The sequence below is a fragment of the Bos indicus x Bos taurus genome, chromosome 15, assembly GCF_003369695.1.
Source record: "Bos indicus x Bos taurus breed Angus x Brahman F1 hybrid chromosome 15, Bos_hybrid_MaternalHap_v2.0, whole genome shotgun sequence".
Classification (NCBI taxonomy): Eukaryota; Metazoa; Chordata; class Mammalia; order Artiodactyla; family Bovidae; genus Bos; species Bos indicus x Bos taurus.
Genome location: NC_040090.1, coordinates 77,706,059 through 77,974,433, shown reverse-complemented (window position 1 = coordinate 77,974,433; position 268,375 = coordinate 77,706,059). Strand labels below are relative to the sequence as shown.

The 268,375-nt window shown below is 40.5% G+C and overlaps 2 protein-coding genes, 1 long non-coding RNA gene and 3 pseudogenes across 17 annotated transcripts; 3 read left to right on the top strand and 3 right to left on the bottom strand.

Moving 5' to 3' along the window:
* Positions 1 to 24,927: 24,927 nt before the first annotated feature.
* Positions 24,928 to 43,958, bottom strand: BIRC3 (baculoviral IAP repeat containing 3). 4 transcript variants are annotated; one of them, XM_027563943.1, is made up of 9 exons: positions 43,555 to 43,958; positions 37,398 to 40,624; positions 37,189 to 37,288; positions 35,470 to 35,548; positions 33,537 to 33,585; positions 30,783 to 31,025; positions 26,039 to 26,293; positions 25,728 to 25,769; positions 24,928 to 25,614 (listed from the first exon to the last, which is right to left on the bottom strand). In XM_027563943.1, the coding sequence occupies exons 2-9, from the start codon at positions 38,248 to 38,250 to the stop codon at positions 25,421 to 25,423; spliced, it is 1,815 nt and encodes a 604-aa protein (XP_027419744.1). In that variant the 5' UTR covers positions 38,251 to 40,624; positions 43,555 to 43,958; the 3' UTR covers positions 24,928 to 25,420. The 4 variants fall into 4 exon arrangements, with proteins under 4 accessions (XP_027419744.1, XP_027419743.1, XP_027419745.1 ...); XM_027563942.1 differs by having other exon boundaries at positions 43,805 to 43,908; XM_027563944.1 differs by having other exon boundaries at positions 43,528 to 43,752.
* A 12,042-nt stretch (positions 43,959 to 56,000) lies between these two features.
* LOC113905067 lies at positions 56,001 to 56,574 on the top strand (annotated as a pseudogene).
* Positions 56,575 to 86,596: 30,022 nt separating this feature from the next.
* LOC113905139 lies at positions 86,597 to 88,680 on the top strand (annotated as a pseudogene).
* Positions 88,681 to 111,094: 22,414 nt separating this feature from the next.
* On the bottom strand, positions 111,095 to 111,657 carry LOC113905936 (annotated as a pseudogene).
* Positions 111,658 to 128,026: 16,369 nt separating this feature from the next.
* YAP1 (Yes associated protein 1) lies at positions 128,027 to 263,163 on the bottom strand. Of its 12 annotated transcripts, none has more exons than XM_027563929.1 (9): positions 262,831 to 263,163; positions 259,841 to 260,091; positions 198,238 to 198,353; positions 173,991 to 174,110; positions 153,816 to 154,009; positions 150,995 to 151,042; positions 138,069 to 138,199; positions 133,204 to 133,316; positions 128,027 to 131,673 (listed from the first exon to the last, which is right to left on the bottom strand). In XM_027563929.1, exons 1-9 carry the CDS (start codon positions 263,146 to 263,148, stop codon positions 131,435 to 131,437), a joined length of 1,530 nt encoding a protein of 509 aa, XP_027419730.1. In that variant the 5' UTR covers positions 263,149 to 263,163; the 3' UTR covers positions 128,027 to 131,434. The 12 variants fall into 12 exon arrangements, with proteins under 12 accessions (XP_027419730.1, XP_027419732.1, XP_027419731.1 ...); XM_027563931.1 differs by having other exon boundaries at positions 128,704 to 131,673; positions 153,828 to 154,009; XM_027563930.1 differs by having other exon boundaries at positions 128,704 to 131,673; positions 173,997 to 174,110; positions 262,831 to 263,148.
* On the top strand, positions 262,872 to 268,156 carry LOC113905935. The gene is made up of 3 exons (XR_003514759.1): positions 262,872 to 262,959; positions 267,456 to 267,564; positions 268,008 to 268,156. It is a non-coding gene; the product is annotated as an uncharacterized LOC113905935 (long non-coding RNA).
* Positions 268,157 to 268,375: the final 219 nt, after the last annotated feature.

The following is a 268,375-nucleotide window of genomic DNA, read 5'->3' as shown; positions in this document are numbered from 1 at the left end:
CGCCCCCGTGCGGGCGAAGCGCCTCTCCCCGGCGTCGCGCGTTCGGGGTCCGGCCCCCGCCGACTCCCCGAGTGAGGCCTCCCCTCAGCGCGGGTGACCACGTCCCGGGGTGGAGGCAACCTGCCGGCGTTTGGGCTTCCATTAAATGAATAGTTGTAACAGATCTGATCTGATCTGATCTGAACGGTCTCAGCGGCTGCGTAACGTCAACCTTCGACAGCTGGCCGTGGAAATGGAAAAGTGTTGGACGGCAGAACAGCATCAGAGAATAAATTTTATAATCAGACACTGTATCTTTTATTTTTAAACTTTTGTTTTTCTGTTCTGGAGGCGGATGAACTGACAAAAGTGTTCTAATTTCAGAAAGTCATCACGAGCAACAGGAACCATGTTTCAGGCCAGGCCTCACTCCTTTTTTTAATCTGAATGTGGCTAGAATGGAATGTATACATTCATACATTGTTGTTCGCCAAGTCGTGTCTGATTCTTCGCAACCCCATGGACTTGTAACACACTAGGCCTGCCTGTCCCTCACCATCTCCGCAGAGTTTGCCCAAGTTCATGTCCATTGAATTGGTGATGCCAGCCACCGTCTCATCCTCTGTGGCCCTTTTCTCCTGCCCTCAATCCGAAGATCAGGCAGGGTCTTTTCCAATGAGTGGGTACATTCATACGCATGTATATGTTAATCATGAAGGAACCACAAAGGAGCCCTTATAAATAACGTTTATATAGTTAAGTGACATGTTTGTATAGTTAAGTGATATAAAAATCGTAAATACAAAATCTTGGTTTGCTCCCCTCTCTAGCAGTGGCATACAGTAAATATTTGCTATATTGCAGCAAGGGAATTTTTTAGTTTATGTTTTGTGAAGACTCTCTTTGTGAATGATAGCAGATGATTTCTTCTCTCAGGGGAACCCCAGGGGGGCAAATATTTCAAAAACTTCCAAATAAGCTACTTAATTAGGCAGCCGGGGGAATTCCAAAACCCTGAACCATTTCCCATTTCCTGTCCCTGTCATTTCTGCCTGCCAGTCAGTCACAGAACAGGAGGGCTTCTGTTCAAGTGTTAATAGTAAAAAGAAAGTATTCGTAACAGATTGTGATACAGAGAAAAGAAATGCCGTGACTCCCAATGACTAAAAACTTCCAAATATGCACGAGGTTTGATAGTAGTTCAGTATTTAGTTCAAGTTACAATTTCTCTGAAAGTTACTCAACTTTCTTTTTATGTGTGGGAAAATAAATATAGCAAGAACTGTTCATTCTGGATTCAAGACTATTTCTCATTTTCAATTCTTGTCCTGACCAAAACAGTATAAGGGAAAATTCGTATTTCAAAAACTGAAAGTCCATAGATATTTCAAAAAAAAAACTGTGTAATAACATGCAGGCATAATAAATAACTATAACCTTGTATAACCTTGTGCTGCTGCTGCTAAGTCGCTTCAGTCGTGTCTGACTCTGTGCGACCCCATAGACGACAGCCCACCAGGCTCCCCTGTCCCTGAGATTCTCCAGGAAAGAATACTGGAGTGGGTTGCCATTGCCTTCTCCAGTATAACCTTGTAGTTGAATGTTAAATTTATTGTTGCCCACTTACTCAGTTAATCTTTTTAATATTTACAGTGTACAATTGCTGGTGATTTTTAAAAATAAGGTGTGTATTTCTACTGAGGTTGCTATCCTAATATTTTTCACATTTATGTCAATAAAATATTTATAGGATCCAAGACAATTTTGAAGAAGAATATAAGATTGAAGGGACTTATCCATGAGATAATGAGTTATATACTAAAGTCATAGTAATTAAGATAGTACTGAGTTAGCGCAAGGATGGACAAATAAAGGAACAAGATACAGTGCCTAGAAATATATATATGAACCTGACATTGGGATTACATTACATATCATTGAGAAAAGGATTTAACTGGTCAATAAGTAATAATGAGTGGTTACTCTAATGAAAAATAAAATTAAATGGTAACCTAAACTATTAAAAAAAGTTCTAATGGGTAAAAACCCTAAAGTGAACAGTTATCTGTATGAATCTAGGGATTTTAACACTTTGTGAGTTATAATCCTTTGCACTTATTCTCAATAGACCAATGGGAGCTTATTTATGTTGGCTCCTGAGTCCTTTTTTTTAAAATTTATGTGTATATTTTAATTATTTATTTGACTGTGCTGAGTCTTAGTTTTGGCTCACAGAATCTTTGATATTTGTTGCAGCATGCAGGACCTTTAGTTGTAGTGAACCCAGGCCTCTGCATTGAGAGCATAGAGTCTTAGCCACTAGACCACCAGGGAAGTCATTCCTGAGTCCTTTAGAAATGGCCCTGGTAGTCTTTGATTGCTTTCAATACTGGCTTTGTACATCTCTTACCCAGTAATTATAACAAGCCATTTATTCAAAATGCTCTGTTTCCTTCAGTGGGAAATGATATTTAAGACCATAATCTGACTGTCTGTGGTACTGTTATTCAGTTGTGAAACCATTTGGTGTGATATCAGGGGCTCTGTGTCTCAGTGCAGAATTCAGTGAGAGGCAAAGTGATAAATAAGAAGTGATTTATTAGAATAAGATGCTTGTGAGCCTTACAAGCAGGCAGGAAGGGGGTGCCATGCCCCAGGATCTTACTGGGCTGGAGTTTTATAATCAAAGGAAAAATGAAAGAGGGAGAAGAACTTGTTTGTCTTTCTTGAGTAGACCTCAGAGTACTTTCCACTGAGTAGACTTTATTTTGGGGGGGGGTTCCAAAATCACTGCAGGTGGTGACTGCAGCCATGAAATTAAAAGACACTTGCTCCTTGGAAGAAAAGTTATGACCAACATAGCATACTAAAAAGCCAAGATGTTACTTTGCCAACAAAGGTCCATCTAGTCAAAGCTGTGGTTTCTCCAGTAGTCATGTATGGATGTGAGAGTTGGACTATAAAGAAAGCTGAGCGCCAAAGAATTGATGCTTTTGAACTGTGGTGTTGGAGAAGACTCTTGAGAGTCCCTTGGACAGCAAGGAGATCCAGCCAGTCCATCCTAAAGGAAATCAGTCCTGAATATTTATTGGAAGGACTAATGCTGAAGCTGAAACTCCAATTCTTTGGCCACCTAATGTGAAGAACTGACTCATTGGAAAAGACCCTGATGCTGGGAAAGATTGAAGGTGGGAGGAGGAGGGGACGACAGAGGGTGAGATGGTTGGATGGCGTCACTGACTCAATGCACGTGAGTTTGAGTAAACTCCAGGAGTTGGTGATACACAGGGAGGCCAGGCATGCTGCAGCCCGTGGGGTCACAAAGAGTCAGACATGACTGAGCAACTGAACTGAACTGAGTAGACATCATGCTTCCATCATCAGTTCCTCCTCCAGGCTGAGCAGGAAAGTTTTCTTGTTCCCTACATGGTCAATTTAAGTCCACAAGTTATTGTTTTTCATGTGTGCAGAGAGCATGTCCTAAGAATCATTAACTTACTGAACTCACTGAGATATGTGGGTTTTATGCCACCACTGTTTTATTGTTTGAGAGCATGTCTCATGCTTCTGCTGCATGGTTTTGTTGCTAAGCAAGCCTACCTGGTTTGGTGGTAAGCAAACCTGCTTTCCTGAGTAATCATTAATTTACAAGAGTAGCCCATGTTTTTTCTACTTATAATGTCCTAGTGAGATTGATTATTTAATCACCTACTTTGTCCCTTTACTCTGTTCCCGTCAACTGTATTTTTCTTATAACCTGTTCTGTTATAAGCTGGATAACCCTTGATTGTACATCTGTAACTCCCTTCCTTCACACTGAAAAATCCTTATTCTCACTTCCATTTTCTTCCTGCCTCATAGGCAATGATTTAAACACGTTTATGGTTCTTTTTTTAATTCTAAAAATATAATTCTATATATTTATCCATATATTTATTTTTTTATTAGATAAACGGTAGCATATTTCTCCCACCTTTTCCACTTACTAATTCTGGAGATCACTCAATACTAGTAGAGATAGATTTCTCATTTCTGCACAGTACTCCATAGTGTAGATGTAGCGCTATGTAGTCAACTAGTCCCTGTTGGTGAAAAAATTAGTCAGTTGATCTAAGAAAAAAATGGAAAATTTAACTGAGCCAAATTGAGTGTTATAATCCAGGAATAGATTCTCAGAAAGCTCTAAGAACTGTTCTGCCCCTTAGAGGTCAAAGCACAGTTATATCAATATAAGTTTTTAAGACAGAGGGCTGTATATTAAATGATGTATTATTGACAGTTTATAGTAGTTAAGCAAGTAACGGGCCCCTTCCTAGATTAAGAAGGACTGTTATCTTTTAAGGAACTGTCTTGTTGGTACTAGGAGAATGTTGCTCTGTATAGTTGAGCAGGTGTTTCTGCAAATGGAGAGGTCTGGTCGATGTTTAATGCAGATACATTATGCACAGTGGCAGGAGAGACGAGGCCAAAGGGCTGGGAAAATTTTTTGTGTTTGATTTTTTTTCTTGTCTTGCTATAAGATGTAATTTTATTTCATATGCCATAATGTATTCAACTACTTCCCTTTGATGGACATCTGGGTGGTTTCCAATCTTTTGCTATTACAAATAATACTATAATGAATAGTCATGGACATTTTGTTTTAGGATATATTCCCAGAAGTTGGATTCTTAGGTCAAATGGCAAATTCGTATGTAATTTTGCTAGATGTGATCAAATACCCCTTCCCTTTCATGGAAGTATTAGCATTTTGCAATCCAGTCAGCAATGTATGTAATTTCCTTTTTTCTACACCGCTTCATCCAGGAGATGGGCTTCCCTGGTGGCTCAGCTGGTAAAGAACTGGCCTGCAATGTGGGAGACCTGGGTTCGAGCCCTGGGTTGGGAAGATCCGCTGGAGAAGGGAATGCTACCCACTCCAGTATTCTGGCCTAGAGAATTCCATGGACTGTATAGTCCATGAGGTCACAAAGAGTTGAACACAGCTAAACGACTTTCACTTCACTTTCATCAAGGAGATATGTTGTCAAACTTTTGAATTTTTGCCCGTCTGTTAAATAGTATCTCAGTGTACTTTTAATTTCATTGCTTTATGATGAATGAGATTCATAATCTTTTCAGTGCATCAATTGCATATGTAATGGTTGTTTAATTTTTTAGGAAGTATAAAAGAATGTTAGGATTTATTATGTGATATTATTAAAGAAAAAAATTGTTCTGACACTTGTCAAAACGTTTACAAGTAATGAACAACAGAAAGGAAGACTTAAGACTGTTGCAATAAAGCATTGCCATGGGGAGAGAGATCAGGCTCAACTCTGAATACCACAAAGATAGCTGAGAATTTGTAGCCAGCCAGTGGAATGAAGGGTCAGTGGATGTGAAATTACTTAGTGGAGACATCAAGGGCAGATGGATCCTTGCTGAAGATTGGCTGAGGGCTTATATATATCAAAGGTGGAAGATAAAGAATTTAATCAGATATTAAGGTTGGACACATTCTCACTAACATGACATAGCAAGATTCTTGCTAAGACTGGGCTAGACAGGCCAAAGATGCATTGCGGAGTGACAAATGGAGGAGGCACTGATTTAAATCTATGTAGCAACAGACAGAGGAGCCTGGTGGGCTGCAGTCCATGGGGTCGCTAAGAGTCGGACACGACTGAGCGACTTCACTTTTACTTTTCACTTGCATGCATTGGAGAAGGAAATGGCAACCCACTCCAGAATTCTTGCCTGGAGAATCCCAGGGACGGGGGAGCCTGGTGGGCTGCTGTCTATGGGGTCACACAGAGTCGAACACGACTGAAGCGACTTAGCAGCAGCAGCAGCAGCAACGGATGAGCCTGGTAGGCTGCAGTCGGTGGGGTCGCTAAGAGTCTGGCACGACTGAGTGACTTCACTTTCATTTTCACTTACATGCATTGGAGAAGGAAATGGCAACCCACTCCAGTGTCCTTGCCTGGAGAATCCCAGGGACAGGAGAGCCTGGTGGGCTACCGTCTATGGGGTCGCACAGAGTCGGACACGACTAAAGCGACTTAGCAGCAGCAGCAGCAAACTTTACCCTGGTTTACTGTGCTTTTCCTGGAAACTTCCCTGTAACTGGCCTCCTCACACCCTTCTTTCTTTTTGTTTCGAGGTGAAAGTGGTATTTAAGCCTGTGGCTTAGTCCGTCTCAGGGAGTTACTCAGTTTCCCCAGGGTATCTCCCATGTATACATGAGGTAGATATGTGAAACTTCTGATGTTTTTCTTGTTAATAGTCTGTTATTACAGAGGTCTCAGCCAAAAACTCAGAAGGGCAAAGGGGAAATTATTTTTTTTCTCCCTTACATCAGTGTATATCATAAGGAAGGAAAAATTCTTACTTTGCCCATCTTAGGTTCCCCAGCTGGGATGCTGGAAACTAGACTGGCCAAAGATAGATTGGCAAGAGAAAAACAAGGTTACACATGTATGAATAAGAATCCTCAGTGATGAATAACATTAAAGATGGGATTAGAACTTGGGTTTTAATACCAGCAAAGGAAAAGAGGTTTGGGGTTTCTGGGTGAGAATCAAGATATAGGAAGGTAATCAGGAAAAGCATGGTAAATAAGAATTGTTTAGTAAGGTTTGTTGTGCAGATTTGAGTCCTTGTCCTCTCCTTTGATAAGAGTTTTAAGAGTCATCTTTAAGATACTAAAGAGCAAGACAAAATAATCCATTTTCTATAAGTACACTTTGGGGTGGCATATTCTGGTATTCCTCAATACAAGAATGAAATGTATACTTTCCTGAATTTTTGAAATACTTTATTTAAAAATTAAATAAAACCCAACACATTAAAAATTTGGAAATTTTGGCCATGTCACAGTTTTCTTCCCCAACTTCTAGTTACTTACAACATCCCAAGTATTACCTTTCCATCTATTGGGGAAAAAAAATCACTATCTGTATTAAGTTCATGAGAGCTTTAAAATTTTGTTGTCTGTAGCAAAAGTCAAAATTTTAATAACAGAAATATTATTTAAAAGCTTAATTAGTGAACTTTAATTGATATAAGTTCAAATATCAGCAGCTCTAATTTCAAAACTCAATGAGTTAACAGCCATTAAAAACAATGAAATAATGCCATGTGCAGCAACATGGATGGAGCTAGAGAGTGTCATACTGAGTGAAGTCAGTCATACAGAGAAGGAGAAGTATCATATGGCGTCCCTTATACGTGCAATCTAAAAGGAAATGATACAAATGAACTTCCAAAACAGAAAGAGACTCACTGACTTAGAAAATAAATTTATGGTTGCCCGAGGGAGGGGATAATTAGGGAGTTTGGGAAGATCATGTACATACTGCCATATTCAAAATGGATAACCAACAAGGAGCTATTGTAGAGCACATGAAACTCAGTGTTATGTGCCCGCCTGGATGGGAGGGGGACTTTGGGGAGAACAGACACATGTATATATATGGCTGAGTCCCTTCACTGTTCACCTGAAACTATCACAACATTGTTCATCAGCTATACCCCGATACAAAATAAAAAGTTTAAAGTATGAAAAAAAATTAATGAGTTAAAAGTTAGGATGGGACTTCCCTGGTGATGCAGCAGATAAGAACTCACCTGCCAATGCAGGGACATAGGTTCGATCCTTGGTCTGGGAAGATCCCACGTGCCACGGAGCAGCTAAGCCTATGAGCCACAACTTCTGAGTCTGAAGTCTAGAGCCTGTGAGCCACAACTACTGAAGCCCGCATGCCCTAGAGTCGCACACTACAACTATTGAGCCCGCTTGCTGCAACTACTGAAGCCTGCACGCCTAGGTCCTGTGCTGCACAGCAAGAGAAGCCACTGCAGGGAAGCCCTCACACCACAACGAAAAGCCCATGTGCAGCAACAAAGACCCAGTGAAACCAAAAATAAACAAGAAAACAAAAGGATGATGAAGATTTATATAAATGGATTAAAGATGTACCCTGTGAACTCCGCTGGTGCTCTGTGATGACCCAGAGGTGTGGGATGGGTGGGCAGTGGGAGGGAGGCTCACTAGGGAGGGGATATATGTATATTTACAGCTGATCCACGTTGTTGTACAGCAGTTATCCTCCAATTAAAAAAAAGATGCCCCCTGCTTATTAGCTTCATATTACTTTTTCACAGCAGACTTGGACTACTAGCTCAAAATCTTGCCTGTGCCAAACTCAAATTTTTACACATCTAATTACTTTAACTGTATCCTAAAGAACCATATTTTAAGCCATTTAGATCCTGCCTGTTTTGCATACCCAGAATCCACAAAACAAATCCTCAGTCTAAGAAACCAAGTCCCTGCTGGCCTTCTGAGATCCATGACTAAGCTGTCTGCAACAGCACTTAGACGAAACCTCCTGCCTCCTTCCCCTCCTGCCTGGGAGTTCCCTTGCCCTCTTCCCCTCCTGGTGGTGGCCCCACACCTCTGACTGGAAGGTCACCCACCCTCTATGGGAACTTCCCTCGCCTGAAACCTGCCAAGCACCAGAGTAAAGCTCGTTGTGCGCTACTGCCACCTGCTGGTCTTTTCTTTAATAAGCCCCCAAATCCTCAAACTAAACAAAAGGAAAAGACCTGCCACTGGAGAAAAAACGGTCATAAGGAGTCATGCTCGCATACACAAGGCATAGAGAACCTTGTTCTTTCTATACATGTTTCCTTTCGAGGAAGGATAAGATAAAAGACTTCTAGGATCCAAAAAGCTGATGAAGGTCTAGGGGAAGTTTTTCCTGTGGTTTTCCAGAAAGCAATCACGAGAGAGAAATTGAGCAGCTCAATCTAGTAGAATTATTTGAAACCCTTAGAAACGTGCAATAAATAAAACTTTAGATGAATTAGAAAGTTGAGTTCTCTTCACAACATAGGTACACTATATTAAATAGTGAAAACGTACCATTTTATAAATGACAGTGCAAAATTATTCAAATCTTTGAAGTATATGCAATATGTCACAATGTATAAAACTTGGGCATTACAGTGAAAGAGATTTTGCTTTAATCTCTGCTGTTTCTCCTGGGGTTACATGCCTATGAACAAATTATTTCACTCTTTGATTCATTTAAGAATCATGGAGGTGAGTGGCCAAGATAGCAGAGTAGGAACATCCTGAGCTCCATACACCAGTAAGCCAGCACTAGTCCCAGGAATCCCAGGACACCGCAGCTAGAGACCTGGGGACAAAGCTCCACGCACCGGTTCACTAGCATTGCAACCAGCCATCCACCAATGAGCAGACATTGGCCCCAAGATTCCATGGGCCCAAGCCCCAAACACACCAACTCCAGAACCCCAGGGCCCTGCAGCCAGAGACCCCAGGACTTACCTCCGTCTACCATGCCAAAACCAGCCCCAAGAAGCCAAGGCCCTACCCACTAGTCAGTATGTGGGCACAAGTCCCAGGACCATTGCAGCTCCACAGACCACCATGGCAGGACCAGCCAACACCAGCTCTGAGACACAGTGGACTCTCAGCCAGCTGTCCCAGGGTCTGGCCCCACCTACCAAGGTGCTGACACTAGTTTCAGGACCCTCAAGGCTTTGCACCCAGAGAACCTAGGACACTGCTCTGACCACCAGTGACCAGCACAAGTTCCAGGACAGCCCGTGTCCAGGCCCCGCCCACAAGCATACCAATACCAGCTCTAAGAAACCCTTCAGCCAGCCACCCTGGGATCAAGCCCCACTCACAAAAGGGCCAGCACCAGCTCTGGGACACCTCAGAACGTGTAGTGAGCCATATCAGAGATTGGCCTCACCTACCAGCAGGCTGCTGCTGTGTCTAGGAATCCCAGCCCTATATCCAGGTTTTACTGAGCAGTGGGCCAGGAGCCCTGGGAACACAGTGGGGCTCTACAGCCAGCTGCCCGGTGACCCAGCCCCACTAACTAGTGGCTTCGTGGGCCAGCCACACCCATCAGACCACTAGGTGTAGTTAGCCCACCACAACAGAGGACCAGTGCACCCCACTCTGGGGGTACCACTAGAGCACACTGCTCTGGTGACAAGACAAGAGTGTGCTGCTTGGATGCATAAGACCTGTCCTACGAACGGCACTTCTCCAAGGTTGGGAAATTTAACCAGCCTACCAAATACATAGCAATAAAAAGAACAAATTAGACAAAATGAGGTGACAGAGGAACATGAGATGATCAAAGAACTCAGGAGAAGATAGAATGGACAGAGTGAGATGTTAGTGTTTTTAACAGAGAGTTAGAAAATATAAAGAAGAACCAAACAGAGATGAGTACAAAAACTGAAATGCAAAATATAATAAAAGAAATGAAGAGTAGATTAGATGTAATAGAGGAAAAAATCAGTGAGCTGGAAGACAGAATAATGGAAATCACTGATGTTAAACAGGAAAAAAGACAAAAGAACAAAAAGAATGAAGACAGTTTAAAAGATCTCTGAGACAATACCAAGTACACTTATATTCACATTACAGGGGTCCCAGAAGGAGAAGAGAGAGAAAGGAGCAGAGAACATATTTGAAGATGTAATAGCTGAAAACTTCCCCAGCCTAGTGACAGAGTCAATTCCTAGGCAGGTTGATAAAAAGTCCAGGGTCCCCATGGAGGAGAAAGGGGTCTGGAATTCTCAAGGAGGAGGAAAGGACAAATGTTTTTTTTCTACATTCTTTAGTAAGGATTATATAACAATAACGTCTCCTGCTTTTTTGTTGCTATCACACAAGCCGTGGAAAATTCTTCCAGAGATGGGAATATCAGACCACCTGACCTGCCTCCTGAGAAATCTATGCAGATCAAGAAGCAACAGTTAGAACTGGACATGGAACAACAGACTGGTTCCAACTCAGGAAAGGAGTACGTCAAGGCTATATATTGTCACCCTGCTTATTTAACTTATATGCAGAGTACATCATGTGAAATGCTGGACTGGATGAAGCACAAGCTGGAATCAAGATTGCCGGGAGAAATATCAATAACCTTAGATGACACCACCCTTATGGCAGAAAGTGAAGAAGAATTAAACAGCCTCTTGATGAAAGTGAAAGAGGAGAGTGGAAAAGTTGGCTTAAAATTCAACTAAGTTCAGAAAACTAAGATCCTGGCATCTAGTCCCATCATTGCATGGCAAATAGATAAGCAAACAGTGGAAACAGTGGCAGACTTTATTTTGGGGGCTCCAAAATCACTGCAGATGGTGACTGTATCAATTCTTCTATTTTACATATGGTAATGTATATGTTTCAGTGCTACTCTCTCAATTCATCCCACCCTACCTTGGAGAAGACTTCTTGGAGAAGACTCTTGAGAGTCCCTTGGACTGCAAGGAGACTCAACTAGTCCATCCTAAAGGAAATTGGTCCTGAATATTCATTGGAAGGACTGATGCTGAAGATGAAACTCCAATCCTTTGGCCACCTGATGCTAAGAACTGACTCATTAGAAAACAACCTGATGCTGGGAAAGACTGAAGGCAGGAGAAGGGGACGACAGAGGATGAGATGGTTGGATGGCATCACTGACTTGATGGACATGAGTCTGAGTAAACTCCAGGAGTTGGTGATGGACAGGGAGGCCTGGAATGCTGCATTCCATGGGGTCGCAAAGAGTCAGACACGACTGAGTGACTGAACTGAGTACTAGGGGTGTAACATGCAGCATGATAAATATAATTAACACTATTGTATGTTATATATGAAAGTTAGATTTAGTCCCTAGAGTTCTCATCATGACAAGAAGAACATTTTTTTTTTTCTGATTCTTTAATTGTGCATCTATATGAGGCGATGAGCTTCCTAGCTGGTAAAGAACCTGACATAAGAGACGTGGGTTCAATCCCTGGGTGGGGAAGATTCCCTGGAGGAGGGCATGGCAACCCAGTCCAGTATTCTTGCCTGGAGAATTCAACGGACAGAGGAGTCTAGCAGGCCAGAGTCCATAGGATTGCAACTATCAGACATGACTGAAGCAACTTACCATGCATGCATGCATGAGATGATGGATATTTATTAAACCTGCAATAGTCACTTCATGGAGTATGTAAACCAAATCATTTATCTTAAACATATAGTACTGTATGTCAAATATATTTCAGTAAAATTGGGGGAAAAAGAATCATGGTATGTATGATTTTTGCACAAATTCTAAGGACAGTGAGAATGAAAAACAGTCCCTTCTCACGAGCTCACAAACTAGCAAAAGAAACCAATAAACAAACCCCATAGTGAAAGTGGCTTGGTCGTGTCCAACTCTTTGTGACCCCATGGACTATACAGAATACTGGAGATCAGAATGCTGGAGTGGGTAGCCTTTCCCTTCTCTGGGGGATCTTCCCAACCCAGGGATCGAACCCAGGTCTCCCGAATTGTGGGCGGATTCTTTACCAACTAAGCTATCAGGCCGCTGCTGCTGCTAAGTTGCTTCAGTCGTGTCCGACTGTGCGACCCCATGGACTGCAGCCTACCAGGCTCCTCCATCCATAGGATTCTCCAGGCAAGAGTACTGGAGTGGGGTGCCATTGCCTTCTCCGAAGCTATCAGGGAAGCCCGTCAAAACAAACCCCATACAATGTGATAAACACTAGCATAAAGTCAATCACAGGGACAAGAAAAGATCATCAAGGAAAATCAACTATACTTTAATACAATTCCTTTAAAAATAGAGCATTAAGGAAACTTTCAATCCAGACCAGAGGAAAAGGAGGTGATGGTGCATGGACAGAGTAGTTTTCTAGAGAAGACCATATTTTATAGTACAAACTACCTTTTAATAAACTTTGATGAGTCCCTAATGTCTTGAAATGATAAAATTAAGAGCAATTATATTATCTAGATCAGTACTATACAATGAAATGTAATGTGATCTATATGAGTAATTTAAAATCTTCTCATAACCATATTAAGAAAAAACAAGTAAAATTAATTTTAACAATATATGTAACCCAATATACCTAAAATATTATTTCCACATGTAATCAATATAAATTACTGAGTATTTTATAGTTTTCTGTACTAGGTCATCAAAATTTACTGTGTGTCTTAGTACTTACCACTTATCTCAATTCAAACTAAGCCACATTTTAAGGGCTCAATCGCCTGACTAGCCAACACAAAACTAATTTGAATTACTAGTTCCCAGTATTTTCAAGTATGAAGACCTCTCAAAATATTTTGAGGATATCCACTTTATAGCTTTACACTTTTATTATCCCTTCCCTTGTGGCTCAGTTGGTAAAGAATCCGCCTGCAATGCAGGAGACCCCGGTTTGATTCCTGGGTCAGGAAGATCTACTGGAGAAGGGATAGGCTACTCACTCCAGTGTTTTTGGGCTTCCTTTGTGGCTCAGCTGGTGAAGAATCCACCTGCAATGTGGGAGACCTGGATTCAATCCCTGGGTTGGGAAGATCCCCTGAAGAAGGAAAAGGCTGCCAACTTCAGTATTCTGGCCTGGAGAATTCCATGGACTGCATGGGCTCATGCAGAGTCAGACACAACTGAGCGACTTTCACTTTTTTTTCTTTCTTTGGCCTAACAAAACATATAGAAAACTATTTTTAGGCATCACCTAAGTTCTATCATATCCACCTCTACTACCATAAGATCAATAAAGCTGACACATGAGCATTTTTTGAGAGGTTCCTTACAGAGATGATTCAAATATTCTGATGCCACGATGAACTCCTAGAGAGAACAAGATGGTGGAGGAGTAGGTGGACGTGGAGTACCTCTCTCTCCATGGATACATGAGGAATACACCTTCAGACACAGAAGTGCATGCAGAACACCAGCTGAGAGTGGACAGGAGTACCTGACCAGCGGAAAAGAATATATAGAACCACACAAAACTTGGGAGGATGAAGGAACTAGGGGGAAAACAGGAGTGTTAGTAGGACTGGACCTGCCCTCAGCGGGTGGGGGAACTGAAGCAGGGGTCTGATCCCCACATCGGGGCAACTGTCTGGGTTAGAGGAGAAACATTTAAGGCTGAGAGTGAAGCAACTGATCTGTGGCAGCCTAAATGGAATGAGAACAGACAGTCCTTGCCACAGCCATACATACCCCGGACAGGGACACAGGTCCCCTGGAAGGGACAGAAGCTGGGATCTGGACCTTAGGGATCGTGGAGCAATCCCAGGGCAAAGGCTGCTGTTGACTGTGGAGAGATGGATCGAGGCAGTGTGAGGGAGGAGACTGTGGTGGGAAATGCCTGTGGAGGAAAGCCAGGCAGCCATGGAAGCAAGGAGATACTGCTGAGTCACACATAGAGAGTGGAGCCATCACCATAGCCTCTCTTTCCCCACACGCCTGCACTAGCAGCTGAACAACTGAGAGGCTGGCCCATCAAGTGCCTGATGCCCTAAACTACAGAGTAGGACCCCAGCCAGGATGCCCCTTTAAGTGTCTGACATGCCAATCTATAGCAGAGGACCCCAGCCAGGGTGGTCCCTCTATGTGCCTGATGCACTGAACAACAGAGAAGGACCCCAGGCAAGGGAGCCCTCTAAGTGCATGAACAGGCAGAGCTACAAAGACTGGCCAAAGAGGCCTTCCGATCACCAGGTACAAAAGGCTCGAACAAAGACTCTGAGAGGGCCATAACTCCTGCGGCAGAGGCAGGCCATGTCCCTGCACACTTGGTGCTGCCAGGATCCCCGTGACCCAGGCAGCTCTGCCACCTTCAGCGCTCAACCCTCACTGGGGCAGAGCTGCCACAGACAAAAAAAAAGTCTTGTGTCTAAGCACGGAAGGTCGCTTCAGTTGTGTTCAACTCTGCAACCCTGTGGACTGTGGCCTGCCAGGCTTCTCTGTCAGGGGGTCCTCCAGGCAAGAACCCTGGAGCGTATTGGCCAACACTAGTTGCCATACCCTTCTAGAGCACTATATTTCCTGCTGCCCTAGCTGCCAATTCCTGAGTACCTGGTGCTGCCAGAATCCCTGCAACCCAAGCAGCTGCACCACCTCTTATGAACAATTATATGGCAATAAAATGGATAACCTAGAAGAAATGGACAGATTCTTAGCACTGAAAGGGAGGCTGTGATCAAAGATGTCCCAAAAAACAAAAGCCCAGGACCAGATGGCTTCACAGGAGAATTCTATCAAAGATTTGGAGAAGAGCTAATGCTTATCCTTCCAAAACTCTTTCAAAAAACTGCAGAGGAAGGAACACTTTCAAACTCATTCTATGAGACCACCATCACCCTGATACCAAAGCCAGACAAAGACAACACAAAAAAAAGAAAACTACAGACCAGTATCACTGATGAACATAGATGCAAAAATCTTCAACAAAATTTTACCAAACAGAATTCAACAACACATTAAAAAGCTCATACACCATGATCAAGTTGATATGCATTCAGGGATGTAAGGATTCTTCAATATATGCAAATTAATCAATGTGATACACCATATTAACAAATTGAAAGATAAAAACCATATGATGATCTCAGTAGATGCAGAAAAAGCCTTTGACAAAATTCAGCATCCATTTATGACTGAAACACTTCAAAAAATGGGCATAGAAGGAATCTACCTCAACATAGTAAAGGCCATATATGATAAGCCTACAGCAAACATTATTCTCAATGGTGAAAAACTGAAAGTAGTCCCCCTAAGATCAGGAACAAGACAAGGGTGTTCACTTTCACCACTATTATTCAACATAGTTCTGGAAGTCCTAGATACAGCAATAAGAGAAGAAAAAGAAATAAGAGGAATCCAGATCAGAAAAGAAGTAGAGCTCTCACTGTTTGCAGATGACATGATACCGTGCCGGGGACCAGCCCCGGCTGATCCAGGGTATTCGAAGGGGAGACGGCGTCGGCGACCTATTCAAATGGTAATTAGAGATATAAAGAGTAATAGAATGAGGATAGCTCAGTAGGAAAATTCAGTGGAGAAAAGAGACTGAGTAGCTTGGTTTACGCGGAAAATCAATATAACCCGTGACACCAGGTTAGCTCTGACCACGGAGGCCACAGGCGCCCTCTCGAATAGCGGAAGGTGCCCCACCTTAGACACCTTCTCAAGTGGGTCTTAGAAGCCCAGGCAAATAAGTGGTCGCAGAGGATATCCATGCTCCAGATGGAGACTCAGCTGGAAGTTAAGGAGAAGAATGACATGGGGAGACCAAGCATTGGTGAGCAAGGCCCATAGCTTTATTTTTAACAGGGGCTTTTATACCCTAAGTTACACACAGAGGATAATAGGGGATGCAAAGTCAGCAGTCTTTGATTCTTATCAAAAACCAGGGTTTCTTTCCTGCAAATTTATCGTATACAAATGGTTTAGGTGATTTACATCATCTTCTGGCCAGAAGGCTTATTAACATTTTATGACTCTTGACAAGGACTTATCAACAAAGACTTATTTTCTCTAAGAGTAATTATTTTAAGGTTTGGCGCCATCTTCCGAAGATAAAATTGCATTCCTTTAGGGTGGATGTGTAATGGGTTTACAACAAAGGAAAGAATTTATTACCTTAAGGGTCTAAAGTTACTAACACCAAGGCCACTACTTATTTTTTCTACATACCAACTATATTAATTAATACACATTCAAGGATACAATTCAGGGGATGTGAAAACTTGGCAACAAGCATTGGCTCATCAATGAAATCTTTTACTAGTTTTATTCTGACAGTTTCTAACTCTCTGAGAGGCTCTAAGCTATTTGAATATCTTAAGCTTCCCGTGCCTCTTGAGGCTGGGAGACTGTAAACAATCATATGCATAGCTGTAGGAGTCCGGGTAAACTTGTCAGGCGAGTTAGAGAGCCATCTGAGGGGTTTGGATTTAAACACTCCTAATTGCCCAGGAACTTTATTAATTGGAGCTGTAAGTTAACTCTTTGACAGAGAGAGCGAGATGGTGGTGGGGGACAGCCCCCAGTAAAGTCAGAGGTGAGAGCACAAAGCAATAAAGTAGGCAGACTCTGGTTTTTTGGGGGAAGATACTCGAGAATATCCGGGGAGACTCCCGAGGCTCGACCCCGCCTTTGCGTATGCCGAGCCTCCTTCCTCATGACCTTTGTCATGAGCGGAATGTCTCTCGCCGGCTCCCGGCATCACTGTACATAGAAAACCTTAAAGATACTATCAGAAAACTACTAGTCAGTGAATTTAGCAAAGTCACAGGATACAAAATCAATACACAGAAATCACTTGCATTTCTATATACTAACAGTGAAAAATCAGAAAGAGAAATTAAGGAATCAATCCCATTCACCATTGCAACAAAACAATTAAATATCTAGGATTAAACTTACCTAAGGAGACAGAAGAACTATACAAAGAAAATGATAAGACACTGATGAAAGAAATCAGAGATGACATAAGCAGATGAGATATTCCATGTTCCTGGGTAGGAAGAATCAATATTGCTAAAATAAGTATACTACCAAACACAATCTACAGATTCAATGCAATCCCTATCAAATTAACAATGGCAATAAAAAATTTCACATTTCATATGGAAACACAAAAGACCCCAAAGAGCCAAAGCAGTCTTGAGAAAGAAGAATGGAGCTGGAAGAATCAAACATTCTGACTTCAGATTATACTACAAAACTACAGTCATCAAGACAGTATAGAACTGGCACAAAAACAGAAATATAGACCAATGAAACAAGATAGAAAGCCCAGAAATAAACCCATTCACCTATGGGTACCTTATTTTTGACAAAGGAGGCAAGAATATACAATGGGGCAAAGACAGCCTCTTCAATAAATGGTGCTGGGAAAACTGGACAGGTACATGTAAAAGAATGAAATTAGAGCACTTCCTAACACCATACACAAAGATAAACTCAAAATGGATTAAAGACCTAAATGTAAGAGAAACTATAAAACTCTTAGAGGAAAACATAGGCAGAACAGTCGATGACATAAATCAAAGCAAGATCCTCTATGACCCACCTTCTAGAGTAATGAAAATAAAAGTAAACAAATGGGACCTGATTAAACTTTAAAACTTTTGCACAGCAAAGGAAACTATAAAGTGAAAAGACAACCCTCAGAATGGAAGAAAATAAAAGCAAAGGAAACAACTGACGATTAATTTCCAAAATATATAAGCAGCTCATACAACTCAATACCAGAAAAACAATCAACCCAATCAAACAGTGGGGAAAAGACCTAAACAAACATTTCTCCAAAGAAGACATACAGATGGCTAACACATGAAAAGATGCTCAACATCGCTCATTATTAGAGAAATGCAAATCAAAACTGCAATGAGATATCACCTCACACCAGTCAGAACGGCCATCATCAAAAAGTCTACAAACAATAAATGCTGGAGAGGGTGTGGAGAAAAGGGAACCCTCTTGCATTGCTGGTGGGAATGTAAACTGATACAGCCATTATGGAAGACGGTATGGAGATTTCTTAAAAAACTAGGAATAAAGCCACCATATGACCCAGTAATCCCACTCCTAGGCATATACCCTGAGGAAACCCAAATTGGAAGACCCATGTATCCCATTTTTCCTTGCAGCGCTATTTACAATAGCTAGAACATGGAAGCAACCTAGATGTCCATCAACAGATGAATGGATAAAGAAGCTGTGGTACATGTACACAATGGACTATTACTCAGCCATAAAAAGGAACACATTTGAGTCCATTCTAATGAGGTGGATGAACCTAGAGCCTATTATACAGAGTGAAGTAAGTCAGAAAAAGAAAGATAATTATTGTATACTAATAGCAAGAAGAGATAAGAAAGCCTTCCTTAGCAATCAATGCAAAAAAATAGAGGAAAACAACAGAATGGGAAAGACTAGAGATCTCTTCAAGAAAATTAGAGGTACCAAGGGAACATTTCACGCACAGATGGGCTCAATAAGGACAGAAATGGTATGGACCTAACAGAAGCAGAAGATATTAAGAAGAGGTGGCAAGAATACACAGAAGAACTGTACAAAAAAGATCTTCAAGACCAAGATAATCATGATGGTGTGATCACTCATCTAGAGCCAGACATCCTGGAATGTGAAGTCAAGGAAGCATCACTACAAACAAAGCTAGTGGAGGTGATGGAATTCCAGTTGAGCTATTTCAAATCCTGAAAGATGATGCTGTGAAAGTGCTGCACTCAATATGCCAGCAAATTTGGAAAACTCAGCAGTGGTCACAGGACTGGAAAAGGTCAGTTTTCATTCCAATCCCAAAGAAAGGCAATGCCAAAGAATGCTCAAACTACTGCACAATTGCACTCATCTCACACGCTAGTAAAGTAATACTCAAAATTCTACAAGCCAGGCTTCAGTAATACGTGAACCGTGAACTTCCTGATGTTCAAGCTGGTTTTAGAAAAGGCAGAGGAACCAGAGATCAAATTGCCAACATCTGCTGGATCATGGAAAAAGCAAGAGAGTTCCAGAAAAACATCTATTTCTGCTTTATTGACTATACCAAAGCCTTTGACTGTGTGGATCACAATAAACTGTGGAAAATTCTGAAAGAGATGGGAATATCAGACCACCTGACCTGTCTCTTGAGAAACCTATATGCAGGTCAGGAAGCAACAGTTAGAACTGGACATGGAACAACAGCCTGGTTCCAAATAGGAAAGGAGTATATCAAGGCTGTATATTGTCACCCTGCTTATTGAACTTTTATGCAGAGTACATCATGAGAAACGCTGGGCTGGAAGAAGCACAAGTGGGAATCAAGATTGCCAGGAGAAATATCAATAACCTCAGATATGCAGATGACACCACCCTTACGGCAGAAAGTGAAGAGGAACTAAAAAGCCTCTTGATGAAAGTGAAAGAGGAGAGTGAAAAAGTTGGCTTAAAGCTCAACATTCAGAAAACGAAGACCATGGCATCTGGTCCCATCACTTCATGGGAAATAGATGGGGAAACAGTGGAAACAGTGTCAGACTTTATCTTTTTGGGCTCCAAAATCACTGCAGATGGTGACTGCAGCCATGAAATTAAAAGATGCTTATTCCTTGGAAGAAAAGTTATGATCAACCTAGATAGCATATTCAAAAGCAGAGACATTACTTTGCCAACTAAGGTCCATCTAGTCAAGGCTATGGTTTTTCCAGTGGTCATGTATGGATGTGAGAGTTGAACTGTGAAGAAAGCTGAGCACCAAAGAATTGATGCTTCTGAACTGTGGTGTTGGAGAAGACTCCTGAGAGTCCCTTGGACTGCAAGGAGATCAGTCCTGGGTGTTCTTTGGAAGGAATGATGCTAAAGCTGAAACTCCAATACTTTGGCCACCTCATGTGAAGAGTTGACTCATTGGAAAAGACTCTGACGCTGGGAGGAATTGGGGGCAGGAGGAAAAGGGGATGACAGAGGATGAGATGGCTGGATGGCATTACCGACTCTATGGACGTGAGTTTGAGTGAACTGCGGGAGATGGTGATGGACAGAGGCCTGGCATGCTGTGATTCATGGGGTCACAAAAAGTCCGACACGACTGAGCGACTGAACTGAACTGAAGTGAACTGAATGCATATATATGGAATCTAGAAAAATGGTACTGAAGAATTTATTTACAGGGCAGCAATGGAGAAACAGACATAGAGGATAGACTTATGGACATGGGGAAAGGTGAGGAGAGGGTGAGATGTATGGAAAGAGTAACATGGAAACTTACATTCATATGTAAGATAGACAGCCAATGGGAATTTGCTCAGGAAACTCAAACAGGGGCTCTGCATCAACCTAGAGGGGTGGATGGGGAGGGAGATGGAGGGGAGGCTCATAAGGGAGGGGATATATGTATACCTATGGCTGATTCATGTTGTTTGACAGAGAACAACAAAATTCTGTAAAGCAATTATCCTTCAATTAAAAAAAAAAAGAAAAAAGAACTCCTAAGGTCTCTTCCAATTGATGGTAGTATGAGTTCTCCTTCCAACTCTTTCACTTACCAGCTATGAGACCTTGGGTAATATACTAAACCTCTCTAAACCACTTCTTTCATCTTTAAAAAACAAGAACAGTATCTACTTAATACTTGTTGAGCACTCCAGGCATCTTACAGATCAGCTCTTTAAATCCTCACTGCAATCCCATGAGAAACATCTCATAGGAGATGAGATGTTAATCTCATCACGGGACATGAGATGTAATATAGCAACAGGTATATTATCCCCTGTTCTTGCCTGGAGAATCCCAGGGACGGGGGAGCCTCGTGAGCTGCCATCTATGGGGTCGCACAGAGTCGGACATGACTGAAGCGACTTAGCAGCAGCAGGGGCTATAGTTGGAGAAGGCAATGGCACCCCACTCCAGTACTCTTGCCTGGAAAATCCCAAGGACGGAGGGGCCTGGTGGGCTGTAGTCCATGGGGTCGCTAAGAGTCGGACACAACTGAGCGACTTCACTTTCACTTTTCACTTTCATGCATTGGAGAAGGAAATGGCAACCCATTCCAGTGTTCTTGCCTGGAGAATCCCAGGGACAGGGGAGCCTGGTGGGCTGCCGTCTATGGGGTCACACAGTCGGACACGACTGAAGCGACTTAGCAGCAGCAGCATATTATCCCCATTCCACACAGATGCACTCAGAGGCACAGAGGTGTTAACTAATTTGTCCAAGATTACTCAGCTATAATTTGAACCCCAAATTTGCACTGTCAGTCCCTGTGTTATATACTGTTTTTAAGTTACAGTGATTCTCTAATGAGATAATGTGCACAGACACTTAGTACATGCAAGTTCAATACATATCAATTATTAAGATTCTAATGTCCATATTTGTACCTTTTTAAAATGCTCTTTCCAAACTTGAAATCATCTAGAAAATAATTGCCTTGCTTCATCATTCAGAAAATAATTGCAAGTCCCATCTCCTACATACATCTTTTTTAACTGAGTTGATCGCTCTCTAAAACTTCCCTTTGATATCTAAAGGAGTGCAGAATTTGGCCCATGATTCTACACTAATGATTATCCCTTAATACTTTATCAACAGTGATAATTATGGAGGAAGAAATTCCCTCTCATATCCCAACCTTGCTCATAGAAAGTCATTCATTCACTCATTCAGTAAGGGCCTATTCTATGTCAGGCTCTGAGCTAGGTGCTAGACATGTACGGCAAACAAAACACATGGTTCCTTTTCTCATGGAAATTTTTACAATAAACATGACAGTACACAAATAAATGTATAAATACAAATTGTGATTCAGATTCAGATTCAGATCAGTCACTCAATCGTGTCCGACTCTGCGACCCCATGAATCGCAGCATGCCAGGCCTCCCTGTCCATCACCAACTCCCAGACTTCACTCAGACAAACGTCCATGGAGTCAGTGATGCCATCCAGCCATCTCATCCTGTCGTCCCCTTCTCCTCTTGCCCCCAATCCCTCCCAGCATCAGAGTCTTTTTCAATGAGTCAACTCTTTGCAATTGTGATCAATTTCATTAAAAAAAAAAAAGAGGCCTTTGGAAAGACAGTTTCAGTTCAGTTCAGTCACTCAGTCGTGAGACAGTTTAAGGGATATAATTTAGCTCTAAGGAGTAAGAGAAGGCCTCTCTGAAGAAGTAACATCTAAGCTAAGACTTGAAGAACGAGTAAAAATTTTTCAGGGAAAGAGCAAATGAAAAAACAGTCCAGTCAAAGACCCTGAAGCAAAAGAGCCTGCCATGTTTAGAAACTGAAGAAAACCAAAGTAGCTGAGCTATAGTGAGCAAGAAGAAAGTGGCAGAAAATGAGGTTAAAAACTGTACAGGGCCAGGTGAGACTCTGAGGAAGAGCAGGTATATTGTGCAACGTGGAAAAAAAAAATACCTATTACTCTATTTACATAGTACATACTCGGGAAATTGGACCTTGCTCATCTCTTCTTGACTAGAAGGGTGGGGATTGGCATAGTTTTAAAAAGAATGAGCAATCCTGACCTACTATTTCAAGGGTACTAGTGTTGCCTGGAAAATCCCATGGACGGAGGAGCCTGGAAGGCTGCAGTCCATGGGGTCGCTGAGGGTCGGACATGACTGAGCAACTTCACTTTTCACTTTCATGCACTGGAGAAGGAAATGGCAACTCATTCCAGTGTTCTTGCCTGGAGAATCCCAGGGACGGGGGAGCCTGGTGGGCTGCCGTCTATGGGGTCGCACAGAGTTTGGACACGACTGAAGCGACTTAGCAACAGTGTTGCTTCTACAGTGAATCCCTTAAACAACCCATCGTTTTGCCTAGAACTTACACAGCAAACATCCACACTGTCTACTATCATGTGCAAGCCATCAAAACACGGTAAAGATGGTTGAATAACATTGCCTATGATCACAAAGGCATTTTACAGGCTAATAGTACCAAGTAACACAAGGAAATGAAAAAAAGAATGGACGGAAGTTCAATGAGCATAATCTAAATAAGAAACTAAGCCCACTGCAAATTCTGAATTATAACACTTAGTATATATTGTATATTGAGATTTAAATTATCTACTCAGTTATAAGAATTGTAAGGCCAGGTTGGGTGAGGGGTGAAGATGGAGGGAATCAAATGAATGAATGAATGTCAAGCACCTAAAAACGTGCCTGATGCCTGACATGGCATCTGAAAGTGAAACTACCATTATTATTATCTACAGTGACTAACAGGGTAATAACAAAATATCTGAATAAATAATCTGGGTATGTTAGCTATACATATACTACCAAAATGAGAAATGAACAAGACTTTCACAGTGGATATGGGCAAGTTCAAATATTAAGTGTAGCATGCAATAAGAACTAGATATAAACATAGTTGCTGTCAGAAGGGTATATACTATCTAAATGTTTCTCTTAAAAGGCTGAGTTGGACCATAAAGAAGGCTGAGGGCTGAACACTTGATGCTTTCGAACTGTAGTGCTGGAGAAGACTCTTGAGAGTCCCTTGGACTGCAAGATCAAACCAGTCAATCCTAAAGGAAATCAATCCTGAATAATCGCTGGAAGGACTGAAGCTGAGGCTGAAGCTCCAATACTTTGGCCACCTGATGCAAAGACCCGATTCACTGGAAAAGACCCTGATGCTGGGAAAGAGTGAGGGCAAGAGGAGAAGGGGGCAACAGAGGATGAGATGGTTGAATGGCATCACCAGCTCAGTGGACATGAGTTTGAGCAAGCTGCAGGAGACAGTGAAGGACAGGTCAGCCTGTGGTGCTGCAGTCCACGGGATCGCAAAGAGCTGGACACGACTGAGCAACTGAACAACACAAATCATCTAAGCAATAATCCAACTGATTCAGCCTTGCACCCCTGCAGGACACTGTGGTTACCATGTGGCTAGCCAACTAAATATTCGAACAAAGAGGCAAAATCAGTGGCATCACATGCAGCCTCCCAGCAACAGCCTGAAGAGATGGAATCTCCCCTCTTACTTGGTTCCTAAGCTTTCTTTTTATGGAACTCTAGCAGCCATTTAGAACTAATTTAGATTATTGGCTTTTTTGCTTGTCTCTCCAGACTATTCCCAACTACAGCTTCACTTCTGGTTTTAAAGCCCTAAAAACTCTACAGGAAACAAAGGCTAGAGAATTATGAATTGGACACGCTGAGTACCAAAAAGTAATGCAAAGGAGGAAATCTTTCTGCACTGGCAGAGCGGAACAAATTGACTTACAAGCTGTTCATTCCAAACACTGCTAATCAGTGTACTTTTCAAATCCCAGAATTAATACCAAAGTGGTGAGAATAAAACTAGGCGCCTTTCCTGATAGGCAGGACAGGCATGAGACTTCCTGAATAAATCAACAGACAAATGAATAAACAAATTTAATGGGAGGATATTTGATTTTGACTCAGACATCCTATAAAATCCTATAGATTAAAGCCAGCTGTGGTTGACCACTGTGCTCTACAAGTATAAATGAAGAAGCATCTTACAGAAAGGGATCTAAAGCAGAGTTCAACATTCAAAAAGTCTTAGGGAGGTACGGAAGGAGTGTGGGAGTCAGTACACTATCTGATATCATAGAAATGAAGGTATCAAGAACAACAGTAATTTTGATTGCTTTATTAAAATGTTCCTCATAGAATTCTTTACAAAAACATTATGTCCTAAAAAAGTCACTCAACAAATATCAAGACCTTCTATGTATAGGACACTGATGGAAAAAGCAAAGGAATCTGTGTTCCTGATCCTTAATACAACTCAAAAATATGCAAAATTCAGAAAGGTCAGTTCAAAAGCTTAAATTTTCCATCACTTACAATTTCAATAATGCTGAAATTTTAATTTAGTATTGTGCTTATAGTGCTATCCCTATATTTTGTTCATAAGAACAAAAGCCCATCATTCCCTGCTATATAAAATATTCATGTTCATAGTTTAGAGATATATTTATATAAATATATTTATATAAAACAAAATCTTCTGAGTTGCAAATAAATAAAAAAATCTTAAAGAAACCAAAACACTATCAAAGTTAAAATTATAATACATTTCATCCATTAATTCTAGTATAAGTTTAGACAGAGTTTTAGATCTTCTTCACGAAAGAAATGTACGAACTGTACCCTTGATTGTACCTCTACAAATAGGGCATTTTCTTAGAGAAGGGGCACAGTCTTTGCAAACTACTAGATGACCACAAGGAATAAACACTATGGACACTTCTTTGTCCATACACACTTTACATGTTCTTTCTTCTTGTAGTCTCCTCAACTGTTCTTCCATTGGTAAATCTAAGAAGAGAGAAAAAATGTTAATAAAAGGCAATTTGCTGCTTCTCCTCCAATGAAAAGCCAAGAAAATAAAAAACAATGTTTTCTTCTGGTTTAAATCATTAATATTTTACCTGAAACATTTTCTGTAGGAATGTATTTTATGTCTTGTTGCACTAAGGGAGCAAAAGCAAAAGCATTACTATTACAAATAAGGTTAACAATATTTAGTCACAGAATATATATTTTTAAACTAACAGTTTGGACTCTGCCCAAACACTATAAATAATTTTCAAAATGTCAAGGCAACAAAAGCCTTCTATCTTTTTGTACAAGTATTAGTTTACAAATTAGGTTGAATTATTTTCAATAACCACAAATTATTAATATGAGCATATTTTTCAATTGACCTAGAAAGTTTCAAAAGTAATTTTTCAGCACTCACCAAATAAACGCTTGTATAACATGGGATCAATTTCTTGTAGAGAGTTTTTGAATATGGTGGCTGCAAAATTTCCTTTCACTAAAATAGTATCAATCAGTTCTCTTGCTTGTAAAGATGTTTGTGTTTTCTGTTTAATAACATCATGTTCTTGTTCACTAATCACCCTGGCAGTTAGGAGACTATCCAGAATTGGAAGCACACAAGTCAGATGTTGAAAAAGTGCCATTCTGTTCTTCCGGATTAATGACAGGTCATCTTTATAGAAAAGAACACAAACATAATCACATTCAAACTCTGTCTGCAAACTTCCTTCCACATATACACATATAACTGAATGAAAACAACCATAATTCAGTATCAGCACTGAAGTTGATTGCTAGCTTGGCAGTACCAAAGTAGAAAATAACTCTATTTATAATAAGAACTAATGCTGAGCACTGTGGTAGGCACTTCACATGTATTAACTTATTTCATCTTTACAACAGCCCAGCTCAGTCAGTAAAGAATCTGCCTGCAATGCAGAAGACCCTGGTTTGATTCCTGGGTTGGGAAGATCCCCTGGAGAAGGGAACAGATACCCACTCCAGTATTCTGGCCTGAAGAATTCCATGGACTATATAGTCCATGGAGTTGCAAAGAGTCGGACAGGACAGCGACTTTCACTTTCACTAGTGTCCTTATTTAGTAGATAAGAAAACAGAGGCACAATGAGGTAAGTAAACTGCTAAAGTACATAAAACTAGCAAAAGTCAAACTGAGGCAATTTGGTGTCATAATCTCTGCTTTCAACAATTCTGCAATACTGCTAATCGTTTAACCAAATAAACCTTAGAGCCAAATGAAATTGAAATTTCAATCCAATCTAGTCCAAGTGGAAAAGGCAAAATCAAGAGAATTAAAAATGACAGATTTTTTCTTAAATTATCAGTCACCCATAAAACTTCTTTAAAATTCCATTTAATTATTATTTCCCCAAATTATACATGGTATCACCATTAGCTCAATATTTTATAACAATGGGGAAAAGGCACTAACAACATTTTGAAAAAGAAATCCTACTTGTCACACCTTCCTGTGCTATAGGATCACTATATTCTCCTTAAAAATCTAGATTTTGTATCTACTAGTAAAATATTTTATATTTGAAACTCTGCAATTGCATTATCTTTATGGAATATGACTTATGAATCTAGGTTTGTTAATTAACTATCATATAGTTTTACCATGATCCATTAAGCTTTACTATAAAATAAAAAGAGAAGTTGAGTTGTCTAAAGAAAGATTATTTGAGTGGAGATGATTGATATATTTTAGAAACTCTGACTCTCTCAAATAGGAACGTGAATAAAACCATTTAACAAGGAACACCATTTAACTAGTGCCTAGTCAGATGGTCCAGGCTCAAGATACGCATTTCAAAGAGGATTGAAGCTCTGAAAATAAAAGAGAAAACGAACAGAACAGTGTCTGGGTAAAAAGTCAATGTTTCACACATACCTGCTGAACAAATGAACGATCAGGGTTAGGCAATTTAAAGAGCAGTTGGAACAAAGAAATTTGAAGTAGATTACAGCAGAGGGATGGAAGAATCAGAATTTACCATATTGTTAAGTAATTTATTATAAAGAAGTAGCGATATATTAGAAAATTAAAGTATAATTTTATATTGAAGTATATCCATTTTAAAGTTTTTTATTTTTCTAATTACATTTTACTTAAACTAATAAGTTCTCTGAAATTCTTAAGATTTCCAAAATTAGACTGCTACTGACTGAGGAAAATAGTCTCACTTCAAAGTCATAGGCTATATTATAGCTTATAAGAAAGTAAAGACTTGAATACACCTTTGAAACATACTATTCTTTTATTCTGGAAAAAAATACCCCAAGTTGCCTCTTTAAGTGCACATTTGTAAAGAAATCACCCACCTACCATTCTCGGAAACTAGAAATTAATTAGTAACACAAATGTAAGAATTTTAATTGTCATTCAAAAAATATTTCTTGGGCACAGACTGTGCAGACACATGAAAGTTATCTTATACCATTTGTTGACTTGGAGTTATCTCTGGAAACCATTGATTTTTTTTTTTTGAAGAAAAATAAGTATTTTATAGCTGGATGCCTTTAGACTTCAAAGAGTTTTTAAACAGTTATGGAGATGAGTGTTCTCTTCTTTAAGCAGTTGTTCACTGACAACCAGTGGTAAGAATGTGACAACTACAGGAAGGACACGCAGTCTTATCTTCCCTTTAAAATGAAAAAGAACTTGGCAAGGCTGGGCAAACTTGGACTATATGCTGTATTGGTGACATGTACAACTGAACAAGTAAGTCACACTTTGGTAAATAGAGGATGCTGTATCATCATGATCTGATATGTCAGTCTGGGTTGGCCAGGGGTAGATTTATCCAGGAATGGAGTGGACAATCTCACAGTCAACTATCCTGGGAAGAAAGAGGTCTCAGATGGCCATGGACAAGGGAAGGGGTGCAAACCTTTCTCATTCTGGGCTTTGTGGCTATTTGGGGGCCTCCTGAGAAATCTGTACACAGGTCAAGAAGCAACAGTTAGAACTGGACATGGAACAACAGATTGGATCCAAACTGGGAAAGGAGTATGTCAAGGCTGTATATTGTCACCCTGCTTATTTAACTTATATGCAGAGTACATCATGAGAAATGCTGGACTGGATGAAGCACAAGCTGGAATCAAGATTGCTGGGAGAAATATCAATAACTTCAGATATGCAGATGACACCACCCTTATGGCAGAAAGTGAAGAACTAAAGAGCCTTTTGATGAAAGTGAAAGGATAGTGAAAAAGGTGGCTTAAAACTCAACATTCAGGAAACTAAGATCATGGCATCTGGTCCCATCACTTCATGACAAATAGATGGGGAAACAATAGAAAGAGTGACAGACTTTATTTTGGGGGGCTCCAAAATCACTGCAGATGGTGACTGCAGCCATGAAATTAAAAGATGCTTGCTCCTTGGAAGAAAAGCTATGACCAACCTAGCCAGCATATTAAAAAGCTGACATTACTGTGCCAACAAAGGTCCGTCTAGTCAAACCTATGGTTTTTCCAGTCGTCATGTATGGATGTGAGAGTTGGACTATAAGCTGAGCGCCGAAGAACTGATGCTTTTGAACTGTGGTGTTGGAGAAGACTCTTGAGAGTCCCTTGGACTGCAAGGAGATCCAACCAGTCCATCCTAAAGGAAGTCAGTCCTGAATATTCATTGGAAGGACTGATGCTGAAGCTGAAACTCCAATCCTTTGGCCACCTGATGAGAAGAACTGACTCATTTGAAAGGACCCTGATGCTGGGAAAGATCGAAGGTGGGAGGAGAAGGGGACGACAGAGGATGAGATGGGTGGATGGCATCACTAACTCAATGGAATTGAGTTTGAGTAAGCTCTGGGAGTTGGTGAAGGACAGGGAAGCCTGGCGTGCTGCAGTCCATGGGGTCGCAAAGAGTTGGACATGACTAAGTGACTGAACTGAACTGAACTGAGCCTTGCTTGGGACTTTCCTAGTCATTTGTGTAAACTGGTCAGAGCTACACAGAGATCAATCAGGAGCTAGGTAGAGAGATTCATGAGGATGGGTTTAGGAGCACCAAGAGAGCACACATACAGTTATGGCTGTCAATTGCCATGTGTGATATAATGTCCTTCTGTGATCCCTAAATCTCCAATAAGAGCTTGTTAAGAGTTGTAGTCTGTTTTCAGCTGTGTTGAAAGGACTCTTAGATCTGGTCCATGCTTGAGAAAGAGTGGCCAAGGAGGGATCAACATTTCTCTTTGTCCAGGCCAAAGTGATGATGGAAGCAGAGCAACCAGATGAGAATGAACATGCTGAGAGGAGAGAGTTTTCTGAAGGGCAACAGAGCAGAGCTAACAAGACGACATGGCTAGCATGGAAGGTCACAGGCAACTTGTCTTGAGAGAACGTGAAACAGTATCCCAGCACTCTTTTAAATAATAGAAAGACACTCCAAAGGGGAACTCATATTTTGTGTGAGCAAATAGGAAACTTAATGATAATTTGTATATTACTTTATAGTCACAGGTTGAGACACACTGTTATGCTACTATTAATAGTTGTCCCTGATCCCACCCCAATTTACAGTGAAGAGGAGTGAGCAACTAGTCCGAGATCAAAAATGTGCCATGGGCTTCCCTGGTGGTCCAGTGGTTAAGAATCCACCTTGTAATGCAGAGGACACTGGTTGAATCCCTGGTCTGGGAAGACTGAACGTGCCAAGGAGCAACTAAGCCTGTACACCACAACTACTAAGCATGCGCTCTAAAGCTTGAGAGCTGCAACTGCTGAAGCTCGAGTCCACAGAGTCCATGCTCCACAACCGGAGAAGGCACTGCAACAATAAGGCAGGCAGCACAACTAGAGAAGCCCACGTGCAGCAAGGAAGACCCAACTGCAGCCAAAAATTAAAAAAAAAAAAAAATTTTTTTAATGTGCCATGAATAATTATATACACAATCAATTATTCAGAGTAAACACAGAAATTAAGCAAAGGCAGGAAAATTTGCTTTCACTCAATATATATGATTTCAATTTACTAATAAGCAATCAAATATAGTTTAATGTGAAGAAAGTTTTCAGAATTCAAATGTAGAAGACTGAACATAAAATCCAATTGGATTAATGAGTATATTTTCAATAACATATACAGTGGCATCCTTATGGAAATAGAGACTGTAAATAAATATGTGTACCTGATTCTTTTTCCTCAGTTGCTCTTTCTTTCTCCTCTTCCCTTATTTCATCTTCTGCATTAAGTAAATCTAATACAAGATCACTGATGGTTTTATAATTCTCTCCAGTCATTAGGATTTTACTCTGAACAGTCTGCTTTACCAGCCTTCTACTAAAGCCCATTTCCAAAGCAGCTTTAACCACAGGTGTATTCATCATGACTGAATCTTCTGAATGGTTTTCTCCAGGTCCAAAATGAATAACTATACAAAATAAGGAATTTAACACATTATGGGAGAGTTTGTATATTTTCTAAATTGTGATTTATTTATTTATTTTTCTTTCTTTTTTTTTAATTTTATTTTTAAACTTTACAATATTGTATTAGTTTTGCCAAATATCGAAATGAATCTGCCACAGGTATACCTGTGTTCCCCATCCTGAACCCTCCTCCCTCCTCCCTCCCCATACCCTCCCTCTGGGTCGTCCCAGTGCACCAGCCCCAAGCATCCAGTATCGTGCATCGAACCTGGACTGGCGACTCGTTTCATACATGATATTATACATGTTTCAATGTCATTCTCCCAAATCTCCCCACCCTCTCCCTCTCCCACAGAGTCCATAAGACTGATCTATACATCAGTGTCTCTTTTGCTGTCTCGTACACAGGGTTATTGTTACCATCTTTCTAAATTCCATATATATGCGTTAGTATACTGTATTGGTGTTTTTCTTTCTGGCTTACTTCACTCTGTATAATAGGTTCCAGTTTCATCCATCTCATTAGAACTGATTCAAATGTATTCTTTTTAATGGCTGAGTAATACTCCATTGTGTATATGTACCACAGCTTTCTTATCCATTCATCTGCTGATGGGCATCTAGGTTGCTTCCATGTCCTGGCTATTATAAACAGTGCTGCGATGAACATTGGGCTACACGTGTCTCTTTCCCTTCTGGTTTCCTCAGTGTGTATGTCCAGCAGTGGGATTGCTGGATCATAAGGCAGTTCTATTTCCAGTTTTTTAAGGAATCTCCACACTGTTCTCCATAGTGGCTGTACTAGTTTGCATTCCCACCAACAGTGTAAGAGAGTTCCCTTTTCTCCACACCCTCTCCAGCATTTATTGCTTGTAGACTTCTGGATAGCAGCCATTCTGACTGGCGTGAAATGGTACCTCATAGTGGTTTTGATTTGCATTTCTCTGATAATGAGTGATGTTGAGCATCTTTTCATGTGTTTGTTAGCCATCTGTATGTCTTCTTTGGAGAAATGTCTATTTATTACAATATCCAAAATATAAGGCCCAGAAAATATGCAGGTACTATTTTTGTACTACCTTTCGTAAATTTAAAATAATGGTATACATATTCAGTCACTAAAATAGGAACATGGAACATTGTATTCAGATACAAAATATCCATTATCTGGCATAACTATAAGTGGGAGAAAGAAATAGAATGTCGGTGCTGGTGGATCATCCCAACCAGTATTGAGATTCTTTTTCCCCAAGTTGAATGAACAAATGAGCTTTCTAAATTAAATATGTTTTATATAATTGTGAAATAGGCCAACTGTCATCACTCATCTCTATTCCTGCAGTGGCCTTCTACAACACTGTTCCTATCTAATTTATTCTCAGTATTGTAATCAGAATGCCTTTTTAAAAACATAAATCTGAATTTCCATAAATTCCATCAACAATTCCTTTGCCTTTAAGGTAACATTCAATTGTACCTTATAAGATCTTACACAGTCTGGACCCTAACCCCTTCAGCCTCACCACTGGCCACTTACTCAATTGTCTTCTAGCCCAGAAGTCACAAACTGACAGCTGCTGGTTCAAATTCTGCCTATTGTGCTAACTACTGTTAAGCCAGCCTGCTTCATTCATTCATCTCTTCACAAATCCTACTTCTATCCATACAGAAGTTTGTTCAGTTCTTCTAATTTGCCTGTTCTCCTTTGTCACTTAAGTCTTTCACGTGCTGTTTTCTCTGCTGAGAATATTCTTTTCCTCCGTTTGTTATTTGGTTAACTTTTGTTCTTCTGTTTGCTTCTGTGCTAAGACAAATACTTCTTCTGGAAAGGCTTTTCTGATCCTCCAAGTCTGGACTAATGTTCCATATGTGCTCTCTGAGCCCACTTTATTTTCTGCACCATTATCCTATCTGTGCATTTTCCTGTATCCCTCAGACTAGCAGCTCATGAGAACAGGTGTTACATTTATTCTGTTCTTTGTTTCTCAGGACAGCAGAAGCACAACAAATATTTATTGAATTGAATTTAACACTAGATAATGAAGAAGGGCTTATTCAAATATTGGCTCTATCACCTTTTAGGTTAAGGTAATAGGTCACTTAACCTCTCTGAGCCTCCAAGTCCTTATTGAAAAAAATGGGAATATTATTTTCTACTCTCCATTTCATAGAAATAGTATGTATGCAATCTTATGCCATAGTGTATCTGTTCCCACACTGGTCTGAAAACTGGATGTATGCAGTTTGTTAAAACTAGAGACAGTCAAGCCCCACTTTTAGATACTACGATTCAATTCAGTAGGGTTAAAGTGAGACTAGAAATCTATATTTTTGGAGTTCCTCAGGCAATTATGATATGCACTAAGGTTTGAAAAATATCAAGTGTATTTGAAAATTCATTGTAAATTATAAATCATAACATAAATGTATATTATGTAATTATCAGCTTTCAATCTTAACAGTATCAAATGATCCTAATATTTAAATGTAGCAGTTATTATTAGTATACATACTTGGTGACTCTGTATTTTCATCTTCTGGATTGTCTGAAGTAGATAACAGCTACAAAAAAAATGTACATAAATTAAAATGTAAATTTCATCTTACTCATTGCAATAAAAATTAATCAAGAGACTTGTTCAATTTATTGCATACTGACTTGTTTATTGGGAACATGGTTTTTTATGTCAAAAGCAGAATTTTATTTACATTCAACAGCAATTCTGTAGGCCATAAACTACTAAGAATTTCTTCACATGTGTGTATGTATTAACAAATAAAACGCATTTTCATTAAGGCACAAACAGGGTTATACCTTTTCAGTGATCTACAAGACAATCATTGTTTACCTATTATCCCAAAGATCTTCCATTTTCTGGGTGTTTCTTTGGGATAAGCTGGATCAAATATTAGTTCCATTGACCATGGCTAGGAAGTGTTTGACCCTCAAGCTATTCTATAAGTTCTTATTTGCTTTTCTGGGAAGATTAGAAAGAGCAATACAATTATCTTCCTCAAATCCTTTTAAGAAAAATTTATATAGTATAGCTCATCATCATGGTGATATAGAGTGTAACTTAAATGCTACTACCTAGTCAATTTTTTCCTCAAGTAATTCAATTTATTACAACTTTATTAGAGTAATATTCAGAAACACAACTTAAATACTATTTTTCAGAAGGTTTCTAATTTTGGATCTGCTGTTATCCAAAGAATAGCACTCGCTACTATTTATTGACTATGCCAATGCCTTTGACTGTGTGGATCACAATAAACTGTGGAAACTTCTGAAGGAGATGGGAATACCAAACCACCTGACCTGCCTCTTGAGAAACCTATATGCAGGTCAGGAAGCAACAGTTAGAACTGGACATAGAACAACAGACTGGTTCCAAACTGGGAAAGGAGTACGTCAAGGCTGTATATTGTCACCCTGCTTATTTAACTTATATGCAGAGTACATCATGAGAAACGCTGGGCTGGGTGAAGCACAAGCTGGAATTAAGACTGCCAGGAGAAATATCAATAACCTCAGGTACTCAGATGACACCACCCTTATGGCAGAAAGTGAAGAACTAAAGATGAAAGTGAAAGAGTAGAGTGAAAAAGTTGACTTAAAGCTCAATATTCAGAAAACTAAGATTATGGCATCCGGTCCCATCACTTCATGGCAAATAGATGGGGAAACAGAGGAAACAGTGTCAGACTTTATTTTGGGGGGTTCCAAAATCACTGCAGATGGTGACTGTAGCCATGAAATTAAAAGACACTTACTACTTGGAAGGAAAGTTATGACCAACCTAGATAGCATATTCAAAAGCAGAGACATTACTTTGCCAACAAAGGTCCATCTAGTCAAGGCTATGGTTTTTCCAGTGGTCATGTGTGGATGTGAGAGTTGGACTGGGAAGAAAGCTGAGCACCAAAGAATTGATGCTTTTGAACTATGGTGTTGGAGAAGACTCTTGAGAGTCCCTTGGACTGCAAGGAGATCCAACCAGTCCATCCTAAAGGAGATCAGTCCTGGGTGTTCATTGGAAGGACTGATGTTGAAGCTGAAACTCCAATACTTTGGCCACCTGATGCGAAGAGCTGACCCATTTGAGAAGACCCTGATGCTGGGAAAGATTGAGGGCAGGAGGAAAAGGGGACAACAGAGGATGAGATGGTTGGATGGCATCACTGACTTAACAGACATGGGTTTGGGTAAACTCTGGGAATTCGTGATGGACTGGGAGGCCTGGTGTGCTGTGTTTCATGGGGTCACAAAGAGTTGGACACGACTGAGCGACTGAACTGAACTGAACTGAGCACTCTCTAAGATCATGCTGGGTGTTGAAAAAAAAAGTGTATTTTTAAAGTGATTCTGGTCTTTTCACTAAAATTTACTCTCTGTAATTATCAGAAAGTCAATTTAACAAATGATTTTAAAAAACTGTCCCTTACCTGTTCAAGTAGATGAGGGTAACTGGCTTGAACTCGACTAATGAACTCTTGTCCTTTAATTTGTATTAAGTACTCACACCTAAAATGTAAACAAAATTAAATCTGGTTATTTATATTTAAACAAATTTAACTCTGGTTATTTCAATCAGGCCATTTGTAGCCTGGTAAATATTTCAAATGAACATAAGCGTAATTATAACCACTTGACTATTCATTTAGCATATAGGAAGTGGTAAGAGACGCTGCAGTCAAAAGCAAGATATCATCAAGAGGAGGGCTGTAATTGGTAATCAGCCAAGGCTGAGGCAGGCAGAGGTCGTGAGGCTCTCAAGTCTACTGAGAAAAGCAAGGCTGTCTCCATTCCAAGTTCCCAGCTGCTCTCTTCAACTGTTCTCTAAGATTCCTAAAAACACTCTGAACACTAATAACAAGGAAACAAGGTAGAAAGTTCCCTAATAAATGATACTGTTCATACATAAGGTATGTGTGTATGTTTAAAAGCTGAAAATACACAAAAAGAAAGAATTAGGAAGATGAGCCCATTTTCTAGTATGTCAGACATTCACAAGTTTGGCATTTCCTAGATAATATATATCCATTGTCTAATTTAAGTACAAAATGAATTCATGACTCGATCAAAGCAAAATTATCAGTTCTTTATATATTCACAAAATTACCACAATAGAAAGCTAGCAGCACATTTTAAAAACGTCTATGTTTTTTAAAGGTATTCTTTTTAATTTTTGAAATCTGAAATATTTGGGGAGTGCAAAGTTGTTACAAGGGAAGACCAGTATTAAAAACATATAATGTAAACATTTGGCAATCAACATTAACAAATATTAGAAGTGTTGACCATGAAAAATATAATTAAAGGCTACCTGATTTTAATTTAAAAAGAGTGAAAACAAGCATGGAATAATCAAAAGACATGACAGCAAAATGCTATGCAGTGACCAAAACAGATGAAATGGATCTATATTTACACTGATGACTCTGTTTCATATTGCAATCAGCCTGGTACTTCTGATCTCTTTCATCCATCTCTTTTTTTCTTTTTATCCAAAGCACTTATTATATTCCAACATGCTATATAACTTATTTATTAAGCTTGTATTAATTGTTTGATCTCTCCTGCTATAAGTTTAGCATATGAGACCAGTTTTGATTTTGTTTTGATTTTGATTTTGTTTTGATTTTGTTCAACCAAGTATATTAAATATCTACAACAGTGCCTGGTAATAGGTAATTACCTACTGAGTGTTGAATAAATGGAAATATGTTTAAGACATAATGTTGACTGAAAAGTTTCAAAATAGTACATGTATCTAATTTATATAAAATTTTATACATTTGAGATGTTTTTTGGAGGGATGTTCATGAAAATGGTAACTGTGGTCATCTTTAGGTGGTGAGATTTCTTGACATTTAAATTTTTTCTCTCTGTACTTTCCTAATAATGTGTGACTTGAGTTTATAATGAGCATGTTATTTTAATATACACATATTTATATTAATTACACACACAAAGAAATCCTGAACTATTTATCTTAAATTTCCACCAAAACTGTTTAAGCAGTTATTTTTCTAAGTAAGCCTCCCTAAATTTATTCACAAATGTATTTTTGAAACAAAGGCAGACTAAAGTAACAGTTGATTAAGTTACACACATAAAACTCATCTTACACACATGTGCATAGGAAATCTGAAAATAATTACCGTGGAAACCACTTGGCATGTTCCACCCATGGATCATCTCCAGATTCCCAACACCTCAGTCCACCATCACAGCAAAAGCATTTCACATCATCACTGTGACCTAAAATTAAATTTGGACCAAAACTTATGAATCCATATAATTCTACCACTAAAATGTATAAGATAAACATGTTGAATATTTTTTTTTATTATCAGATTAAGCTTCTTACCCACATAATAAAAACCTGCGCTTGCAAGCTGCTCAGGATGAACTGGAACACTAGAGGGCCAGCTGCAGAATGTTTTAATGCGGGCTGCATATGTCTGCATGCTCAGATTAGAAGCAGTGTACCTTGAAGTGCCTTGGAGCTGATTTCCTAAAAACGGACAGTTGGGGAAATGTCTCAGGTGTTCTGACATAGCATCATCCTTCGGTTCCCAATTGCTCAATGTTCCACCACAGGCAAAGCAAGCCACTCTATCTCCAGGTCCTATGTAATAAAAGCCTGCTTTTGCCAGGTCTGTTGGTGACAGAAAAGTCAACGGCCACATCTGGAAGGTAAGTAATCTGGCTTTTTCAGTATTCATTGCACAAGGGTAGGAACTTATCCTCAAGGCAGAAAAGTCCTGATTTGGTCCAGAGTTTAAAAGATTTGATGGAAAGCTTGAATAAGAGCCACTGAAGTAGCCACTGTTTTCCAAGCTGGGAAGTAGTGAATGTGTGGAATTCGTTAATGAAGAATGAAAAGTAGGCTGAGAAGAGGCTCCTGAAACGTTAATTGAATTTAGATTCTGAACAAAGCTACAGCTAGGATACAACTTTTTATGCTTCTCAATGGGATTGTCTCCTTGTTTCCAGTTATCCAGCATCAGTCCACAACAGAAGCATTTGACTTTGTCTTTCACACCAGTGTAATAAAAACCAGCACGAGCAAGACTCCTTTCTGAGACAGGTACACCGGCGGGGAAAGTTGAGTATGTTGACATTCGGTAGAGCTCACATGAAAAGTCATACTTCAGTTCAAACATGTTGGCACTCTTCATCAAATTTGATAAGAATACGCTATTTTCTACTATATTCATAATGAAATGGATGGGGAGGAAAAGGGACTAGTCTTTCTCTGGGGAGGTAGTTTTGTGCATGGCTTTTGATTTTTATTAATTTTAGTACTAGGTTGAACACTTAGAACAGGAAATCTTTCATTCTTTTTTCTTCTATGCATTTAGGATTACAGCATGGCAAGATTCTAAATCCTATACTGATACATTTTAAGGGACAATTATGTACAACTTGTACCTCTGCATACTCTTGATATATACAATGTAAACATGATGCTACACAGTACCTTGTGATGAAAATTAAAACCTTCATAAAAATGTAGAATGCGTTAGGTCATCAAGACGCCATTTTGTGTCAGGTGTCTCCACAAGTAGGTCACCCTCTCCACTAATATGCTTCATTGACATTCGGTCAGCCTGAAGATAAAATGTCTCACATAGTTTGTTTTGGCAGAAAGCTATCCTGCATAAGTGTCCCATATACACAAGAATATTCAAACTATACTTATTTTGATTTTTTTAAATTGTGAAATTTTGGAGCCAGGGAAAAGAAAGTGTAAAACCTACCTCAAAAGGAGAAAAGAATGGATTATTATATTTCACTGACTCTAAGGCACATGTTTCAATATCTCTGTTATGGAGAGGTATCTTACAATCAATGGCATATCACATTTTAATTAACAGGATTTTTATTTCTAGGAGGTACATAAAATAATGGCGTGCTTTACAAATGATGACATCTTAGATTCAGTGAAATATAGTATATCCTAAATCTTGCTCAAATTAATTAATTTTTCTTCCTGCAACCATTTTAATGGGGAGAAGAAAACAATCCAAAATTTTCTTCCAGATGAAGAACTTAAGTAGTAACAGAATTGGCTCACAGATCTTAAGACCTGGTTTCAAGATTTATTAAATAATAATTACTTCCATAGATAGGTACCTGACTGCTGAGTCATAGTGATGCCTCTAGATCTTAGCAAATTAAACATTCCATTTCAAATAAACTATCAGAGATGGGTATATTTGCTCATTTGATCTTTTAGGCTCAGCTCCATGCTGTTGAAAGCCAACATCAAATCTCCTGATAGTGAATTTATTTTTAAAAACAGTCAAAAGTCAGAGTGCTGAGTCTCCAAGCTAAGATGGATAATAAATTTTAAACAAGCAAACAAAAAACAGATGGATTAAAAAAATTTGGTTTTGGTCAGAAACTATTTCACAGATAGTATACCTTGAACCAGAATTTATCTTGACAAAACATAATAAATTTACTTTGTCACAATCCACTTCTTTTGAACAACAGAGACCTCAAAATCCAGAATTTCTCAATTAAAACTATCTACCAGTAGGCAGGTCTACATCGATAGTATCAGTAATGACCAATAAACAAGTCATCATGGTTCTTCCAGAAGTGATTTGCAAGCATGTTTCCTGGGTCTCATATATATTGAGGCTTTTTACTACAGACTTCAATGCTTTCTTTCCAGGTGGCATCAGAAATATTAGTGATTATTTCCCTCAAAGGTGAATTATTTTGTTTAACTTCAGTATTCCTTTTATTAGTCAATAATTTTATACATTGTTATAAAATGTGTAATATTATTTGTGTTATTTTAAAATATAAAACTCTTGGTGTTATTACTGTCTCTATGTGGTGTTACGACTATCTCTGTGTTTCTTTCTGAAGTTTGTTCGTTTACCAAAAAGTAAACATCCACCCATCATTCTAATTCTAATTATTCTCAGAGATAACAACCCATTTGAACAAACTACATTTTTGACTTTCAAAATATCAATAGGCTTAGAAATGGTTAATTTCTTTACCAATCATCACGTTTATCTTTCATACTTACTCTTATTTTGTTGTACCTATCAAAAAGTTTTGGTTTTGACATTTCTTTGTCACTACAGAAATCTTTTAACATGCCAAAGGTTTTATATGCATATTTCTCTAACTTAGCAGAAGGCTGAATATTAATTATTTGTTCTAGATAACTGTCATTCATTTTTAAATCTTTACCAAATACAGGTACAATTTTTTTCTATTCTACACAGCAGCCAGTAGGAAACTGCCTGGCCAACTCTGAAAAAAAGTATTTCAACAATATGTCTCGACTACAATCATTTCTTTATATCCACAAGTCAAATTCAGAATCAAACCTATTATTACTGTGTAATTATACCTCTCATAACTAGATCATATTTTTTAAATTAACATTCTTTGGATACAAAAAACTCCAGTTATCTACTTTGTTTATTCATGCACAAAACTACCTCCCTCAGATCAGACTAAGTCCCTTTTAAGAGTTTTAGGCCTCCATTTTCAGATGTTTTGCTTTATAGAAAAAACTGGAAAAAAATTTAGAAGTAGAACAGTTCCTCTCTTTTGTAAAACCTGTTTAAAAAAAAAAAAAGACAGTTTTAAAAGTCAAATAATTCATAGATGTTACACTATAATCACTTTGTAAACATTTTTCCAAAACAGAGCACTAGTATTTACTGAATGTCTACCATATACAAGTTGGTGTACTAGCCACTGTAGAGGCCAAAAAATCCCAGACGAAAACCAGAGGCCTCAGATTGGTGGCCAGCAGAGGTATTATGTTTGGCTTGCACAGAATTAGACTCCAGCATTTCACTAATTTTTTAAACTTTTTATTTTTAAATTAACTTATAAAGAGAGAAAATTCATAAACATAAGAATTTTCACACATCCTATACTCAACTTCCTCCAAATTAGCATCTTATATAACCATAGTATAACTACAGAAACCAGGAAATTAACACTGAAACAGTGCTATTAATTAATCTGTATGCCTCATTTGAATTCCACCAGCCTTCCAAGTAAGATTTTTCCTGGAAAAATATCACTGTATTTTTCAATGTTTTAGTTAATTACCAACACTTTTTGTAAGTAAGAGATTTCCAGACTTCCCCAGTGGTCAAGACTCCACACTTTCACTAAATGGGACAAGGGAATTAAGATCCTGATGTTAAGTGGAGGGGCCAAAAAAAAAAAGTAAGAGATTTCCCATGACATTGTAGATCCCAATGCTCTCATAAAAATATCAAAAGATGTCACTATGCCAGGAATATATTTCTGGATGGCAACAATAAGCTAGTGCTAAGCCATGGCTGCACCCTTTTGGGAGGGTACATGCACTCCCATTTGGCACTCTGATACAGAGATTCTTTTCCTTTATAGTTTAGTACAAATAATGAGTATAGTTTCCTGTGCTATACAGGAGGTCCTTGTTGATTTTATATATAGAGAGAGAGTAGTGTGTATATGTCAACCCTGCTGCTGCTGCTGCTGCTAAGTCGCTTCAGTTGTATCTGACTCTGTGCAACCCCACAGACAGCAGGCCACCAGGCTCCTCCGTCCCTGGGATTCTCCAGGCAAGAACACTGGAGTGGGTTGCCATTTCCTTCTCTAGTGCATAAAAGTGAAAAGTGAAAGTGAAGTCGCTCAGTCATGTCCGACTCCTAGTGACTCATGGACTACAGCCTACCAGGCCCCTCCATCCATGGGATTTTCCAGGCAAAAGTACTGGAGTGGGTTGCCATTGCCTTCTCTGATCTTCCTAATTTATCCCTCGCCCTTCTTCCTTTTTGGTAGCGGTAAGTTTGTTTTCTATGCCTGGGGAAAACCACTCTCAATATGAGTAACACCAATGGCTTCTTTCCCAAAACCAGTGGAATTTTTCACACCTGACACTGGGGCCCACTTCCTCCAACAAATGTTCTAGTTCCTTGGCTTCTCTCTCGGAATTCCTCTTTCCTTTCTAGTGGTTACTTCTCAGATTGGCTCATCCCCAGTCACGCCTCTTCTCACTCTTCACTTCTAGTGGGCAACCTCCTTGATGCCAGGGATACTGGATATGTCTTCCTCTTGGACACTTAGCACATCCAAGTGATACTGGAGGTTAAGTGTGCCTTTTGTCTCTAGCTCGGTCTGTAAAGAATCAGCTTGCAATGCAGAGACCCGGGTTCCATTCCCAGCTCGGGAAGATCCCCTGGAGAAAGAAATGGCAACCCACTTCAGTATTCTTGCCTGGAGAATCCCATGGACAGAAGACCCTGGCAGGTTACAGTCCATGGGGTTGCAAGAGTCGGACACCGCTTAGCAACTAAATCATCAGCCCCTAGTCTGCGGTCTCCTTCACGGCAGAACTGTGCAGCAGCTCTGTGTCAATCCTCCTAGCCCCACATCCATCCCGTCTGGCAAACAATGAAGACAGTAAGAGTTTCTGTTGAGAAGTCAATGTCAGCAAACTTGACTGAGCCCCTCAAGGACCGCAGCACCCTCATTTGCATGGTACTAAGGACATCAATTTTACATTAATGACTACAAAGTCTGCTAGGTGATGGTTTAGTACAGGCTTTGGAGTCAGACATCCTGGGTTTCCAATACTCATCAGTGTCCCCGTACCACAGGTGTGACCTTGGGCAAGTAAATCTCCCTGAGCCCAGAGTTTTCTCATTGTCAGTGGAGATAAATATGGCAACTGCTTCGTAGGACTGTGAAAAACCTGAAAGACACATGTTAAGTCTTTTGAGAGACTCTTTGAGTACACTAGGTCTTAGAAACACCTAATGTTAGCAAAAAATAATGACAAAGTTAATATTACTGTTAGTTTAGCATCAGGTACAGAGAAGGCGATGCACCCCACTCCAGTATTCTTGCCTGGAAACTCCCACGTACGCAGGAGCCTGGTGGGCTGCAGTCCATGGGGTCGCTAAGAGTCGGACACGACTGAGCGACTTCACTTTCACTTTTCACTTTCACGCATTGGAGAAGGAAACGGCAACCCACTCCAGTGTTCTTGCCTGGAGAATCTCAGGGACTGGGGAGCCCGGTGGGCTGATGTCTATGGGGTCGCACAGAGTCGGACACGACTGAAGCGACGCAGCAGCAGCATCAGGTAAATATCTCCAGCACTGTAATAACTAGATTAAGAGCACTACAGGATTTCCAGGCCGATTATCAGTAAAACACCAAAAATCTGCTCTTTCCGCCATCACTTGGGAACACTCCTCCGTCTGTTCATTAAAGACTCTACTAAGTCCTTACTATGGCCAAGCCATCTGGCACCGGCTGAGGCCAGTGATACCTCTTGGGCTTAGTCGCTCAGTCCAGTCGGCTCTGTGCGACCCCCATGGGCTGTGGCCAGCCAGGCTCCTCTGTCCAGGGGACTCTCCAGGCGAGAGCTCGGGAGTGGGTCGCCATGTCCTGCAGTGATACCTTTCGGCCATCCATTAAACCAACTGTCAAACACCCCCCTTCCACTGACTCACGGCAGAAGGAAAACAGGAACTGCACACCTGGCAGGAAGGAGGAAGGAAAGCGAGTGTCGGCGAAGCAGGGCCGGAGCCGGCGGCCCCCAGAGCTGGAGGGCAAGTCTGGACGGCGGAGGCGGCGGCGCGGACCGGCCTGAGGAGACCGGCCTCAGGAGCGCAGCCGCGCCAGTCAGGGCCGCCCGGGCTCGCACTCTGTTCCCGCGCCGGCTCGCGAGACCCGGGAAGAGCCCAGACCCTGGGGGTCGCGCGCACGGGCGCGCGCACGCTCACTCACCGCAGTTCTGGTCGCCCGACCGCCGCCCCGCGCCGGTACGCGCCAGAGGGGATGTGCCGGCCGAGACCTGGCGGGCGCCACCCGTTGCCCCCGCCGTTCGGGGCGGGCCGGAGGCTCCCGCGGCCTTTTAACCGTCTTCCCCACCCCCCCACCCCGGCCCGCCCCTTCCCCACCCCCTCCCCGCTCCCCGCGTCCCGCCCTCCTCCCAGCGGTTTGCTTGTGAGCTGGTGCTTTCCTCTGAAGTCTTAGGGGAACTCCAGCGGTAATAACCACACACACTTCCCCTTAATCAGAGGCCTGGCAGACCCACTCGGGGATTTCCATGACCCAGAAAGCGTGACTGTTTCTTAACCGGGGCGGATCGACGTGGCATTTACTGAAATACCTTTGCTTCATTGTTCGTGGGTCAGAGGAAATCTTGATAATCTGTGAGGGGGCAAGATGATCATTGGTCAGCCTGACTGGAAAAGGTGCATCTCCCCACGTAATAAAATATTAAACTTTGTGCAAGCTTTCTGATTTGTTTTTACTTTTCTAATTGTAAAGCATGAGTGGAAATGTAGGGGTTTTGTTAAAAAAATCACAAGATTCTCCTTTTCAATTTATTTTTAGTCTTTGAAAAGAGATTACCATATTAGTTTAGTGGGAAAAAAAATTTTTTTTTCTGGTTGATAAGTTGTTTTTATAACTAGGGTGGAGTTGGCTGTAAAACAAATTCCTCTTTGTAGCCTTCAGTTTCACAGGGGAGATGTCTACCATGATAGCCTCATAAAAATCTGAAGTCAGAGTCTCACTGCACTGTCATATTTTCCTCAACATTTCCTGCCTAAGGAGTCAATTTAAACACATATCTAAAGACAGTGCATGCCAGGATAACAGATTGGGAAAGCTCACCTGATTTTCCTGCCTTCCAGTAAATTAAGAAAAAGATACCAAGCACTAACGGCAGAAGTGTAATGTTACTTAGTACTTCTACTCTCCTGTAGAAACAAGGATGCAGTACAGTCAGGATGAGCAGGGGTATCTTCTGTGTTAGCTAATTTGGCTGTCCATAGCAGATTTCCAGCTGGAACTATATAAAAAAAGATTAAGTTTACTTGTGTGAAGATTTTGATTCATTTTGAGCCTGCTTAGTTCAACATTTTATAAGCCATTTTCAACTCTCCTGTAAGATGGTGGAAAAAAATTTTGTGGTCTTTATATATGTTTATAATTATGTCGGAGAAGGCAATGGCACCCCACTCTAGTACTCTTGCCTGGAAAATCCCATGGATGGAGGAGCCTGGTAGGCTGCAGTCCATGGGGTCGCTAAGAGTCAGACACGACTGAGCGACTTCACTTTCACTTTTCACTTTCATGCATTGGAGAAGGAAATGGCAACCCACTCCAGTGTTCTTGCCTGGAGAATCCCAGGGACAGGGGAGCCTGGTGGGCTGCTGTCTGTGGGGTCGCACAGAGTCGGACACGACTGAAGCGACTTAGCAGCAGCAGCAGCAGCATAATCATGTACCCACCAAAATAATTTTGGAAAACTGTATTTCTCTGCACATTTTTAACTTAGCATTAAAACACAAAAGTCGTAGTTGCTAAGGAACTACTAAATCTAGACATTGATGTCTTAGGATAAGATTGATCAACAGTCTTTCAAATGTATTCAGTGGACTACAAATACCATTTGATAACCTTCATTATTAATATATCAGTTCATCTTTAATAATTGGAAATATTCTATCATTGCTTTTTGTCCTTGAACATTCTGCTTCCCCACAGAATTTTTGTGTTTAAAATGGACATCTTTATGATCCCTCTGGCACAAATTTCTGAAACAAACATGTATAAATTGAAATTTAACTTTTTTCCTATGATCATAGGCTGTAACTCAAAATTTTCTCCTTGACTACATTATCATTTATATTACTTTCAGTACTTATATTCAAAGTCAGTTGGTCAGAGCAATATAAACATATATGCTGATATAACAATATACTCATAAAAAATGATTCTTTTACAAATGCAATCTTAATGAGGGCTGCAGCTTATATTTGAACAATTTATTCAAGTGTGTGTTCATGAATATTACTTATTAGCAGAATATTATAGAGTTCAGCATAGATTCACTTCCTTTTTTTAATTTCCAAAGTTTATGTGTTGAAAAATCTTTTTTACATACATAGACTGGCCCCCAAAAAATGTTATATCAATTTTTTCCAAAATTTTTAACACTTGTTTTATAGCTCCAAAATTATTTAGTAATCTTTAATCCTAAAAATGGAGAAGGCAATGGCACCCCACTCCAGCACTCTTGCCTGGAAAACTCCCATGGATGGAGGAGCCTGGTGGGCCGCAGTCTGTGGGGTCGCTAAGAGTCGGACAAGACTCAGCAACTTCACTTTGACTTTTCACTTTCCTGCATTGGAGAAGGAAATGGCAACCCACTCCAGTGTTCTTGCCTGGAGAATCCCAGGGATGGGGGAGCCTCGTGGGCTGCCATCTATGGGGTCGCACAGAGTCGGACACGACTGAAGCGACTTAGCAGCAGCAGCAGCAATCCTAAAATGCAATTAGGTTTCAATAGACAACTCATTTTGTTGAACTCGTGACTTGGAAACCACAGGTATTTTACCCAAATAGGATTGCCAGAGTTAGCAATACAGGAAGCCTAGTTATGTTTAAATTTGAGACAAACAACAAATAGTTTTTTAGTATAATTATGTGCCATGCAATATATTATTCATTGAATATATTAATCATTGATTAGCTAGAATTAAAATTTAACTAGGTGACCTGTATTTTATCTGATACCTATACCCAGATATATGGCATCACCAACTTGATCGACATGAGTCTGAGCAAGCTCCGGGAGTTGGTGATGGACAGGGAAGCCTGGCATGCTGCAGTCCATGGGGTTGCAAAGAGTCGGACATGACTGAGCAACTGAACAGAACTGATACCCAGATATTAAAGTCATTCATTTTTCTCAACATTAACACCAGTTATTTCTGACCGTCCAGGAATATTTTACACCCTTGGCCAAAATTATACCATTTTAAAACCCAAGATGGGTGAGAGGTGGGCCTGTCTTTTTTTAAGAAGAAAGAACCATTGCTAAAAGGTTGGTTGGAAGACAGAATAGTCCTCGCGCCTCTAACAGCTCTTGTTTTCACTCAGATCTGTTTTAGGAAAAACTACATGCGGAAACTGAGGATCAGGTTGTTAATTTCCTTAAAATTATTTGAGTTCCCACTTCCCCAAGACTAAATTTTTGTAAATACTTAGTAACTTTGTCCAAGGGAACACTATCCCAATTTAAAGATCATGGCCTAATAAACATTGAACTATTATTAGTTAATAGGATTCCCACCTTCTTCACTTTAGTAATGAAAGTTGGGATCAGATCTGTCAGGGCCTAAAGTAGATGAATATGTCTCCTTTGCAAAATTTTGCACAACTTTATTGGTTTTTTTAAAGTACTTTTTAAAAAGTAATTTAAAATAGTAATTGTGATCAAGGACTGTATTTATTTCACTTGCCGCATTGTTCTAATACTAGAGCGGAACCTGCAAACAGAAAGAAAGAAAGTGAAAGTTGCTCAGTCTTTGCCGGCTCTTTGTGACCCCATGGACTATAGTCCACAGAGTTCTCCAGGCCAGAATACTGGAATGGGTAGCCTTTCTCTTCAGGAGATCTTCCCAACCCAGGGACTGAACCCAGGTCTCCCGCATTCCAGGCGGATTCTTTACCAGCTGAGCCACCAGGTGCTCAATAAATCTTTGTTGATAGACTGACAAAAAGGAAGTCAGTCTATCCGCTTGGGCCTTCTCTAGTCTAAGAAAGTGAAGTGAAAGTGTTGGTCGGCTCAGTCGTGTCTGACTCTTTGCAACCCCATGGACTGTAGTTCACCAGGCTCCTCTCTCCATGGAATTCTCTAGGCAAGAATACCGTAGTGGGTAGCCTTTCCCTTCTCCAGGAGATCTTCCCAACCCAGGGATTGAAACGTGGTCTCCTGCATTGCAGGCAGATTCTTTACCATCTGAGCCACCAGGGAAGCCCTTCTCTATTCTAAACCTCCACCCAAATGTTTAATAATGTAACATACCTTATATTTTCCTCTAACCCACTTTGACTATATGAAATATTTTGTGTAAAAAACCCTTCTCCTGCCAATACCCAACTTTGCTAATCCAAATATTCTTTAGGGATAGAAATAATCAATGAAATATTTGAAGAAAGTGACAAGGTGGCCATTACTATCTCTAGCTTGCCAATTTTTCTTCTATTTGCAATGTGCAAACAAGGTATAAGAAGTGTGTGCAAGAGTTTTCCACCCCATTCCTGGTTTGGAACTTTTATAATTTTTAATAGTGGTGTGTTCTCAACATCCTCTTGTTAAGTAATCAACTTAATTTTTTTCTTGAGGGTAATCATGATAACAAACATTCTTTCTCTGGAAGGAACTTCATATAATATTGCTGTAACATCTTCGGATCCAATATAATGCTAGATCGCTGTAAGTTTTTACGTTTTCAATTTTAGAAATTAAAATCAGTTGAACATACATGTGGAGGTTCCTTTCTGGACTCTATTCTGGTCTATTAATCTGTCTATCCTTTGCCTATAACATACTGTATTGATCACTGTATCTTCATAGTAAGTGTTGACATCAGATAGAATAAGTCTTCTAACTTTGTTCTCAAAATTATTTTGGCTATTCTAAGCTTTTTAAATTTTTCTATAATTTTTAGAATTATTTTGTGAATATCTTTTTTAAAGTTCTTGAGAATTTGATTAGCATTACATTCAATCTATAGATCAGTTTGAGAATGAGTGACATTTTATTGTTATTGAGTCTTTTAATCCATGAGCATGGTATATCCCTTCAGCTAGCCTTCTTTAATATTTTTGTTTGTTTTCAGTATGAAGATATTTCTCATCTTTTGTTGTTTATTCTTAAGTATTTCATATGTTGATGTTATTTTAAATACTATTTAAGTTTAGATTTTAATTGTTAATAGTATTTTTAAATTCCTTGTTTAGTTATTTCTTGTCAGTATGTAGAAATAAAATTGAATTAAGGATCAGGATCTACCTTGCTAAATTCACTTACTATAGTCATTTCTTAGATTCTTCTTTATTTTCTTCAGTAAACTCTAATGTCATTTGTAGAAATAATCATCTCTTTTCCTTTCTGATTTCTATTCCTATTTTTTTCTTGCTTTATTGTACAAGTTGGGCCCTCCAGTACAATGGTGAATAGGCTTGATTAGTCAACCTCCTTGCCTTATTCCTGACCTTAGAGAAAAATTGATTTCTCATAGATATTCTTTATTAGATTGAGGAAATATATGTCTATTCTTAGTTTACTGAGTCTTTTAAAATCATAAATAGAAGCTATATCTATAGATATGACCATATATTTTTGTCCTTTATTCTATTAATATGAAGATTTACATTAATTTATGTGTTACTTCAGTCTTGCACTTCTGAGATCAGTGCCACTTGATCATGATGTAATATCCTTATTATATATACCTGGATTTAATTTCCTAGTATCTTGTTTAGGATTTTTGAGTTGAGGCTGGAAAAGAAGAGCAATAAGGGGGAAAAAATGGAAATAAGGTATTTGAGATACCAAGATAATGTAGGTTATAACTAGAACAAAATACTTATATTTAGTAGAGAAGAATTAATTAAAACTCATCAATTTACTTACTGTGTAGTTGAATGAAGAGAAACACGTGCAATGTAGACTTAAACTACATTTGATCCCATAAAGTAACTATTACTTACTGACAGAATTTTTAGAACAACAGCAGCTGTGGAAGTGGCCCTAGACTCACATCAGCCAAGCTCTGGAGTAGGTCACAGGTAAAGCATTTAGTGGCTCCCGCAGCTTTGGGGTTTGGTCCATGGAGAGATAAAGCAGGTCAATTCATGTTAGAAGGCTGGAAACCACTAAGTGTCTTCCCTAGGAACTGATCAATCATTACAGGAGCCAAACTAGCACAATGAAAATGTTGGGACTGACAGTCCCCCTATGGTAGCTAGGAAATAGCACTCTCAGAACTGGGGAAGCTTGAAGGCTTGAACTAGGCTAAGAAGACTGGCAGAGGTTTCAGGAGAGAGATATTATGCAAAGAGCTCTAAGTATATAGGAGGACTCTAGTGTTGCCTGTTTCCCCATTTTCAAAACTTTCCAGCTTTCCGTGGCTGATTCCATGCCTGTGTAGGTTTGAGTACATTACTAAGTCCCAGAAGCTTTAAAAGCTGAAGTGAGCAGTTCCAAACGTCTCCCTCCCTCATTCTACCATATTCTTCACTGATAAGGTATAGAAAAAGGAACATAAGAAAATACCAGGCTTGTTAGGGCCAAGCAGATTCTCTGCTGTCTGAAGAAAGGGTATAGGATCATAGCCTTCTCTCCGTGGCACTGGGGCAAGCCAACAGAGGTTCTTCTCTTAGGTTTGTGTACTCTAGTCCTGGGCAAGTGCATTTAATAGGCCTTTTGAATTGGGGGCAATGGAAACAAGACAGCTGACTTGGTCTTGCAACCTCTGAATTAAATGGGCATGCATTTTTCTCCAAATGAAAAGCTCTTATTCCTCCAGGAAACTGGAGGCAGTGCTTGGTTTGGCAAGTCAAGCCAAGCTTGATGGGCAGTGTTGAGGTGTCTGAAGGCAGCAGACGCAGGAGGCTGAATTGCAGGAGGTTCTGCAGTGGCACTGGTAGAACTCTGGAGCCAGATGACCTGGCTTTGAACCCACTTTCCCCTCCCAGCTATATGGCTACAGCGGACACCACTGGCACTCAGCCCAGATCTCCCTTACCTCCCTGTACCCCGAAACCCCAGGTGGTGAAGAGCTGCTAACCGCTTGCACTTGTGACCTAAAGTAACACCCTTGGTTGACAAGACTCTGAGACCACTAGCACAGCTGCTGTCATTGCCATTCCCTGCCCTCCCCACAGTGGGTCAGGCTAAGGCTCAGCTTATTCCCCCGCCCCGCTCGTGACAGGCTTTCTTGAAGAGTGGTAGGTACACTCTCAGGAGATTACATGTTCCTGAATCTAGGTGCTAGCTTCTGCTTCTAGAAAGCTTAACACAGTGGTGGCTAGAGCAAGTTACCCATTACACTCTAGCTGTAATATTGGCTTAGTAGTAGTACATACCTTTTAAGAGTGTTACAGAGATTAGATGATTTGAAATTTATGAGAGACTTCAAAAAGTTTCTGACACGTAGAGTCAGTTTGGTTCTTACTATGAGAGGTTGATGCCATCTGACATAAAGATATGATAGTTCTTCACATTTTCAGAATAGGTAATTAGTACAGTTGTTTTGAGAATCATGTTTCTCAGCCAAATTTGTGTCTTGCTTATACCATTAGTCACAGGAATGTGTTAGGTTGTATCAGTGTTTCACAGTAATTTATCACTTCAACTGGGGGGGGGGGGACCTCAAAATGTAATCCAAACTAAATAAAAGAAATACACAGCACCCCATCCCATGATCTCTGCCATTAGCTTGTGCTCAGTCAGTCAGTCATTTCTGACTCTTTGCAACCCCATGGACTGTAGCCCACCAGACTCCTCTGTCCATGGGATTTCCCAGGCAAAACTACTGGAGTCAGTTACCATTTCCTCCTCCAGGGGATCTTTCCTACCCAAAGATTGAACCCACATCTACGTCTCCTGCATTAGCAGATGGATTCTTACCACCTTACCACCAGGGCCCCTCTGCCAGTGGAGAAGTGACTAAATAAATTACATGTCTAGACCATGAAACATTATATACCTATTTAAAATATAACAGACTGCATAACAGAGGCAAACTCAACTTCTTTCTGAAGGACCACATCTTCAAACTGGGTCTCAAAAAAATGTTGATAGAGCCCCAACAAATGAGTTTACCCATGAAAGTCACAAGACATTAGAGTCACCAAATATCTAAGATATTTAATTAGATATCTAAGATATCTAATTTTAATTAATTCTTGAACACCTAAGATGTTTAAAGAAATAAAAGGAGTTGAAAACCTAAGTAAAGAGTGAGAAATGGAATATTTCCTGCCGTATCAGTAAACCATGATGTCACAATCAGCGATTGCATCCTTCTAATGTGAGCCAGTGAGCCCTGAGGGAACTCCAGAAGGAGAATACCTGTGATCTAGCAGCCATCAAACTGCAGCCACTCCCTATGGTGAACCCCAAGGGAGCTCAGAATGTGAAAAACACAGGAGACTGGCCCCCACAGCTGAGATGCATATGAAAGGAATGATTTCAGTGAGCCCAGACTCTTGCATCTTCTCATACATAGAAAATAGTTGAATTCCTTAGCTTGGCTTACCTGGTTTTCTTTAATTAACAAAAATCTTTTGATGTTCAGACTACAAGCCCTCTGTTGCTGGTTCCTCCCTGCTGCCCCTGCTGCCTCCTCCTCCACCACCTCGATGCAGTTCTCTTAGGGTTACTTGATATGTTGCCTCCGGGCTTAAGTCCTAAAAATTTCTACCAAATAAAACATAACTCTCAACTTTTAGGTTGTGACTATTTTTTAAATTGACAGGAGTAAGAGCTTATTTTAAAAATGAACAGGAAGATTTGTAAAAGAAAAAAGTAGAACTTCTAGAAGTTGAAAAATAATCACGAATTAAAAACTTAATGAAATATTCAAACTTCTGATGAAGAAATATTTAGTGACCTGGATAAGCAACTTGTGGAAATGACTAAGTTGGAGCATAAAGAGATGAAGTGAAAAAAATGAAAACATTGTTAGACATGTAGGGCAGGCCCTATATTTGTCTAATTCAAGATCCAGTAAGAGATAATAAAGACATGTGCCTGCATGCCAAGTCTGATTCTTTCTGACCCTAAGGTCTGTGGTCTGCATACATCTTCTGTCCATGGGATTCTCCAGGCAAGAATACTGGAGTGGGTTGCCATGCCCTCCTCCAGGGGATCTTCTGGACCCAGGGATCAAACCTGTGTCTCTTATGTCTCATGCACTGGCAGGTGGGTTCTTTACCACTAGCGCCACCTCGGAAGCCCAATAAAGAGACAGGAAAATCCAATAGAGAGGTTATGTCTGGGACTTTTCCAGAAAGATTGAAAAACACCCAGGCTCAGGTTCAGTAGTTTAAGATGACTATAAGCAAGTAGAAACCACCACAGACTAGTCAATAACAGACTATCTCTTATTAGATGTTGTGGTCTGGGCGCATGTTAGAAAAGAATTTCCAGATATGAGACAGGATGAGAGGGAAATAAAGTTTATTAGAGTGGGAGACGCTGTTAGAATAGCAGGCCAGTCAGTTCAAGGGAGAACTGACCTTGAACAGGGGTCCTTAGTCCACTTTTATAGCCAGGGTACAAGGAATGGGATAAAGGTTTTGTGGGTCATTGTTGATGGGATGAGGCATGTATACTGGGTGGGGAGAAGAGTAAGGCAAATACGTTCTCCCTATGGGGTAGGAGGGGAGACAGGTTATACTGCTCAGGAGGACCTGAAATCCATTAACAGTTACAATACAGGAGAGGGAAAGATGATAAGGGTCTGGTTTTTCCCTTCCTGCCTTCCAAGACCTTCCGTGGTTTTATCTGCTCTTTTCTCCTTGGATCACTACATCAGACATATTTGAAAAGTCATTTACAGCTCAGCTGGTAAAGAATCCTCCTGCAATATAGGAGACCCCGGTTCAGTTCCTGGGTTGGGAAGATCCTCTGGAGGAGGAAATAGCAACCCACTCCAGGATTCTGGCCTGGGGAATTCCATGGACTATATGGTCCATGGCAGTAGCAAAGAGTCTGGACATGACTGAGCAACTTTCACCTTCATTTGACTTTTACAACAACCAATAAAAACTTTGATTTCTCTGTAAGTATATTATGACAATGAGAGTAAATGTTAGATTTGGAGTTGTTGTGCTAATAAAGGGAGTTTATGAAGAAAATTTTGACATATTTTACTGATTGTATTCTTATATCTGGTACTATAGGAAAAAAAGTATAATAAATAAGAGACTATTCTTCTGGATATTTGGCAAATATGTTGACAAAATGATTTTTAAGTGTTTAGAAGGTAATATTCATTTATGATTAATAAAGGGCAGAAGTTAGAAAATAAAGCAAGTTCTTATTATTTCATTTCATGTAGCTTCCTTTTGTTTTTGTCTGAAGATCAAATGGAAAATGCAATTTAACCTGTGGCAAAGGCAATGCTAAGGAAAAAAAAATCTGAGTCATGCAATGGACTTCTTCAAAATGGTCTATAGAATTTTATCCAATAATTGAATAGAACTATCTGACTTTATGTTATAATTTTTTTTACTTGAAATAACAGGAATTTGGAAAGGAAAAGTAAATAAATTTGCTTTGGGGATAGGCTGAAAAACATTTTCTCATAAAATAAAAAGCACTAAAGTATTCTCAAAAAATGAGAATACTTGAGGTATCATTTTACAGTAAGAGAATTTTGAAAATAGCCCTCCTCTGATATGATTATGATTATCTCAACTTTAGGCAGTTATTCCTATTGTTCTGATGGGTGCAAAAATGCTGAATGGAGCTGAGGTCAATCATTGCAACAAGTCGATATTTTCTACAACAATATAGTAAAAATCACAACATTCCAAGTAGTAAACCAAAGCTAATAGACATATTAGTTATCAGGATTCCAACTATTCACACAGTAAACTCATGCTTTTAAATGTGACCACAGTGAAAATTCTTAGAAATCTTCTCCAATAGAACTTCTTGACTTACCTCACTTATAAATTTCCTCTCTATAAGCTGGAGGAAGTGGCAAGATCTGGCCTTGATAACCAACATGTAAGAACTGGTTGATGAAGTTAAAAATAACATGGACCTTGAGTCAAAGGAGCGGAGTTGTCAGATTTTTTCGTTGTGCCTGTTGTAGGTTGCATTCTCTGGCAAGCAGACCTTGTGATGGAGACACTGTGCAGTGATTTCAGAGACCATGCCCATAAAGGAATGAATGAAGCGGTGCTGAGCAGAGGTATAAATTGAATCATCATGCAGTTGCAATAGGGATTATGGCAGGTCTCACAGGAAATTCTGATACTGGGATGGTTCTTCCAAAATGTCTCTAACTGAAGGGGCCAAACCTGGACTCTTCTCATTAACCAGTCATTAGACGCAGAGAGCTGCTTGGGAAACCACTGGAGAGGCAGCTTCTTTCGGACCTGTAGAATTCTTACACAGAGTTTCAGCTGAGCACCATCAGGTAATACTCCCAACCATCAGGGTAATGAATGGCTCAGAGCTAAGGGAGATCTGGACAGCACAACACATTCATTACAAGGGCCAAGAAAAAGAATGCCTGTAGTCATACATTTACCCCCAACTTTAGGAATGTACATTTCAGAAAGATTAAAGGATCAGGGGAAAACTGAAACAACAGGAGATTTGTGGCTAGCAGAAATATTTGTTCATTCAACAAGTACTATACTTAAAATGGGCTTACTCTTTGTTGATTACGCAAGCTACTGCAGAAGCAATGATGAATAATAGATAGTCCCAGCTAGTGGTGGACTGAAGCTGGCTGCAACCTGCTGGCCAGAGCCAATTTATCAGTCCTTCTTCCAGACTCCCAGTGATGTCCAGTTGGTAGCTTGAAATGGGCCTTGATGGAAACATTTGTACTATGGAAACTAGATAATGGTAGAAAGCAGGGATTTTTTTTTTTTACCCCAAGAACCAGTTGTTAATAATGTATCAGCACAATACTGCACCCCACTTTTGAGATGACAATCCAACAAAACTGGAAACGAATAAAATTGTCTACTCTGCCTCTGGTCTTTTGAAGTATCTGCACACTCCCCCGTATGTGTGAAAAGGTGAGTTCCTGACACTTCAGCATTGATCATGACAAGATCCTTAGACTCATGCTGTCCAATGAAAGTATAATCTGAGCCATATATATAATTTAAAATTTCCTAGTAGCCATATTTTTTACAGTGAAAGGCATACTTAAACATTTTCAAGGAACTAAATTGAATATGGAAAGTTCTTTTCTTTCAGTATTTGCATGTACATTGACAAAACTTGTTCCTCTTTTCCAAGAAGAACTATTTGACTTTTAAGCAAAGCTCATCAAGTAGCCATCACTTTGCAGTCCAGTCTCAGAGGGTACAGGGCCAGTGCCAAGCAAGGAATAGCATTCTCTTCAGTCTCAGATGCTAAAATATGGACAGATCCTTCATCTTTGATTGGATATACAGTGATTTTAGCAGAGTGCTACAGTTTTTAGGCTTATAAAAGAAAACTGGCAAATTGGTATTTTTTGGATTGGACAACATGAGAAAAACAACATTACTGCTTATGCTAAAAGATGACAGACATGGACACATGTCCCTAATGTTACATCTCCCTTCAAAAGAACTAACCACTGCTGGTATAACCTTTGCAACTTTTAAGGTGGGTGACTGTTCAAGCTCAAAGAGTATGGAAAAACTATCTTCCTGCTATCAACGGCGTTACACTTCTGGTGGATTGTGCAGATCATGAAAGGCTGTTAGAATCAAAAGAAGAACTTGATTTGCTAATGACAGTCGAAACCACTTCTAATGCATTTATACTGATTCTTGGGAATAAGATCAACAGACCTGAAGCCATCGATGAAGAGAGGTTATGAGAGATGTTTGGTTTATATGGTCAGACAACAGGAAAGAGCTGCGTGCTGACCTGTAAGTTTTCAAGCACAGTGTGCTCAAAAGACATGGTTACTAAGAAAGTGTCAGCTGTGAGCACAGGTTCTTAACACCAGCCTGAATGGTTCCAGGTGCCACTATTCTGTCCTACTTGGAGATCTGATCATGCAACATGTATAACTTGAATTCAGTAGAATTTTCTTGGTTATAAGAAGCTTATTTAGATTATTACTATTACATCAACTTAATTTGCATGTGAATTGAAAACTGATTATCACAATGTTAGCTTCATCATTCCATAAAAATAATTAGTTTTTACAGCTTATAATCTGATATTACCCTAGCAATATTCACAGTATAAAAAGCAACTTTCCAGCAGTACATTTGAAACACTTATTAACAACATGAAACTACAAATATAGCCATATTGAAAAGTGCATCATGTTAAATTTTTGTCTACTTTTTTTTGAAACTAGCTTTTAAATTTAAGATTATATGTCTGCCTAGCTTTAGTGTAGAATTAATAATTAGCTGATTGATGGTTGTAGGATATCTTAGAGTTTTCAATACTTTTTCTTATGCAAACATTATGCAATAAAACAAACTGTAAGGTTCAGCATCCTTAAAAGCATATCAATTTCAAAATTATGTCAAACTTTAGTAAATTCACTAACAAGACAATTAATGTTAACTTCAAATTCAAAGGAGAATTGCATAAATTGAAAGCAACTCTGTTGGCCAAACTGTACAAACCTCCAGTTATAAAATGAACAAGTTCTGAGGATCTGATGTGTGGTGACTCTCATCAGTAATACTGTATTGTATACTTGAAAGTTGCTAAGAGATGGGCTCTTCAATGTTCTCAACAACAATCCCTCAAAAAAAGTTATTTATGTCAAGTGATAGATGTGTTAACTAACCTTATCGTGGTAATCACAGTGTACACATTAAACTCACACAATGTTATATGTTAATTATATCTCAACAAAGTCGGAGGGGAAGGAAGGAAAGAAACTCTAAATTTAACATTAGCAACCAAGTGTTTTCAATTTTTGAATTTCTAGCAGCCAATTTACATAACACTTTCAGTTATAATTAAAATATTCTGCATATGAATTCATATTAGAAAAATGTATAAAATCATTATTGACTAGTATTACGAAAAATTTCAATATCAACATTAATTCTCATATCTATAGATCTAGGTTACAAATAAGCTGTTCTGTTCCTTGGAGCTTCAAGGTCTGCTTGTTCATATGCAGTGTGATATGACTGAGAAAACATAAAACATAACTGCCAAGTTTTGTCTTCCATTACTGAAAATTCGGCAAATATTCTTTTGTTTCAAGAAAATCTTGAATTGGAGTCATGTTGTTCAGTCGCTAAGTCATGTCTGACTCTTTGCAACCCCATGAACTGCAGCACTGCTATGCTAAGTCGCTTCAGTCGTGTCCGACTCTGTGCGACCCCATAGGCGGCAGCCCACAAGGCTCCCCTGTCCCTGGGATTCTCCAGGCAAGAACACTGGAGTGGGTTGCCATTTCCTTCTCCAATGCATGAAAGTGAAAAGTGAAAGTGAAGTCGCTCAGTCGTGTCCGACTCTTAGCGACCCCATGGACTGCAGCCTACCAGGCTCCTCCGTCCATAGGATTTTCCAAGCAAGAGTACTGGAGTGGGGTGCCATTGAACTGCAGCACACCAGGCTTCTATGTCCTTCACTATCTCCCTGAGTTTGCTCAAACTCATGTCCATTGAGTCAGTGATGCCACCCAACCATCTCATCCTCTATCGCCTCCTTCTCCTCTTGCCTTCAATCTTTCCCAGCATCAGGGTCTTTTCCAATGAGTCTGCTCTTCACATCAGGTGGCCAAAGTATTGGAACATCAGCATCAGTCCTTCCAATGAATATTCTGGTTTTATTTTCTTGGGGATTGACTGGTTTGATCTCCTTGTAGTCCAAAAGGACTCTCATCAGTCTATTCTTTTAAAATTCTTATAAATCCAGATTTTTGGTGTAACAGCTGAAGCACCTGTATCATATAGAAACCAATTTTTTTCATATTTAGTTGAAATTATTTGACAGTCATAAAAAGTTCAAATACATCTATGCCATGAGTTTGACTTTTTAGACTATGATTTGACAGCACTTCTTCATGAGTTTGGAAGTCCTCTGAGACTAAACATAACCAAAGTATTAATTAGGCATGACTCATCCTAAACACTTGAAATGTGTTAAAGAAAGTCCTTTCAGTCTTTCCAATTCTGAATCAATTGATCTTTGATATTCTTGAAAAGGGCTTGTACCTTACAGATGATTGTTTGGTGGCTTTATTGAAGATATCTTGTTTTTTGTAAAATGTGATTTTTTTTTTTACTCTTTTCCTAGCAATTTTATAATATTTTTCCATGACTTAAATGGATTTCTTTTACCATGTTGCCATCTAAAAAATTAGTTTCTTTTTTTGTGCAAGAGTCTAAGTCATTTAACAGCTAGCTAAAGTTATAAGTTCACATTAAATATAATTTTTAATAATTTTGTTGGATATTCATTTCTGATTTCTGATAACTAATTTAGTCTATTCTTTTCAAAATTTTTTGACTGTTAGAGGAAACTTATCAAATGCACCATGTTTTTTCTGCTAATGTCTGTAATATTGTCTGCTTCATCATCTTAAAGAAAACTTACCCATCAAGCAAACAGCTCTTTCATTTTGTTTAACGCCCAAATCTGCAATTACCATGCTTTGTGAAATTTGGGACACATCTTCTCTCAATTTTTTTTTTCCTTTATTGCTTTGTTTGTGTGACTGGTTTCTCCATCTCCATTTGATTCTACATCACAAGTATGCCCTAATTTTAAACTTAAAATTGTGTTTATACTTAACTTTTGAATAAGAACAAAAGCATAATTGCTTTAATTAAAATTATAAGTATTTCCATTTGATTACTATTTTCATAAGTATCACTGTAACTTGTGTTTTCTGCATAAACATCCAATAAACTTGTTGCATTGTTACATCATTGTGTAGGAAAAATAACTTAAATAATTTTGTTTATACCAAATAGATTGCTGATGTGTAAACACAGGCCCATGAGGCACACTGTAGCATCACAAAAACATCGTACATGATTTGTAAAGTGAAACATAGTCCTCTCAGAACAATGGGGTTGTACTTAATGAGAACATTTTTACTTTGGTTCAGTTTTTAAATTCTAAAATAAATGAGTTTAAATTAAACTGAAATTAACAATCCAGTTCCTCAGTGGTGCTAGCCACATTTCAAGTGCTCAGGAGTCCACGTGGTTAGTGCCCACTAAATTTGACCCTACAACTTTACGCCATACTTGATTGGTCCTGGCCTGCTTTTTTTTGTTTTGGCAGAACCCCACGGCTTGCAGAATCTTACTTCCCCTACCAGGAATTGAAGTCAGGCCCACAGCAGTGAAAATGCCAGATCCTGACCATTGGACTGCCAGGCAATTCCAGGCCTGACTTGCTTCTGAACCCCAGCTGTGACCCTCTATTTGCTCTGCGTTAGACTCTGTCTCTCCTGATGGATATTAATTAGCTTGCCTGCATCTCACAGCCCCTCACTGCACTCATCTAAATCGGACAGTCAAGTTTATGCTTTGGCTTTTGGTGCCATTCTCTGTCAGCAGCTACTTGGTGAATATTTCTCCCAGTCTGAATCCCATGGAGGGAGGAGGGAATAAGATGGTCTAAACAATAGTAAGAAGAAAACAGAGGTCAACATAATGAGGAGGCTATAGAAAGCAAGTAGCCACACTGAATAATTCTTGTTTCTTGTTTCAGACACATGACCTTAAAAAACTTGCAGAACATATCACTTAACTATTGATATAATTATTTTTGAAAATCACAAAATAGTGGAAGAACTGGAAATGAGCTAAGATTTCTAATTTTCAGAAAAGGGAAGGAAGGGACTTCTGCAGACAGTTGACAGAGTAAATAAATGTAATAGCCATCTTAAGCAAAATTCTATTATGAATTTGTCAGAGTGGTGTGTAAGCTTTAAGAAAATGAAGGAGTGCTCACCATGAGAGAGTCTGCGATCACAAGCAAAGATCTGGGCCCAGCACGCCCACTTCCTGTTTTGATAAGCTCTGACTGGTAGCAGTTGTCTGAGTCTATATCTCTGTGGCAAATGAACAGCATCTGGCTGGATGAGGGTATATGTGGTGTTGATTTGTATCTGATGTTCAGTCCAACTTAATGTTTGTCAAACAGACTTTTTTCCCTCCCTGCAGATTTTGATGATATCTTGGAGCCTGATCTCAAATTTTTCCTTGGCAATATTACAGTGAATATAGTGAAGAATAGATTGGATGAAAATACTACCCATCATTTTTATAAACAGCAGAAATCTAGGATTGATACCTATAAAATCAAAATAGTCTTAGATCTTCAGCTCTCAGCAAGTGAGACTTGTAGTGTAAATGACCCACTTGGGGCATAAAATAGCTCAAGAATAGAATTGCAGAGCTGTGGTATATAGTGTAGCCTGTGTTAACCTGATTATCCCAACATAGGATGGAATATGAGGGCTGTATAGTTTCTGGGAAGTGGGATGAGATAAGGGCAACCTCCAGTTACTGTAGTTGCTGGAATTCTAGACCCATGCAAATCCCTTCCCCTGGGCAGCTTCTGGGTGGCTTCCCTCTTCCCACGAGCCAACAAAGATCCCGTCAGTAGCTGGCATGGCTCTGGTATTGCCGCCTTGAGGCTTCTGACCATGCCAGGGGTCCTGGCTCCTGCTATTGCTGCCACTTCTGCTGGGCACTGTCCCGCAGCTCGTCTGCTCCCTCAATGCTTGGCACACAGAACACACTTCATATGTATTTGTTAAATGAATGAATGAATGAAAATGTCAGCTTAATACAAAGAACTTAGTAACCACAAGTGTTTTTCTAAATGGAAAGGACTTCCCCCAAAAGCACTGAGTTTCCCAAGATTTGAGCGATATCTGCTGGTCTGGAATATTGGGCAACACATTCAGCTGCTAATCGGAAGCAGGAAGGAAACCGGAAGAGAGGCTATATTTGCATGTAATGTGACCACTACAGGGTTTCAGATATAACTGTAGTTGGATTTTTCATAAGTGCAACTGTTTTCTCTCTCCATTCCCCGACTCTCTTCTCATTTGTGAATTTCTCTCCCTCTCTAGCTCACACTTTCAGGGACTCGTGCTCTGTCTCTCTCTCTCTCTCTCTCTCAAACACACACACACACACACACACACGCTTTTATGTAATCTGGCTGCTGCTACCTGCTCCCTTGTCCCTTGAGATCTAGATTGCCTTGAGCCCAAGTTTCATGGCCCAGGGTTATTCAAGATTTCTATGAGTTTCTGGAAATTCATGTGCTCTCATACCCCCATCGCCCTCCCCCCAAATCCTGCATCTACACGTGTCCTCTCTGTCCAACCAGCATCACACAGAGGTGGAACCTATCCTTTTCATCATTCTTCACAAAGTACACAGTCTTTACAGAATCACTGGGGTCCACCCCGTCACTGACTGCCCAGAACAGCTTTTGTGAGGTCCCGTGAGATGTGCTTCCACCAACCCTCCATCCAGCCTCTTCCTCCTACCTCTTCCCTCCACTTTCCTCATTTCTCTTCACCTCCCTCACTCTTCCCTTCACTCTCTTTCCCTCTTCTCTTCTCCTGCCCTCAACTTTTCCCCTCTCCCATCTTTCCTCTACACTGAAGAGCACCAAATTCCTTTGTTCTATAAAGTACTGATCCAATGGATACCCACCATTTACCTGAGCTTCCAATGGACACTCACCATTTACCCAAACATTTACCTAAGTGTCTTTGTTCCAAACAAAAACAATTCCTTACGTACCAAGAGCAGTGGGACAAACTGTCAATATGATTCTTTAATTGCCTTCTGTTACACCTGCAGCAAATTTTGAGCTCTTATTATTTGCCAGACTTAATAATGTTTAATTTTTACAGCCTGGATTGACACCAAGAAATGTAGTGTCAGACTTAATCCATAAATGCTAAGTGAATTCTTGTTTAGAATAGTCTGAAAATTTGGCATTAAAAAGATCTGGCCACTAAACTTTCTGGGTTAAGGGGAACTGACTTATTATATGTAGCATGAAAGTGTTAGTCATTCAGTCAAGTCCAACTCTTTACAAACCTATAGACTATAGCCCACCAGGCTCCTCTGTCCATGGCATTCTTCAGGCAAGAATACTAAAGTGGGTTGTCATTTCCTTCTCCAGGGGATCTTCCCAACCCAGGGACTGAATCTGGATCTATTGCCTTGCAAGCAGATTCTTTACCATCTGAGATTCAATCCAGTTCCCTCCTCCCCCATGTGAATCATCTTTTAAAAAATTTATTATCTTTTCTGATTATAACACTAATACATATGTACTCATAAAAGTATAAACTATGGACAATTAGGATAACGATGATGACAGCTGACATATTTTGCGTAAGTACTGTGTGCTCAACACTCTTCCGCTACTGCTAAGTCACTTCAGTCATGTCCGACTCTGTGTGACCCCACAGACCGCAGCCACCAGGCTCCCCCGTCCCTGGGATTCTCCAGGCAAGAACACTGGAGTGGGTTGCCATTTCCTCCTCCAATGCATGAAAGTGAAAAGTGAAAATGAAGTTGCTCAGTCGTGTCCGACTCTTAGCGACCCCATGGACTGCAGCCTACCAGGCTCCTCCGGCCATGGGATTTTCCAGGCAAGAGTACTGGAGTGGGGTGCCATCGCCTTCTCCGCAACACTCTTCTAAGTGCTTCATATGTATCACTATGGAGTATCATCGCCTCTATTTATTATTGATGAGAGGCACAGAGTAGTTACACCGGTTTCCCAAGATCACACCACCAAAATATAATAGCGAATAATCATGTCATCTAGATGCAATCATCATTTTGGAGAGTATTCTCCATGCTTTTCTATCATTAAATCCTTTAAATGATATTTTGAATCACTATTTTGTAACATGCATTTTATATGTAACTTTATTACAGACATGTAACTTTATTGCATGGTAGATTTCCATGACAATAAACAAACATTTATACCACTTTTATGATTACACAGTGAAGTACCATAATATAGCCATTATACAGTATTTTAAACAATGTTGAGGTGAACATCTATTCATTCAGTTTCTATTCACTTGGTCTGATATTTTACCTTGACACAAAATTCAAGAAGCACTGTCACTGAGTCATCTCAACAGATCAAGAGTACATCTCAGCTGACTTTATTTAAAGGACTAAGAGATAGTTTTTTACTTTTTTAAATGTATTTCTTCTTTGTATTCCTTTTCTAGATTGAACACTAATAACATTTATAACTGTTTTCCCAGTTGAGCAAAAAATCAAACCTTAATATTCTGTCTTTTCCAGTCAAACTATTAGTTAATTCTTCAAAAGTAAGCACAATACGTTTTACCTTGCGCTCGCCCGGCTTCTTCACGTTTGTGACGAAACACTCAACAATGAACTTTGGTTTAGAGCTGATTCTAGCACCTTCTAGTGGTAACAAGGCGAAACCTAGGGAAGATAGTTTGGGTTGCTTCTTCTTTAACGCAAAAAAAAAAAACCCCATAAACATCAATCTGTAGCTTCGTGGTATTTTTATTTTTCTTTTCTTCAGATAGCTGCAGAGACTGTGAAACTCCAAAAAAAAAAGAAACTAAAATAGTGTGAAGTCAATTTGGGACATAAATTTCATCATAAATATGAAATAATGTATTATAAGTTAGTTACTAAAGGTCAAGATGTTTCAGGAAATTTTAGGTGTTTTTTTTTTTTTTTTTTTCCTAGGTGGCAACTTTTCACAATGTGTCAGATTTTTGAACAGCTACTTTACACTGTAATTGTCTTTGTGGTTAATTACTTTTTATATAGCCTCCAGCTCAGCATTATACTGACTTATGTTTGAACAGAAATGCTGATGGACGGTATTGTGCTAAATCACATCCATCTGGCAACAAGAATAGAAGATGTGGCATTGCACATTTAGGAACAAAAGAAAGACAATCTGGCCTTACTAAGACTGGAAAGCACTGGAGAAGAATTCGCCCGCTGCTTCTCCCAACAGCGTTTCCTGCACGGGATAGCACCCAGATCTCTCCTTGCATTAGGGTGGACAGTTTAAATGCCATGATGAAGATTTTCTTTTTGATATGGTTCAGAACTTTAGACATAATATAATCTGACATTTCCCTTGTATGGGAAATCTTCCTAATTTTTTCTTAGTTGCTTGTGACTTTGAAAACGTCATGAGAGGGTTTTATTGTTCTGAGAACTGGGACTTCTTTTATTGTTCTGAGACTATAGCAGGACCATGATCACGGGTGGATTTGAGGATGAGGTAAATTTTAACTACCTCTGGCTGTGTCCTTTCTGTTTCTATCACATTCCTCCCCGCCAGAAGCTCAGGCAACCTCTCTCCTCTTCTTGATACCACAGGAAGGCAGGGACATGAGCGGTTCACCTATGGTTGGCTCAAAACTTCCTCTTCACAGCAGAGACCATGGCCACTGAGTGGTACAATCCGCCCCTTCCTCTCTGGCAGGAGATTGTGACGAAAGGACAGTCGTTGCCGTGCAGAAGTCACCCACTGTTATTACTGGTGTTGTGTACATTTCTCTGTGTCATCAGTGTTTACAAAGGGCTCTCTTTTATTTTAGGGACTGGTGATGCTGCCATGAAAAGACAGATACAATCCTGACCTCAGTGAGCTTACATTGTAGCTGCTGCTGCTGCTGCACTGCTTCAGTCATGTCCGGCTCTGTGCGACCCCATAGACGGCAGCCCACCAAGCTCCTCTGTCCCTGGGATTCTCCAAGCAAGAATACTGGAGTGGGTTGCCATTTCCTTCTCCACACTGTAGTTGGGGAAGTGCACAAATAAACAAGTGTGCTCAAAAAGAAAAGAAACAGGAGGGGAGGTAGACAGCAGTGATTCTAGAGAAGTAGTCAGAGAAGCCCCTCTGAGCATGTTTGATATTTGAGCTGAGACCTGAAATGACAGGGTGAGCCGTGTTGGGAGGGAAGTGGGCTAGAGAGGCCCCAGGCAGCAATCCTGTGTTGCCTCAGCCACTGCCTCCTCTCTGCTTGCTCTGTCCTCTGCCTGGAACTTTCTCTTCCTTCTGCACCTCCAAGGTCACATCCGTCCTTTCAGTCCCCAGAGTCACATTCTTAAAAATGTTCTCAGGAAATTCTTCCAGCTACTGCTCCTCACTCTGTGTCCAAACAAAATTTTGTTTATACCTCTGTCACAGAGAAGGGGAAAGGAAGAAGTATTTTTTGACCACCTACTGTGGGCCAGGACCTGTACTAAATTACACACACACACATTTATATAACTGTACTAAAGCATACAAACACACATATATAACTATACTAAAGTATATATATATATATATATATACACTTTATAGTATATATAAAGAATCTGCCTGCAATGCAAGAGACCCAGGTTTGATCCCTGGGTTGGGAAGATCCTCTGGAGAAGGAAATGGCATCCCACTCCAGTGTTCTTGGCTGGAAAATCTCATGGACAGAGGAGCCTGGTGGGCTGTAGTCCATGGGGTTTCAAAGAGTCAGGCACAACTGAGCAACTAACACTCACTTACACACACACACACACACACACACACACACATATATATATAGTGGTTCAGTGAAGGCTGTGCTTCCACTATGAGGCTTAGGGCTTTACTGTGCCCCATTTTGTTGGCTTGAAAAATTAGAGAGTTGGAACAGAACAGATAATATCTAAGATTAATTACAAAGAAAAATTCGTGTGTGCTTCTCCAACCGCTAGCATTCTGAGGGCTGGCGGGGGGAAGAAGTTTCAGCCAGGAGGAGGCAGGATCATGGAGGTCTGGACACGTGTGATTGATGTGATCTGTGATCCGGGCACACCCGTCGGTAGGAACTGTTTAAGCGCTGTGGAGATGCGCAGCACAGACCCAAGAAAAGACTGCCACCCAGTGGCAGCTCACTGGAACTTACCAACCACCCATCCAGTATCTTTCACGGATCTGCTAGTGTCAGGTATACTGTGTAACAGCAGACGGTGAACAGGAGAGACTCGAAAGCCTCAGTCCTAGTGAGACTTTCATTCTAACAGGGCACAGACTAGTCCTAAGCCCTACAGAGTAGTGTAGCCCTCCACAGCTGATTCAGCACAGCGATCACAGACTTGGAAGCCTCAAAGTAAGATAACACACTACTTGTTCACTGTTTAAAGTGAAGTTTTCTGTTAATAGAGAAAAGATGCACATACTACTTGTTGGGGAAAATGGCTTATGAATGAGCCAGCTTGAAAGTTCCTCTTCCGCGATATTTTTTAAACTACTTTATACCACTTCAATGGCACCCCACTCCAGTACTCTTGCCTGGGAAATCCCATGGACGGAGGAGCCTGGTAGGTTACAGTCCACGGGGTCTTGAAGAGTCGGACACGACTGAGCAACTTCACTTTCACTTTTCACTTTCATGCATTGGAGAAGGAAATGGCAACCCACTCCAATGTTCTTGCCTGGAGAATCCCAGGGACGAGGGAGCCTGGTGGGTTGCACAGAGTCGGACACGACTGAAGCGACTTAGTAGCAGCAGCAGCAGCAGCAGCATACCACGTCAAGTACTTTCTCTTTCTTCAATTCTTAAAATTTCTAAGACTATATACTATTTTTTAAATGTGCTTAAATGGTTTTCTTATGCAATGGAACATTGAGTGGAAAAATAATAAACTACAAATTAAATATTTTACTATTAATGAACATGAGACTTTAGGTGTTTTGTTCTCATAATAAAGAATCTGACTCCATTTTTCATGTTTGCCGACAGATGTTGAGCCTCACCACTTCCTTCTCTTTGCCCCACGTCTGGGAAAGTTATAAGAAGTCCTGGTGCTTCCTCTTTTGGTACTGAAGGCAAGTTCAATGCAAGCCTTGGCCCTCATGGGGAACCCTCCTCCTGATCCCAGTGAAAACAGAGTCAGTCTCTTATCCCTGCTCTCTCAGGTAGCCATTCATGGACCGGCTCAGAAGCCACTCTGTTCTTCCCAGAATGGCTCATTATGAGCTTAATAAACCTTCACAAGCAATCTTGAGAAAGAACAAGCTTGAGGCATCACATTCCATGATTTCAAACTATGTTACAAAGTTATGGTAACTGAAACTATGATACTGGCATAAAAACAGACACACAGATCAATGGAACAGAATAGGGAGCCCAGAAATAAACCCATACCTATGTGGGCAATTAATCTATGGCAAAGAGTCACGAATATGCAATGGGTATGGACATTCTTTTCAACAAATGGTTTTGGGAAACTGGCCTGTCACACGCAGAAGAATAAAACTGGACCATACCTTATACCATACACAGAAATAAACTCAAAATGAATTAAAGACTCAAATGTAAGGCCTAAAACCATAAAACTCCTAGAAGAAAACGTAAGCAGTAAACTCCTTGAGAGAAATCTTGGTGATGATATTTTTAATCTGACACCAAAAGCAAAGCTAAGCAAGCAGGGCTAGGTCAAACCAAAAAACCTCTGCACAGCAAAAGAAACCATCAACAAAATGAAAAGGCAACCTACTGAATGCAGAAAATACTTGCCAATCATATATCTGAGAAGGGGTTAGTATCCAAAATATATAAAGAACTCATACAACTCAATAGTAAAATAACAAAAGCAAACAAACAAACAAACAAACAAAACAATCTGATGAAAAAAATGGGCAGAAGATCTTAATAGACATTTTTTCCAAAGAAACTAAACAGATGGCCAACAGGCACATGAAAAAGTGGTCAACACCACTAATGATCAGGAAAATGAAACCAAAACCACAATGAGATATCACCTTGCTTCTGTCAGGATGGCTAAAATCAAAAAGACAAAAAATAACAAGTGTTGGCAAGAATGTGGAGAAAAGGAAACCGTAGTACACTGTTGGTGGAAATGTAAATTTTTAGAGCCACTGTGGGAAACAGTATGGAGCTTCCTTTAAAAAATTAAAAATAGAACTACCATATGATCCAGCAGCTCCACTTCTGGTTATTTATCTGAAGAAAAAGAACACACTAACTCAAAAGTAATATATATGCACTCCTCAGGTTTGTTGCATCATTATTTGCAACAGCCAAGATATGGAGACAACCTGTGTCCATCAACAGGTGAACAGATAAAGACGGTGTACATGACAGAATATTATTTGGCCATGTAAAAGAAGGGAATCTCGCCATTTGTGACAAGATGGATGAACTGTGGGGGCAGCCCACAAAGTGAAGTAAGTCAGACGGAGAAAGACAAATATCATATGATCTCATTTATATGTATACATTAGAAAAAAACTGAACCCTCAGACACAGAGAACAGATTGGTGATTGCCAGAGGAAGGGAGTGGGCCACAGAGGAAGTAGATAAAGGAGGTCAAGTGTGTAAACTTCCAATTTTACAATAAAATATGTCATGGGGATATAATATACAGCACAGTGACTACAGTTAACAATACTGTAAATTACATATCTGAAAGTTTATAAAAGAGTAAATCTTAAGAGTACTCATAATCAGAAAAAGAAATGTGTAACTATGCATGGCAACAGTTGGTAAAGAATCCACCTGCAATGTGGAAGACCTTGGTTCAATTTCTGAAGGTTGGGAAGATCCCCTGGAGGAGGGCACGGCAACCCACTCCAGTATTCTTGCCTGGAGAATCCCATGGACAGAGGAGCTTGGCAGGCTATGGTCCATGGGGTTGCAAAGAGTCAGACACGATTGAGTGACTAAGCACAACAAGCACAGCATATGGCAATTAGATTAATTGTGGTGATCATTTCACAAAATATGCAGTTGTTATGTTATACATGTGAGGTATAATATCAATTACACCTCACTGAAAGTAATAATAATAACAAAAAGCAAAGCTACTCAGTGATAAGAAGCAAACAAATAAAAAAACCTTTTCATACCCTCTTGGTGCAGGTATGAAATAAATAATCTCCACATCCAAATTAAATTTGGGGGGAAGGGAAGAATTCATCCTCCCTTTATATGGTGGCCACAACAATTTTATTTTTTGAAATATGAGAGCATGTTAAGTGTGTTAGTTGCTCAGTCGTATTACTTTGAGACCCTATGGACTACAGCCTGCCAGGCTTCTCTGTCCATGGGATTCTCCAGGCAAGAATATTAGAGTGAGGTACCATTTCCTTCTCCAGGGGATCTTCTCGACCCAGGGAATGAACCTGGGTCTCCCACATTGCAGGCAGATCCTTTACCAGCTGAGCCACCAGGGAAGCCCCAAAGAGAACCCCATTCTTCATCTCTCCCCACACCAAAATTTTCTTAGATCCTTTATATCTTTCCTTTCCCTTATTCTCAAATATTTGGGAACAAGGGAATATGGGGAATATGCTGCCAATGCAAAACTTATCTTTATTTCTATTTTACTAAAAATACTGCCAACAAACATCATTATGTTAAATGATTTGAGTAAGTTAAAATGCAGTGGTAACTATTTTTAAATACACAGATATGTTGAGAAAGAAAATACCTTGTGTGGCCTTTTCTTCTTTAAGTTATTGGTTCAAAATAGAGGAAATATTAAACCATCACTTTGGTATAGATTTTTACTATAAAATTTGGTTATTTTGAGCTCTGCCTCTATTTTTTCTTAATGTTCTGGGCCACAGATTTTCCAGCTGAATAATGAACGGTTAAAGGAACATGCAGATCTGCATAGAAATCCCAGCTCTGTGCTAACTCCTTTTGCATCTGCTTCGCTCTTCTAGCTCTGCCTCCCAGAGTTCAGAATGGAAGGCTTGACACTTAAGGGTCCGGTGACTCTCTTAAGGGTTTAATGTGCTGATGTTTAGCCATAAAATGAAAATTGTTTTAAAATACGGTTTGTCAATGGTTCAAGATCAGAAACATTTAATAGATATGGCTATTTAAATAGAAAGCTTATGAAAGTAGATACAATCTGTAATGTGCGTACCGTTCTTTGTATTTTGGGGCTAGTATCCTGAGACTTCAGGCTTCCTAGGTGGCACTAGTGGTAAAGAATCCGCTTGCCAATACAGGAGAAATAGATGCAGGTTTGATCCCAGTGTCCGGAAGATACCCTGGAGGAGGACATGGCAACATATCCCAGTATTCATGCCTGGAGAATCCCATGGACAGAGGAGCCTAGAGGGCTACGTATGGTCTATAGGGCCGCAAAGAGCTGGACATGACTGAAGCGACTTAGTACGCATGCACACATCCTAAGACTTCATATACGGATGTGAGAGTTGGACCATAAAGAAGGCTGAGCGCCAAAGAGTGGATGCCTTCAATTTGTGGTGTGGGAGAAGACTCTTGAGAGTCCCTTGGACTGCAAGGACATCAAACCAGTCCATCCTAAAGGAAATCAACCCTGAATATTCATTGGAAGGACTGATGTTGAAGCTGAAGCTCCAATACTTTGGCCACCTGATGCAAAGAGCTGACTCATTGGAAAAGACCCTGATGCTGGGAAAGATTGAAGGCAAAAGGAGAAGGGGATGACAGAGGATAAGACAGTTGGATGGCATCACCAACTCAATGCATATGAATTTGAGCAAACTCTGGGAGATAGTGGAGTTCAGAGGTGCCTGGTGGGCTACAGTCCACGGGGTCACCAAGAATCGGACATGACTTAGTGGCTGAACAGCAACAATAATCCTGAAACTTCAGCATTTTATCAGTTAAGGTCCTTTGATTTGCAGAAAATGACTGCGCCAACTTCAAAGAACCCTAAGCACAGAGGAATTACAAAGATCTGCATTTGCCCTTGGAGCAAGCAAGAAGCAGGACTGAGAGGCTGCAGCAACAGGCCTTGCTTCCACTCACTCTCCATTTACATCTGTAGTTTAAAATTCTAGATACTTAAAAAAAAAAAAAAAAAAAAGGAATCTTGTAGGCCAGGGTCAAGGTTCATTCTTAGACCCACCAGCTTTGGTCTTGGTGTAGTCCTGAGGTTCTGGTCCAGCTGCTGGTGGTTCCTAGAAAGCGAAGAATGATTCTGTGCAGGGCATCCACTCACAAGACACCTGCCTGCCACAGGCACTTCCACTGATTGCCCTAAATTCCTTCCCATGATACTGATGAACGATATTTCTCATATCCAACAGCTTAATTTCCTGCAGGGTTAATCCTCAGAACTAAATGCCTCTCATATATGCATGAAACTACCTATAAATAAGCACTGAAAGTTAAAGTTATGTCACTCAGTCGTGTCCGACTCTTTGCGACCCCGTGGACTGTAGCCCACCAGGCTCCTCTGTCCATGGGATTCTCCAGGCAAGAATACTGGAGTGGGTTGCCATTTCCTTCTCCAGGGGATCTTCCTGACCCAGGGATCGAACCCAGGTCTCCCGCATTGCAGGCAGACGCTTTAACCTCTGAGCCACCAGGGAAGCCCAAAAGGGTGTGTTGCCTCCCTGTCGGGGAAACGAACCCGGGTCTCGCGTGTGACAGGCAGGGATACTCACCACTATACTATGAGGATGGCTAAGAAAGGCCAGAAACGAATTCCTTGTCACACAACTGTTGATTCTTGTCCTGCATACAGATTTCTCAGGAGGCAGGTCAGGTGGTCTGGTATTACCATCTCTTTCAGAATTTTCCACAGTTTGTTGTGATCCACACAGTCAAAGGTTTTGGCATAGTCAATAAAGCAGAATAGATGTTTTTCTGGAATTCTCTTGCTTTTTCAATGATCCAACGGATGTTGGCAATTTGATCTTTGGTTCTTCTGCCTTTTCTGAATCCAGCTTGAACATCTGGAAGTTCACAATTCATGTACTGCTAAAGCCTGGCTTGGAGAAATTTGAGTGTGACTTTGCTAGTGTGTGAGATGAGTGCAATTGTGTGGTAGTTTGAGCATGCTTTGACATTGCCCTCCTTTGGGACTGGAATGAAAACTGACCTTTTCTGGTCCTATGGCCACTGCTGAGTTTTTCAAATTGCTGGCATATTGAGTGCAGCACTTTCACAGCATCATCTTTCAGGATTTGAAATAGCTCAACTGGAATTCCATCACCTCCACTAGGTTTGTTCATAGTGATGCTTCCTAAGGCCCCCTTGACTTTGCATTTCAGGATGTCTGGCTCTAGGTGAGTGGTCACACCATCATGGTTATCTGGGTCATGGAGATCTTTTCTGTACAGTTCTGTGTATACTTGCCACCTCTTCTTACTAACTTCTGCTTCTGTTAGGTCCATACGATTTCGTCCTTTATTGTGCCCATCTTTGTGTGAAATGTTCCCTTGGTATCTCTAATCTTCTTGAAGGGATCTCTAGTCTTTCCCATTCTGTTGTTTTCCTCTATTTCTTTGCACTGATCACTGAGGAAAGCTTTCTTATCTCTCCCTGCAATTCTTTGGAACTCTGCATTCAGATGGGTGTATCTTTCCTTTTGTCCTTTGCCTTTAGCTTCTTGTTTTCTCAACTATTTGTAAAGCCTCCTCGGACAACCTTTTTGCATCTTTTTCTTGGGGATGGTCTTGATCACTGCCTCCTGTACAATGTCATGAACCTCTATCCATAGTCCTTCAGGCACTTTATCAAATCTAATCCTTTGAATCTATTTGTCACTTCCACTGTACAACCATATGGGATTTATGTCTTACCTGAATGGTCTAGTCGTTTTCCCTACTTTCTTCAGTTTAAGAAATTGAAGATTTCTTAAATTAAATTTATTCTTAAAATTTAATTTTAATTATTTTTAAAAGTTAAACTTAATTTAAATAAAATTCTTTAAATTAATTAAGTCTTAGGAAATAAAGATTTATTTAAAAAAAATATGACACTGGAAGATGAACTCCCCAGGTTGGTAGGTGTCCAATATGCTACTGGAGATCAGTGGAGATATAACTCCAGAAAGAATGAAGAGACAAAGCCAAAGCAAAAACAATGTCCAGTTGTGGATGTGACTGGTGATGGAAGTAAAGTCCAGTGCTGTAAAGAACAACATTGCATAGGAACCTGGAATGTTAGGTCCATGAATCAAGGTAAATTGGAAGTGGTCAAACAGGAGATGGCAAGAGTGAACATTGGCAGTTTATGAATCAGTGAACTAAAATGAACTGGAATGGGCAAATTTGATTCAGATGACCATTATATCTACTACTGTGGGCAAGAATGCCTTAGAAAAAATGGCGTAGCCCTTATAGTCAACAAAAGAGTCCAAAATCCAGTGTTTTGGTGCAGTCCCCAAAACGACAGAATAATCTCTGTTCATTTCCAAGGCAAACCATTCAATATCACAGTAATCCAAGTCTATGCCCCAACCAGTAATTCTGAAGAAGCTGACGTTGAACGGTTCTATGAAGATTTACAAGACCGTCTAGACCTAACACCAAAAAAAGATGTCCTTTTCATCATAGGGGACTGGAATGCAAAAGTCGGAAGTCAAGAGATACCTGGAGTAACAGGCAAATTTGGCCTTGGAGGACAAAATGAAGCAGGGCAAAGGCTAACAAGAGTTTTACCAAGAGAACACACTGGTCATAGCAAACACCCTCTTCCAACCACACGAGAGAAGACTCTACACATGGACATCACCAGACGGTCAATACCGAAATCAGATTGATTATATTCTCTGCAGGCAAAGATGGAGAAGCTCTATGCAGTTAGCAAAAACAAGACTGGAGTTGACTATGTCTCAGATCATGAACTCCTTATGGCCAAATTCAGACTTAAATTGAAGAGATGTGTTTCCTATATTCAAAAGAGAAGGAACACCCTGGTCTGCAAAGACAAGAGACACCAAGAATCCGAATGAGCAGACTTTGCCCAGTCTCTCCCTGTTTACTGTACATAGCTCATACTCCTTACCCTATTATATCTTTCTACTCTATTGTATCTTTGTGAAAGTGAAAGTGTCAGTCACTCAGTCGTGTCTGACTATTTGTGACCCTATGGACTGTAGCCCATCGGGTTGCTCTGTCCATGGGATCCTCCAAACATGAATACTAGAGTTGGTTGCCATGCCCTCCTTCAGGGGATCTTCCCAACCCAGGGCTTGAACCCGAGTATCTTAAGTCTCCTGCATTGGCAGGCAGGTTCTTTACCACTGAACCACCCAGGAAGTCCATGCACTGAATTTACATGAAGCTAAAATCTCACATTTGTTGTGTTAGCCCACTTGTTTTCCTGCCAGAGGATGCAGGAGATCTGGGAACAAGCCCTCATCTTATGCCTACTGCATACAATAATACATATTGGATACAATACATATGAGTCATATGCTATTCTAGGCCCTGGGATACAGTCAAACAGACAAAAACCCTTGGGAGTTTATAGGCTAATGAGGGGCAATTCATAACTTTAAAAAAATTCATCAGTGTTGGGTCCAGTAGTGGTAAGTGCTGTGAAACAAAGTAACATAGTCAAGGTGGGTAGGGAAGAGAGTTTCACTTCCCATTAGGATCCTCAGGGAAGCCTTCACTGTTAGTTCTCTGAGCCAACACCTAGAAGAGGCAAAAGATGGAGATACAGGGATGACCAGGGGGAAGAGCTTTCTGGGCAAAAGAAATAACAAGCACAGGGTCCTTATCTACCTCCACGATCCAATCTGTAAAATGAGACATCTGGACCAAATGATGTTAAACCTTCCTTAGAAATGTACTGAGTAGGTGGAGCATGTGGGATCAAAGCACCAGCAGGAACTGTTAGGGGAAGTACACTGATTGAAACTGCCCAGCCTGGCCAGGCACCATAGAGAAAAACTTGGAGAAGGAAATGGCAACCTACTCCAGTGTTCTTGCCTGGAGAACCCCATGGATGGAGAAGCCTGGTAGGCTGCAGTCAATGGGGTCGCACAGAGTTGGACACTACTGAAGTGACTTAGCAGCAGAGAAAGACTGATAATTCCATTTTTTAGAAATTTTATAGAGGAAAATAAAAACTAAGACTAAAAAAACGCCAATTTTTTCCTCAATGTTATCAAATATTCTGTTATAAAGTATAATTAAAATTGTAAGTGCAGAGTTAAACTCCATTTTTCTATCAAGAGGTATTTATAAGGGGCTATTGTGGCTATTGTGGAACAATCTTTCTTCTGCCTCAAAACCCATTTTCTGAATATGATTTGCGACCACCTTTTAAATTTTTTTGGTCAAGACACCAGCACTGTGACTTTATGCAGAGTATCGTTACCGTGCATTTTAAAAAATATACCAGTTAAGCGGGAGAGGGGAAGGAAGGTGGGGGTGCGAGGCTTCCCTAGTGGCTCAGATGGTAAAGAATCTGCTTGCAACTCAGGAGACCCAAGAGATGTGGGTTTAATCCCTGAGTTCGGAAGATTCCCTGGAGAAGGGAATGGCAACCCACTCCAGTGTTCTTGCCTGGAGAACCATTTGCATGAGTTGTTTTACGACAGGAGGTCCCGGTAAGGAACAGGGAACTAATAAGCCTCCACCAACCAGAAGAGTTTGGGCAAGGTTGAAAGGAGATACAACCTGTCCACCCACCTCCCAGAATCCTTCTCTCCGGCATCCATCTTGGCTGAACAAAGTGTGCACCACCAGGAAGGACTCTGAGTCAGAATGATTGGCTAAGGACAACCCGGAAACTAATCCCATCACCATAAAACCAAGACTGCAAGCCATGTTCTCCTGGTTCCTTTACCCTACTGCTCTCCATCTGGGCGCCCTTTCCCAATAAAATCTCTTGCTTTGTCAGCACGTGTGTCTCCTTGAACAATACATTTCCAAGTGTTAGACAAGAGCCCAGTTTCAGGCCCTGGAAGGGGTCCCCCTTCCTGCAACAGAACCTTGCTTGAAAATACTTCCTACCTATAAGGAGGTCCCATGCAAATCTTCTAGCCTAGAGTCCCTCTCAGTCCCATGGGAAGTTCATGAGTGTAATGTAAAGAGAAGGGATTGCTTAAGGTCAAAGAAGTTTTGGAAAGTGGCTTAAAATAGTTAAACAGGATATATTTACTTCAAGACTTCTCAGATTCTTTAATACATCAACATAGACTCAATTACCTCAAGTGAGTTGTCATAACTGCCTAACGTATTTGACCATGGAAGCCTTTTTTTATGCAGAGCACCTAGCCAGACCATTCCTGAGAACACACTTTGGGAAGGAACACTCCTCACTAGTGGCTGGCAAACTTTCTCTGTAAAGGACCAAATAGTAAATATTTTAGGCTCAGTGGGCCAAATCGTCTCTTGCAACTATTTGATTGTGCCCTTTGGCTACAAAGCAGCCATAGACAACATGCAAATGGATGGGTGTGCTGTGTTCTAATAAAACTTTGTTTATGGAAACTGGAATTTGGATTTAATGCAATTTTTACATGTCATGAAATGTTATTCTTCGTTTGACTTTTTAAAAAACTATTTTAAAATGTGAAAAGCATTCTTAACTCACGAGCCATACAAAAACAGGCAGGGGACCAGATTTGACCTACAGGCTGTACTTTGCCAACCGTTGCTTTAGTGAGATGTACTATTTGTGGATTTTTTCCTTAATGTTAGTCGCTCAGTGTGTCCAACTTTGGAACCCCATGGACTGTAGCCTGCTAGGCTCCTCTGTCCATGGGATTCTCCAGTCAAGAACACTGGAGTGGGTTGCCATTCCCTTCTCCAGGGAATCTTCCAAACCCAGGGATTAAACCCACATCTCTTGGGTCTCCTGAGTTGCAAGCAGATTCTTTACCATCTGAGCCACTAGGGAAGCCTCGCACCCCCACCTTCCTTCCCCTCCCCTCGTTAACTGGTACATTTTTTAAAATGCACGGTAACGATACTCTGCATAAAGTCACAGTGCTGGTGTCTTGACCAAAAAAAAATTTATGGGGAGGGAGGAGGGAGGAGGGTTCAGGATGGATTTTCTTTTAAAAATTTAATAAACTAAGAAAAAAAATTGTGAATCACTATACTGTACACCTGTAACTTATATAATATTATACAACACATCAGCTGTACTTCAATAGTAACAATACTTTTAAAAGACAACATGATATGGGGAAAAAAGAAAGGTGTGTGTGTTGGGGGGGAGAGTTCAATTATGGGAGGTTACTGGGAAAAGGGTACAGTTAGTTATGTAGATTTAGGTTGCTGCCTTCTCCATTGAGAAGATTCTCTTTTGATTTAGTCACATTTCTCTTCCTGGTGCCAAAAGGGAGGTGGCTTAGAAATGGAAATTTCCTTTACAAATGTAAATATCCCTTACCAAAGGTAACTCCTCCTGATAAAGATCTCCTATATCTGCTGTTTCTCAAATAATCAGCTCAATATAATCCTTATGACAAAGAACTATATCCTTGGTGGGCATATTCTACTCCCCTTCATACCAACACACTGAGATCTCTCTTAGAAAAAAGTGTCTTACTGGAATGCTTAGGGGAGAACCTTCAAATCCAAGGACCTTTCCCTGCTGAAATTTAAGGCCCATCATCTAAAGGGAAAGACTTGAAGTGCTTGGCAGTTCAGTTCAGTTCAGTTCAGTCGCTCAGTCGTGTCCAACTCTTTGCGACCCCATGAATCGCAGCACACCAGGCCTCCCTGTCCATCACCAACTCCCGGAGTTCATCAGACTCACGTCCATCGAGTCAGTGATGCCATCCAGCCATCCCATCCTCTGTCGTCCCCTTCTCCTCCTGACCCCAATCCCTCCCAGCATCAGAGTCTTTTCCAATGAGTCAACTCTTCGCAGGAGGTGGCCAAAGTACTGGAGTTTCAGCTTTAGCATCATTCCTTCCAAAGAAATCCCAGGGCTGATCTCCTTCAGAATGGACTGGTTGGATCTCTTTGCAGTCCAAGGGACTCTCAAGAGTCTTCTCCAACACCACAGTTCAAAAGCATCAATTCTTCGGCGCTCAGACTTCTTCACAGTCCAACTCTCACATCCATACATGACCACAGGAAAAACCATAGCCTTGACTAGATGGACCTTTGTTGGCAAAGTAATGTCTCTGCTTTTCAATATGCTATCTAGGTTGGTCATCACTTTCCTTCCAAGGAGGAAGCGTCTTTTAATTTCATGGCTGCAGTCACCATCTGTAGTGATTTTGGAGCCCAAAAAGATAAAGTCTGACACTGTTTCTCCATCTATTTCCCATGAAGTGATGGGAGCGGATGCCATGATCTTCATTTTCTGAATGTTGAGCTTTAAGCCAACTTTTTCACTCTCCACTTTCACTTTCATCAAGAGGCTTTTGAGTTCCTCTTCACTTTCTGCCATAAGGGTGGTGTTATCTGCATATCTGAGGTTATTGATATTTCTCCCAGAAATCTTGATTCCAGCTTGTGTTTCTTCCAGTCCAGTGTTTCTCATGATGTACTCTGCATAGAAGTTAAATAAATAGAGTGACAATATACAGCCTTGATGTACTCCTTTTCCTATTTGGAACCAGTCTGTTGTTCCAAGTCCAGTTCTAACTGTTGCTTCCTGACCTGCATATAGGTTTCTCAAGAGTCAGGTCAGGTGGTCTGGTATTCCCATCTCTTTCAGAATGTTCCACAGTTTATTGTGATCCACACAGTCAAAGGCTTTGGCATAGTCAAGAAAGCAGAAATAGATATTTTTCTGGAACTCTCTTGCTTTTTGATTTAATTTGATCTCTGGTTTCCTCTGCCTTTTCTAAAACCAGCTTGAACATCAGGAAGTTCACGGTTCATGTATTGCTGAAGCCTGGCTTGGAGAATTTTGAGCATTACTTTACTAGCATGTGAGATGAGTGCAATTGTGTAGTAGTTTGAGCATTCTTTGGCATTGCCTTTCTTTGGGATTGGAATGAAAACTGACCTTTTCCAGTCCTGTGACCACTGCTGAGTTTTCCAAATTTGCTGGCATATTGAGTGCAGCACTTTCACAGCATCATCTTTCAGGATTTGAAATAGCTCAACTGGAATTCCATCACCTCCACTAGCTTTGTTCGTAGTGATGCTTTCTAAGGCCCACTTAACTTAACATTCCAGAATGTCTGGCTCTAGATGAGTGATCACACCATCGTGATTATCTGGGTTATGAAGATCTCTTTCATACAATTCTTCTGTGTATTCTTGCCACCTCTTCTTAATATCTTCTGCTTCTGTTAGGTCCATACCATTTCTGTCCTTTATCAAGCCCATCTTTGCATGAAATGTTCCCTTGGTATCTCTAATTTTCTTGTAGAGATCTCTAGTCTTTCCCATTCTGTTGTTTTCCTCTATTTCTTTGCATTGATCGCTGAGGAAGGCTTTCTTATTTCTTCTTGCTATTCTTTGGAACTCTGTATTCAGATGCTTATATCTTTCCTTTTCTCCTTTGCCTTTCACTTCTCTTCTTTTCACAGCGATTTGTAAGGCCTCCCCAGACAGCCATTTTGAGGTGCTTGGCAAGCAACTGACAATTCATGGGGAATATCAACTTTTATAGTACCAATATTTACGCTGCCTTTCATAAGATGTATACATAAAATACACAAATGAGTACTCAACCTACCAAGAAGTGGTACCTCTGCACACTGTCATTGACTTTGGATTATTGCTTGAATTGAGCAATATATAATTTACAGCACAGACTCTTAGACTCATCGGGGAACATAAAATTCTTACCCAAGGACAGTGTAACCCAATTGCAAATGTAATGAACACACATTGCATTGCATTTCTCTTTCCCATTACATTCATTTGCTCTCCACTAGGGGATGTGATTTTGAAAACTCTGCTCTTTATGTTGATGGTTTGCAGGGAACTGAGTAGGAGCTGAAAAAGAAACAAGACTTTCGTGTTCTCACATTACATTATACTTTCCAACCGTTTGAAGTTGGTGTAACTCTTCACTAAGTACTTGGCAAACTTTAAACCATACATCTGTGAAGCCAGGTTTTTTTTCCTTCACATTACCTTTCACCTACTTTAAAATAAACCATTCATTGTTCAAGAGGGAAAACTCAAATTTGTTTTTCCAAAGTAATCTATAATGGAGTAAAACATTGCTGGAAGGTTTGCAATTAACTAATTTACTGTGCAATAAATCTCAAAGGGAATGCAAGTTAACGAGGGAATCATTTTTCAACCTTCAATATTTAGGCCTTTATTTGCTTTTCTTAATTAACAAAATTTAAACTCTTTTTAAAATTAGAAAAGCATATGAACCTGATTTTCTAAATGTTTAAACTATACAGAAACATATACAATTAAAGGGAAAATGTAATACCCACTTTCATGTGTATCTTGATTTGTTTTAGTATTAAAATAATAGAAGCAAATGTATAGAAATAAAAAGTTTGTTTGCTAATTTTATTAGATTTAACTTTCAGTTTTGCCTATATTTTTCCAGACTTTCTCACTAGGAGATTAAAAAAAAAAACTATTTTAAAAATCATTCAGTTCAGTTCAGTCACTCAGTCATGTCCAACTCTTTCCGACCCCAAGGACTGCAGCACACCAGGCCTCCCTGTCCATCATCAACAATCTGTTCAAACTCATGTCCATTGAGTCAGTGATGCCATCCAACCATCTCATCCTCTGTTGTCCCCTTCTTCTCCTGCCTTCAATCTTCCCCAGCATCAGGGTCTTTTCCAATGAGTCAGTTCTTCGCATCAGGTGGCCAAAGTATTGGAGTTTCAGCTTCAGCATAGTCCTTCCAATGAATATTCAGGATGATTTCCTTTAGGATGGACTGGTTGGATCTTCTTGCAGAAATATAAATATCAGGCCTACTGTGTGCCCACCTGGTGCCATTTCCCAGAGGTGATACAAAGGTGAATAAACACTTAGCTTTAACTCTATGATAGACATTCACATCGAGTAAAATGGAAAGTTTCTACTCTGGCTGCTAAGGCCTCTCCTGATCTGACTTTGCCTGGCTTCCACTGCTGCCTTACATACCTTGCCTTGGAACAATAAGAAACTATTTATAAATTCTCCAAATATTCTAACCTTTCCCAAGCTTTTATGCCTTTGCAAATACTAGTTTCTCTACATGGATGCCCTTTCACCCTTGAAACACTTCATGAAGTTCTAGTCATGCTTCAAGTATCAACTCAAATATCACCTCCTTTCAATTACTTCCATGCCCCCAGTTAAGGCAAAGTTGGTTACCCCTTTGTCCTTGAATCCATAACACGCTCAACACACTATGTAAAGTGAACGTTTTGTAATTACTGATTTCTGTTTCTATCTAGAGTGAGCTTATGAAGAATGAGGAGTGAGAATTTACCATCTTTATACTCCTATTGACTATCCATCGTGAGTAATGTGCACAGTGCTCAGTTGGAAGCACACAGGAATGAGTGAGTTTCTCTTGCTGGATGCTGGGGAAGACTTCCCAGAGGAGCTGACACTTGACCAGAAATGTCTCAGGAATTCCAAGTAAAGAAAATAGCATGTGCAGAAGCATGTGACTTGGTGTGAAAGCAGTTGAGGCTTTTAAAGGGGGTTGTCCTAAGACTGAAAGATATTACCAGCTCTGTTCCAGCATTTGGCAGCAGGGTGGTGGGCATCTGGAAAGGGGAGAAGCAGAACTATTGGGAGACCACTCTCATGGTCTGGGTAAGAACTGATCACAGCCTCGATTAAGATTTTAGCAATTAGGACAGGAAAAAATTAAGAACAGAGAAATATTTAGGGGATAGAATTGAAATTAGATTTCATATAGGGTCCTGGGATAGAGATAGGGTTTTAAGCACTAAGTCATAGGGTGAGGGAGACCACTGGCCGTGGATGTGTGCAGAGTAGATAAGATTAGGGGCATACACAGCAATCAGAGCAGAAAAAGAAATAAAATGAATCCAAATTGGAAAAGAAGAAGTAAAACTCTCACTGTTTGCAGATGACATGATCCTCTACATAGAAAACCCTAAAGACTCCACCAGAAAATTACTAGAGCTAATCAATGAATATAGTAAAGTGGCAGGATATAAAATCAACACACAGAAATCCCTTGCATTCCTATACACTAACAATGAGAAAATAGGAAGAGAAATTAAGGAAACAATTCCATTCACCATTGCAACAAAAAGAATAAAATAGGAATATATCTACCTAAAGAAACAAAAGACCTATATATAGAAAACTATAAATCACTGGCGAAAGAAATCAAAGAGGACACTAATAGATGGAGAAATATACCGTGTTCATGGATCAGAAGAATCAATAGAGTGAAAATGAGTATACTACCCAAAGCAATCTACAGATTCAGTGTAATCCCTATCAAGCTACCAGCGGTATTTTTAACAGAGCTAGAACAAATAATTTCACAATTTGTATGGAAATACAAAAAGCCTTGAATATCCAAAGCAATCTTGAGAAAGAAGAATGGAACTGGAGGAATCAACCTGCCTGACTTCAGGCTCTACTACAAAGCCACAGTCATCAAGACAGTATGGTACTGGCACAAAGACAGAAATATAGATCAATGGAACAAAATAGAAAGCCCAGAGATAAATCCACGCACCTATGGACACCTTATCTTTGACAAAGGAGGCAAGAATATACAATGGAGAAAAGACAATCTCTTTAACAAGTGGTGCTGGGAAAACTGGTCAACCACTCGTAAAAGAATGAAACTAGAACACTTTCTAACACCATACACAAAAATAAACTCAAAATGGATTAAAGATCTAAACATAAGACCAGAAACTATAGAACTCCTAGAGGAGAACATAGGCAAAACACTCTCTGACATAAATCACAGCAGGATCCTCTATGACCCACCTCCCAGAATATTGGAAATAAAAGCAAAAATAAACAAATGGGACCTAATTAAAATTAAAAGCTTCTGAACAACAAAGGAAACTATAAACAAGGTGAAAAGACAGCCTTCAGAATGGGAGAAAATAGTAGCAAATGAAGCAACTGACAAAGAATTAATCTCAAAAATATATAAGCAACTCCTGCAGCTCAATTCCAGAAAAATAAAAGACCCAAAATAAAAAAATAAGCCAAAGAACTAAACAGACATTTCTCCAAAGAAGACATACAGATGGCTAACAAACACATGAAAAGATGCTCAACATCACTCATTATCAGAGAAATGCAAATCAAAACCACAGTGAGGTACCATTTCACACAAGTCAGAATGGCTGCTATCCAAAAGTCTACAAGCAATAAATGCTGGAGAGGGTGTGGAGAAAAGGGAACCCTCTTACACTGTTGGTGGGAATGCAAACCAGTACAGCCACTATGGAGAACAGTGTGGAGATTCCTTAAAAAACTGGAAATAGAACTGCCATACCACCCAGCAATCCCACTGCTGGGCATACACACCGCAGAAACCAGAATTTAAAGAGACACGTGTACCCCAATGTTCATTGTAGCACTGTTTATAATAGCCAGGACATGGAAGCAACCTGATGTCCATCAGCAGATGAATGGATAAGAAAGCTGTGGTACATATACACAGTGGAGTATTACTTAGCCATTAAAAAGAATACATTTGAATCAGTTCTAATGAGGTGGATGAAACTGGAGCCTATTATACAGAGTGAAGTAAGCCAGAAAGAAAAACACCAACATGGTATACTAATGCATATATATGGAATTTAGAAAGATTATAACGATTTAGAAAGATGGTAACGATAACCCTGTATGCAAGACAGCAAAAGAGACACAGATGTATAGAACAGTCTTTTGGACTCTGTGGGAAAGGGCGAGGGTGGGATGATTTGGGACAATGGCATTAAAACATATAATATCATATGTGAAACAAATCGCTAGTCCAGGTTCGATGCATGATACAGGATGCTCGGGGCTGGTGCACTGGGATGACCCAAAGGGATGGTATGGGGAGGGAGGCGGGAGGGGGGTTCAGGATGGGGAACACATGTATACCCATGGCAGGTTCATGTTGATGTATTGCAAAACCAATACAATATTGTAAAGTAATTAGCCTCCAATGAAAATAAATAAATTTATATATTAAAAAAAAAAGATTAGGGCATAGTCAGCAGGGCCGGGGGGAAGCAACAGAACAGGACTGCTGCCCCTCCAATCTCAGCTACTTTGTGTGTTCAGTAGACTTTGAGGGGCTGAGGGGTTCGCCCCTTGAGTCACTTACTGCCTTGCTTCCACGGGAAAAGTGATTTGAGTCCTAAACTGACGTTCAAACACATTTTTGGAACACTGCCCAAATGCAGCTCAGGACTGGCTGTTCAGAGGGATGTGGTAGGGAATCCAGGGCTTGAAGCCACTTTTTTTTTTAGTGCCAGTCTGAGTTAACTTATAATATGGATAAATAAGCACTGTTGCGTATCTGGAGAAATTACCACTTCACTGGATCAAATAAAATTTGTACTTTTCCACTTCCATTAAGTGGTTACTACCAATCTGCTTGTTAATAGGAAAAGAGATCAGCTTTCACAATGCTTTCTTTGCCTGCCAATAAGTCCAGAAGCTATTCATTTCTAGTTAATGATGAAAAGTATATGATGAAGGAAATCACAGCATTTGTACTGTGAAAACACATAGATGATGATATGGAAAATGAAAATCAGGTGTAAACAGGTTTTAAAAAAAGGAGAGGTAACAACTTGAAATGCCTTATGTCCTCTTTAGGTTAAAAAAAAAAATCTGTGTCATCACTGCACAAAACAGTTTCAGAAGAAGAAACTATTATTATATGCAATGTTTATAGTTAAACCTATCAGTGTCCTCTGGAAGATAGATCTTAATTGTGCGGTAATTTATACTTAGGGGGCCTTACAGACTGCAAAAGGAACAGGTTCTTCTACATTCACCCATCCTCCAGGAATGCTGGAAGGGCATGTGCTCTGGGTGGAAATAAAGACAACTGGGTTCCACAAGATGATCGCTAAAATCCAGAGCTTCTCCTGACTGTTTTGGCCCTTTGCTCTCAAAGCGTATCTTTCAAGGCAAGCAGGGGGCCAGACCTGAGTACAGGGCTGGTTGGTCTTGCTCATCAGCCCCAGAGCTCAGAACCAGGAAACACCAGAAAGGCGACATCCAGAAGTCAAGGTTTAGGACTAAGAGTCTAAATGAAGTTTTAACCAAAAGGCTAAAATCAAAACTTGGAGCAAAAGCCATGCACAAGTGGCAGAGGCAGATCCCAGAACACGGAGGTCAAGCCAGACCCATTCTGACAGGGCTTTCGGTCAGGGTTCTGGGCACACTCAGATGCTGTAACGTCGCCACGGTAGACCAGGAGGAGGCTGCAAATGGAGAAAGTCCCAGGGAGAGAAGCTGCCTTATGATGGGGGCTGGGTGGGGAAAGTGGTTTCCACTAGTAACTGACCTCTGGAGTGTGCCTTCATCATCTCAAGTCTCTGGGTGTTAAGCCTGAGAAGCCATATTTAAAGAGAACCAAACACAAAGTATAGCAGAACTCAGCTCACAGGGCAACACTTATCAATTTAGAAAAAAAAGTTTAGAGTATTCACTGTGCTCTAGTCACCGGACAAAACTTTGGAAATGCACATAGTGATCCATGAAAACATGAAAGTGTTAGTCGTCCAGTTGTGTCCGGCTCTTTGCAACCCCATGGACTGTAGCCCACCAGACTCCTCTGTGCATGGAATTCTCCAGGCATTCCTGGAGAGTGTTGCCATGCCCTCTTCCAGGGGATCTTCCTAACCCAGGGATCAAACCCAGGTCTCCCGCATTGCAGGCAGCCTCTTTGCCATCTGAGCCACCAGGGAAGCCCTAGGGATCCATACGTGGATGCTATAGTGTGCCACCTTGTTCTCTACTTGTGAGTGAAGGACTATTCCCTGGCTCTGGAAGTGCTGTAGGCAAAAAGCCCTCAGCTTTCAGACCCTTAGAGGGATGGCCTGAGTAACGAGGGGTGCACCACACTCCCAGAGGAGTCCACACTGCATGGCTGATCAAAGTGCAGTCCAGCACTCTCAGCCCAATTCGGAACAATACAGAAGAGTCATTCCAACTTCAGGGCTGCCCATAGGTTTGCTGAGGACTTCACTGAAACTGCATTGCTATTCAACTTCTCCTTCTGCCCCAACTTTCTTCCTGTCCTTCCCTTCCCTTCTCTCCTACAGGAACTGATGCCAAGTTCACCAGTCAACCTATTGCATACTGATCTCCATCTCAGAGTCTGCATCCTAGGGAACCCAACCCATGACAGCCGGTACCAGAAGTACCCATAAGCCTGGGATGGAGTTTTGGAGCTGGATCGCTGACCACCCACTTGGAAATGACGACCCCCACCACTGGTTAGCCCCAGCACAGGTAACCGTGCTATTACTAAAACTAGCACCAGTAATAAAGTGGAATGTATTTTTGTAGATGGATATTCACTAACACTAGGTGTGAGGTATCAGGTGTTTGGAGGGAAATAGTAACTCATGGGCAGTTCTTGTTAGGCAGGAGTGATTCTTTGGAAAAAGAAAACAAAAGACCAAGAGTGGCTGAAAAGCTCACTGTGAAAGCCATATGGCCTCCTTGGTTAACAGAAAAACAAGGCACTCGTTGCCTGCAGTGGAAAAGCTGAGAAAGCCAAGACCAGATCCAGGACTTAATATGAAAAGAACTAAGCGCCAAAAGAGGCAGGTCTGCTTTGCCAAGATCTGGGCTCTGACTGGGAAAGGACACAGCCCTCATGTGTGGTAAGATTCATCTGAGTTTATCACTCCCAAATCCCCAGATTCCTCAATTCGAGCCTGCAGAAAATACCCACCCATCCGATTCAGATCTACATTCCCTTCTCTCTTGAGGACAATGAAGAGATTCACCCCCAAAGACAACTTGTGCTCTTCTCTCTTTCCCTTACTCCCTCCCAAAGAGCTGTACCCACCTAACCTCTGACTTCAAGGATAATAACTAGATTTATTGTTGCTGCTTTTGTTCAGTAAACCTAAAACAGTAAGTTTGGAAACAACTTCACACTTCTAACAAAGCTGATTTTGTCACTGCCATGCAGGATAGCTCCCCAAGTCTCTGATACAGGAACAGAGAAAGCAGATGTAGATGGGGCGGGGGCGGGGGACAATGAAAGGAAAACTTTGCCAATCATTTCCTGCTCTTTTTCCAAGGACCCGCCAACAGGGGGCGCATTTGCACCAAAAGGTGGCCCGGGTCTTTGAGAAGTACCACACGCGCCTGGGCAGTGTCTTCCACACCCACAAGCCGGTGTGCGCGCGGAGACCGCCATTATTCCCAGCAAGAAGCTCCCCAACAAGATGGCAGGCTACGTCACACATCTGCTGAAGCGGATTCAGAGAGGCCTGGTGAGAGGAATCTCATCAAGCTGCAGGACAAGGAGAGACAAAGACAATCACGTGCCTGGCATTTCAGCCCTGGAGCAGGAAATCATTGAAGTAGATCCTGACACGAAGGAAATGCTGAAGCTCCTGGACTTGGGCGGTCTGTCCAACCTGCAGGTCACTCAGCCTGCAGTCCGGATGAATTTCAAAACACTGCGTGGAGCCGTTTGAGTCTTTTCTCCTGTGCTGTGATATTTTCAGTAAACCTTGGACAACAACAAATAATCATTTCCTGTTAGTCCTCAACTTAAATTCACATCTACTCAAACGTGATATTTGTCTCACTGTTCCTCCTGTTCACGTCAATGGCACTCAGACCTGACTGATGCAGGCCTGGCATAAATTAAGAAGGAAAAGGCTACTCACTCCAGTATTCTGGCCTGGAGAATTCCATGGACTGTATAGTCCATGGGGTTCCAAAGAGTCAGACACAACTGAGTGATTTTACTTCACTTCCACTCACTCTCTCATACTCCCCAGACTTGGAAAGACTTAGTCAGACCTACTACTCAATCGCCCAATCACAGCTGAGTGACCATATTATCATCTGAGTTTCTCGTCTACTCTCCCCTCTTCTCCACAGCTTGGATCCTATGTCCCGAACAAGGCCTGGAAGCTCTCTTTCTTTCCCAGCCATATGGTGTCCAACACTGAGTATGACTAGAGGTCAGAAGGACACCTCAACTTTTAGCTATAATTATAGCCACTATCTGTGGAGCTAATCCAAAGTAAGTACACAAAATTTTATTTAACAGAAAAAAATACTACTTAAAAATGCTTGGTTGACAGGCACAGGTATAGACCCAGAGAGTGTCTCAGGAGAAGAGTTCACTAGATTATAATTTCAAGCTATGTTTTAAATGCAAGGATTTGATATTGACTGCTCTAATGACCTGGACCCTCCTAGAGCCAGAAGGAAATATCCAGCATTTAGTCAAACTCTCACAACTGCAGGATCACTGCCAATGGTGACTGCAGCCATGAAATTAAAAGACGCTTTGCTCCTTGGAAGAAAAGCTATGACAAACCTAGATAGCGTATTAGAAAGCAGAGACATTACTTTGCCAATAAAAATCTGTATAGTCAAAGCTATGGTTTTCTAGTAGTCATGTATGGATGTTAGAGTCAGACTGTAAAGAAAGCTGAGTGCTGAAGAATTGATGCTTTTGAACTGTGGTTTTGGAGAATACTCTTGAGAGTCCTTTGGACTGCAAGGAGATCCAACCAGTCCATCCTAAAGAAAATCAGTCTTGAATGTTTATTGGAAGGACTGATGCTGAAGCTGAAACTCCAATACTTTGGCCACCCAATGGGAAGAACTTATTCATTGGAAAGTACCCTGGTGCTGGGAAAGATTGAAGGCAGGAGGAGAAGGGGACAACAGAGGATGAGATGGTTGGATGGCATCACTGACTCAATGGACATGAGTTTGAGCAAGTTCTGGGAGATGGTGAAGGACATGAGGAGCCTGGCATGCTGCAGTCCATGGGATCACAAAGAGTCAGACATGACTGAGTGACTGAACAACAACAGAGAATGGAAGAAACAATCTTGGATTACAGAACAAACTGGGAACAGCTCAAGGCTGAATGCCAGATCTGCATTATATGGGACATATCTGCTGAATGCCAGATTATATGGGACACAGATCTGCACTGTGTCCCATATAATCAACTAGAAAAATTAAAAAATAAAAAAGGAGCTGATGTTGACATGACTCACTCTCTCACAACTCCTCCTTTTGGGGGATCTCTCAGAAGACGCCAAACAACTCCTCCCCAAACCCACTAAGTCACCCTACCCATGCAAGGTTAGGGCTGGGTGAACAGCACCTGAAGTTGGCATAGAGCAATCTGACATTAAATCACAGTACAGTGGATTTAAACAAGGATGGCAGTATGGTGATTAGCTAATCCTGTAAACTGCTGTTTCAAAAGCAATGATCAGGGGCGAATCATTGAAATAAAAACATAACCAACTCACATATCACCTAATGGGAAACAAAGGGAGTGGAATAACCCCTCTAACTTGTTCAGGGCTTCTAATCCCCCAAGACAGCCTGCAAGCCTGAGCCTGAAGCTTCCACCCTGCCCAACACCACCTTATTTGGCTTTGTCTTCAGAAGGTCTTTAGGGAGGGGTTGATCTTATGCAAGACTGATAACACTTTTCACTGCTTCCTTGCTTCTTGATCCCAGTAGCCAAGTATGTGGAGGTGAGGGAGAAGGCAAGTTTACCAGGAGGCAGTTGAGTAATGAAGATAAAAAAATTTAATTTTTTTTCCAATCGAATAATAAAATTTGCCTTGAAACCAAGCCTCATTCATAGAGGGAATATTAAAGCCCAACTCAGTCCCACTTGTCGAGAAAGAACAAATCCTTCTAGTTAGCTGTCTCTGAGAACTCCGGTTTACCTGACCTGAAAAATTTTGAATAGTTTTTTTATGACTCCAGAAGAATTCTTCATTTGTCCCTCAAATGTTGCTGTTAATGATGAGGGACGTGTAAGTTAAGTTGTACCTGTCATCTATGTGATCTCTACTCAAAGGAATTTTTCTAAAATCCAAGGCAGATCATGTAACTCTCTTGCTTAAAATACTTCAATGGTTTCCCTTTCCTTCAAGAGAAAACTCTAGCTACTAAAATTTTAAAATTTGGGGGTTCTTTCATAGTCTGGCCCTGCAATTTTTTTCACCTTTGAAGTTGACTTCCCTCTGTCCTTGCTTTCATCCTGTCAACTACAAATTGGCATTTACCAAAAGCATTGACTGAACAACAAAGGCATTTGCCATCTGCCTCAACAGAGATTGAACCCCATGCTTCTATAGCTATTGACCTTCAACAACCCCTGGGGAGTTCTGGGTGGAGTGAGGCACTCTGTGTTCCAGGGAATCTGGTGGGACAGGTGGTCTTTAGATAGTTGGATGTTTTCAGGAACAGGTTTTATGATCTCAATCCTTGCATCTCCTTATATCTAGAGAAGCACTAAATCCCTTCATGGTGATATTAGATCCTCATTACTAACAAAAAAACCTTTTGTAAAATGAGTGCTTCATGGTATTGAACTCCCCTTTCACCAAACCTTATATATAGACTTTCCTCCACTGCCGCTTTGGAACAGTCTCTCAGAGCTATCTGAGATGCTGCCTCCGGGGCTGCAGTCCTCATTTTGCCCCAGATAAAACTTAATTAGCAACTCTCAAGTTGTATATCTTTTTTTAAGTTGACAGTTATGGCGACCACGAAGGGACCCAGAGTGGACTTCCTTCCTTGGACTGGACTCTACGAGGAGCCAGAGCTTTGGTACCAGCAATGGCTCCTTGCACCCATCCACCTTCTCCGGGAGTGCAGACAAATTTGGGTAAGTCTATCCTGGTTCTTGAATCTCCCGTATTGGTTGAGATTCTGAGTTTTATTTGGCAGCGGAGCAGGTTACCTGCCCTCTCCCAGGAGGAATGATACTGGGGGGTGAAACATCCAGGGCATCACCCACTCATGGTCTAGACATTGAGTAGGGCTTGGTTGAAAGATACCGAGAAAATTCCCATTCAGTCAAAAGATACTGCATGGGGGGCTGGCTGAAAGATGCCAGGAGAATTGCCCACCCAGTGGAAAGGAACTGGGTAGGGGTGTTCAATTGGGAAAAAAATCAAGGAATACCTGGGGCTCGGCTGAAAGATGTTGAGGTCGCTCAGTTGTAGAGGACTGAATGGTCTTGGCTAAGTGGTTAAGTAAGAGACTGATCTGACCCTTTTCCTCAATTTGACTGCCATTATAGAATTTATCAGGATAAAAGTGAGGAAAATATGAAAGCTTTTCTCTGAAGGAAAGGGACAAGACTCCTCCCAGGCAATTTCGGTTTTCTCAGGTGACTGAGAAATTTATGGGAGTGGTGGAGGCCTAGTCCTCACACCATGCAGTGGTCCCATAGGGAAAACCACTCATTAATTAAAAGACTTGCTCATCCGAGGGTCGCACCTAAGAACTGACCATTCAGCCACCTGAGCAGCCACGGTGGTCTTAGATTGCTGGAAGCAGAATCCGAGGCACATAAGATGAACTGAAATGACTCTGGGGTGACTCCTGGAGGAGTTAAGCTCATAAGCAGCACATGGGCCTACTACACAAGTTCACTGGTGATTTTTATCCCTGACAAATTTGGCTTAAAATGGGAAACAGAATCTCTCAAAAACAGAAACAAAGGTGTGTCAGAAAGCCAGCCTCTGACTAACACTCCAGCCAGATTCATGTACAATATGTATGGAGCTCATACTTGAAAGTACCTAGTTAATTGGAGAAATTATACTAAAAGAGATCGCAACCTGAAATGGCCAAATTGGAGTACTTTTGATATTCCAAAATTGATATTTTTGCTGACACAATTAGAAAAGGCCAGCCATGCTTACTTTGACTGGCATCTAGAAGCTTCTAAAACAGGAAATGATAGAGTAACTTCTTTGCTGGAAACCAGGAAGAAATTGCTCGAAACTATTTCAGAACTAAAAAAGGCTGCTAGCACTGACTTTGCCAGGTCACAGGTCTAGTGGAACTGGGAAGTCACGTTTGGCATTTATGCCATTTGGCTTTCTGGGCATCACTTTCCCATCTTTTGGGGGCACTCGTGTTACTTGGCTTTTGATTTCTGGGCATCTCTTTGCCTTTTGTTTCATTTGGAGTGTGACTCCTGGCTGGTGAAGTTCTGGTTCAGTTTGGTTTTGTTGGTTTGGTTTGAGCGCACAGACATCTGGTACAAACTGCTCAATTTAATATGGGAATTGCTCACTCTAAGGTTCCACACTCCACCTGGGAACCCCGGGAAAATTTTTTTTTTTTTTGGACTGGTCAATCTATAGCTATGATCCAATGACAAGAAAAATGGCCTAAAAATATTAGATCTTTATTGACATATGATAGGAAAATGGGCTGAAGTTCCCTTATGTCCAGGAATTCCTCCTGTAATCAACAGCTTGGGGCTGATCAAACCAAGACTCCTACTTTCCCAGAGGGACAATCGCTGCTGGGACCAATCTGCCCTTGCTATCAGGGCCAAGTTGAGCGCTAACTGGTTTAAATTTTGGCTATAAAACTATGGTTACAGAAAAATACGGTTTTTGACAATGTGGTCACAAAAATCCGTAGACTCCAGAGGAAGCTTGAAGAAAAAAATTATCTCTTTAAGAATTCTTACCCTGAGGAAATAACTCCTCCTATACCTTTAGATCAGAGCTCTCTGGGTCACTTATCTAGACCACCTCTAATTCCTGAAACCAAAAGTAAAAAAAGGAGGTGGGGAGGGGGGGAAGCCTTTTAAAATCTTAGTCCAATGATTTTTTTTATTCATGACTAAGTTTGGAAAACAAAGCTTATAGGATCTCTTGGGTCTATTTGGATATATGTATGTCTCAGTGTGTGTTTTTGTTTTTTTGGATAATATTGCTGATTGCTGAGATCAGCTTGTAAATGAGCTCTAATCTAATTGGCCTTAAAAAAAAAAACTTACAAATCAAATAATTGTAAATACAAGAGAAACTAAATGAATTTCAGGTTCACATGAACTGGGAAATATTCAGTATTAAATACCTGATATTAGTCTTTTTTTGTTGATCTAACTAATGTAGACATGTCTAAGAGTAATTAAGCAGAATATTTTCATTATACCTAGTTTTAATATGTTAAATATTATTATATTTTTTTACAAGTTTGTCAGCAAGGAAATTACCTCAAGTGAAGAAATTTCTAAAAATATAAATGAGATATGAGCCTTTAGATAGACTCTATTAAAAATAATTATGCTTCTTAGGAATATGTGTCTAAAAGAGCCTCTCCAGAATGGGGTAACTTGAACTTCTAAGGGTTGTGCTAAACTAAGTGTTGGAAGTCTACTGAATAGCTAAGTCATTTCCAAATAAAATAAGATTTTGAAACATTTACTGCTAAACACTAATTTCCTCTTACAGAGAAACTCAAGAGATTTGGGATTAAAAATGTTAGGTAGTTAGAATAGGAAACAGGAGTCCAAAATGGCGGTGGCCCGCGAAAATAGAACAAAGAAAGGTCAAAGGAAGGTCCTAGGACCTGAGTGAGGACCTCAGGTAGAACAAACAGCACTCCTGGCTAGCCCAATTTACATAGGGCAGGCCCGGGGGAAGGAAAAGAACATATAAAAAGAGGAGCCAAAGCACTTCTCTCTTTCTTTCTCCCACACGCTGGCACGCTCCCCCACTGTCTTCTCTTTGCATCTTTGAGTCGGCATGCCCTCACACCTTGAGGATGTATTCTCTTGCTATTTTCTAAATAAAATAGAGCTGTAACACTGATTTATCTAACAGCTATAACACGGTCTGTCCAAGACCTGAGGGTTTTAATGTCCGTCACTCCAAATCTTTGTTGTGACGAGACAGAGGAGCATACACTCGCCTGACAAAAATATATGATGTTTGGTGCCATCCTAAAATGTTTTCCCTAAGAAAGCAAGGTTTTAGCAATTATCACTGGTATTTATGCTCACCAATCTATAAAATGCTAATATAAAAGTCAGTTCTCAGTTGTTTAAGGGAAGTAGGAAGTGTGTTTTCGGTAAAGAAAGTATGAGGAATGGAATTGTATTTTGTGAAAGGAAAAGGAAGTAAGCCTAAAAAGTGACTTTTTAGGATGGAAGAACACAGTAATGGGTACAGAAAGTGAAGGTTTGTGAAAAGTGAACCATGAGGAAAGACTTTTGTACATGGTTAGAACTAAGTTTAAAATAAAGTTAATTAAGTTTACCTTTTAAATAAAGTAAGCTGGTGACAAAACTTGAATTTAGCTTTTCTCTCTGTTAAGAGGACGTCTTTTCTTCAGATATTGAACTGCCTTTGATAATAGATTTAAGTTTCTTTATCTCTTAAATGATCTGTTCTGAAATCCTTTATTGTTGCTTTGGCTAACTGAACAGCTATTGTTTCACAATGACCTATAGTCCCATCTGACTGAATGTTCTAAACCTTTTTGATATTTGTTGACAAACCTTCCTAAATCATTCTAATGAAGAAGATTTCTAGCTAATTTTGGGATGCTTCTGAGGGCCCCTGAAACATCCCAAAGAGAGATATTACACTAGGTTCATTTTGTATACAGAATTACATGGGAAGTATTGTCAAGTGAGTAATAAGTCTTGGATTATATTGTTTGGTAAATGTTACTAATATAGATATCCTAGAAACTATACGGAGTTCCTAAAATTCTGATATGTTTGGATAAAATGTTATCAGGCATAATGCTAGTTACTATCTCAAAATATTGTCATAGCTCTAACCAAGTTTCACAAAAATGCTTCCTCTTCAAGAAGACTTATGAAAATGACTTTTGAATAAATACCAATTTCTGAACTGGGTAAGGATTCTAATGGAAAACCTGATGACTTCACAAAGGTTAACAAAAGGACTGAATTGAACTGGTGAATATGCTTTTAACTTTTATGGTTTCTATCTGAAAACTTGCTGATTTGAATCTGTTTTCCAGGTGTAAGAAAAAAAACCCTTCCCCTCAAACTATGAGAGTAATTTGGTAAAATTATATTTTATAAACAAATTGAAACATTTATCTTTTTTCTCTATCTGAACCCTCCAGAGATAGGAAGCTCTTAGTTTCCAGTAACTTTATCAGATAAGTTAGGAAGGTTATCTCAATAACAGGTACAGAAACCTCAAGGAATTTTGGAGACCTTAAGAAGGGAAGAATTCACTTAGATCTGTTAGGCAAAATCTGTGATAAACCTTTGGCATGACTTTCCTAGCCCTGAAAGGTTTTATTTTAAAAGTTCAGTCTGAGAATCTAAAAAGTCTCAGCAAAGCAAAAAAGTCTATGACCAATTATGGTTAAATAAATTATCAATCCAAGTTTATTGAGACCAGACCTATATTACAAACAAGTCTTCAGAAAAAGATGTTTCAATGAATGTTAAATCCCAGTTTGTTAATGGAGGTCTGTATCTACTAAGACTCATTTCCTGAATAATTCTTGGCTGTTAGAGTATATTAATATAAACTTTAATTTAATTATTAAAGGACACTCTAGGGTTGTTTCTGAAGCTTGTCTCAGTAATCTGTCTTTGGATGAAGATCAGATGCCTCACATGTGACCTGCAACCAAGACTGGAAGAAGACATAATTTAAGGAACTCTCTCCAACCTGGATGGAAGGACCTTTCTATCAGCTTAACTAGCTTTTCTATCTTCTTAACTAGCTCATTCCCAGTGAAGTTGAAGGGAAACTGACTCAGGTTAAATCCCACTTCCAAAGGCCCCTAAGCTGGACTGGTCTATAGAGAGGCCTGCTGACCTCAGATCAGATCAGATCAGTTGCTCAGTCGTGTCCGACTCTTTGCGACCCCATGAATCGCAGCACGCCAGGCCTCCCTGTCCATCACCAACTCCCGGAGTTCACTGAGACTCATGTCCATCGAGTCAATGATGCCATCCAGCCATCCCATCCTCTGTCGTCCCCTTCTCCTCTTTCCCCCAATCCCTCCCAGCATCAGAGTCTTTTCCAATGAGTCAACTCTTCTCATGAGGTGGCCAAAGTACTGGAGTTTCAGCTTTAGCATCATTCCTTCCAAAGAAATCCCAAAGCTGATCTCCTTCAGAATGGACTGGTTGGATCTCTTTGCAGTCCAAGGGACTCTCAAGAGTCTTCTCCAACACCACAGTTCAAAAGCATCAATTCTTCGGTGCTCAGCTTTCTTCCCAGTCCAACTCTCACATCCATACATGACCACTGGAAAAACCATAGCCTTGACTAGACGGACCTTTGTGATGTCTCTGCTTTTGAATATGCTATCTAGGTTGGTCATAACTTTTCTTCCAAGGAGTACGAGTCTTTTAATTCCATGGCTGCAATCACCATCTGCAGTGATTTCGGAGCCCTAAAAAAATAAAGTCTGACACTGTTTCCACTGTTTCCCCATCTACTTGCCATGAAGTGATGGGACCAGATACCATGATCTTAGTTTTCTGAATGTTGAGTTTTAAGCCAACTTTTTCACTCCCCTCTTTCACTTTCATCAATAGGCTTTTTAGTTCCTCTTCACTTTCTGCCATAAGGGTGGTGTCATCTACATATCTGAGGTTATTGATATTTCTCCCAGCAATCTTGATTCCAGCTTGTGCATCTTCCAGCCCAGCGTTTCTCATGATGTACTCTGTATATAAGTTAAATAAGCAGGGTGACAATATACAGCCTTGATGTACTCCTTTCCCTATTTGGAACCAGTCTGTTGTTCCATGTCCAGTTCTAACTGTTGCTTCCTGACCTGCATACAGGTTTCTCAAGAGGCAGGTCAGGTGGTCTGGTATTCCCATCTCTTTCAGAATGTTCCAGCGTTTATTGTGATCCACACAGTCAAAGGCTTTGGCATAGTCAAGAAAGCAGAAATAGATGTTTTTCTGGAACTCTCTTGCTTTTTCCATGATCCAGCGGATGTTGGCAATTTGATCTCTGGTTCCTCTGCCTTTTCTAAAACCAGCTTGAACATCTGGAAGTTCATGGTTCACATATTGCTGAAGCCTGGCTTGGAGAATTTTGAGCATTACTTTACTAGCATGTGAGATGAGTGCAAATGTACAGTAGTTTGAGCATTCTTTGGCATTGCCTTTCTTTGGGATTGGAATGAAAACTGACCTTTTCCAGTCCTGTGACCACTGCTGAGTTTTCCAAATTTGCTGGCATATTGAATGCAGCAGTTTCACAGCATCATCTTTCAGGATTTGGAATAGCTTAACTAGAATTCCATCACCTCCACTAGCTTTGTTTGTAGTGATGCTTTCTAAGGTCCACTTGAGTTTGTATTCCAGGATGTCGGGCTCTAGATGAGTGATCACACCATCGTGATTATTTGGGTCATGAAGATTTTTTTGTACAGTTCTTCTGTGTATTCTTGCCACCTCTTCTTAATATCTTCTGCTTCTGTTAGGTCCATACCATTTCTGTCCTTTATCGAGCCCATCTTTGCATGAAATGTTCCCTTGGTATCTCTAATTTTCTTGAAGGGATCTCTAGTTTTTCCATTCTGTTGTTTTCCTCTATTTCTTTGCATTGATCGCTGAGGAAGGCTTTCTTATCTCTCCTTGCTATTCTTTGGAACTCTGCATTCAGATGCTTATATCTTTTCTTTTCTCCTTTGCTTTTTGCTTCTCTTCTTTTCACAGCGATTTGTAAGGCCTCCCCAGACAGCCATTTTCCTTTTTTGCATTTCTTTCCCATGAGATGGTCTTGATTCCTGTCTCCTGTACAATGTCATGAACCTCCGTCCATAGTTCATCAGGCACTCTATCAGATCTAGTCCCTTAAATCTATTTCTCACTTCCACTGTATAATCATAAGGAATTTGATTTAGGTCATACCTGAATGGTCTAGTGGTTTTCCCTACTTTCTTTTATTTAAGTCTGAATTTGGCAACAAGGAGTTCATGATCTGAGCCACAGTCAGCTCTCAGTCTTGTTTTTGCTGACTGTGTAGAGCTTCTCCATCTTTAGCTGCAAAGAATATAATCAATCTGATTTCGGTATTGACCATCTGGTGATGTCCATGTATAGAGTCTTCTCTTGTGTTGTTGGAAGAGTATGTTTGCTATGACCAGTGCGTTCTCTTGGCAAAACTCTATTAGCCTTTGCCCTACTTCATTCCATATTCCAAGGCCAATTTGCCTGTTATTCCAGGTATTTCTTGACTTCCTACTTTTGCATTCCAGCCCCCTATAATGAAAAGGACATTTTTTTTTTGTGGGGGGGGGGGGGGCGGTTAGTTCTAAAAGGTCTTGGAGGTCTTCATAGAACTGTTCAACTTCAGCTTCTTCAGCGTTACTGGTTGGGGCATAGACTTGGATTACTGTGATATTGAATGATTTGTCTTGGAAACGAACAGAGATCATTCTGTTGTTGTTGAGATTGCATCCAAGTACTGCATTTCGGACTCTTTTGCTGACCATGATGGCTAGTCCATTTCTTCTAAGGGAATCCTGCCCACAGTAGTAGATATAATGGTCATCTGAGTTAAATTCACCCATTACAGTCCATTTTAGTTCACTGACTCCTAGAATGTCGACATTCACTCTTGCCATCTCTTGTTTGACCACTTCCACTTTGCCTTGATTCATGCACCTGACATTCCAGGTTCCCATGCAATATTGCTCTTTAGAGCATCAGACCTTGCTTCTATCATGAGTCACATTCACAACTGGGTATTGGCGCCCCTCCTCTATGTTGGGAAGGGTAAAATCACACTAAAAATGATCAACCTGGAAATTATGAGACAAGACTGGGTACTTTATGAACTATGTCTGTTAGTACCCTTAGAAAGAGTGATTGGTATGTAACTCAGTGGATTTGTGGCACTAATTTATGGCCTTCACATCTACAGGGATGGATACGAAGGTGTAGCCTGGGATTCCCATGAATTTAAGGTCATACATGTTAACAAATTAGAGGTAACCACAACCAATCTACAGTTGGTATGATCCCAGTGGGTCAAGGATCTGTGGTTCTACTGGTATGATCACGCATGTGTGTGTGTGTGTGTTTGCACACGCACACCTTCAGTGGGTTCAGAGAATACAATAGGCCATATCGAAGGCTTAACAACTTTCATAAGCTTTAAGTGATAGTAACTGGGCCGTTAGCCTATTGAATTCTGAGATCTCTATGATGAGAAAGGCAGTGCTACATAACTGCAAGGCCCTTGACACCTTACAGCACCTCAGGAGATTTCTGTGCCATAATTCAAAGTGAATGCTATATTTTCATACCTGATAAATCCTTTAACACATTTGATGAACTACATGAAAAATCAGATTTCTGCTTTAAGTGACTCATTGCCTAGTCTTGATGATCTTAAAAAACAAACAAACTGGTTTCATGTGGGAGGCTCATGGCTAAAATATTTACTTTTAATTCCAGTAATGTTATTAACTATACCATTTATATTTTGCTTATTTCACAAGATTATTATTTCTTGTATTACCAAGTGTATGACTGAGCCTCCAATGAAAATGATGATTAGACTTGAAGCAGTTGATCAAATGCATAGTTCGATATATGATCAATGATTGTAATAATGTAACTCTAGATATGGGAAGATACAACAAAAGGAAATACTTCCCTGGACCATAACTAGAAGACAGGTGTCCAGAGATCTTTGACTGTTAAGACCTAGTCCAGTAATAGCACACTGAGTGCCCTAACAACAAAAACCTTTTCATAACTGGGAACAAGCCTTCCCAGCAATATTGGACAAAATGGTCATGAAGTGCCCCCCAAAGTATGGTCGGATTTATGACTACAAGGGGGCCATATCAATTACAAATTGGCACTTACCAAGAGTATTGCCAACGACTGAACAACAAAGGCATTTGCCATCTGTCTGTATGGAGATTGAACCCCATTCTGCTATAGCTGTTCAATAACCCCTGAGGGCATTCAGGGTGGAGTGAGGCACTCTGTGCTCCAGATAGTTGGGTGATTTTAGGGATTTTAAGAGGAGGTGGCAAGAATACCCAGAAGAATTATACCAAAAAGATCTTCATGAAGCAACTGACAAAGAATTAATCTCAAAAAACATACAAGCAACTCCTGCAGCTCAATTCCAGAAAAATAAACGACCCAATCAAAAAACTGGCTAAAGAACTAAACAGACATTTCTCCAAAGAAGACATACAGATGGCTAACAAACACATGAAAAGATGCTCAACATCACTCATTATCAAAGAAATGCAAATCAAAACCACAATGAGGTACCATCTCACACCAGTCAGAATGGCTGCTATCAAAAAGTCTACAAACAATAAATGCTGGAGAGGGTGTGGAGAAAAGTCAACTCTTACACTGTTGGTGGGAATGCAAACTAGTACAGCCACTATGGAGAACAGTGGGGAGATTCCTTAAAAAACTGGGAATAGAACTCCCATATGACCCTGCAATCCCACTGCTGGGCATACACACTGAGGAAACCAGAATTGAAAGAGACACATGTACCCCAGTGTTCATCACAGCACTGTTTACAATAGCTAGGACATGGAAGCAACCTAGATGTCCATCAGCAGATGAATGGATAAGAAAGCTGTGATACATATACACAATGGAATATTACTCAGCTATTAAAAAGAATGCATTTGAATCAGTTCTAATGAGGTGGATGAAACTGGAGCCTATTATACAGAGTGAAGTAAGTCAGAAAGAAAAACACCAATACAGTATATTAATACATATATACATGGAATTTAGAAAGATGGTAACGATGACCCTATATGCGAGACAGCAAAAGAGACACAGATATAAAGAACAGACTTTTGGACTCTGTGGGAGAAGGCGAGGGTGGGGTGATTTGAGAGACACATGTATATTACCATATGTGTAATAGATCACCAGTTCAGGTTCAATGCATGAAACAGGGTGCTCAGGGCTGGTACACTGGGATGACCCAGAAGGGTGGGATAGGGAGGGAGGTGGGAGGAGGGTTCAGGATGGGGAACCCATGTCCACCCATGGCTTATTCATGTCAATGTATGGCAAAAACCACTACAATATTGTAATTAGCCTCCAATTAAAATAAATAAATTAATTTTTTGAAAGGATTAATCATGATGGTGTGATCACTCATCTAGAGCCAGACATCCTGGAATACAAAGTCAAGTGGGCCTTAGAAAGCATCACTACAAACAAAGCTAGTGTAGGGGATGGAATTACAGTTGAGCCATTTCAAATCCTAAAAGATGATACTGTGAAAGTGCTGCACTCAATATGCCAGCAAATTTGGAAAACTTAGCAGTGGTCATAGGACTGGAAAATGTCCGTTTTCATTCCAGTGTCAAAGAAAGGCAATGCCAAAGAATGCTCAAACTACTGCACAATTGCACTCATCTCACATGCTAGCTAAGTAATGCTCAAAATTCTCCAAGCCAGACTTCCACAGTATGTGAAACGTGAACTTCCAGATATTCAAGCTGGATTTAGAAAAGGCAGAGGAACCAGAGATCAAATTGCCAACATCTGCTGGATCATGGAAAAAGCAAGAGAGTTCCAGAAAAACATCTATTTCTGCTTTCTTGACTATGCCAAAGCCTTTGACTGTGTGGATCACAATAAACTGTGGAACATTCTGAAAGAGATGGGAATACCGGACCACCTGACCTGACTCTTGAGAAACCTGTATGCAGGTCAGGAAGCAACAGTTAGAACTGGACATGGAACAACAGACTGGTTCCAAATAGGGAAAGGAGTACATCAAGGCTGTATATTGTCACCCTGCTTATTTAACTTATATGCGGAGTAAATCATGAGAAATGCTGGACTGGAAGAAACACAAGCTGGAATCAAGATTGCCAGGAGAAATATGAATAACCTCAGATATGCAGATGACACCACCCTTTTGGCAGAAAGCAAAGAGCTAAGGAGCTTCTTGATGAAGTGAAAGAAGAGAGTGAAAATTTTGGCTTAAAACTCAGCATTCAGAAAACTAAGATCATGGCATCTGGTCCCATCACTTCATGGCAAATAGATGGGGAAACAGTGGAAACAGAGATTTTGTTTTCTTGGGTTCCAAAATCACTGCAGATGGTGACTACAGCCGTGAAATTAAAAGACGCTTGCTCCTTGGAAGAAAAGTTATGACCAACCTAGACAGCATATTAAACAGCAGAGACATTACTTTGCCAACAAAGGTCCACCTAGTCAAACCTATGGTTTTTGCAGTGGTCATGTATGGATGTGAGAGTTGGATCATAAAGAAAGCTGAGCGCCGAAGAATTGATGCTTTTGAACTGTGGTGTTGGAGAAGACTCTTGAGAGTCCCTTGGACTGCAAGGAGATCCAAGCAGTTCTTTCTAAAGGAGATCAGTCCTGGGTGTTAATTGGAAGGAATGATGCTAAAGCTGAAACTCCAATACTTTGGCCACCTCATGTGAAGAGCTGACTCATTGGAAAAGACCCTGATGCTGGGAAAGATTGAAGGCAGGAGGGGAAGGGAACGACAGGATGAGTGGTTGGATGACATCACTGACTCAACGGACATGAGTTTGATTAAGCTCTGGGAGTTGATGATGGACAGGGAGGGCTGGCATGCTGCAGTCCATCAGGTCGCAAAGAGTGAGACACGACTGAGCGACTGAACTGAACTGATTTTAGGAACAGATTCTATGATCTCAATCCTTGCATCTCCTCATATCTAGAGAAGCACTAAATCCCTTCATGGTGACATCAGACCCTCATGACTAACAAAAAACCTTTTGTAAAATGAGTGCTTCATGTTATTGAATTTCTCCTTTCACCAAAACGTTATATATTGATTTTCCCCCACTGCTGCTTTGGAGCAGTCTCTCAGAGCTATCGGAGATGCTGCCTCTGGGTCTGCAGTCCTCATTTTGTCCCAAATAAAACTTAACTCGCAACTCTCAAGTTGTACATCTCTTTTTTTAGTCATCAATCCCATCTCTCTCTAACTGTAGCCTCTTTTCCCTCCTCAGCCCTTTTTGCTTGGCCAGCGCCTTCTGATTTTTTTGTCCCCAGTCAGAAGCCTCCCCTGACATCTTGAAACTGGCTTAGGTGCCTTTTTCGGGTGCTCCTGGACCGCCCTGCCATCCTGCCATCACTGCATTCCCCACGGCCCTTTCACTTGTCTTCGTCACTGACCAAGTTTCTGGAGGGTTATTCTCATTACACCCCCAGTGCCTGAAAACTAGTAGACCTTCGGTAGTTTTTGAATGTGTAAAGAAAACTTAAGAGTGAAAAGTACCTACCAATGCTAGGCACGGAAGTGATTTAGACAATTTTTTTCTTATAATCTGGAGAAGGAAATGGCAACCCACTCCAGTACTCTTGCCTGGAGAATCCCGTGGACAGGGGAACCTAGCAGGCTACAGTCCATGGGGTCGCAAAGAATTGGACACGACTGAGTGACTTCACTTTCTTTGCGACCAGGGCTGTACCCTGCCAGGGTCCTCTGTCCATGGGATTTTTCAGGCAAGAATACTGGAGTGGGCGGCCATTTCCTCCTCCGGTGGTGGGGCGGGGGGGGGGGGGGGGGCTCTTCCTGACCCAGGAATCGAACCCGTGTCTCCTGAGCGAGGGGCAAGTCAGGTAGGAAGGAGCACAGAGTCTGTCGTCTAGGGCTAGGACGCTCGCTTCCCAAGCGGTGTGGCTCTGCTCTCTGCCTGCCTAAAGCGCTGGTGGCCCTAACCCCGCTTCCGGGACTGAACCCACATCCCACCCCCAGTGCCAACTGGTATTAGTGCGCAGGCCCGGCCCGCTCCTCCTCCCCGGGGCCCCACCCCTGCCCGGATGCCCCTCCTACCCCGTGCCTGGCAGGGGACGTGACCACGGGGTCGGACCCTGGGGTGCCGGGGCGGAGGGGCGGGCCGGACCCCACTGGCTTTACTCTGCGAAAATGCGGTGGAAAAAGGCAACACTGCAGTTCCAGGTGGCTTGGGGGCGTGGCCGGTGTTCCCCGAAAAGGAGTCGCTGGCCAATTTGAGACCCCGGTTCCCCTGTCAGCCTCACACAGGGACGCACGTAGGGCCGCCGGAAAGCCGTCAGGTAGCCGGCTGACGAGTTTGGAAGCTCCTCAGATTCGCCTCTTGTGAAGTCCGAGGGTGGTTATAAACCCCAACTGTCACGACAAGTTTGTTTTTCCGACAAGATTCCGACTCCGCCAGGCTGTAAACAATGACTTTGCCTTAGAAGTGGCAGTTGCCTAGGAAGAACTTGGAAAAGCCGTTTGAGTTGAACTGCCAAGTCCGAGCGTTTGAAGCTCCTCAGAAGTTTACTTGAACTGCGGCCCAAACTGTATCTTTTCCACAAGGGCTGGACATGTTTCAGGAATCTGGTGCTTCCTTGGAGAATGTTTTCCTCGGCCTGAACTGGAAGCTGCTCTCCATATTCTGCATTTCTTGTTCTCATCCGTTGAAACTGACCTTGTCCCAGTCCCTGAGAGCCCACCGTGTGTGAAGCAAGCCCACCGTGGCGCAGTAGTCAAGGCCACACACACTCTGCCCCTTCTGATGCCAACTCGACGTCTCATCAGGAGGTTCGCCGGGCGTTTTGGAACCTGAGGCCTCCGTTCTGTGTCTGCTCTGCATTTCCTTCTTAAGCACCTACTATTGGATCTGTGCCACAACACCCTGTACACCACCTCAGGGAGAGGACTCACATTTTCAATTTACCTAGTAGATGTTTTTTGATCTATCTCCCCCATGAGGCTGGCAAACCTTAGGCCAGAAACATTGTTGTTCCTTTGTCGGCACAGTCCCTGGCACTTAGAAGTATGGTTGTGGAAAGAAGTTCCTTCAGTAGTCAGGAAGGAAAGCGTCTTCATCGTGTGGATTGTTTCCTTGACTGTGGAGAACAGGTCAGACAAGAAGATGCATTCAGATAAAGTATGAGGCATTGGAAATAAGGGGACAACACTTCCTTAATTTTATCTTTTATATTTTGAAGTCTCTCAGGATAGATGTTTGAGCCAAATAACTGCCAGTTCTTGCATTTTACATCTACCATTCTTTCCTCTCCACCTTTAACCCACACTTACATTGAGAGCAGTTATTCTAGGAATTCTGGAACTGTTAAATTATTTGTATTCAGTTAACAGATTTTCATCTTTAACATTCCTTCCTTCTCCACATATTTCCATGCAGTACTCCATACATATTGGGTACTATAGGGATATTAATTTTGGGTGGTAGACTTTTAATGATCATGGAGGGCTAAGTGTTGAGTTTTCATTTCTCAAAGAAAGGAATCATGTTTGCCCTCATCTCTAACATTCAGCTGTAGATGATTTTTAAATTTTAAATATTCAAATAATGTTGCCGAACGTTGTATGCCTATTTAACAATACTGTCTGTCATTTCTCAAAACATTTTTGGACATGTTTTAAGCCATAAGAAAAGTAGACTTGCTTCTTTATAGTAACTCCTCAAATACCCCAGAACTCTAAAGGCAAAATGAGCAGGCATGGCAAATGCAGTTAGAGTCCCCACTCTTCCTCCAAATTTCTAAATTCACAATTAGTGTTCTTTCAACATGAGAAGACTAAAATATCTTCGTTTTCTGAAACGAAGGAACATAATAATTTACTGACCTTATTTAACCAGAGGAAACACATGGTGTCATTTAACACTAACTCCAGATTTGGATCAAATTTTGAGAGAGCAATGTCTGTGATTGAACTAAGCATCTCCTGCTGGAAAGGAGTCATGCAAAGCTTGGTTTGTTCAACTGAGAACAGAGCAGGCCAAAGTTTACAATTATATTCCCTGGGTTTCTACAGGTTATTAAAATATTTGGCTAAATGGTTGAATACACTTAACTGAATATAACAATATTTTCAGATACAACATTTGAAATTGAGCTAATTGCTCTTCATCTGCTTCTCAAATCTCAGAGATTCCCTTGGCAATGGGCTATGGGCTTTGCAAAATCATAGACTAATGGGACACAATTTCTGGGAGAATTGATTTTGCTAAACGGTCTTTAACTTAAATATTTTATATTAAAATACACAGTATGTATAGAATGCAACATTTGTACAAATTTTTAGGATATAACAGAGCATTTCAAAGAAAATTTTGCTTGCAGTGCTGGCATTGTCTCTCCAGTTGCCAAAGATATGTGTTCATTTTTGTTTTCCTTGAGATTGTTTGGGAGAAATTTAAGATGCTCTAACCTAATATGTTAATCTCAGTCAGAGCTCACTAAATGACCTTTAGAAAATCTAACCAACCTTGACATTGTGTCTGGTCCTTATCATTCTTTCTCCAACAATAAAAGGAGCTCATCTAAAGTTTATACTACCTTTATGGACTGAGAGAAGCGTGCCAAGTTATTATGAACTTTCTCTTTTTTCTTTCTTTTTTTCCCCTCCTAATTGTCTATAAACACCTATGTATTGTATATGAGGCTCATGGTTTCAGACCATGCTGGTTATCTCACACTGGTTGTCCCTTTCCCAAGAGTGCCAGTTCCCACACATACACACCAGCTTTGCATGATCCTTACCTCTGACTTAGAACTGTTCACATTAAGTCTACTCGCTCTGTAGTACCCTTAGTTTCTCCTTCCAGCTTCTTTCTAGAAATTTATGACTGCTTCTTCGGCTAGCCTATAGAGATAAGAGGTTAAAACATGAGATAGTTTCTGCTAAAATCTGATATGCCATTTCTGCATTTCCCAAGTTGGCTAAAGGTAAACAAGTTTATGATGCCATTTTATATAATTTTTAAGCCTGATATTTTCTTTAATTTTTTCAATTATTTCAACTCCTCCAGGTTTTGCACAAAGCCTGATAAAATCTGTTAGAGAAACTTTCTATAATCGAAAAAATAAAGGAACATGATATAAAAGTACTTAGAATATAGAGATCAGAGTCTGAATTATGGATTTATTTTAAAAATACTGTCAAAATACCCTAACAAACGACCCTACTCTCCCTAACATAAGCCTGAGTAAGAGCAGGAAGGAAATGAACAGCCCACTGAGAGAAGAAAGACACTTACTCAACAGACTTCTCATTATACTCCAGGGAATCAAAAGGTAATGTCCAGGAAGAGAGTGGAACAGGGTGGAGAGACCCATCGTGGGACAGATTTATGGTCCCTTCATCCACTGAAGATGTTATTTACGAGAGACATGCAGTCAGGTCAGTGAAGAGTACAGAGAATGCATGACTCTGGACTTGACTCTAAACCTCATCATTAACTATGGCACAAATCATGTTTCCCATCCAAGCACACAGTAACTTAATGCTGGATCTCAAGAGGTGTGCAATTAAGTCATACCAGCACTAGTCAGAAGTTTTAAATTAAACAGACATGATGTATATTAATGGCCTAATGTGACATCAAAAGAGCAGTTTGGGATTATTTTCTTTCTTTCTCCAAACGGGCTTTGATCTGGCTCTCTCTCATATTGCCAGGATTAGTATGATGTCTAGAGGCTCAGTGTTAGAAATGGGTTGCCACTTAAGGACTCGCTGTGTGGCTGCAGCTGCCACTTACTAAATTCAATTTCCTGCATAAAGACAGGACCATCATCAGTTCTGCTTGAAACAAAGCAAAGCACACTCGGGAAGGCTTAGGATATTGTACTAAAAAATAACATAAAGAGTGTGTTTCTATTATTTTATTTTATGACTCTGCTGTTTTTCAACTATTTTAACATAGAAGAAATAAAAAAGAATTGAAATTAACCTGTATAAAATATAATACTTGAAAATGGCATGAAGTGAAGTGAAGTGAAGTTGCTCAGTCGGGTCAGACTCTTTGCGACCCCATGGACTATAGCCTGCCAGTCTCCTCCACCCATGGGATTTTCCAGGCAAGAGTACTGGAGTGGGTTGCCATTTCCTTCTCCAGGGGATCTTCCTGACCCACGGATTAAACCCAGGCCTACCCACATTGTAGGCATATACTTAAGTGTCTGAGCCACCAGGGAATATCCCGAAAATGGCATAGATTCAGTATATCAGTAAAGCACAAAAACCGAAGGAAATATAATCATTTGATTTCAAAATAATCCTCTTACTCCTACTGTCCTGCTGCTGCTGCTGCTGCTAAGTTGCTTCAGTCATGTCCGACTCTGTGCAACCCCATAGATGGCAGCCCACCAGGCTCCACCGTCTCTGGGATTCTCCAGGCAAGAACACTGTCCTACTCAGTGCAAATAAGCAAAGATGAATAAAAAATACAGTGTAGGTCAGTAAATAAAATGGAGACCTTGAATGCCCTTTCTACTGCTGAGGAATTTGAGAGAGATATTTCTTCTTTTTGTAAATGTCAATTGATCTCATGAGCTTAATTCGTCATTTGTCATTCCTTTTCACGTCCCAGCATCCAAGCACTATTTCTTATATTTGCAAACCCCCATCACCAGTACAGAAGCTGAAAATGTTGGATATTTCCTTTTCTAGTAGGACAGTCTTCCATTTAGAGTGGAGGACTCAAGATCCTCCCTATTAGATACCTCTCTCTAGGACTTTGTGTTGGAAACTAGTGATACAAAGCTGTAGAGATCACACTGCCTCTGTTCTGGAACAGGTAGACACAATGGTGGTTTTGGCAACCACTTCCCAGAGGCAGCAAAGACACATTTTTTGTCCTTGTTCAAGATTTGATGTTGGGGCTTCCCCAGTGGCTCAGTTCAGTTCAGTTCAGTCAGTCATGTCTCTTTGTGACCCCATGAACTGCAGCACACCAGGCCTCCATGTCCATCACCAACTCCTGGAGCTTACTCAAACTCATGTCCATTGAGTCGGCAATGGCATCCAACTATCTCATCCTCTGTCATCCCCTTCTCCTCCCACCTTCAATCTTTCCCAGCATCAGGATCTTTTCAAATGAGTTAGCTCTTAGTATCAGGTGGCCAAAGTATTGGAGTTTCAGCTTCAACATCAGTCCTTCCAATGAATATTCAGGACTGTGGCTTGATGGTAAAGAATTCACCTGTAATGCAGGAGCCACAGGAGACATGGGTTTGGTTCCTGGATCGGAAGGATCTCCTGGAGAAGGAAATGGCAACTCACTACAGGTTTCTTGCCTGGAGACTCACAGAGGAGCCTAGTGGGCTACAGTTCACGGGGTCACGAAGAACTGGATATGAATGAAGCAACTTGGCATGCATGCAAGACTTGATGTTAGTGGTACAAGTTGCAATTTGTGTGCCCAGCAGATTCCCTCTGTAGCATTATTATGGGCATGGTTCCCAGCTCATCTGCAACCCTTAAATATTATGATTCTTTTTTTGGGGGGGAAGAAACAATTTTATTTTTTAATTTCATGCTTCAAATTCATGTATGTACATTAAGTACTATATAAAATTTGTTTTTAGGATAACATCATTTGACTTGGACAGTACTATCTCACCTCAATTTATTTGGAGAAACAATTTAGCCATTCTGCTTAAAAGTATAAAAAAAGCTGCCAAATTAGAAAATAGATCCCTCCACCCCATACACACACTTTACTTTTACTACTGGGATGGCTGTTTTAATTAGCATGTTTAAAGTAAGCAAAACATATTATCAAGGTATTATGCAAGAAATTACATCTTTTGCAATAAGTTGGTCTCTTGGGTTGCACCTGTTGACAAGAAAAAAAAGTACACTGATGTTGTACACTATACTCATAGGTTACACAAGTTGCTGAAAGCCAAAAGGAATCTTTAAGGTTGGAGGGACTGCTTAATAGTTAATCTTTGGGTTTAAGGAAAAAAAATAACCCCACACAAGTTGTTGAAAGCCAAAAGGAATCTTAAAGGTTGGAGGGACTGCTTAATAGTTAATCTTTGAGTTTAAGGGAAAAAAATAACCCCATCTTTGGGTTTAAGGAAAAAAAATAACCCCATACTCTCAAAAATAGCAAGTGTTTTAGCAGCTTAAAACCTTTCAGTTATATAAAACTTCTTACACTAGGATTTACTTTGAAATATAGTTTATAGCAAGATCAATTATGACATACATACACTGGCACTTCAGCACAAGGGCAAAATTTAAAAACAGGTTGGTTGGTTTGTTTTTTTGACCTTTAAAATTAGGCCATAGTATAAAAGAGTCCATGTCTTACATTCAGCAAATTCATACTAAAATATTATATTTTTGTAGGATAAATGCCAACAAAACTTTACATATGCTACAATTTTATTACATATATCTACATGGCTCTTTCCTAGGTATGCAGAACTTTCACATTATAAAGCTCCCAACTTTAAAAAACCTTTGCAGGGATGATTTGAAGCCATATCACTGTCAGAATAGCTTGTGCAGTGCCATCATACAAAAATGTATTTTGAAAGCTACTCTGAACACCAAATACTGTTTCTATAAAAAATGGTTTTGGTGCATTTGTTGGCAGACACCCATCCACTGCACATAACAGGGCCAATGGGGTATACTTATTTCATTCTAAATAGCCCCTAGTGCCCTTTCCACATTCACCACCATACAGTTCATTAAAATACAACTATTCTCTAAAAAAAAAAATTTCACATTTTCTTTAGGCAGTGCATCCGGTTGTTGTCATACTACTGGTTTAGGCATACTGATTTAGGTGTCTCTAGGACAATAACGTCTCAAAGATTCAAATAGTTTTCAACCCTTGTATGTCTTTAACTGGATGCTTATAATCAGATTTACCATATCTTAACAAGTCAATCTGCTGACCCATGAAATGATAATCTTTAGTATTTTCCCCCAACAAGCAATATAAAAAGTCGATTCCTTTAAATTCCCCAAATCTAAACTTGAATGGTTTCACTTGTATGGTTACTCAATTGAGAACACTAGTAAAGAGATCAAATACAATTATCCATAATTCAGTTATTTTAAACTGTACTGATTCTATCATCACAGTGCCCATAAAACAATTAAGATGAAGTCTAATTATATTTTCTACGTTAATCAGTTTTACAGATTAATTCCCTAGTGAATTTGGTCTGAAACAATTGCCAGTTATCCTTAAATATGACTAAGTTTAAATGTTAGTACTTTATCTCATTTTATACCTGTACTTTATGTAAGGTTTTAGGTTGAAATGTCATTATTTCTTTATCAGAAGGATTAAAGGAAACAGGAACCCAGTGGCTTGCTGGTTTAGGAAGAACACTTGGTGGTGGTGGCTCACTAAATTTGGCCCCGGCATAGTTCTGATTAGTTTAAGACTTAAAAAGTACGGTGGGACTTGATAAGCTAGAGTTCCAGTTTTGATTGTTTGGAAAATTTTTGTTCTTCCCCCCATTTGCATGGCCTGCCATGCAGCTGATGATGAATTATAAGTATGTCCTCTTTCCTTTTTCTTGTGAACAATCTTCATCTGGGAATTCTGATCCTTGGTCTTCTGTCTACTAAGCTGTTGTTGGTTCTTACTAACATTTCTAGTTTGAGGGGCTGGAATGTTATACCTCTCTCCACCACCCATCTTCAGCTTCTTTGTCACCTTTAAGTTGCTTTTCCGATTGCAGGATTTCCACTACCTGTCCTCTTCTTTGCTGCCGTGCCCAGGATAATAGATGTTGCTTTCTGACAGATCCTTTCCTTTGTCTCAATACAGTTTTCATGGGCTGATCTGCTGAGTTCAGCCTAGGAGCTGAGGCCAACATCTGAGTCTCCTCAGCACACAAGTTTGACAGAAGTCTTAGTGATTTCAAGCCCAGGGCTACGGCGGTGGCGGCTTCTGCTTGGCTTCAAAGCCCCGCTCCCCTTCCAGGGAGAGACGAGGCATGGCACCCACGAGCTAGCTGCTGGCCACCTCAACGTCTCAACTGACCTCCCCTAAATATGATTCTCTGGCTTCTGCAGAGTCTATGGTCTACTCAGTGCTTTTTTTTTTAAATAAAAAATACTAGTTTCTGCTTAAAATAGTTTGAATTTGTTTCTGTTGCTTATAACAAGAACCTTAATTCATATAGAAACCAATAACAGGAGCAACTGCAGGCCAAAGCCTCTCAGGAAGCTATCATCATTTGGATGCTCTGTGTGACAGCAAGAAAAATCCTTCAAGTATTAAAGGACAGAACTCTGGGAACCCATGCCGTACAGTGGCAAACTTCTAACCAGAATGGTATCTGAAAGCGCTCACTAAAGGTAAGACTTCAGAGAAACAAGTGGCAACGGACATAAAATGATATGAAAGCCACAAGGAATTGAAGAAATCTACAAGTGGGTGGTTACTGCTGGATAGTTTAAAGAAAGAGAATGTCCAGCTCAGAGTCCTAAATTGCTGGCCAAGGATCAGCTGAAAACAAAAAACTTTCTATGATGGTACTTAAAAAAAACTTGTCTTTTGCAGCTACTGGACTAAGGTAGATAAAGCCAAACCGAAAGTTGGATCTTATTGATTGCCAAACTATATTAGTTGAATTCACAGATTCCCCAGTTCTAAAAGTGAAAATTGCACCTCTGTCTGGAAAAGAACATTACCCCCGGATTGAAACAGATCGTGTATCGAATCTCTAGCATATTCTGAGCCTCCCTTACTAAAGAAAGTTTCCCTGCTTCTCTTCTTGTGAATCTATCTTGCCTTACTTGAAGCTCCTACAACAATTTACTTGCAAGAGTAAGTCAGTTCTTCACTTGCCCTCTGCCCTCTGTTGTTTGTAAAAATACAACTATAATCAGAACCACTTATAAACTCAGATTTTTGCTAATTTCTATTATGGAAAAAATAAGATGGAATACCCAAGTGATATTCTGATGGTGCTGGATCAAATAGGAAAGATTAAATTCTAGATTAGGCCTAAATTATCGATGTGGGTGAAATTACCCAAGATTCTGAAATTACTTGGCTAGGGGAAATTTTACCTATATGCTCCATTTTTATATTAAACATGTATTTTATATTGAAACATGTAAAATATCATGTATGAAACGAGATGCCAGTCCAGGTTCAATGCACGATACTGGATGCTTGGGGCTGGTGCACTGGGACGACCCAGAGGGATGGTGTGGGGAGGGAGGAGGGAGGGGGGTTCAGGATGGGGAACACATGTATACCCGTGGTGGATTCATTTTGATGTTTGGCAGAACTAATACAATTATGTAAAGTTTGAGAATAGAATAAAATTAATTAAAAAAAAAAAAAAAAAAAGCTGGTCCACTGAAGCCAGCAGAGGCAATCTGGTGTTCAGACCTGCTACAATAAATCTTCAAGTAGGCCTGATGATGCAGAAAGCCACAAAAGCAGAAGGAACCAGATTACATACCTGCAGTTGACTAAGAAATTTCCTTCATGGAAATGTGGGCCCCTGAATGAAAGTAAGTGGGCCCCTGAATGATGGCATGGGCTTTCCTGAATTGATATGAAAGATAGTCAGCCATGTTTCTAAACTCTATTGACCTGAAGAATTCATGATTCTGTGAGGTCTGCTGAGACCACCAAACTTAAGGTATACCTCTGTGGTTAACAGTGGGGATCCTTAGGTGTTTGACTGCACACACCAAGCATGTATCATTAATCATTTCTGTATATTTTGCAGCGATTGTAAAATGAAGTGAGAGAAGTCTTAGCCAAGTCAGAGTAGTCGTTCTCATCAATGTACAAATATGGACTCACTTTTGTGGACTGCCTAGGGAACACAGCCTCTCCTATCAACAGGAAATTGGATTAAAGATTTACTGAGCATGGTCCCACCCATCAGAGCAAGTCTCAGATTCCCCCACAGGCAGTCTCTCCCATCATAAAGTTTCCACAAGCCTCTTATCCTTAGCCATCAGAGGGCAGACAGAATGAAAACCATAGTCACAGAAAACTAACCAAAGTGATCACACAGATCACAGCCTTGTCTAACTAAGAGAAACTATGAGCCATGCCATGTAGGGCCACCCAAGACAGACGGGTTATGGTGGAGAGGTCTGACAAAATGTGGTCCACTGGAGAAGGGAATGGCAAACCCCTTCAGTATTCTTGCCTTGAGAACCCCATGAACAGTATGAAAAGGCAAAAAGATAGAACACTGAAAGATGAACTCCCCAGGCTGGTAAGTGCCGAATATGCTACTGGAGAAGAGTGGAAAAATAACTACAGAAAGAATGAAGAGACGGAGCCAAAGCGAAAACAATGCTCAGTTGTGGATGTGATTGGTGATGGAAGTAAAGTCCGATGCTGTAAAGAACATTACATCGGAACCTGGAATGTCAGGTCCATGAACCAAGGCAAATTGGAAGTGGTCAAACAGGAGAAGGCAAGAGTGAACATTTTAGGAATCAGTGAACTAAAATGGACTGTAATGGGCTTAATTTAATTTAATTCATATGGCCATTATATCTACTACTGTGGGCAAGAATCCCTTAGAAGAAATGCAGTAGCCATCATAAGTCAACAAAAGAGTCTGAAATGCAGTACTTGAGTGCAATCTCAAAAATGACAGAATGATCTCCGTTCGTTTTCAAGGCAAACCATTCAAAGTTACATTAATCTAAGTCTATGCCCCAACCACTAATACTGAAAAAGATGAAGTTAAACAGTTCTCTGATGACCTACAAGACCTTCTAGAACTAACATCCAAAAAAGATGTCCTTTTCATTATAGGGGACTGGAATGCAAAAGTAGGAAGTCAAGCGATAACTGGAGTAACAGGCAAGTTTGGCCTTGGAGCACAAAACGAAGCAGGGCAAAGGCTAACAGAGTTTTGCCAAGAGAACACACTGGTCTCTTCCAATACACTGAACCCTCTTCCAACAACACAAGACATGATTCTACACATGGACATCACCAGATTGTCAATACCGAAATCAGATTGATTATATTCTTTGTAGCTGAAGATGAAGAAACTGTCTACAGTCAGCAAAAACAAGACCGGAGCTGACTGTGGCTCAGATCATGAACTCCTTATTGCCAAATTCAGACTTAAATTGAAGAAAGTAGGGAAAAACCATTAGGCCATTCAGATATGACCTGAATCAAATCCTGTATGATTATACAGTGGAAGAGACAAATAGAGTTAAGGGATTAGATCTGATAGAGTGTCTGAAGAACTATGGATGGAGGTTCATGACATTGTACAAGAGGCAGTGATCAAGACAATGCCCAAGAAAAAGAACTGCAAAAAGGCAAAATGGTTGTCTGAGGAGGCCTTACAAATAGCTGAGAAAAGAAGCTAAAGGCAAAGGAGAAAAGGAAAGATATACCCATTTGAATGCAGAGTTCCAAAGAATAGCACAGAGAGATAAGAAAGCTTTCCTCAGTGATCAATGCAAAGAAATAGAGGAAGACAATAGAATGGGAATGACTAGAGATCTCTTCAAGAAAATTAGAGATAACAAGCCAACATTTCATGCAAAGGTGGGCACACAAAAGGACAGAAATGCTATGGACCTAACAGAAGCAGAAGATATTAAGAAGAGGTGGCAGGAATACACAGAAGAATTATACACAAAAGATCTCCATGACCAAGATAATCACAATGGTGTGATCACTCGCCTAGAGCCAGACATCCTGGACTGTGAAGTCAAGTGGGCCTTAGGAAGAATCACTATGAACAAAAGATGCTCAGTTTGGCTTACAATAAGTGACATGTAAATTAAAACGAGAGAGAAATCATTTCCTACCAATTAAATTGGCAAAATGCCAAAAGCAGGACATCCCAATCTATTGGTAAGGTTGTGGGAAAACTAGCAGTCTCATAAACTACTGGCTGGAGTACAAAAATGGAACGGCCTCTACGCTCTAAAATAATGTCTGTATTCATTCATCTGATTACAAATGCATGTACCCTTTAATTCAGCATTCTTATTTCTAGGCCTCTAGCCTAGAGATATATGTGTGTATACAAAATGATACATGTACCAGGCGATTTATTGCAGCATTCTTTGAAATGGAAAAGATTGGAAATAATATATGTTCACTCTTTGCTAATAGGAAGCTATCACTTTACGTTATATCCACACAACCCAATTCTGTGTGACTGTGAAAAAATTGTGAGCTTCATCCATTTACATAGAAGATATGTAGGATATATTAAGTGAAAAGCAAGGTACAGAACAGTGTGGATAATATGCTGCTGCTGGTGTGAGAAAGGTGAGGGGGAGTAAGAGTATTTGTTGCTGTTGCTTATAAGCCCTCTTACCTGACAGAGTGAGAGTATATCTGTATCTACATATTTACACATACCTATAAATATTTTAATACATAATCAATTGTATCTAAATTAAACTAAATATGAGTTGATACCAAGATCTCTAATTCTCATCCGTTACCACATGGATCATTTTAACCTCCTCCCCTTGCTTCTCAGTAACCCCTCCTCCAACAATGAAAAACCTAACTCTCAGGGGCCCTCATGCATTTAGTTAACTATTCAGTTTCAACAGACATTCATGGAGGTATCAGAATTGTTAACACATATTCCTGTGGGAAACAACTTTATCAATCAGACTACAGGGTTTATGAGCAAGGTTCCGTTTTCCTTTCGTCTTACAGACTGCATTCATTTCCAAGGTTACTTAGGTCAGCAACTTTTCCCCACTCCTTTTGGTGAGGCTGTTTCATAGACTTGTAACACATTTAGATTCTTTTGTCATTTTCTGTATTCCATCCTGGGATACCCTTACCTCCTAAATGATCTTGTAAATACTTGCATACTATTATCTACTCAAAGACAGATATAGAGATAAGTCACAAATCTAAAGGTTTTTTATTTTTTAACTCAACAAAAGAAATACACACTCATTGTAGAAAAATGATCACTGCAGGAGGCATGAGATTGATCTCTAGTCAGGGAACTTAGATGCCACCTGCTATGCGGTGCAGCCCCCCAAAATAGGTAAACATTTTTTAAAAAAGAAAAATGACCAGAGATAAACAAAAAGGAATAAAAATCACGTATCATCCTGCCACTCAGAGATAATCTCTGTAATCATTTTAATGTCTATAATTCTCTTTAAAAAATGCATTTATCTAGTTTTTCAACAAAAATAGAGATAAATGTTTAACATTATTGTTTTGCTTCTCAATACTGTTTTATGTTAGTCATGAGGTTGGTCCTAAGAATATAATTTTATTACCTGTCTTTTTATCAGAGTATTCAATATTGTCAACATTTTTTCATATCAATATAATTCTTTAGCATCATTCCTGATAGTTGATTGCATAGTATTTTATTTTATGGATATAACAATTAATGTAACAAAATTCTGTTTTGGAAAACTAAGTTATTCCCAGACTTTTTGCTCTTAGTTTGCTAAATTCTTGCATACATCCTCAATTCTTTTCTTGGGATAAGGTCCTAGAAGTGGAAACTACAGGGCAGTCTTGTCAGACGACTTCAAATCAGATCTCCCATCTTTGCTTGTTGGGCCCCTGGGCTACTGAATTCCCCGCGGTGATGCAGATCAAGGGCCAGCTCACTCTGACCACTGCCTCGGAGAAGAAGAAGGTCTGCGTGGCCCACGACTCACCTCCAGGCAGGACTGAAGGTCACTACAGTAAGGCTGGGGTGTTTCATCCATTGTTATTGTGGACAGTTTGCTTTCAAAATATTCAAAATGTACCGACAGAAAGAAAGCCTGAAAATTGTAAAGTTTTAATTGGCAAAATGTTTTCATGTAAAATTTTAACCAGCATCCTGCTCCCATTTTGTTTCATATGTTAAACAATTTAATGTATGGCACATTTGAGCGACTAAACTGACAGACATTGATGCAGTTAGGCCAAATATTGATTTTAAAATATAATATTTTACATTTTAATTAATATCTGATTAATGTCTCAGATTGTAATGTATACCATACAGACTCAATTTCCATAGTGGGAACATATTCCAAGAATTCTTTACCAGTTGTTTAGAACTAGAATGAATTTACCTATTGAAAGCGATGTTATGAATTAGTTGTCAATACCTCAGTTCTCACATAAAATCCATTTGACTTCTAGTGTAGCTGCAATATTAGTCAGGAGTTCCGTGGTCAAGCTACAACTCCTACCCTAAAGATTATGCTGGATTATGGAGAGTTATGCCAAGAAGGCTTCCCTCATAGCACACTGGGTAAAGAATCTTCCTGCAATGCAGGAGACCTGGGTTCATCCCTGGGTCAGGAAGATCCCTTGGGGAAGGAAATGGCAACCCACTCCAGTATTCTTGCCTGGAGAATCCCATGGACACAGGAGCGTGGCGGGCTACAGTCCATGGGGTTGCAAGAGTCGGACACAACTTAGCAACTAAACCACCATATGCCAAGAAAGGAAGTTCCTCAAACAAGCCAGCACCCTGCTCCCTGATGCCCAGTCCCATGCAGTCCCTTCTGGGGACAGGCACTCTGCTGCTGAACTGCAGATCCAGGCAGAAAATAGGCACCTCGTGTTGGGTGTGACTTCGTGAAGGTAAGGGAAACTCTTACCTTCACAAGTGCTGGTTGGACCTTAACTGGCTCAGGCTTTTCCAAAGTTTCCATCTGGGACAGGACCACCTGGGTAGCTGTGAGTCAAAGCAGCGTGATGGGAACAGACTCCCCTTGGACACACCTTGGTGAGACAGGCCTGAAGTGACACTCTCTCACATTTCACTTTCTCTGCGAGCCTCCTCCTGACTCTTGCTATCTGTGGGCTCCCCGAGCACATAGGATGACGCAGACCGTGGTGCACTCACCTGTCACTGCCGTTTACACATCTGTGTGCTTCACTTCGGTTCAGTGGGGCCCAATCCCGGCTGTACTTTCCAATCATCCAGAGAGCCTCAAACACTCTTGGTACCCAGGCTCCACCCCATCCAATGAAAGCACCACCTCTGAAGGGGGGAGCCCACACATCAAGTGTTCTCCAATCTCCCCAAGGGATTCTAATATTCAACCAGGATTCAGAGCCACTTCCCTAAAGGAGTTCTTTGAAAGCAGGCACACGCTGGTTCATCGTTTGTGTTAGATGAGCTAATAAATCTCTTAGAAGAGTGCTGGCCTACACTCAGCTCTGGATAGCTGGGTGGTCAGTAGTAGTAGTGTAGTAGCAGCAGTAGTAGGAACTCCCCACTGGCCAAGCAGGGTTTCTGACATACAGTAGCCACCTTCCCACCAACTGAACTCACATAAAACTATATATTCTGAAGACACAGAAAAGAGAGCACAAGAAAAATAACCCTTTAGAAGGTGATTACATGGACCCCTCCACTCTATAAGCCTAGGTACCAGAGAAGTCTTGCAACTGGCAACCTGGATCTGCCTTTCCTTCTGTAAGCCTTAGTCCTACGGGCCTGCTTTTCACAGTGTGAGCATCTTGCTGTCCTGTATACAGACAATTTGAAGTTTTTGAGTCTATGCGATTTTTACCAATTTAGTTAACAGGATAAATTCACTGCAAGTCTGAAGTCTAAGGTTCTATCCCTGGCTCTGTCTCTTACTAGCTGGATGGCTTTGAGCAGTTTCCTCCAGCCTTCAGGGCCACGTTCATCTTTGAATCCCTCTCTTCTCTGATTTGGAAACATGGGTGAACCCTGTCTTGCACCATCTTGTCTGCTCCTGTGAGTCTGATGGATCAGGCTTGCAGTCATGACTGTGCTGACCTCATTCCTGGCCACCCGGCCCACCTGCTCAGCGAGGCTCTCTCCCCACCAACGCCCCAGGAGGCCTCCCCACACCTGGGGTTGTCAAGGGAGGCTGTTAGTATCAGTCCGAAATTGTTCAACAGCCATGTGTGTTGAATAGTCTTGGAAACCAGTTGCCACTTACACGTTTAGCCCAAAGGAAAAATACTCTGCTGTGGCCAAGGGGAAAGGGTAGTGCCATAAACAAATAAATCTCTTCTTTGCTAGACGCTGGTCCTGGGGAATAAAGAGAACTCTAGGATCCAGCTCAGGCTTTGGGGCATTTCTTTACAAAAACAAAACAAAAACAGGACCATCTGATGTTTAAGCCAGCTTGGCCTTTGCCCTGCTTGTCCTAATCAAGGGAGGTTTCTCAGCCTGGTGCGCTTCAGAACAGCTGGATAGATGCCAAAAACAGCCCCCCAACCCACCCATTCTGGTCAATTTTAAAATTCACAAAATCAATTGGAGAAATAAGGTCAATTCTAGTTAGGGATAAAATAACAGAATTGCCAACATTCTCTTGTTGTATTAAGTGAGACTCTTTGGGTAGGACCATGGAATTCTTGCTTTAACCATAAACAGGTATGTTCTAATGAAATTTGACCTGCATTTAAAAATTGGGAAGTGACAAAGCTTTTAAATCCATGTTGTACGTTTGGAACTGCCGTATGTTAGTTTGGGTTTCTTTTGGTTTTGCTCTTGATTTTAAAGGGGTTGTGGACTGATCTTGCTTTTATGGTTTCCTGAGTGTCAAGTTGGTTTAATGAGATCAAACACATTCTAGAGTTGCCCATTAAATTCATCATCTAAATACATTTGTTCTTCATGACAAAACACGATTAACAGAGTTAGCAACCTCTATTTTTTATCCACTTGCCAACATCTCTCTTGGATCCCAGACTCCTTATGGTTAACAGTGATCACAATCATAGATGGCTGTGAAGTATTTCAGGTCGGCCTCCCCCTTGAGATTGCCAGCTCCACGTGGGCAGGGATGCTGTCCTGTTCATCACGGTGACTCTACACCCACCCAGCAGAATACCTTCCACCCAGGAGGTGCTCTCTGATATTGACAGAATAAGTAGTTTCTCCTGTGTGGGTGGTTTCCTCTTTGGCACTTGTTTCACTCTACAAATTCATTAATCTTTTTCCTGGACATGATTCAGTCTCCTCTTGAATGGAGAGGCCAGAGATAATTCCCCCAGAACTCACTCCTCTCTGGAGGAGTGAACTGTGAGGGTTACTAAGAACTCATCTGAGTCACCGAGGTCTTGTGACGCTCCCCCCCCCCCCACCCCCCGGCCCTTCTAGCCACCTTCAAGAGCTTCTGGAGCTATTTGTCTTACTTCCACATACCCATCTCTGGGGGCACAGCTGCACGGGTCTGTTGCCTCTGGTCTCCAAGGAACCACAAAGAAGCCAAGTTAAACTGAGATCCTTTTCGAGTGCCCCCTCTGCTCATACCAGCTTGTGATTACTGCCCCTCAGCTGGAATGCGGGTGCTGTCAGCATGCATTCCCAGCATCACGTCTCAGCTCATGGTAGTCCAGTCCAAAGGGTTCAGACTGGATGTGTGGTTTAGCACATATGAAGTACTGCTGCCTCTTGCTGATGCTAAGTCTGTGACTTCCGTTTTCTGCTGGTGGTTTACTCGGCCCATTTCTGTTCGATGACACTCCCCTCCCCCACTCCAGTGGTTCATGGCCTTTTAGCCTGTAACTGCTCTTCGTGGACTTACAAGATTAGATTTTCCAGTTTTTCTTTGCTTGAGGTAAGTTTCACAAGTTAGGAATCTGCTCAGACACCAGTTTTCCTAATTTCTATCTCTGTGTGAGAAATACAATCTATTGTCTTCATTGTCTGAGCAGACAAATCTGATTATACCATTGGGGAAACATCAGTTGCCTTTGAAACGATGTTCCCTCTTGTCTTCCATTTGCTATGTAGAAAAAGTACCTGAGTTCACCGGTAGTATCTGGGGATGTGTATGCAGCTATCTACATTTTTTTCCCTGTGTATCCAGCCGATTTTGTTAACCTTTGTGCAAGTTCAATCATCATTTCCTTAAAATGAACGGCGAGCCTGTACTTGAAATACAAATGTTGTGTGAACTCTGCTAGTTTTCTTACCTGCAAAACTAGGATAGGACATACCTCAGTGGGCTGTTGACAGGACTGAATGAAGTAATACATGAAAAGTGCTTGGCCTACAGTGCACACTCAATACATACTATTATCTGGTCCTGGCCGTGGAGTGTAGTAACCTCTGTGAGGGCAGAGATTTGTATTTGCTTTGATGTTTGCTGTATTCCAGAGTCGGAAAAGGCAATGGCAACCCACTCCGGTACTCTTGCCTGGAGAATCCCATGGACGGAGGAGCCTTGTAGGCTGCAGTCCATGGGGTTGCTAGGAGTCAGACACAACTGAGTGACTTCACTTTCACTTTTCTGCACTGGAGAAGGAAATGGCAACCCACTCCAGTGTTCTTGCCTGGAGAATCCCAGGGATGGGGGAGCCTGGTGGGCTGCTGTCTAGGGGGTTGCACAGAGTCGGACACGACTGAAGCGACTTAGCAGCAGAGTCAGGAATAAGGCCTGGCACATACCAAATGTACTGAGTCAATCCATCATACTACAGTTTACAGACCAAAGGAAATACTCCCATTCCCACAGTCCTCCTGCTTTGTGCTCTCTCCTCTGCTTATAACACCATTTCTGCTGGTTAAATCATAACCCCTCAATGCTCAATTTAAATACCACCAGTATGAGGCCATTCTTAATTATCCCAGGAGGAAGTCTTTCCCTAGACTACTCTCATGGTACACTGTGTGAACAACTCTTTAGCACTTATCAGTTTTCTCTCTTCTATTTTGTGAACAACTTGAGGAAGTTACCATACCACTCACTACTCAAGACTAGACTATTACCTGACAGCATTGTTTCTTGAATCTATGTATACATGATTCTCAAAAACGGAACGTTAGCCTTGATAACCAAGAGCACTGCAATGCTGTGGCAGTCTTTGCTAGGATTAGCTCTGTATGAAGGCACAGTCCCACCTGCAGTGGGGCCAGGGATAGACATGGAAGAGGCCCCGTGAGTAGAGTTTGCCTGTGTGCACAAGTTCCCCCAGTTACGGGCCATGCCCTCAACTTTTACCAGTCACGTCACATAGGGTGGGATTTGGACCTCGGTTTAAGGCACTTAGGAGAAGCAGTAATAATACCTTGAAGGACTTGGCCTTACTTGATCAAGTAAGGTTCTGCTGTTGTTTTTCAGTTGCTAAGTCATGTCCAAATCTTGGTGACCTCATGTTCCGCAGCACCCTAGGCTTCCCTGTCCTTCACTATCTCCCAGAGTTAGATCAAATTCATGCTCATCAAGTCGGTCATGCTATCTAACCATCTATCCTCTGCTGCCCTCTTCTCCTTTTGCCTTCAATCTTTCCCAGCATCAGGGTCTTTTCCAATGAGTTGGCTCTTTGCATCAGGTGGCCAGAGTACTGGAGCTTCAGCTTCATCATCAGTCCTTCCAATGCATATTCAGGGTTGATTTCCTATAGGACTGACTGGTTTGATCTCCCTGCAGTCCAAGGGACTCTCCTGAGTCTCTTCCAGCGCTACAAATCAAAAGCATCAATTCTTTTGAGCTCAGCATTCTTTATCTCACATCTCTACAAGCCTACTGGAAAAATCATAGCTGTGACTATACACACTTTTGTTAGCAAAGTGATGTCTTTGCTTTTTAATGTGCTGTCTAGGTTTGTCATAGCTTTCCTTCCAAAGAGCAAGCGTCTTTGAATTTCATGCCTACGGTTACTGTCCACAGTGATTTTGGAGCCCAAGAAATCAAGTCTGTCATTGCTTCTACTTTTTCCCTTCTGTTTGCCATGAAGTGATGGGACTGGATGCCATAATCTTAGTGTTTTGAATGCTGAGTTTTAAGCCAGCTTTTCACTCTCCTCTTTCACCCTCATCAACAGGCTCTTTAGTTCTTCACTTTCTGCCATTCGAGTGGTATCATCTGCATATCTGAGGTTTTTGATACTTCTGGCAATCTTGATTCCAGCTTGTGCTTCATCCAGCCTGTCATTTCAAGTGATGTACTCTCTGCATGTAAGTTGAATAACAGGGTGACAGTATACAGCCTTGTCATACTCCTTTCCCCATTTGGAACCAGTCAGTTGTTCCATGTTGCTTGGTTCTAATTGTTCCTTCTTGACTTGCATCATGTTTCTCAGGAGGCAGGTGAGGTAGTCTGGTATTCCCACTTCTTGAAGAATTTTCCAATTTGCTGTGATCCACATAGTCAAAGGCTTTAGCATAATCAATGAAGCAGATGTAGATGTTTTTCTGGAATTCCCTTGCTTTCTCTATGATCCAATGAATGTTGGCAACTTGGATCCCTAGTTCCTCTGCTTTTTCTAAATCCAGCATGTATATCTGGAAGTTCTTGGTTCACATACTGCTGAAGCCTAACTGGGAAGGATTTTGAGCATAATCTTATTTGCATGTTAAATGAGCACAATTGTCTGGTAGTTGGAACATTCTTTGACACTGCCCTTCTTTGGGACTGGTATGAAAACTGACCTCCAGTCCTGTGGCCACTGCTGAGTTTTCCAAATAAGGTAACATGTATAAACATTTTGATAATTATTATAGAATATTACTCATTGCTGTTGGAAAAAAGTTTCAAAGCATATTTAGATAAAAATGGGAGGGGTAGGTCACTTGGAGCGCATACTAATTAGAGCAAGCCGACTCATGTAACTATGCAAGTACCTTGAGTAGACCAACTCAAGTTTGAAGGATCATTCTGAACTATTCAATAACAATGTAAAGATGAGAAAGATCATATTCATGTTGAAAAACATTGCTTTTAAAGAATGTCAGTAACTTACCAGTTATTCCTATATTTCATTTTGGTCCTTATAACCAGTGTCAGAGATTGGATAAATTATAATATTTTCACTTGACCCTTGATAGAAGTTCCAGTCTTCCACTCCCATAGTGATGGCAGTGGGATGTAATCTTGATGGGGAAGAATCTGCTTTTGAACTTTGCAGTATTTAGCACAGTACAACACTGAAAACTGTTGGAAATGTTCAGGCCTTGAAAAATTTGCTTTAATGATTTTAGAAAACTGATTGGGATTTGGTCAATAGTTAGTTAATCAATGTTAAATTCCCTGAACAACATTCCAGATTCAGCCAGGGCTTCCTGCTCCATTTTAGATCAATGATGCACCCTCAGAGGGAGTCTTGGGACTTCTCTGGCAGTCCAGTGGTTAAGACTGTGCTTCCAATGCTGGGGGCATGGGTGCAATCCCTGGCCAGGGAACTAAAATCCCAGGTGTCCTGTGGCACGGCTAAAAAATACAGGGGGGATGTGTGTAGTTCTGAGGTGTTTAGAAAGTAACGTTATTTCCTGTAAGGCATCAGCCATTTTTTGACTGGAAAATACATGGGCATATGCTATTTAAGATTTAGATTGTAAGAGACAACTAAATCTCAAGCCCACATTCTACTCTGGCCAGTCTTACTGAGGTTATTTTATAGAGCTCAAGAGACTTCTTAATGTCTGGAGAAAATACTTCAGCAAATGGCCTTCTTCAGTAGGTACTGCACAACTAGCTTTGCAGTGTGACTTCAAGTTACTCAGCAGCCTGACGCTTCATGAATGAGACTCTTCTCATAAAATCTAAGTCCTAATTCATGGTCACCCCAGTGATTGGAATCTCATACAGCTGTGATATTCTGACCATTATTCGGATCCTCATCACTGAGCCAATGAGATGCCTCTGTTGAACCACAGCTGTAGATAAATACAAGTTGCTATAAAGCTCAATTAAGGAGAATGATCTTCAATTTCCTAGTCCATTTATCACTGTTGGCTTCAGTAGTTCAGGGAGACAGCACTCATTCAACAGTGCTTTTGCCTCAAGTTCTGCCACTTGATCTACAACTTAAAGAAAATGAATTTCTCTTCTAATTGGCCATCATTTCTAATATACCATCATTTTAACACTGGGTAAATCCACTATACATAAGAACTTGATTGGTAACTCACAAATATATCCTTAAATGGAACTGAGATGTGACTTCTAGAATGTTACAATAAAAATTATACCCAAAAGGTGATGTTTAACTCATAGACTACTTTGTATGGACTCTGTGACGTCCACATGTGAAGTCCTATGTGAAGGTCATAGGGACTATAGTCTCAGAAGAGACTTGAGACATAAGGCAACATGGGTAAAATTGTGTCCTAAGCCTAAGAAATAATTTAAGTCATGCTAATAGGATACCCTCCTGATTTAGATGCTTTTTTTGGTTTGTTTTTTGGAGAAGTTTCTTTTAGTAAGAATCAAGCACTGTCCTGCATGCTGTAGTCCGTGGGGTGGCAAAGAGTCGGACACGACTGAGTGACTGAACAAGAAATTCTCCATTCACTGACTTTGCAATACAAACCAGTATCAACTTCACAAAGTTATAGTAATTCTAGTATTTAATATTTTCACTTAAAAAAAAAAAGAAATCCAAGTGCCAGATTAGCTGTTTAGGAATTTTACAGAAATAGGCTCTTCACTCAGATATCTCCAATTAGCAACACACAGACCCAGTTTTGTCTCATTCAGTTTTCAACTGCTAACAGAGTCCTCTCAGTTTAGATGTCAAGTCACCTGATTCAGGAGTTTTGTTTGTGGTTAAAATATGACAGATTAAAAAATTCAGAGTATCTTTTAAACATTATCTTATTTTGCTAGTGCCTTGATTCTACAACTGTTTTCATTTGTGGTACTATTACGTTCGCCAGTTTAAAGCTACGTTTATAGTTCGAAAATTATTAATTTCACTTGTATCAGAGCTTTTTGTATCCAGATGATATGGCAAAAAACATTCCATGTTTGATTTAGAAAAATTGCAGCACTATATGTCACAGAATTCTCATCTGGTATTAACTCAGCAAATTTTTAATTGGAGAGGATTGTTTATGAAAGTTTTCAGGACTATTTAAATAAAGAAATTAAATGGCAACAGTTTAAAGCAGGACAGGGACAAGTCGCCCTGCCAGAGATAAGGCTGATTCCAGAAGCAGCAGTGTGCATGCAACCCTGGAGCCCAAGAGAGCAGTACATGGATTTACACTGAATACCAAGTAAAGCCAGATTTTCAGTCTAAGTGATGGCCGCCAGGACTAGGGACGGCCGAGCTGTCATTACAGAAGGAAAGAACGTGACGGGGTCCTTGACGCTGCTCTTCCTTTACAACCTCTGCCCACAGGATGGAAATCAAGGGCTAACTCGCTGGGCTGCTCACCACTTCTCATTACTAGTCCTTTACAATTCTGGTTCACAGACTCCAGAAGGACTGCAAGCCATCCAGTGTAAAGCGTACCGTCTCTAAGAGCAGCTCCCTAGTAAGAGAGGCAATGTCTATAGACACACATTTGCACATTTAACATTTGTGTTAAAATGCACAACCAGTAGTGGTTGTGCATTTTACGGAAGGGGAACAATCAATTTCAAGTTCCACAAAATGTTTTACTATCATAAAGAAATTATACATAATAAAACACTGTTTTCAGACTTGCCTCACCAAAAACATGTCAATAATTAAAGATATTATATACACACAGAAATAAACGATTTTCAAAGACAATCAAATCTACTTCTTCAAAGTTCAGAGCCTACCACTTAAATCTGTGAGTGTTTTAATTTATAAAATAATATCTAATAATTTTCCTAAGTATTATAGGGCTTCCCAGGTAGTGCTAGTGATGAAGAACCCACCTACCAATGCAGGAAACAAGAATTGTGGGTTTGATCCCTGGGTTGCAAAGATCCCCTGAAGGAGGGCACAGCAATCCACTCTAGTATTCTTGCCTGGAGATTCCCACGGACAGAGGAGCCTGGTGGGCTATGGTCCACAGGGTTGCAAAGAGCTCGATAAGACTGAAGTGACTTAGCATAGCACATTAAGTATTCTATTTTGGAGATATAAAACCAAAGGCTATTTTGAAAGAAACACTATTTTCTTCTGTGCTATTAACACATGTAGTAAAATCTTTTAAGACTGAAGGGGATACAGTTCTGCTTATACACTTTTATCAATGAGGATGGTTTACAGGAAGAGTACAGAACATAAAGTTCAAGGAATTATATCCACACTACAAAAGTTCCCAGTGCCAAACTGACCCTAAGTTTAACCTGTCTGCCAGTTACCACTATAATCACCTTTTATTACTTGCACTTGTTCTACTGGAAGACCCATTAAGAAGCCAAAAAAGTTTTAAATACATTAACTGTTAAAAACAACAAAGAAGCGTTTAAAGAAAGAATATATTTGAACCATATAAACAAACAAAAGGTATTACATAAGAAAAATAATGTAACAATTTATGTAAGTACCTAACATATGAGCATGCTCTTACATCTAAAACAAAAAATATAACGGTAACATTGGTACTATATATATATATTTGACAAGTGTGCATTAAAGAATTCTCTAATATAAAACATTTAAAATGTGGAGAATATTTTGCCAAGACACAGAAAACAACTGTTAAGATAGGCACACCCACAATTCTTATAAAAACGTGCTTGTGGAAGATAAAACTGATCCGAGCATTCACTTCTCAGGTGTGAAGAAGTTCTGAAACTGTAAATCACTGGATATTGCCTCCCACTTTCGCACTGTTTGAGTTTCAACACTGATTAGTATAAATTATGAATTACACAATTAGTTTTATTTTTAAAATTTTAGTGTTTCTGCCAAGGTTCCATATAAAATGCATCTATTTAGTATGAATACTTAAAACAGCAACATCATTTGTATAAAAGTTACTTTCTAATTTTTTTTAAAGCACTGTTGTTTAGAAAATAGTTATTATAACAAATAGTGCTCTGGAAAATCTGAAACTACAAATCAATATGCTCCATTAACCATAAGTAGATCTAATAAGCCCTAACTAAAAAGAACACAAATGTAAAAAGCTGATAAATTTAAAGATTATAAAATTGGTTTATTGTAAAAGCAATTCAAGAATACCCAGTTAAAATCTTATTCCAATGCCACCCAATACAACCAGGAAGCAGTTAAACACTTTTACATTAGGAACAAGGACAAAAAACAAGAAAGACCACATCAAGGCTGTGATTCAAATTCATAAAGAGAAAGGATTAGGTCTCCTTCAGGTCAGTACAACGGGTACGATTAGGTCAAAGCACCGTGTCCTTCAGACACCATGGTGCTGCCACAACACTGAGGTATAACTGGGTAAATCCAAGTTGTCGGGGAATGAAGAACTCCATATTTTTGTTTTGTGGGTGTACTTAAGTGACTGAAATTTTAGGAACAACTGCCTTTAATGACAGCAATATGCAAGACAAGTTTTTATTGAAGAAAAAGAAGCTTATAAAGTTCTCTATCAAGGTCCCACTAAATCTTCACAGCCCCCCTCCCATTTTCCCACCCTCTTCCCTAATCTAAAGCTACTCTGCTGATATATAAGATGAGATCTTAATTTGTGGCTAATGGCAAATTGTAGGCACTCCTTCTAAGTAGCTTTGATCTTCTGCATATAAAGAAGCCAACATGCTGTATCATCCATCCATAAACTCAATTATGCATTCTAGGCAGAATTTCATTATTCCTCTAAAAAAAAAAAAAATCAATACATCTATCTGCACAGTGGCCATTTCCCCCCAGACATAATTCAAGATTTAATCTTTCTGCTGTTTTAATAATAGCCTTAGAGTCAATTATTACGAATGATCGACCTATGAATCAATATATATAACACAACGACTGCATTTTGAGCACTGAAATTACCTAATATAAAACTTTACTTCCAACTTTTGCAATCCTCTAAACTGAAGGGTCAAAATACTTATATTTTGTAATCAGAAAAAAAACCCCACCTATTTTCCAAAGTTGAGGCTTTTCATAGCAGTTTTAGCCAGGAAAAGGAGAGATTTCATGTCTTATAAACCCTTGAAAATAAGGGCTTACTCTATAAACACTGAAAGACCCTTAATCGTAGAGGTGCTGCTAGCTGATGCCACTATAATTCACAAGCAAGTATTACTTCATAGCTTATATTGAAGGGTTGATTCATGCTCATTTTGTTCCTTTAAAAATACTCTTTGGAAAACATTATTATTCCTGTAGACACATACTCTAGTTATATCTCTTCCAGTAAAAATAAAAGTATAATCATGATTACCTCTATTTCTTTGCTAAAATCAACTAGTAATATACATTAATCTGATCACTTTACCAGCTAACTTATGACCTTACAGTATCCCATATACTATCCAGGGTAAATTCTCAGCATATAAAAGTAGGAGCAAGTCTTATAAGTAAAAACAATTTTGTAGGCAATATTTCAATGTAGTCTTTAATGTGTTCATTATAAAAGAGAACTAAACTACTAGATTTTACTTCCAAAACTAAGGCGAAGGTAATCTTCCAAAGCTAAAGGGGATAATAAAGCCATTTCTTGTTTACTTCTTTCAAATTTCAGCAGATAATATCCACTGTGTGCCCAGAGGTCATACAAGACTCCTCGAGGCACTATCCATAAGAACAGCCCTTTCTAGAACACTAAACCACCACCACCTGCACACTACCCCAACCGGATTTAGACTACTTGTGAAATATAAACTACTAGTCTTGTATTCTAAATGCATACATTCATAGCTACCATTTTAAAATAAATTGGAAAGTAGGGAAAACTCAAAAAAAAAAAGATACATTCTGCTATCACACTATTATAAACATTATAAGTGTGTGTGTGGGTATATATAAAGAGAGCTGATTACCAAGATTTAAATAAGATGGTAAAAAAAACCAGGACATGTAGATTTACCAAAGGAACTATAATAACTGTCCCAAGCTACAAGTATAAACAGATGCACTACAATGGTAATTTGCCTTAGATTCTGAGGAAAAAAGAAAAAAGAAAAACCCCTAAGACAATAAAAATCCCAATGAAGACCAAAAAAAAAGAAAACAAACAAACAAAAAAAACCCACAATAAAACCCACCAAAATCTATACTAGAGTATGTGGCAATAATTAATATATTTCTATGGAAATTATCTCAAGCCTTATAAGCTCCTAAAATAAAATCAAGGTCACTATGTGACTAATGATAGCACTAGGAGGAAAAAAACCCACTGAAAGTAAAACAGTCTTCAGCCTTGGTTTCAGCTAGCTCTTCAAATCAGTCTAAGTACTAAACATCAGATACAACATTTTTGGCTTGTTAGACCAGTAAGTCATGTTTTTCCACTGGCCAAAGGCAGCTGAAGAACAATTGCTTGAACAAACTAAATGCCGTGACATGAAGCATTTGACTTCCAAGTCTGAGTATTTAGTTAAAATGATTGGTGAACATCTAACTGGGCAAAAGGAATGGCATCCATCATCCAAACAGGCTCACTTCCCCCAGCCCCCAAAACAAACAGTAGTTATAATAGCAAAAGAAACAAAAAAGTTTTTTTTTTTTGATTCCTTAGAGCCAACTATGGAAGAGGTCAGCAATATATTAACAGCAGCAATGGACAAGGAAGAGCAAAATAGTGGATGAAAGAATCCTGCTGGACGTTTGTTCATCTTTTTCTGTATTAGCCAGAAGACTGCCCCTGGCTTAACTGGAAATTTCAGGTATAGGTCTTATCTCCTTAGATCCTTCACAGATTTAGAATTCAGTCTACCTGAGGGCTCTATAACCATGTAAGAAAGCTTTCTTTATCTAGCTTGGTGGCGGCCAAAACAGACTCCATGTCGTTGAGGATGTCGGAGCTCAAGGCTTCTTGCAGGCTCGGCATCAGCTCCTCCCCTTCTATGTTCATCCCATCTCCCTCCAGGGTTCCGAGGTCCACGTTTGTCCCAGGAATGGCTTCAAGATAGTCTGGGAAACGGTTCTGCTGGGAGGGCAGGGTGCTTTGGTTGATAGTGTCACCTAGATGGACCAGAGAAAGAAAACAGGTCCTTTTCGAAAAGCTGGCATCATGACACGCACAGGGAGAGAAACACATTCCTGACAGACTTCCTCCACTGATGCCCACAGTTTACTTTAGGCCAAACAACCCACAGACAGCAAAGTCACAACGCCAAGTGTCCTTCTGCTTCATGTGTTCAGATACTGAACAAGTGTGACTGCTGACTACTGCATGGTCAGCACTGAAGAGGGTTCTGGAAAGAAATTCGCTGAAACATTATATACTCAAGAGAGAGAGGACAGGTATGACACAGCTGCGTCAGTACTTTTCGTTGAAACATTATATACAGCGAGAGAGAGAGCAGGTATGACCAACACTGTCAGCACCTGACTGCTCCGGGCGTGCACCACCACAGTAAGGTAAAACATGAAGATGAACGGGTGTATCTGTCTTTCTCTAAGTACACACTGGGAACGGAATAAAAGAAAAAGGCTGCATGAAACTCTGTCCCACTCTCAGGAGGTCCACATTCACAACAGCAAAACCACGCCTCCCATAAAACCACGCCTCCCAGAAGTCCTTAGAAGAGTAAGTCTTCCTAGCTTTGCTTACAGGTCTCCCAAACTTACCTGGCCAAGAAACCTTTTTTGCTCATGATGATGTTAACATTCATGAACACTTCAATGGAATATGCTTTCAGAAAAACCAACAAAAACCATTAATTGTTATAAAAGTTTAGAAAGAAGGGAGAAACGGGGGAGACAGGAAAAGTGTTACGAGTGAAATGGGTTTGAGGTGACTCCTACGGATGATTTCAGATCCAGATGACGAGATGGTGGTGTGGATTCCCAGGGACACAGACGCCATGGGCTGGATGCACACCATCCCCGCCAAATGCTCCCAGAAGCGGCCAGCTGAGGGGCCAGCTAGCCGGAGAGCTGTTTCACTGCCCAGTCAGCTCGTGCCCTCTGACAGCTGCCAAGTCCAGGTCAAAGGGTAAGCCACAGGAGCAAGGGTTCTATCGCCACTTCTGTGGGGCAGGTTTCAAGCTCCTGAAACTCTTCTAAGAAAGGAGGTAAGGCCACCGCCCAACCTTTCCAACCTGCCAACCTGAGGCGCGCATCACCTAAGTTGGACAAAAGACCCTCACAAAAAGAGGGAAGCAGACAAAGAATCACATACACAGAGACATATAAATCAAATACAGAGCTCTTGCTCTCAAGTTAAGAATAAATATCCATATAACAGAGACTTCTAATATGGTCCTCAACTGCCTTGCCCATTAACTCAATATTTTAAATGCTAAGTCATGTCAAATAGAGATAAGACATCCATGACATTTAAAAGCTCGGAAAAGACTTCAATTACAAGACGTTATTAAAAAAAAGAAAAAAAAAAACCAACAACAAAGCAGGGCTCAATTAAGTTTATAGGATCTTACCTGGTTTTCTTCTGAATACTCTTGGCTCACTATAGTTTATCAGACCCAGCAATAAAATGACTGTATCTGACTGAAAGCTAGATGACCAAGAGGAACAAAAAGTACCAACCTGTATCCATCTCATCAACACTGTTCAGGAAGTCGTCAGGGGTCCGAGGGACGCTGTAGCTGCTCATGCTGAGTCCGCTGTCTGTGCTCTCATCGCGAGAGTGATAGGTGCCACTGTGAAGAATGAGGGTCACAGACCGACGCAACACACGTAAGAAAAGATTCCAAGGTGAACACAAACACTTGCTCAGTACCAACGTGATTCCCGGAGGGTGAGCGAAGACTCCTGCCCTGCAGCATCTGAAACAAGTGCCCTCCTTCAGGGCTGGTACCAAGCTCCTGTGCTACGAAGCGAAATGGACAAGTTGATCCTAATTCAGACTGGCAACCTCAGGGGGTCAAAATTTCTCCTAAGGTTCTGTGGTCATAGGGAAAAGCAAGATACACCCAGCTTTCCTGAGTGACAGGAAACTCTCGGTGTAACGCCATTTGAATCGGGGGGCTCCACACAGCTCATCTGTCTCAAGGTCTCTGTGCCCTGAGTGGCAGTGGTCACAGGCATGGGTCAAAACACAGCTTTTAGGTGGTAATAAGACAGGCCTGCACTAGCTTCCTGCTGAATTCCTTGGCTCATGCAGAGTTTAAGCCAGAAAAATGAACCCTAAATAAAGAACCAGAATTTCTTTTTGAACTGGGCCAAAACAGATGAGTCACTGCTGATAAGAACAGAACGCACTAGCTTGATTTCCTTGCTTCTGTTTGGGAAAGTGGGGGGAACCCCAAACAAATACCTCAGCATGAAATAGGAGTCCTGAGAGTTCCAATGGAAGGAACTGATTAAAAACAAAAACCAAAACAGCCCTGCAAGGCACATAGCTTGAGAAAAACAGAACCAAGATAGATTTTTACTTTAGGCTGAATGAAAAGTATCACAGATTTACATACAAGTATGGTAAATATTGTAAAAAAAATCTGGAAAAGGTCAGTTTTCATTCCAATCCCAAAGAAAGGCAATGCCAAAGAATGCTCAAACTACCGCACAATTGCACTCATCTCACACGCTAGGAAAGTAATGCTCAAAATTCTCCAAGCCAGGCTTCAGCAATATGTGAACCATGAACTTCCTGACGTTCAAGCTGGATTTAGAAAAGGCAGAGGAACCAGAGATCAAATTGCCAACATCCGCTGGATCATGGAAAAAGCGAGAGTTCCAGAAAAACATCTACTTCTGCTTTATTGACTATGCCAAAGCCCTTGACTGTGTGGATCACAATAAACTGTGGAAAATTCTGAAAGAGATGGGAATACCAGACCACCTGACCTGCCTCTTGAGAAATCTGTATGGAGGTCAGGAAGCAACAGTTAGAACTGGACATGGAACAACAGACTGGTTCCAAATAGGAAAAGGAGTACATCAAGGATGTATGTTGTCACCCTGTTTATTTAACTTATATGCAGAGTACATCATGAGAAACGCTGGACTGGAAGAAACACAAGCTGGAATCAAGATTGCCGGGAGAAATATCAATCACCTCAGATATGCAGATGACACCACCCTTATGGCAGAAAGTGAAGAGGAACTAAAAAGCCTCTTGATGAAGGTGAAAGTGGAGAGTGAAAATGTTGGCTTAAAGCTCAACATTCAGAAAACGAAGATCATGGCATCCGCTCCCATCACTTCATGGGAAATAGATGGGGAAACAGTGTCAGACTTTATTTTTCTGGGCTCCAAAAATCACTGCAGATGGTGACTGTAGCCATGAAATTAAAAGACGCTTACTCCTTGGAAGGAAAGTTATGACCAACCTGGATAGCATATTCAAAAGCAGAGACATTACTTTGCCAACAAAGGTCTGTCTAGTCAAGGCTATGGTTTTTCCTGTGGTCATGTATGGATGTGAGAGCTGGACTGTGAAGAAAGCTGAGCAGCGAAGTATTGATGCTTTTGAACTGTGGTGTTGGAGAAGACTCTTGAGAGTCCCTTGGACTGCAAGGAGATCCAACCAGTCCATTCTGAAGGAGATCAGCCCTGGGATTTCTTTGGAAGGAATGATGCTAAAGCTGAAAGTCCAGTACTTTGGCCACCTCATGTGAAGAGTTGACTCATTGGAAAAGACTCTGATGCTGGGAGGGATTGGGGGCAGGAGGAGAAGGGGACGACAGAGGATGAGATGGCTGGATGGCATCACTGACTTGATGGACGTGAGTTTGCGTGAACTCCGGGAGTTGGTGATGGACAGGGAGGCCTGGCGTGCTGCGATTCATGGGGTCGCAAAGAGTCGGACCCGACTGAGGACTGATCTGATCTGATGGTAAATATCCTCAGAACACTACTTTCATAAACAGAAGACTTCCCTAACCTAGTAGCACGGAGACACCAGGTGGCATCGACAGTAAAGTCAGGGGTTCTCCTAATTCTAGAAAACCTTACAGCACAGTGTGAAATAAAGGCAACTGTAATTCTTAACAGTCACTGACTACAGAGGGAACTTAACTTTCCTCACAGCTTGGATGTTTGAAGAGCTGTTCAGTTTACACAAAAATGAAATAAAAAATAACTAAGCTTTAAAACCAAGCTTTCACAGTTGCTCAAGGTTGAGAGCCCAAGCCCTTAAACCTCTTCCCTACATTACTCAATGCAGTTGCCTTGTTCCCTCTTTCACACTGTATATTGCAACCACTAGTTCAATGCTTCTGTCAGATTTTGGCAAGATTCGAAAGCCTCACACAGATCCAAGAAAACACAAATTTGCCTCTGAGACCATTTGTACACAATGCAGCCACTTCGGAGAAGCCCTCAGGATGTGGTTTGTTTTTATTTTGCCTGACTCCATCTGGGACAAGGGCCTGGTCCTAGTCATCACTCTATTCCCACTGCTCACCACGGGGCACATATCAAGACACTCAAGACTCTGTTACAGAATGGCTGAATTTACACAGTTGTTCAGAGTTCTTTCCAGGCCTCAGGGGAAGCACATGGGCATTCCTGAGGACAGAGTTCACAAGGCCATTTCCCTGATTAGGAACTGCTCCCTGCAGCCCCCATCTCCCTCCAGTGACACGCACTGAGTATCTGCTACTATGTGACAGGGATGAGACAAGGCTGAGCAATCGGAGGTTAATGACAATAGCCTGCAACTGATGCTTTCTGAGAGGCTCACAACTTCAGGGAGGGAGGGGAACAAATACATATACAAGGGCTACGTGAACGAAGTGCTTTCAGAAGAGAAACCTTTCAAAGTACAGGAGAAAGGTTTAATGGAGCAGAATGCCGGAGCTGGCCTTGAAACATCTGAGTAAAAAGGAGACGAGTGAATGTACCACCACCACCAGAATCAACTCCATGGCAAGTTAGGGGAACAAGTGCTTAGAGTTTAAGGAATATCATAAATTAAATACAGGCAGTGGGGGAAACCATCCAACGTTTCTGAAAAGAAAAATGCTAGAGTTAGATGTGTGTTTTAGAAAATGGGGTACTACAGACAGGAGACATGGGATTCTGCCCTGAGACTAGCAACTCTGGGGATGATTCACTCTGTTCTTTACCAGAAAAGAGAATCTTAAACTGTAGCTCAGCTTTTATCAAAAGTTCTAAGAATCTGCACAAACCACTACCAGGAGGCTATGCGGTCTCCATCCCTCTTTTCTAGATGGTCTCATTTTATCCCTGGACCAATAAACACAAGCCTTCAGTGACATGGGTACTGGAATTACATTGATCTGAAATTTCCTCTGTGGGGGAAAAAAGGTCTGTGGCTATGACTTTTCTGGCTATTAACCTCAGAATTATAATTTTCTATAAATACACTCAATTATTGGCAGGACTTTAAACTGCATGTATCAGAGAGTAAATACAAAACTTAAATACATTTTAGATGGCCTTTGAGTTGTCCTGTTTTCAATGTCATTTGTTTCCAGGAGTTTTTCATTTCCCTTTTGATTTTTTCTTAGATGGCCTTTGAAATCAAACCAGTCAATCAGGCCACCAGCACTAATCTTAAGATAAAGCAAGTTTATTGTACTAAACATTTTGGTATGACAAGATATCTTATTTTTCTTAGGGTCTGGCTGTTTTCAATTCAACTTGTGAGAACTGAAAGGGTAGCATAATAACCTTCCTAAATCAATATACCTTTCAACATTCTTAAAAGTGCATTGTCTAAAACTGATTACAAACAAAAGCAAAGACCAGAAAGCATTTGTTCCTTATTTGAAAAATCGAAACTGCATAAATATTTGACAATCTACAAGAAATAATTGTAGTCAAGTCTTAAATGCCTTTCTAGGCAAAGATGATGATCTGTCTCAGCCTGTTCAACACAGCACTACATATAATAACATCTTTGCAATATACCCGAAATCCAAGATTTCTGGTAATTCACTAAAAATCATCCTTAACTGTGCTATTTTGGAATACTCTTTAATATTAACACATTATTTGAAAGAGACACAACCTTACTTTTTATCTCCTTGACCTATAGCCCTTAAGAATATGAGGCCTTACAGTGCTCCTGTAGTGAAACTTCTCAGGTTGAACACTTAGGTGGAAAATTCCTTCCAAAGATTCTTATAATGCTGCCCTAAGCAGGTTTAAGATGCCTTTTTTTTTTCCTGCTTTCATAGAAAGGCATTCACATGTTCCTTCATGATTCTGCAAGTAACTGTTAGTCAACAGCACAGGCACAAGCAAACACGTGACTCTGAGTAAGTATCCCCTCTACAAGTCTCAACAGCTCATTTCCTCTCACAGCAGCCAGCGTCTAATCCTCAAGCTTTATTGTACGAGCCCTTTATGGAGAGATTCATTTACAGCCGTGGTTCTTGGCCCACACGGATGTTCAAACAGCTTATTATATATAAGAACTAAGGAGAACACTGTAAGCTGTGATTTTTTTCAGATGTTGGCCAGTAGCAACTCTTACCAACCTGTTAAGAAAGGGATCTGAGCTATTGGTCGTCATGGTTCTCAATTCCTGAGACATCCCAGGAGAAGATACTGGATTTTGAGTCCCACCATCCTGCTCCAGTGTTGGTAACTGGCTACGGAGAGCTAATTCCTAAAAAAAAAAAAAAAATCAACACAAACAGAATCAATCCACTAATTAACAAATTTATCATTAGATTTAAAGTAATAACCCTGTACATATAAAGCTTAAGTATTAACATCTAAAAGTTATTGAGTTGACCAGTCAGAAGGGCCAAGTTCTTCTCTCCATTTCAAGTCACTGAACATTAAATTACATAAACTGAAAGTTTATCCAGGCTTACTAACCCCCCAACATATACTTAACTAACTTAACTACTTAGTTTTCTCTTGTTATTTTATTCTGGCAGACATGCCTAAATCCCTCCTTTAGAATAGGGTGGCAAGTCTGACCAACTCTCATACAGTTTCATATATTTGGCACCAGTAATAAAAATAAGGTCAAAAGAACAAAATTTGGTGATTTACCAAGACACCAACACTCCTCACTGCCCTTCTGCACTGTTTTACACTTTGGTATCAAGCGACTCAATCTGACTTCAGGTTTTTCAGTCTTGAGCTACGGATATCTTCAGGGGTATCCAACAGTTTCTCAGCAGGATACCACCTGGAAACTGAGCAAAAGCTGTGAGCCATCACTACTGACTGTTTCAGAAGGCCTGCCCCAACATGCTTTCAAACATTCTAGGTCCCAGCTTTTCACCTGCCCAGGGCTCCAAGGCTAGTTCACTTCTCTCTGGCCAAGTCCTACACCTTCTTTACCAGCTTGTCCTTTCCTCACCTTTTCATCCATTCACCGCACCCTTCTCTGAGGATTTCCACTGTGCCTCTCAAGCTCTCATCAGCATCTTCTGCTAGAGATCAGCTTTCTCCTCCTTGACAGTTTTGGTCTGACTTGAAACGTGGCTTTCTATCACAAAGGACACTTCCCAGCTCTTGCAAGTGGGCAAGCCTGCTCACCGAGGCACACACCACCTCCAAGACCCTCCCTCCCAGGGCACCACTGGGTCCAGAGGCCGTGGAGGTATTCTCTGAGCTCTGCACCAACATTTCTAGACTTTGCAACGACCACTTTTTAACTCAGGTTTCTCCCTTCTAGATACACCATCCTTTAAATGGTTTCTTAGCCAGAAAGTCATGACAGAATGCAGAGGGTCTGTGAACTTCGATGGAGAAAAAAAGTTACATCTTTATTTCATTAAACCGTAACTGAAATTTAGCATTTTCTTCAAGTATGTTAGGCAACAAACAGTAGTATTTACTATACCTCCGATTTTTCATCAGTAGAAAACATTTTCATATCATACTCCAGTTGTTAAGTTTCTTAAAAATGTTCACTGCTATTCCAATATTAGTCATAAGACATGCCATGATCTCTCATTACTTATACATTATGCAGATGATTTATTCAACATGGGAGCTCCGTAAATTTCTGGATTCCAATGATCTTTATCCCCACATACCTCAAAACCACCCATTTGTACAGCCAAGACCTTGCTATTCAAAACCAAACCTGCCTGTACAATCTTTACGCACGTTTGGGACAATGATCAGTGTTTCACTTTATTCAAACTGCACTTTACCACTCAGGAACTATCAACAGCCATGCACAAAATCTACATAGTAATCTAATGTTGAAGTTCCTGGATTTCTACATTGCAACAGCACCGTTCACTACTGTATTTCCATCAGCAGCTCCCTTGTCATATCCTGAACTGGTATACAAAGTTCTTTCCCAGAAATCTTACACATGCTCATCCTGCTTTCTGGGACCGTATTTTTTCTTTCCACCCAGTTCCACCCAATAAGAGGTAGAACTCTTACTATTCCAGGTTACTGGCTGTTTTCCCCTACAAGCTTGAACTCAGGCCTGATCATTTTATTTATTCCTTTAAAATTTGTTTTAAAATGTATTTATTCCTGGCTGTGCTGGCTGGGTCTTCCCTGTCACGTGTGAGCTTTCTCTAGCTGCGCTGCGTGAGGGCGCCTGTTTCCCGAGGCTGCAGCCCCTCCTGCTGCAGAGCTCTGCTTGAGTGCGCAGGTGCGCGCGCCATGGGGCCCAGCCACCCCGAGACCTCCTTCCGAGTGGGGGGTTGAGTCTGTGCTCCCTGAACTGGCAGGTGGACCCCCAATCACTGAACCACCAGGGAAGCCCTGAGTGGATCATAGTAAATACACACAAGTACCTTTAAGATTCTTGATACACACACAAATTTTGTTTCAACACAGCAAATTCCAACAATGAATCAATACTAAAAATATGCTTGCTACATTTCTATGCTGAGATTGCTAAGAAATGCTAAGAGAAAAACCATACAGCTATCCAGATTATCATAAATTAATTCTCTGGTCTTGGCTGGGCCTCTAGTATCACTTACTTTTTTTTTTGGTGGTGGTCGTGGTTGGGGGTGGGGGTGGTTCTTGGTTACTTTTTCTCACATTCTCATGATTACTACTCCAAATCTGGCACACTCTCCCAAGCCCCCAGTCACTCACGTGCTCTCCCTTTCTCCAGCTCCCTCCCATTTAAATCAGGACACTACAGGTCATCAGCCACAATCATGGTTTTCTGGTTCCCCCTGTCACCCTGGGCTGCTCCCACAAAGCCATCTTCATTCATACTTACATCTTCTCTTCCAGGCTTAAAAAATGGATTCCCCACCGCCAACTCCTATTCTAGGCCAACCCAGGCTCCTAGCAGCTTCTGGGGATCCCATTTACTGGTTTTCTCTGTATCTTCTATCTAACATCACCCATGCCCCACTTTCATCTTACAAAGTAACAAGTGACTCTAAAGCAAAGACAGTTTGCACTCCCCACAGACTGCAGGTCTGTGATATGGCATGTTTTCCTCTGATACTATGTCTTTCATACATTCTTCTCTTGACTAAAAAAAGAACAATACTTCTATTTAAGATCCAGTTACCTTCTCTAGGTAATTCTCCAGAACGACCCCATCTCCATCTTTAGATTGAATTACACAGATGGACATTATGTCTTTAACACCCTGTTCACTTCAGTTCAGTTGCTCAATTGTGTCCAACTCTTTGCGACTCCATGGACTGCAGCACACCAGGCTTCCCTGTCCATCACCAACTCCCAGAGCTTGCTCAAACATACGTCCATCGAGTCAGTGATGACATCCAACCATCTCATCTTGTCATCCCCTTCTCTTCCCGCCTTCAATCTTTCTCAGCATCAAAGTCTTTTCCAGTGAGTCAGTTCTCTGCATCAGGTGGCCAAAGTATTGCAGCTTCAGCTTCAGCATCAGTCCTTCCAGTGAATATTCAGGACTGATTTCCTTTAGGATTATTAACTGGTTTGCTCATCTGTAACTCCATGGACTGCAGCACACCAGGCTTCCCTGTCCATCACCAACTCCTGGAGCTTGCTCAAACACATATCCATAGAGTTGCTGATGAAATTCAACTGTCCAAGGGACTCTCAAGAGTCTTCTCTAACACCACAGTTCAAAACCATCAATTCTTCAGCGCTCAGCTTTCTTTATGGCCCGACTCTCACATTCACACGTAACTACTAGAAAAACCATACTTTAACTAGACGGGCTTTTGTTGATAAAGTAATGTCTCTGCTTTTTAGTGTGCTGTCTAGGTTTGTCATAGCTTTTCTTCCAAGGAGCAAGCGTCTTTTAATTTCATGGCTACAGTATCCATCTGCAGTGATTTTGCAGCCCAAGAAAATAAAATCTGTCACTGCTTCCCTATCTATTTTGCATGAAGTGATGAGACCGGATGCCCTGAAATTAAGTTTTTTGAATGCTGAGTTTTAAGCCAACGTTTCCACTCTCCTTTCACCCTCATCAAGAAGCTCTTTAGCTCCTCTTTGCTTTCTGCCATAAGGGTGGTGTCATCTGTATATCTGAGGTTATTGATATTTCTCCTGGCAATCTTGATTCCAGCTTGTGCTTCATCCAGCCCAGCGTTTCTCATGACTACTCTGTATATAAGTTAAATTAGCAGGGTGACATTATTCAGCCTTGATGTTCTCCTTTCCCAATTTGGAACCAGTCTGCTGTTCCGTGTCCAAGTAAATGTTTTTTCTCGATTTGCATACAGGTTTCTCAGGAGGCAGGTAAAGTGTCTGCTATACCCATCTCTAAGAATTTTCCACAGTTTGTTGTGATCCACATAAAGGCTTTAGTATAGTCAATGAAACAGAAGTAGATGTTTTTCTGAAATTCTCTTGCTTTTTCTATGATCCAATGGATGTTGGCAATTTGATCTCTGGTTCTTCTGCCTTTTCTAAATCCAATTTGAACATCTGGAAGTTCTTGGTTCACATACTGTTGAAGCCTAGCTTGGAGAATTTTGAGCGTTACTCCTCTGGTGTTTGAGATCAGTGCAACTGTGCGGTAGTTTGAACATGCTTTAGCATTGCCTTTCTTTGGGATTGGAATGAAAAGTGACCTTTTCCAGTCCTGTGGACTCTGCGGAGTTTTCCAAATTTGTTGCCATACTGAGTGCAGCATTTTCACAGCATCATCTTTTAGAATTTGAAATAGCTCAGCTGGAATTCCATCACCTCCACTAGGTCTGTTTGTAGTGATGCTTCCTAAGGCCCACTTGACTTCACATGCCAGGATGTTTGGCTCTAGGTGAGTGATCACACCATCATGGTTATCTGGATTATTAAGATCTTTTTTGTATAGTTCCTCTGTGCATTCTTGCCACCTCTTCTTACAATCTTCTGCTTCTGTTAGGTTCATACTGTTTCTGTCCTTTATTGTGCCCATCTTGGAATGAAATGTTCCGTTGGTATCTCTAATTTTCTTGAAGAGATCTTTGGTCTTTCTCATTCTATTGTTTTCCTCTATTTCTTTGCATTGATCAATGCAAAGTTCAGTTCACTTCAGTCACTCATTCGTGTCCGACTCTTTGCAACCCCATGGACGGCAGCACGTCAGGCTTCCCTGTCCATCACCAGCTCCCAGAGGTTGCTCAAACTCATGTCCATTGAGTCGGTAGTGCCATCCAACCGTCTCATCCTCTGTCGTTCCTTTCTCCTCCCACCTTCAATCATTCCCAGCAGCAGGTGACCAAAATATTGGAGTTTAAGCTTCAACATCACTCTTTCCAATGAATATTCAGGACTGATTTCCTTTAGAATGGACTGGTTGGATCTCCTTGCAGTCCAAGGGACTCTCAAGAGTCTTCTCCAACACCACAGTTCAAAAGCATCAATTCTTCGGTGGTCAGCTTTCTTTACAGTCCAACTTTCACATCCATACATGATTACTGGAAAAACCACAGCTTTGACAAAAAGATCTTTGTTGGCAAAGTGATGTTTCTGCTTTTTAATATTCTGTCTAGGTTTGTCACAGCTTTTCTTCCAAGGAGCAAGCGTCTTTTAATTTCATGGCTGCAGTCACCATCTGTAGTGATTTTGGAGCCCTAAAAATAAAGTCTCTCACTGTTTCCATTAAGACTTTCTCTCTCCTAGAATTCTTTGGAACTCTGCAGTCAGATAGCTATACCTTTGCTTTGCTCCTTTTTCCTTCTGCTTCTCTTCTCAGCCTGACATATATATGTACTTAGCACTTAGTACACGCTTATCTCAGCATTTATCACAAGATATTGTAATCATTCCTTCACTATTTCTTCTCTGTCCCTAAAGGTACAAAGTGAATAAATTAATGGATGCTTTGGAGCATAAAAGAGCTTCTAAACACTTTGAAGAATTTATATTGCTATTAAAATATGAGGATGTTAAAGCAATAAAGTTTAAAATGAGTAAAATTACAGGCTCCAGATGAGGTTGATGACTCGGGAAGAGGCATTCTTTTGTTTTCTGTGTACCTAGTTTTGACTTCTTGCAACATGAAGCAAATAGATCATTACTGAAACAACTTAATAAACTGGCTATACTTTTCATATTGTCCTTCACAACTTTCTTACCCTTTTTGATCATTTCTATTTTTTTAAGGTTTTATGAAGCCAAAGCTAATTGCCATGTGCAAAATCTCCATGTTCTCATTCTGCCACATTGCTTGTTTGAAGCTGACAGATATTTCCTTCTTGCTATCTTTAACAACTGAATTTCTACTGTCAGCAGACACTGAAGAACCAACTATCCACATTTACAAAGAAAGGTAATTTAGAGATGTGAATAAGAAGGCCGATCTTTCTTATAAGTTGCTCAAGAAGATATCCAACCCCCCCGACAGGATACGGAAATATATACTTCTCATCAAATCTATTTTTGAGTCAAGACTAAGAGCAACTAACCTAGGGATTCACCTAAACTGAACTTGAAAGGAACAAGGGGGGAAAAATGCCACTTTATTTACTGGGAGTGGTGGCAGGATGATGTTAGCATTAACAGTAGGGAATACGGCGTGAAAACACATGTAATGTGGTAAGGCCAATAATACAAATAACATATACACAGATTACGGAACCCATACACACCAGGTATGAATATTCAGCTGAGGTTCGAAACTTCTAGTTACAGGAAAAATAAACAAAATCCCAAAACCAACCAGGGTTGATTAGAAGTACTTTTTGAAGTTTTATTGAGGTATAATTGATATATAATAGTTTATACATATATTATCCAAAGATGGGTATATTTTCACATAGCTCAGTATTTGCTAAAAACAAAATGACTTCAAGTAACTGAAGTTGACTTGGTAGCTCCCTCCCCAAAGCATTAATTCTTTTGTTAACATTTTCATCTGCTGTGAACATAATTTATTTCATGGACTTCAATAAGGAAGATCAACATTTTTGTTGATATTTTAAAGAAACTGTCAAGAGTTGGGGAGGAAAACCATATGTACTTATGTAGGAAAACAGGCCAACTTCTCCCCACTTCTTATATATAAGTTTGGAGTTCACATGAATATGAAAACAATAAGGCCCACTTCCATATAAACACACACACACACACACACACACACATCCATATAGAGATGGAAAATCGCAGAAGTGTCTGACTCTGTGCTTTGCCTCGTCAGGTTTTAAAGGAAAGTGAATGTGGAGTGAGGTTAACTGAGAGAGTTCCTCCCTAAAGCTGTCCTGCTGCCAGTGAGGAACAATTAGATCATGGGTTTTCACTGTGAGTAAGCTTTATAATTCTTTTTATTCTTAGCCAAGGACTGCAAATGTGAAAGTGAACACACTGCATAAAATTAACAATTTTGTAGTAAAATATTAAAAATGTTTCAGATTAAAAATGTTTCAGAGTATACAGAATTTTTGCTAGTGACTTTGTGAGCTTAGTTGCTCAGTTGTGTCCGATTTTTTGCGACCCCATGGACTGTATCCCCCCAGGCTTCTCTGTCCATAGGATTCTCCAGGCAAGAATACTGGAGTGGGCTGCCATTCCCTTCTCCAGGGGATCTTCCTGATCCAGGATTGAACCAGGGTCTCCTGTATTGTAGGCAGATTCTTAAACGTCTGAGCCACCAGGAAAGCCCAGTGCCTTTATAGAAAAATAATTACTTTAATATGGATAAATATGAAATGAAGTTACATAATCTGAATTTTTTAATCAAAAATATTTTATATAAACTTTCTTCATACTATCCATCTTAAAATAATGCCTGTATATATCTACATATACCTATGTAGAATACATCCATTCTATTGAAATTATTAAAAGCATTTTGGATGAATATGAACATTATTTTGTAATTGAGTAAATCTGGCATAGCTGTTTTAAAAATCAGCCTTGGGACATATTTGGATTGTCTACAAAAACTGATTTCAGTTGAAACATTTCATGTTGAAAGTTACGTCTATCTCTAAAGAAGCTTTTTATCCGAACAAATGTCTAAAATTAGAATACTGAGCTAAAAATACAAGTTCGTCAAGCTTGTCTTTTCCCAAAGGTAGTCAGAATAAATAGTATGACAGACTTTCAAAAATGGAGAACTAAGCAAGTTATATGAAATTCAGCCAAAATTTATCATGCTTCTGTATTTCAAAGGTCAAACAGTTCTTTTAGAGTATTTGACTTTTTCTAACGGAAGCAAGTATTTTTAGCTCATTTTATTCTGTAATAATACAAAAATGTGGTGACTTTTCCCACTGAGCCTGTAAATCTTAGCTAATCTGGGATGCGTGTGGAGCCAGGGCTATCTGCACTGTAAGTCAAACTCATGGACCCAGTTTGGTCTGGAGGGAACTTTCCAGGATGGTTTATAAAGGAAAACAGGATGCGCCTGGTTTATATAGTGGACTTTTATGGACTCAAAATCTAGACATAAGCCATTGGTCCTTTTAAAATTTCCCTTCTTTTATTTAAATGGCAGTACCATTTCTCATAGGGTAAAAAAGATACTTTAAGATATTGAGTATTTTGGCTGCATAAAAAATTGATGCTTTGGTTCACATTATTTAGAAAAATAAGGAGAAAGGCAGTAGAAGAAGTCAGTAGTCTGGAAACACTTTGAACACTGCTAGATTACTAGCCCACTCCAGTGTCCTTGCCTGGAGAATCCCAGAGACGGGGGACACTGGTGGGCTGCCGTCTATGGGGTCGCACAGAGTCGGACACGACTGAAGCGACTTAGCAGCAGCAGCATCAGATTATTAAATTCTTAAGAGTACCCAAATGGAGGCATATGTCTATACAAAATCAAAATTTAGAAACCAGTCAAATATCTATCAATAGGTGAACAGATAAACAACTGTAGCATATTCCTACAATGGAATACTAGCAATAAGAGGGAATGAACTATAGATATAATATGAATGAATCTCAAAATAATCATGTTAAAGTGAAAAAGTTATGATCCCATTCATAGAAAATCCTATAAATTTAATGTCAACTTTACTTTCTTAAAGCAACTTTTTTCTTCAGCCAATACTATTTATGTCTCATTTCTGGATAATACATGGCACACAAATAAGTTTCCCCTTCTTGAACCCAATCTATTTATAGTAGGTTAGTTTAGTGAACTAGAAACAAAAATTTAGAAATGGAGAAAAACTCTAAAAATACACATCTTTTAAACAGTTTGTCTTGGTAATAGCAGTTTACGTCAACAATTTTTAAAACACAAGGAAAAAAGCCATTTCCTTCAACCATTCAAGATAGGTTCTCGTCATACCCCATTTTCTAACACAGTTTTAAACCACCATAGAATATTTAATCATGTAAAAAATTATTAAAACATTTAACCAATGTTGAGAATGCTTTTTGTTTTTTTAAATATTTGTGGCACTTACCAAAGTTATCTTCAACTTCAGAACAACCTTTTTGACTAAAAAATGTGTATGGATTTGGGGATAGTTATGAGAACTGTATGATAATCTTAAATTCTTAAAAAGGGATAATCAAAATAGATTTGCAGTTTTATGTTCCCACAGCATGATCCTGAGATTCAACACTCTGATCGATTCAACAGATCTGATCTCTTTTGTAATTTATGCTACCTCACTGGTCTCAAAGTAATAAAGTTACTATAACATTGTTCAAATTACCATGACCTTAATGAATAAAACAATGAGATAATCTATTAGAGTACGCAGAGCATGAGGCTGAATCTCCTCCCTTCTTATACAGTTTTTAATATGCCCATTAAAAATAAAATATTCATGGGAAAATACCAAAATGAATCTATGATTTACTCAATACTAAGACTTCAAAAAGGAGAGATAATCTTAGCTTTTCTAGTATCTGCTAACATAAAAGAGAGTCTGGAGGGAAAGAAAGCCAAAAACTTGCTATTATTAAATTCAGAAAAAAAAAATTGCAGTGATTATTTTCACATGGCTCTGAAAAGAGGTATTATTTTGCTCTATTTGACTAAAACTATGGACATCTGAATTTCTTCACCATTTTGGGCTAAGAGTGTAGTACAATATGTTTGATATTAATACTACAATATTAATTTTTATTTATTTAAATTATTTTTTATTAATTTTTTTAATCCCTCAAAACCAGTAACTGACCCTGGTGTGTATTTATTACTATATACATGGAATGGCAACTACACAATATTCATTAGCTGCAAAATATTTTTTGCAATATAAATAATTTCTATGAAGCTATAATTTCTATGACAAGTAAAGCAATTACTTGCTCAAAAATAAAGTTAAGATACCTATACATAGCAGTCTTATTTCTATTTTCTGGGTTTTTCAAGAATTCTGATGAGGGCTCTTGGGGATGTGTTTTGACCTAGGCTTGATGAAAGAAATGGAGAATCTTAATTAGTAAAAGGGAAGGGCAAAAGGATTCCTCATGAGTGGGATCATGGCAACAAGACAGAGGCGTGCACTTGGCTGAAGGAAGGTAACTGGTTTAACCAGAATTGAGAGAAAGAAAGAAGACTACTGACCACAGACCATACACTAGCCAGGCTGCAGAGTTTAGGCCTGATCTCACAGGTACTAAGGGAACCACAGGCGGTAAGAACCTCATTCTTAAGCCTAAAACAGGTAAAACATTCACACTCAGGTGGGGGAACTATTTTTTCTCCAAGTTGAACATTACATGCATGCTCAATCTCACAGAGCAAAGACAATTCTTACAGTTTCAAAGTTTTGTTGTTTTTTCTTGAGACTAGAAACTGCTTTAGAAACATAAAAATAGCTAATCAGAATTAAATTAAACAATTTAAAGCTCTATGAGGACAAGTTTTTCCAAAATTCTGCCAACAAACCCTAACAAAGGGGATAATTTCCATTTTTAACTAAGAAGATATACTAATGCCTTTAAAGTTGTCTTAATTTTTCAGAATTTTCCATTACCCTCACCCATACTGACACTAGCTTACATGACCAGAGAATCCTAGAGTATAGAGAATGCTACAGTACAGACATGTTTTGTTAATCCTATGCAGAAGTACTTAGTAATCTGTAAACATTTTGAAGTCTGATACCTTCCCACAGTCCAGAGCAAATGAGCTATATAATTATAAAATAATGTCACTGATTTCATTGTGTTTGTTAACTCATCTGTACTAATTTATATTAGAAAAATAAAAACAAATAAAAACAAAGATATCTGACAACTTTGAACAAAACTGCCTGGCACTCAAGTATTGAATGGATCCACTGCTTTTTGTTCATTATTCCTTTGTACAGTCTCTTCTTTGATACTGGAAAGTTTCTTCTTGCTTTCTTGATTATCTTGGTAACCTTATTTAAAGGCATCTTCACTTAAGACTGTTCTTTGTGAAAATTTTCCTGACATCTACATTAAGGTAATCTAGAAAATAAGTAGGATGAGAAAAACACAAATACTTGCTTGATACAAATACCACCAGTTTCTACGTATTTAAGCAATTCCAAATGTAGCCCTACATTGGAATTTCATACATTTTCCCAATTGTGCCAGGTAAATACACTGACAACTGAAACTTATATAACAAGCAAATAATATTTTATTCTCCACACATGGGAAGCTAATTTAAGAAATAAAACTTTTAATAAAACCTATCTCTTTTAGGTTTCCAGCTCTGGCTTAGACAAATCTAAGGGATCAACACTGTAATCTTAATACCATACAAATTTATTGATAATAGAATTTTAATTTATAAGCCTTAACTTTTATAAAGCTTTACTAGTAAAAGAAGTATCTAAAAACTCCTGATAATTTTAATGAGAGCAACTATTTAAACTTATACTGATATATGAAATAAAGACCTGAAGGTAGTTCATTTATTTATCAGATTTAAAGTTTAAGATCTTAATAGGAAAAAATAAACAGGAGACAACTTCAAAACACTTTAACACGGAGGACTTTCTGCTTGATCCCAAATCTCATTTGAATTAATGTCTGCTCCTATGTTTCCACTTTATTTAAAGATCCAATGCTACAGTGCTCTTCCCAGTCAAATGTGAAATTAGCAGCCCTCACTGTAAGAATGTCTGCACTGCTTTAGCAAAGATGATGTTCATGGATTATTCCCTTACTTGATTTCTTGATTAAAGAGAGCATTTATGAGTGAGATACAGAATAGAGATTTTCCTCTCACAAAGTCAGCTGGTCTCTGTGAGGATTCTATCTAGTACAGTTTCTAGACAGACAAGTTAACAGAATCTAATGTGAGTGGAGTTCTGACAATTCCTACTTCCACCTTTCATTCCAACACAATGCACCTGTCAGCCTAGTGCAGAAGAGCTACAGAGAATAAAATGAGGTATCTGATGGTCGCTTCTGCCCCCTGAAAAAAGTGCAATAATCCCTCAGCTCCTAATTCCTCCATAATCGCTGACCCTAAACACAGAGATCTCTTTGGTTTTAAGAATGAGATTCTCTTCATGAGTCAGACAAGTGCCTATGTTATAGAAGGAAAAAGTGGCCACAACCTTTGCATCTAAGTAAGATACCTTCACAAGCACTGTTTCTTTGGGTTCACCAGGGAGAAATGCTGTTAAAAGCCAACAAAGAAACCCAAAAGAGTACTCAGGTAGAGCACTGTTCACTTCTCTCTTCTAGTGATCTTGATATTCTTTCTTTGGAATGTCCACTAGAAAAAACTTCCCCTTTCCTAGTAGTACCATTATACTCTAATAAGATTTCCTAAAGTAGCCTACCTAAGTAAATAATCTGTGCCAGCTTTGTTACTGTTCAAATTTTTAATTCCTATAAGTCACCGTAAGCACTCCTTTAGGCTACACAAATAAAAACCAGGCACACTTCAAGGCTACAGGATGCGCACACTACGTATCAGTGGGGGCTGAGGGGAGAGACCTCCACGAGTCAAAAGGACTACTACTGTGGGAGGAGCAGACAGTGTTGACTTTCTGGGAACAGCAATGTTAACTTAAGTAGCTGGGTAGGAAGAGGCCTCAAAGTTATTCTTCAGTGAGGACAGGCCCCCGGAGCACAAGTTTTTCTCTTTCCTAACAGCATATCTGTTTCAATGCTAAAACATCAGACAAGAGCCTACCTGACATTTTGGAGAATTGGCTGTGCTGGGATTGATATTCCGCATTGCCTAAGAGTGAAAAATAAGATGGATAAAAATTACTTTAAGCCACATGGTTTGGCTGTGTAGGCTGACTTACAAATTCCATCCAGACATATCACCATAGCACAGAATTCCCAAGCTAGCTCAAGAAGAAGCAGACTGGGGGAGACAGGAGCCAGTGGAGTCACCATGGAACAAACAGAAGCCTCAGCAGTGTTCACAGCGTTGAGGGCAGGACAGGAAGACTTCAGGTGTCAGGACTCAAACACAGCCTGATATTGGTCAGGCAGGTTCTTTACTTCTGAGTATTAGATGAAGCAAGAAAAATATAATTTGATGTTTCAGTGATAAGAAGAAACTGTCAATGGAAGAAGTTCACAGGAAGCCAAAAGACTTAAACTGAATTTATACTGACTGCTAAAAACAAACACCTTAAACAATACCCCATTAGTGTAAGATTAGAGCAGGTCGGTCACTTCAACAGAAGAAAAGACAACACAGTAGGCAGTAAAGAGACAAAGAATTCACCTGTAAAGGAAGGTATTCTGTCCGGGACCGTCACCCAGAGTAAGAGTGGGAATAAGGCTTAGGAAAATTCTAAATTCTTTATTCTAAAGAATTTTATAAGCAGCAGCATTCTGCCCACCGGGTGGGAAGGGGATGGGGGATGGGAGACAGCTGATCTACAGCAACAAAATGACGGATTTTAATCTTTCTTATTAATAAGGTTTCTTGGTTTTGATGGTCTTCAAATCACATGTGAAATTATATTTACTTACACCATCTAGTACTCAGTAACGACAAAATGAAAAGCAAGCAATGAAAACAGGCTGCGTAAAACGTACCCTGAAATTACTTTATTTCTTCCAATAGCTATATAATTATATTCTCCAAGGTGCTACCTTGTTCCGGTGATACAGTTTTATTTAAATGAAAAATATCTTTCCTTTATACTAATATGTTAAAAGTCTGTCAGTGGTATAGTAAACTTGTTAACATGCTTCCTTTTTCTACTTTCTGAAAGGCAGATGAGGAAATACTTCTTTCAAGACCACTTCATGACACCATATACTGGCATTATCTCTCTTACTCACTTTTGGGGCCAACCACACCAGATTATACTGGCAGGTTACTGACAGCTCAGTTTACAAGTGTGGCGGCCTGGAATCCTCATGGCTCAGTTTAATCCTTGGGTACCAGTTCTTCAAACCCCAAATCAGAGTTCAATCACTATACCAAGTTCATCTATTTCCATTAACACTCAAGTGACACTATTAAAATATAACCCTCGTGAAGAAAACAGTACCTTGTTCAAATGTCTACATCCTGGCAGCAAAAATGTAGCGTATAATGATATTTTTAATGCCTATCCTTAGTATGCTATGATTTAGGGCAGGGGCCATAGTATAGACACGTGTATTTCATGTTTGTAAATAAAGAGAATGTCTGGGGCGGGGGTGAGGCGAAGTATAAGAAATTGTTAGCTATTTACATCCAGAAAAGAGAACTAGAGAAATGGAAAAGGAGATTTTATTTTCACTTACACCTTTTGTACACTTTCAAAATCACATTGTGTTTTTATTACCCAAAATATTTACATACAAATTTTAAAATATACTAAGATCATACCCCCAACATCTGAACTTTAGATTTATCACTCTGAAATTGGAGATGAGGGATTGTATTCTTAAGGCACAGAAAAACCAGTATTTCAGAACCAAAACCGACAGAAATGGCCCTAAAGGTTTCCAGCTCTCTAATGTTAGAACCTGCCCTTCCCAACGTGAAAAAACAACCACAAGCAGGTAATTTTAAGGTACTTGGGGATCTTCTAAACTTGGGATAGCCTGTGTTACATTTTAAATAAAACACATCTTAGATTCAGCAATAGTGAAACATAGCTGTCATTTGAGAGGTATCATACTGGTATATTCTCCTAGACAAATAATTTGTTTTAAGTAAAAAATATTTCTCCCCAAGTGATGTTCCAGAGTTTCTCCCTTAGTGAAATCTTCAGATATTAAATAGTCTGCAATTCCCTGTACAGACATACCTCGTTTTATTGCACTTCACAGACACTGCATTTTTTTAAAAAACACATCGAAGGTTTGTGGCAACCCTGTGACTAGCAAACCTATCAGAGCCATTTTTCTAAAAGCAATTGCTCACTTCCGCCTCGGTGTCACATTTTGGTAATTCTCACAATATTTTGGCCTTTTTCATTATTGTTTTATTTATAATAGTGATCTGTGATGTTACTATTACAAAAAGATGACTCACTGAAAGCTCAGACGATGGCTAGCATTTTTTCCAGCAGTTAAGTATTTAAAAATTAAGTACTTTTAAAAAATATACACTGTTAAAAGACATAATGCTATTATACACTTAATAGACTATAGACTGGTATAAAGATTAACTTCTGTATGCACCAGCAAACCAAAAAACTCATGTGATTCACTTTACTGTAACACTCGCTTTACTGTGGTGGTCTGGAACTGACGGGCAATTTCTCCGAGGTATGCCTGTATATCTGAGGAAAAGCACCCTTGCTTCCTTTGCCTTCTGCTTGACTGCAGTGAACATGGCCCAAAGGCCTCTGTGTGACACGGGTTTACAAGTGACAGCCCACGCGCTCAGAGGCCAGCAAAGAGACTAAGACGAGGACAGAGCTGGACAGAAGGTTTCTGTGTCACTCTAGTACAGAAACGACATTCCTCTGTAACCAACAGATGCCAAAATGAAACACACCCAGCTTCACGTAGGAAAACAAAGCCCCAAGAGTGGAAGGCTGGTCTCTAACCTGGGGCCTCACCTGCCGAAGCAGTTCTTGCTGCTTCAGTCGCAGTCTTTCTTTCTCCATCTGCAACTGCTGCAGCCGCATCTGTTGCTGCTGGTTGGAACTGCCACCGCCCAGGACTCCTCCCTGTGGGCTCTGGGGGGCCAGCGGCGGGGGCTGTTTCACTGGAGCACTTTGACTGATTCTCTGGTTCATGGCTGAAAGGAAACAGAAGATCTGTTCTAAAAAACTAGCAAAGAAAAAGGATATTTTGTTATTCACAAGCACAATGGGGATGTTCAACACAGCCTCTTCTGTAGTAAGACCAGAAATAACCTAAAAACCCGCCAACAGTACAAAGGGTACCTCAGTTTATTATTATTACAGACATCCTTGTCATTAGTGCGGTATGTAAAGCGGTAAGGCGGCCGTAAGATGAAAGAAACAAGCAGCAGCTCTAACAGGCAATGCCACGGAGCAGTCTAAGGCACACCAAGTTAAAGGCACAGCAGAGAACAGGAAAAGGGAGAGGAGGACTGTATTGATATATTACATGCATATCCAGAGAATCTGAATCGAAGGACAGCTAAGGAGCAATTAACACCTGTTGGCTCTGTAGCTGGGGAACTGGGTGACTAAAGAACTGATGTTCAAGAGAGACATTTTTTGTAACTTTTCAAGTCTGAATAATGTGAATTCACTGCTTATTATAAAATACATAGTCAATTAAAAATAAATCCCTTAAAGTAACTAAGAGAAAGCAATCTAAGCAGTAAAGTTCAAGATTATTAATCTTTAAATATAATGCTAACTAACAAATCAAGTAGATTTGACGCGTGCTCCAAATAAAGCCTACATCTGGATGGCACAGATTGGTCTCATTCAACACCACTGTATCCCCCACACAGCCAAGGCAGTCAGTTATATTTTGAGTTGAACCTGTAATACACCATTTGACAATTAGATTGGATTCTTACACTAGTGAATTTCTGTCACTGATACAACATTGACCAAACTATGGACTGTGTTAGCCTCAGTAAGCAGATGGAAGTTTTATTACGGAAAATGGCAATAAGAACGATACATTACCTTTTCAGACATCTATTCAACTTTTTAAGGTGAAATTTCAGGTCACTGCTTAATACATACTGACACTTGAAGAAATGACACTAATCTTCTACAACCTTTTGCAGAGAACAGCAAAGAAGGAAACTTCACAACGCTTTTGTGACCAGCATATCCCTAATACCTTACGAAGACATTAAAACGAAGAAAAATCATAGATGGCTCTCTCTCATCAACCTTGCTACCAAAATTCGAAATGATTCACTGATGGTGCTCATGACTTACTAGACCCTGGCCACAAAGAAAACTCCTTGTGATGATCTTCACATGTCCTCTGTTGGATCATAGGCACAGCTCTTGGAGGCCACTTGAACAAACCTCCCAGCCTTTCCCAGAGTCTGCCATGTACATTAAGAATCATCTTCTTTGAGGGCATTGCCCTGGGACTTTCTCTGACATTTCTCACCTGACTGTAATTGTTTATTTACAAATTATATCTTCTCTTCCCAGGTGGAACTAGTGGTAAAGAACCCTCCTGCCAATGCAGGAGACATAAGAGACGTGGGTTCAGTCCCTGGGTCAGGAAGATCCCCTGGAGGAGGGAACGGCAACCCACTCCAGTATTCTCGTCTGCAGAATCCCATGGACGGAAGCCTGGCGGACTACAGTCCACAGGGTCGCAAGCAGCTGGACACGACTGAAGCGACTGAGCACACACACCTCTTCTCTCAGACAAGTGCCTCGGGAGTGCGGACAGAATCCCAACCACGCATATATTCTCAGTGCCTAGTCCAGCAGCCTGGCATAAAATCTGTGCTGGGAAAAAACACTGAAATGATTCTAAGTCCTTTCATTATGCACTGAGGCAGAAATTTAACTTTATAAAAGATATGGCAATATAGAAATCCTACCAATTTCCCCATAGACTACCAACTCTTCTAGGTAGCAGTATAACATTGATTTGAAACCAAGGATATTAGAAAAAAGGAAAACTGCAGACTAATCCTCTCTGAGCATGCCTTAGTTCAATTCAAACTACTGAGATATTAATATAAGGTGATAACTTTTTTGTTCTTACTTTCCCCCTCTATTTTTCCTATATTTCTTCTAACTTTTTAAAAAATTCAGCCATGCCAGATGGCATGTGGGATCTTAGTTCAATGCCCTGACCAGAAACTGAACCCATGCCTCCTGCTTTGGAAGCACGGGGTCGTAACCACTGGACTGCCAGGGAACTCTTTTTCTAACTTCTTCAGTTGAACTCACTTAGCTTAAATCTTTTTTTAGAACATTTAAGTCAATAAATTTACCTTTATGGACTGCTTTTCTGGCATGTCACACATTTGAAGTTGTACATATAATTCATGATTGTTCGACTGCAAATATCTGCAATTTCTATTTTGATTTCCATTTAACTCATGAGTTATTTAGGAGTACAGTTTTATACTCTTAAGCATATATTTAAAATTTTGAAAAATAACTGCCACAGAGAAGCAGAAAAAAAACATATTATGAATCCTCATGTAGCCATCACCCAACTTCCCAATGATCAACACACAACCAATTTTGTTTTACATCTGTTCTGACTTTTCCCTCAGTTACTTTCAAGCAAATAATATAGCCTTTCATCTGTAAATAACCTCAATAGGTATCATTTGGGAGTTTTGCTAAGATTCTTAGATTTTATAACTATTTTCTGCCTAATGCTGAAAAACTTGGTTCTAGTAACATTAATACGTATTATCCTTTTATACATACACAATTATTTCAAAATAACATTATGACTGAATATTAAAGTTATGATGAACAAAATGATAATTAAAAGGTTTGAATTCTTTGTCATTTTTTTTGTCCTTAAGATATTTCATTAAGTATATCCAGCCAAATCAGCTGAAGTGTTACCTGAAATAATTCTTCTTTATGTGACTCAGCCACCAACTCAAATACTGGTTCGCTTGTGACACTGCGCTTTTGAATTTTACACATTTGCTTTACTGACCACGCACCACCGCCCTGAGCAGACACAGACAGAGCAGGGTGCTGCATGGCGCACTGGAGCAGGGTGTTGCTAGCACACTCTTAATACTTCACTTCACTCTGCCTTTTTGATATTATATAATATCCTTGAGACTATGCCAAAGTAGTATTAGAGTTTTTCTACCATTTTCTTTTAAAAATAACTGACCAGTATTTCATTCAACTAATTTCCTATTAGGGACCACAGTTTTAATTATAATCTGTATATTTTAATAGCTGGTGGGGCAAGCCATATTTTTTTTTTGAAGCCAACTTTTGATTATTGGGATCTAATTTTATTGCTTTGTGGTTAAAATAACCTGGTCTGTACACTGCTTTGTGAGATCTGTGACAGGTACGGGGGCAGCCCTGCTTCTGCCCTGGGCCAGGGCCGGTCAGCGGCACTGTGCCTTTCCCCATCGGGCCTGCTTCACGCATCTCTCTATGCTCTCAACACTCTGAGTTCCTGACATCCCGACAAGACGACTGGCCCCAGCCCTGTCTGTGCTCCCTGTTTCTTCTGTGGTTTTATTTTCTGACTGACAGAGACTTTTTTCTTGTAAATTTATGAATTAAGTCTTTTTGGTTATTTCTTTTTAATGTTCTGAAAGAGCAGAGAAGAGATGTCCAAAAAACATGACTCGCCGTTTCATATTCTTCAAAGTCTTATTAATCTTTCACATGGCAAAAAAGCCACATTTAAGAAATGTCTTTACAAAGAATAAATGGCTGGTACCTTAATAATTATGGTTGACAGTATTTTACAGGGGAACGGACAGAAAAAAGCCAAACACTTAATAGCTAACATTTGCTCCATTGGTGGCTCAGATGGTAAAGAACCCGCTTGCAATGCAGGAGACCTGGGTTCGATCCCTGGGTAGGGAAGATTCCCTGGAGGAGGGCATGGCAACCCACCCTGGTATTCTTGCCTGGAGAATCCCCAGCAAAGAGGAACCCGTTGGGCTACAGTCTATGGGGTCACAAACAGACACAACTGGGTAATGAAGCACAGCACAGCAACCTCATTAATACAATTGCTTATATCTACCTGTCACCAACATCATTAGATTCACAACTGACAGGTATCATCAGTTCAGTTCAGTTCAGTCACACAGTCATGTCCGACTCTTTGCGACCCCATGAATCACAGCCCAGCAGGCCTCCCTGTCCATCACCAACTTCCGGACTTCACTCAAACTCATTTACTATGGAGTTGGTGATGATATCCAGCCATCTCATCCTCTGTCATCCCCTTCTCCTATAGCCCCTAATCCCTCCCAGCATCAGAGTCTTTTCCAATGAGTCAACTCTTCGCATAAGGTGGCCAAAGTATTGGAGTTTCAGCTTTAGCATCAGTCCTTCCAATGAATACCTAGGACTGATCTCCTTTAGAATGGACTGCTTAGATCTCCCTGTAGTCCAAGGGACTCTCAAGAGTCTTCTCCAACACCACAGTTCAAAAGCATCAATTCTTCGGCACTACACTTTCTTCACAGTCCAACTCTCACATCCATACATGACCACAGGAAAAACCATAACCTTGACTAGACGGACCTTTGTTGGCAAAGTAATGTCTCTGCTTTTGAATATGCTATCTAGGTTGGTCATAACTTTCCTTCCAAGGAATAAGCATCTTTTAATTTCATGGCTGCAGTCACCATCTGCAGTGATTTTAGAGCCCCCAAAATAAAGTCTGACACTGTTTCCCCATCTATTTCCCATGAAGTGATGGGACCGGATGCCATGATCTTCGTTTTCTCAATGCTGAGCTTTAAGCCAACTTTTTCACTCTCCTCTTTCATTTTTATCAAGAGGCTTTTGAGTTCCTCTTCACTTTCTGCCATAAGGGTGGTGTCATCTGCATATCTGAGGTGATTGATATTTCTCCCAGAAATCTTGATACCAGCTTATGCTTCTTCCAGCCCAGCATTTCTCATGATGTACTCTGCATATAAGTTAAATAAGCAGGGTGACCATACACAGCCTTGACGTACTCCTTTTCCTATTTGGAACCAGTCTGTTGTTCCATGTCCAGTTCTAACTGTTGCTTCCTGACCTGCATATAGTTTTCTCAAGAGGCAGGTCAGGTGGTCTGGTATTCCCATCTCTTTCAGACTTTTCCACAGTTTATTGTGATCCACATAGTCAAAGGCTTTGGCATAGTCAAGAAAGCAGAAATAGATGTTTTTCTGGAACTCTCTTGCTTTTTCCATGATTCAGCGGATGTTGGCAATTTGATCTCTGGTTCCTCTGCCTTTTCTAAAACCAGCTTGAACATCTGGAAATTCATGATCACTTATTGCTGAAGGCTGGCTTGGAGAATTTTGAGCATTACTTTACTAGCATGTGAGATGAGTGCAATTGTGCGGTAGTTTGAGCATTCTTTGGCATTGCCTTTCTTTGGGACTGGAATGAAAACTGACCTTTTCCAGTCCTGTGGCCACTGCTGAGTTTTCCAAATTTGCTGGCATACTGAGTGCAGCGCTTTCACAGCATCATCTTTCAGGATTTGAAATAGCTCCACTGGAATTCCATCACCTCCACTAGCTTTGTTCGTAGTGATGCTTTCTAAGGCCCACTTGACTTTACATTCCAGGATGTCTGGCTCTAGGTGAGTGATCACACCACTGTGACTTTCTGGGTCGTGAAGATATTTTTTGTACAGTTCTTCTGTGTACTCTTGCCACCTCTTCTTAATCTCTTCTGCTTCCGTTAGGTCCATACCATTTCTGTCCTTTATCGAGCCCATCATTGGATGAAATGTTCCCTTAGTATCTCTAATTTTCTTGAAGAGATCTATAGTCTTTCCTATTCTGTTGTTTCATAGTATGATATAAAAAACATGGCCTTTAGAGTCAAACAAACCATGATTAGAGTTAGGCACATCAGTTCAGTACTTCATCTAATTCTCAGTTTTCTCAACTATACCTTGGGGATGGATCACTGTGGGTGTGTGTGCTCAGTCACTCAGTTGTGTCCAACGCTTTGCAACCCCATGCACTGTAGCCCACCAGGATCCTCCATCAATGAAATTTGCCAAGCAAGAACACTGGAATAGCTTGCCATTTCCTCCTCTAGGGATCTTCCTGACAGGAACTGAGTGTGTCTCCTACATTGGCAGGAGGATTCTCTACCACTGAGCCAGGTGGACGCCATTGTGGGGCTTATAAGTAAAATGGAAAGCTTCCGCTATATTCCTGGAAGACAATATGTGCTCCAAAAATGTTAGCCTCCTCCCCTCTCCAAACAGTTCTTTCTAAAACTTGAAGATTACTAGCTTTTTAGATAATCAGAAGGGGCCACAGGACTGGAAAAGGTCAGTTTTCATTCCAATCCCTAAGAAAGGCAATGCCAAAGAATGTTCAAACTACCACACAATTGCACTCATCTCACACATAGCAAAGTAATGCTCAAAATTCTCCAAGCAAGGCTTCAACAGTACATGAACTGTGAACTTCCAGAAGTTCAAGCTAGATTTAGAAAATACAGAGGAACCAGAAATCAAATTGCCAACATCTGCTGGATCATACAAAAGGCAAGAGAGTTCCAGAGAAACATCTATTTCTTGACTACGCCAAAGCCTTTGACTGTGTGGATCACAACAAAGTGGAAAATTCTTCAGGAGATGGGAATACCAGACCACCTGACCTGCCTCCTGAGAAATCTGTATGCAGGTCAAGAAGCAAGTTAGAACCGGACAGGGAACAACAGACTGGTTGCAAATAGGGAAAGGAGTACGTCAAGGCTATATACTGTCACCCTGCTTATTTAACTTATATGCAGAGTGCATCATGAGAAACGCTGGGCTGGATGAAGCACAAGCTGGAATCAAGATTGCCAGGAGAAATATCAATAACCTCAGATATGCAGACGACACCACCCTTCTGGCAGAAAGTGAAGAGGAACTAAAGAACCTCTTGATGAAAGTGAAAGAGGAGAATGAAACAGCTGGCTTAAAACTCAACATTCAATGAAGACTAAGATCATGGCATCCAGTCCCATGACTTCATGTCAAATAGATGGAGAAACAATGGAAACAGTGACAGACTTATTTTTTGGGGCTCCAAAATCACTGCAGATGGTGACTGCAGCCATGCAATTAAAAGACGCTTGGTCCTTAGAAGAAAAGCTATGACAAACCTAGACAGAATACTAAAAAGCAGAGACATTACTTTGCTGACAAACGTCCGTCCGGTCAAAGCTATGGTTTTTCTAGTAGTCATGTATGGATGTGAGAGTTGGACCATAAAGAAAGCTGAGTGCTTAAGAACTGATGCTTTTGAACTGGGGTGTTGGAGGAGACTCTTGAGAGTCCCTTGGACACCAAAGAGATCCAACCAGTCCATCCTAAATGAAATCAGTCCTGAATATTCATTGGAAGGACTGATGCTGATGCTCCAATACCCTGGCCACCTGATGCGAAGAACTGACTTTTCCAATAAGACTCAGATGCTGGGAAAGACTGAAGGTAGGAGGAAAAGGGGATGACAGAGATGACAGATGATTAGATGGCATCACCGACTTGATGGACATGAGTCTGAGCAAATTCCAGGAGATGGTGATAGACAGGGAATCCTGGTGTGCTGCAGTCCAGGGGGTCACAAAGAGTCAGACACGACTGAGCAACTGAACTGACATATAACCACCTTGGCTTGAATTCCCATACCTTCTCTCTCCCATCCCTCCACTCCATCATGCTTGTCACTGTTTCTAAGCATTTTATGATTCACAAAGATATGTATATTTATCTTTTCCTACAAGATCTAAACAGGAAAAAAATAGGTGGTGGAGTTTGAGCCTTAGCTCAGCCTCCTTAGGGATCCTTCTCTTTTGGTGAAAATGTTTCTGGCATTCCCAAAGGGCACTCAACATATTTTCTCAAAGAGATGTTTTCACACATTGTGCTATACCAGTTTTGAAAATATGAGTTAAATGTGAACTGGGGACTGATCTGAGTATCTGTCACATATGGTGAACCTCTAATTCTGAGGTCTAGAGCAAAAAACTACTGGGAAAAACATTTTCCATTCCAAGCAGTTAAATAAATTAAAAAAAAAATGCTAGAAAATAACCCATAAGTAAGCTGAAAAGCATTGAAATGATAAAATATGACTGATTTCAAAACAGATTCTAGGGTTATTAAGAAACATTAAAAAAAAAAGCTTTGAATTTTCCACATTGCATTTTTTTTAATATTGCATATAACAAGTTAATGTAAATACATATTCTTGTGAAAACTGGCTGGACAATAACAATATTGTATGAAAATAAACATAACTATCCTCTGCTCCTCACCAGTTTCTCAGAATTAGATGCCATTAGCAGTAACCAGTAATGGCAGCGACCACCGCTGATGGCACGCTGAACTGGTGGTAAGGTCGTTTTCAAACCTAAGCTGACTGCTAAAAACCACAGAAAGGGAAAAATAGGGTATCAAAAGACGGAGTAAAAACTCCACAAAATTAAAAAGAAATCTGCACAAAATATGCAACAGATAGTTTCTCTGGCTAATAATGGTCAGTCTTTTTTTGGTTGTTTACTTCAATGCTGTTTGTTACCTGTGGATATAAGCAGTCTGCAAGTTTCTGTACTAAGAGTTCACTTAAATGACCAATTCAAACAACCTTGTTTATCCACTGAAGCTGGGATTTCTTCTCTTCAGAAGCATCCCGTTCTTTACCTTCTGACCATCTCAAGCATTTCAACAAAGCACAGAGCAGCGCACCCACATGGGGTGCACCAGAGACCTCACAAGCAGGCAGGAAACAAAACAGGCTTTGTTTCACGGGGGAAGGGAGCAGGGCAGTCCAAAAAAGAACTGCATTACCGACGTCTTCCCCTAAGTGATCAACCCCCAAAATCCAAACGTTTCCAGTTTTAAAGGTAAAGAGAAAATAAGTCTCTAAAACAGGATAGAAGTTTTTAAAAAATATGCTATATTTAAAAATTCAGAGTCTGCCGCTTAATAGTAACTTTCAAGTTACTATTTCATAACTTGAACAAATCAGTCAGAAGCAAATCAGTCCTGACAGCTTTATGGTAGTAAATTATACAATCAGCAATTACTGAAGAAGAAGAAGGAAAAAAAAGACCACTTTCTCAAAAACAAAGGAGGTCGTCACCATGGGTTCTTTCCAAATGTCCTTCTGAACATACGAGTTTTCAAACTGCAGACAAATTTTAGGTTTGCGTAATTGGTATCTTCAATCTTGTAATATTACAAAGTATTTCAGATCTGGTAATCAACTGTAGACTTTGATAATCAAGTCAATTTCTAAGCATTTAGAAATGGCACAAAATGGCATCCCAGTAATGCCATTAAGTGTAAATTTAAACTCAGAAACATTTTTTTGAACTTCTAAAACATTAACTCACATCAAACCTCCCACAACACAAGAAAGGACTTCTTTACTTTGTTTAATATTTTATCAAGTTTCAGACATTACACAATTACATGTTAGAATGGCTGTATTAGTTTGTTCATAACATTTAGAAAGAAATTTTAGGTTTTTCCTATATCGATAAGATACTTAAGACTTCTGTAAAATAGTAGGCTTATTAAAAGAAATGAAAGTTTTCGGAAAACAATCTAACAGGCCACCTGTCAGGCTTGAAAGGGTAAAAACAAAACACAAAACACCCACTGCTAGCTCAGTATTTCAATACGACTGAGGGACCTGCACTGTCTACAAAAAGTTGTTACTAACTGGCACAATAATTATGTATTTTAAATAAGGCTAGGGTCCTAATTTAATGACTGAATACCTTTTCATTATCAATATGCAAAAGATGTGTCCCAACACTGTTAAGCTATACCTAAATGAAAAGTTATTCTGAGATATTCACCCTTTATCAGTAGTTTTAATAAAGTCACAGGGCTGTGTGTAACCATCACCATTGTCTACTTTCAGAACATTTTCATCATCCCCCAAAGAAGCCATTTATTCCTTTGTGAGTACACTTTCTGTTGCCCCTTCCCCAGTTGCTGGTAATCATTAAACTACTTTCTGTCTCTTTGGAACTGCCTATTCTGAACAGGTCATATATGTGGAATCAATTTTGTGACTGGCTTGGTTCACTTTGTATGTTTTCTAGAGTCATCCATATTATAGCATGTATCAGCATTTTACTCCTTTTTATCACCGAATAACTTTCCATTGTACAGATCTACATTTTGTTAGTTTGTTCATCAGTTGATGGAATATCTGTTATTTCCACCTTTTGGTTTTCAAGAATCATGTGGCTACAGACATTCAAGTCTGCAGGTTTTTGTACGGACATACGGTTTGCACTTTCGGGCATACATATCTAGGGCATGGAATTGCTGGGTCGCACGGTGGGTGCAACTTTCTGAGAAAGTGCAACAAAACGGTTTTCTCGAGTGGCTGCCTCCGTTTTCAATCACACGGACAATGGATGAGGGTGCCAAGTGCTCCATGTGCTCGTCAGCACTTACTGATGCCTGTCTTTCACTTCAGCCATCTTACTGAGAATAAAATGGTATCTCACTGGGGCTTTGGTCTGTATGATGTGGTAACAGCTAACCTCCTCTAATAGTCCACGCTAGCTCTTATCATAGGAACACTCTGTACTTTTCTCCCTTCCCAATTATCAACCTCCAGGGCCCCCAAACTGGGTTAAAGTATTTAAATCTTTATAAACTGTTCAAAAATATCAATAACATCTTTATTTGGATCACAATAAACTGTGGAAAATTCTGAGAGATGGGAATACCAGACCACCTGACCTGCCTCTTGAGAAACCTGTATGTAGGTCAGGAAGCAACAGTTAAAACTGGACATGGAACAACAGACTGGTTCCAAATAGGAAAAGGAGTATGTCAAGAGTGTATACTGTCACCTGGCTTATTTAACTTATATGCAGCATACATCATGAAAAACGCTGGGCTGGAAGAAGCACAAGCTGTAATCAAGATTGCCGGGAGAAATATCAATAACTTCAGATATGCAGATGACACTACCCTTATGGCGGAAAGTGAAGAGGAACTAAAAAGCCTCTTGATGAAAGTGAAAGAAAGAGGAGAGTGAAAAAGTTGGCTTAAAGCTCAACATTCAGAAAACTATGGCAAATAGATGGGAAACAGTGTCAGACTTTATTTTTTCGGGGCTCCAAAATCACTACAGATGGTGACTGCAGCCATGAAATTTAAAAGACTCTTACTCTTTGGAAGGAAAGTTGTGACCAACCTAGATACCATATTCAAAAGCAAAGACATTACTTTGCCAACAAAGGTCCATCTAGTCAAGGCTATGGTTTTTCCTGTGGTCATGTATGGATGTGAAAGTTGGACTGTGAAGAAGGCTGAGCGCTGAAGAATTGATGCTTTTGAACTGTGGTGCTGGAGAAGACTCTTGAGAGTCCCTTGGACTGCAAGGAGATCCAACCAGTCCATCCTAAAGGTGATCAGTCCTGGGTGTTCACTGGAAGGACTGATGCTGAGGCTGAAACTCCAATACTTTGGCCACCTTGCGAAGAGTTGACTCATTGGAAAAGACCCTGACGCTGGGAGGGACTGGGACAGGAGGAGAAGGGGACGACAGAGGATGAGATGGCTGGATGGCATCACCGACTCGATGCACATGAGTTTGGATGAACTCCGGGAGTTGGTGATGGACAGGGAGGTGCTACGATTCATGGGGTCACAAAGAGTCAGACACGACTGAGTGACTGAACTACCTAACTTAGGTCAATTTGATATCGTCTTCCTTCAACCATCCATCAAAGGTCTGGCATGAAAATTCATTATAATGGTATTTTTCAAACAATACAATTGTGAATAGAGCTTAAAAAACATTCAACAGAACATTTTCTCCTCATCACCTCATTAAGCAGTTTGGGGCAGGACACAGGAGTTGCTAAATGAGGTGAGGAGGAGAAGGGAGAAAGTAATCTTAACTAGCCTTCAGCTCTGTCTCCAGGACATAACTATATTTTTTCCCTCTACTATGAAAACAGTGTTTAAAGTACAAATAATGAAATGACTGGTCTATAAAGAGACAGGGAATAATGTTTTAAAATCTACCTGGCGTCAAGAATTCATGTTAGATTAACGAGTAAATAGTCCCATTAACAATAGCTTTATTTCTAATTACATGTAATTTATTACTCTTTCACTAGGGGAATTTATAATTTAAAAGAGATGAATCTGAGTTTTGACTGCCAAGCGCAAAAACTGGTCCTTTTATATAGGGTAGCGCTTGACTGGCTTCTCATCCTTTAATGTTCCTCTTTGAAAAGTGTTCCTGACTACCTCACTGCATTCCCTCTTGGAGCACCTTAGGAGAAAGCCCTTCATTGTATTTAACAGGTTTTGTGACGGTTTATTTACTCAGTAGCCTGCAACCTCCACCCCCCAGCTGTTAGCACAGTGCCTGGTACGTAGCTGGCACTCATCTGCTGAATGAGTAAGTAAGTACGAAAAGTTTTTATCCCTGGTTAGTAGGATGCTATTAGTAATGCACAAGAGAATCTCCAAATTGAAGCGAGTCCAGAATGAATTCTGAAGTGACCTCAGCAACCAGGGTAGCAGAACAACATGACAATAAAACAAAGAATACGAACCACTCCCCTTCTAAGTCACTCCAACTGATTTCAGCAGAAATCCATCTGGCTTTTCCCTCCGGAAGTCTATAATCTCTTTTTCTGTTTATCTGAATCTCTGGGTGGGCACAAAAAGTGACACCACTAAATGGATCTCCTCTTCAGTGCATTTTATAAGACACTTGCTATTAATGCAGAGGTGATGCTGGAATCAAGACTGCCAGGAGAAACATCAATAACCTCAGATATGCAGATGACACCACCCTTATGGCAGAAAGTGAAGAGGAACTCAAAAGCCTCTTGATGAAAGTGAAAGAGGAGAGTGAAAAAGTTGGCTTAAAGCTCAACATTCAGAAAACTAAGATCATGGCATCTGGTCCCATCACTTCATGGGAAATAGATGGGGAAACAGTGGAAACAGTGTCAGACTTTATTTTTTTGAGCTCCGAAATCACTGCAGATGGTGACTGCAGCCGTGAAATTAAAAGATGCTTACTCCTTGGAAGGAAAGTTAAACCAACCTAGATGGCATATTGAAAAGTAGAGACATTACTTTGCCAACAAAGGTCTGTCTAGTCAAGGCTATGGTTTTTCCTGTGGTCATGTATGGATTTGAGAGTTGGACTGTGAAGAAAGCTGAGCGCCAAAGAATTGATGCTTCTGAACTGTGGTGTTGGAGAAGACTCTTGAGAGTCCCTTGGACTGCAAGGAGATCCAACCAGTCCATCCTAAAGGAGATCAGTCCTGGCTGATCTTTGGAAGGATGATGCTAAAGCTGAAACTCCAGTACTTTGGCCACCTCATTGGAAAAGACCCTGATGCTGGGAGGGATTGGGGACAGGAGAAGAAGGGGACGAAAGAGGATGAGATGGCTGGGTGGCATCACCGACTCGACAGACAAGAGTCTGGGTGAACTCCGGGAGTTGCTGATGGACAGGGAGGCCTGGCATGTCGCAATTCATGGGGTTGCAGAGAGTCGGACACGACTGAGTGACTGGTTGTGTCACTCAGAACTGAAGTTGTACATCAGAACTGAACTGACGCAAATGTAACTTGAAACACAGGTTTCTTTTAAAAATAAATTTTCTTAGGTCTGATGGGAGGAGTTTTAGTAACACAAGCCATTAATTTAAATTATCACTTGTTATACAAAGAAAATACTTCTTCACTATGTAATTATTTGTGTCACTGAACCATGATCAAATAGAAAATATGCATTAATTTCACCTCATTAATGTATGTGAGGAGGAGAGGGCGTCAGAGGATGAGATGGCTGAATGGCAACACCGATGCAATGGACAAGAACTTGGGCACTCGGGCGCTTCGGGAGATGGTGCGGACAGGGAGGCCTGGCGTGCTGCAGTCCATGGGGCTGCAGAGAGTTGGACACGACTGGGCGACCGAACAACAGTGTATGTCTACTCATCCTCAGCGAATAGAAGAGAGTGCATATATGAAAAATAGACTATTTTGACACTATCCTCCTGAATATAACATAAAGAAAAAAAAAGACTAAAACGGCAAACCTCAACTTTGAACTAACTTTGATATTCCACAACCTTACACATCCAAACGTTCATTTCAGTGTTAATTTTTTTTTACTTAAAAAAAAAAAATAGTGAGGGCAACAATTTGTAACAATCGCTAACAGTGTGTTTTAAATTGGGCTTCACTGAGCACATGGCCTGGAGTTATACTTCCAATCAGCTTACGTCAGGCTTTCTATTACAGCAACTTTAGGGAGGTTCTAAAGTTTAGAAACCAAGCACACCAAAACTGTATCCATCTTTAAGGCAGTAAAGCTGAACCCTACTAACACACACATGTTCAAATTCCCAGATGTGTCAGAGTTTGACAGTGTAGACAAAACTCAACTCTTCCATCCAGCACTGGCCATTCCCTGTCAGATGCTTGCCTGGGCATACTCACCATGTGATAAGGCTTATCTTTAGATTAAGTTGAAAGATTTCCTAGTCTCCTCTTCACAAGTAATTTCCAGCTGTGACCGGAGGGCCAAAAGCTAAACTTAAATGGTGCAATAAATAGTTCAAAAGTATCTTTGAAACCTCAGGGCACTCAAATCCAGAAAGCTACGAAGAAGTAACCTTAAGCAGGGATCCAGAGCAGCCACTGAAGACTTCATACTCTAGCATATTCTATTAAATCACAATAATTAAGAAGGGGCTTCCCTGGGGGCGCAGACGGTAAGGAATCTGCCTGTAAGGCAGGAGACTCGGGTTCAGTCCCTGGGTCCGGAAGAGGCCCTGGAGAAGGGAACTGCAACCCACTCCAGTATTCCTGCCTAGAGAATCCTGAGGACAGAGGAGCTTGGAGGGCCCCAATTCATGGGGTTGCAAAGAGTCGGAGATGACAATAATTAAGGACTGGAAATATTCTTAAAAGCATCCAGTATATGAGTCCAAATAAGCTGAGAAGTCAGGTATCTTTCTGAATGAACTGGTTATATTGTGATACCAGAATAACTTGGGTCTCCTGATTTCTAACTGAGGAGGTACATTTTTCTACATCACAATTTAACTCATATTGAATTTTTCTGCATCACAGTTTTATTCAAATTCATATTGAATGTATTATGCAACTACTATGGAGAAAAGAGGATGCTAGCTAATTTCTTTTAAAGGATTTTTCAAGGTCATACAAAATGCCAGGTCAGAGATGTGTTGTAATTATTTTTCTCACTAGATAATGTGCATTTAAAAACTACACTGAGTGTTACCTTTAAAGAGGCACTAGTTAAATGAAAGGCATCCAGAAGAAGGGAATTAAGCTAGTAAAGAACTCAGAAAAAACTAGAGAAACCACAGTTAAAGGAGAATGTTCTCATATTAGGACTGTATTCACAAATTTGAAGGGAAGTAAATTTCTTAGTAATAAAGGAACACATACTTTCTGGTCATTAGAACTTTCCTTAAATAAAATGGACTGACTTGTAATATGGTAAGCTCCTAGTCAAGGGAAAGGTCAAAGGTGAGGTTGGAAGGTAATCTCTTAAGGATGTGGCAGAGGCGAGGCCTGATAATCCAACTGGATGGTTTTACTTCTGTAGCTGGAAACTCACTACCTTGGTAATTTCCTCAAGATGAGTCACAATATGTACGTCACAGTACATAAGTAAATGCATTAACCATTGTCATCTTCCTCCCTCTGAAATTCCCATGTATTAGCATTGGTGACTTAGGTGTGTTTCTGAAAGATTAACTGCTTGCAATCTAGATTTCTTTAAAATTCTAGGTGTCAAAAGATCAAGTCCAGATTCCAGTTCTGTCACTTAACTATGTAACTCAGTAAGTCATGATTTTCCTAGATCTCAGAGAAACTCAGACTTAGGGCAGTATTCCCTCCCTCTCCCAGTATTTTTTTAAAATGGATGTTGGTGGGTTTGCAGTCACAGGACTGGGTGGCTCAGCGGGCAGGAGTCAGGGCGCTAAACGCTCCTCAGTGCCCAGGGTACCCCCTCCCTCCTCCCCTGAGGAAAAGTGAAGAGAAGAGTCACAGGTTGCTTTTATGTGCCAAACTTGGTGAGATTTATCTCTTTTAAGATGCTGCAGTTAGCAACAACTCTATTTACCTGAAACACAATGAAACAGCTTTTCCTCCCCACCCTAAGTAGTTAATAATATAGTTCACAACCCAAACTGACATTTTAGGACCGGGAGGCAATATTTAAAAGAGGGTAAGGAAAACAAAACAAAAAACAAAGGAAAAACTTGTTTTTAATGCATGGATATCAAGAGACTTGCTTCAGTAAAAGTTCAAATGAGCTGATGATGGTATTCTAGCTACCCAAGACTCCATTAATGGAGTTACAGAGTTAGTTCCTACAGCCTTCAGCGCTTTCCCTTCCTCTACAAGAGAGGGTATGATATTTAGTTGGTCATTAGGTGCATCTTCATTAAAAGGAAAATATTACTTTTAACAGCTATCGGAAATATTTGCTCTTAAAAGGAAAAGGTTAATGCATGTCTGAACACTTAAAAAAATTTAACACACCTTTAACTACTGATGCAAAATATTTAACTTTGATCAGAAAGGTGTGCTGAACAACTTTTGGTTTGTGACTGAAAAGCAAGTTTTGGAATACCTTGAAACCACGGACGAAAATTAACATCTAGGTTTTAATTACCTGTTACATTTCCATGCACAGAATGTCTACGCACAGATTTGCTATTAGCGATTACAAAGGATATTGTGTTTTCAAAGGATATTGTGTTTTTGCCAACCTAGGTAATTTATTACCTCCTTTAAGACTCAAAAGATACACCTTTTAATCCACATCTCTAGTTCCAGTACTTTATTTACACCAAATGTGTTTTTAATCTCTGTGGTCCCATCAACACTTATTTCCAGAAACACAGATTCTAACACTATTTAATATGTTCTTTCACATAAACAGGGACATCAGTTCACTGACCATTCGTATTCTGGGGTAGATTTTTCATTCTGAAGAATGGGAATTTTTTGGGTTTGCTTTCATTAGGGCTTTCTCTGGAAAATATTCATATGGCTATATTATATAAAATAAATAATCTTACGATGCACAAGAAAATGAGCCTTTTTATGTTTGCAAGTATAAAATCTGTAGGGGGAAAAAGTATAAATATGAAATAATTTAATGACCTGTGTAATATTCAAGCATTAACTTACTTTAATAAGTGTAAAAACAGTCCTAGTACAATTCCTTAAAAATAGATAAAAGCCCTCCTTTTTTCACAGCCAGTAAATATCAGCTAGTTCTTACTGCCACTGGATGTCACCTCATGATTTGTTACAAATTATCAATCAATGCTAAAAAATAATATAAATGTCAAAAATATACAGTTTTCATAGAAGGGCAAGAAAAGGGTATGAGATTAAGAGATACAAACTACTATGTATAAAAAATAACCAACAGGGAAAAATACAGTACAGGGAAACAGTCATTATTTTGTAATAACTTTAAATGGAGTATAATCTATAAAAATGTTGAATCACTAAGTGATACACCTAAAACTAATACTGTAAATCAACATAAAATAAAAACTTCAATAATTTTTTTTAAAGATATAGTTTTTAAATCTTAAAGAACAAGAAAATAGGATAAAAAGGAACCAATACATAACAAATTACGAATTTCCTAAACTTATATTATATGGATAACTTATTAACTTCATGGGGGATGTGAAGAACTGATTAAAAAAAATTATTCTAAATATAATTATTCCAAAGCATCTGATAAAGAACAGAAATATAAAAGAGGCTGGTGTCTGAAGGTGATTAAGTGATAAAGTCAAGCTTATACAGAGGTCAAGTGTATTTTCCACTCTAAAATGTCAAAAGACATAGGTCAACTTAAGGTAAAAAATGGTAAATACTTTAATATAGATTTGGGGAATACAGGAAAGCACATTTCACAACCATGAAGGAAACAACCTATCATCTGTTGGTGTTTGCGTGGTTCAAAGGGTCAGAAAGGGGATAGTTTATATTTTGGGGGCAGATAAAATGCAATCTAGCATAGAACTTTAGATTTCAAGGAAAACTCCTTCAAATTCAGCTGCTAACAGCTTGTCTCTATTTGCTGTCACTCTGGATCAGAGAAACCCACACTTTTTTTCTTCCCCTTTCCTGCTCCCCTTCAGTTACACTTGAGCTCTCTGACTGAAAAGGTCTGGAACAGATTAGAAGTCGGGCCACAAAATAAAAAGCTTTGGCAAGCTGTCAAGCCTGTCTGGAATACACATACAACAGTGGGCCCAGAAGGGGAAACTAAAAGCAGGAAGAGTATTTTACGAAACCTTTTCTTGGCATACTTAATTGTACGCTGTGTGTACATATGTGTTGAGGTGGGAGGGAGATTATTATTTTTTTGGTACTTTCTCCCATTTAAAACAAAAGACCAAGCTGTGTGTGTAATTAATGGATCTACTTAAGCTCACAGCCAACTTGCTTTACTTCACTTTTTATTAACTGAAAATACTTAAAACAAAAACCTTTGTTCCAACTGCTGATTTCTATAGCTAGCTAAGAGTTAATCATCATTTTTCAGAACCTCAGGTAGAGGGAAAGAAAAATCCCACAGTACCATTTTTTAAAATTACCAAATGCGGACAAGCTAAATTCATTTCATTAAAGATGATCTGAGGAAACATGGCTGTTATCGTTCTAGTCCATACAAACGGCAACATTTATTAAATTTTCTACCTTACTTGGGTTCCTGTTTCAACCACAAGGCCTTATTCAAGTATTAAATAGAATCTGAAGTTGCAAATTATTAACATGCCACATTACTTTTTTAACACCCAAATAGGTCTTGAAGCTCAAAAGGCTTGCATTTAAGCCAAACCGGGTATTTGTCAAAGCAACAGTCTCTGCCCTGATCCCACTCTGACTTTACCTGAATAGGGGTCAGTTCATAACGCTGACCAATTGGTGAGCTTGGGGCGGCAAACCCAAATGTCGGGGTTTTTAAAAGGTATACATACAGACACAGAACTGTTTGGAACGTTCCTAACAGGGCAGTTATTTTGCCCAGCCCTGGGTAGAGTTTTCTTTCTTCCCTTTTACCCCAGACTGTGTTCTGATGGCACTCAAGGAGTTAATTCCTCCTTCCCGGAAGGGCCCCGCAGTTGTTGTTAGGTCAACCCCTGCAAAGCTTCAAAGGTTCCGAGCTCCCGCAGTCTGACCTACTCAGTGATCTGCACATTGTTTTCATTTAGCTACATCCAGTCCAAGACGAAAGCTTTAAAACCACAATGATCTGCTCCTTTTTAGATTCATTTTTCCATGGCTTTGGAAAAATATCTCAGAAACCCAACTGAAGAAAAGGAAAACAGTGAAAAAATATGGATAAAAAGGCCCCAAAGAGCTTGTATACTATTATCAAGATATGCACATTTGGGAGGGGAGTATTTCTTTGTGCAAATGGTGATTTTTGTCATTTGATTTGAGGGAGAAATATGGCTTTACTTTTTGTTTCCTAAATGAAAAGCAAAGAAAAAGAAAAAAACACCTTAAAATATGGGTGTGGGGTGGGGGAGTGAGGGCAGAAAGGAAGAGAAGGGAAAAGGCGCTGCCACTGGCCTATCTCTAGGTGACAGGGGTCCCCGCCCCAGCTGGGGACAGAGAACATTTTAACACCAAGACACAGGATGGGAGTCACTGCTCTCTCAAGTTAAGCATAAGCAGACACCAGTCACTCACCGACAAAAGCTGCTATTTCAGGTTTTAGATGAAGCAACAGCCTGATTATTTCTATAGCTAAAAAGATCATTTTAAACAAGATCTCTGTGCTTCTCAAAAATGAGAAAGAAACAGTCAGTCTGGTTAGTAAACCACCACAACATTCCTCCAATCCCATCCGAAGAATCAAAGCTAGAAAGTTGATTTAGATCCAAATTCAAGTTTAAAGTGAAAGGCATAAAAATAGTAATAGATAAGTTGGCTAGGCAGTCATTTTTTAAAACTATAAAACAACCCAACTTAATTTAAATGTACCTTCCAAAATTCATATACCAAAAAACAGTTATCAAAAATATTTAAAAAGATTTTGAGATGAACCTTTACCAAAACGAGGGTCAAGCCTGGGGTCTAGCCAAGAGGTGGTCTTGTTCTTGTGGTTTATATAGTATATTTCTCCATCCTGAGTCATGGCTTGTTCCCATCCGTCAGGAAGAGGACCTATAAACAATGGGAAAAAAAAAATCACGGTTGGTTTTATTTGGTGCACCTAAAAAAAAGTGGGAGAGGTGCTAATTTAAAAAGAAAACACATAAAACAACTCATTAAAGTAGAATTAAGCATGTGTTCAGAGAAGAAAGGTAAACCCCAATACTTGATTCTTCTCCACCAAGAAGAAATTATCCAATAATAAAATCTACATCCCCAGAGACACAGATGTAAACAAACTTCAGATTTTGGAAAAACTCTCTGGAAGTCATGACCCAAGCCATTACTACTAGTGTTAATACAAGACATGGAGTGCTGCAGCTCAGGGACTGTCCCCGCATCCAGCCTGTTTCATGACAGTATCTTCCTAGAGACCCCAGAGCTCTTAATAAGGAATCTGTGCAAGAGTTCTCACAGCACTACGGTATCATAAACATTCTGCTTAATATAGAGCACAGTTTAGCTAAGCCTGCCAACTGCCATTGATTTCCATTATTTATGTGACTGACACACACCAAGAACACTATAATAGAGAAAACGTGGTTGAAAAGAGCTGATTCTTAAGCAGCCCAGAAGTTGCTACAAGGTGGGGATGGGGCTGGAAGTTTCAGTCTGTCAGAGATGTGTGTATGTGGGGGTGGCAGGGAGAGAGTAAGGACCAGGACTGCTGGGAGGCATGTTTCTCAGGAAGAAAAAGAAAAGAGGTACAAATTCCAAAACTACAGCGTGAGGAAGCAACACCTGGGAGATAGGGCTAAGAACACAGAAAGTTTAGGGATCGTTCTAGGCTTCCCACCTAGCTCATTCAGGAAAGAATCTGCCTGCTATGCAGGAGACCCGGGTTTGATTCCTGGGTCGGGAAGATCCCCTGGAGACGGGAACAGCTACCTATTCCAGTATTCTGGCCTGGAGAATTCCATGGACTGTATAGTCCATGGGGTTGCAAAGAGTCAGAAGTGACTGAGCGACTTTCACTCTCACTTTTGGGCTTCCCTGGCAGCTCAGTTGGTTAAGAATCCGCCTGCAATGCAGGAGACCCTGGTTCAATTCCTGGGTCAGGAAGATCTGCTGGAGAAGGGATAGGCTACTCACTCCAGTATTCTTGGGCTTCCCTTGTGGCTCAGCTGGTAAAGAATCCACCTGCAATGCGGGAGACCCAGGTTTGATCCCTGGGTGGGGAAGATCCCCTAGAGAAGGGAAAGGCTACCCATTCTAGTACTCTTGCCTGGAGAATTCCATGGACAGAGGAGCCTGGCAGGCTGCAGTCCATGCAGTCACAGAGAGATACGACTTAGTAACTAAACCACCACCGAGATGATGCTATCCTTATGAGGGAAGTGAGTTGCTTTTGAGAGGGAACGGTAATAAAATGAGAGACCCAGTGTAAGTGATCCAACCCAGGCACATTTCCTCCTTGTCTCCTCCATTTCCCACCCCCACGAAGATCAGGAGAGGCAAAGGGAAACGGACCAGCAGGAACTGACTGCTCGCTGTGTGCCAGGCACTCTGCCAAGTACACACGTTCACGGACTCATCTGGCGCAGACGATGACTGAGGACGCACGCGGCAGGACAATCTCCATTCTAATGGGAAACTGAGGCCACGTGGCTCAGCCGCACATCACAGATGCTGCTCAAACCCAGCAGCCTGATTCCTGAGCCAACTTCCTGATAACACTTCTTTTCTTTCAAATTTTATCATTTTTAAACTTTACGAAAACTTATTCTTCAGGGGAGGATAACTGCTTCACAATGTTGTGTTGGTTTCTGTCACACAAGAACGTGTCACACAAGAACGTGAGTCAACCTTAAGTACACACATGTCCCCTCCTTCTTGAACCTCCCTCTCACTCCCACAACTTTTTATTCATCTTCCACATCCAAGATTAGAGACTAAGTGTGTCTCCTGTGCAAAAATGGAACAAGTCCCTTTTCTCTAGGCAGTAAGTCTCCTACATACGAACCTCCACGTGGTGAACTTGCAAAGATGAAACGTGCACGCCCAACCCTGTTTCCGTTCGCTCATGTGTCTGGTGCACACTGTCACACGCGTGCACCCCCTACAAGTGGTTGTGCTTTCGTGCATCTCACTGCACAGAGTGCAGCAATACAGCATGTACCTACTACCCAGCGTCACCGGATCATTCTTTCAAGAAGGTGGACAGAACTGAATGCAGAAAGGAGCCTGTGCTCCCAGGGCCGGCATGAGGGAGACCAGCTTGCCCTCTGCCTCCCATCGCTGAGATCCTTCACTCGCCCATCCTCCACCTCTGCTCCCTGCTCCAGTCAGGAACCTGCCTGTTCACTTTATGCCAGTTTACGCCAGCCATCATACTCTACTACTGTACTTTTCAAGGCACTATACTGTAAGATTAAAGCTTTTTTTGTGTACTTTTTAATGTATTATTTTTGAAAAAATATTATTAACTTATTACAGTACAATACTATATAGCTTAATTGTATTAGTTGGGTACCCAGGCTAACTCTGTTGACCAAGCTCTTGGAACAGAACTCATTCGTGTGCAGGGGACTGACTATATTGGCAGTCCAAGACAGCCTTGTGAGTAGTGCTGGAAGAACTGTGGTAACAGACCACTCACACGGGCCCATGGGACCCAAGGCCCTAATTCTAGGCCGTTTTCATTTGTATCAAGAACAGACCGATTTGCTATTATACTATTATCAAAGATCTTCTTTGATGGGGTCAAAATCACGTTAGGGAATGCAGGCATGTGCAACTGGAGTGTTCTAGACTCCTACTAGATGCCACAAGGGAAGACCCTCCTCCAACCCTGAGTGTGAAGTTCTGCATATGATGCCGTGTCCAGAGCTGGGACTCTGCTGCAGGTATCCTGTGTTTACTAAGACGTGAATGGGAAGCAGACTTGGTAAACATGTATAAATAAAACCACTTCTCTCAGCAGCCTTCAGTGTCACTTTGGTCTCTGCTTCCCCACCAGGAAGTCAGAAACTTCAGAACTGTTGCTCTTTAGTTGCTCAGTTGTCCAACTCTTCTGCGACCCCACAGATTGTAGCCCACCAGGCTCCTCGGTCCATGGCATTTCCCAGGTGAGAATACTGGAGTGGGTTGCCATTGTCTTCTCTAGGGGATCTTCCCAGTCCAGGAATTGAGCCTGCAGGTGGATTCTCTACTAATGAGCCACCAGGGAAGCCCAAGGATTTGTTACTAACTTTAATTGTGGAAAATGGCTCTTACCTGGTTAAGAAGAAGAGCTGGAAATTATTGACTGCTAAATTCTCACAGATGGATTGAAGCAGATCAGAGAGTGTGAGCAGAGTCACATATTCTATTATAAACAGAGTATGTGAATGATCTGATATTAATCCAGTGCTTTTTGCTCCTTAAATGTTTTCATTTTTATAGCTCATTTGATATCTTAAAAAGTGTTTAAAATTTGTAGAACAGTAAAATGGAAAAGCTAAAGTTTATTGTAATCTATTCTCCAGGAGAAAAACCAAACTTTTGTTTTGTGATATATTCTGGATTTTTTTCCTGTGCATGTTTTGTAATACACATGTATAACTATTGACATCATGTTGTACCTGAGCCACACTTGTTTTTATTCACTTAATATACATTATGGGCATCTTTTCTTAACACAACATGTAAGCCTCTCTCATTCTTTTTAATGGCTTCACAGATCTTACTACACAGATACACTAGAATTCATTTATCCCAGTGTTACGTATCAGAGTTGTTTCCACATTTTGTCCTAAATTTGTTATAACGTGTACAATGCACAGCACCCCCTGTAGTGACGGCACCAGCTCCATTACTACACTGCACACCCTGTACTTAACCCCACCGTACTGATGAAACACAGTGACATTCAGACAGATCACTTGCCCCAGGTAGACAGCAGAGTAAACTCTCCCAAGATAAAGATTTGAACCCAGGCAATCTGACATCAGAGATCCTGTTTAAATCATTAGCTATTTATCTTATATAAATCATATTTCTCAAGTATTTTTCATATGTCATTAAGTATAATATTTAGTATTTCACTAAAAACAGTAGACTTCAAAAATTAAATTTAGCAAACTTGCCACCAGTTCTGTTCTTGTATACTATAAACAATCAAAAACAAACCTCTACACAGCAGAGCTTGGCACAACATTGTAAATCAACTATACTTCAATTTAAAAACAAAAAATAAACCTCTAACTAATCTTAACTTTCTTTTCTTGGGCTCCAAAATCACTGCAGATGGTGACTGCAGCCATGAAATTAAATTAAAAAACACTTGCTCCTTGGTAGAAAAGCTATGACCAACCTAGACAGCATATTAAAAAGCAGAGACATCACTTTGCCCACAAAAGTCTGTCTAGTGAAAACTATGGTTTTTCCAGTAGTCATGTATAAATGTAAGAACTAGATCATAAAGAGGTCTGAGAGCCAAGGAACTGATGCTTTCGAACTGTGGTGCTGGAGAAGACTCTTGAGTGTCTCTTGGACTGCAAAGAGATCAAAACAGTCAATCCTAAAGGAAATCAACCCTGAATATTCATTGGAAGGACTGATGCTGAAGCTGAAGCTCCAATACTTTGGTCACCTGATGCGAAGAGCCAACTCATTGGAAAAGACCCAGATACTGGGAAAGACTGAAGGCAAGAGAAGTGGACGACAGAAGATGAGATGGTTGGATGGCATCACTAACTCAATGGACATGAGTTTGAGCAAACTCCCAGAGATAGTGAAGAACAGAGAAGCCTGGTGTGCTGCAGTCCATGGCAATGCAGAGCAAACACGACTGAGTGACTAAATTTCAGACATGAAGATATAAAGGAAAGACAAGACTGGTACAAAAAAAGAAAGTAGTGATGTTGCTTATTTTCTCACCTATATTTCTAATTAAGAAGTAAACATGTATATCAGATCAGATCAGTTGCTCAGTTGTGTCTGACTCTTTGCGACCCCATGAATCGCAGCACGCCAGGCCTCCCTGTCCATCACCAACTCCCGGAGTTCACTGAGACTCACATCCATCGAGTCAGTGATGCCATCCAGCCATCTCATCCTCTTTCGTCCCCTTCTCCTCCTGCCCCCAATCCCTCCCAGCATCAGAGTCTTTTCCAATGAGTCAACTCTTCGTGTGAGGTGGCCAAAGTATTGGAGTTTCAGCTTTAGCATCATCCTTCCAAAGAAATCCCAGGGCTGATCTCCTTCACAATGGACTGGTTGGATCTCCTTGCAGTCCAAGGGACTCTCAAGAGTCTTCTCCAACACCACAGTTCAGAAGCATCAATTCTTTGGCGCTCAGCTTTCTTCACAGTCCAACTCTCACATCCATACATGACCACTGGAAAAACTATAGCCTTGACTAGACGGACCTTTGTTGGCAAAATAACCTCTCTGCTTTTGAATAAGGATCTAGGTTGGTCATAACTTTCCTTCCAAGGAGTAAGCGTCTTTTAATTTCATGGCTGCAATCACCATCTGCGGTTATTTTTGGAGCCCTCAAAAATAAAGTCTGACACTATTTCCCCATCTATTTGCCATGAAGTGATGGGACCAGATGCCATGATCTTCGTTTTCTGAATGTTGAGCTTTAAGCCAACTTTTTCACTCTCCACTTTCACTTTCATCAAGAAGCTTTTTAGTTTCTTCTTCACTTTCTGCCATAAGGGTGGTGTCATCTGCATATCTGAGGTTATTGATATTTCTCCTGGCAATCTTGATTCCAGCTTGTGCTTCTTCCAGCCCAGCGTTTCTCATGATATACTCTGTATATAAGTTAAATAAGCAGGGTGACAATAAACAGCCTTGACGTACTCCTTTTCCTATTTGGAACCAGTCTGTTGTTCCATGTCCAGTTCTAACTGTTGCTTCCTGACCTGCATACAGGTTTCTCAAGAGGCAGGTCAGGTGGTTGGTATTCCCATCTCTTTCAGAATTTTCCACAGTTTATTGTGATCCACACAGTCAAAGGCTTTGGCATAGTCAATAAAGCAGAAATAGATGTTTTTCTGGAACTTCTTGCTTTTTCCATGATTCAGAGGATGTTGGCAATTTGATCTCTGGTTCCTCTGCCATTTCTAAAACCAGCTTGAACATCTGGAAGTTCATGGTTCACGTATTGCTGAAGCCTGGCTTGGAGAATTTTTGAGCATTGCTTTACTAGCGTGTGAGATGAGTGCAATTGTGCAGTAGTTTGAGCATTCTTTGGCATTGCCTTTCCTTGGGATTGGAATGAAAACTGACATCAAATATATATACTAAACACAAAAGAATGCTTTTATGTTTAGGTTCATTTAACACGAGGCAAAAATTTAATGTGTGTAAAGAGACTGTCTAAAACAGGATGTCCTCTTTACAGAAAGAGCTACTGATCAATTCAAAGGAGTAGATAAGGAAACATTACCTTTAAATAGCTTTGCATTGCAATCGAATTCTAATAGAAAAAACAAGACTGAAAAGAAAAAAAATCTTCAACCTCAAATGTGAACTAAATAAACAATAACAGATCTGAGCTTTATTCACACACAAGAGAATTTTGATTTAAATGCTCTTGGGATGAAATTCAGTGACTTGATTATGCAGGTTTCTAAAACACTGTGTTAAACTAAGCTAACTGCTGAATAACCGTAAGAAGCTGAGACAGCAAGAGTGACATATCTTCTGAATCATCAAGTGGCACAGGCTACTCAAAGTTTGATTCAAGCATCTGGGCTAGAGTTGGAATGCAGTAAAGTCAGTAAGTCTGTGGGGAAATCTGGGCTTCTCACAAAACTAGATTTACAAGAGGAGACTACAGGGATGGATCAAAATATATTCAGAAAAATTTTCAGTTAATTTACATCCTGATTTTAGCATCATAAATATTAAAACTTCTCCAATAGGGAGTACATAAAATAAAGCAAAATAAAGCAAATGTAAGTAGCAATATTTTAATGACAGGATAAAATGCAAGCTGAGCCCCATCCCTAGAATTTCTGATTCAGTAGGTTTGCAGTTGGGCCTGAAAATGCCCAGATGACACTGATGCTGCTGGTCCAAGGAACACATTTTTGAGAAACAATGATATAAAAAATAACTACTTACAATTCTTTAGCTGGTATGTAACTGTTACGTGAATTCATCTAACTTTTATGAGACTACAGTCGTCCACTGTTAGGCATCGGGGCAGTTCAGAGCACACTATCAAGCGCTGCATGTCTGGGGGCAGCACACAGTCACCTCTGCTAGAGTAAGACGAGGCAAGTGGCTCACCCTCCATCAGGGTAAAGCAGAAGGCAATGCTTCTTTAAAAAACTGAAATGGTCCAAGCAACTATCCTGGAGAAGCAGACCAGATACATTTCTTTTTGGCCCCTAATGACCAGGTGGTAACGAAGTGTAGGGACTCTGGAGGCAAGTAAACTGGTGTGATCCATGGGAATTATTACTCTTAACTGAGCTTCCGACCATTTTTAGTTGAGAACTCTTCACTTTCTCAATTCAAATGAGGAGTCCTCTCTCTGTGCTAACAAAATATTTTCTTTATACCTAATGCCGTAACACTCACCACACGGTACTGTCCATACGTGTTTTCTTCCAGGCGAGACTGAAATACCTGAACAGAGAAGCGTATATTACGCAGTTTTCTATTTTACTGTCGAGCTCAGCGCCTACTACACAGAAAGGGCACAAAACCATGTTTGCTGACAGTAATGCAATCAAAACAAAGTCCAATTAAAATTCTTCATTTATGACTGTGAGAGAAACATATCCTGTTTTATCCTTTCTACGTTAAGTTCAATTTCTCCATTATTAAGTATCACTGAAATTAAAGGTACAAGGATGTAACAAACTCTTTTATTCAATAAGTATGTATTGAGCCCCTACTATATTCAAGTACTAATCCAGGCACTGGATATACAGCAATAAGCAAAACAGTTTCTGCTTCATGGATTATGGTCTAGCCAGGAAGACAGATAGGTATGTACAGTACAATGCTGGTTCATGACAAGCGCAGTGAAAAAACCCCAAAAAGCCAAACCAAACCTGGAGATGGTCTTTCAGAAATGTGGACTAAGAAGGGGCTCACTGAGATGGTGACCTTAGGGCGGAGACTCAACCACAAAGCAAGCCAAGATGGGATGACCCGGATACGAGCGGCGCAGGCAGGGGCTGGGACGAGGGCAGAGGAAGGGAGGGCTGACGCACACGGTCACCGTGCTGTCAGGACCTAGGCTCGATCAGCAGATCACCAAGCATTTTAACCGGCAAATGGTGGAGTGGGGAACACTACAGGGGATCACCAACCCTAAAGGATAGTAACAACTTCTCCAAACTCATGGATCACCTCTAAATATGTACAAGTGGGCAACAAACATTTTCATCGCAGATAATGTGTGCATACATGAGACACAGACCCTTAGACATGGGAAACATGTGGGAGTTTTCCAAGGCTAGGCTATTAGGCTTAACCATCACAGCCAAGTCTTTTGGGGATAAGGAGGAGATAGAAAGTAGGCCCTGGATCATGAAGGTAAACAAAAAGAGGTCATCACTTTAATAAGATGTAAACAGGGTGAGAAATTTGAATTAGGAAAAACAAGAAAGAGTAGTAGCCTATAATTAATTAATAAATTAGAATTACTTATCCTTGGGAAAAATAAATTTTTATGTAGTATTTACTACTACTAGCTGAAAAACTATTATAACAAACACTAACTTCCTGTAATATTTTGAAAACAAACAAAATATTGTATGTCATAATACTGAAGGTGACTCAACGTCAACTTCCTGTTCTTGCCTGAGGACCCTCTTGCATCAGGAATGACTCAAACCACCTGCAACGTCTAATCAAACCAGAAAGTCCTGATTTTGCCACAAGTCAGATGATCAGTCTCTCTCTCTCACTTGCCCCACTCACCTGCCCCACAACTCAGGAATACAGATGTCACCCAGGATACTGAAAGTTTATTAAACAAAACTTAGTGGTTCAAAGTACAGGGCTATCAAGAATTAAGAGCAGCTGGAAAAAGTAGATGCAATACATCTTGCAAAAGAATCTAATTTGGACCAATTTCAGTTTTGAAATTCTCGTCTCTGACATTTATGATGAATCACAAACTGCATTACTACATTGTTCTAAGCTCCTTACAAGCACATACTAAGCCAACTAACAGTCCCATGGTATAGGTCCTATTATTATCCTCACTTTACAGACGAGCAAACTAAACCACAGACAAGTTGCCCCAGATTACTTAGCCCAGACTAGCAACTGGCAGAGGGTGGATCCAAACCCAGATAGTTCTAGCTTTCCAGAACTCATGCTCTTAAGTACTACGCTGCAATTATGACAAACATTAATCAAAAGGAGTGTTTTTAAAAATTTCTTCTCCTAGAACTTTCATGAAATCTCATTGCTTCAGTCATATTCACATAGATGGCTCTTATATCTTTAATACTTCTCCCAGGGACACCACCAGTCTTTCTCCTCCACCAAGTGCACACCAACACTCCATAAAACATGTCCTCATATTTGAGTTGATTTTACTTTACAATACAATTGCCCTTGTTCCTCAGATAAAACTTAAATGTAGACTTCCGTATTTCCATGACTAAATTTTAGCAGTAACCTCCCAACTGGCCTTAATCAAAGACACATCTTATGTACCTTAAGAGCATCCTGCCTCACACCTCCTCTGAGGAAGCAGCTCTATGACTCAGAGCTCCCTGAAGCCCTGGGAGCCTGGCTTCACTGGCTATTCCAGGTCCTCTGTCACCAGCCATTACAGAGGACACTGCAGAGGGCTTAGTGTCGCCACCACAGCTCACGCCCTCCTCACTCCTCGTGGTTCAGACCTGCCAACTCCTCTCCCTTCTCCGAGGACCTCCCGCAGGGGCTCCTCTCCCGCCCCACCTTGCTCAGTTGCTCAGCCAACTCTTCCTCTTCCCTCCCCAGTGTGGACACGCCTTCCTCAAGAGGGCTTTGCCTACAAACACAAAGGTTCATTCCTCTCCTGTGCATCATGCGCTTCTTTGGTGAGATGATTCTAGCGCATCAGTAACTTGGTAATCCACTCAAAGTGAGTCCTCCTGGCATGGCCTGTCTTTCCAGTACTCAGCACAGTCATGCACTTTTCACCTCCACACATATCCCCAATGCACAAACCCCAGCCTGTCTCCTCTGAGCCTTCACGATTTTTAGCCATCGAAATCCTGCCCTATTTTCATGTTTTATCTTTGTGAAGCTTTTCTTAATTTCCATCCCACTACTAACATTCTTCCCCACCTGTGAAGAGAAATTGCACTTGTTTTTCATTTTTTGGATGCTTATCTTGTATTTGTTCTTTAACAGTGAGTTTAACTCAGAATTTATCATTTTGCACTAGAATCGAAAAAAAAAGAGTTCTCCATGTTTTTTGAGTGGTACGTTCAATTTCTGCTTCATTAACAAGGCTAAAACCTTTTGACCGTGTGGATCACAACAAACTGTGGAAAATTCTTAAAAGAGATGGGGACACCAGATCACAGTACCTGCCTCCTGAGAAACCTGTATGTCAACAAGCAACAATTAGAACTGGACATGGAATAACGGACTGGTTCAAAATTGGGACATAAGTATGTCGAGGCTGTATATCATCACTTTGCTTATTTAACTTGTATGCAGAATACATCATGAGAAATGCTGGGCTGCATGAAGCACAAGCTGGAATCAAGATCGCAGGTGAAATATCAATAACCTCAGATATGCAGATGACACCACCCTCATGGCAGAAAGCAAAGAGAAACTAAAGAGCCTCTTGATGAAGGTGAAAGAGAAAAGTTAACAAAAAACTGGCTTAAAAAAAAAAAAAAAAAAGTTCAACATGAAGAAACTAAGATCATGGCATCCAGTCCCATCACTTGATTGCAAATAGGTGGGGAAACAATGGAAAAAGTAACGGATTTTATTTTTGGGGATCCAAAATCGCTGTGAATGGTGACTGCAGCCATGAAATTAAAAGACGTTTGCTCCTTGGAAGAAAAGCTATGACAAACCTAAAGAGTATTAAAAAGATGAGACATCACTCTGCTGACAAAAGTCTGTATAACATACAGTCAAAGCTATGGTTTTTCCAGTAGTTAGGTACAGATGTGAGAGTTGGATCATAAAGAAGGCTGAGAGCCAAAGAATTGATGCTTTTGAATTGTGGTGCTAGAGAAGATCCTTGAAAGTCCCTTAGACAGCAGAGAGATCAAACCAGTCAATCCTAAGAGAAATCAACCCTGAACATTCAATGGAAGGACTGATGCTGAAGCTGCAGCTCCAATACTTTGGCTCCCTGATATTAAGAGCCGACTTAACTCAATGGACATGAGTTTGAGAAAACTTGGGCAGACGGTGAAGGACAGGAAAGCCTAGCATGCTGCAGTTCATGGGGTCGCTAAGGTAAGATTAAACTCTAGCCCATAAGCGAAGAAGAACTAAAGAGCCTCTTGATTAAAGTGAAAGAGGAGAGTGAAAAAGTTGGCTTAAAGCTCAACATTCAGAAAACTAAGATCATGGCATCTGGTCCCATCACTTCATGGCAAATAGATGGGAAACAGTGGAAACAGTGACAGACTTCATTTTTCTGGGCTCCAAAATCACTGTGATGGGGACTGTAGCCATGAAATTAAAAGACGCTTACTCCTTGGAAGGAAAGTTGTAACCAACCTAGACAGCATATTAAAAAGCAGACACATTACTTTGCCAACAAAGGTCTGTCTAGTCAAAGTTATGGTTTTTCCAGTAGTCATGTATGGATGTGAGAGTTGGACCATAAAAAAAGCTGAGCACTGAAGAATTGATGCTTCTGAACTGTGGTGTTGGAGAAGACTCTTGGAAGTCCCTTGGACGGCAAGGAGATCCAACCAGTCCATCCTAAAGGAAATCAGTCCTGAATATTCATTGGAAGGACTGATGCTAAAGCTGAAGCTCCAATTCTTTGGTCACCTGATGCAAAGAACTGACTCACTGGGAAAGACCCTGATGTTGGGGAAGACTGAAGGTGGGAGGAGAAGGGGACAACAGAGGATGAGATGGTTGGATGGCATCACCGACTCAATGGACACAAGTTTGAGTAAGCTCCGGGAGTTGGTGATGGACAGGGAGGTCTGGTGTGCTACAGTCCAAAGAGTCAGACACGACTGAGCAACTGAACTGAACTGATGTATTTTAAGGCTTAGATTGGAACTTCAACACTGTTACTTACTGTATTCTACTCACTACCGTAAACTGTGTCCCTGACCACTGTGCTCATGTCCCATTTTAGCAGATGCCTCAGTGAACTCCACTTATCTGCCTACATCCTGGCATGTCTTCCAGGAAGCTCTAAGTCTTAAAGAAGTACTTTGACTTTTTGCTGTTTATATCTCTTAGGGCTTAGCACTACCACCAAATACAACTGAAGTTTGTTGAGCTGAAATGATTAAGAACTTACCTGTGAAAAGAATGATGGATTAATCTTGGTCAAGTTAGTCTCTCTGATCCTCAGTTTGTGCTTTTATAGATCACAGACTTTTTTTTTTAATAAGTTGGTAACATTTTGCAGTGCTCTTATACTAACTGAGCTCTCATGTGAAATGGTGGAGTAATTCATATGTAATAGGTACTTAGGAAAGGTTTTTTTGTTGTTGTTTTCTCACTGAAAATAGAAATAAAATAAGAATAGGAATAACAAAGTGGATCTTTAATAACATTTCTATGGTTTTACGTTCACCATTCTAGAGTCGTCTTATCTGCGTAGTTCATGAATCAGCTGTCTGGCATCTCCTGGAAACTTGTTAGAAATACAGAATTTCAGGTCCTACACATGACCTATAGAATCAGAATCTGCATTAAAATATATATATATGTTCCCAGTAGATTCCTTTACACATTACAAATTGAGAACCAGTGATTTACAATACTATGAACTGTGGTGTTGTGCTCTTGAGAGTCCCTTGGACTTCAAGGACATCAAACCAGTCCATCCTAAAGGAAATCAGTCCTGAATATTCAATGGAAGGACTGATGCTGAAGCTGAAACTCCAACACTTTGGCCACCTGATGCAAAGAACTGACTCACTGGAAAAGACTCTGATGCTGGGAAAGACTAAAGGCAGGAGGAGACGGGGACGACAGAGAACAAGAGGGTTGGCTGTCATCTCCGACTCAATGGACATGAGTTTGAGCAAGCTCCGGGAGTTGGTGATGGACAGGGAAGCCTGGAATGCTGCATCCAAAGGGGGTTGCAAAGAATTGGAAACAACTGAGGGACTGAATTGAACTGATTTATAATTCAGAAAACTAATATGGCTTGCATGGTTTTTTTCATGCATTATAAATGAAATTAAACTTAGAGACAGCACACTTTAAAAACTATGAAAGGTTTAAACTCAAGACAGATCTGGGTTCAAATTCTGAATCCAATATTTATAATTATTTATACTAGTAATTATATTAATATAAATAATACTTATAATTATTAGCCTTCTAACCTTGAGCAAATTCCTGATCTGCTTGATGCTCACTTTTTTTATAAAAATGGAGATAAGTACTTCTTCAACTAATTGCTAAAAGGATTTAAAGGAGAAAGTGCTTGACTGAGGGCCAGGCTTATAAAAGATACTTTTAGAAAAAGTCATTCCAACCCCTTTTTGGAAGTTCTGCCATTTTGTGCTAACAATATACATACTTCAAAAAAAATTGTATATAAGATCAAGATAAGCTTATGATAAAATAAACCTGGTCTCAAAGATGAAATGACTGGATAATAAAAACAGGAAACCCATAGGTTTTCCCTTCTATAGAGAAGAACCCTAGAAAGGAGTAATTTTTAAGTCTCCCAAATCTTTCAGGACCCAGCCTTCTTAACTGTCTTTAGCCTCGCTTCCTCACCGTTCTATCACAAGTCATATGGGGCTGGGGGTTTGAGGCTCAGTGATCTCTCACAAAATGCTTCCTTTACCTTCCCCCTTCTCCCGCAAACTTAAGTCCCACTCAACTACTAAAGGCAATGGCACCCCACTCCAGTACTCCTGCCTGGAAAATCCCATGGATGGAGGAGCCTGGTAGGCTGCAGTCCATGGGGTTGCTGAGAGTCGGGCACAACAGAGTGACTTCACTTTCACTTTTCACTTTCATGCACTGGAGAAGGAAATGGCAACCCACTCCAGTGTTCTTGCCTGGAGAATCCTAGGGATGGGGGAGCCTGGTGGGCTGCCGTCTATGGGGCCGCACAGAGTCGGACATGACTGAAGTGACTTAGCAGCAGCAGCAGCACCAACTACTAAAATTTAGGTTTTGAGTCCAGTCACTTCTAACCACTTCCCTTCAAACACCCTGGTCCATTGTTTCCCCTGAATTATTGCAACTGCCCAGTAACTAATCTTCCTTCTTTTTAAAAACTTACTCAAGATCATGTCCCTGCTCTGTTCAAAACCTACAAACCCCTATATAATATGGCTTCCATGCTCCTTTTCACCGCTATTCCAGCTGCAATGGCCTTCCTGCTGTTCTTCAAATGTGCCTCAGCACCTCTGACCTGGCTGTTGCGATAGGCATGGAACATTCCCTTCCCCAGCTATCTGCATGGCTCTTCAGTTCATTCGCATCTTTGCTCAAAAATCACTGATTACAAAGGACTATCCTGGAGAAGCTATTTAAAAATGATTATCTCCCTCCATCCCCGAGTCAACCCCTCTCTGATTCTTAACTATTTTTCCCTTTCCATTTTTAACTGATTACACTGTGTATTTGTTTCTGTTCTATATTCTTATAGAACATTTAGAGTCGTGCTCTGCACACGTTCAATATTCAGCATCTGTGGCGGGAATGAGCAAACCTTACAGATGTCTGCTCTGCTCTCTGCAGCTCTATCTGCCCGTTCTCCCCGCTTTCTCGGCTCAGTGTGTGTCTCCCAACAGTAAACACGCATTTACTGTTGCATGGGGAGAAATTATTTTACCTTGACTTCATAATCCAAGTGGCCATTACAATGTCTAGTATAGAGTAACTGATACTTGTTGAATGAGTAATTTAGAAAGTGAACAATTCAATTGTTCCAAGGTTGAATAAGAAGACTTTTAAATCCATTAGTCTGTTATAGCCAGATGAACTTCCCACAGGAAAAGGCCGAGTGCAAGCTCAGAGAACTTTCTAACATGAAACTCTTCGAACTTTCTTAAGTGTAACTTGAGTCTTAAGATTTTAACTTTATAGCTTTAGTATGTAAATTTATAAAAGATTAGCTTTCTACAAGCTTACTTAGACCTCAGAAATGTTCCAATAATGACCGTTGGTAAAATTTTAACCTAAAGTTTTATCACCTCTTTACCTTTTTAACTCCAAAGAAAATTATTATTTTGAAAAACTCTACTGTTGCAAGATTTTTTTCATTTCACTGATGCTGGCTATATATGGTAGTCTATGGATATCATTTTAAAAGAATTAGCATCTTAATCTTTCACACAAATATTCCTCTTGTGAGTCATAAAATTATTACAGCAGAGAATAGCCAGGATTTAGAAATCAGTAGGAAAGGCAGAAGTAATACTGCAATGCTTATCAAAAGAAGACACGAAAACAGGCATTTATTTAGTTCTTAACTGTAAATAATTTAATCTTTTTTATCCTTTCTACTCCAAAGCTGAGCAAAGTCTCCTAAATTCTACAAATAATCACTGTAGAAAAGTTGAACATGGACACGTGTATTTTAAAACACTACTTCCTAGTAACTCATTTTACTAAGAGCTGGTAGCAGAGGTATGCATCAATTTTTTCCTGTATATTCTTTAACAATATCTTCACACTCTTCTAAGTTAGTCTGTTAAAGTAACCAAAATAAGCTTATATCCTTTTTTTCATTAGGCTCAGTATTTACAACAAATTCTTAGTAACTTTCAGAATTCAAGTGAACTTTACTTTCCCAAATGATTACTTACGAGGCTTTTAATACATTTTTTAAAATATTTGTTATTCATGCCCTAAGATCACACCAAGGGACCTCAGCAATCTTGAGCTTCTATATGTCTCCCCTTGCTTTCGAAGATAACCTCTAAAGTAACGAAGACAGAAAAGAATTACCTTGTATGAAATAATAGGGCATATAACTAAATACATGAATACAGTTCAATCCCTGGGTCAAGAAGATGCCCTGGAGTAGGAAATGGCACCCCACTCCAGTATTCTTGCCTGGAGAATTCAATGGACAGAGCAGCATAGAAGGCTACAGTCCGTGGGGTTGCAAAGAATCGAACAACATATATTGTACATGCCAATATGTTAAGTAATATAGAAACACATGCCCTGATTCCAGAATAACTGAATTTAAAGTTCCACTGATACATTTGGTGTGGAGGGAGTCTGAAAGTCATTTCAGAAATGTAACTAAGTAAATTCAGAATAAAGCTAACACCTTGCTTCATTTGCCAAATGTTGCTGCCTTGCTCAGGTATTCTGAGCTTTAATATTATTTAGAAAATACTTTTCAGTTAAAAATCATGAATGGAATTAGTCAATATCAAGAGTGATTCCCACTGCAGAAGGAGTGAGAAGCTCTCACCACCAGAGTAACATACAGGCCATTAGCTGCCCTGACATGAGTGGCATGTTTCATCAGCAGCAATTTCATGAAACCATCAAGATTAAAAAGTGCCAACCCAGTCCAGTATTCTTGCCTGGAGAATCCCACAGACAGAGGAGCCTGGCGGGCTACAGTCCACGGGGTCGCAGAGTCAGATGTGATTGAGCGACTAACACTAACTTGGAAGAACTAAATACTGAAGATATAATTGCAAGCTATTGTCATCTGCAACTCGTTTGGAGATTCTAATTGGATTATTTTTTCTATTTCACAAATAAATATTTTTACCATCATAATCCCTCTATATTGTTTACTGATAACTTTAATTAACATGAAATGGACTGGTCCATATTTTTAAATTAAAAAAGTGGTTCTTGCTTCCATAGTATTAACCATTTTTTCATGAACTTAATTAACAAATAAATCAAGACACTGAATAAAACAAACTGAGTCTCTTTAAGGATTATATTAATTTGGAATTATTATGTTTTTTGCTTTTTACTCTTTTCTCTTCCTGTGGTCATCTTTCTTAATTTACCAAAATTAGCAGATGAGAAAAAAGCACTAATTTTGGTTTAAAAAAGATTATTTGGGATACACTGCCTCTGTCCTGTACTTCACTGCTTCGATGTTGGGCTTTATTATAGTTTTATTCCCATTTGGTATACTTTAGTATAGTCTTGTTCCCTATATTACAACTTCAGGTTGGCAGATTATTTCCACCTTACAATAATCAAAAACTTTAAGAATCAGGAAAAAGTCTGACCCATGAGAAGAAAACGATATTTACATTTAACACTCTTACAACTTCTATACCAAATGGGCAATCTATGTGACTCTAAAAGTCAGCAGATAACACATGAGTTGAATAAGAACTAATGATGTATATTTGGTGTTAAAAAGCTTGTAAACATAGCCCTAAAGATAGTGTGGTAAAAGATTATAACAAACTTATTTAAAATGAAGTTAACAGTAATTGGACTGCAAGGAGATGCAACCAGTCCATCCTAAAGGAGATCAGTCCTGGGTGTTCATTGGAAGGTCTGATGCTGAGGCTGAAACTCCAATACTTTGGCCACCTGATGAGAAGAGTCGACTCAATGGAAAAACCCCTGATGCTGGGAAGAGTGAAGGCGACAGGAGAAGGGACAACAGAGGATGAGACGGCTGGATGGCGTCACTGATGGTGGACGTGAGTCTGAGTGAGCCCCGGGAGTTGGTGATGGACAGGGAGGCCTGGTGTGCTGCAGTCCATGGGGTTGCAGAGTCAGACATGACTGAGTGACTGAACTGAACTGAACAGTAATTACCAGGTAATGTAAACTGATTAAATTGTAAAATATCATATGAAATCACATTTACTTTATTATTCAGTATATTATATCAAGCGCTGTATTTTGTTAATAATAATTTCTATGTACCCACTTTGTATAAATATTGTATCATTTAATCTTCACCACAGCCCTACAAATTCAGTGTTATTATTTTTATTGTCACTCCATTTTCCAAGTGAAGAAATGAGGCACAAGTAAATATACTCCTTTATCCAAGATCTTATAGTCAATTAAGAGACAGAGCTGGGATTCAAACCTGTGTCCGCCTGACCCAGAGCCCTTGATCTTTAACCCTCATTCTAAACTCCTCCTGAGCTCACTCCAAAGGTGAAGAGCAGAACTTAAACGCTTGCGAACTACAACACATAAGTAGGAATCAGCAATTCCTAAACTCTGAGGTCAGCTTTGTACTTTTCATACATCCTTAGCTCTTCTGTGTTTTTTAAAGTTAAAAATCTCACTATCAACCTTTTACCTGTTATTGTTACATTTCACATCTGCTCTATGTCATATTTTCCTTGGTAACAATCTTTTTCCCATCTGGAATTTGGTCCTCTGAGAGATTACACAAAGCAGAAGTAATACAACAGGCAAATATGAAGGCACCTCCAAACGACACACTATGCCTGCTTCTCAATGTTTCCCCCACAGCAATGGAGGTGCTGAGCAAATTCCTTCAACATGCATCATCTTCCATGATCAAGACGGCATTTTCTCCACCTATCTTGACAGATTTCCTAGGAATTCCATGCAGGTGTTCATAACAGGGAAATCAGAAAGTGCTGTATTGGCAGATTCAGGCATTAGTCAAATAAATGCCAGACTTAAACCATGAAAATAATGAATTCCTTAAAATGTACCTGTAACAAGACATCTGATTTTATCAAATTGTTCTCAAAGGTAGGTTTTTAAAAAAGCAGACAACAGAGGGTTCACTGACACTGCATCATTTAAATCAAGGCTTATGCCATTTTTAATAATCCTAAATAGTCACCTGTCCTTTGGCACCAAGTTATTTCTGGATTAGCACAGGATATATTTTCTTTATACTGCAGCTTTAAGATTCAGCAATCTTGTGAATCATTGGTGACAAGCTACTAATAAAAAGCTTCATATAAATGGAGCTCTCACACACTCTGTCTCACATACATACATGACTACTGGAAAAACCTCAGCTTTGACTATGCAGACCTTTGTCACCTCTTTTTAATACGCTGTTTACATTTGTCATAGCTTTTCTTCTAAGGAGCATAAAAGGAGAGTTGGATCATAAAGAAGCCTGAGCACCAAAGAATTGATGCTTTTGAACTGTGATGTTGGAGTAGACTCTTGAGAGTCCCTTGGACAACAAGGAGATCCAACCAGTCAATCCTAAAGGAAATCAGTCCTGAATATTCATTGGAAGGACTGATGCTGAAGCTGAAACTCCAATACTTAGGCCACCTGATGCAAAGAGCTGACTCATTGGAAAAGACCCTGATCCTGGGAAAGACTGAGAGCAGGAAGAGAAGGGGATGACAGGATGAGATGTTTGAATGGCATCACCGACTCAATGGACATGAGTTTGAGCTAACTCTGGGAGCTGGTGATGGACACGGAGGCCTGGTGTGCTGCAGTCCATGGGGTTGCAAAGAGTCCGACATGACTGAGCAACAACAATGTGCCATAAACATAATACATTTAATGTAACTTGTCATGGGCAATCATCGATTTAATAGAATACGGTTTGTGTATACTTTTATATATGTATATATTATATATTTAATGTAAAGAAAAGTAGAATTATTTTACTTATTACTCAAATTTCCTCTTATTTTGTAATTTTCTTTTCCTCATATTTCAAATTCCTTTTTACTAAGTTCACTGTCTTGGCTAATTCAGTCAGTTCAGTTCAGTTGCTCAGTCGTGTCCGACTCTTTGTGACCCCATGAATCACAGCACGCCAGGCCTCCCTGTCCATCACCAACTCCCAGAGTTCACTCAAACTCATGCCCATTGAGTCAGTGATGCCATCCAGCCATCTCATCCTCTGTCGTCCCCTTCTCCTTCTGCCCCCAATCCCTCCCAGCATCAGAGTCTTTTCCAATGAGTCAACTCTTCGCATGAGGTGCCCAAAAAATTGGAGTTTCAGCTTTAGCATCAGTCCTTCCAATGAACACCCAGGACTGATCTCCTTTAGAATGGACTGGTTGGATCTCCTTGCAGTCCAAGGGACTCTCAAGAGTCTTCTCCAATACCACAGTTCAAAAGCATCAATTCTTCGGCACTCAGCCTTCTTCACAGTCCAACTCTTACATCCATACATGACCACAGGAAAAACCATAGCCTTGACTAGACGCACCTTTGTTGGCAAAATGTCTCTGCTTTTGAATAAGCTATCTAGGTTGGTCATAACTTTCCTTCCAAGGAGCAAGCGTCTTTTAATTTCATGGCTGCAATCACCATCTGCGGTGATTTTTGGAGCCCCCGAAAATAAAGTCTGACACTGTCTTGCTAATTAAATGGCCAGTTAAAAGAATATAAATTTCTTCATAGGATCAAATAAGTCTTGCCTCTAGAACCCTTTCCAGGTGCATCTTTAAGTGATTTCTCAGTGGCTCAGAGGTGAAGAATCTGCCTGCAATGCAGGAGACCTGGGTTTGATCCCTGGGTTGGGAAGATCCCCTGGAGAAGGGAAATGGCAACTCACTCCAGTATCGTTGCCTGGAAAAATCTCATGGACAGAGAAGCCTGGTGGGCTACGGTTGCAAAGAGTCAGACATGACTGAGCGACTAATACTAACAGAAATTTAGCCAATTATAAACCACATACCTCCAGTCTAGCAATACAACTCATCATTTCAACCTCATATTGTGAAAAAGACACAAAATGCAAAAGTAAACTAATCACTTCTGCTAAACCAAATTCCAGTGAAAGAAACTGGATTTCATAACATCTTAGAACTGGAGAAAATCTAAAAATATAGTTCCATTAAAACCTATGCAGAAACCTAGAGAGTCTAGAGAAAATATAGGAAAGTGATCTGATTAGAAATAATTAGAACAGAACACAAAGCTGGACTTAAATATTTGAATGAGGCGAGTTCTTTTTTATAAAAGATTAACAATAGGAAGTTCCAGTTAAAATAATTAATGACAAAAATGTAAATCAAGCTGCATTTAGCTTGATTAACTCAGTAAAGGGTTTCGAAACAGCTGTGTATCCTCTTTTATACAAAGGCTTCAGATTAGCAGGTTCAGAAGGAATTGTCTTCAAGGTGAAAACTGTCTGCAGATACCTTGCTTAACTGGAAATAGGCTAGCGACTTTGTCAATACCCTGAAAATTTATTTAAATATCCTCACAATTCTTGCTCACAGGCTCCAGGCTTTGAAAACTCAAAAGACTATTTTCCAAGCACAGAGGAGTATCACTTCTGCTGCTGTACTCTAGGAGAAATCCTTGACTGAGAGATAAGATCATTTTCTCTTAAAGCTATTGAGAAATGATGCTCTGTACCTCAGTGGAGAATGCAGTCACCAAACACCCTAAGTTCGGTTCAGACGGAGAAGGGGAAGCCCCTGAGTTGAATCCTTATTAACATGACATTATGGCTGTAACTGTACATGAACATGAGGTTATCAAGATTACAGTTCCCATGGCATTCATTCCAAAGCATGGCAACAACACAAAGTCTTCCATTTTTAAATAGCCACTCAAGGTTTCTCAAATGTGAAGTGAGACTAATAACAGCACCTAATTTAATGACCATTATGGGGACTGTACAAAATGACCTTAGCAGGAAGCCTGGCATGTAAATAGGGCTTCCTGTTATTATTTAACACCTTGGTGGCTCAGATGGTAAAGAATCCGCCTGCATGCAGGAGACCTGGGTTCGATCCCTGGGTTGGGAAGATCCCCTGGAGGAGGGCAAGGGAACCCACTCCAGTATTCTTGCCTGGAGAATCCCATGGACAGAGGAGCCTGGGGACTACTTGCAAAGAGTTGGACACGACCGAGCGACTAAGCAGAGAACAGCACACACCACACCACCACTTCAGCATGCCCAGGTCTCTGAGGGGTGGCTTTTCCCATTTCAGGTCCTGCCTTCAACTCTCCACATCTAAGCCTCTCTTCATACAACTCCCAGCCCCTCCCCACAAAAACACACCAACCCACTACAATTGTGCCTCCTGCCACTTTACTCAAACCATTCCTCCCTAAGTCACCTCTTTAATTAACACAGCAGCAAGCATGTCTAGTAATTTTTATGTAGTACAGAAAAACACATTTCATATTTTACAAAACACAGAGCTGAAATAAAAATATACACAAATATTCTAAAATCCATTAATACCAATTTGATACATCTTTTTGGTTTTAAACATAAACTTGATTCCAATTATTTTCCTTAGACCATTACTGTTAGAAAATTTAATAGGAAAAACATAAACAAACCAATGTTCTTAAAGTATAATAGTCAATCTTATAGAAGCAAAATGCTTGATCTTCCAAGATAAAAGTTAAATTAATGAATTATTTTTTACTAATTTCCCAGGTATAGTTTTAGTTGGATTATGACAAAATGAAAAATGAGCATCATCTTCTTTGAACTATAAATACAAAGCAGCTTACACAACTTTTATTTGGATATTTGATAATCAAAAAAATAGCTGTCAAGTAAAAATATTAGTCAATAAATACTTGCATAATATTTGGCCTTTGAAAAAAGTTTAACTTCCATGTCACACATAAAACATGTTCTGAGGATAAGTAAAGGTGCTGACATTAAAATAAGCGCAGATAAAATGGAAGTTTTATGACAAGAAAAGCTCAGTCACGAATCTTGCCTTGATTTTCATTTTCTTCAATTCTTTCAAGTGTTCAACCCATCGAAGGCAAGGATGGAGTTACGGAACAGCAGAACGTCCTAACACACTGTCATCACCTCTAGGGTAGAAGGACACTTTGAGTTTCATGAGCTTTCCTACAAGGAACTGCACCCCTCTCTCCACCTCTACCAGTCCCTTTCCAAAGGCTGCTGTTTAAGAAAATCTACAGTGCAGCTTCCAACAGCATCGCACTGATCGGTCTGCTGGGTAGGGCTGTGAGGGGGAAGGCCATCACGGGCACTGCTGCTGCCATCTGTGCCCTGACCCAGGACTTCAGTGAGGCGGGTAAAGCACGGGGGCAGGGGCGTGGTCAGAGGCCCAGCCCACAGGCTCCAAGCCCCGACCCCAGGCTTGGGGGGCATCTTCCCCGAGGAGGGGGCGGGATGAGTGCTAAGTCGCTTCAGCTGTGTCCGACCGACTCTTTGTGACCGCATGGACTGTAGCCCACCAGGCTCCTCTGTCTATGGGGATTCTCCAGGCAAGAATACTGGAGTGGGTTTCTGTGCCCTCCTCCAGGGGATCTTCCCGGCCCAAGGATTGAACCTGTGTCTCTCAGTCTCCTGCGTTGGCAGGAGGTTCTTTACCCACTAACGCAACCTGGGAAGCCCTTTTCCTACCATGCACAAAGATGCATAATGGGTAGCTACGGCCTTGGGCCTATGTAACAAAGAAGAAAGAAGCCATCCAAAATCTAACTGACATAGGGAAGAAGGAACTAAACCTTTACTTAGTACCCACTCCATATTAGAAGTGTAATATAAAAGCTTTATATGTATATTATTTCCTTTACTGTCTTCCTCTCTATAATAAAGGGCATTGTTACTCCCAATTACACAGATAAGAAAAACAGCAAATTTAAGTAAACTGCCAAATAGGAGACAGAAAAAAACGTACACTCAGGTTTATCTTCTATGAAAAAGGTGGCAATGCGTTAAATAGCATGTACCAGCCCTAAGAAAGGTGCTTTGGGGTTTTATAAGTTGCTCCCTTCCCGTTATTCTCAAAGTAGAACAAACATTCACGCTAAGAGGTGGCTTCCCGTCCAAACCACAAAAGGAAGAGGGAAACTTCAACTCTAAGGTCTCGGACACAAGAAAGCGGTAAATAAAGCATGAGCATGTCAACATTAACCAAACTAGGAATCTGAGACACTCACTTCAGAAATGAAACTTGGAAAACTGCTGGCTTTCAATCACCAAGTCCCTTATGTATTCATGATTAAACAAGGGTTTGGTATAGTCGGCTATTTGAAATAAAGAAGTTTCTCTCATGCAAGAGGATAGAAAGTAACCATCACCCATGTTCCAGTTTCCTTGAAAGAATAACGACTGTCTCCCACAGAAAGTTTCGCCAAAGCACCACGTGGCGTGCCCTCACGACAGCACTGCACTCACCCGAGGCCGAATTCATCATGTTCTGCTGCACCGGTGGGCTGGTCGGGGCGGTGACGTTCATCTGGGAGAGCATGGCCTTCCTGGGGTCCTGCCAGGTTGTTGTCTGATCTATGTGACTGAGACAAAAACATCCCCTGCGTTAGATAACACAGACGAGGCCCTACAAGCAGCAGCCTCGCTTCTCAAAACAGGCTGGCTGTACGAGCTAGCAGGCAGGACTCTAAGTGAGCTCCGTGAAAGCAGTCTTACCGCCGCACCGCCCTCACCCTTCCTCTGCAAACTTTCCTCATCCTTCTATCACTGAACGTTCTGTTCTGAGACTTTAGAAGTGCAAAATCTGAAAGTTATGTTGGAAATTTTAAGCGAAGGGAAATCATTTTCACCTAGTAGACAATTATCTGCCATAATTTAAAGTTGAAATGTGATTTATAAATCATCTATAACAGTAGTCATATAAGTTAAACCCAAAATTCATTAGGGAATCACCCACTTTTTTTCCTCCCAAAGCTATAAATGCCAATTAACCATATAATTTGAAGACCTAAAACCCTTTACACTGAACAAAGCACAAAAACATTAAACATTCTTATTATATTATATACTTAAAAGCCAAAACAGAAATACAAGCTAAGTTTTGACTGTCTTCTATTGATTATTGAAGGACTTTTTCAGGTAAACATTTTCTATGTACTATTAACTTACTACAAAATGTCTAATACATATGCATATGGACATCTTTATCTAAAATATTGGGGATTAAAAATAGCTAAAAATTACATGAATATGAAACTACAAGGCATCTTACACAGTATTTGGTTTACGAGCATGCAAAAAAAATATTAGTTTTCATCTTCCAGAGAAGTGTAATTATTTCTGTGAAGGAAAAATGAAATTTAAACCCATGAAACTACCTGAACTTTATCGTTCTCTTCTGTTTAATTTATAAAAGCCAGATAATATCTAATGAAAGGCACTAATTAAATATTGCTACATATGATGTACTGTACTGCAGCTATTGAAAATACTTTAGAATAATATTTAATAGCATAGAAAATATTAATAATACAGATTATAGCACAGCATACAGATTATTAGTTTCTATGCTATTAAATATTATTCTAAAATATCTTCAATATATAGTACATCATATGTAACAATATTTAACTAGTCCCTTTCATTAGATGTTATCTGGCTTTCAATTTTTGGGCTTCCCTGATAGCTCAGATAGATCTGATAGATAGAGTGCCTGATGAACTATGGAATGAGGTTTGTGACATTGTACAGGAGACAGGGATCAAGACCATCCCCATGGAAAAGAAATGCAAAAAAGCAAAATGGCTGTCTGGGGAGGCCTTACAAATAGCTGTGAAAAGAAGAGAAGGGAAAAGCAAAGGAGAAAAGGAAAGACATAAACATCTGAATGCAGAGTTCCAGAGAATAGCAAAGAGAGATAAGACAGCCTTCTTCAGCAATCAATGCAAAGAAATAGAGGAAAACAACAGAATGGGAAAGACTAGCGATCTCTTCAAGAAAATCAGAGATACCAAAGGAACATTTTATGCAAAGATGAGCTCGATAAAGGACAGAAATGGTATGGACCTAACAGAAGCAGAAGATATTAAGAAGAGACGGCAAGAATACACAGAAGAACTGTACAAAAAAGATCTTCACGACCCAGATAATCACGATGGTATGATCACTGAACTAGAGCCAGACATCCTGGAATGTGAAGTCAAGTGGGCCTTAGAAAGCATCACTACGAACAAAGCTCGTGGAGGTGATGGAATTCCAGTTGAGCTATTCCAAATCCTGAAAGATGATGCTGTGAAAGTGCTGCACTCAATATGCCAGCAAATTTGGAAAACTCAGCAGTGGCCACAGGACTGGAAAAGGTCAGTTTTCATTCCAAAGAAAGGCAATGCCAAAGAATGCTCAATTGCACTCATCTCACATGCTAGTAAAGTAATGCTCAAAATTCTCCAAGCCAGGCTTCAGCAATATGTGAACTGTGAACTTCCAGATGTTCAAGCTGATTTTAGAAAAGGCAGAGGAACCAGAGATCAAATTGCCAACATCCACTGAATCATGGAAAAAGCAAGAGAGTTCCAGAAAAACATCTATTTCTGCCTTATTGACTATGCCAAAGCCTTTGACTGTGTGGATCACAATAAACTGTGGAAAATTCTGAAAGAGATGGGAATACCAGACCACCTGATCTGCTTCTTGAGAAATTTGTATGCAGGTCAGGAAGCAACAGTTAGAACTGGACATGGAACAACAGACTGGTTCCAAATAGGAAAAGGAGTACGTCAAGGCTGTATATTGTCACCCTGCTTATTTAACTTATATGCAGAGTACATCATGAGAAACGCTGGATTGGAGAAACACAAGCTGGAATCAAGATTGCCGGGAGAAATATCAATAACCTCAGATATGCAGATGACACCACCCTTATGGCAGAAAGTGAAGAGGAACTCAAAAGCCTCTTGATGAAAGTGAAAGTGGAGAGTGAAAAAGTTGGCTTAAAGCTCAACATTCAGAAAACGAAGATCATGGCATCCGGTCCCACCACTTCATGGGAAATAGATGGGGAAACAGTGGAAACAGTGTCAGACTTTATTTTTCTGGGCTCCAAAATCACTACAGATGGTGACTGCAGCCATGAAATTAAAAGACACTTACTCCTTGGAAGGAAAGTTATGACCAACCTAGATAGCATATTCAAAAGCAGAGACATTACTTTGCCAACAAAGGTTCATCTAGTCAAGGCTATGGTTTTTCCTGTGGCCATGTATGGATGTGAGAGTTGGACTGTGGAGAAGGCTGAGCACTGAAGAATTGATGCTTTTGAACTGTGGTGTTGGAGAAGACTCTTGAGAGTCCCTTGGACTGCAAGGAGATCCAACCAGTCCATTCTAAAGGAGATCAGCCCTGGGATTTCTTTGGAAGGAATGATGCTAAAGCTGAAACTCCAGTACTTTGGCCACCTCATGCGAAGAGTTGACTCATTGGAAAAGATTGATGCTGGGAGGGATTGGGGGCAAGGAGAAGGGGACGACAGAGGATGAGATGGCTGGATGGCATCACTGCCTCGACGGACGTGAGTCTGAGTGAACTCCGGGAGTTGGCGATGGACAGGGAGGCCTGGCATGCTGCGATTCATGGGGTCGCAAAGAGTCAGACACGACTGAGTGACTGATCTGATCTGATCTGATCTGATAGCTCAGCTGGTGAAGAATCCGCCTGCAGTTCAGGAGACCCCGGTTCAATTCCTGGGTGAGGAAGATCTGCTAGAGAAGGGATAAGCTACCGTTCTAGTACTCTGCCCTGGAGAATTCCAAGGCAGAGTATATATAGTCCATGGGGTTGCAAACAGTCAGATACAACTGAGTGACTTTCAATCACTCACAGCCTTTTAAAGTAGACTGTAAAACAGTATGTACAGCATGGAGCTAATTGTTTAAAACTGTGTGGTGAAAGCACATGGGAAGGATACACATCAAAAGGTTTCTTTTTAATGAATTTTCACTGGCGTATATCTGCTTTATAATATTGTATTCGTTTCTTCCATAGAGCAAAGTGAATCAGCTATACATTCTAACATTAGAATGTTTTAACAGTGTTTCTCTCTAGATGGCAAAATTACAGAACTTTGCTTAATAACAGGAAAACCTAAAGACAGTCATGAATTCACCATCTTTGAAAACGGTGTGGAAGGGCATTAGAAATAAACGTTATTTTTTAAAAAACTCAAGTCATTTTTTCTATGGCTGTTTAAATTTCAAATCTGATTTCTCTCTTCTTGAATCATCCCCATGATACTCATGTAAATGGAAGGAAATGAGACCCTGTGATTAATTTTCTTGAAACCCGAATGCTCTCGTCAATAATGTTATTTGATCAATAACACAGGGATCTAGGCTCTGACTAGTGCTGTGCTGTGATCAGTTGCTCAGTCCTGTCCAAATCTTTGTGATCCCACAGACTGAAGCCCGCCAGGCTCCTCTGTCCACGGGATTCTCCGGGCAAGAACGCTGGGGTGGCTTGCCATGTGCTCAGGCTAGAACAGACCTTAAATATTATCTCCTGGAGATGGGACAATCCTTCTTCCTAAGGAAGGAGAAAGAAGAGGAAAACAGAGGGGGTAAAAATGCGAAAAATTTGTACACTTGGGAATAACAATGAAACCTGACAGCTGAATGCTCTTACAGAGCAACTAACAATGCTGAGAGAAAACATTTAACTGAGTACACAGTCTCTCAAATATTGCCTGACCAGCACTTCTTCACCAGTCGCAGGTGGTTTTCAGCAGTTGCACTACCATTGCTCAGGTCTAGACAATACACGTAAAACCTTGTTCAAGTCTGGATATGTGAACACCCCGTTCCAAGAGATCACCTTCCTGTCAAGCCCACTAACGGCTCTTTTTCCATCCTTCACAAACAACCATAAAATGTTTTCTAGATAGTCTCGTGCTTATAAAGCAGTACACATGATAATACAGTCATACTGAAGGAGAGAAACTTGAAACCTGGAAAACAACCAAAATGTAGGGAAATGCTGTTTCTCACTGCCTGTTATAATGTTAAGAAACCAGGAAAAGTGGCCAGTGATTCATTATTATTACCTCTTAAATTTTAATGAAATCGTGTGCCACCTGCCTACTCCTTGTCTGCAGTACTTCTGAAAATCTGTTACATTTGTGAGGGGTGAAAGAGAAGAGGATGGCAGGTTCAGGATTTTAACTGCTGAAGGTTTTCTAATATCTAACAGCTGGTTTCTCTGAAAACTAACCAATGACATAAATCACATTAATCCTTCATAACTAGATTGAAGTCCACCTGAGGGTTTAGGAAGACCCTATTCTGATGACTAATGGAACAACAAATCTTCCCAGATAGAGGAGGCAATCCATAAATCTGTTCTTACGGTTTTCATCTCCTTTAAACAAATTAGGCTTTTAAATATAATGCAGAGAATGTATAGCTTCACTGCTCTTAAGAGTGACTACTTTGCTGAAATGCTACTAAGTGTACAAATGCTAAAATTTCTTCTCCTAAAAAGGTTTCTGTTGAACCTCAGTAAGCTAGTTTAGAGAGGTACAGAGCTATCCTATGTTACTTCAGCAAAGGTTTCACTTACTCAAAAAAAGATCTACTTTTCTTTAAGGAATAAATATGCCATCATCTAAATTGTCCCAAACATAGAAGTATTAAGTGCCTGAAGAACTACGGACAGAGGTTTGTGACACTGTACAGAAGGCAGTGATTAATACCATGCCCAAGAAAAAGAAATGCAAAAAGGCAAAACAGCTGTCTGAGGAGGCCTTACAAATAGCTAAGAAAAGAAGAGAAGTGACAGGCAAAGGAGAAAAGGAAAGATATACCGATTTGAATGCAGAGTTCCAAATAGCAAGGAGAGATAAGAAAGCCTTCCTCAGAGATCAATGCAAAGAAATAAAGGAAAACAATAGAATGGGAAAGACTAGAGATCTCTTCAAGAAAATTAGAGGTATCAAGGGAACATTTCATGCAAAGATGGGCTCAATAAAGGATAGAAATGGTATGGACCTAACAGAAGCAGAAGATATTAAGAAGAGGTGGCAAGAATACACAGAAGAACTATACAAAAAAGATATTCTCAATCCAGATAATCACAATGGTGTGATCACTCACCTAGAGCCAGACATCTTGGAGCGTGAAGTCAAGTGGGCCTTAGGAAGCATCACTATGAACAAAGCTAGTGGAGGTGATGGAATTCCAGCTGAGCCATTTCAAATCCTAAAAGACGATGCTGTTAAGGTGCTACATTCAATATTTCAGCAAATTTGGAAAACTCAGTAGTGGCCACAGAACTGGAAAATGTCAGTTTTCATTCCAATCCCAAAGAAGGGCAATGCCAAAGAATGTTCAAACTCCTGCAAAACTGCACTCATTTCATGAGAGCAAAGTAATGGTCAAAATTCTCCAAGTCAGGCTTCAACAGTACACGAACCAAGAACTTCCAGATGCTCAAGTTGGATTTAGAAAAGGCAGAGGAACCAGAGATCAAATTGTCAACATCCACTGGATCATAGAAAAAGCAAGAGAATTCCAGAAAAACATCTGCTTCATTGACTACGCTAAAGCCTTTGACTGTGTGGATCATAATAAACTGTGGAAAATTTCTTTAAGAGATGGCAATACCAGACCACTTTACCTGCTTCCTGAGAAATCTGTATGCAGGTAAAGAACCAACAGTTAGAACCAGACATGGAACAATGGACTGGTTCAAAATTGGGAAAGGGGTATGTCAAGGCTGTATACTGTCATTCTGTTTATTTAACTTATATGCAGAGTACATCATGTGAAATGCCGGACGGGATGAAGCACACGCTCGAATCAAGACTTCCAGGAAAAATATCAATAACTTCTGATTTGCAAATGACACCACCCTTACGGCAGAAAGCGAAGAGGAACTAGAGAATCTCTTGATGAAAGTGAAAGAGGAGAGTGAAAAGCTGGCTTAAAACTGCTTTAAACTCAATATTCAAAAAACTAAGATCAGGGCATCCAGTCCTATCACTTCATGGCAAACAGATGGGGTAAAAATGGAAACAGTGACAGACTTTATTTTCTTGGGTTCCAAAATCACTGCAGATGGTGACTGCAGCCACAAAAATAAAAGACACTTGTTTCTTGGAAGAAAAGTTACAACAAACCTAGACAGTGTATTAAAAAGCAGACACGTTACCTTGCCAACAAAGGTCCATCTAGTCAAAGTTATGGTTTTTCCAATAGTCATGTATGGATGTGAGAGTTGGACCATAAAGAAGACTGAATGCTGAAGAATTGATGCTTCTGAACTGTGGTGTTGGAGAAGACTCTTGAGTCCCTTGGACTGCAAGGAGATCCAACCAGTCAACCCTAAAAGAAATCAATCCTGAATATTCATTGGAAGGACTGATGCTAAAGCTGAAGCTCCAATATTTTGGCCATCTGATGCGAAGAGCCGACTCATTAGAAAAGACCCTGATGATGGGAAAGATTGAAGGCAGGAGGAGAAAGAGACGACAGAGGGTGAGATGGTTGGATGTCATCGCTGACTTGATGGACATGAGTTTGAGTGAACTCCAGGAGATGGTGAAGGACAGGGAGGCCTGGGCTGCAGTCCACAGGTTGCAAAGAGACAGGACTGAGAAACTGAACAACAATGATAACAAACTGTCCCAACTATAAAAGCATGTAACCATTTAGATGTCAAAAGGAATATGAAACAAGATTAACTTTAGAATTTTTGTCTTCACTTATTCTATAAGAATAATGAATATTGTTTTATCCTAAAGTCAATTTGTAGCAGTACATCTAAAAATATCTAGTTTCCTTTTTACCACAAGAATAAGAATCTTTATAAAAACATTTCATACAACAAAGAAGTATTTTTTGTTAAGAAATTTTGCCAGGCCTACTCCTCCACCAGATATCTGCACGGGACTTTCCTTCATCTCCTCTGGTCTTTGCTCAAATGGCTTATCCCCAGTGAGGATTTCTGTAGTCATGGCATTTAAAATCCAACATATTTAAACTCTACTCCTTCTTCGCTTTATTTCTGATTATCTTTTATCTTTATCTGACACATAATATACTTATTGTATTCATCTATTTTCTCCAATAAGCTCCAGAGGAAAAGGCACTTTTACTTATTTTGTTAACTACCATATCTTCAATGATTAGTAGAGTGCTTGATAAATATTTGTCAATGAATTAATGAAAACTTTTTCCTTTCTGACCTAAGGACATCAAACCGTCTCCCAAAGTCCTTGCAGCCTTAAGGACTAACCTTATCAACACCCATCTTCTTTTCCAAAAATGTAATCACAGGCAAACACTACAGACCCACTAGAAACAGCAATAAGGAGATTACTGGTAACACTGGCAAGAGCAGCTTCAGGGGCGTGATGAGGGTCGAGTTAATAGGAGGTAAGAAAAACCACCAATGAATGGGTATGGATTTTTGTTTTTTCAGGAGGAAGAAACTCAAGCGTTTAAATGTGACTGAAAACAGAGCAGCTGAAGATGTGCTCAGGGAGCATTTGAAGAGTTCCAGCCACCCATCAGAGCATGAGAAGGGCAGGTGTAGACACGGCGTCCACTGTACCAGGGGGTGGGGGAGAAGGGGCGAGGCAGGGGCAAATGATTTCACGGTTGGTCAGCTCATTGCATTCCAGTGTGATGGCTTCTACTCTCTTATTGAAAGATCTATCATTACGAGGATTAACGAGGGTGTACCCTCCACTATGCAAATAGAAAACTGAGGGACTGAAGGCTTCCTTGGAGCTCTAGTGGTTAAGAATCTGCCTGGCAATGCAGGGGACACAGGTTCAATCCCTGACTGGGGAACTAGGATCCCGCATGCCCCACAACTGCAACCCGTGCAAACTGGAGCCTGTACACAACAACAGGAGCCAGTGCCGCCACTGAAGGACCGAGCCCGGCTCACGGAGGTCCGGCGGGCAGCAAGCAAGACCTGACCCAGCCAAGTAAGTGAACAAACGCTGAAACAAGACCCGAGGCACATGCACAAGGTCACACAGCCAGTCCACAGCAGGACCGCGTGGTGTCCAGGAATTCTGAAAGCAATTTCTGTACCGGAAATACACACGAAAAGTACAATACTTGAAAATATAAATCTTTGCAATATATACTGAAAAACAAATATACTACATAAATGCTGAAGAGGGAATATAATGGCATGGTATTGAAGACTTAATAAAAGATGACAAAATATTAAGAAACACAATCTCTATTCCTACTGGAATATAAACTTACTGATAAACTGCACCTGGGAGAATGCCTGGTATACAGTAGGGCTCAGTGAACATGCAAACGGCATAAATATTAAAGCAGTGTGTGCTATTTAAGAATGCAGGTAAGTGAGAGTTCACATAAATACTCATCTGAGAAAAGGGTTGAAAAGAATTTTCGCTTAAACTGAAGATTCTAAAAATTGTCAAATTATAAATAACAGAACCAAAATATACAAACCAAGGAGACAAAATTAAGAAAAACTCATAAAACAGTATCTTCAGAGTTAAATGTATGAGTAGTTATATATAACATAGAAAATAATTTTAAATTTAGTTCATCTTGTTCCTAAGAATAGTCTAGCTGCTACACCTACTGTGAAAGTAAAAGTCACTCAGTCGTGTCTGACTCTTTGTGACTCCATGGACTGTATAGTCCATGGAATTCTCCAGGACAGAATACTGGAGTGAGTAGCCTTTCCCTTCTCCAGGGGATCTTCCCAACCCAGGGCTCGAACCCAGGTCTCCCACATTGCAGGCGGATTCTTTACCAGCTGAGCCACAAGGGATGCCCAAGAATACTGGAGTGGGTAGCCTATCCCTTCTCCAGCGGATCTTCATGACCCAGGAATCAAACCCAGGTCTCCTACACTGCAGGCAGATTCTTTACCAGCTGAGCCACAGAGGAAGCTTATGTAGCCTATTCCTTCTGTAGAGGATCTTCCCAACCCAGGAATCGAACCAGGGTGGCCTGCATTGCAGGCGGATTCTTCACCATTTGAGCTACCAGGGAATCCCTACTATAGGAAAATTATGTGTGAAATTCTCTAGCCCCTTCAAGGTATGTAAATAAACTAGCTTCTGCTATTATTCTGGAAAAGGAAAGGTGACCGAATTTATGACCAAGATATGACCTTACTCTAGAGCAGTTATAGCTGGGAAACAGTGACCCTCTCAAAAGTTTAGACTGCTGAAACATAAGCAGCTGTACTTTTTGACCGAGGTCCGATCTCTCCGCTGTATACAGAGCCACTCTCCTATTGGCTTCTGTCTTTTACTTTATACTGCAGAATTTGGCCTTATGTATTGGATGACTTAGTAGAATGCATGTAGACCACAAAACGGGAAGAAATCCAAAGTGAATTATTAGTACTACTGACTTTTTGCATAATCCCACAAAAGTTTATTGAGGCTACAGTATGCAGAAATATTTGAAGAGCTTTATATCCTCCTGTGAGATGTAAACCTTATGAAACTGAAGCGTGGGCAAGGAACGTAAGGAATTCTGACCTTACAAAGAAGAACATTACCATCACATCTTCAAATTCGAAGCAGGAAAACTGTAATAATAACCTGAAATGCTGCCGGAAGCTACAGTGGGGAGATTCAAAGATCCCATCTCCCCAGGATGGTGTTCAACAGCAAAGATGATACTTGGCCACTGTTCTATGAGTCTCTCACAAAGGCTGAACAAGATAATCATTTCCTAGTGTATTAAGATTAAGTGATATGCCCAAGGACAGCCGACTAGTACGCAGTAGAAGTGGGATTTAAACTCAGGAATGAATTGATACAAAAATCTGTACTCTTTGAACTATTATTAGAATTCTCTTCTGCTGTGTGAGTATTGTCAGTGTTGTTTAGACTTCTTAAAACTAACCTCTACATCACCAACCTTCCCTCCTCCAACCCCTGTAATAATTAAGTACAAGGAGACAAAAATCTCCACAACAACGCCCAGTAGACCAAACACCCAATCACACAAAGCCAGGATTAAAATAAACGTTTTTTAGCTTCTAGCTCAGTGTTCTTTTCACTTTAGCGTACTGATCACTAAATAGGAAAAGATTTTCTAAAATGATAATCTGACACTGTACAGAATAAAATCTTTTCAGGGAATGTAATTGAAGAGAATCAGAATTCTTTTAATAGTTGATGAATTGAAAATCAGGAAGCATGTAAGACTATCCCAGAGGACTTCCCTGGTGATCTGGTGGTTAAGAATCTGCCTTCCAATGCAGGGAGTGTGGGTTTGATCCCTGGCCTGGGAACTAAGATCCCACAGTCCACGGGGCAATTAAGCCACAACTACTGAGCCCACGCACCACAACTAGAGAAGTCCACAGGCTCCACCGAAGACCCAGGGCAGCCCCAGAAAAGCCTAATCCAGGACAGCAGATGAGCTCTGCAATCGGAGCCAAAGTTGTCTTTTATAAAATGCACAGTCATTAGAGAGGTTAGTGATCGGTTAACTGATAGCACTGGTAAAGAGATAATTGGTTATGCAGAATTATGCCTCCATTTCTAATCCTTTAATCTGGTGGTTTGTAGCTCTGAAGTGACACTGGTTTTTCTCTTTCTTATTTTGTTTCCTACTTTGGAAACAAGATTCTTGGCATTGGTATAAATTAAGATACAGGTATGATAACCTGCAAGTCGCTTCCCTATCTAGACATTGTCCTCTTGTTATAACATAGGGTCTAATCTCCTGAGAAAGTACTTCCTTCTCAGGTTTTAAAGACTTCTGCTAAATCATTCTGCAGAATCTACTGAAAGTAATTGTCCCTATTATTTACTTCAACAGATACTGTCACAATGGCACATAAACAACTGTTTTAAGAAAACAGTGAACCAATTTTGGAAGTGGTTCATGGAGAGATGGCTTAGATAGCATGTGTTACTTTATAAAAATCCCCTTTGCAAATCAAGTGTTATCAACATTATATAATCAACAGCCATATAAGCTTCTTCATCTTCGACTGCACAGAATATAATCAGTCTAATTTAAGAAATGACCATCTGGTGATGTCCACGAATGAATATAGTTGTATCCTGTGAGAGTTTGCTAGGATCAACATATTCTCCTGATAGCTAATAGCACAAAACTATTAGCCTTTACCCTGCTTCATTTTGTACTCCAAGGTCAATCTTGCCTATTGCACCAGGACTCTCTTGACTTCCTACTTTTGCATCAGTCCCTTATGATGAAAAGGACATCTTTTTTTGGTATTCGTTCTAGAAGGTCTTTTAGATCTTCTTTGGCATTAGTGGTTGGGGCACAGGCTTGGATTACCGTGATGTTGAGCATTTGCCTTGGAAATGAACTGAGATCATTCTATCATTATTGAGATTACATCCAAGTACTGCATTTAGGACTCTTCGTTGGCTCTGAGGGCTACTCCATTCCTTCTAAGGGATTCCTGCCCACGGAGGTAGACGTAATGCTCACCTGAATTAAACTCACCCATCCCCGTCCATTGTAGTTCACTGATTCCTAAGATGTCAAAGTTCACTCTTGCCATGTCCTTGACCACGTAAAATTTACCTTGATTCATGGATCTAACATTCCAGGTTCCTATGCAATATTGTTCCTTGCAGGGTCAGACTTCCTCAGAATCTACTAAATGTAACTGTCCCTATTATTTACTTCAACAGATACTGTCACAATGGCACATAAACCACCCCCACCAGACACATCACAATTGAATGTCATTTCTGCTTTGGCCCGGCCTCGTCATTTTCTCTGGAGCTATTTCTCCCCTCTTCCCCAGTAGCATATTGAACAGCTACCAACCTGGAGGGCTCATCTTCTGCTATCATATCTTGTTGCTTTTCATACTGTTCTTGGGGTTCTTGAAGCAAGAATACTGAAGGAGTTTGCCATCCCTTCTCCAGTGGACCACGTTTTGTCAGAACTCTTGACCATGACCCAGCTGTCCTGGGTGGCCCAGATTGGCACGGCTCATAGTTTCACTGAGCCACACAAGGCTGCGGTCCATGTGGTCACTGTAGTTAGCTCTGCGCAAGCTTCCTGATGGGAGGAGCTGGCTGTGGGGAATACATCTACTTCTGCTTTACTGACTATGCTAAAGCCTTTGACTGTGTGGATCCCAAATTTGTGGAAAGTTCATACAGAGATGGGAATACCAGACAACCTTACCTATCTCCTAAGAAACCTGCGTGCAGGTCAAGAAGCAACAGTTAGAACCAGACATGGAACAAAGGACTGGTTCAAAATTGGGAAAGGAGTAGGTCAAGGCTGTATATTCTCACTCTGTTTATTTAACTTATATGCAGAGTACATCATGTGAAATGCTGGGCTGGATGAATCACAAGATGGAACCAAGATTGTGATATCAACAGCCTCAGATATTCATGAAGGTAAAAGAGGAGAATGAAAAAGCTGGCTTAAAACTCAACATCCAAAAAATGAAGACCACGGTATCCAGTCCCATCACTTCACGGCAAATAGATGAGGAAACAGTGACAGATTTTATTTCCTTGGGCTCCAAATCACTGCAGGCAGTGACTGCAGCCTTGAAATTAAAAGATGCTTACTCCTTGGAAGAAAAGCTAAGACAAACCTAAACAGCATATCAAAAAGCATAAACATCATTTTGCCAGCAAAGTGCTATATCACTATATCACATAGTCAAAGCTATGGTTTTTCCAATAGTCATGTAGAGATGTGAGAACTGGACTATAAAGAAGTCAGAGCACCGAAGAACTTGATGCTTTCAAACTATGGTGCTAGAGAAGACTCTTGAGAATTCCTGGAACAGCAAGGAGATCAAACCAGTTAATCCTAAAGGAAATCAACTCTGAATATTCACTGGGAGGATTGATGCTGAAACTCTAATACTTTGGCCGCTTGATGCAAAGAACTGACTCACTGGAAAAGACCCTGATGCTGGCAAAGATTGAAGGCAAGAGGAGATGGGGACAACAGGATGAGATGGTTGGATGGCATCATTGACTCAATAGACATGAGTCTGAGCAAACTTTGGAAGATACTGAAGGACAGGGAGGCCTGGCGTGCTGCAGTCCATGGGGTCGCAAAGAGTCGGACACAACTGAGCGACTGAACAACAACAACAGGCAATCAGTCAGGCCCCCTCACTTGCAGTCCATAAGGTCGCAGAGTCAGACACAAGTTAGTGACTGAACAACAACAATATAAACTTAATATAAACACCTGTTTCTTTTGAGACATCTGCTGTTATTTCTTGAGACTACTGTTCTTCCTCTGGTAATTTTTTCCCCAACTGGCCCACAAAATACTTCATTTCTACCTAACCTTCTCAAGACCCAGATCCTTCATTTCAGAATTCTCCTCTATGGAATAGTAAGAAAAAGAAGACATGGATTCAAATCCCAGTCTCAAATTTGCCAATGACAAACTGGGTTGTACAGGCAGGTCGTTTTATCAAATGGATTCATCTTCATTAAAATAAGACTGATATTTTTACTTACTTGTCATGGTTTTGAGGATTAAATTTAGTCGCATATAAAAAAAGCAGCTAGTATTGTGGTTCCTGGTATACAAAAAGCCCTCAAATATTTCTTCTGATTTCAGTCAGTTCAGTCGCTCAGTCATGTCTGACTCTTTACAACCCCATGGACTGCAGCACGCCAGGCTTCCCTGTCCTTCACCATCTCTCAGAGAAGGCTCAAACTCATCTCCATCAAGTCAGTGATGCCATCCAACCAACTCATCTTCTGTCGTTCGGTTCTCCTCCTGCATTCAATCTATCCCATCATCAGGGTCTTTTCAAATGAGTCAGATCTTTGCCATCAGGTGGCCAAAATATTGGAGCTTCAGCTTCAGCATTAGTCTTTCCAATGAATATTCAGGACTGTTTTCCTTTAGGATTGACTGGTTTGATCTCCTTGCTGTCCAAGGGACTCTCAAGAGTCTTCTCCAACACCGCAGTTCAAAAGCATCAAAAGTATTTCTGACTTCATGTCTGTGCTAGTACACAACAGGAAAAACTTCACAGTAGACAGGTAAAGTCAAGAGAATATTTAAGAATGAGATGAGTTTGGTTAAATGAGAATGACAGATTCAGGGCTTTCAGAACTCTGAAAAAGAGTTTAGTTTTCCTCTGATGGGTGATAAAGAGATGTAGTAGATAGACACAGGTTCTGGGGCAGAAAACAAAATGCCTCTGGACCATAAGTTCAGTCTGCACCGATTTATCTGCTTAGAATAAGAATGAACTAGAAAAGGAGCCATGCAAGTACAATCATACTGGCTCTGAGGGAAGAGAAGCTAAGGAATTTGAAAGTAAAAGAAAAATGCCATCCATATAAGCAAGTATCTTGAAATACTGTTAAAAAGGACTCCAATTCTTTTTACCTTAAGTCATAAGGTGGTCAATTCTATCCACCTGAACCAAAGGCAAAGAAAATGCTACACTTCTTATGAATGAGGCAAAGCCCATCCCAACAAATTCTAAGGTGCTCTTCAAATCCGTTCTTGTACATTTTATCTATCAAATACTAAATACATAACCTTTACTTAAGGAATACTTAGCAACATTATGGGAGATGAGTTTTATAGTGATAGAAAAATACTGATGACTTTTCTTATCTCTATCCTAAAAACCTTATGTTATGCATTAATGAAAAGTATTAGAGAACTAAGCTAATGTAGTTTAGTAAAATAATTTTAGTGATTAATAGTAATACTGATTAAGTTCGGACACCTCAAGGCATGGATACCTAAGAACTTCTCATGGCCCTGCTCGGGAAGAGCGTGGGCCTTGAGGGCTGCCCTGGTGGCCAGTGGTTGAGACTCTGGGCTTCCACTGCAGGGGGCACAGGTCCATCCCTGCTCAGGGAACTAAGATACTGCACGCCACGCGGCGTGGCCAAGAAAATGAAGAAAACAGAGTGCAGGCCTCGAGCCAGCAGAATTGACTAAACTTTGGCAGGAAGCCTCAGGCTCTGTCCAACCCGCTGATTTAGAATCTGTGGGCTAACAAGATCCAGAGGAGATCTGTGTGCTCATTATAGTTTGAGAAACACTGTCTTAGACACTACTTTGAGACTGGATCACCTACACTGTGTTTTAAGGATGACTAATGCCTGGAGGGTAAATATTTTGTATAAATGAAGAGCTATATAGTTTAGATGTTACAGTTAAAGCAAAACCAATAACCTGTGGTAAAAATTCAAACTTCAATCTACACCATTACTGCAGAAGGGTACACTGAAACCCACCAGTTACTGATTGCGACACAGTGAGGACACCACTTACGCCACAAAGAAAGAGCATCCCCACTGTGCTACAGCTCTGGCCGCGCTGGTGAGTTTTTTCTACCCCTTCATGCCTACTCTTAATTCAAAACAAAACAAAGTGCTGCAGCTTTTCAAAAACTGATTTGGTACTGTATGACACATTTTTATTTAAAGCAACAGTTCTCAATTTAGAAACCGGGGAAAGGGGATTTTTGGTTATCACAGTCGTAAGCATCCAATGGGGAGAGAGTACTGGATGCTATGTTTCCTGTAATGCAGCAGATGGTCTCCCACCACTTCTGAATGCCATGCCAGACATTCATGTATATAAAAATCCAAATTTTACACAAACCTTCATTTTATACACAGACAAAGTACGTTTTGCACAATTTTAGTTATATACCAAATTTTTCTGGAAGGCAATCAATTATACTTAGTTTTGTTTGGAAATCTGTTAATAGTGTATTCTTTTTGGATAATCACATCATCACAGCAACGCCCCCTTGGTATTTCAGTTACCAACTCAGCACAATTGGTCTTTATTCAAAACTGCCATGTTCACGGCAATTTTAGATACAGATGCAGGCACCTGACGACTTTATTAGAGCTTTGAATATATTAGAAGGCCCAAGCATTTATAGGACTTCCCTGATGGCTCAGATGGTAAAGAATCTGCTTGCAATGCAGGAGACCTGGGTTTGATCCCTAGGCTGGGAAGATCCCCTGGAGAAGGGAATGGTTACCCACTCTAGTATTCTTGTCTGGAGAATTCCATGGACAGAAGAGCCTCGTGGGCTACATACAGTCCATGGGGTCACAAAGAGTTGGACGTGATTGAGCGACTGACACAGACAAAAATCTCTAAGTTAATATCTGCATTGTTTGATCATAAATTACTTTGTTTCTCCTCCACATTGCATACATTTGATATAATGTTGACTTTAAAAAATTATGTATGTAGTTACATAAAAATTTTACTTTAGGATGGTAATAAACACTTTCCGAAATATTTCTTACTAAAAGAGGCTGATGGGATTGATAGAGATAAGAACCATTGCATTTAGAGACCATAAACTATAAACAGCATTTTTAGCTTAAGCCTAAGATGTCTTTTCCATCAGATCATGAATTTCTGGAGGGTAAATGATCTCACTCTCCTTCCAATTCTACATTTCAATGAACACAGCGCTCTGCATAAATAACTCCTCTGATGAATTTAAAGCTTATTCTACTGGGTTATTTTTTAACCACCAAGTAATACCGTGACCTAAATCCTAAATGGGTTCAATTGCAATGAGGGTGTGGCACATTTGTGAGAAATAAATAAGTTAGATGTTGAGAATAAAGACAAAATCCTGCCCCGAAGACTCTAAGTAATGAGAAATAAACACCAATATTTCAAGATAAGGCGTTAAGTGCAACAATGTAGTTATACACAGTAAGAACAAAATGGTGGTTTACAAAATCCTGGATGTTAGGTGCAGAAAAGATGGCAGAGAAGGAGTTCAGCGTCCTCGCAAGCCCCCAGTAAAATACTTGCAATCTCGGTTAAAATCTAGAACTAATACCAGTAAAATGAAGCTGCCATAAACTTATAAACTTGAGACTAACTATATAATTTGTACGGTTTATTCCCTTTTCATAATCTACTTTTGAAAAAGTTTTCTTCTAAACTATAAAACCTCTTTTTCACAAAATCCCAGCAGTGTAGTCCTAAATTGTCTGTATCTTATAGCTACCTAACAAATTAGTTCTTTTCAACTTTGCCAAGATTCTGTGACATTGCTGCTAAGTCACTTCAGTCGTGTCCGACTCTGTGTGACCCCACAGACGGCAGCCCACCAGGCTCCCTCGTCCCTGGGATTCTCCAGGCAAGAACACTGGAGTGGGTTGCCATTGCCTTCTCCATTGTGTGAAAGTGAAAAGTCAAAGTGAAGTCGCTCAGTCGTGTCCGACCCTCAGCAACCCCATGGACTGCAGCCTTCCAGGCTCCTCCATCCATGGGATTTTCCAGGCAAGAGTACTGGAGTGGGGTGCCATTGCCATTAGATGGCACAAATTGGTCATAAGAATTTAACAATATAATTCACAAACTAAACCAATAGAAATTTTAAAAAATTACATCTGACAGATGCTTAATCTCCTAACACACCTTTCAGACCTTATGTTGCAACAGGGGAAAACAAAACAAAAAAAGGGGGCTTTTTGGGCAATAGTGACTTGTTCCAATAGATCCTTTGATAAAATGTGTCTTTGTGAATTTATCTTTTGTTGCTCGGGCTTATAAATCAAGGACATTGTGGGAATTGTTGGAAGTTCCTACTTATTTCCAACCTTTGTTTCCAAAGGTAAACAAAGATGAAATGAGACAAGTGTGCTTGCTTTCATGCTTATAGACATCTGGGCCACCAAACCAACACCATTCTTTAAGAAAGTAAGAAAATTTGTGTTTAAAAGTATATGCAAGACCACAAAACCTAAGTATCTAATGAGAAGACAAGTGACCAAACCAAAGGATTCTTTTTGTCCAGCAAAGCTGACTTTTGAGAAACAACAAAAAATAAGAATAAAACTGGATAACCAGGAATAACACAAAGTAGATGTGAAAAATGTTTTCATTTAAAAATTGTTACTGCTGTCAGGCCCTCGAAATACTATGATGGCAGGACTGGTTCTAAAATTCAGAAAAGTGGGCAGTCAGCCCAGATTTATTGCTCACTTATCAAGCCCATGTTTGTTGTGCAAGTGTTATTTATAGAGTCACATGCTAGAGGCTGTTCCCAAGCTAGCTAAACCTACACGCCTAATTGACCCTAGGAACAATGATACATTGTTCAACCTAATCCTTCTATGAGCTACAGTTTCTAAGCCACAACCATATGCTTTTTATATTTGTACATATCTACCACAAACGATTTTTAGAATCTTCAAAAATTCAGAGATAGGCATATACTATCATTTCTTGATAAGGATGAGAAAACTTACAGACTTCACTTATACTACATAGTATTTATAATTAATGGAAATTAATATCTTATATTTAACTTTAACTGGACTATCACTAAAGGCTTAAAACTGAGTTAAAATCATAACAATTAATTGTGGGCAGAAACACGTAAAAGCAAATGTGACAACTGATTATATTCCACTCTACAAATTGTATAACCACAGTGCAATCTGACCCTACAGCCTCAGGTTGAATAAACTGAGTATTTGATCACAAGTAGGATGGAGGAGGAAATGGCAACCCACTCCAGGATTCTTGCCTGGAAAACTCCATGGACAGAGGGGCCTATCGAGCTACAGTCTGCGGGATCACAGAGTCGAACACGACTGAGCATGCATGCACATACAAATATGAAACCAACTGAAACAAACGTAACCATGTTGTCGCATAAAAGCGACACGCCCATATACATCTCCCTTGGAAATGGTTATTCCTAAAGCAGGCATGGGATGGAGCAGTTATGAGAATAATGCCAAAGCTCTAGTGGAGGCTTCTTAAAACATGCAGTTCACTCAAACTTGATTCCAGATGGCTTTTATCTGTAGTTAGGTTCAGCAACATTCTTTCAATAATGACAGAACATTCTCAGCAAAAGTTCAAAAAAAAAGTGTTTGTCCTTATTCCATGTTATAGAAAAAGTCAGATGTCATCACAGCCTGAATTGAGGCTCATAATTTTGTTAACAGAGGACCAGAGTTCAAGTCTCTTGATTTTCAATTATAAGGTCTACCTGGATTCTTTCATAAGAGTCATCTTAAAGAAAAAAGAAATGGCTGAATGACAGAATTATGATGAAAAAAATTTTTTTAGAGCTCTGAGAAATATTAAGACACAGAAAATATACAAACATTATTCAAAATATGGTCCTTAAACCACCTGCATCACAATTACCTGGAAGGCTTATTAGCTCCTCAGTATTTTAAAACAGGATAAGACTGAAGAATAATTTATCAATTATTTTTACATATTTTTTCATAATCTGAGATCACTACATACAATAATAAGACATTCATTTACCAGAGGAACTAAGTGAGGAATACAATACAACCACTCTAAAGGCGGCTGATGATTTTCTCAAATTCCCTGGCAATCCCTAGAGTGATATTCCTTAGCAAATACTATTTTAAATGAAACTGCTAGATGTCAGATTGTCAAAATGAAGTGAACTTTCTTATATATGTTAGATCTTGGCAGTATCATCCTTTCATTTTAAAATTGCCAGTCTAGGTTTAAACAACAACAAGCCCTGTGAAGGTAAGGAAACAAATGTGTTGAGTACCAACTCTGACCTCATTTGCCATGACAGGACTTAGGCCTGAGGCCCTAGCCAGGCACCAAGGAAGGCAGGTTTAGGCAGTCAAGCAAAGCTACAACCAGCCTTCTGCGTCTCATCAAACACCAGCTGGCTTCCAAATAAGGATGTGTTCAGGCTCTTGGCTCTTGTGTCTACTGTGAAGAAATCACATTAAATTACAAACCTGGAGCCATATTCATTGCATATTTATGGCGACATTCAAGTTTTCAACTTATCAACAGAACATGCCTTAAGTCACCCAAAATATTAACACCTGATGAGTCAAACAGCCTAGAAAACATTTCCCAAATGGTAAATCACCAGGAAGGCACAATGAATACCCTTTAAGCAAGGTAGGCAAATGGCCCTACTTTTAATACCACCACCATTTTGATGAAAGTGATACAATAAAAAAATCTTATATATATATATATATATATATATATATATATATATATATATATTTCATTCTTATATGTATTTTTATTTTATTCACAACTTGCTTTAGACAATAACTGGATAACAGTGTAGAACATCTTCAATCATCTAAAATGAGTCTTACTGAAATTAGCAAAATAACTTGGGGAAGGACCCCAAAATCTCAATTGAGTGTATATTGCATACTGAGTGTATATGGCTGCACTCAATATGTCAGCAAATTTGGAAAACTCAGCAGTGGCCACAGGATAGGAAGAGGTCAGTTTTCATTCCCATCCAAAGGAAGGACAATGCCAAAGAATGTTGAGCTACCAAAAAATTGCATTCAGTTCACATGCTAGCAAGCTAATGCTCAAAATTCTTCAAGGTAGGCTTCAACAGTACATGAACCGAGAACTTCTAGATATACAAGCTAGATTCAGAAAAGGCAGAGGAACCAGAGATCAAATTGCCAACATCTGTTGGATCACAAAGCAAGCAAGGGAATTCCAGAAAAACATCTACTTCTGCTTCACTGACTAGCTAAAGCCTTTGACTGTGTGGATCACAACAAACTGTGGAAAATTCTTCAAGAGATGGGAATGCCAGACCACCTGCCTCCTGAGAAATCTGTACACAGGCCAAGCAGCAACAGTTAGAAGAGGACATGGAACAACAGACTGGTTCCAAATCGGGAAAGGAGCACATCAAGGCTGAATACTGTCAACCGGCTTATTTAACTTCTATGCAGAGTACATCGTGAGAAATGCCGGGCTGGATGAATCACAAGCTGGAATCAAGACTGCTGGGAGAAAAAGCAACAACCTCAGATAAGCAGAGGATACCACTAGAATGGCAGAAAGCAAAGAGGAACTAAAAAGCCTCTTGATGAGGGTGAAAGAAGAGAGTTTTCAAGCTGGCTTAAAATGCAACACTCAAAAAACATGGCATCTGGTCCCATCACTTCATGGTACATAGATGAGGAAAAAATGGAAACAGTGATAGATTTTATTTTTGGGGGCTCTAAAATCACTGTGGACAGTGACTGCAGCCATGAACTTTAAAGACACCTGCTCCTTAGAAGAAAAGCTATGACGAACCTATTATAAAGCAGAGATACTACTTTGCCGACAAAGGAACATATAGTCAAAGCTAAGGTTTTTCCAGTAGTCACGTACAGATGTGCGAGTTGGACCATAAAGAAAGCTCAGCGCCAAAAACTTGATGCTTTCGAACTGTGGTGCTGGAGGAGACTCTTGAGAGTCCCTTGGACTGCAAAGAGATCAAACCAGTCCATCCTAAAGGAAATCAGTCCTGAATATTCATTGGAAGGACTGATGCTGAAGCTCCAATATTTTGGTTACCTGATGCAAAGAGCTGACCCACTGGAAAAGACCCTGACGCTGGGAAAGACTAAAGGCAAAAGGCGAAAAGTCAACAGAGGCCGAGATGGTTGGATGGAATCACCAACTCAACGCACCTGAGTTTGTGAAAACTTCGGGAGACAGTGAAGGACAGGGAAGCCTGGCGTGCTGCAGTCCATGGTGTCGCAGAGTTGTACACCACTTAGTGACAAAGACATCACATTTTCAGAATAAATATATATAATGCATGTTGAACAATGAGAGGTGATTTCTGTACAAGAGTATTCAGAGTCTTATTCAGCCTTAACTGCATTTCATTAAATCTCATATAAAAAACCTTTCTTTATTTGATATCTCATTACTTAATAGTTAGATGTCATTTTAGGGGTGCTTCTTGCTCAGATAACTGAAAATTAGTAATGTCTTCAGGGGTTTCACAAGGGGTTTCTCAGAAGACAAAGCAGGAAACTAGTGGAAATGTGCTACGTTTATTTACTTAAGTTGAGACTCACGGTACACAATCTTAGTCAAGTCATTCAACTTTTCTGGACCTCATCTTCAGTAGCTGTGAGAGACCTCCATTTATTGATAAGAACCAATACTTCATTTCTTGAACACCTACTGTACAAAAAAACCAAGCATTTTATCCACAGAGCTATTTTCAAAGTAAATAAGAATCTGATGGCAACATTTGGAAAAATTATTTTGAATGGACTGATAGAACCACTTAGCTAAATTAAGGTTAACAATTTATACTGGTAACAACTAATAATAAATAAATGAATAGATTTTATGTGTAGGGCTTTTGCAGGAACTAATACGGTGGTTTGCTAGGCCTGTGTAAAATGTGCCAAAGGGGAGTAGGATTCTTTCATTCACGGCCAAGTAGTCATTCACGTTTCTTCTATCCAGTAAGTTTTCTTTATATGGTCATGCCATGCTATTTTTTTTTTTTTTTAATAAAAGAAAATAAATGCCAGGCAGTCATCCAATCCAGGTTTACCTTTTTAGGTAGTGTTGACTTACATGAATACTTAGTAGTCTATCAACACTAATTATAAATACAAATTAAATGTCTTCTTTCTGCCTCCTCTAGGCTTACTATGTTAATTAAAAAGGAGAACAAAAATCACTTTATGATTTTTGAGGTTCTGCTCAGGTTGAAAACGAGGATTCAACTCGGTTTTCCTAAGTCACAGCTGAAATGTGACACTGCAACTGAGATGTCAGTGAAAACAGTTCTCTTCTTTGAAACTTTCAAGTTAATTGACTATGAAATTCAATCACACTATAAAATATATTAACACCCTTCTGAAGGGGATGTTTACGGATATTGATAGAAAATGTTACCGTTATCCTTATTAAAAGGAAATTAACAAAAAGGGTATACTGTAAATACTAAGTAACATGATCACTTAGGGACTGTCTCAGTTTTTGAACCACGCTTGTTGGTTCAATCCTCAATTTTACACGAGACACTGCCCAAAGAGGTATCTAGCTTTTAGATTGTCATTTTTTTCTTTGAGAACTCCGACGTACTCTCTCTACTCTGATTAAAATGGCAAATACCCACAAGCTTATGAAAACAAATCCAAATTCTAGGAATCTAAATAACTGATTCTTTAGAATAATATCAGAACGTACCATTGGATTTTTTTAACATAAATTTATTTTAATTGGAGGTTAACTACTAAGGTAAAACTAAAATACCTGAATTATAAAATAAGTATTTCTTTGTATCTTGAAGAAAAAAAAGCCCATCTCTGGACAAGAGTTTGCATGAAGTATTTTTGTTGGCTGCAACTCTGGGAAGGAGCGGTAGCTGAGTGGTAGAATGGGCTATAATGCCCGCTGATCATGAATCAGTTGTATCTGTGAAATTGTGGAAAGTTTTTGTCACTGTTGCTCAAGACCGACAAAATGGAGCTTTGGACATAGACAAACCATTAAAATCGCTTGAGGGATGAAACAGACGCGGCCTATTTGGAACGCTTCAGTCTATAAAGATGAAGTCCAAGTGGAGATGTGATTAAAATCACAAATGGAAAGGAAAATTCTGAAGTTCTTAAAATATGAAAAACACGTCACGTCTGAAGGAAAATTTCTGCCATCAGCCATCGTCTCCTGCCTCCACGCCTCTGCTCACACAGGGCCCCCGCCTCGGTGTCTTTCCCCTCATGTCAGCAGCTCTGAGCTGGCTCCAATGCCCACTGCTGGGCTTCCTGAGCTCTCCCCACCTCACTCGACCCTGTAACAGGTCTAACTGTCCTCTTCTGCCTTCATGGAGGTTTCTTTAGAGTTACTTTTAACACTATACAGGTCAGAGGGCTATTATGCATACATGTTCCTCAATTCCCACTGTAATATACATTTATTAATGTTTTACAGAACAAAAGGGACATAACATGGAATCTTGTAGATTTATGAAGTTCTATGGAAGTGTGAGGCATTATTTTTTAATAAAGTACTATTCCACCATAGGGAGAAGGCAATGGCAACCCACTCCAGTACTCTTGCCTGGAAAATCCTATGGACGGAGGAGCCTGGTGGGCTACAGCCCATGGGGTCATGAAGAGTTGGACACGACTGAGTGACTTCACTTTCACTTTTCACTTTCCTGCATTGGAGAAGGACATGGCAACCCACTCCAGTGTTCATGCCTGGAGAATCCCAGGGACGGGGGGAGCCTGGTGGGCTGCCGTCTATGGGGTCGCAGAGTCAGACACAACTGAAGCGACTTAGTAGCAGCAGCATTCCACCATAACAAATATTAAGGCAAAGAAAACATCTAAAGTTCTTAGTTTCAATAGTACTGGGCCAAACTCTCATTCTATTATATGAATCATCTCAGATGCATAAAGTGAAAACACACCTGTATCAAGAGTTTTGATGTGATCAGCCAAGTGGCATCAGGGAGAAGACCTAGTATTTGTTTAGAGGAGCTCCTTGAGATCCCAGAATTACTTAATCCAACATACTCATGTTACAGATGAGGAAAATGGCAAACAAAAGATAAAAAATAAACAAAAATATGCTGCTAGCTTATGCAATTTGGAGAAGGAAATGGCAACCCACTCAAGTGTTCTTGCCTGGAGAATCCCAGGGATGGGGGAGCCTAGTGGGCTGCAGTCCATGGGGTCGCACAGAGTCGGACACGACTGAAGCGACTTAGCAGCAGCAGCAGCTTATGCAATCTTCAAAAACCATGTAAAAGCCTTACAAAAACCATCAACTTTAGGCAGCTTAAAATCTGCAAAGCAAAAGAAACAAGCAACAAAATGAAAAGATACCCATGCAATTGGGGGAAAAAAGTGCAAACCATATATATTTGGTAAGGGGTTACTATCCAAAATATTAAATTCAATCTCAAAAAGCCCCTACATAATCCCAATAAAAATGGGTGAAGGACCTGAAAAGACATTTGTTTAAAGAAGATACACAAAGGCACATGAAAAGATGCTCAGGATCACTAAACATCAGAGAAATGCAAATGAAAACCATGATGAAATATCACTGCCAGACTGTGAGAATGGCAAGCATGAAAAAGAAGAGACAGCAAACGCTGCAGAGAGTGAGGAGAAAAGGGAACCCTAGTGCACTACTGGTGGTGCTGCAAACCGGTACAGCCGCTGTGGAGAACAGTACGCAGGGCCCTCAGAGACTAAACACATAACAGCCGCTGTGGAGAACAGTACGCAGGGCCCTCAGAGACTAAACACACAACAGCCGCTGTGGAGAACAGTACGCAGGGCCCTCAGAGACTAAACACACAACAGCCGCTGTGGAGAACAGTACGCAGGGCCCTCAGAGACTAAACACATAACTACCATACGATCCAGCTTGGGGGTCCGTATCCAAAGAAAGCAAAGACACTAACTCAAAAGGATATATGGACTCCCATATTCATAGCAGCATTACTTACAATAAACAAAATATGGAAATAGTCTAAGTGTCCATTGATGAGCGAACAGATAAAGACGGTGTGTGTGGGGGGCGGGGGGTGGGGGGGGTACCATTCAGCCAAAAAAACAAGGAAATCTTGCCATTTGAGAATATATGGACGAACCTTAAGAGCATAATGTTAAGTGAAGTAAGTTAGAGGGGAAAAGACCAATATTGTATGATCTCACTTATATGCGGACATTTAAGGGGGTAAAAAAGCTCATAGAAAATGCCATCAGACTCCTGGTTATTAGAGGTGGGCAGGGGAGGGCAGGGGTAGCGGGAACTGGATGAAGTTGGTCAAAAGGTACAAACATGCAGTTGTAAGATAAATACTAGGGACATGATGTAGAATATGGTGACGACAGTTAACACTGCTGTATGACACATGAATGCTACAAGAGTAAATTCAAAGGGTTCTCATCATTAGGAAAAACCATCCGTTTTTTCCTTTATCCATTACTTTTGTATCTATGTAAGATGATGGACGTCAAGTAAACTTATTATGGTAATTATCTCACAATATATACAAGTCAAATCATTATGTTTACAAGTGAAACTTACACAGTGCTGCATGTCAACTCTAGCTCAGTAAATCTGGGGAGGAAAATCCCAAATCTTTTTGTTCTTTCAATAAATTGTTTAGGTCTGCTTTGTCTCATAAAACGTTAATTACTTCAGCCCCTAGTGATATTTTCTTTTCCAAAATTATCATGGCATAGTGTATTACTTATCATCCAATCATTTAAACATTCATTTTCTTAACTCTAACCATGGTAGTAGGTGCAGGGGAAACAAAAATGAAATTGTTTCCTGGTTCTGAGGGATTCTACATCTACTGCAGGACGTCTGTCTGGAATGGTTTAGCTCACCAACTAGATTATAAACAAAATGTCTATAATTATTTGCTTATTGTTCATACACAAACATTTATATTCCTTTCCTGTATACCATGTCAAGGCACAGAATAACAAACTCAAGTTAATGACTGGTAGGAAAAAAACTCAGAATATACATTATATATATATATATACATATATATATTCCAAGATGAACTGTCAAAAATTTCATTTTAATCACCCAAAGACAGTACAACTTACTTCTACTAACTGAAGCAAGTCCTGAATTATATTTAGATCATTCGGTTATTTCTAGGCATAACCTGAATCTTTTGAATCACTAAACTGGTGTAAGTCAATAAAATTAAACAACTGCTGAAATTAAATGGCAAACTTACACAGAATAGTATAATGTTAGAACTGAAAGGAAACCTGAGGACCAACAGACCAATCGTTGAATTTTACAGACGGGGAAATGGACAGATAAGAGAGTATTGTAACTCCATGCTTGCAGTGGCACTGTAACCGATTTCTGACTCACAGAGTGCACAGTTTCCGCAGGCAACACCCAGCCTGATCTCCTAAATCAAGTAGCTTGGCCAAGAGAGGCCAGAGTGAAAGGTGCATAGGCACCACCTCACCTGTCCAACACCTGCTAATATCAAGGTCACTGGCAGAAGCATCTGCAACTGCTTTGATGCCTATGACTCAGAGGATGAACAACAACTCACAACAAAGCCATGTCATCAGCGTCTTACTTCATTAGCCAGGCGCTTACTGAAGACTGCATGTGAACCAGGTCACTAACAAAGGAGAAGAGTGTACCCCAGAAGTTCTTTTACAGAGAAGTGCAAGGACCTCTTCATTGGACTCTCAGTTTTTGGTATTAATTTACTATTAAATACTCTTTATTTGGAGAAGGCAATGGCACCCCACTCCAGTACTCTTGCCTGGAAAATCCCATGGATGGAGGAGCCTGGTATGCTTCAGTCCATGGGGTCACAAAGAGTCAGACACGACTGAGAGACTTCACTTTCACTTTTCACTTTCCTGCATTGGAGAAGGAAATGGCAACCCACTCCAGTGTTCTTGCCTGGAAAATCCCAGGGACGGGGGACCTGGTGGGCTGCCATCTATGGGGTCTCACAGAGTCGGACGTGACTGAAGTAACTTAGCAGCAGAGTCCTCTATCTTACATTATAGGGAAAACGCCTGGAGTTACACTAAGACCTCTTCTCTTTCCTCCTGGACACACAGCAGTCTGGCCTCTGGTCCATTGGGCTGTGCCACACTGCTTACAGGTGGAGCATTCCTGATCTTCCAAGTCCAATCTTCTCTCACCTTGTAAATGGCAAAACTGAGACCACGATGGTCACTCAAGCACCTACCTGAGATCATGACACTAAGTGGGTGGTTAAGGCAGAACTAAAATCCCAGTCTCCCGTCAGTCAACTTTTCCCTTCCCCTAGCCCTCTCCCATGCCACACACACAAAAGGAAGAAAACAGAAACAAAAATAAATCTACACCCAAGCCAAACTATATTACAAAACAGTATTATCTGGACGACAGTTCATTTGAAACACTTACTGAACACTGCTAAGTGCAAGGTACTACTGACATCAAAATGAGTCAGACACGGTTCCTGACCTGGAAATGTTTCCTTTTAGTGGGAAACATCCACTAAGATAAAGTTTTAATTGAAATGATACAGTGAGGCTCGTGTTATTTATGGAAAGGTTCTTGGTCCCACCTAAGTATACAGAGGACAACAGAGAAGATAACCTCTGACCTGGGTGCTCAAAAATCTATAAAATTAGCTCGCTGATGAGGCTGGAAAAGCATTCCACAAAGGGAGAAACACAGGCTAAGTCACAGAAGTGTGGCTTTTGTTCACTTAAATGAAAGGGCTGGAGTAGATTTCAATTAAACCACTGTGACTGAAAAAGATTTAACATCATTCTAACAAATAAGTATGTCTCCAGACATTACTAAATGCCCCCTGGGAGGGGGCAAAACCAATCCTGTTAGAGAAATACTACTCTAGACTTGAGAATAAAAATCATGTTCTTCAACTATGTACCTCTAGTTCCTAAAAGTCCCTTATATGTTCTCTAATGTTGAGTCAACTAAGCTATCTTTCTTGTGAACCTAACATGCTATATTAAAATGTTACCCTTTAGGACTGCTCTGGTAGTACAGTGGATAGGAACCTGCCTGCCAACGCAGAGGATGCAGGTTTGATCCCTGGTCTGGGAAGATTGCACATGCCACAGGACAGCTAACCCGCTGAGCCCTTAGGTCACTGCTACTGCGGCCCGCACCCTGCGACCAAGGAGCCCCTGCTCACTGCAACTAAGAAAGCTCCCAGTAGCAGCGAAGGCCCAGTGCAGCCCAAAGCATCTTGTGAGTGAGCAACAAAGCGCTGACACCGAGAGCGTGTGGATCACGTGCTACCCAGCATCGCCTCCCCGTCCCAAGACAAAACACCAAAAAGCGCTGCTAGTGTCCGACGTGTGTCCACTCAGATGCTTGAGACTTGCGAGCACCTACTTCCTGAAGAGTCTTTTGCTGCTAAATTCACCTATCACACACAAAAATGTAGAATTTTCACTATAAACACTATCTTTATTTTAAAAGATAAGCACACGAATAGACATTTCTCCAAGGAAAACATACAAATGGTCAACAAGGGCACAAAAAGATGTTCAACAACACCATTATCAGAGTCATTAGGGAAAGAGAAACCAAGACCAAATGAAGTACAACCCATCTGATGCCTATCATCAAGAAAAGGGCTTCCCTGGTGCTCGGTGGTCAAGAATTTGCCTACCAATGCAAGGGATGCGGGTTGGATCCTTGGGTCGGGAAGATGCCCTGGAGAAGGAAAGAGCAACCCACTCCAGTAATCTTGTCTGGGAAATCTCAGAGGACCCTGGCAGGCTACACTCCACAGGGTCACAAAAGAATTAGACATGACTTAGCAACTAAACAACAACAATTTATCAAGAAAAACAAAAAAGGAGTATCGGCAGGAAAGTAGAACACTTAGGAACTCTTGTGCATTGATGATATGAATGAAAACTGCTGCAGCCATTGTGAAAACATTTCACAGTTCTTAAAAAAAAATTAAATAACCATATGATCCAGTACTTTCACTTCTAGATATATACTCAAACCAAGTGCTCAAGCAGATGTGTACATCAGTGTTCAAAAGCAGCGTTATTCACAATAGCTAAAAGGTGGAAACAACGAAGTGTCTGTCAGCACACGGATGGATAAACAAAATGTGACACTCACATACAGAATGTCATTTAGCTGTGACATTTACTAAAAAACGACAAATACTGCGTGATAAAGGGCTTCTTTCGTGGCTCAGATGTTTAGAAAAAAAAAACAAAAAACAAATCTGCCTGCAATGTATGAGACCTGGGTTCCATCCCTGGGTTGTGAAGATGTCCTGGAGGAGGGCATGGCAACCCACTCCAGTATTCTTGCCTGGAGAATCCCATGGACAGAGAAGCCTGGCAGGCTACAGTCCATGGGGTCACAAAGAGTTGGACAGGACTGAGTGACTAACACACACTTTTAAGAAGGACCTAAAATAGGCAAATTCATAGACACAGGAATGCAGACTAAAGCCCCAACTCTCACCCCAGCCAGGGACTGGGGGAAAGGGGAGAATGGAGAGCTACTATTGAACATTATGGGTACAGGGTATCTATTTCAGATGATGAACAAATTCTGGAAATGGATATTGATGACGGTTATGTAACATTATGAATGCACTTAGATGCCACCGAATTGTGTATTTAAAAATTGTTAAAGTGGTAAATTTTATGGTATATGTTATATACCACAATTAAAAAAAAATTTTTTTTAAGTAAAAAAGTTAATCATGCAGTTTGTTTGCTGTTTGCTTTTTCCTTCACAACCTAATGCCTGGTTAAATTCTTCTAAACGCAGTACTGAACCACATTCCCAAGATAGTCTAAGAACTGCCTCAAAGGAAGTTCAGTGAACCTGTACAGGAAAAAATTTAGTGAAAATCAAGATCTCTGTGCAGTATCTGTTGACTTCACAAATCCACCTAATACCACTGGCAGTGGCAGCCTTTGATAGCTACAGTATGGTAAGCAAGCAAGGTACCAGAAATTCCTGAAGAACTAAAGCAGAACTATAAACAATAAGCTCCAGCTACAAACTAGAAAGGTAGATAGATACAGAACTAGAAGGACCAGTCTTGTGTGCAATCAACAATGAGATATACTCACGCCAGGTAAAGGTTTCAGGCTTGTTTCATACTTGAGAGGCAGTACTTTAACTGACTGTGAGAATACTGGATTTTGGCAAAATATTAAGTAGAATATTAAGCTGTGTATGGTGAAAGACTGGGTACATAGTTCTGTGACACTCCCACACAATCATCAAAAACAAGTAAGCATCTCTCAATGAAATCCACAGCCTAAATCCTAAAGTGACCAACATAAAGACACTATGTAGTTTGAAAAATGGTCTGATAATTTCATCAAAACAAAGAAAATGAAATTTCAAACTATAACTATTGCTTAGATATGTATTTTCATAAAGAAGTATAGACAAAAATATGTGTATGTAAGAATTTTTCATCCACATATGCAAATGATACCAGCCTAACGGCAGAAAGTGAAGAACTAAAGAACCTCTTCATGAGGTTGAAGGAGGAGAATGAAAAAGTTGGCTTGAATCTCAGCATTAAAAAGACTAAGATCGTGGTCATATCACTTCATGGCAAACAGAAGAGGAAAAAGTGGAAGCAATGACAGATTATTTTTCTTGGGCTCCAAAATCACTGAAGTCGGTGACTGCAGCCATGACATTCAAAGACGCTTGCTCCTTGGAAGGAAAGCTATGACAAACCTAAACACAATATTAAAAGCAGAGATATCACTTTGCCGACAAAGGACACAAAAAGCTATGGATTTTCCAGTACTCATGTATAGACATGAGAGCTGGATCATAAAAGAAAGCTGAGTGTTGAAGAATTGATGCTTTCAAACTGGTGTTGGAGACGACTCTTGAGAGTCCCTTGGACTGCAAGGAGATCCAACCAGTCCATCCAAAAGGAGATCAGTCCTCTATATTCTTTGGAAGGACTGATGCTGAAGCTGAAACTCCAATACTTTGGCCATCTGATGCGAAGAGTTGACTCATTGGAAAAGACCCTGATGCTGGGAAAGATTGAGGGCAGGAGGAGAAGGGGACGACAGAGGATGAGATGGTTGGATAGCATCACCGACTCAATGGACATGAGTCCGAGCAAACTCCAAGAGACAGTGGAGGACAGAGGAGTCTGGTGTACTCTGAGTCCATGGGGCTGCAAAGATTTGGACACGACTTAGCAACTGAATAATAACGAGAATTTTTCAAGAATTAACACATACATCAGACTAGTATACAGGTATTTTTTAATTACTGTAGGCCATGCATAACTATAGACATTGTGGAAACTACAAAATAAATACAAGATAGAACTCTTCCTCTCTTTCAAGGAAGAAAGAGAGTTGGATGAAACTATTACATAACCAAATATATTGTTTAACTACGGCTTAACTTGTTAACTAAAGCTATTTCTCATGAGACTTTATATCTCAACAATTTGACACACAAGATAATTGAGCACTAACCCATCATTTTTAAAGCTCCCAAAATACTGCTTGACAATACTTCACATGGCCAACAATCAAAGCATCCTGAGACTTATGTCTGACAAACAAGAGATGCTAAAATGACACTTTCTCTGGAAAGAAGTGTGCAAACTGCTTGCAATCTCTTTCTGAGCAAATTAACAGCAGCAGAGTTAAAAAACGGAAATGTAAAGACAGTGAGTTTTCTTTTCTCTCCTCCAAGTCTAAGCACTGTGTCGAGACTCCAGAGTTCTCTCTGGCAAAGATCCGCGGGCCCCATGGATGTCCTCTCACTTCATCGCTGACAGCTCTTCCTGTTTGTCCAGCCTGGAGAAGACGGACGCAGACAGGCCCCTGTCCCCATACAGGACGGCCCTGGTGCTGCAGCATCCCTCAGTAAGGCACATCCCTTCATCTGTGCAATCAGACGAGGAAGGTGCCTAAGCGCCAACTGTGGGCAAAGCCCCCATGGAGGGGTGATGTGGGGAATAGAAAGGAGATCCAGTCCCCAACCAGAGCCCCAGGATTCCTCAGAGCAAGGATTAGAAAGGAAATAAGTTTAATATTTTATATAAATGCAATCAAAAGCTATCATTTTAACTTTCCCAAATTCTTTCCACCTTTGCACAATCACGAAAGCAGTATTAAATATTCACATGCCCCTGCCCCCATTTTTAACTACCTACACTCAGCAATAACGAGTTTGGCCAATCATTTCATATCCATCCTGATTTAAGGACTGAGACTTGACTCCCTGCCTCACAGGCCACCTTCCACACCAGCTGCTAGGCCAGCTTCCCTTTAACACAACTCCTATCTGTTCTCTCCCCTTCCTTCACAACAGTAAATCTGGCTTCCCCTATCATCATCCCCGGCTTAACACTTCATCTGACCTCCACCCCCACCCCCATATCTCATCAGCCTTTCCGTCCTTCAGATATACTGTTAATTTTTTATCCAGCACAGAGGTCATGCTCATCTTATTCCATCTCTTGGACAAACCATGCCTCTTCTATTATCCTATAGGGCCTTCAAATTCTTACTCCAAAACAGCTCCATTACCTGTGCAATAAAAAATGTAACTTGTTTTTTAAAGTGGATTGATACAATGATCAGCTGGCAAATGAGTGGACATTTCAGATATTGTCCCGCTTTACAGAGAACAGTAAACTAGTATTTATAAGGCATTCATGCTTCGTGCTTAGTCGCTCAGTCGTGTCTGACTCTTTGCAACTCCGTGGACTATAACCCACCAGGCTCCTCTGTCCACAGGAGTTTCTTCCAGGCAAGAATAGGAGTGGGCTGCCTTTCCTCCTCTAGAGGATCTTCTCGACCCAGGAATCAATCCCGTGTCTCCAGGGCTTCTTATATTACAGGTGGATTCTTTACCACTGAGCCATTGGGAAGCCCATTTATAAAGCACATCAAATACTAACTACTCTAAGAGTTCCAGTTGACAGCTACCCCAAAACTGACACCAACGATGAGCAGGCATCATTAACTCTTGTGGGATCTTTAAACCTGGCACATTAATGCCTTCCAGAATCACCTGTGTGTGCACACAGGACTTACTGAACTGAATTAAAAAAGGTGTTAGTCACTCAGTTGTGTCCGACTCTGTGCGACCCCACAGACTGTAGCCCACCAGGCTCCTCTGTCCATGGGATCTTCCCAACCCAGGGACTGAAGCTGGGTCTCCTGCATTGCAGACAGATTCACTGAACTGAATAAACCACTGCTGAACTATGTCTTAGTTGCAAGTCTCTTTTTTTTCCCTCTCAGTTTTTTTCTATTACACAAGATCTTCCAGACACAGAAATTAATCCAAGCCTGCTTTCCTTTTGCAGAAACACAGGCTGTCCTATATGTACACTCAGATTTGAAACCAATGGTCTTTTAGGCTCCTGGAAAGCCCTGAAACCAGGTATTTAGAGATAAGCCAGACATTTACTTTCAGTTTAGAGACCAACGTTGCATTCTTACGAGGCAACTAAGAAATACCATGGCATCCGGTCCCATTACTTCATGGCAAACAGAAGGGGAAAAATGGAAGCAGTGACAGATTTTATTTTCTGGGCTCCAAAATCACTGCAGACGGTGACTGCAGTCATGAAATTCAAAGAAGCCTGTTCCTTGGAAGGCAAACTATGACAAGCCTAGACAGCATATTAGAAAACAGTGACATCACTTTGCTGACAAAGGTCCACATAGTCAAAGCTATAGTTTTCCCAGTAGTCATGTACAGTTGGACCACAAAGAAGGCTGAGCACCAAAGAATTGAGGCTTTTGAACTGTGGTGTTGGAGAAGACTCTTGAGAGTCCCTTGGACTGCAAGGAGATCCAACCAGTCCATCCTAAAGGAAATCAACCCTGAATAGTCATTGGAAGGACAGATGATGAAACTCCAACATTTTGGCCACCTGATGCGAAGACCTGACTCACTGGAAAAGGCTGACGGGAAAAGGAGAATGCGGCAGCAGAGGATGAGGTGGTGAGACAGCATCACCACTCAAAGGACATGAGTCTGAGCAAACTCTGGGAGACACTGGAGGACAGAGGAGCCTGGCGTGCTGTGCTGCAGTCCCTGGGGTCGTGAAGAACAGGACAGGACTTCACAACTGAACAACAAGAAATCCCAAGTTTCTCAAGGTAAAGTATGCTCTAGTCATTTCAGCTGTTATGAAATGGTTAGATTTTAAAACACACTATTTTAAAAATTCTTTTTTTTCTAATACAGACTAAACTTTAATTATTTTAAATAATCAAGGGTAGCCAAAGTTGGCATAGACTTAGAAAATTCACAAGAACACTTTTAAAGGTTTTAAAAGACTTTTCTAAAGCTTTATTTTGCCAAAAGGAATTTCAGCAATATACTCAAACAATTTTAAAAACATAAACAGTAAACATTTCCTTCTGCTTTTCATGACTATCACTCTAAATTGTTTGTTTTTTTTTTTTAATTATCAGTTTTTAAAGTTCGTCATATGGCTGGTAGAGGCACCATGTGACTAAAATAGTAAATACAGGTTAAAAAATTTTGATAATAGCTGTTGAGTTTTAGGATTGTGGAGAAAAAAAGACTTCTTAAAAACCAGAAAAATAAAATAACACCACAGCTGTTCTGCCTGTTTAGAAGTCATTCTCGAGGCAGAGGTCCAATGCTAAAACTGAACTCTGTATTTCTTATTCAATAGTTAATCTCTTTGAACCTAGTTTCTTCAATTGTAAAACAGGAATGATGTCCATCTTATGTGTAGAAAGTGGTCAACTGTAGCTCATTTCCTTTAAGTCTGGATTTATTTCAGCAATTTAATAATTTCAAAAGATAGAAGCAGCCTAGAGAAATAATTTTATTAACCTCAATACTCCAGTATGTACATATAACAGTAAGAAATCCCTTATTCTTATCTCTTTATAGGGCTAAAATAGGGACTAGAATTTATAGAGATGACTAGATGGGAGTATTCTGTTATATGACATAAATTTTCACAGTCCTGTGTTGAGAGATATATGAGAAATGCAGTTAGAGCATATAGTGGATCACTAAATATTCAATTAATTCCAAATAGGAAAAGGAGTACGTCAAGGCTGTATATTGTCCCCTGCTTATTTAACTTATATACAGAGTATATCATGAGAAACGCTGGGCTGGAGGAAGCACAAGCTGGAATCAAGACTGCCGGGAGAAATACCAATAACCTCAGATATGCAGATGACACCACCCTTATGGCAGAAAGTGAAGAACTATAGGGCCTCTCTTGATGAAAGTGAAAAAGGAGCTCAACATTCAGAAAACTAAGATCATGGCATCCAGTCCCATCACTTCATGGGAAATAGATGGGGAAACAGTGGCTGACTTTATTTTTCTGGGCTCCAAAATCACTTTGGATGGTGAATGCAGCCATGAAATTAAAAGACGCTTACTCCTTGGAAGGAAAAGTTATGACCAAACTAGACAGCATATTGAAAAGCAGAGACATTACTTTGCCAACAAAGGTCCGTCTAGTCAAGGCTATGGTTTTTCCAGTGGTCATGTATGGATGTGAGAGTTGGACTATAAAGAAAGCTGAGTGCCAAAGAATTGATGCTTTTGAACTGTAGTGTTGGAGAAGACTCTTGAGAGTCAAGAGACTCTTGCAAGGAGATCCAACCAGTCCATCCCAAAGCAGATCTGTCCTGGGTGTTCATTAGAAGGACTGATGTTGAAGCTGAAACTCCAATACTTTGGCCACCTGATGCAAAGAGTTGACTCATTTGAAAAGACCCTGATGCTGGGCAAGATTGAGAACAGGAGGAGAAGGGCACGACAGAGGATGAGATGGCTGGATGGCATCACCGACTCAATGGACATGGGTTTGGGTGGACTCTGGGAGTTGGTAATGGATAGGGAGGCCTGGCGTGCTGTGGTTCACGGGGTCGCAAAGAGTCGGACACGACTGAGTGACTCAAATGAACTCAAATATTCAATTATGTTTCAGTCTAGTGCAGTGGTTAAGAGTATGGACTTAGGTGTCAGACTGACAAAGCCAGGAAGGTGATATAGCCACTACCGACATACTCTTGCTTGAAGTGTGCCTTAGCTTCCTCATCAATAAAATGGGAATAGTAAGTGTTTTTGTGAGAATTCATTGAATTACTTCTTATAAAAGACTTAAATCAGTGCTTGGCCTCTAATAGTGTTAGTTGCTCAGTTGTGTCCAACTCTTTGCGAATCCATGGATTGTAGCCTGCCAGTTCCTCTGCCATGGAACTCTCCAGGCAAAAGTACTGGAGTGGGTTGCCATTCCCTTCTCCAGGGGATCTTCCAACCCAGGGATTGAACCCATGTCTCCTGCACTGCAGGCAGATTCTTCACTGTCTGAGCCATTATAGCTTGGCCTATAATAAGCACTCAAGAAATACTAGTTGTTATTGTTACTATTGCTGATACAGTTTAGAACAAACCATGTCCTTGTAACCCACCTAAATATATTAATAGCCAAATGAATAATAAATTCAATCTTATACAACAATGCCTACGCATAAACTACTGGGTGTTGAAGAGAAATTAAAGTTACAGCCCCAACCAACAGTACAAGTTTCAAAAGGTACGTGACCACAGAAACTCAATTCTCTGTAATACGTAGCAGAAGAGAGGTACTTTACTTATTAATCAAATCTAAGATCCAAGGAAATGTTAAGAAGCACTCTAATTTCAGAGTGAAATTATGTTAGAATTGAATGTTATTCAAATTACGTTAGATTTTCTTCAATGTTAGAACTGAAGAAATGCTACTGGAATAAAAATGAGTGAACTTCATGCTACCAAAGTTGAGATAGGAAGGTTCAAATACTGTCAATGCAAGCTACGTAAACAAGATCTGTGCTGGCATCTGAGCTGGAGCTGCTTCTTACGTGATAAAATAAAAATTAGGAGAAGTTGAGGGGACCAGAAGGGTAAGCAGCCCAAACAGAGGGAACCTGCCATGCAGAGTAACACATGCATGAACAAGCACGGTCTCTGCAGCGTGGTCTCTGCAGTGTGCGGTGCGCAGGACGAGCAGGCGGGGCAGACAGAGAGAGAGGAGGCTGGAAAGGAGACCTGGGCCAGCGGTGAACTGTAACCTCTAGGCAAGCTGCTCCACTGGCTTGTACACGTGCCATCCTTATATGTGACTTAACTAATTTAACTACCAAACTAATTTACTGACATACCTCACTCAACTAACTCATCCTAAGTGAATCTGGATTAAGTGCCCTGTCTTAACTGCCCAGGGTCAGGACAAAGGGCTTCTCTTCTGTGTCTCTGGTGGACCATGGCTTTGGACAACCCCTTTGGTCCTGAAAGACTCACAAATAATCAGGCATCAAAACACCACAAATTCTGAAAAGCATAAAGAACAAGAGGAGTACACAAAGGACAGGAAAAGTAGAAATACATATAAGGCAACATGGATGTGAGAACAAGAATCCTGAATGTGGAAGTTATTATTAATCCTGTCCACTCCTTGGAAGCAAAGTTATGACCAACCTAGACAGCACATTCAAAAGCAGAGACATTACTTTGCCAACAAAGGTCCGTCCAGTCAAGGCTATGGTTTTTCCAGTGGTCATGTATGGATGTGAGAGCTGGACTGTGAAGAAAGCTGAGCACCAAAGAACTGATGCTTTTGAACTGTGGTGTTGGAGAAGACTCTTGAGAGTCCCCTGGACGGCAAGGAGATCCAACCAGTCCATTCTGAAGGAAATCAGCCCTGGGATTTCTTTGGAAGGAATGATGCTAAAGTGAGCTGGAACTCCAGTACTTTGGCCACCTCATGCGAAGAGTTGACTCATTGGAAAAGACTCTGATGCTGGGAGGGATTGGGGGCAGGAGGAGAAGGGGACGACAGAGGATGAGATGGCTGGATGGCATCACCGACTCGATGGACATAAGTTTGAGTGAACTCTGGGAGTTGGTGATGGACAGGGAGGCCTGGCGTGCTGCGATTCATGGTGTTGCAAAGAGTCGGACACGACTGAACGACTGAACTGAACTGAACCAAGTGAAGACCTGTAAGGCTTGCTGTGTTTTGATTTTGAACCGTTCAAACTAATATGGTCAACATTTTACAGATATTTCAAGATGAACCTATTTACTTATGCTTCCTAATAATCTTTCTCTACCTTTATTTTCTTCTTTTTTTTCTCAGTTCAACGTTTATAGTTTCTAGGGCTTAACTTTCCAAGGATGAAGACTTCGATGATACACTTATTACATTTCTTTTCAAGTTGGTTATATGTAACATAAAAATGGCCACTTCTCCCCACATCTGAAGACAACCTCTGTGGTCCCAGCAGAGAAAGGCCTTAGGCAGCAGTGGTATTTCCGGTATACTAGAACTCCTTCCCAAACCCTGAAGAAATTATTCCCATTTTCCCTCTCCTCCTCCCTACAAAGAAATACCTGCCTGTCCACTGAAAAGACATTCAAAACTAACATGTGTATCTGTGATTCTGACCAAGTATAGGAAAGCACCATAAGCACTGAATCGAACTCCAATCATTAAGCAGAGAACTTCTATTCTTAGGGAACAGCAGGGTTTGGTTCGGTTGGCAACACTCCTGGCCTCTGGATCAAGAGGTCAGTCTCACGTTTCAAGTAAGAACTCCAGTTTACAATTCTTACAAACACTCCTGCAGAATAATTCAAGAGGCATTAAATGACAGTTCCATCAAAAGCCAAGTATCTGGTAAAATTTCAAATCTAGAAATATAATATGGAAATAAATTGCACAAACTAACCCTTTTAAGCAAAAGACTGTGACTTAAAAATGATAGAAAGGCAGAGGGAGAAGAAGAGGGAGTGTGAGTGTGTGTGTATTTTGGCTAAAGGCAGACTAAATGAATTATATTTCACAACTACATCGACACTTGCCTTTAACATTGCCCTGTTCCAAAACAGGGAGGGCAACATCTGCAATAAAGATTTTACTGAAAGTAAGCTTCTGGTCTTTAAATATTCCCTATAAATAATTTATATTTATACTACAGTGATGGGCTAAAAATATAAAAAAAAAGTTCTGCAAAAATGAAAGGCTGCATCAAGTGATTTCATGTAGACAATCCACAAGCACACAACTCAGACAGGGTGGCACCAAGTGATTAACAGCCCTTTACAAAAATAGATAAATAATGTTGCAATACAGGAGCTCTCATTTGAAACACTAGAATGTATTCCTGAAAGCAGAAACTTATTCTGTACTTTAAAAATAGGCATCCCACGAAAATCAATAAGACTTACTTAAAATTCAGGTGTCCTAAAGATTAGAGGTCCTAATACGCTACAAGGTAAATTACCTAAATAAAACTTTTTTCCCTACTTAAAATTACTTACTCCCAGGGAAATAATTCACCCCTACAATAAAAACTATGCAACCTGAACTGACTTTGTACATAGTTGGGAAAAAATTATGTGTGTGAGTTGTAAATAGTCTTTTTATAATGTCATGAATTTTCAGTTTTCATTTTAAACAGGTTTGTATGGTGTTATTATTTTCAGCATTCAAACAGCTTTTAGTTATGAATTTTTTTCTTTAAAAATTTAAAAAAAAAAAAAATTTTTTTGGGCCACATCTTAATCCTCTAACCAGGGATCGAACCCTTGCCCCCTGCAGTGGAAGCATGGAGTGTTAGCCAATGCACCACTGGGAAAGTCCCTAGTTATGAACTCTTACCACAGGTCTAGAGCCAGAAGGCATCCACGAGGGCATCCGGCCTCCTCTCACGTTGGACTGCCAATGCTCCAGTGCCCTCTATCACACACCTGCTTGCTCTTTAAACGTCTTTATAATGAAGGCCACTTTACCTTAATCAGGTACTATAAGAAAAATCATTCCTATTGCTTAATATTCCTAGAATTGGGAAATTCCAACTAGGACAATTCCATTAAGAAAGTTATACTAGGACTTCCCTGGTGGCTCCGTGGGCAGGAATCTGCAGCGGACACGGGTTCATTCCCTGGTCCAGGAAGATTGCACATGCCGTCAGGCAACTCACGTCATGCGCCACAAGTCCGGAGCCTAGTGCAGCAACTGGGGAAGCCCACAGGCCCGAGCGCCGCTCATGCAGCTGCTGAAGCCGGAGCGCCTCGAGCCTCCGCTCCCAACCAGAAGCACTGCTCTCAACAAGAGGGGCCTCCGCTAGCCATCAGAGGGAGCCTGCAAGCAGCACTAAGACCCAGGGCGACCAATGACAAAAATCAATCGGAAAAAAGAAAGTTGTAATGAATGAGTGGTAATTTGAATTTGCTGTTTTCAGTTAGGTGAAGGCAGAGCAGCATGACGCTAAATCAAATCCTCATTAAATTCTAATCCAGTGGGTAAGTACTAACAAGTAATTCGCTGAACTAAAACACAGAAAGCAAGGTGCTCTGGGTAACCTCTTCTTCCTTAGCGTCTACACTATGTAGCCTGCTCTTAGCAATACACAAAGCCAGGTAATAAAAGACAACATTGATATAGTCCTTTACAGTTTATGAAATACTCTTGCATACATTACCACAAATGTATAAAACAGTAAAGGGACCTTAAATCAGCAGTAGCTGGGCCCGAGGCATGCCAGCTGACCTCCACACGTGTCAAACGAAGATCCCTTCATTCCACGGCTTGATCCATTTAACCACACCAGAGTACAGCTTCCCGCAGAATCCTGAGGGCTGGTTCCAGAACCCCCTCAGACACCAAAATCCGAGGGTGCTCAAGTCCCTCATTTAAAATGGCGTCGTATTCGCGTATAACCTCCACACATCCTCCTGTATCTATAAATCCTTTCTAGATTACTTATTAATAACAAACACAATGTAAATGCTATGTGAATAGTTGCTGATGCATGGAAAATTCAAGTTTTGATTTTTGTAACTTTCTGGAAAACTTGTCCTGAAAATTTTCATTCCTCGAATGGTGGAACCCATGGATATGAAGGGTCAACTGTACGTACAGAAGCATATGTTTAGTCTTAAGTCCTTTCAATTAATTCAACAACTTATAAGTAAAATCATATCAGAATTACTCTGGAAGCTTTTGAAAGAGTAGATAATTCAGCCTTACTGGTATCATTTAAGGAACCTAGTAAAGAAATTAAAACATCCTAGTTTAATCCAACAAGTGTTTACTGATCACCAAACGAGTATACAATTACTAAATGAAACTCTGCAATAAATACAGTTTATTTATTTATCTAAATACAGTTTAGATTCAGCTCGAAGTGAAGTGAAGTGAAGTCGCTCAGTCATGTCCGACTCTTTGCGACCCCGTGGATTGTAGCCTACCAGGCTCCTCAATCCATGGAATTCTCCAGGCAAGAATACTCAGCCTACCAAAAAAAAAAAAACTTACAGGACAAAAACAAAGTTTATAATTGTAAAGAGATTTAATAGGAAGAGCTCACACTATGAATGACACAGGCCAGGATAGGTGAATCTGTAGAAGTTACTTCACCTCTTCAAGGCAGAGAGGCCCAATCTATATAACGGGAAATACCTACAGGACTATGGAGAGGACTAAATGAGACAGTATGGTAAGTATTCATGGTTAAGTATCCACACAGCAGTATTCAAGGCATGGTTACTCTAACTTTAAAGCAGTAGTATATAAAATAATTCTGCATATTCAAAAGGAAGTTTCTTTAAATGTTTTTCTTTGAAATTAAATATAAATCACTATCTGACTCACAAAATACTAACATTCTTCCATACACTGGAATGAATAAAGCAATGTAAATAATCATCAGCAATTTGCACTACCACTGAAAATGGGCTAAAAAAAAAAATTCTAAGTTGTATCTGACAATCAAAACAGTCCAAAGTTACAGCTACTATAAAGACCAGACGCTGCACATACGGAAGGTGTCTGGGACTGCGATGCTGCGGCTCTGACAGATAAAGTGCTCTTCTTGAGAAGGCTGAAGAAGCCTTTTGTGGGGCTCTCGGGGACAGTGACTGCCTTTACTTTCTGTGCCAACAGAGGAGCTACAGATGCGAGAGAGCTCCAAGTCTGAATCTCAAGTTTCTTCTTTCCAATATTTATTTCCAGCTTAATAGATAATAAACAATTAGTGATATGTTAGTATTTTCTCAAACAAAATATTTCTTAAAATCAGCCTGGCGTGCTGCAGTCCATCGGGTCGCAAAGAGTCAGACACAACCGAGCGAGCAACTCAACTAAATTCTTGGTAAAACCACACCCCAGAACTAATCACTGATTCTTTATCTATATGTATAGCCAGCCTCTCTTTTCTAACTCTTTCATCTCTAACTATCGATTTCATCTTAAATTTCTACCTATATTCCTAGTGTCACTGTTAGAGCTCTTACTTTTCATTTTCCTTTACACTTAAGTCACAATAAGAAAAATCCCTCCTTTAGACATTACTAATCCCCCTTCTATTGCCAACATTGCTAAGAGATTTTGCTTAATGGTGGTATTTACACATTAAACTTAGTATTCTTTGTGTAAAATGTAAAGCACTGCAAATACAACATCACATCAAAAACTTATTTTGATACTTATATACAGACTTGGAATTCATGTGAATTTTTTTCATTGATTTTCACAGCATTTTAGAGCTAGCAAAGTTCTTAGAAATCATATATTCTAATCCACTAATTTCACAGATGGGGAAGTCAAGGTTCCCAAGTAAGCAATCAGCCAGTCAGACATATTACTAAACATTTATTAAATGCCAGACGCTACGGTAAGTGCCAAAGACGTAATGGTGAACTCAATGTGGGCTTTGTAATAGCCAATGGAGAAGACAAGCAAAAGGTAACTCAAGTTCAAGTAAGAAGGAAATTTTTTCTTACTAGATACAGAATTTTACTAAAATCACATAATGTCAAGTTACAAAACCACTCACAAATTAAGCAGAATCAACAAAAGGACTCAACATTCAGTAAAGAATAAAATCCTCTTCCGTCGAATCCTGTTCGTCCTTTAAGTACAACCAAAGACCAAACTCTTGCCTAAATCTCTAATGACTTGGCACAATGATCTCGTCCTTTTCCAGGTTACTACCTGGGACTGACCGCGTTGCTTAGCAGTCAACTGGACATATGCTCGGACCATTTCTATTTCACATACCTTGACTACTAACTGAGAAAGGGATCACGAGGTTCTTAATGTTTTACACCTCGGGCAAGCACGGCGCTAACGCTTTCTGAAGACATCAAAACAGACGAACATAACTCAGTGCCTCCAAAATGACTGAGAACAACACTTAGAAACAACTCTCAACACTTTTTTGGTGAGAAATTATTATGTGGTGGCACTATACTAGGTGCAGGGAGATATGATATCAACAGCTTTGAAGTGAAAATGTACTCCTGATGTAGAAATGTTCATGACAGGCTCGAAGGGGGAACTTCAAGGCAGACTTGAGGCTAGAAAAAATCCAGGAAGACAATCCAGGGGAATTAACATTTGAGCTGCATCTTGAAGGAATCTGTATTTAATTTAAACAGTTCCCTGATGAAGGGTAGGGATCTGAGGGTGAAGAAAGCTACCATTTAGTAAAATACAGAAATGTCCTAAATCTCAACTTAGGTCACAGAACTAGGAAGTTTCCTTCAATTATAACTGCCACAATTAAGAAACTCACTATTTCACTCAATCAAACTGTGAAATTTAAGAGGATTATTCAGGGATTTGTTGTTTGGGTGCCACTCTTTCAAAAAACTCTATTTATTTTTGGCTGTGTTGGGTCTTAGCTGCCGCACACAGGCTTTCTCTAGCTGCGGCGACCAGGAGCTCCTCTTCCGGGCGGTGCACAAGCTTCTGGCTGAGCTGGCTTCCTCCGCTGCGGGCACAGGTGTTAGGCTCTGCAGCTGTGGCTTGCTGGCCCTAGAGCACACAGGCTTCAGTAGTGGCAGGGCATGGGCTTGGTTGCTCCTTAGCGTATGGAACCTTCCTGGACCAGGGATGGAACCTGTGACTCCCACACTGGCTGGCAGATTCTTATCCACTGTACCCCCATGGAAGTCCAAGGGTGCCTCTTTGGAAAGGCCTAGTAACTTTGGGGTCATCCTATAAGGATACTCTTCTCTTTCTCCTTTTAGTCTATGCTGTTGACTATCATGAGGTTTTCTTTGCGGGGGCAGGGGGGCAGTGAGGGGAATTACAGAGACACAGTAAGTTAGGAAATAACTCACCTTTTACAGATAATGTTCATGACTAGAAAATCACTTCAAATATCCTAGATTATTGCAGTTCCAAATGCACTTAAAGAATCTGAATTAAAAGCACATTTCAATTCTTGTAACATAATTCCCAATTGTATCAATTGATGCTTTCCTAAAATTAAAATTGTAGGTATGGCTAAAAACCACTTTTCTCAAGTCATTTAAAATTTCCCTGAAATTGAATCCAGAACAGTGGAGAAAACAGATTTTTTTTTTTAGGAGAGAGAAAATCATTGAATAATGCCTCAGTTTTTTAGGACAACAGACTATAACATAGAAGCTACCAAGTTTTAAAAGTTTGACACCAAAGAGTCAAAAGTTTGTCAAATTCACATATTAGAAGTGTTCTATTTAAAATAAAATGGCTACTAATTTTACCCTGAGTGGACTGAAGCTCCCTGGTTTTCAATTAATCATTTGCTGTAATTAACAATTCCTAACCACATTCACCGGAGAAGGCGATGGCAACCCACTCCAGTACTCTTGCCTGGAAAATCCCATGGATGGAGGAGCCTCTGGAAAATCCCATGGATGGAGGAGCCTGGTAGGCTGTAGTCCATGGGGTCGCTAGGAGTCGGACACGACTGAGCGACTTCACTTTCACTTTCATGCATTGGAGAAGGAAATGGCAACCCGTTCCAGTGTTCCTGCCTGGAGAATCCCAGGGACGGGGGAGCCTGGTGGGCTCCCGTTTATGGGGTCACACAGAGTCGGACACGACTGAAGCGACTTAGCAGCAGCAACCACAATCACATAACCCAATTTCATCCCTTGATGACAAAAAAAAAAAAAAACAACCCACAAATGAGACCATTTTCTTTTCTAACACTATTTAAAAAAGAAAAACTCTATAGAGAAATGATGTTTCCATAGGTAGACACCAAAGTAATTTAAACTTTGAAAATCAAACTCCTCCCAATCACGGACTCAGATCTAAAGGACATACATGTTAAGCTGCAATTCCTGCGACAGACAACTCCCGTCATCTGTTTTTGTGAGCTTAAGCAAAACTGCTGGACAAGTTCTGCATTTGATAAGGTGACCTGATTTTAACTAACTAAAAGGGAGCTGGGGGGGGGGGGCGGGGGCGGTTGGCAGTGGAGGGAATCACTGTTCCTGGATGCTGAACTATTCCCTGAAAACTTAAAAGCTAGCTTCTATCCTATACCCACTTAATAATCTAACTGTTCGGAATGCCTGAAACCTTCCTGCTCTTTAAAAAGTAACGACTGACAGGAACTGAAGAGGGCAAATTCTGCAGAGCAGGGTTACTGAGCTCCTACCCCACACAGGCTGCAGGGTGGGGGCCTCAGTGACTGCGGGCATGTAATCACTGACTTGCTCAGCAACTTTGCTGTAATGGCTTCAAATTGCAGGCCTGAGGAAATGCTCCATAAATAGCAGCTCTTTTTTCTTGTAAAGCCTCTTCGTAGACCCAACAGAACTGCACTACCAAAAATGGAGGAGTCACCATAGACCTTTAAAAAAAAAAAAAAAAAAGGTCAAGAGAACAAGGAGGAATATCCTGCTAACCAGGTTACTCATTTTAGGGGAATGAATCACAGTACTGAAATCTGACCCACTGTTTGCATTCAACTTTTAGGTAACAGAAATTACAAGGGATTAAGTCAGTTTTTGTAATCATGCAATTTCATGAAAAGGAAAAAGAACTGTTGTTTTTATAGGCCTTTAGAAAAAGGGATGTATACCAAGTTTGAAATTAAATGTTTGACAATGTCTTCTTATGGAGCAGGGCTCCTTCGGTGTCCATTCATAAGCCACCTGCAAGCCAAGACATGTGGTGTGGTCACAGAATACACTCTGGGGAAGCAGGAACCACATATATACCAAGGCTCTAAGGTCACCGTTAGCACTCACACCTCCTGCACTCCTTATGTTCATGTATATTTATATATATGCATGTAACTTGATCATTCAGATAACTTACTGTAAATTAACAAAAACTCAATGAACAGCCACTTTAAGTCGAATATATTTGCAGTAACAATGAATATTTTTCTTAGCTGAATTCAGGCAGGGAAAGAAAGCAGCAATGCATTTAAATCAAACACAGATAGGGACCAAGAAATTCAGGTTCCATGTCGCTCCAGTTTTCCACGTGAGTTCATGCCTAAGTTAATCTACAACAAATAAGGCAGTTTTTAAAAACAAAATATGAGAGTCAAATTTTACAGGACAGGTACAATTAGTTGTCAATTAGAATTCATGGTTTTAAACATAAATGATGACTTGTAATCAAAAAGCCCGTATTCTAACTTACTAAATGGTTCAGAAACAACCTAATCGGATAGCACCTCAATTCAGATTACATTATTCACCAACAATTAGCCTTTACATTTTAACAGTATAAACTGTTTTCCTGTGACATTATGCTTTACCCTGAGTTTTTTAGGCCTCAGGTGAAATTCAACTATCCTGAACAATACTTTTAAAAAAATTCCATCCAAGTATGGTAGGCTGAAAAACATGGCCATAATATTTTGCAGTTCCTCCCAGGAACAAAGAGTCTACTTTTCAAACCTTTCAATCTGAGCTGACAGAATGCAGTAACAAGTGACATTATGGAACAGCCTCAGAAGGCTTTGCAGCGTCTGTCTTTATCCCCCAGAAGGCTCCCACCAACACGGAAGGAGACCTCTGTGCCCCACCTGGCAGCCACCTACAAGCCAGGAGAACAAGCCTCAAGATGCTAAGACTCCAGAGCTGTGAGAAATGCTAGGTGGTAGTTCAGGCCTCCCAATCCACGTTGCTTTTGTCGTTGCTGTTATGGTAGCCCAGTTTGGTAAATCAACCAGTAAGAGCAAATAACCTCCATGTGGCTTACTACAAAACAGCTGGAAGTCTTCATGACCTAATGTGCTGCTATCGGCCATACGCATGTCTTAATTACCAGCATTCCTGAAACTCCTAACTTCCTTCCAAAACCATGTTAATGAGTTTTGTGTAAAAAGAATTTTGACTGCTCTGTGTCCCACAAAAGTTTTGTTAATAATTTAAATCTGATTGTTTTAATTGTTACTGGGTGTTTTAACAGTAACTTATAACGGTGATAGGCAGAATATTAGATTTGTTTTACAATTTATTTTAATAGAGTTGATTAATAAATATGCACTCAAATGTTTATTTGGTGTTGGTAATGTAAAATGGTCTCTAAACTACCTGATTTTGCTTGTCTATCACTCTAAAGTTTAAAGAATTCTTTAAATCTCTGAAAGAAAACAGTTCTGTTATTAGCAGCTTTCCTACCAACTTTAAAACGTAAAGATTGTAACTTTTTACAGCATATTTTATTAGTAATTCAATTTGTCCAACAATAATATCAATGAATGAAAGGGCTTACATTCATTTTGTAAAATTCTAATAAAGTTTACTTGGTAAATAAACATCAAGCTAACCTTAAAACAGTACCAGAAAGTTGAAAACAATCTCTTTTAACTAGCATTTCCTACAAATAATAGTGTTAAAAAGTAGCCAAAAAAAACAAAAAAACGTAAATAGCCTGTAACACTAAGACTTAAAAAAACACATATAGGATACAAATGCATTTGACAATATTCATGTAATGGATGGTCTGTAATAGATAGTCTTCACTTGTAAAACTGTTTTTTTTCCCCCAAGCAGTGAATAAAACCATGCTACTTAGTGGTTTTTCAAGTGTTTTGCTATAAGAATTGTTTTTTTTTTAATGCCCAAGGTCAGAGTGCAGATGTAACCACAATTAATAGCTTCCTTTTGATGAAGGGAGGAATCTCTTAAGATGCAAATACAATTCAGGATGGGCAGGGCAAGCTCTTTGGCTGTTACCAGAAAATCTCTCTGCAGTTGTCTTCTCGTCTCCCCACTTCCTATGCCTCCACATTCAATGAATTGAAAACACTAATTGTACAAGCTTCCCTGGTGGCTCAGATGGTAAAGAATCCGCCTGCAATGTGGAAGCCCTGGGTTCGATCCCTGGGTTGGGAAGATTCCCTGGAGGAGGAAATGGCAACCCATTCCAGTATTCTTGCCTGGGGAATCCCACAGACAGAGGAGCCTGGTGGGCTGCAGACCACGGGGTTTCAAAGAGTTGCATGGGACTGAGCAGAGCAGAGCAGAGCCCGACTGTATAACTTGAACACTGTCTCTTCAAAGTCGCACTGCCATCACCTCATTCATTTTCCCCTGAATTCTCCTAGTACTCTACTCACCGTATGTAATGCTTTAACAACATAATTTCATTTCTTATTCATTTAACTCTAAAGCAGTCATATATTCCCTGTCCATGGAACCCTAGATTATTCATTTATAGTCCCAAATAAGTGTCTTTAATAGTTCTAGCTATTAAGAGTTTAAGAATAATCTCAAATTTATAAACTTTAGAATACACAAGTAAGTACTCTTAGCATCTTTTTAGCATGGAACAAATAACAATAACTAAGTAGGGGCTACAGGCATTAATCAGGGTGACTATCAACCAATGGACTGAAAAAAATCAGCAGTCTAAGGGACACCAGGGGATTCTCTGGTGGTTCAGTGGTAAAGAATCTACCTGCCAATGCAGGAGATGAGGGTTCGATCCCTGGTGGGGAAGACCCACTGGAGAAGGAAATGGTAACCCACTCCAGGATTCTTGCTGGGAGAATCCCATGGACAGAGGAGCCTGGTGGGCTACAGTCCATGGGGTAGCAAAAGAGCTAGACATGACAGCGACTAAATAACAACAAAGGGACGTCATCCACCGATAAACACATCAAGAGCTGCACACACAGTGCCGAACAAAGGTCTATCTTCATTGAGTCCATGATGACCTAGCCTCCACAGCTTCTCCACTGAGATAATTAGCAACGAAAAGGCAAACCTGCAATAAATGTGTCCTGAGGCCTGTCTGGTCTATCAAGACTGATATATCATTAATTTTGCCCCAACTCCACAGAGGGGATCCCAGCGAACCCTTAAAACAATGCCTTCTACATAAAACCAAGAGGTAAGGGCCTATGAAATGAAGAGACCACTAAGCACATACAGTGAATCCAAATAAGGCAATTAAGAATAGGAGAGTGAAAGAAATCACAGACATATCCATGCAAGTGATCCAACACACACCATTCAAAACCAAGTGGGTCTTTTTTATGAAAAATCACCCTGTATTTGAGGGAGAAGTGGGAGCTGTGCAAATCCCTATCTGGAGTGACAGGCACTAACTGAAAAACCGAAGAACAGTCAGGGATATGGGGGACGGTTATCTTCAAGCACAGAGGACAATGATACTAACTTTATCTATCACTGTGCAGAAACAGCGATTACTGCGTGACCCGTAAGAAGAGATCTGTACCAGTCCTAACAGGAAAGTCTGCATACCCCTACAACTGGGAGGGGTCAACAGTGATCTATTACATCAGCTGGCGACCATCCAGACTACACAATTTCGGAAATATAACCTGTATCAGTCTGAACATGTGTAGAGGAAAAACAGAAACATCTGTATCCTGGCCAACTCTTCCCCAGAGTTATTTTTTTTGTTTTTAAAATGAAAAAAAAAAAGTTATCCAGGAAAGCTTGGTAAGTTTTAACTGCGACTCTATCACTGGTAACGATTAGTTCCAGGCATTCTCAGAAAGCTGATTTAGCTCATTTCTAAATTAGTACTTAGTCATTTTAACACACCACCTTACATATTTAACTAAGATGTATTGATTCTGTTCCATTCCTCTACGCCATTCAATATTTTAATACCTTTTACCACCCCAAAGTATGCACCTTTTCAGTATCATTTAGCACTCTTCTCTAATGCTAGAGTGTTCTGGTCTGGTTTTGCGTTGGTCACGTAAGATTTTATGCAGTTTTTAAAAAGTTTGCTTCTTCTTTTTATTAAGAATTTCCAACTTTTTAAACTACTCAAGGAAGAGACTGCTGAAAAAGTGGATCTGAAGAAATTCAACTTGCTGCCAACAAAGGGTCCTAACACATCTCTGTTACTGCCTAAGGTGAATCCATTTTAACCTAAACCCAGTTTTCATAAAATTCTAACTTTTTACACATCCATGGCTTTTTTATATGTAAACAATACTCTCTTAATATCACTCTATGACATCTACAATGGCCTGTCGAAGGCAGCACAGGTCACTTTTCTGAGCCATCAAGAGAGCACTTGTTAGAGAGCAACCAGCTAAACTGAGGCGGGGTCACGCTGCGTGCTTCTGGGGACTAGCCCACGCAAGGACACTAGTAACTGTTTAATGACTTTAGACATGCATACGCGCTTTCTTTAACATCTATGTTGATAAAAACTAGGTGAAAGGAAAAGAATGAAAGAAAATATATGTGCTGATTTCCTAAGGCTATTTTACTTTTAAGCCCTACTTTTTAAAGCAGTGGATACTAGACAGAAAACTTGAAAATGACATGAAAAACAGGATCAGCTCCATTATTATATGTACAGATAGGAATTAAGTCTCCGGGCTCCATGCCCCTTCACACTTTTCAGGATCCAAATCCTCTGAACAAACTGATGATACACTGCCGAAAGCCAACCTCCCTGTTATCAGAGCAAACGGTTCCCTCCTTTAGCGAAATCTAATACGATGACTGAAAGCAGCAAAATCGACGCTGAAAGAGACCAAGGACACTGAATTAATCACTTGCCTGGTAAAAGCACTTATTTAAGTACTGATTTAAGAGTTATCCTGTAATATTTAAGTCAAATCATATGAATTTGTCAGTGGTTACTGTTTGGAGCTTAGAAAACTGTCAACTTTATATAGTCAAGTTAATAACTGCAAAATTGAAATCACAAAAATTAAGCCTATATTCAACTGTTTAAAACCTACTGCACACACTCCCTTCCCTGGCCTAGGCAGAAAATGCGAAATTTATGTTCCAGAGAAGCGGACTTGGAGGGTCTGGATTCACGTACCTGGCACAGCCAAGAGCAAGGATGAAGCCCCACACTTTCAGCCCCAAACACTAGCTGCCAGTCTTAACACACATTCCATGGCCAGAGCTCTAGCGAGGGGGCTGGCAGATTTTATCTGGAGAAACTGGCCACTACAAGAGAGCTACTGACATTTAAGGCTTCCCACAACTTCAGGGCCTGGTTGGTGCCTATTACATCACTCTCCAGTGAAGCCCACTTAAGACACCGAAAGCAGAAGAAAACTTAAGAAGAAACACCCGCTGTAGTACCCTTAAAGAGCTATGACAGTACTACATCCATGGAATAAGAACAGTATGCTATTAAAAAATAACAAAGGAACAATGAGCTCAGAAACGAGTCCCTAGAAATTAAGCATGATAAATATCTTTCTGGAAAAACAAAAAAACAATTGAAAGTTAAGAGTTGAAAGAATCTCCCAGAAAGCGTAACAAAAGGCTAAGAAAAGGAAAAACAGGAAGGAAAGATAAGAAAATTCAAGAGCTATTCTGACTGGCAGGAATTCCAAAAACAGAGAAGACATGAAAAAGACTGGAAGAAATTATCCAGGAAATAATAAAAGACCCCAGGAGCAAAGTACAGGGAAATTACACTGCAAAATTTTGAAGGGCACCATTCACACTGAGGACTGAGTTTCCAAACAACATGATTTTTACAATGAATTTTTAAAAGTGCATACCAAAGCATACTATGAACTTTAAGATGTCCCCCACCAACCAAAAGTAAAGGGGGGGAAAAAACCTAAAATCACCGCAGAAAGCAAATAGGGTTTAACTGTTCAATAAGAAGATAGCATAGAATGGAGTATTACTTTCTAAACTCTAATGGAAAATAGCTTGAGTTCTACAACCAAACTGCCCTCAGATGCCAACAGATAAAGATACTTTTAGACATCAGATCAGATCAGATCAGTCACTCAGTCGTGTCTGACTCTTTGCGACCCCATGAATCACAGCATGCCAGGCCTCCCTGTCCATCACCAACTCCCGGAGTTCACTCAGACTCGTGTCCATCGAGTCAGCAATGCCATCCAGCCATCTCATCCTCTGTCGTCCCCTTCTCCTCCTGCCCCCAATCCCTCCCAGCATCAGAGTCTTTTCCAATGAGTCAACTCTTCACATGAGGTGGCCAAAGTACTGGAGTTTCAGCTTTAGCATCATTCCTTCCAAAGAAATCCCAGGGCTGATCTCCTTCAGAATGGACTGGTTGGATCTCCTTGCAGTCCAAGGGACTCTCAAGAGTCTTCTCCAACACCACTGTTCAAAAGCATCAATTCTTCAGTGCTCAGCCTTCTCCACAGTCCAACTCTCACATCCATACATGACCACAGGAAAAACCATAGCCTTGACTAGACAAACCTTTGTTGGTAAAGTAATGTCTCTGCTTTTGAATATGCTATCTAGGTTGGTCATAACTTTCCTTCCAAGAAGTAAGCGTCTTTTACTTTCATGGCTGCAGTCACCATCTGTAGTGATTTTGGAGCCCAGAAAAATAAAAGTCTGACACTGTTTCCACTGTTTCCCCATCTATTTCCCATGAAGTGATGGGACCGGATGCCATGATCTTCCTTTTCTGAATGTTGAGCTTTAAGCCAACTTTTTCACTCTCCACTTTCACTTTCATCAAGAGGCTTTTGAGTTCCTCTTCACTTTCTGCCATAAGGGTGGTGTCATCTGTATATCTGAGGTTATTGATATTTCTCCCGGCAATCTTGATTCCAGCTTGTGTTTCTTCCAGTCCAGTGTTTCTCATGATGTACTCTGCATAAAAGTTAAATAAACAGGATGACAATATATAGCCTTGACGTACTCCTTTTCCTATTTGGAACCAGTCTGTTGTTCCATGTCCAGTTCTAACTGCTGCTTCCTGACCTGCATACAGATTTCTCAAGAGGCAGATCAGGTGGTCTGGTATTCCCATCTCTTTCAGAATTTTCCACAGTTTATTGTGATCCACACAGTCAAAGCCTTTGGCATAGTCAAGAAAGCAGAAATAGATGTTTTTCTGGAACTCTCTTGCTTTTTCCATGATTCAGCGGATGTTGGCAATTTGATCTCTGGTTCCTCTGCCTTTTCTAAAACGAGCTTGAACATCAGGAAGTTCACGGTTCACATATTGCTGAAGCCTGGCTTGGAGAATTTTGAGCATTACTTTACTAGCATGTGAGATGAGTGCAATTGTGCGGTAGTTTGAGAATTCTTTGGCATTGCCTTTCTTTGGGATTGGAATGAAAACTGACCTTTTCCAGTCCTGTGGCCACTGCTGAGTTTTCCAAATTTGCTGGCATATTGAGTGCAGCACTTTCACAGCGTCATCTTTCAGGATTTGGAATAGCTCAACTGGAATTCCATCACCTCCACTAGCTTTGTTCATAGTGATGCTTTCTATGATTATACAGTGGAAGTGAGAAATAGATTTAAGGCCTAGATCTGATAGATAGAGTGCCTGATGAACTATGGAATGAGGTTCGTGACACTGTACAGGAGACAGGGATCAAGACCATTCCCATAGAAAAGAAATGCAAAAAAGCAAAATGGCTGTCTGGGGAGGCCTTACAAATAGCTGTGAAAAGAAGAGAAGCGAAAAGCAAAGGAGAAAAGGAAAGATATAAACATCTGAATGCAGAGTTCCAAAGAATAGCAAGAAGAGATAAGAAAGCCTTCTTCAGTGATCAATGCAAAGAAATAGAGGAAAACAACAGAATGGGAAAGACATCAGAGATACCAAAGGAACATTTCATGCAAAGATGAGCTCCATAAAGGACAAAAATGCTATAGACCTAACAGAAGCAGAAGATATTAAGAAGAGATGGCAAGAATACACAGAAGAACGGTACAAAAAAAAAAAGATCTTCGTGACCCAGATAATCACGATGGTGTGATCACTTTTAGACACAGAAGATCTCAAGTTAGCTACCTACAACCTTTTTCTCAGCAAATGCCTGAGAAAGTTCATCTCTAAGAGTGAGTAAATCAAGAAAGAGAAAAATAGCAAACAGGGTATCAAACCAGGAAGAGTGATACAGGGACTTGCCAGGCTGAGAGTGAAGCAAAGTCCTAGTAAGATGACTCTGAAGCAAGCTGAAAGCAACCCATCTAGCGCAGGGTTGGAAGACAAAAGGTTCAGGGATGTCCCCAAGGGGCCAAAAGAGCAACAGGAATACAAATGAGAAAAATGAGACACTTAACAATTCCAAGAGAATATCCAAGTTGTTCAGAAAATCACATTACATTATACAACTCAGCTGTACGCAAACCCTAGAGTCTTAACAATACTAGTAAGAATACTAGCAAAATAGTTTTAGCAATTATAGTGGCAAGGTAAAGGAAAGGGGAATTTTAGAGGGCGCAGAAAAAATTGTAAATGGTAGTATAGCATATTTTATAAATACATAATTTTTTAAAAGGGGGAAAATCTCAGAAGAACTGGAAGTGTTTGCCTCTGGAGAATGTAAGTCAGAGATAAAGAAAAGTTCTGTTAAAACTGCTCTTTTCTTTATGACCCTTATAGCAGCAAGGGATTTTCTCAATCTATGTATATGTTACTCCCCTATAATTAAATTTCAAAATATATATTTACAGATGATGCTATATAAACATGAACGAATCTTCAATCTTCTTTCTCTGGCAGAAATCTAGTGCTTCCTAACATTATTCTTTCCTGAATTTTCCAATTCTCTCTAATGAACTTTCATAATTTAAAAAATACTTTCATTAAAAGTCCACAAAATCGATACATGGGAGAAGAAGCAAAGGAAGGAAGGACAGTTTTATAAATATAAAACAAAGGAACCCCACATTCATGATTCTACAGAAAAAAAAAAAACAAAAACAAAAAAATCCACTTCTTACCCCTACCTCCTAGATGACAGGATTTACTAAGTTCTTTCCTCAAACCTTACTTCATACTATAGTCACCTCAGGATATGTGAGAAGTTAAAATTTCAGGCAACTTTATAAATACACAATCAACTGTGTGAAGGCTCAAAGTAGCACTCTCAAGAAAGACACTTTCACTCTAAAGCCCAGATCAACTAGTCTACAGCAAGTCTTCATGCATGTATCAAAAAGCTCATTCTCTAAACATATTTATTGGTTAAACAAAGACCTTACTTTAAGTCTCCTCACTTTAGGTTAAGTAAGAAATTGCCAGAGCAGAGAAGGAGCTTCTAACAAACTGTACCCTCACCACCCTCAAAACAAAATTTAGTTGAAAAATTTGCTAAGTCTATTGAGTAACACTATCCTGTGCAGAGAAAAAGCCCACTAAAGTGAAAATAAGTAGGTAATAGTACTAACCGCAAACAAAACACTGAAAATATTTGGTAGAAGGAAATAGTAATATTTTAAATAGACAGCTCTATTCATTTTGCTAATTTCCAACACTATTCAGAGAAACATCATCTTATCACTTGATGTGTTAAAGACTGTGATTCTTTTCATGCTAAGCGCCAAATAAGGATTAAACTACCGACCACTTCTTCTTGTCAAAAATATTAAAGGGAAGGGGGAAGAAAAAGACCATTGTGATTTATACCAAACTTCTTTTGTTTGCTTTCAGAAGGGGTCAAGCCCTGCGCAAATAGAAGTGCTTCCACGGGGGCAGTACTGTTCCCAGGAAACTTTGTGCTACAGTACTTGAGCATCCAGAACCATGAAGTAATTCTTCTTCATAAAAACAGAAATGTCCTTTTCATGGCTTGAAGTTCTGATTAATCCGCGAATCAGAAGCCCTTTTTGTAAAACCTGCATCACTTAGTAACCATAGTTATAGAATCACACAGCTCTTTAAGACTTTCTTTTATATGTGCTACTCAACTATTATTAAACTTTCAAGTCATAATTAATGGCTAAATTATACTATCACTTAAGGTAGCAAATTAAGTTTGAATAATCTTAACCCTTAACAACGGATTTTTAAAACAACTTCACTTTGATTTGCCCTAAGTCCAAACTTCACAAATATTTTGACAAATAGATTACATTTAAAGCTTACATCTTCCCAAAAATCTGAAGGTAAAATGAAAGTCAGAGTCATACTAGCATTACTATCTTAAGATGCTATTTTTCCAACTACAATGTAAAACATACTTTTCTATATTACTAACGAGGACTGATCTCAGGGTTTCAAAAAGTTTTTAAAGTTTCAACTATTTGACTATCACCCAGGCTTTTTTCTACAGTTAACATGAAGCTTCGGGGGAGAAATACTCTTAACGTTACTTTTTAAAGAAAATTTGCCTACCATCTTGCAGCTAACTGAGTTTGCTGCAATTAAACTTCTAGTTTAATAAAGATCAAGTACCTGTCTTAGTTCACACTGACAATACTCATTATTTTTAGGAAAGTAAGTTCTATGTTCTATTTATTGTCACACTCACCATCTTCCAACTGTTTTTCCCTACCACCATGTTCAACACTTTCGCCGGCGTTTTCCTGCCTAAATCTGTGGCACGGCAGGCCATTCTTCCCGGGGTGCCCACCCACTGAGCAGAAGGAAGCATTTTTCCTGAGAGCTGAGGGTGTGCTTTCATCTCTCTCCACTCAGTCTCAATCAGCGAGACAGGCGGGTAGGTTGGCCATCCCCGCAGACAGGGAAGTAACTCTGTGGGGATTTTTAAAACTCAAGTACAATTGACTTACAATATTATATTAGGGAATATTTTGTGACTGCAATTTCAACTGTTTGTGGGCTCCCCCCCACCCCCACCCACCCCCGGCTTTTCTGGGTTTTGTTTTTTTGCAGCTTAATCAACAGTTAAGGGCAATATCACAGGCTTTTCATTTTTAAAGGGAAATCATTTGGGTTACATTTGATATAGCAAGAAACCAAAGGAGCAGATTAGCCTGTCAATAAAACTGTTCCTTTTAAAAACACCTAATATTTATTACAGTAGCAATACACAATATATGTGTTCATACTCTTCTAAGTGTTTGGGACAAGATGCAAGATCAAATTATTATAACAAGAAACAATTTAATTGATAATCTGTCTCCTTAACTGATGCATGTTTGAAGTAGCTTTACTTAGGGTTAGAGGAACATTCATTTCGAAAACAAGGTAAGGGTCAAAAAAAAAGACTCCAATCACTTACAACAATTAATAACACCTAGAAGGCAACTTCATTTAATGTTGGAATACGGGCTAATTTCTATGCTGTGGAATGTCAAAAATCTCTGAAAAGATACCTTTTAAAACTGTGAATCAAGATACTCAATATACTTGTTAATAAAATCACAGCCACAAGAAACCTTGAATCTTCAAGGTTTAAAAACAGAGTCCCATTATTTAGAAAATGATAAGAAAACAGAAATGAAACAAAATGACCTCTTAAAAATTAGAAGATTATTAAAACAATGAAAATCTACACATTTTTAAAATCACTGGATGAGACTTCTTATATCAAATTATAAGTTCTTATATGCTACATTTTACATAAGAAGTTCTTTGTATGTCATAACAGTTACAGAGCATTAGAGTCAATAAAACAAACTGGAGAAGTAAGAACACTCTTGTAACCAGAGATATAGAATTCTAATTCAGGAAGTTATTCAGCAGCTTATAAAGAAATAGGAAGTTGTTGACCAACTACTTGAAGAACTATTTCCTGTAGGAAAACTGTAAGACAGATGAAGAAAGCAGTAATTCTCAAAGCAATAAAAGAATTCTCTTAAAGCTCAATACACAATTTTGAAGGAATTAGTTTTAAACAGTAAACTCAGTAGAACAAATATTATACCTAGTACGCAGACTAAACTTAAAATACTTCATTATCATACCAGAACCTGAGTATGTGTCACTGATAAACAGCTAGGACCATACTTCCACCTTATCACTTGCCAACCTAAGGCATCAGTCTTCTCCAGAAAATCTCACTGATGGAGGCAGGGCTTTAAAAGTCCCAACAGCTGCCTGCCTGTAATCCTTCCCTAGTTATGCTGCCTTGAAACAACAGGATGGGCCAACTAACTTCAAAGTCATTTATCTAATGTCACAAGACAATAATCAGTTGCTTCCAAAGTAAATGTTTCTAAGTTTTAAATTATATCATCTTGCAAATTTAGACCATTTATGGTCAGATTTCTCCATGCCAAGTGTGTATTTCAACATATTATATACTTTGTAACTTAAAATTAGGGCCAACAAGTATCTTAAAAAATGTATAGTAAGGTGCAGCTTTCACTGTTGAAATGAGTGTGAAGTCTCTAATTTAAATCTTCATTCTACATCTAGCCAGCAATAAGAATCTTCTTTAGACACAAGAGGAAAGTGCTGCTCATTGCAAAGAGAGCTTGACTTTAAAATATCAAACCCAGAATAAAAATGAACTTCGACAAATAACAACCCTGCTCCAAAAACTTCATTTATTACCTTCAACTCTAAGTCAAGGCAGATACTCATCTCATTTCCTGTGCAACACACAAAAATAAGTTGTTTAGGACAACTCACATGCCCCACGACATCATGGAAATAGCTACCAACTGGATGTGAACTAATCTTTCTATAACTCTTCTCCAACTACACACTGCTCATAAAGCAGATCCTTTAGAAGATACTAAATTTCTAAGTCCACATCCAACTTCCACAGCCAGTGCTGAGGGGCCCTCTCCGTAATTCCTGATGCGTACCAACTAACCCATGATTTTGCTGACTTTTACTGACCGAGATCAATCATAAGGGGACACCTTTTTATTTCTGAAGGTTTGATGTGAGCCAAATATTCCACAGAGTCAAAAATTTTCACGATTCTTATCACATAATAAACCTAATTTTACTTCCAGTGAGAATCTCTCAAAAATCTTGAAAAACAATCATGCTAATCTATCTTCTTTCCAGTTTTTCTTTTCCATGGAAACCACTACCCATATGGCATAATTTTCAGATCATTTTGTCCTGGTTTACCTTCGCCAGAGGCTCACTTGAGTGGGGTGTTTGGGGTGGGGGGTGTACGTGTTTCCTTTGTTAATCCACCTCTGAGAGAGACACTTTCTCAAAGAAAGCAGCACTGGAAACTTTAAAAAATAAAATACAGAACATTTCAGGTCAAAACAAAAAGATTATTAAATGTACATACATAAAAATGTAGGCAGATGTCACCTCGAAGCAATTATTACAAGATACAAAAGACGAAAAGGGGAGCATAAATGTTGCTCTTTAATCACAGACTTGCAGCTATAACATCAACCAAAGAAGAGAGGCAAGCCGGCTATTAAACTGTTTAAAAATCTCCCCAGGTCAGCATGCGACCCAGCAGGGAGAGCTTCAGAAAAGTACAGCCTTTCTTTTTCCTAACAACCTGGTTTGTTTCCACTCCTTTTCCCTTCAAGACACATCCCTCACAGCGAGCAACTCTTTCAATCATTTACTGTGGATGTCTGCTTCAGAACAAATGATCTTGCTCATGCAGATGAGTTTGCCAGACTTGTGTGTACCTTCCAGTCTCAGGCTCTTTATTGTTCTGGTTGAAACCTGACCCTCTGAAATGGATACCGGGACACCAGAAAACGATTTAAAAAAGAAAAAAGTTGCAGGAAAGGGGGGAAAAAAACTGCAGAAACTTTTCAAGATCAAACTTTTCCCTCTGCTTTTCTCCTAAATAAGCTTGTCACAAAACTGTATCTTACACTGAAAGTTAACAACCTGCCCTGAAAGGCAATATAAAATATTAAGATATACAACAAAACAGTATTATTATTATTGTATTATCTGATCTAATGAATAAATGTTACATTTGCCTTGGGAGTAAACTGTCAAAGACAGATGTCAATCAAAACTTGGATTGTTTTAATTTTATTATCTCAACATGATTGAACAGAACTTAGCAACTTTTTGAAAATATCAATTTCAGTCTATAATTACTTATAGGAAACATTCTGTACTTATGCCAAAGAAGCCAAATAAAAATATTAAAGTCTTATCTATAATTTCAAAGTGAGAGGAAACAAAATTCTACTTTGATCTTTTCAGCTTCAATGAAAATTTGCCACATTTGTTAAACACACAAAAAATAAGGCTGAGAAAAACAAATAACCCAATAGCCTTGTTTTTGTTTACCCTGAGAAGAGGGATTCTATTTTGAAGACCTGCTGGCTCAAAAGAAGTTTGCTACTGAACTGCTGCATATCAAATATGAAAATGCATATTTCTCTTTGCTTTTTGAGGGAGAAAATGATAATACACATCAAACTGCAGCTAAAGGGTCCGTCATCTCACACCTAAAATACTGTAAAATCAGACTTCCAGGGAAGTCGTACTTATTTTTATAGTTCTTTTCTACCAGTAAAATGTTTAAAAAGGTAAGTTGTGCCCTACATACTTCATAAAACTATGCCAGCCTCCTAATTCTCTCAATTTCAAATTCTTCATGGGATCCTTTCAGTTTAGAGCTAGGCTAATTAACAGGTTTGGCACAAACTCAAAATGAGAACATCCTAACTGCCACAAAAAAAAGTTTAGTAAGAGGCTATGAGCCAGGAATCCATAAAGCTTTCAAAATATTACCCAAAGAAGGTATTTAGGTCGTACCATCCTGGAAAAAAAATAATTATGGAAGAGATCACTGAGCTTGACATAAATATTAAGGAAAATATAAAAATAAATCGTATCTTGGTGCCAGAAAATATTCCCCCACCCTTTTTCCACTTACTTTAAGAAGTACCTCTGACCAGAAGATGTCTTCGCCATCTCCCAGCCGGCTGGCAGAGGCACATCGTCAGGGATCTCAAAGGAAGACTGTCGAAGGTGCTGAGCAGCCGGCGCGGCTGCCGGGCCGGAGACCACTCCCGTGGGGGTCAGCGTCCCCGGAGACACGGCTCCCAGCTGCAGGGACGCGGGGGACGAGTGAGCCCGCACGTGCTGCGGAGTCAGCGCCCCGGCGGTGCCTGCATCGGTACTGGCCTATCGGGAAGGTGAAAACAAAGACTTCTTAAAATACGTTCTCAAAGAGAGTCCTTGCAAACTTCTCCAACTGATATTTGGTCGCCATGAAATTCTAAATACCAAAGGTAAATTTCAACATTTAACACAGAGGAACACAGGTTGCAGATGGATACTTTTAAAAGCCGAGGTAAACGCCAAGGCAGTGTAGGTGTTTTTCCCAACTTCTAAACTGTTTTAGGTATAAACAAAACCCAAAGAATCAAATGACTATGGACTCCCCACCTTTTTTCAAAACTAAGTTTTACGTAATTGTTTTCAAGCCCTAAACACAAGACAGGTGTCATTTTTTTCTCACCATGGACAAATGTCATCAATACAGCAACCATCAAAATTTATACAACTTTTAAGAACTGCAAAAGATCCAGAAACATCCAAAGATTCTTTAAAAGCCACCTAATGAATGAAATATAAACCCAGCCATATGTTTGTACCTAGATGATAAAGATGTCAACAATGTAACTACAACGGTAACTTAAGAATTTACATACTTACATATTTACAACTGTGTAGCAGCACAAAAACTCCTGAACTCAGACCCTAAAGATACGGGTTTCAGTCCAACCTGGCTAGTGTGACACATTGGACAATATCTTACTCTCTGAGCCTCAAGTTTTCTCATTTGTAATAGCTTTTTTTTCCCCCCCAACGATGGAAAAATGAGGCAATAAATGAACTTATATTCAAATATTCAATAATTTGTGAAAAACAGTATTTACAACCCACATTCATACTATTCATAAGCAAATATAGTTATTTAAATTCCTTAATTAGAGTTAGGGTTTGATTATCAAAAAGTTAAAATTCCCCAGATTCATAAAACCAAGGAAGAGAGACTGGAAGCAATCAGCAAGGGCACCTATGCCTTGATGTTAAATCATATATATTCTGAGTTTCCAATCAGAATAAATTGGAATTTAGGACTCATTAGCAGAAATAAAAGTCAAACTTACAGATGCACACTTGGTCAACAAACGCATTAAAACAAATAAAACTGTAGTAAATTGTGAATATTATGAATCCATAAACTGCTGATACAAACTTTCATGCAATCATTTACTAGAAAAATAGGTACAATTTTCAATGGCAATTCTTTTCGGCTTATAGATGCCACAAAATGGGGAATTCAATATCCTATGGGTATTATGCTTTCGAAACATATTAACCAGCAGCATAGCTGTGCAGACGGTGGGGTGCAATGCCAACACACATTTTTACCCACGAGTCCGGAAACTCATTTCCAGGGGTAAGAGAAAGCAGCACACCTAAGTCTACTTCTTACAAACTGAAATATTTAGGGCAAGCAGCTAAATTGTTTTTCCTTCCTCTCCCTTAACCCAGGTTTTTGTCAGCAGGTTAAGTGAGTTTTTCTGAGTTCCCAAAACCCCTTGGTCTGAGGGAGGAGAACTTATCACAGGCCTGCAAATAGGAGGGGCGATGGGAGTGGGGGCGATAAGTGTTCTTTCCGCTCAAGTTACAGTCGAGTGGACTAACTTCATCGCAGTTATTTGGAAAACCAATTAACTTTTGGGCAAATTTCCTATGCTGAAGTTTAGCCTGAAGCAAGTTCTTTTTTAAAAAGTAAAGAGAGAAAGAAAAATCTCCCCTAAACAAATCTTCTGGGACCGATCGGAATGTTAACACTTTCATGATATAAGTTGCACTTCAACGCTGGATCACGTTGACAAAATAATCGAACGCTGTGTATGTGGGACAGCCATGTTCATATCCTCAGTAAGAATTAAAGAGCAATGGCGAGCCTCGAATTAGTCATCGCTTCCCAAACATTAACTTCTAATCACAGCTGAACTAGGCAGGACTCGGCCTGTGAGTCAACCTGCGGAGCGTTATCAAAGGGTTGTGTTAAACCCCAGGCGCGGTGCAACCCAGCCCAGGGCCCGCGCGCCGTGCAGATGTGGCCCATTTAAAAGCATTTCAGCGGACTGTAAATAATCGTCCGCCGTGGGGAAGCCAGCACGTGAGCCCACTGCGTTTCGGGGAGAGTGAGCCTGCGCGAGTTGCAGAGCGCAAGGGGGAAGGGCCGGGGTGAGAGCGCCCAACTCCATAAACAACTTCCAGGAAAGTCTGGATCCTGTGCTCTGCGAGAGCCGGGGCCGCGAGGAGGAGAAGTGCTCCCGGGAGGGGGAGGGGGACAAAGAGCCCGGGACCGCCCGGGCCGGTTCGAGCCCCGGCCCTGCTCCACGCTGGCCAACGAGGGCACGACTCCGTGCCTCCCGGGGAGACTAGGGGGCCCGGGGAACCCCGGAGGAGATGGGGCCCGGGGCGCGACTCCGCCCGCGGAAGCCAGGGCCGCCCCCGCTCGCGGCCCGGCGGCGGGAGCGGAGGTGCGGGGAGCGCGCGCATTGTGCGAGCCCCCCGCGGCCCGGCCGCCTCGCCCGCCCCTGCCTTCCCCCCCACTCCGCCGGGAGCCCGCGGGGGAGCAACGAAGGGAGCAGGCGAAGCGGGCCCCCGGGGGCTGCAGCCGCCGAGACGGACTCCCGGGGGCGGGGGGGTACAAATCTCGGCCTCGGACTCCAGAGGAGCGCGGCGCCCCGACCGGCCCGCCCCTGCGCGCGCCCATCCCCGCCCCGCCGGCGCCCCCGGAGCCCACACCCCCCAAGCGCCCCCGCCGGAGCCCCCAGAGCCCCCGAGCCGGGGGCCCGCCCGGCGGGGAAACGGGAAGACGGGCGGCGCGGTTACCTGTCGGGAGTGGGATTTGGGCTCGGGCGGCTTGAAGAAGGAGTCGGGCAGCTTCCGGAGCCTCATGGGCACGGTCTGCGGCACGTTGGCCGTCTTGGGGTTCATGACGGCGTTGAAGAGCGCCTCCAGGTCGGTCTCCGAGTCCCCCCGGACGTGCACGATCTGGTGGCCGGCGGGGGGAGCCTGCGGCGCCGCCGGGGGCCCCGGGGGCGCGGGCTGCCCGGGCGCGGACGGCGGGCCCTGGCCCTGGGGGGCCTGCGCGGGCGGCGGCCCCTGGCCCTGGGGGGCTGGCTGCGGCGGGGGCGGCCCGGGATCCATGGCTCCTGCCTCGCCCGGCGGGCGCGGGCTCCGCCCGGACGGCCCGGCTCGACGGGCCGCGGCGGGAGAAGCGGCGGGCGCGGCGCTGGCCTCGCGCTCAGGGCCGGGGGCTGCGCCGCGGCCCCGCAGCCCCCGCCCCGCGCCCGGCTCCGCGGGCCTGCGGCGCGTCGGGAGGGGCGCCGGAGACCGGGGCCCGCGGCGCCCGCGCTCGCTCCCTCGGCCCGAGCTGCGGCCGCACGGCCCGCGCCGCTCCCCTCCCCCTCGCCCGGTTTCCTCTCCTTGTTCCTTCCTTCCTCCCTTTCTCTCCCCCGGCGGCGGCCGCTCCCGACTGAGACGCAAACTCGCCTCGGACGCCAAAACTAAAGTTGGGAGACGCGCCCGCCCGAGCGGCCGCGGCCCCGCCTCCTCGCGGCGCTTCCTTCCTCTGCGCGCCCGCCCGCGCCAGATGCTCAGGGAAACTTTCCCCGGCGAGGGCGCCGCATTCCTGCGGACTCCGGCCGCCGCCGCCCCGCCCGCCCGCGTGCCCGCCCGCCCGGCCTCCGCGGGGCCTCGCGGAGCCGCGGCCGCGGCCGGGAGCGTGCTTGGCGCCCCGCGCCCGGGGAGCCGCCGGCCCGACGACGCGCGCGGGGCGGGTCCAGGTCGGAGCCCTGGCTCCGCTGGGAGCGCGGCCGCCCTGGTCGCAGGGGGTCCGCCCGCCCGCCCGGCCTGGCCGCCTCCCCCTCGCCCTCGGGAGCGGCTGCGAGGCGCCCCTCGCCCCTCGCTGCCGGACAGCTAAGGCAGAAAGGAGTCGGGCGGGGACGGCGGAGTCCACCGACGCCCGCCCCGCGTCAGCCCGACCGCACCGACGGGAGTGCTCATGTGGGCTCACGGCGAGGGTGGACCTAAAATGGTACCCGTAACACACATTGACTTAATAAGGATCCATTTTTTTAAAAAACATGAACTTGATACTTTTCACTTCTTAAACATGCAAAACCCACTTGAAAGACATAAACCAGTTTTGGGATTTGAAGCTTAAAGACTAAATCTGGGACTCAGTTTCATTTACTAAGTAACCAAAAAATTGCCTTTGTTTAAAGTGAAAACATTTTTTTAGTACTCAGATTTGCAACATAGTCGTGAAAACTTGAACGGGGAAGAAGTCCACGCTTAACTTCAAGTATTGCTCTGTGTACCTGTCTTATCCTTGACGGGATGGGAGCCTACTTTCTTTGTTACCCCTGTGCCTGGGACCTTAACTTTCACTTTGTGATAGTTGACCGAATAAGAAGTAAATGGGTGAGGAACTCACACCACGCACCTGGCTCTCTTTGTGGCGGTGTCATACATGGAAGGAGTCCTCTTGAAATCACTCAAGAGCCATGAAAATGTGTTGGGGTTTTTTGTTTGACCGTGCTGCTTGCGAACTTGTGCCTCCAGCAGTGGAAGCAGGGAGTCCACTGGAGTGCCAGGGAATTCTCCAAAATTTGTTTCTTGTTTCATACAGTCTGATTTTTTAAAAAGCTGCTTTACTGAGATATCCCATTCCATAAAATGTGTCCATTCAAGCAATCCAGTATTTTTCGTGTATTCACGGGGTTATGCAACATCACTCTGATTTTAAATCCACTAGTTAATTATAAAGAAAAACTAGCTTCCTGTTTTAATGTTTGTGTCTGCAATGCTAGTGAAACAATGTGTAAATAGGATTAAACAAGAAAAGGTCCCCTGAGCAAAAAACAAAAACAAACACCTCTTCCTCCAGCCAGACCAGTTGGTTCAGTTCAGTCGCTCAGTCGTGTCCAACTCTTAGACCCCGTGGACTGCAGCATGCCAGGCTTCCCTGTCCTTCACCAACTCCCGAAGTTTACTCAAACTCAAGTCCGTTGAGTCGGTGATACCATCCAATCATCTCATCCTCTGTTGTCCCCTTCTCTTCCTGCCTTCAGTCTTCCCCAGCATCAGGGTTTTTTCCAATGAGTCAGTTCTTCGCATCAGATGGCCAAAGTATTGGAGTTTCAGCTTCAATATCAGTCCTTCCAATGAATATTCAGGCCGGATTTCCTTTAGGATTGACTGGTTGGATCTCCTTGCTGTCCAAGGGACTCTCAAGAGTCTTCTCCAACACCACAGTTCAGAGGGAGCTGTATCACTTGGTGTGAAAGGGTGGGCCAGGGAAAGAGGCCTCAGCCCCTCAAGATTTTAAGGCAAGTTTCTAATCAACTGCTCTGGATTCCACTTTCATGTGAAGAATGAGATCTGCCTTCATGATGCCCATGCCTGCTTTTCTATTTATCTCCACTCCATCCCCAAATGAAGCCTCCCAGGGGATGTTAATGGTAAAGAACCCACCTGCAATGCAGGAGGCATAATAGACATGGGTTCAATTTCTGGGTCGGGAAGATCTCCTGGAGGAAGGCGTGATAAACCACTCCACCATTCTTGCCTGGAGAATCCACGAACAGAGGAGCTTGGAGGCTACAATCCATAGAGTCAAAAAGAGTCAGACACAACTGAGTGACTTGTAATGCACATCCCCAAATGTCAAGTGCGTTTAACCACAAATTTATAAGTTCTGGAGTTACAGATATTTGAATTCAGATCCCAGATCCACCATTTACTCTCTCTGTGACATTGGACAAGTGACTTATTTCCTAGTCTTTAATTTCTTTAATGTTGGGGTCAGGTAACGACACCTACTGCATATGTTGAGACAAGGAGTCAATGGACATACAGTAAGTATTAATACTTAGCCCAGCTTTTGGCATGGGGTGAGATCTGCATAAATGTCAGCTCTCACCGTCCTGTGTTCACAGACTACTTCTCCTGGCCTCTCCTTTGCCACAGTGCTCCTCGGGGACACTGCCGGCAGCCCCTTCCTCTCACATCTGATAATCAATCCACACCAACGAAGCCTTTGCACACAAACTATGCATTAAGTTTTTCAACTAAAAAAACAAAAGAAAAAATCCTTTTTAAGAACGAAAGTGATTGAAAACCTGGGATTGTAATGCAAGTTGTCCCTTCACTAGAGTATTTATTACTATGAACACTGTAATTAAAGGGCTTAGGGTACAGCCGAGGTTGCTTTGTTCAGTATTGTTTCACCTGCCGTTCAGTTGAGAACAAAATTACTTTGATAAGTGGATTTAAAGGCTCTCTGGAGTGATGTTATGTTCTGTAAGCACCTCAGTAACATCAACCAAGATTTTGTAATTGACTATTCCTCATCTATAAATTTCAGTCACAGGTCAGCAAGGGATAAAGATAACATGAATTCAATCCTTTGTCCCCTCTGTTCCTCTCCAGCTCCACTTTTAGAGCAATAATTAACCCAAGGCTCTTTGAGACAGGGAGTTGCCTTCTTCATACACAGACCCACGGTATCCCAGATCACTTTCCACATCCATGTAGATCACTCTCTGAGAACACTAGTCTTGCAATGACTTGCCCTCTCAGCTACAGGGGACCGTCTTCTCCACTTCATTTAGCGATCTGCACCTATGTCCACACCCCACCATCATCCAGAAATACTCTAACTGTGAAATCAAGCTATATTATACTATTCCCTTAATGATTCATACCTCATTTAAACTATTAACCTCTGTCTTTTCTACCAACCGATCACTCCTGTTTTCACTTCTTTCCCAATTCAGTTTAGAAATTGTAACTCATTGCTTCAGCCTCTGTTATCATCTGTGTCCTCAAGTTTATTGTATTTCAATAAGCTGGATCTATTAAACTGGATTAATCCAGTCATCTGTCTTTTCTATTCTAATACCTGAGGCTGATAGGGGGCCTGGGCCCCACATTCATTAACAGCCTCAAATGAAACTTGTGACAGTTACAGCAGTCAGAATGGCCATCATCAAAAATTCTACGAACAGTAAATGCTGGAGAGGGTGTGGAGAAAAGAGAACCCTCTTGCACAGTTTGGTGAGATGTAAATTGATACAGCCACTCTGGAAGACAGTATGGAGATTCCTTAAAAAAAACTAGGACTAATACCACCATTTCACCCAGCAATCCCACTACTAGGCATAAACCCTGAGGAAATGTAAACATGTGACAGTTTTCCAAATGAAGTTATCCTGTCATCCCACAGATATCCCTATGCAAGTACAAGAAAGCATTCACTGGAAACTTAAACTTTGTCCTTTTATTAAATGACACCATCTGTAATGCATTATGAATTAATATTTTAAGTAAAGTCTGTAATTATGGAATGAATAGCACAATTTTATTGTGTAGTAATGATTGTCAGTTATTAATTTGTGAAGTATAAGGATTTGAAACATTCTCTGATTTTGTAACTCTTGGCATTTCAGCATGCTCAAATACACAGAGGGGCTTGAAAAGAGGAAGCATCCAGCCCTCTCCCACTCAGCCTCCTCCAGAAAGCCTGGCTGACACCCTGGTTCTTGGGAACAGCTGGAGGTAATCTCACAGGCAGGTGGATTGGTTCTCCTCCACATTTATAGTCCCTAACCATGTTTCCAGAGAAGGCAATGGCACCCCACTCCAGTACTCTTGCCTGGAAAATCCCATGGACGGAGGAGCCTGGTAGGCTGCAGTCCGTGGGGTCGCTAAGAGTCGGGCATGACAGAGTGACTTCACTTTCACTTTTCACTTTCCTGCATTGGAGAAGGAAATGGCAATCCACTTCAGTGTTCTTGCCTGGAGAATCCCAGGGACAGTGGAGCCTGGTGGGCTGCCATCTATGGGGTTGCCCAGAGTCGGACATGACAGAAGCGACTTAGCAGCAGCAGCAGCACCAACCATGTTTCCTGGTGTCCACAGTCAGCTTCTCACTCATATGATATTCTAAACTTTGCCACTCTCCTCCTCATGTTTATTTATCATCCTCCCCTGCCTTTCAGAAAATCACATCACCTCCTGCTGCTCAGGGAACAGAAGACCACCATACACAAAAGACCTAGAAGTCTTCCCCTGAACCTCAGATATGCAGATGACAACACCCTTATGGCAGAAAGCAAAGAGGAACTAAAGAGCCTCTTGATGAAAGTGAAAGAGGGGAATGAAAAAGCTGGCTTAAAACTCAACATTCAGAAAACTAAGATCATGGCATCCAGTCTCATCGCTTCATGAGAAATAGATGGGAAAACAATGGAAACAGTGACAAACTGTTTTCTTGGGCTCCAAAATCACTGCAGATGGTGACTGCAGCCATGAAATTAAAAGACTCTTGCTCCTTGGAAGAAAAGCTATGACCAACCTAGACAGTATA

Bases quoted from the DNA above. Each gene is read 5' to 3' on its own strand.
- BIRC3 (XM_027563943.1), bottom strand. From the start codon at position 38,250: ATGAATATAGTAGAAAATAGCGTATTCTTATCAAATTTGATGAAGAGT. The intron at 31,026-33,536 runs GTATGTATACTA...TATTTTGTATAG, and splicing joins TGAAAATACAGAGTCACCAA to TTATTCATTTTGGACCTGGA. The intron at 26,294-30,782 runs GTACACATATTT...TTTTCTATAAAG, and splicing joins AACTGAGGAAAAAGAATCAG to ATGACCTGTCATTAATCCGG.
- YAP1 (XM_027563929.1), bottom strand. From the start codon at position 263,148: ATGGATCCCGGGCCGCCCCCGCCGCAGCCAGCCCCCCAGGGCCAGGGG. The intron at 198,354-259,840 runs GTAAGTGGAAAA...TTTTTGTCTCAG, and splicing joins GGTCAGAGGTACTTCTTAAA to TCACATAGATCAGACAACAA. The intron at 131,674-133,203 runs GTTGGTACTTTT...TGGTCCATCTAG, and splicing joins TGTTGATGAGATGGATACAG to GTGACACTATCAACCAAAGC.